This window comes from Aotus nancymaae, unplaced genomic scaffold (genome assembly GCF_030222135.1).
Source record: "Aotus nancymaae isolate 86718 unplaced genomic scaffold, 86718_ANA_hifiasm-v0.15.2.pri h1tg000038l, whole genome shotgun sequence".
Lineage (NCBI taxonomy): Eukaryota > Metazoa > Chordata > Mammalia > Primates > Aotidae > Aotus > Aotus nancymaae.
The window spans coordinates 6,654,212-6,942,569 of record NW_026988452.1 but is presented as its reverse complement, the minus strand read 5'-3'; the positions used below and the strand labels follow the sequence as shown (position 1 = coordinate 6,942,569).

Here is a 288,358-nt window from a genome sequence, read left to right as displayed (position 1 = left end):
AAAACACCAGGAAAATGTCTGATGTAGGCAATGGGGGGCATGGAGACAGCAAACCACCATGGCATGTATGTACCTATGCAACAATCCTGCAGGATGCGGGATGTGCCCATGTACCCCAGATCCCAAAATACAATTTAAAAAAACTCCTTCATAACTATGGCTATGTCCCTTTTGCTTTTTTAACACTGAACATATTGCTATTTCTTGTTTCCAATTTAGTTCTATATTTACTTCCAATTTTTGGCAGTGGTGGTTTCTTGTATAATTGATATCAATTTTTTTTTAATTTCTTAATTAGACTACTGAGGTTTTATTTTTAAGTCTTTCCAAAAGAACATATTTTGGCTCTATTAATCCATTTTATGGAGTTTTTTCTGTGTGTGTGTGTCAGTGTGTGTGTGTGTGTGTGTGTGTGCATGCGCACGTGCGTGCAGGTGCTTCATTAATTTGGTGCTTGTATATTTGTTAACTTCCTTCTATTCTTTTTAGATTTGCTTTTTGTTCTTTATCAGGTTCTTTGGATAATTTTTCACTTTGGTAACTTTCTTTTTTTTTTTTTTAGAGTGCAGTGGTGCAATCTCAGCTCACTGCAACCTCTGCCTCCCTTATGCAAGCAATTCTGCCTTAGCCTCCCAAGTAGCTGGGATTACAGGCACAAGTCACCACAGCTGGCTTATTTGTGTATTTTTAGTAGAGGCAGGGTTTCACCATGTTGACCAGGCTGGTCTCAAACTTTGACCTTGTGATCCACCTGCCTCAGCCTCCCAAAGTGTTGTGATTACAGGCATGAGCCACCGCGCCCTGCCTCACTTTGGTAACTTTCTAAAGCATGCTTGGTATTCTGAACACGGCTTCTGCACATTTGCTATTAGGCACTTGGTAGCCCCTTTTAATCTGAAAAACTGAATCTTCCTTGAGTTTAGCAACACCTTCTCCTCTTATTGCTGGCTCCAGTCTTTCCTCTTCTTCCTTTTCCCGTCCTTTTTCTCTGTCTCCTCCCCTTTCTTCCTTATGCTTTTTTTTTTCCATCCCTCAGTTACTGCTTTCTTCTTCCATGTATCTTTTCTTTCATGGACACTAGAGCTTCTGGATTTGTCTCCAAGTGTTTTAATATTTATCTCCTACATTTTGTGCTTTTGTTGTTTGGCTCTATATTCTCAGATAGTATTTCTTAAACTTGAGTAATAAGCATTCACCTTTTAAGTTTAAAAAGAAACTTGAGTATTAAGTATTCCCTCTTCAGGTAATAATACTCATGGAACGCCATAAGCGTATCCCAATCCTGTTTAAAAGCAGTCTGGTTTTAGGTCAATAAATCAGTTTTCCATCTTATCCATTTAGGCTTTTGAGTGAATTGGGTTTGTTTGTTCAACTTTAATGCCTGTGGTCATTAATCATTTTCATAGTAGCCTACTTTGACTTGACAGGTGGAGGTTGTATCTTCTTAATGTCCTCTGAAGATTTCATTTGGAATGTTTTTTAGGTTAGTTAATGAATGGCCTCACAAGGTTTTCATGTTGAGGAATTTTTTTAACTTTAAAAATAAAGGTTGAATACAAAACAAGGTGATACAGGAGTAGCTTCAAGAAAAATAGTACCCAGTGCCCTCCAAGTGATTTTTATCTTACTCTTTAGTACTATATCTGAAGCCTTGTATTTTCTGTCATTCAGTATAAAAATGAGTCCTAAATAATATAAAATACAGGTAAAAATGAAAGGGATAACAAGTATCACAAAATAATAACAAGAAGATAGGAAGTTGAGAAGAAACAATACTATAAGCTTAAAATAAAATAGAAATTAAAATAAATTAGAAGACAATTTAAAAACAAAAATATGTAAACCTGATATTTAAAAATATATAAAAATTTAGAAAAAAGATTAAAAGTTAATCAGGTAAAAATAAACAATATGAATGTAAAATCAATAAGAGATCAAAAGTGGAATATTAAGAAATATAGAATTAAAGATTTTGAAATAAGGGGAAATTTTAAATTTTAAAAATTAACATTAAAATGTAGGTATGTCAGGCATCCCCAAGACCACCCTAGGCTAGATAATTCACTACAAGGACTCACAGGACTCAGAGAAGCTATTGTACTCAGAGGTGTGATTTTTTTACAGTGAAAGGAAATGGATCAAAATCAGCAAAAGGAAAAAGTACATGAGGTGAAGTCCAGGAGAGACTACACACCAGCTGTCAGTTGTCCTAGCCCAGTGGAGTCAATGAATGTGCTTAATTCTCCCAGAAAGGATGTATGACAATACATGCAAAGGTTTGCCAAGCAGGGAAACTCACCCAAGCCTTCAGTCTAGGGTTTTTATTGGAGCTTATCACGCAGCATCTGCCTGACTGACTTCAGCTACTCAGTGATAGCAAGACCTCAGGCATACAAAAACAGGCATGCACTATAAATCATATTGTTGACACTGGATCACATGGCACAAGGTCTCAGACATACAACACTATTTTTTATCAAGCAGATTAATCCAAGGGTTCAGAATTCATTCCTCTAATAACCAGCCAGGTGCTAATTGCAAAAACAGGCCTTCCTGGGGAATGTCCAGGGTTTGAGGGACCCAGAACTGCTGAGTCAACTCTTTCTTGCTTGATAGAATAGAAAAGAAAAAACACAGAAAAATGGAAATGAAGCAGAAAGACTAAAAATCTAAGAGCAGAAAGAAGAATTAAATGATAAATGCAAAAAAATCAACAGATATTGCAGTAATTAAAACTATTATATCAATGCCAAGATTCTGAATTAGAATTAGAAGGAAACAGAAGGGAAAGAAATGAGAAATGTTAGCTGTAGGAGACAGAAACAGAGGCCTATGTTAGAGAAGAAGGATTCGGTGACATTCTGAATCCTTGTCTTTGCCCCTCTCTAGCTTCACATGTCCAGCAATGCCTTTAGTCCTTCTAGAACCTATCAAGAAGGATCCTACCTGGTCCAAAAAGCCAGTATCTTCTGGAAGCCTCAGCTAGCAATCAGCGCAGTGCTTTAATATGCTCAGGCGCCAACTTTCAAGTAGGAAGGTGCTGGCTTCTGTCATGCTTGTAAATTATGTAGCACATCCATTCAGGCATCTTGGATTGAAAGCATACAGTTGCTTTCATTAATTACCTTGGTTGCCTTAGACATTTTCACATTGTGCATCATCTATTCTGTGAGTCCAGTCTCTGTCCATGCCCCCTGTATCTACATATTGCAGGAACACAGAGATTGTCCACTCAGGACAACAAAAGGCCTAATGAACAGCTTGTCACTGCAGATAGGAAATGTCTAAAAGGTTCCATGCTAACCTTCCAGAACTGGGCAAATGAGAAAGCGAGAAAGAGTGGCACAGGCTTTTGAGAGCATGTTATGCTCCACTGCAAAGTGAAAAATACATTTGCCGAAAGCGAACTGCCACCACTTAGTAAAAGCTATCAGGACTCTGAGTCCAATTAGAGGGAAAAAAAATCAATAGTGATTCACTTTCTTGTTAGACAAATTGATTTTCCTGATAAAGTTCACAATATTCTTAGAGTTTGTCTTAATCATTTTTTTGTAAAATGGCATAGTTCCAACACTCCCAAATTGTATAGTTAAATTGAGATGAGTGGTTTAGCAATATAGGGACTTGCAAATCAATTTCATCAAAGAGAACAATGCATCCCTCAGACAGGTGAGTAAAAATACCAGCCAGTAATCCAGCTATTGCCAAATAGTCAGATGTTTATTTTATCTCTTTATAAGATCTAGATAAGGATCAAGATCTTCCAGTTTTCATTCAGACCTTAATTTCAAAATGGATATTTAGTTACATTTTTCTTTTTTCAATAAATAGAACTGTGTCCTTGGGTTTAGAAAACCTAAGTCTGCATTCCAGCTCTCTCTCTCTCTCTTGCTGACTGCATGACCTTGAGAAAATCCTTTCACTTCTCTGAATTATTCCTTCATCTTTGAAAAGAGCTGGATTTTCCAGTGTATATGCTTGATAAATACATGGCTATAAAGCAATAATATGTAATTCAGCAATACATGTAGCAAACACTAGTTCAAATGCATCAACTCATTTAACTCTCACATTCAGGCAGTGAAACAGCTATCTTTATTATTCTAGTTTATAGATGAGGACACAGGGGCGTAGAGAGTTTGGGGTACTTTGCCTAATCTTAATTCTTACCCAGGGCTATGTGAAACACAAGTTCTTGACCACAAGAATTGTCTCTTATGCTGTCTTCTAGTCCTAAACAATGTTGAAGTGACTCATCCTTTGAGTCAATGTTGAAGTGACTTCAATGTTGAAGTGACTCATCCTTTGACTCTAATTAGCTGTTATTTCCTTGAGGAACACCTCATCCAATAAACTACTAACCTTCCCTGTCCTTCCTGCCAAAATGTTTTATCTAGCTAGAAAATGAAGACTATCAATATGTTAAGTCAATTACAAGGTTTTTAGAGTTTTCTTTCCCTGAGTAAAGAACTGGAAGGTCTTTCCTCTGTCAAAAGATAGTAGTCATAATTAGTATTAACAGGAAGTTGATTAACATGATTAACAGAGGTTTTGTGTGATGGTTGATTTTGTATGTCAACTTAAGTAGGCTAAGGGATGCCCACATAGGTGGTAAAACATTATTTCTGTGTGTTTCTGTGAGAGTGTTTCCAGAAGAAATGAGCATCGGTAGATTGAGTAAAGAAGTTCTTCCCTTACCAATGTGGTCAGACATCAATAGTGTGTCCATCCACTGAAGCCCTGAATAGAACAGAAAGATGGAGGGGGATAATTCACTCTCTCTCTTCTTAAGCTGGAACATCTATCTTTTTAACCTTGAATATCAGTGCCCTGGTTTTTAGACCGTCAGCCTTCAGGACTTACACCATTACCCCCAATCTATCTTATTGTTGCTCTGTCTTTTTAGAACCCAGTTGTCTTTTCCAACAGGATTGGATAAATGACATGGCTACTGCCAGTCCTCTGCATCATAACCCATAGCCAATCATATCACTTTCTGCTGCTGAGACATGATATAGCCTGGAAGACCTTTATTAGCTCAGGCTCTAATAAGCTGCTATCAGTTTCCTAGAATAGGCAAAAGAGAATAGGCTCATTTACCATTCTGGTGAGCTCAGTGGTACAACAGGCAGCAAGGCAGAACAAAGAGAGGGCCAAAGAAGGACCTACGAAGTCAAACGGGGAGTAAAGCAGCTGCATTCCTGCAAAGGAGGGGGGATAATATCAAGATTATGTCTGAAGTGGCAAAGGCATAGAATGCAGCAGAGACTTGGTCTTGTCCATTACTATATAATCAGTACCCAGGACAGGCCTGGCATATGGTAATGCCTCAATGAACATTCATAACATGAACATCTATTTGTTCCAATGAATGGCAGAAGGACACAATTATAGGCAGAGAAAGGAAACTGCCACATCCAAATGAGATTGTTTAAAGGGCTCTGTAATAGTCAGAATTATCTAGAGAAACAGAACGAATAGAATATACATATATTTACATATATACATATATGGGAGTTTATTAAGGAGTATTAACTCACATGATAACAAGGTCCCACAATAGTCTGTCTGCAAGCTGAGGAGCAATGAAGCCAGTCTGAGTCCCAAAGCCAAAGTCCAATGTTCTAGAGCAGGAAGCATCTAGCATGGGAGAAAGATGTAGGCTGGGAGGCTAAGCCTATCTAGTCTTTTCATGCCTGTTTTTGTATTCTGGCCACACTGGTAGCTGATTTGATGGCGTTTACCCAGATTAAGGATGGATCTGCCTTTCCCAGCCCACTGACTCAAATGTTAATCTCCTTTGGCAACACCCTCACAGACACACCCAGGATCAATACTTTGTATTCTTCAGTCTAATCTGAACCATCACAAACTCCTATAAATTCTGACTTCAAGAACTTAGATTCTGCTAAAACTTCAAGTCCAGCCAAAACTTTTGAGTCAGCATTGACGAGCATTTTGTGCAGACTAGCATTATGGTGGGTGCATATTCACGGAGGGCTGGGAAGGAATGAAGGCAGAGGAAATGGCAGTCACTGGAAATCAAGTACTGGTCAACTCCTAATCATACACAGTTAAAAACACTGCCCTAGATGGAATTAAACTATTATTTGTTGGGATAGAATTTTGCCTTAAATCACTCTGTTCTCAGATGAGGTTTTAAGTGTCTTTCTTGAAAACAGATGTTATTATTGTGGAAAGCCTTAACAGGAGAATTCCCTTCATGGATCACAAATTTATTACAAGTTCCTGTGTAGGCCAACACTTCCTAAAGCCCATTTTATGGAACAGTGGCCTAGAAAATACTCTCTGTGGAAAAAGAAAGGATTCTAAGGCCAAATAAATTGGGAAACACTGCAGTCAATATTATTTTATCAATCTATATATTACGTTAGTTCATGAAAGGTTTTGAGAAGTCTTAGGATAAAGATAGTGGTTTACCCCAGCATTGTTCAAATAGTTTGGTCATGGAAATTTCTTTTTCATATAATACCTAGAAACACCTGAAAGTGTAAAGGCAAGAATACTAGACTAAGAATCAGATAATATTTCAGTTTCAGTCCTAAATATAAGTTACCAAATGGGTCACTGGCAAAACATTGAAATTTTATAAGTCTCAATTTTCGCTGTTAAATTCGTGAAATGCCTACCTTAGCAAAGCTTTGTATGAATTAAATAAGACACTTTGTGGGGAAGATTGTGTAAATAATGAAATATTATAGAAATGCTAGATGTTAATATCATTAATTCGGTTCTTTGAACATGAAATGTGAGAAATGGTTTCCCAACTACAGGCCACGCTTGGCACTTTTTCCCCTGCAATTTAGCTCACTCCAAAACACTAACCAAACAGCAAAATAATGGAGGCCCATTAAAGGCTTTCCCATTATGTTTATATGACATCAACCTCTATTCAGTCTTGCTATTTTAAGGAATTGCCTAAAAACCTAATTCTATAAACCCCACACGTGCTATTTGAAACTAAAATTTGAGTTAAACATGTGCATAAGCCTGCTATTGCTTCAACAGATAGATTTACACAGGCACCTGCACGTGGCCAATGGTGCTCTAACAGTTCAGTGTGCCTCACCTTTTACTCTTAATTTGTCTGAGGAGATAAATTACTTGTTTGTTCCCCACTGTTGCTATGTTTTATAGCTCATATATGTGAACTATATGTATATATACATGTATATGTACACACATATGTATATGTACACATATATATACACATGCACATATGTATGAACTATAAAACATAGCAACAGTAGGGAAAAAATAATTTGTCTCATCAGACAAATTAAGAGTAAAAAATGAGATAAATATATAAATCAACATGAAAAAATTCTCTCTAGCTTCAAGGAGTTTAATATTCAAAGTAACATCAAGAATTCTCGTGTGTGTGTGTGTGTGTGTGTGTGTGTGTGTATCAGGAAACCACAGCAAGTGGGTCAACTTTTGTTCTGTTTTTGTACAGTTTGCAAGATAAGAATAGTTTTTACATTTTTTAATGATTGCGGGGGTAGGAGTGGGAAATAATTTATGACAAGTGAAAATTAGATGAAATTCAAATGTTAGTGTCCTTAAGTTTCATTGGAATATTGCCACACCTGTTTGTTTATATATTGTTTATGGCTGCTTTCACACCGTACAGTAGAGTTGGGTGGCTGTGACAGAGACTATATGGCTTTCAAAGTCCAAAATACTCACTACGTGGTCCTTTACCAAAAAAAGTTTGTCAACCTGTGCCTTATGCTCATGTTTTTCAGGCAACGTATATTGTATGAGAAAATATAGTTACTCCACTCCATAGCAGACATCTGGGGACAGATCTTGGGGAGTAAGCTTCATTCTCCTTTTAATTTTTCTTATACTAGCAAGCAATGCATTAGTAGAAATATCAGGACTTTGGGCCTGGAGGTGAACCTTACCTCTAGTTTTATTAGCTGTCTTTGGAAGAACTATTTGAACATTCTCATTATCAGCTTCTTTATCTGACTCATATGATGTTAGTCTCATAGAATAATCAGATTTTTATGATTTTAGCCCAGCGCCTACCTAAAAGCAGTCTTCTGATAAAAATCAGTTTCCTTCTTCAGCACCCCAGCAAGGAGCATGGGGAATGCATTACAAATGGACTTCAGCAATTCATTTTGCAGTCTGCAACCACCAAACAATTGAAAAGCAAAGTGCAGACAAGCCCCCAGCCTGCTTCCTGCAGCTGACTGACAGCACTTCTCAGGTCTGGCTGACGGGAAAATAATACATTTCAGACAGATTGTCTGGTTTAGCCTTTGTTCTTGTAAATAATTATCTACCAGTGTGTGCTTCTCACTGAAAATGTGCTTAAATGCTAGATCTCCAGCCAGCAACCTCCAACAGCCCTGCTTTAAGAACCCTGGAGAACATTGGCATAGCATCTCCATCCACAGGGAAGAAGGGACAGGTGCACACACCTGGAGAGTCTGCCTTCTATCTAACTGCTTAAACAACTACGATGATGAGATTAGCACACTGCTGCTCCCCGCACCTTGCCAAGTGCTGTAAATGCAATGAAGCCACAAGGCTTTGTCTGATCACTCAGCTCCACTATTCTTATGCCCTCACTAGCTGCATGATTCATGGTTGTATTCCTGCATGATCAGAAACCTATGAGAGGCAGATGCTGTGGTGCTCACCCAGATCCTCTTTATCAGGCTGGTGCACACATACTCCACCTTCTGCAAGGGATGGTGGCTGCTATGAGGCACAGGTGTTTCTGTTTAGAAGAACAACCTTTGGCCAAAACCTTGTGTGTCCTACTCTCCTCATCCAGGAGCAGCCAGTTCCCATGAATGCATGTGTGACAGGTGTATACGTGCTTGCAGCCACCTTGCATCAAGACAAGACAACTCCATATTGCGCTTTGGGTTCGGGATCCTTCTTCTGTTGCTCCCATGAGGTAAGACCAAGGTTAGATTTATCCTGACACCACATCCTTGCTCATCTCCTTTCCTTTCCCTATCTCTTGGCTTTGGTCTGTTCCTCATAGTTCCTTGAACTGAAAAACACTCCCTCATTAAATCATAAAACCTTGTCTAGAACTTTGCTTCTAATAATTTCAACCTATGACACTCTGAGTCACGCAAGGAGTACAGGCCTGTATGAAGTCAGAAAGGGGTATGTTGCTCCTCTGTGTTAAACATGGCTTCTGGTTATCCTAATGGAGGTAATAGCTTAACCAACCCAAATGAGGGAGAAGCCCAAGGGAGAGCCTTGTGAGCAGGGAGAGAACCCACACCCACAGGGACATTGGCTATAAAACTTGACTAATGCAAGCCACAGGGAATGTGGCTGCCCAGGACCAGTACCCAGCACTGAAACCACCAGAAGAGCCTCCACTTACACCCAAGATGAAGTTCCTCAGAGGGATGCTTCTCTCAACAGTCAGCATGCATTTGACCGACTCCAGGGCCAGTTGTGCATGTACGGGTGGAGAGAAAACAAGGGAGCCCGGAGAGAGGCAATTCAGAAGTTATTCTTTGAAATTATACTCTTGGGGTTAATTTTTAAGTGGAATGATAATAGCTTTGAAGCTGGCATTAAGGGAAACATGGCTCTTTTGTAGGGTTAGGCCAAAATAAGGGTGAGGATGGCAGATAATTTAAAGCAGTCTTGAGCAGAGATCAATGCTTACAGAGAATTAGCAGCAGACTGCCTCACTGCCCATGACACTATTCAACCTGAAAAAGTGAAAGAGCTGCACTAGCCTGATTAATGGGAAGTTATACCAAACCCACAAGGAGCTTGAGAGGGCAGAAGAGAGGGCATTCTCCTCCCACCCCCATTCGTCATGGAGACCACCATGACTGGGAGGTAGGTGCCATGTCATGCACAAGTCAGTGCCATGTGTGCTCAGTCACCAGCCCCCTCATGAGTCAGGAAAGGTGGCGGCCACTTAGGCCAGCAAGGTAATTAATAAGCCTGAAGGTGAGACTCTGCTGGATTAAGTGGGTTTTGCTTCAGTGGCTTAAGACTGAGCAAGCAGTCAGAGAATAGGGAGTGTTTAAAAAAGATGAAAGGGAAGAGAAGGAAATAGTCTGTCATAATAAAAGGAATTACAGCTTCAAACGCAAGTAGGAGATATTTCTATAAAAATACAGGTATTACATGGTCATGGCAACTGAATGAATGACTCAGTATCTAGATGAGACAAGGAGAACAAGTAATTTTAAGGGCTCCTCTGACTTCACTGATAGAGGAGGAACTGAGGAAGATGCTCCTTATGAGAAAAATTGTGGAACTTGGTATGGAATTGGGTACTATGTTGGTTACTTTTTAAATTGGTAAAATAATTCTATTAACACATTTATACAATGGACTGCAAAGGGGCATGAAAGAACTTTCTAGGAAGGTAAAAATATTTTACATCTTAATTGTGACATTTGTTTTTTAAGGCTTGTTTGTAAACATCATCAATCTGTGCACTTAAAATATGTGAATTGTATTGTAGCTACATTAAACATCCACAATTTTTTGTAAAACATACAGAATAAAGATATATAATAAAAGTTTATTTTACCTTAAATTTTAATAAACTAATAAGTTACTCACAATATAGGTTAAATCCCTCTCTCTGACCTCAAATCTACAAATTTGAACAAATTGCATTCATAGCTAATAGAGGTTTAAAAGATAATTTTTGGCTAGGTGCAGTGTCACACACCTGTAATCCCAGCTAGGTAGAAGTTGCCCAGTCGAGAAATTCAAGACCAGCCGGGGCAAATAGTGAGGTCTCATCTCAAAAAAAAAAAAAAAGATAATTTTCAAAGATATCAGAGTTTACTTGGGTGAAAATGGCACATTTCTATTTTTTAGCAGTAAGCTAACTTTTTGCTGAAACTTCTTTGTATATGTATATGTGACCTGACTGAAGAAACTGGTTGCAATGTTTAAGGTAGATATGTAAGAATTTCAAAATGCTAAATTCGTACTACTTCCAGTATGGCTTACAGTCCTCATGAGTAAGATGGAATTAATTAAAGAATCATTCTTATTTTCATTGTATTTTTAAATTATGAGTTTTGTGTGTTTCAATAATTATTTTTTATATTTCGGGCATTTTTTTTTTTGAAAAGGGATGTGTTGCGCCAAAGCTTACAGAATGAGAAAAGGATATAGATCAGGCATTAACTAATGTCAGTATGTTCAAAACAATGGCTGCCAACACTATTTTGCCCTAGCTGAATTTTGGAAGAAAATTTTCCCATCTTCTGGCCTGCTTTAGAAGCTCATATTGAAGTCACAGATTCTATGGCTTATCTAGTGAATGGTGATTTTTTTTAATATCAAAAGGTTTACAAATGCAAATCAAAATGTTTTCTCTTTGGAGGCTTAATGTTAAAATATCTTCATGAAACCCAACAAAATAAAAGATGTTGAAAATATGTGTACAACAAAACTTGGAGATTTCATATTAAGAAAGTATCTTATGCTCCAAATGAGAATGGAGAAAATATTTGGCATCTTTTCCATTTCTGTGGGCATTAAACTATTAAAAGTAACTACAGAATATAACATTGGAGTGTCTGAAATTTTATTCCATTTTTAATTGAAAGTGTTTTTGTTCTAAGATGGTGCATTAGTCTGGGTCCTCCAGAGAAACAGAACCAACAGGATGTATAGCTAGAGAGAGAGAGAGATTTATTTTAAAGAATTGACTCACACAGTTACGGAAGCTTGGAAAGTTCAAAATCTGTAATGTAGGCCTGCAGGCTGGAGACCCAGAAAAGAGTCGCAGTTCAAGTTCAGAAAGGGTGTGCTGTCAGAATGCCCTCTTGCTCAGGAGAGCTCATCTTTTTCTATTTAGGCCTTCAACTGATTGGATGAGGCCCACCCACATTATGGGGATAATCTGCTTCACTCAAAGTCCTCTAAGTTAAATGTTAATCTCATCTTAAAAATACTTTCACAGCATTAAGAATAATATTTTACCAAATGTCTCAATATCATGATCCAGTCATGTTGACACATAACATATCTCATCACCAGTCGGGGGAAGGGAAAAACTTCAGAGATATACCCAAGATGGCTGAGAATTACAAGTAATGGTACTTGGGAATATCCAGTCGTTAGGTAAATAAAAAACAGAACTAACAATGTGCTGTAAGCTACGTGCCCTTACAACTTTGGCGAGATGTTTTTAGTGGAACACTGTACAGTCAACATTATCAAGGTCACAAAGAGCTCTATTATAAAATTATTATCAGTGAAAGTCCAACAATTTAAATGTCATCTGTCTTTCCCTGACAGTGCATAATAATAAGAGAGGAGGAGAGTTTATCTTCCGATTCCCATCTGCCTTTGATCAAAGGTATAACCCACAGATCATTAGCTTCTCTACATTTCCTGGTTATGTATGTGCATGCCAGTGAGAGCTCGTTGAATCTCTGAAGTCGCAGCAGGCAGCAGGTGAGGGACCTGCAGCACTGGCATAAGAAGATATGTACTCAGGTGTGCCTGGAGAAAGCTCCTCACAGCCCGCAGTGTAGCTCTCACGGGTGGGGGTCCTGGGAAAAAATTCTGAGATGGAGATTTGGATATAGTGGCTTCTTGGAGAATGCTCTTGGGAAAAACACTAGAAAAGGAGTGAAGGAAGCAGAATGAGGCAGGGGGGATCTGGGAAGCACAGCACAGCCTCCATGTCAGTAGGCACCACAGCAGTGCTTCAAGGGCTTGGAATGAGGTAAGGCCAAGAGAATCTCTAGAGACATATTAAGCAATGTCTAGTCTTTACACCATTCAGATCTGCTTGTGCTCCACCAGTATATTCGGCTCCTTTGCTACAATATTTATGGCCTCTGTTGTTGAGAGATCATAATACTATCACCTATTCCCTGAAAAATTACACTTATGCAGACCTGAGGTTTGCTTCAAGCTTGTAGACTGCTTCAATCACCTAAGACAATAGGCTTAGAGGGTAAGAAAGCTACAATCTCTGTTGCTACAGCAGGTCCCAAGGCCCAATCTGATATTTATCACTTCATTTCTTCACCACCCATTTTAGATATATTTAATCTCAACTCAGCACTTTAGCTAGCCTAAGTTGCTTGCCTAGCAGAGTGAACCACAACTTACTCCTCATGTAGTTTGTGTATTTAGCTGCCTTACTCTTGTCATTCAGTGGTTACCCAATTTCCCGCCTGCCATTAAAGTGCAAGTATCAGGAGACACACCAGTGAATGCGCTGGGTCCCAGACATAGTCCACCCAACCCAACTATGAATATGTAGCAGTAACCCTAGCACCTCATGAAAAATAGGGTGGAGTATACATACTAATTTGCCTCTTTGCACAAGAAGAAACAAATGAAAACAACATAAAGGAGCCTGGTCCGTGTTCCATCAGCAAAAACACATGCATTCTGGCTGAACAAAGTGCACAAAATCAGAACAAACTCTCGAAATTCTGTAAATCTCTCCAGCAATCAGTCAAATGATCTATCAATTGTGACTTACAATATGGGGTTCGACTCTCCTTCAGACAGTATCTAAACAAGTGTTGATGAGGAAATAAATTAGCAAAAAACTGAACACATGGATTCTCTTAATTACAGACCACACCCATTAACCCCTGTCTCTGACCTCCCCACCTCCAGGAAAAAGAAGAAGAAGATCAGGTTAGTTTTGAGTAAACTCAAAAGTAATAACATTAGTTTAATCATTTTGGCATTAATTCACAAGTCTTTGGGACAACTGGCTAGGAAAAAAAAGTTCAAATTACGTAAAGAAAGTCATTCTTTAAACAAGTAAATTTAAAATAAAAACAGAAACCTGTGGTGGGAAAAATTATCATGGACATGTTACAAGAAAGCAAGGAACTCTTCAGAGATACATGGGCCCAACTAGAAGAGAGGATCCATAGAAGTCACATGGTCACAATTTGATCAATAAAATAAGTAATCAATATAGTCAGATGGAATAAATTGAATTTTATGGAGGTGTGTGTCCATAACAATACCAAAAAAAGGGAGGAAGGTAGCTCAAAATGAGTAAAACAATAATCGTAAGTCATAAATTTCTATATTGTCTATTAAATATGCTATGAACTAGTAAAACCAAATTTATTCCTATAATAGAGTTTTCTCCCAAAAAAGATGTACTATAAAAAATTTCAAACACACCAAAAATTTATGAAATTTTACAGTGAACATCTGAACACCCACCACCTCGATTCTATCATTAACATCTTACTATACTTACTTTATCATACATCTATCCTTCAATCCTCTATACATCTGCATTCGTTTGTCAGAACTGTCATAACAAAGTACCACAGACCAGGTGGCTAAAACAATATAAATTTATTTTTTCTCTATTCTGGAGAATAGAAGTGAAGACCACGATCAAGGTGTCAGCACGGTTAGTTCTTCTTAGGCTTCTCTTCTCAGCTTTGAGGTAGCTGTCTTTGTTGTACATCTTCACATGATCTTCTTCTGTGCTCTGTCTCTGAACAATCTTCTAATCACTTCTCGTAAGGGCACCAGTCCTAATGGATTAGGGCCCACCCCTATGATCACATTTTAACTTAATTACTTCTTCAGAGGCCCTGTCTCCAAATACAGTCACATTCAAGGTAGTAGGGGCTAGAACTTCAACATGTGAATTTTGGGGAGACAAATTCAGCCTATAACAATGCCCATGAATTTTTTTATGCTTTTAAAAATAAACTGAAAGCATTAATACACTTTCTTATATGATGGAGTATTTATCTAAAACCAGTTTATCAATTGAAATTGTGAATCAGTGTGGGGTAGGTGAATAGAGTGGCTACTAGTAAAAAAAATATTGGGCATGATAAATGAGAAACAACAAGGTATGCAGTGCCTATCACAAGTGTCCACAAGACAAATATTACTTCGCTCATCATGATGTTAAACCCTGGTCAGAACTTTATTATTGACATTCTAGAATGGACTAAAATGAAATTTAATCACAGAAATTTACTTATCCACAGATAATAGTGGCAATAAAGATTAAATTAGAATACATAACCATAAAGAATGTAATGAGAAATGGCATAGTATTTATTCCCATAAAGCGCTATTCTTTTTCCCTTTTTTGTACTACTATTGTTATACAAATTACACCTGCAAATATTACTAACTCACTAACACATTGTTAAAATTACTATATAATTTTATGATTTTTAAAGAAGCTGAGAGAAGAGAAAGTATATGCATATAGCTATTGTCATGTTAATATTCTTATTTATCCTTTCTGATTCTCTTCATTTGTGTCTATTGATTTGCGTTGTTATCTGAGGTCCTCTTGCCAAATACAGCTTGTTCTCACCCATTTCATGTATTTGTAAATACATTATAACACATTATATACATATTTTTATATAATAACTTTTCAAATCTGTTAAGAGAAAACAGAAAAAAAATATGCATTTATACTGCCTTTATAATTACGTAGTTACCTTCACCAGTGCTTTTTGTTTATTCATGTGTATTCAGATTATCATCTGGGGTCATTTGCTTTCAGCCAGAATTTTCATCAGTATTTCTTGTAAGGTTTCTACTAGAAACAAATTGCCTCAGTTTGTGTTTATTTGAATACGTCCTTATTTCACCTTCATTTTTGAAGGATAACTTCAAAGGTTCTTGGTTGACTCTTTTTACTCCAGCACTTTGGATATCTTATTCCATTGCGTCTGGCGTCCATTTTTCTCTGCTAAGAAGTCATATGCTAATCTTTGGGGGATACTCGTGTAAATTATGAGTTATTTTTCTCTTTCTGCTTTCTAGATTTTCTCCTTGTCTTTGGCTTTTAGTACTTTTGCTATGATGTATCTGTTTGTGAATCTTTTTGCATATTTAACCCACTTCAGGTTTGTTGAGCTTCCTGAATACATTGGTTAGTGTGATTCAACAAATTTGAGAACTGTTCATCCATTATTACTTTTTTTTTTATGCTTCTTTGTACTTCTTCTCTCTTCCTGGTACTATTACACGTATTTTGGTGCACTTGTGTCCCACATTTCTCTGAAGCTCTCTTCACTTTCCTTCATTTTTCTTCTTCCTCTTCTGATTGCATAATTTCTATTGATCTATCTTCAAGTTTATTAATTTTTTCTTCTGCCAGTTTAAATCTACTTAAGTCACTCTAGTAAATATTTTATTTTACTTATTCTACCCTTGAAATCAAAAATTTACATCTTAACTTCTAATAGGATTTCTGTCTCTTTATTGGTATTTTCCATTTGACGTGACATTGTCATCACATCTTACTTTAATTCTTTAATCATAGAATTAAATTCTTTTTCATCTGTTAACATATATGTAACAGCTACTTTGAAGTATTTTCTGGTATATCTGACATCTTGTCTTTCTCACAGTCTGCTTCCGTCTCCTGCTTTTCTTTATGATATATAGGTCATACTTTCCTATTTATTTTCATTGCTCATAATTTTTTATTGGTAACTGGACACTTTAGATAATACATTATCACAACTCTGGGTACTAATATGCCCCTTACAGGGATTGTTATTGTTCTTTATTTCTTTAGTGACTGGTTGGATTATTTTAGTGATGTCTATCTCCCATCCTTCTTAAGCTTCTGATTTTTCTTCTCAATTGGCACGAAATTGGGTATGCCCACAGTCATAGAATTTCATATCCAGCCAAACTAAGCTTCATATGCAAAGGAGAAATAAAATCCTTTACAAACAAGCAATTGCTGAGAGATTTTGTCACCACCAGGCCTGCCTTACAAGAGCTCCTGAAAGAAGCACTAAACATAGAAAGGAACAACCAGTACCAGCCACTCCAGAAATGTACCAAATGGTAAAAAGCATCGACACAATGAAGAAACTGTGTCAACTAATGGGCAAAACAACCAGCTAGCATCAAAATGGCAGGCTCAAATACACACATAACAATATTAACCTGGGGGAACTAGGGGAGGGACAGCGGGGGGCGGGGAGTTGGGGAGAGATAGCATGGGGAGAAATACCAGAGATAGATGAAGGAGAGGAAGGCAGCAAATCACACTGCCACATATGCACCTATGCAACAATCTTGCATATTCTTCACATGTACCCCAAAACCTAAAATGCAATTAAAAAGTTTAAAAAAAAAATTAACCTTAAATGTAAATGGGCTAAATGCCCCAATAAAAAGACATAGACTGGCAAATTGGATAAAAAGTCAAAAAACATCGGTGTGCTGTATTCAGGAAACCCATCTCATGTGCAAGGATACACAAAGCCTCAAAATAAAGGGATGGAGGAAGATTTACCAAGCAAATGGAGAGCAAAAAAAAAAAAAAAGAAGCAGGAATTGCAATCCTAGTCTCTGATAAAATAGACTTTAAACCAACAAAGATCAAAAGAGACAAAGAAGGACGTCACATAATGGTAAAAGGATCAATGCAACAAGAAGAGTTAACGATCCTAAATATATACACACCCAATACAGGAGCACCCAGATACATAAAGCAAGTTCTTAATGACCTACAAAGAGACTTAGACTCCTACACGATAATAATGAGAGACTTTAACACTCCACTGTCAATATTAGACAGATCAATGAGACAGAAAACTAACAAGGATATCGAGGAGTTGAACTCAGACGTGGACCAAGAAAACCTAATAGACATTTACAGAACGCTCCACCCCAAATCCATAGAGTATACATTCTTCTCAGCACCACATGACACCTACTCTAAAATTGACCACATAATTGGAAGTAAATCACTCCTCAGCAAATGCAAAATAATGGAAATCAAAACAAACAGTCTCTCAGCCCACAGTACAATCAAATTAGAACTCAGGATTAAGAAACTCACTCAGAACCACACAACTTCATGGAAACTGAACAACTGGCTCTTGAATGTTGACTGGATAAACAATGAAATGAAGGCAGAAATAAAGATGTTCTTCAAAACCAACAAGAATGAAGACATAATGTACCAGAATGTGGTACATTATAAATGTGTCTGGGACACATTTAAAACAGTATCTAGAGGAAAATTTATAGAAATAAATGCCCACATAAGAAGCAAGGAAAGATCTAAAATCAACACCCTATCATCAAAATTGAAAGAGCTAGAGGAGCACGATCAAAAAAACTCAAAACCTAGCAGAAGACAAGAAATAACTAAGATCAGAGCAGAACTGAAGGAGACAGAGACACAAAAAACCCTTCAAAAAAATCAGTAAATTCAGGAGCTGGTTTTTTGAAAAGATCTACAAAATAGACAGACTGCTAGCCAGATTAATAAAAAAGAAAAGAGAGAAGAATCAAATAGATGCAATAAAAAATGATAAATAGGATATCATCACAGATTCCACAGAAATACAAACTACCATCAGAGATTACTACAAACAACTCTATGCACACAAACCAGTAAGCCTGGAAGAAATGGACAAATTCCTGGACATTTGCATCCTCCCAAGCCTAAACCAGGAAGAAGTTGAAACCCTGAATAGACCAATAACAAGGGCTGAAGTTGAGGCAGCAATTAATAGCCTACCAACCAAAGAAAGCCCAGGTCCAGATGGGTTCACAGCCAAATTCTACCAGACATACAAAGAGAAGTTGGTACCACTCCTTCTGAAACTATTCCAAACAATCCAAAAAGAGGGAGACCAACATCATCCTGATATCAAAACCTGGCAGAGACTCAACAAAGAAAACTTTAGGTCAATATCCATGATGAACATAGATGCAAAAAACTTCAATGAAATACTGGCAAACCAATTGCAATAGCACATTGAAAAGCTTGTCCATCACGATCAAGTAGGCTTCATCCTGGGGATGCAAGGCTGGTTCAACATACCCAAGTCTATAAACGTAATCCACCACATAAACAGAACCAAAGATAAAAACCACATGATTATCTCAATAGATGCAGAGAATTCCTTCCACAAACTTCAACAGCCCTTTATGCTAAAAACTCTCAATAAACTAGGTATTGAAGGAACGTATCTCAAAATAATAAAATCTATTTACGACAAACTTACAGCCAATATCATACTGAATGGGTAAAAACTGGAAGCATTCCCTTTGAAATCTGGCACTAGACAAGGATGCCCTCTCTCACCACTCCTATTCAATATAGTATTGGAAGTTCTAGCCAGAGCAATCAGGCAAGAAAAAGAAATAAAGGGTATTCAATTAGGAAAGAAGGAAGTCAAATTGTCTCTATTTGCAGATGACATGACTGTGTATTTAGAAGACGCCATCGTCTCAGCCCAAAATCTCCTGAAACCGATAAGCAACTTCAGCAAAGTCTCATGATACAAAATAAATGTCCAAAAATCACAAGCATTCCTATACAACAATAACAGACTTAAAGAGAGCCAAATCAAGAATGAACTGCCATTTACAATTGCTACAAAGAGAATAAAATACCTAGGAATACAACTAACGAAGGATGTAAAGAACAGAAAAACAAGCACCACATGTTCTCACTCATAGGTGGGTGTTGAACAATGAGAATACATGGACACAGGCAGGGGAGCATCACACACTGGGGTCTGCTGTGGGGGAATAGGAGAGGGACAGCAGGGAGTAGGGAGGTTGGAGAGGGATAACAAGGAGAAATGCTAGATATAGGTGATGGGGGGGATGGAGGCAGCAAACCACATTGCCATGTGTGTACATATGCAACAATCCTGCATGTTTTGCACATGTATCCCAGAACCTAAAGTACAATAAAATAATAAAGACTATACTGCAAAATAGCATTTCATGATACAGAAAATGTCCATCACATAAAATTATCAAGTGAGAGAAAAGCAGATTACAAAGCAGTATGTGTAACAGGATCCCACTCTTACATTCTATTTAAATAAATATGCGTATTATACTTTAAAAAAAAAAAAAGGCAGCTGCCATGCAGATATATATCAAGTGGATGAGTGTGCTGTGCTTAGAAGTCATTCACCTAAGAAGTTCCCCACTCCTTTCTATTCCCTTTAAATAGAGAAATATGCCACTAAAATTAAGAAAAATTAGGATCTCAAGCATGTCCGAGATTGAGGCTCTGTAGTCTTTTTCTGGAATCCACCTTGACCCTTAAGACTCTACCTTAATCCTATGAGTGTAATGTCAGAGACTGGAAAAGGAAAGCCCCTTCTAGGGGGTGTGCATTTCATCATTTGTCAAGCACAAGCTGTCTTTTTGCTGGGTTTTTGTTGCTCTTAGGCTCTGAGCTAAAAATAGACTTTCCAAAGAAGGCTCCCTTTAGGTGGTCTTACCAAGGCAATTTACATTATCAGCTCCAAGCTGCAAGACTAATTTGGAACACTCCTGCATGTGATGTGCTCCCTATTTCCCCCCCGCCCCGCCCCCACCAGGTATCACTGCTTTTCTTCACAACAGACCCTAAGGAATTGCTCACTACAGAGATCTCAGATCTTGAACCAGGAATTACCATGTGACCAAGGGGGCGGGGCTAGCATAGTTTTAGTACCTGTAATTTCCCATCAGATTCTCCACACAGAACTACCCAATTCTTCTACCCATTTTTCTCCTATGTTAAGGTTAAAAATAGCTACCTACAAACTTACTCTCCTGTAAGCATTCTACTAAACCCAGCCAACTCTGTGGGGTCACAATTCACTTTTATAGTACTTGGAGGGACAAGTCAGCTGAAGAATGCTTTGCAATTGTCACTGTTGAGACTGAAAAAGCACCCACATCAGAGCACCAGGATCCCTGAAGTAGTGCTCAAATTGAATAGCATGTCACAGTCAGAGTGTTCTGGGCAGCGTCAGATATCTTGTGCCTGAAATCTAGCTTCAGCACTGCCTGCCCAGTTGCGGAACCTGGAAGCTCGGTATATGATGTTCCTAAGCCTCATTGGTAAACAATACACTGTCAGAGTTGGCCCTGACCAAATGCCCCCTTCAGAGCATGACTGTACTGACAAGTCCAGCTTCTATTGCCCAACCTGTCACATTATAAAAAGAGCTTTCAAAGACAATTTTGTTATTTAGTCATTTTGACAATCTCGTGGAATGACACATTTTACAGATGAGGAAATGAAAACTCAGGAAAGTACATTGACTTGTTTGAGTCCAAATTTGCCCAAATTTCAAGCATCACAGTCCTGGAAATAAAACTGATCATTAATTTAGTGAAACTCAACATTTATTTGGTACTATGTCTTCCCATCCATAAACAAGATACCTCTGACCGTTAAAATCTCCAGTGTTGTTCACCACTTACTGATGCAAGAGTTACAGACCAAATGCCTAGTGTATGCATCAGGTAGCTCATAGCTTTTGCTGTTTTTTTAATTTTATTTTTTTGCTTTATTTATTATATATAAATTCATCTTATAAAGCCTATTTCTTAATTTACAAAAATCATACTTACTGTGAATGGGGCCTTTTTGCATGATATTTCTCATTTATTACAGGTAGAGAGAAAAGCTATTGCCATTTCTACTCTAATTTTCTAACCAACCACTCAACTGAACTCTCAAATGAGTTTGAATTGTCTTTTAAGTTATCAGGTTGGTGCAAAGGTAATTGCTGTTTTTGCCATTGAAAGTAAATTTCCCTGTATGTCTCCCCGCTACATCCTTCTCTTTTTGTCTCTCCTATCTGCCTTCCTTAAATGAACTGTCCTATATTGCTAGCAATGGGAGTAGTTGGGATTCAGAGGAAAATTCAAAGTTTTTCATTGCCCAATTCTATGGAGCAAGGGAGTTCTAAGAGGTACCGCAGTGAATTATTTGGGTTGCAAACATAGAGTTCACTGATTTAAGTATCTTCACTTCCGTCTCATTTGCTCCCGCACCTAGTATGAGTGGCAGCAACTTCCCAGTCTTTCATGCTTGCCTGTGTGCTCACTCTGGTTGGCTGTGAATTCAACAACAGAACTTGAACTTAAAAGAGTACTCAAAGACAATTCAACCCTCAGCCTACAGATGCAGAGTAAGGCCCAGAGAGATATGAGGAGTTCATCAAGTTTGGGTGGAGAAAAGAACTGAAATGGCCGTGGAGGCACCTGTCATCATTAGTTACTGAAAAAAGGAAAATGCAAGTAAAGTAATGGCCCTAAATGTAGCCTTGGGCCCCTCAGGCATTATTTCACAAAGACAGCTAACTTTCTAGGAAAGAAGGAAGGTGCAGAAAGTACCCTTCTCCTTTGTAGGAACTTGGATGAATCTGGAAACCATCATTCTCAGCAAACTGACACAAGAACAGAAAGCCAAACACTGCATGTTCTCATTCGTAGGTGGGTGAGAATGAGAGCACGTGGACTCAGGGAGAGGAGCATCACACACTGGGGGCAGTTGGGGGGTGGGGGTAGGGGAGAGACAGCAGGGGGTGGGGAGAGAAGGGAGGATGGGGAGAAATGCTAGATATAGTATGCACCTAAAGTTAAATAAATAAATTTTAAAAAACACACACACACAGGCAGACTGGGGAGCCTCAACCATCCCATTCTCAATGTTACTAAACCTAGAGTAAAGTCAGATCTAAGGTCCTTTCTTATTCTGTGCATCTAATTTTCTTTTTATTCTTTCTTGTTTTTGAAACTGGTGTTGCTGATATTGTTAGACATATCTAAAACAACAAAGAAATGGAAAACTCTTCTACAATTTGGAGGTCAAAAATAAAATGCCTTTTATTGCTTTGTTCAAAGGATTTGAGAATGTTTTACTAAAGTTGATAGCAATAAGCATTGCTAACTATGCAAAAACCAGCTGATTTTCACTTCGAAAATTATCATGACCTTCTTCAACAAACAATTTTTGACACAAACCCTATACCCCAAGACTGGACCAAGCATCAGGACTATAGAGAGTAGTTAGACATAATCTCTGACCTATCCTAGAGAGTAAACACTCAGTGATGATAGATCCTTCATTATAATGTGATAAATGCTCTAGTGGATGAATGTACAGAACGTGGGTGCACAGAGACAACTAATGTTTGTTGGGAGTTTAAAAAGAGTAGAGGTTTGTAACATGAAAGCAAACGCTCCTCCAAAAAGTGGGATAGAATTCTTAAAAACTATGAAGGGATCAGTTTTTGAGAGACACTGTAGGATCAGTCTAGGGACATGGGCTTTGGAATCAGTGTTCAAGCCTGGCTCTGTCTCTTGCTGACTGTGGTGGATGTGAAAACACAGCCAAAATCCTTCTATTCTTCTCTCCAAAATCCTTCTGCTCTTCTCTACAAGAAGACTAGAGGAAAAGAAGTAAAGAAACAGACTCAAGCTTTTGGCTAGAAGACTTTTCAGCCCCTCTAATCAAAAGGTTGAGTCTGTTTCTTTCTCTCTTGCATCTAGTCTTTGCCATGTCTCTTGCTTTGTGACAGAAGCAGAGGTTTGGCAAGCACTTGAGCACTAGGGCTTGCCCTCTCCTTGGGTTCTTGGATCCTTGAAACCATCATGTGAACAAGCCCAAGCTAGCCTGCTGAAGGGTAAGAGACCGTCAGGCCTGGTAGACAACTTCCAACATGTGAGCCCACCGAGACTAGAAATAGAATAGTCAGCTAAGCCTGTCCTAATGGCTTACTCACAGACTGCTGAGTTGAGTAAATGATTGCTGTTCTATCATAAATTTGGGGGTGTTTTGTTATAGAACAAAAGCTAATTGGTATCCTCAGTAATTTTGGATAATTTTCTTCACCTCTTTAAACTTAAGTGTCCTCAACTATAACATGAAAATAATAGTAGTAGTCTCCTAGGTTGCTGAGAGTATTTATTAACTAAAATGATGCATATGAATTATTTAGTATAGTGCTTAGCACACAGAAAACACCAGATAAATAGTGGCTAATAGTATGATTATGTTCTTATACCCAGAATTTAATTCAGCCAGAGGTCAGTGATGACTCTAAAGGATGCTGTATGCTGAGTAACTACTAGAGCCACGCAATTGCCTGGGACAGATTTTAAAAGTAAATATTGGGGATTTTTGTTGTTTGTTTGACGTTTAAGCTTATCTCAGTGTTTCGTACATTAGTTAATAGGTTTTAAAAATTGAAAAATGTTATTTGGTGATGTGCTCTGTTTTTGCAGGGTGATTTTTTCCCAAAATTCAGCTTTTTTTCTTTAACTATTGCTTTCACACAGCAAAGTGTTAGCAGCTGAATTTTCTACTTTCTGTGACTTCAGTGGCATGTACACATTCCCAATTCATCTCCCATGGGGGAAGCATAAGGAAAATATTTAATTAGATCACAGGAAGAACATGTGGTTTTGCTAATGGCCTCTGAAAAAAAAATTAAGTGCTAAGTGGTTCGATTCTTTCCACTTCTCTATCTTGAACATCAAGTCTAACATAATTAATTTTCTAAAAATTAAAATTCTGTCCTAATGGAATATAATTAGAAGAAACATTTGAATTTTCTCTTCAATGGTGTAGCTTTAATTTATTTTAAGTAACTTCAACTAATATCTAACAGCTATGAGTGTTTATATCCAGCTAAAGTCAGAAATGGACATAAATTTAAGCTAGCAGCAAATACAGTGTAATAAAGACATTTTACCTTTTAAAATTAGTTATATGCTAATATTTTACAACTATTTTTGAACTGAGCTCCATCTGACCCTCAATGGTAGAAATCTTGAGATGCAAAACCTTGCTCCAGGTAACATGTTTATCCTTCATGAAAGAACTACCTAAAGAACATCCAGGAATGCATTTACAAATTGCTGTTTCCCAGTAGGCAAGAACATTATTACAGCTTCAGTCTGAGCTTCCTCTGAACCTGAAATATAAATGCAAGAACATGTGCAAGGGCTACAAAAAACAAACAGCCACCCATAAAACCACTTCATGAGGGAGATTTTAATGAGAACCTTGTTTACGTTTGTAGCATCAGTTCCTCCAATTTGTTTGAACAATGAACAGATCCTATAAAAATTCTTCCTGAAGTGAAAGTATCCCATACCTCTGAAGGAACTTTTTGTAGAATAGAAGGTTTTATTACCTTTGGGCTTTTGGTGTCAGGGGCTAGTAAGGTTAATGATGGGCAGGCAAGCTCAGACAATTGAAGGTTGGATTGGTTCTTTGTTATTATGTCTCTCCCAAGTAGCAAGATTGGGCAATTGGCAAAGCAAGGAGAGAATGAGTGAAAATATTTTTCACATTATCATACTAAAGGAGAAATAAATTTTCTCTGAGTTAGCTGGGCATCTCTGCTGGTGAGGAGGATCGAGGACTGAAAAGTAGGTCCAGGAAAATGAATTAGGGCAGAGTAAGCTGCTTCTGTATCAATCAATAACTCAATTCTTCTTCCTGCCACATCTAGTGTTACCAAAGGCTCAGCCACAGTGATGGAAAACACAGGAGCCTGGATGGCCTCTGGGATCAATATGGGAAAAAGAGGTAATAACCCTCCCTGGGACTCATCTCTTCTTCCCTTTTGTTCCTATTGGTTTCCTCACAGTTGAAGAACAGAGTAAAGGTCATTTACCTTTTCCGTTCTCTCAAGTTGGCCTGCAATTGTGGTTGCTGGTAAAGGGGTGACCCTCCTGCATGAGAGAGAGAAGGGGAGTCCCATTTCCAGCACCCCACTTGTTTGCTATGTGGGTAGGGGCCAGGTGGCAGTTGCTGGGGACCAGATGATGGCTGGGGAGACTTTTGGCACTGTTAGCTAATGTGCCCTGACTGGTTACAATGAGAGCAAATGGGGCTCCCTTACTGGCTGCTGGGCTGTATTCTGATGGTTGGCCTGGGGCCTTTGAGGTAGGCAGGGAATTAGCAACAGTGGCACCCATATATTGGGCCTGCCACTTATCTCTTTCTCATTCCTTTGTATCCTGTTTAGTTCCTGAGACCTCCTCTCAATTATTGAAGACCTTGAAGGCCATGTCCAGCAATGTGGGGAAAGGAGCTTCTGGTTCCTGGTTGAGCTTTTGGAGTTCATGTCTAATGTCTGGGGATGCCTGGCTGATGAAATGAACAGCCAAAGTGGCGAACCTTTTGGGCCCTCAAGGTCCATATAGTATATTTTCTCATAGCCTCAGCCAGCCTGAAATGGAACAGGGCTGGGTTTTTATTTGACACCTGTGTTATTTCCCTTTGTGTGACATAATTTACAGGTTTTATGGTGGCCTTCTATATGCCCTCAATCAGGCAAGTGATCATGTGATTATGATGTTCCCTGCTGTGATCTCCCTTTTGATATCACCACCTACATCAGTGTCGTGCACTGTGGTTCTGCCAGGGCCAGACTCCTGGGGGTTTGGGGAATGCACCTCTTCTGCCCATCTTTGGGCCAGAGACTCAGGATTTTTCCTTGTGGGTACAACAAGTGGTGAAAATAACATAGATGTCCTGCCAAGTGAGGTTGAAGGAATCAGTAAATCCTTCAAATTCCTTCATGAAGTGAGAAGGGTCTTGACTGAAAGAGCAGAGCTTAGTTTCCATTTGGAAAAGAGCAGATATTGGGAAAGGAACATGGATTCTGATGGTTCCTCGATCCCCATTTGCCACCTCCTGGAGTGGCAGAACTTTTTCTGGGGCAGAAATGGGATCCTAGGTGGCCCCTGACTGGTATGTGAAGGGGAGAAGAGTCCCTGGTAAGCAGGAGGCAACGGAAAATAACATCAAAGGTTGAGGTGTCAGGAGGAAGGTGAGGGAGAAGGAGCAGATGGAGACAGTGTAATTGGATGTGAAGGTGGCTTGTTAGGGGAAGAAGGTGTGACCTTAACTGGTCCAGCCAGGTGTGGAGAATGGTAGAGTAAAAGAGAAATCATCAAAATGTGAGAAGAGTCAGTGGGACCAGAGAATCTATCCACGCACATTCTTCAGGTTTGGCGGAGACTAGGATCCTGAGAGTCATGACAATCTGGACGTTAAGAACTTCAGGCCATTTAGAAGAGTTGTGACAGAAAAGGTCAAGCTGTAAAATGGTATTGGGGCAAGAGTCCTGCCTGGGGACCAGGAGGCTTCCTGATCTGGAAGTTTATAGTGGCCATGCTGTATTACACAAGAAAATTAGACACTTCTTTCTAAGAGTCTGAGTGTGAAATTTATCCCAATGCTTTAAAATGCAGCCCAGGGTTAAGTCTGAGGGAATGGATGGGGCTTTGTCCAATGATGGGACTGGGGGAAAGAAAACATCCTCTGGGAACATGAACTGCAATATCCTTTGAAGCATCCTGCCAAGGAAAAGGACTCCACTCATGTCCACTGAGAGACTTCAAAATGCACTTTACAAAGAGACATTCCACCTATCAGAAAGGATCTCTCAGTGCTAGGGACTTACACTGGATGAACACTGAGTAAGAGACCCAAGATCAGTCCAGGTACAAATTACACTGGGTGCTCAATCTAGGTATGCCAGAAAAATGTTGAGGGAAGACTCACCATGCTGGTGCTGCTTGGGATCACCTGGTTTAAGCCAACTGGAGCAGGATGGCTGGTTGTCTTCACATGAGAGTTCAGAGTGGGCAAGAGGGGGTCTGAGTTCCCCAAAATGGTTGTAGATTCTCCCTGGTTGAACTTTTGCTGCCAATTGCACTACACATAGGGATTGGAGTCTCTTGACCAGAAAAGATAGCAGAGAGCCTTTCTGCCTTCCCTGAAGGGCAGCCAAACCTCTTCACCCCTGGCCTTCAGGCTATATCAGGGAGTGGCCATCAATTGCCAGAGGGATACTAGAGTCTGTCCACTAGACGACTGAAAAAGAAAGAACACTGAACTCTCACCTGATCGGGCGATGGCGGTCAGACATCTTTCCACCAGGACCTCTGGTCTGCCTGGGAGTGGCCCTGGCCAGGGACCGTCAGTTGTCTCTGGGCTTGAACACTGAGCACTGAGACTCTGGAATTGGAGGAGAGGAAAGGGATAGAGTAGTGGAGAGGCCCCCAAAAAGTCCCCATACAGGGCACCAAAATGTTACAGGAATGACCAGTTGGGGCTGGTGTCACAGGTGGTAAAGGAATTTACCAAGACAGTTGTAGGTAAAGAAAGGCAGACTTATTAGAGAAAGTATGAAAATACATTGTTAGGTTACAGCAGGCAGCATAGCAGAGAAGGGGCTGTCTGCCAAAAGGCAGCGGGGAGGGAGGCTGGAGGGAAGTTTAATAGGGGTGTGCAAAGGTTGGGGGGTGATGAAGGGAAGTTTAATAGGGTTGCGCTGGAGGGGGCCATGTGCTAAACAAGATTCCCCAGTAGCAAGAAGGCCTTCACTAAATGCAGCCCCTCAGCCCCTCTCCTTGGCCTTCTCAGCCTCCATAACTGTAAAAAATAATTTCCTTTTCTTCATAAACTGCCTAGGACCAGTTACTCAGTTATAACAAAAGAAAACAGACCAAAACAACTATTATATGACAGTATATATAGTCTTGGGCTGTGTGATGTGGAATCAGAGATATGTAAGTCCCAAGAAGAAGGAATTGCTGAGGTAAAACGCAGCCTGGATTTGAGTGCAACTCCCAGGGACATGTGACTAATTCAGATGCCTGAATATGCCTGCAAAATGCAACATGCAAGTCTTCTATCTAGGGTACAGGACACTACGTACAGGAGTGGTTCATGTGCACAGGGTCAGCCCTGCATCTGATTACTAACAAAATGGAAGTAAGGGTGACTGATGGCAAAAAGAACATTGAAGACATGGGAATTTGTGTGTGATGGTGCCTATTGCAGAAACAGTATCAGGTTATTATTAGAGAAGCCAGTGAAATACAGACCGTTCGAATTATTGACTGTTTCTGTTTCTGCCCAATAGTCCAAACTGCTTTGAGGGAGGAAAATATTGACTGGAAAATATTGATCACAAAGATGATTTATTATAAAAGAGGAATGGCATTTAGAAATTACATTAGAGTATTCTGGAAAAACTCTATAATGTGTTGCTGTGGTTGTTCATTGTTACATGGATTTTTAAACAATGGAGTTATGTCTTAGTTAATGCATGGTCATTTCACAGTACTGTCATATTATAATTTCTAATGAGTGAAGTTTATAAATTATCCTACTTTTCTGAAATGCTTGTTTTTTTCTTTTATTAAATACATGTGTGGCATTAGTCAAACATTCCCTATATATGAAATAAACATTCTCTCCTTTCCTATTGTGTGTCATTTTCACAATTAAGACTTTTTGTGTGAGATAATGCTGTTCTCTCATTGATATTCTTATTGATCCTACTTTCAAGGGTTCACTTTCCAGGAGAGTTGCCACATGACCATGTCACATCAGCTCCAGACAGCTTTACTGCCAGTTTGCCTGCTAAGGAAGTGCAGGCAGTTTTAATTTCCTTCTCTCAGATACTGTGATGAAAATAACTTTGAATTTCAATGTTTGTTATTGTTCATTGTCAGTAATCCTTCTATAATTGGTCTGATTTCCCCAGTTTGTGAATTGTGATTGGTCCAGAGTGAAGAGATGCTCAATAAAAATAACTTTAATTTTAAAACAACACAAATTTTCTTTAAAAGATTTTGGTTTTATACTATTAAAGTACTTGAGCCTTAAAATTCCCCAGTATATATTCCTCATTATACAATAATTCCTCTTTTAGGCTCACAAGTCTTTCATTATTCCTTATTGTGTCATAACAATAAGGAATAATCCAGCCAGTCATTTACATCTCCCCATAGATATACTGTGACTAGCTGAGACTCCCAATAGCATGTTCCATGTGCATGCACAACACATAACAAAATAGCAATGTTGTCTCTGAGTTTATATTTTATGAAGCAAGGTGCTTATCAGTTTAAAAAAAAAAGATAAAAGGTTTTCTCCAAACATTTACACAAAGTAGTCTTTCTTAATTTTTCCCCTCTCAACAGGTGTTAAGTTTCATTCTTTTAATTTTTATTTCTTTTCTTTTTTACAATAGAGGTTAGGAAGGCTGAAAACTTAATGGCTGAGTGTTGAGAAGAAAATTAAAACAAAACAAAAAGAAAGACAGGAGATGCCACTTGGCGGAATGACTGGGGTAACAAAGTTGGATGACGTGGAGTAGCTTAATCACCTGCTCAGGGAGGATGCACTGCTTTAACTTCCCAAGATCTCTTCTTATCCCAATAGTCTGGGACTATGTAATATGCAATCGGGGGAGGAAGCCCCAAGGAAAAAAAAGGAAATAAAAGAAGAAAACAAAGAAAGATTACAGAAGTAGAGGAATGGCTTCTTCAGCCTCCTAAGAATTCTTGGAATAGATACAGAGTTGAGAGTTTATTTTTAATATTACAAGAAAGTAAATGTAGTAAAAATTGTGCACTTACTCAGGGATAAGCTACCAGTAAGATTATCTAAAAATCTAGGCTTCTTCTTTTAGTAGCTGTGAAATCACCTGAAGTAGGAAGACAAGTTGACCTACAAGCTCTAACTGAAAGATAGCTAGGTAGATGCAGATGTAGAAGAAGAAAAAAAGATGCATAAAATAGAGACAGATAGATGATGGACGGACGGGTAGATATATAGATGACAGATAGATAGATAGATAGATAGATAGATAGATAGATAGACAGTCAACAGTTTCTCAAGCAAAGGAATATGATTTTATAAATGTCTTTATAATGATGCAGGAAAACAAACCTTAAGGTGTCTGCTCACTTATTCATCTTATGAACATTTAGTAAAAGCGGGAATAAGAAAACTTTCTTGAGATTCATGATCTGTATTGATTTATCTTTAAGTTTGCTGATTCTTTTTCCATGTGAGAGCTACTGTTAAGCCATTTTGGTAACTTTTCATTTTGTCTATTGTACTTTTCAGTTATAGATTTCCATGTGTTTCTTTCTTATAATTTCCTTATATTGATATTCTCTATTTGATGTGACATTGTCATCATACCTTATTTTAATTCTTTAAACATGGCCTCCTTTAGTCCTTTGAGCACTTTTATAATGGCTGCTTTGAAGTCTAATACCAACATCTGGGACCCCACAAAGAATATTTCTATTGTTTGCTTTATTTTTCCTGTGTATGGGTCACATTTTCATGTCTCTTTGCATGCATCATAACTTTTTGCTGAACAGCAAAATTTGTCTGTAGTCCTACCATCCCAGGCATTCCCAATCTAATCTGAAAGCCAAAAAATTTAGTTAACATACTGTAGCAACTCCTGATACTGATCCTCTTCTTCAGTGCAGTGGTTATTGTTTGTTTATTTGCTTATTTATTCATTACTGACTTGTCTATACTCTCTCAGAGAAGTCTATTTGCCACTTACTTGAGCCTCTGACAGCACTGTTCCATTTTCCCCCCTTTAAGCCTGGTTTCTTAGGGGTCAATTATTTAGTGGTTAACCACTGATTGTTTAGTGATTGTGCCTAACTCTTCTGAACCAGGAATATTTGCACCTTTTACCTTGGGACGAATGTGTGGCTTAAGGATTGCTTTCACCATTCAGAGAGTTTGAGTTTGCACAGCATTCAGTCAGGGACTTGAAACTCAGATGCTCCCTCAGCGGTCACTCTTATGGCATGGGCACAGGTGGGTGTGAGTCACCCTAGATTCTCTTTGACTGTCTCTTTCTCTGATCTCTGTAGAAGCCTTTGGGCTTCTGACTCTATTGGTATTACACACATCTGATAATCTCTACTAATTTTCACTTGACTGCTCTATTATAGTCTAGAACACCCTGGGATATATATTGCCCAATAGTCTAATACAAATAAAGTCAGGCTCTGTGGCAAGAGACAGTATTTTGTCAGTTTTGAGATTTGCTCTAACCGTCCCCTGGACAGATACTCTGTGATATGGAACAGAAGCTTGACGGGGAGGAAGAGGGATGGCTACCCTACCTATGTTTTCCCAACTGAGCAGAAACTGTGAGAAAGGTACAAGGAGAGCCACAAATTGCTGTCACTGCCCAGGTGCCACTGCCCACCCACCACCACTGTCTTCTGCAATCCAGGCCAGGGAGGATGGGATCTGCCAATGCTCACCTGTTTACCAGCTGCTAAATATACCCAGAATAGCTCTACCACTCCAGGAATTTAAGATAGATGGAATCTACCCCTCAGATGCAAGGATTCAAAAGATATCAGGAAAACAATTGAATAAATTTTGCTATATCAAATATTAGGATGAAGAATATCATCCATAAAGAATATCATCATATTATTTTCTATCTATCAGATTAGCATAAATTAGAAAATCAGAAAGTAACAAATGTTCATAAAGAGTAGGGTAACAGGAGAGGATCCACAGCCCCTTTGAAGGAAACAGCTTGCCAATGTAGGCTTCGGAAGACAGCCAAAAAACTCCAAAGATAAAGGACATAATCTCTTGGGAGCTCCATGGCCCAGCCCACACCTGAGAAACTCGAATCCTTATCCAGGCGACCTAAGCAAGCTTGTATCCTCCCTACACTACTGCAGCTGAAATTCTCTTGAACGTGCTACCTCCTGGCTGGAGGACAACCAACAAAAAAAACAGCACAATAAACAAAACTACAAGAGTCCACTTTACTCTCCTGCTAAAGCCACTGGAGCAAGGTGCTGGTAGCCATGGCTGAGAGACCTGAAGGCGAATCACATCACAGGACTCTTTTCAGATATTCTCCAGTACGAGCCCAGAGCCCAGAAGCTCTGCTGGGTAGCTAGACCCAGAAGATAATTAACAATCACTGTGGTTTGGCTCTCAGGAAGCTCCATTCCTAGGAGAAGGTGGAGAGCACTACATCAAGGGAGCACCATGTGGGACAAAATAATCTAAACAGCAGCCCTTAAGCCCCAGATATTCCCTCTGGCATAGTCTACACAAATTAGAAGGAACCAGAAAAACAATCCTGGCCATATGACAAAACAAGTTTCTTTAACGCCCCCCTGCCAAAAGATACACTAGCTCACCAGCAATGGATCCAAACCAAGAAGTAATCTTTGAATTGCCAGAAAAATAATTCAGAAGACTGATTATTAAGCTACTCAAAGAGGCACCAGAGAATGGTGAATACCAACTTAAAGAATACACAAAAATGATACAGGATATGAATGGAAAAATCTCCAGAGAAACAGATAGCATAAATAAAAAACAATCACAACTTCTGGAAATAAAGAACATACTTAAAGAAATGCAAACTGCACTGAAAAGTCTCAACAATAGAATCAAACAAGCAGAAGAAAGAAATTCAAAGTTCCTTTGAGAACTTCAAGCCTTCCTTGCAAGGCTTTTGAATTAACCCAATCTGGAAAGGACAAAAAAAAAGAATCCCAAAAATGAACAAAGCCTCCAAGAAGTTTGGACTTATGTTAAACAACCAAGCCTAAAAATAATTGGTGTTCCCAAGGATGAAGAGAAATATAAAAGTTTGGAGAGCGTATTTGAGGGAATAATCAAGGAAAACTTCCCTGGCCTTGCTAGATCTAGACATCCAAATACAAGAAGTTCAAAGAACACTCAGGAAATTCATCACAAAAAGATCATCACCAAGGTACATAGTCATCAGGTCATCTAACGTCAAGAAGAAGGAATCTTAAGAACTGTAAGGCAAAAGCATCAGGCAACCTATAAAGAAAACCTATCATATTAACAGCAGATTTCTCAGCAGTAATCCTACAAGTTAGAAGGTATTGGGGTCCTATTTTTAGCCTCATTAAAGAAAACAATTATCATCCAAGAATTCTGTAACCAATAAAACTAAGCTTCATAAATGAGGAAACAATACACTCTTCTTCAGACAAACAAACACTGAAACAATTTGCCACTACCCAGCCAGCACTACAAGAATTGCTAAAAGGAGCTCTAAATCTTAAAACAAATCCTTAAGATACACCAAAATAGAACATCCTTAAAGCATAAATCTCACAGGACCTATAAAACAGTTAAACAATGAAAAAAAAAAAAAACAAGGTATTCAGGCAACAACAGCTATGATGAATAGAACACTACTGCACATCTCAATACTAACATTGAATGCAAATAGCCTAAATATTTCACTGAAAAGATACAGAATGACAGAAGGGATAAGAATCTACCAACCAAATGGGTGTGGTGGTTCATACCTGTAATCCAAGTACTTTGGGAGGCTGAGGCAGGCAGATCAGTTGAGGTCAGGAGCTCAAGACCAGCCTGGCCAACATGGTGAACACCCCCTCCACTAAAAATACAAAAATTAACTGGATGTGGTGGCACATGCCTGTAATCCTAGCTACTCAGGAGGCTGAGGCATGAGAATTGTTTGAATGCAGAGGTGAAGGTCGCAGTGAGCTGAGATCATGCCACTGCACTCCAGCATCCTGGGTGATGGAGTGAGACTCTGCCTCAAAAAAAAAAAGTATTCACCAACCAAGAATCTACTGTCTTCAAGAGATTCACCTAATACATAAGAACTCACATAAAGTAAAGGGGTGGACAAAGATATCCCATGCAAATGGGCATCATAAGCAAGCAGAGTAGCTATTCTTACAGCAGACAAAACAAACTTTTAAGCAACAGCATTTTAAAAAGACAAAGACAAAGAGGGACATTATGTAATGACAAAATGACTAGTCCAACAGGAAAATATCACAGTCATAAATACATAGGCACCTAACACTAGAACTCCCAAATTTATAAAACAATTACTTTTAGACCAAAGAAATAAGATAGACGGCAGCACAATAATAGTGGGGGATTTCGATACTCCACTGACAGCACTAGACAGGTCATCAAGACACAAAGTCAACAAAGAAACAATGGACTTAAACTACACCCTAGAACAAATGGACTTATCAGACAGTTACAGAACATTCTACCCAACAATTGCAGAATATTATTTCTATCACATATAGAACATTCTTCAAGATAGACCAAGATAGGCTGCAAAACAAGTCTCAATAAATTTAAGAAAATTGAAATTATATCAAGTACTCCTTCAGATCACAGTGGAATAAAATTTAAAATCAACTTCAAACCACACCAACACATACAAATTAACCTCTTCCTGAATGATCACTGGGTCAATAATGAAATTAAGATGGAAATGTAAAAATTCTTTGTAATAATAACACAACCTATCAAAACCTCTGAGATACAGCAAAAGTGGTGCAAAGAGGAAAGTTTATAGCATTAAGTACCTACATGAAAAAGTCTGAAAGAACAAAAATAAACAATCTAAGGTCATGGCTCAAGGAACTAGAGAAACAAGAGCAAACCAAACCCAAACCCAGCAGAAGAAAAGCAATAATAAAGATGAGAGCAGAACTAAATAAAATTGTAACAAAAAGATACAAAAGATAAATGAAACAAAAAGTGCTTCTTTGAAAGGATAAATAAAATTGATAGACCTTAGTGACTAACCAAGAAAAGAAGACAGAAGATGTGAATAAGCTCAATTACAAACAAAACTGGAGATATTACAACTGATACCACAGAAATACAAAAGATTATTCAAGGCTATTCTGAACACTTTTTTACACACAAACTAGAAAATCTAGAAGAGACGGATAAATTCCTGGAAATATACAAGCCTCCCAGATTAAACCGGAAAGAAACTGAAACTCTGAACAGACCAATAAAGAGCAGCAAGACTGAAATGGCAATTTTAAAAATTGCCAACCAAAAAAAAAAAAAAATCCAGATGAATTCACAGTTGAATTCTATCAGATATTCAAAAAAAAATGGGTACCAATCCTAATGACATTATTCCATAAGGTAGAGAAAGAGGGTACCCTCCCTAAATCATTCCATGAAGCCAGTATTACTCTAGGGAAGGGCATAACAAAAAAAGAAAATGACAGACCAATATCCCTGATGAGCATAGATGCAAAAATCCTCACCAAAATACTAGCTAACTGAATCTGACAGCATATCAAAAATATAATCCACCACGATCAAGTGGATTTCATACCAGGGATGCAGAGATGGTTTAATTTACACAGTTAATAAATGCAATACACCACACGTATGTGTTTTGTTTTAAACAGGATTAAAAACAAAAAATCAAATGATTATCTCAATAGATGCAGAAAATGGATTTGACAAAATTCAGCATTCTTTATTATTAAAACCTTCAACAAAATTGACATAGAAGGGGCATACCTTAAGGTCATAAAAGCCATCTGTGACATCTATGCCATCTATGAAAAACCCACAGCCAACATTATACTGAACAGGAAAAAGTTGAAAGCATTCCCCTTAAGCACTGGACCAAGACAAGGATGCCAACTTTCACCACTTCTATTCAATGTAGTACTGAAGTCCTAGACAGAGCAAGTAGACAAGAGAAACAAGTCAAGGGCATCCAAATTTGGTAAAGAGGAAGTCAAACAGTCACTGTTTACTGATAATATGGTCGTTTACCTAGAAAACCCTAAAGAGTCATCCAAAAAGCTCCGAGAACTGGTAAATGAATTCAGAAAAGTCTCAGGATACAAAATCGATGTAGACAAGTCAGTAGCACTGCTATACACCAACAGCAACCAAGATGAAAATCACATCAAGAACTCAACCCCTTTTACAATGGCTGCAAAATAAAATAAAATAAAATACTTAAGTATATACCTAACTGAGGAGTCAAAAGACCTCTACAAGGAAAACAACAAATGTTGCTGAAAGAAATCATAGATGACACAAACAAATGGAAACACATCCCATGCTCATGGATGGGTAGAATCAATATTGTGAAAATGACCATTCTAGGCTATTAAAAGGAATGAAATAATGGCATTTGCAGCCACCTGGATGGAAATGGAAAACTAAACATCACACGTTCATAATCATTAGAGGGAGCTAAGCTATGAGGATGGAAAAGCATAAGAATGATACAATATACTTTGGGGACTAGTTGTGGGGAGGAGTGGGAGGGGGCGAGGAATAAAAGACTATACATTGTGTAGAATGTAAGTACACTGCTTGGGTGGCAGGTGCACCAAAGTTTCAGAAATCACCACTAAAGAATTTGTCCATGTAACCAAACACCACCTGCTCCCCAAAAACCTATTGAAGAACAAATAAACAGAGATGGAGACCCCCAAGAAAGTACTTACTCAATAGGAAAATAAGACAGTATTTATAAACAATTTGTAAACAGTCATATTTATGTATAAAATATGGCAAGATTTACGTATAAAAGCAGTTGAATGTAATAAATTATTTTAAAATGTGACAAAATGCTCTTGCATATAAGATGCTTACAATAGTACTTTTCCAAATAGAAATCTGAAACATAAAATAAACAGATATCAGTGTTTTAATGACAAAATGTAAATTATTATCATTGTAATAAGGTTAGAATTCCAGTATGGACAATAAATTCTTCATTAAAATTTTTGATAAATTAAAAAAAAAGTAGGCTAACAGAAAATCTCTTGAACTACTAATGGGAAAACAAATGGTATAATCATTTTGGAGAGGAATCTGATTGTACTTAATCAAATTAAATATTCATATAACAGTGATTTGATAAACAATTCCTGCTAAATACAAGAGAATATTTAAGGATATTTACTAACCTCTTATTCTTAATATTTCATATATATCTACATATTAAATTATATATATGTACATCTATATATAAAATCTTTCCCAATCTTTCTCATGCATATCTACATATATATATATATATCATATCACACACAAATACATAATATCCTATTGGTTCTGTTTTTCTGAAGAACCCCGACTAATGCACGTCCTTTTCTGTCCTAGCCTCTCATCTAGGATACTACATTACATTTACTTGTCACATCTCCTTAGGCTCCTCTTGGCTGTGACCGTTTCTCAGTCTTTCTTTGTTTTTGATGTCCTTGAGAGTTTTGAGGAATACTGATCAGGTGTATTTTGATGCTCCTCAATTTTAATCTGTCTGATATTCTTCTTGTTAGACTTTGTTTATAGGTTTTAGGGAAGAGGATGACAGAGGTCAAGTGCCATCTTCAGAGCATTATATCGAGGACACAGACCTTCAATATGATTTATGAATATTGATGTTGACCTTGATCATCTGGCTTAGTATTTGTCAGCTTTCTTCACTGTGAATTTATACTTTCTTCCCCCTTTCCATACAGAACTATTTTAAAGGAAGTCACCCTGTGTAATTCACAGTGTGAGTAGAGACTTACGTTCCACTTTCTTAAGGGCAGCCTATCTACAGAAATTATTTGAAGTTCTGCAAGGAAAATTCGTCTCTTCTCCCATTTATTTATTTGTTTAATTATTTATTTATATTATGAGTTTGAATTCATTAATATTTGTTTTATACATTGGGTTATAATTCAGTACTACTTTATTTACTTTGTTGCTCAAATTATTTCAGGTTTGTTCAGTGAAAACTCATTCAGTTGGCGCCTATGTCCCTTTGACACACACCTATTAATATGTTTTTGTGTTCTCACTCATAGGCGGGTGTTGAACAATGAGAACACATGGACACAGGGAGGGGAGCATCACACACTGGGGTCTGTTGGGGGGAACTAGGGGAGGGAGAGCAGGGGATGGGGAGTTGGGGAGGGATAACATGGGGAGAAATGCCAGATATAGGCGATGGGGAGGAAGGCAGCAAACCACACTGCCATATGTATACCTATGCAACAATCTTACATGTTCTTCACATGTACCCCAAAACCTAAAATGCAATAAAAAAAATGTTTTTGTGTTTGTTTTTGTTGGCTGATTTGTTTGGGCACTTTTTTAGCTTCTGACATTACACAATACTCCAGGCCCATCTTATGCATTTCCTGTCCCAGTCCTAGAAACAGCCACTTTTCCAAGAAACACTGGTTCCTTTTAATGAGAATGGTATTAAAAACCAAGATCTGGGTATTTGTATGTCTTATCACACTGGCATCCTTTCCTGTGGTCTCCAAACTCCTAAATAATTTTAAAAATTTTGCATACTTTAAGGTTCACTTTCTGTGCTATAAAGTTCAATGGGTTTTAACAAATACATAACCTCATATGCCTATTATTACAGAATCATACAGAATAGTTTCATCATCCTAAAATTCCCCTGTGTTTCACTTATTCATTCTTCTCCCCAACCCCAAAGCTCTTGGCAAACACTGATCCTTTTATTATTCAATATTGTTTTGCATTTTCCAGAATGTTACATAATTGGAGTCATACAGTATGTGGGCTTTGAGTGTGTATTCTTTCACTTAATAATATGCATTTAATGTTCCTCTACATCTTTTCCTGGCCAGATAGCTCATTTTATTTTATAAATGAATAATAATTGCACGAATGTACCACAGTTTGTTTATCTATTCACACATTGAAGAGTATCCTAATTACAGATTTTGGTGATTATGAATAAAGTTGTTTTAAATATTCACATGCAGGGCTTTTCTTTGTGTCACCATATATTTTCAAATCAGTTGAGTGTGATTTCTGGATCATATGGTAAAACTGTGGTTAGTTTCGTAAGAAACTGCCATGCTGTCTTCCAAAGTGGCTGCACCCTTTTGCATTCACAAAGCAATGAGCAAGAGTTCATGGTGCTCCACATCCTCATCAACATTTGTAATTGTCAATTTTTTTAGATTTCAGCCATTCTAATGGAAGTATAGTTGTGTTTCATTTTTGTTTTAATTTGCAGTGTGATAATGAGAAAGGATATTGAGCATCTTTTCATATGCTTACTTTTAATGTGTCTATAATTTTGGTGAGATGTCTTTTCAGATTTTTCTTTTGATTTTTAATTGGTCTGTTTGTTTTCTTATTATTGAGTTTTAAGAGTTTCTCAAATATTTTACATATATCTTTTACCAAGTGTCTGCAAATATCTTCTAGTCTATGACTTGTCTTTTCATCCTTTTAGCAGTGTCTTCTGCAGAGCAGAAGTTTTCAATTTTAATAAAGATCAAGTTTTCAACGTTTTCTTCTATGAATCATGCTTTTTGGTGCTATATCTTAAAAACTCAATACCAAATTCAAGGTCACCTAGGTTTTCTCCTTCATTTTCTTCTGGAAGTCTTCAATTTTTGTGTTTTACATTTAGGTCTATGACCCATTTTGAGTTGATTTTTATGAAAAGCATAAGGACTTGACTAGATTTATGTTTTGCATATGAATGTCCAACTGTTTCAGTACTATTTGTTGAGAAGACATATCTTTTTTCCATTGAACTTCTTTTGCTCCATTGTCAAAGCTAGGTTGAATATATTTGTGTGGGTCTATTCCTGGGCTCTTTATTCTTTTCCATTTTCTGTGCATCATTCATTTTGCCAGTACCATGCTATTTTGATCACTGTAGCTTTATTGTATGTTGTAAAGTCAGGTAGTGTCAGTCCTCCAAGTGTTCTCCTTCAGTATTGAGCTGTCTATTCAGGGTCTTTTGCTTTTTCCATATAAATTTTAAAATCAATTTGTCAATATCCGCAAAATAATTTGCAGAGATTTTGATAGAAATTGTATTGAATCTATAGATCAACTTGGGAAGAACTGATATCATTACAATATTAAGTATGCCTATCCAGACAGGAGTGATAACTTCATAGCTTTTTACATGTCAGAGCTGAAACCAGAAATCAGTTTTTTAAACCTCTGCCATGATATTTATTTTTTATACTTCACCATCAAAACAAGTCAATTATAGGTGGTATAACTATAAAGATGATAAAGAAAAAAATTTCTCTCTTATCATTGCCCTTCTCACTTACACTAGAGCTTTGATTTTTATGTAATCTCTAGGAATAAGACTGCAGATACAATTGAATTATTCATTTAAGTAGCACTTGAGTATCTATTGCAATATGTAATTTTCCAAGAGGCTGTGGTGATTAGCAAGATGGTGTGGATTTCCTCACATTCTCCCTCTGGAGAGATGCTATTATTCTTTTATTTATATATTTTTTGATACAGCATCTTGCTCTGTTACACAGGCTGGAGTGAGGTGGCAGAATCACAGTTCACTGCAGTCTTGAACTTTTGAGTTCAAGCAATCCTCCTGTCTCAGCCTTCCTAGTAGCTAGGACCACAGGAACACACAACCACACCTGGATAATTTTTTTCTTTTTTATAGAGATGGGATCTTGCTATTTTGCCCAGGCTGATCTGGAACTCCTGGCCTCAGAAGATCCTCCTCCCTCAGCCTCCCAAAGTGTTGGGATTATGGGCAATGGCCACTGTACTTGGCCTATGATTTTTTTTTTTTTTTTACTTTTATGGAGCTAATGGGTGATAGGTCAGGAGTTCTAAGACCAGACTGGCCAACATGGTGAAACCCTATTTCTACTAAAATACACAAAATTTAGCTGGCCATGGTGGCTCATGCCTGTAATCCCAGCTACTTGGGAGGCTGAGGTACGAGAATTGCAGAATTGCTTGAACTGGAACCCTGGAGGCAGAGGTTGCAGTGAGCCGAGATCTCACCACTGCACTCCAGCCTGGGCTGCAGAGCAAGACTATCTCAAAACAAACAAAAAACAAAACAAAAAACAAACAAAAAAAACATAATTTGCTTGACTTTTCATTTTTATTACCTAAAGTGAACATTGAGCATAATTTAATATTTTCTTTAACTTTTTAGTTATCCTGATCTATAAATTGGCTATTCTTATTCATGTATTTTACTCACAATTTTTGTTTTTTACTATAATTCTGATTTTGAGATATTTGCAGATTCACATACAGCTGTCAGAAATAATATAGAAATGCCATGTATTTTTCCAAAGGTAGCATCTTGCAGAACCACAGTACAATATGGTAAATGGGATATTGACCTTGATACAGTCAAGATACAGAATATTTTCAACACTGCAAGGATCCTACATGTTGTCCATTTATAGCCACACCCACTAATTCCCTGCCCCTACCCCCTTCTTATCCCCGGAAGCCACTAAATCAATTTTTCATTTCTATAATTTTATGAAAACTATAAAAATCTTGGAAATTTATAGTCCAGAACATAGACACAGGCAAAGATTTAATGACAAAGATGCCAAAAGTAGTTGCCATAAAAGCAAAAATTGACAAATGGGATATAATTAAACTAAAGAGCTTCTGCACAGCAAAGGAAACTATCAAAAGAGTAAACAGAATGGAAGAAAATTTTTGCAAATCATGCTTCTGACAAAGGTCTAATATCCAGAATCTACAAGGAACTTAAATAAATTTATAAGCAAAAACAAAATAACCCCATTAAAAAGTGGGCAAAGAATATGAACAGACACTTTTAAAAAGAAGACGTATATTAGCCAACAAGCATTTTAGAAACTGCTCAGCACCACTAATCATTAGGCAAACCCACAAGAGATACCATCTTACACCAATAAGAATGGCTATTTAAAAAAAAATCAAAAAGTAACAGATGCTGGAGATTGTAGAGAAAAGGGAATGTTTATACACTGCTGGTGGAAGTGTAACTTAGTTCAGCCATTGTGGAAAGCAGTGTGGCAATTCTGCAAAAACATAAAACAGAATCCCAGCAATCTCATTACTAAGTATATACCCAAAAAAATATAAAGCATTCTACCATAAAGAAAAATACATGTGTATGTTCATTGAAGCACTCTTCACAGCAGCAAAGACATGGAATCAATGTAAATGTCCATCAGTGGTAGACTGGATAAAGAAAATGTGGTACACATACACCATGGAATACTCTAAAGCTGTAGAAAGGAATGAGATCGGGACCGGGCGCAGTGGCTCACATCTGTAATCCAAGCACTTTGGGAGGCTGAGGAAGGTGGATCACCTGAGGTCAGGAGTTGAAGACCAGCCTGGCAAACATGGTGAAACCTCGTCTCTACTAAAAATACAAAAATTAGCTGGGCAAGGTGGCAGATACCTATAATCCCAGCTACTTGGGAGGCCAAGGCAGGAGAATCACTTGAACCCGGGAGACGGAGGTTGTAGTGAACTGAGATTGTGCCACTGCACTCCAGTCCAGGCAACAGAGTAAGACTCCATCTCAGAAAAAAAAAAAAAAATGAGATCATTGTCCTTGGCAGCAACATGATTGGAGCTGGAGACCATTATCTTTAGCAAACTAACTCAGACACAGAAAACCAAATACCACACGTTCTCACTTGTAAGTGGTAGCTAAATAACAAGAACACATGGATACAAAGAAGGGAACAACAGACAGTGAGGCCTATTTGAGGGTAGAGGGTGGGAGGAGAAAGAGGATCAGGAAAAGTACCTGTCTGGCACTATGCTTAGTACCTAGGTGACGAAATAATCTGTACCCCAAACCCCTGTGACACGAGTTTACCTATATAACAAACCTGCATATGCATCCCTAAACCTAAAACAAAAGTTAAAATAAAAATGAATAAATAAATGATAAAAAGGAAAAATATGCCACTTTCTTCTGGCCTCCGTGGTTTCTGATGAGAAATCCTCTGTCATGTGAATTGTTTCTCCTTTTGTTCTTCCTATAGGTAAATGTGTCATTTGTCTCTGGCTTCTTTCAAGGCTTTGTCTTTAGTTTCCATAAGTTCAATTATAATATATCTTGAAATGGATTTTGTGGAATTTCTTCTTGGGGTTCTCTCAGCTTCTCAAATCTGAAGGTTTATGTCTCTTGATAAATGTGGTAAGCTGTCAGACATAGTTTTCTTGAGTACTTTGTTAGCCCCATCCTATTTATCTACTCCTTTCAGGATTCTGATGAGGTGAATGTTAATCTTTCGTTATAATGCCACAGGCTCCTGAGGCTCTGTCCATTTTATTTCATCTATTTTCTCTCTACTGTTCAGATTGGGTAATTTTTATTGTTATAACTTCCAGTTCACTGATTCTTCCCTCTGTCATTTTCTTTCTGCTATTTAAATCATCCATGGAGCTTTTTATTTCAGTTTTTGTATTTTTTCAGATTGTGGAAGATAAAGCAACTCTATATTAAATGCTACTCTGCCATGTTGACTTCCAATCAATCCCTATTCCAGAAGTGCCCCTAAGATTCCTACTTTATTTCGCTATCATAAATCCTGCCCTCAGGTCAAAACAATCTTGGCAATAAATCCTGCCCTTAGGCAGATCCACATAGCACTGTTGCCTTTCCCTGGAGGTCACCTTTAACTGTCCTACACAGTCCTTCCCTACAAAATATACCCTCTGATTTTGAGGGATAATGGCATGGGGACGCACCATCTTGTCTCACCATTGCCGAAGACTGTGACTTCTGTTTGTAAGTCCCTATCAAATGTTTCTTTCAGAGAAACTGAATTTCTCAGCCTCTTTCATGGGCCCCTCAGCTTCCTTGGCATTTAGGGGTAGGTTTACATAGATCTGCCCCCTGCATAACATGTGGCGAGCTCTCTAGGAGCTGAGAGACCAAGAAATGGAGAGAGGGAATGAAGTATCTGTGTGGGAAATCCCAGGGTGGCCAGACACTTCTATGTGGAGTGGTGTGACTCACCTTTTAGACACTTGTGCATGAGTACAGGGATGCCCAGGAAATGCTAGCAGATTTAGAGTGATTATTAACTGAGAGCCATCTATCAAACATGTTATCATACTGTGGTGAGGAAGGGCAGACAGCGGCTGCTGCAGTGAGTTGGCTGCTTCTGAAGACTGCCCATTAGGTGACAAAAACCCAGCTAGCAGCATAAGCAAAAGTAAAACAGCTTAAGTAGGAATTACAATTAGGAAAAATATTTTTTAAGAGCTCTATAATCCAAAGTTGGCTTAATTAAAACTAATATTTAGGCTGTATATGTATATGTTTGTGTGTGTATATATACAGACAGAGAACAGAGGCCTTAAAACCAAACATACATGTCAAATAAAACAATTCACTTGACTGATTCTGTTTCTCTATTTGCTTCTGTCTTTTCCTCCTTCCTCTCAACACCCTCGATCCACATAAAAGAATCTACAAAGGCGAGGCACGGTGGCTCACACCTGTAATCCCAGCACTTTGGGAAGCTGAGGCGGGTGGATCACAAGGTCAAGAGATCGAGACCATCCTGGTCAACATGGTGAAACCCCATCTCTACTAAAAAAAAATACAAAAAAATTAGCTGGGCATGGTGGCACGTGCCTGTAATCCCAGCTACTCAGGAGGCTGAGGTAGGAGAATTGCCTGAACCCAGGAGGCGGAGGTTGCGGTGAGCCGAGATCGCGCCATTGCACTCCAGCCTGGGTAACAAGAGTGAAACTCTGTCTCAAAAAAAAAGAATCTACAGAAACTTCTAATAGCCTGAGATCCTTTAAGGAAAACAGAGAGGATGCCATAGAATCCTCTTTTGGAAGGATTTTCTGCTTTCCCTCATGGAATCCCAAGAGTTATAAGCAAAGAGATTCCTCTCAGGTCTAAAACTCTGCTCTCTTTTGTATTGCATTACTAATCCCTTTGGCTTTTGGAGGTATTAGAGATTACTTTGTACTGTGAGAGGACTTGACCTTGGTGTGTGTGTAACAACTAATGAATTATCAGAAAGAACTGCAGTGTTAGAGGTGCTGATGGCAGTTGTTTATAGTAAATAGTTATTACTACAGGGGGGCTACTCATTTATTTGCACATTTAGATAAGAAAAATATGATTTGGGCATCTAGAGGCTATGGAAATATGTCCTACTGAGAGATAGGAGTCCCATGGGGGAAGGGCTGATCACAGAGTGAGCTGATTGGTGCCAGGCTGCCCACCAGCCTCAGGGGAATGCCACTGCAGTGAGATGCACTGCCATGGAAGCTCTGCACTGTCAGGGAAGCAAGGATCAATGTAAAAATGGGTTCCTTGATTTAGGGGCATCTAAGTGTTCTGACATGTTTATATATGCCATATGTATGTGATATATCATTATCAAAATATATGAAAGCGTTCTAATTAATTAGTTTAAAGAAAAGTAAATGCTTAAATCAAATATTTTAACAGAAAAATAGAACCTCACTCAAAAGCCTTTTAGTGCACATGCCTTTAGTAGTCTTTGTTACAGTTTTTAAATTATTGGTAAAATAAAATTGCAATTAATATATGTAATTAAAACTACTAGATCTAAGAGACACCATTCTACATACAGTATAACGAAGTAAGTTTAAGAAGATTATGAAAAAAGTAAGGATGTGGTTTCTGCTAAAGGAAAAGTAATTTTGTCCAGTTTATAAAAGGATGGGGAATGAGGACCTTTGATTCCTGGGTGGCCACATAGTCACCCAAGATCTGGAGCTGCAACTGTTCTGTGCTCAGTTACTAAATGTTAGAAATTGGTTTTCAGTGTCACAAAAAGAATCAACATGAGACAAAGGATCTCTCAGCAAGGCCAGTTTTACTTTCTACAGAAAGGGTGCCACTCGATAGCAGTCTTGCCACAAAAGCACACTTGGACAAAGGAGACAGGATTATTTATCACCTGACACATCCACCCTGCTGCTGTGTCCAGTTTCCATTGGCTAGAACAGCACCTTACATTCTATACTTGACCCAGTTGGCTAACAGCTTAAGACTTTCCTAAATAGGCTAGGGAAAGAGAGAACAAAGAAAGAGGAAGTGGCTCACGAGATGATCAGGGAAATGCTTCCAAACAAGGAATGGCATGAACTATGGGCTGGGACTTGCCCAGTCCTGTCCAAGCAGGCCTGGGTAGGCTAAAGCAGCTAACCAAGCTATAGTGTAGGGGCTAATAGTGGATAGAGAATTTTGGAGTGAGAAATTATTATCCTTTCAGACCTTAGGATGGAAACTTTGAAGAAGAACAACTCTACTTCTCACTCAAAGGTAAAAGTTACCAGTGAAATTTAGAAATGGATCCAACTCTTGGGGAGTTGTTTCCCTGGAAGCATAAGAAATGCAAACTAATAGGAAAAACTGAAATATTCAATATATTTTTTATTGGTATCTATAATAGCTAAAATGAAATTAAATGAGAATGCTGGGTACGATATTGACACTAAACCAAGCTCAGATTTCAGTGAGTTGGAGCTTCCTTTCCTAGCCTCAAAGCTGATCCCCCAGAGCAAAATTATGCAGGAACAACAGAAAGTACCTTTGAGAACTGTGGTTACCAAGAAGGCAGCCAATATCGGGAAAGAACAAATCCAAGTCACTATTGAAACCAGAGGGTATAGTGCTAGAGCAAACAAATTGTTCCATTTTTAGATTGGTATCACCAGTTTCCTGAAGAATCTTTACTAAAATCAGTTATGAGAGTAATTTGCTTTTAAATCCTTCAGAGTGGAAGAGCATGTTTGGGCTGATACAGGACCAGCAGCTCACTGCTGAACAATCATCAAAGGTGACTTGATGTGGTCCAGACACAGGAGGCTATTCCCAAGGGAACAGCCAGCCTGGAGGACTGGATAAAAGCCATTGTAAGGTTTACATGAGAAGGGGCTCTGCCCAACTCCACCTATAAATGCCAAGCGGAAAACCCCAGATGAACTAGCTGAAATGCTTCCTATGCAATTCACATGGGACTGGCTTCATGATGACTGGGATATTCGCCTACTAAATATGCCCATTTCCCAGGTCATGGAAAATGCTGTGGTTAAAGGGGCCCCATTTTCTTTTCTTTTCTTTCTTTCTTTCTCTCTCTTTCTTTCTTTCTCTTTCTTTCTTTCAGATGGAGTCTCAAACTGTCACCCAGGCTGGAGTGGAGCAGTGTGATCTCAGCTCACTGCAACCTCCACCTCCCGGGTTCAAGCAATTCTCCTGCATCAGCCTCCCAAGTAGCTGGGATTATAAGCATCTGCCACCACACCCAGCTAATTTTTTGTATTTTCGGTAGAGACAGGGTTTCACTATGCTGGCCAGATTGGTCTTGAACTCCTGACCTCATGATCCACCCTCCTCGGCCTCCCAAAGTGCCGGGATTACAGGAGTGAGCTACCATGCCTGGCAGTGAGAGGCCTACTTTCATGGGCACTTCATATAATCTTGTTGCTCAAAACCAAAAGACTGTTAGAAAAGCCCTATCAAATTTTTTGTCTCAGCTTCCCCTTGTGAATGTTATAGATCCTAATAAATACATACATAGGTTAATTAACAACAGAATAAGGAAAGGCAAAAGGGAAGGTCAAATAACTCATCACAGCAAGGTGGAAATCTTTAGATGATTATTACAAAATGGAACAAATAAAATAGAAGTCGATGGGGTTAAAACAAAGGTCTTAGTACAACACTGTGGAAGGTTGGGTGGACAACAGGAAGCCCCTGCTCATCCCCTAACGTTATAGGGCCCCAAACTAGTTTTCCGTATTTACCCCAAACTGGAGAATTAAAAAAAAAAAAAAAAATCAGAAGGCAAAGAATCCAATGAGAAAGCTGACCAACAATTGCTCAGGGGCAATGTCGAGGTGGATTCATCAAGACAAAAATTGACAAAAGGGCCTGGGTTCCCTGGCTGAACCGCCTCTGGGAACCCAAAGACTTTTTCACAAGAGCAGATAAATGGTCTGGTAATGAAGAAGTGAAGTTTCTAAGACTAGAACATAAAAATGTAAGAGCCAATAGGCGCATGGAAGTTGGAATATTTAAGCAGGCTTCATGTGAAGTAGTTTGGTCTCTTTTATCTAAATATTTTATGAGAATGAACATTGCGTCTGACTGGGAAGTATTTCTCCTACCTAGTACTGCAAAACAGAGAGCATGTAAACCGTTCCTTTGGGCAATATTAATTGGAGATGCTAAATGGGAACCAGTTAAGTTTTCCCAAGCTCAACCCACAAAGCAGAGAGTAGAAGCTGCAGTGCTGGTAGGAACAAATTCTCCACCTGAGAACCCTTTGTGCAGTGTTTATTGGAGCTTATGAGAAAAACTTGTAAGCCCTTTTCAACAATGACTCCTGACACTTTGGACTAGAGAATTTCCCTTTGAGGGAAATTTATTGCCTTGTTATGGGATGTTAATTAAAGCTACCCCCGTGACTGAAGATATAAAAGATCCTGACACCTGAAATAGCCATGCTGTCTCAGGTGATGTCATAGAAACCTCTAATGGGGATAACAGTATCCACGAGGGTTCCATAATAAAATAGAAATGGTTTATATAGGATCATGCTGAAGTGCCTATGTTGTCTGGAGTATAAACCTGGGGTTCACTGTCGTGCACCAGGAAAATTTAGGACACAGTCACACATGAGGACTTTAGGAGTGGAGGTTTAATAGGCAGAAGAGAAAGAGAAACAGTTCTCTCCAGAGAGGGAGGGGTCTTCAAGTGGAAAAACCCAGCTGGTAGTGAATGCCTGGAATTTCATAGCCCAGTTTGAGGAGGCGGTACCTAATTTACATAGGGCTTATAGATTGGTTCAATCAGGTATGAGGTTTACATAGTGCAGTGAAGGCTGGTGGCCCTACCCTAATCGTATTTCAAGTGGGCTTTCCAGTTGATTGGCGCCATGTTGTCTGTTCCTTACAGTACACATGACTGGCAAAGAGAAGGGAAGATGAAGCCACCACCTTGAACATGTCTAATCCCTAGTTCCTTCTGGCATTCACCTGTACAAGCTCTCGGCTGGCTCGTCTATGTCCGCAGCTTGACGTTACAGGCTGCTCTTTGTTGGAAAATGATCTGGGGCTGCTTTTCACTGAAAAGAAAAGCCTTTCCAAGAGCTCCCATACCCTTACTCTTTGCCTAAGTGATTTCTTCTCAACTTCTATATCAATGCTACCTGGCAAGTGCAAAGAAGAGATACTCACAAGCAGGGAGCCTCTTGTTCTCCCTGCCTGTGTCTAGTACTTGGCAGTACCAAGATGAACAGACAACATCCTGTTTGGAAGGCTACTGCTCTAGTTAAAGAAGAGTCAAGAAAACCTTGTTTTCTTTTGAGCTATTTAGAGCTTACAATGATTTGAGTAAATTATACCCTTATGAGCAAAATTTACCTTTCTCTCAACCTGAGTTGTCCAAAAATTGGAAACTATTCATGAGTATTCTTCTGTAGTGGCAATATAATTTACTTGCATAATTTCAGTAAGAAACTGTTTTCTTTTGTAAAAGGACACAATTAGAGACACTGGTTATCTTACCAAGGCCTTGACTGGAGTGGCATGCTTTCAGATATGACTAGACTGCTTTGAGGAACTGAGATTGACTTTATAGAGCCTCTAAAAAGCCCCTTGGAAAGACTGGTCTGGCACCTTGTGACCTGTGGTAAAAAAAAGAATGTTACTTTCTGTTAGTCTCAGGAATCTCAAGTTATTTTGAGACCTTGAGAAGAGAGGAATACAACCATTCCTACAGGAATTACAGGCACAGTCTGATGGAGAATAATTGGCTTGGTTAGAATCAAGGCTTCTAAAACTCTAATCTGAGATTCTTTATTAAAAAAAAAAAAATTCTAGCAAAGCCATCTTTAAAAATGCCAATATGGCCAATCACTATTTTTGCTGTACTTTATGCAAATAATCAAGCCAAATATAGTGAGACCGAAATTTAATAAATTGGTCCTACTATGTAAGAAATAAAATCATTAAAGTCCCCCAACCAAATGAACAACCCCCCTCATGGCCAAAGGAACAACAAAGAAATCTCAAAAAAACTAAGTTCTTGGCTGGGTGCCAGTCGTGGTGGCGTGTGCCTGTAATCCCAGCTATTCGGGAGACTGAGGCAGGCCTCACTTGAACCTGGGAGGTGCAGGTTGCAGTGAGCCAAGAATGCACCACTGCACTCCAGCTGGGGCAACAAAGCGAGACTTCGTCTCAAAAAAAAACCGAAAAACAAAACTAAGTTCCTGGCCATGATGAGAAGGGAGGTCAGACATACCTTATCATATCCCTTCCCTCACTAACCTCCCTTAATATATTTTCCCCCTAAGTGATAAACAGAAACCAGCCCTTTCAAAAGGTTGGCTCCACTGCCGATATCAACTAATTGCCTGATGCTGCCCCTTCCTTTTTTGTGGTTTCAGTGCAACAAATGACCAACCCAATAAGAAAGCAAGGACCACCAAGTGGCTCTGGCTAGTCTGCAGAGGTTGCCATAAAGGGCCTTCATGTTCTCTGCCTCATATTTTGATGTAAAGGGCCTAATTGTAATACACTTAAATGTTGAGTCTCCACCCCAAGGCGAACATGGGATGCAGGTTGCATACATGTTAGCCTATTATGCATGCCCATGCCACTCCTTCATGAATATTCATAGCTCCTGTAACCTGTTGAATATGTATACTTGGCCACCCTGCTCAACATAAATTCTTATTCCCTGTGCCCCCACCTGAAGCACTTGCTTTTCAGTTTCAGCTGCAGGCTTCACTTCCCACTTGCATGTTGTGGTGGCCTCATTAAAAAATAAAGCCTTCCTTTCCAAATTAATAAGTTTGTGATTTTTTTGGTCAACATATGATTTGTCCTTGGTAGAAATGGAGTAACTGGAGAAAGAAATTATTCAGGAGAAAACTATAGTAAATCCTTCATTTGTTTCTAGCCCTAATCACTGTTTTTGACTTTTCATTATTTGCCTATAATTTGAATTGAATGCTGAATTATATCCTGGCTGCAACAATTCTCTAAAGAAGAACCAAGTTTTATTTTTCTTCACCTTCTCTTTTTTTTCCTGGTAATCCTTGTGTGCATATTAGTGTTATTTATGTTGTTTTTCTTCTTCTGAGAAAACCAAAGTCATGGTATTCCAAAGACTAAAGACGATTCAACAAAGTCTGTGAATCTTCCTCATTTGCAATCCCGCAGGGCCCAATCTGTCTTTCATTGCTAATGCACCACATTAAATGCTGTACAACATCAAGCATTCTCCCTAAAGGCTCAGGGACCATTTTGGAAAAGGAGAGTGCATGAGACTCTAAGAGCTGGTTTAGGGAAATGAAGTATGGAACACAAACGCCATTTTGGATGCTAAACTGCCACGTTGACTTCTGATTAACCCCTGTTCCAGGAGTGCCTCTAAGATTTCTACTTTATCTGTTGTTACTGTAATTGTTACCCTTAGGCAGGTTCATATAGCACTCTTGCCTTTCCCCGGGGGTGTCAACTTTAATTGTCCTACATATGCCTTCCCTATGGTATATAAGCCCTTGGTCTGGGGGTTAGTGACACAGGGGTCCACCATGTCATCTGGTCGCAGCCTGAGATAATGGCTTCTGTTCAGAAGTCCCTATTAAAAGTTTCATTCTGAGAAACTGGCTTTGTCAGCCTCTTCTTGGACCTCTCAGCTTCCTTGGACTTTGAAGGTAAGTTTGCCCACTACAGAATGCAGATCCAAAATTTCTATTTGGTTCTTCTTTATGTCTTCTATGCTGAGACTTACTATCTCTATGCTGAGGTTTTCTGTTTATTCATTGAAGAATGTTTGTAATTAGTAACTGAAGCATCTTGGCTCACTACAACCTCTGCCTCCCAATTACAAGCAATTCTCCTGTCTCAGCCTCCCAAGTAGCTCGGATTATAGGCATGCATCACCACGCCAGGCCAAAAAGCTTTGTCAGATGATTCTAACATCTCTATCATTTCTTTGGTATCTATTGATTGTTTTCTTTTTATTATTCTGTTTTCTGTCTTCCAGTTTCTTGATCTAATGAATACTTTTATTGAAACATGGACAATTTTGTATTACGTCACAAAACTCTGAATCTTATCTTCACTTTTACCTGGCTTTCTCTGACACTGCTCTTGCAGAGGAAGTTGGGCAGGCACCACTTTGTTACAGCCAGGTGGAGACTGAAGTCCAGAACTTCTAGGGGAGGAGGATGGTCTTTATTACTGTTGGATGAAGATGAAAGTCTCACTCTTCACTGGTCCCCACTGATACTATCTGACACTATGGATGGGCCTTATTACCAGCAGGTGGGACTTAAAGTCCTGATTCCCTACATTTTTTTGAGGCACCTCTTTATACCCTAATGAGTGTGAAAATTTGGGTTCCCCCTTCAGCCTATACTGGCATAGGTCGGGGTAGAACTATGGTGTTTTCTGCATGTTTGGCTAGAATAGAGCAATTGTTGTCTATAAGTTTCTGTCTTGCTTGTCTGCTCCCTTTTTCGGTCCATTGGCTAAAGAGAGCAGGCTTTTGTTAGTGCTTTTTTTGTCTGTTCCCACCAGCATTTCGGGGTTGCAAGCTTCTTCATCTCCAAGTCTGGGATATATAAGGCAAAAAGAAAATCCAGGGATCTCACCAATGTGTCATCCCTCAGATCCTGAAAGCACATATGAGTGCATTCTTTGCTTTCTTTAGTCTGTCATTTAGAGTCTTGCTATGTCAATTTTATACATAACATCCAGGGATTTTTAATTGTGCTTAGACAATTAAAGAACTAGGGAAAAATATGTCTACCCCTTCTACTAACAGAGGTCTACTCCTTTTATTTGGATTGTTTATCAACAGCTTATCAAATTTTTAGGTAAATTTTTAGGTTTTATTGAAATATATCCACAGAAAAGCTCATAAATGAGTTACCACCCCCAAAAGTGAGGTGATAGAAGTTTACGAGCACCCTAGAAAGCTATAGTGTTTCTTCCCAGTTATAAACTATCCCTCTTTCCCAAAGATAATCATTGTCATCACATCTAATGCTAGGGATTAGTGGGGGCATTTTTGAACTTTCTATATATTACATAATACAGTATGCACTCTTCTGTGTTAACTTTTTTAACTCTATGTTTGTGAGAGTAACTGAATGACTGATAGCCACATGACAAAGTGCTAAACTTCATTAATCATCAGCAAAATGCAAATAAAATCACAGTGATAAAAATTAAAAATAATGACTGTATAAGTGTGGAAGAAAACAACTGGAATCCTTAATTCACACTTACATGTTAGCATCAAAAGTTATGCACAAGAATGTTAATAGTAGCACTGTTCATGAGAGGAAGAAAATAGAAACAATTCAGCTGTCCGTCAACACATAATGGATGAAAGAAATCAAGGCAGATCCAAACAATAGAATTCTATACAACAATGAAAGAGAAAACATTCAACAATATGAGTATTCAATGATTTTTAAGACTACATTTTACTTTCAATATAGTTTTAAAAATCAAACTATGTTTCTTGAAATACATTAGAAAGAAGAAATATGCCATAGTGCAATATGTTGAATGCAACTTAAAACACTTTATACACAAAAATTAACTCCACATATTTTTTAAATATGCATGCATGTCTATGATATACATTTTTTAACCATTATGGTGGGTATCATTAGAAGGGAGGGGATTTTGAGTGAGGATTAGAGTAAATTTGGAACAGCTAATTAAATAAGTTAAAAGGAGAAATGAGATTTCAAGGACTGATTTTGACAGTGCAATGAATAAAACAATTCTGGATCCTTTCAATATCTCCAAAGTAATAATAATAAATATAAATAAATAGCTAACACAGCATACATACCACAGGAAAACATAAGCAGGATATATACCAATCTTAAGATGCCAGGAATGACCTTCCTCTTCTCCTTCTGGAAAACTGTCATTACCTTTCACTATTAATTTTTTTCTTTGGTAAATCCTCCCTGGACCCCTCAGTTCAATTAGCCCTTTCTTTTCCAGATTCCCACAGCTGTCTTCATACCTGTGGTTATTATTATTATTTTATTTCATTTCATTTTATTTTTTGAGATGGAATCTTGCTCTGTTACCCAGGCTGGAGTACAGTGGCATGGTCTCAGCTCACTGCAGCCTCCACCTGCCGAGTTCCAGCGATTTGCCTGCCTCAGCCTCATGAGTAGCTGGGATTACAGGCATACACCATCATGCCCAGCTAATTTTTGTATTTTTAGTAGAGATGGAGTTCCACCATCTTTGCCAGGCTGGTCTGGAATTCCTGACCTCAGGTGATCCACCCGCCTCAGCCTCCCAAAGTGCTGTGATTAAAGGTATGAGCCACCGCGCCGGGCCCACCTCTGGTTATTATTTGTCCCAAATTCTGCCTTTCTAATAAAGCTGAATTTTCCTCTAGGTCAGGTAATCTGCATATACCTGTCTATATTCCTAGAACTAATAAAGCACCTAGTATGCAGCAGCCCTTGGCAACCTTTGATAAATAAATAGGTGAATAAAATAAAGACTTCATTCATTTAGACGTCTACACCTTATTTCATAAAAATCTCAGATATCTTAAGCTGAATACTAACTCCTTGACCCCATGGCCATACAAGAGGTAGAAACAACAGGACACGGTGACTCACGACATAAGTGGGTTGAGGAAAAGCAAATGGAAACATAGGATATTTTTTAATTTAAAATATGAATATTTATTTCATTTCATCTGCTAACACTGTAATTGCATTCTAAGGAACTCAGTAATTCCTGTGCAATTCAGAGTTGGTACCCAGGCTGGTCTTCCTCAGAGTACTGGGTCATTTGCTTGGTAGACTTTGGCATTTTGGCAGCTTACATTTTAGGGACAAAACAGAACAAAGAGGCAGTCAGAAACCTCCTCAGAAGGTCCGCCTGAATAACAACTGCATTGACACTATCTCCCACTGTGCCCTCTATCTGATAAGCTATCATTATGAACTATTATTATTAATGTTGGAGGAGACAAAAATCTCCATTTTTTGGCCAGTTCTGCAAGAACAAAGGTAGATTAAACATAGGTATATTTCTCAAGTCCAGGCTTTATGGGTAAGTTTGCCTCAGCTATAGAGGGAAGAAACTTGGCATCTAAAGCTTAAGGCTTGAGTCATCTTTTCCAGGCCAATTGTCAAATGCCTGATGGATGGTTCATGGCTGCCAAGGGAGCAATTGGAGAAACACAGAGGGTTATAGGAGGCAGAAAGACAACGCAGTCATATAACCTCCATCCTGAAAAATATAGTCGAAAGAATTTTTGAGATTCATTTGCTGCCAGCATGGCTCTACAAACTTTTGGAACGTATTTCAAAGTAAGTGCAAAGCATTACGAATAAAGTGGATCAACTATTATCTATTTTTGCTGGAATTCTTGTTCTTTGTCTTGAAAGTCAGTCCTACTGCCCACTTTTTAAGAGCTTCATTTAAGACACATATGATAAAGTGGGATATTCATAATCCTTTAAAGGTTATAAATGTGCAAGGTATATGTGTATTTAAATTTTAGGGCCCTATATACAGAATGGGTTTCTATGTCAAAAAGAACCAGAGTTCTCTGTGTCTGGCTGCCCAGAATGGAGATTCTATGTGTGTCTCTCAGAGCTCTGAATTTTAGCTGTTTTTCACTCTGTGACCCATTTAACCCTCCAGCAATCCCTATGATGCTTTTTTTCCCCTCTATTACTAGTTAAAACAGTAGCATTCCTCACAGGCTGACTGAGATCCAAGTTTCCTCAAGGGCCATTTGTAAAAGTACTTAAAACTATTATTCAAAGAATTTTTCTGACTCTAATCTTTCCCTTTTTTTCAAGCATTGCCCATATGATCAGTAAATGTTACTCCCAAAGGTTGAGGGAAACTGTGGAACCAAAACTGAACAATGCCTGCACATGCCCATCTCCATGTTTGTACTGACATGGTACACTTTGCTCAAGATTCTCTGCTTCCTCTTATCCTTCCAGAAAAATCACAGTCACCCTTCAAGTTCCACTGGAATCTTCTCCATCATCCTTTCCATTTGGTGGAACTTATCCTTCCCCTACACATGCCCTCAAATCAGGTTGTGCAGGTCTCTTACACAACAGTGATCACACTGAGTTTTACTGTTTGCTTAGGTACTATGAGAAGCCTTAGGTTTAGAGTTTGAAGATGTGGGCTGACTCCCTACTCTGCACTTACCATATCCCATTAGGGAAGTCATAAACCCTCTCAGGCTTCTGATTACCTCATCTACAAAATGGGTCTAATAGTACTTTCCTTACCAGGTTGTTATTTAGAAAGAGATAATGAGTTTCTAATTGCTCTCTAACAGTTCCTAGAAAAAAGCATAAATGATCCCTCATATATAAATTACTGTGCATCTATACAGAGGGAAACACACAGTCATTAGAAAAGGATGATGTATATTTATATTTATTGACATGGAACTATCTCTATGATGTATTACTGAAGGGAAAGGATGTTACAAAAATGCTTAATGCCCTGAGATCACTTTTATGTAAATATGAATAAATATAAATGTAAAATATACCCATATACGCATGCACTTCTAGAGGGAGGTTTACCAAAATGCTAATAGTTATTGCCAATGGGTGGTGGAAATTTAGAAGATTTTGAATTTCTTCAGTATTCTTGAATACTACTTGACTTAATGATAAAGCTATTTGCAAAAGAATATTTCGAGATATTATACATATTGAAATTAATTTGAAAACTTGGAAAAGAAAGTATGCAGCTAGTAGTTTGGACAAATATTTCAAAGCTGAAAAAAACAATGACCAATGGGATTGGTGAGCAAGTAAACTGACACTCGTTCACGTGTCACATATTAGTTGACTTTGGGCAAGTACTTAATCTATTTAGGTATAGATTTTCCCCTCTACAGAATAGTTTTTTTTTTTAATTAGATCTACAAGTTCTTCTACAACACTGACATTTTGTCATTTATCAGTTCATTAATTTAACAAATATTCACTTATGATATGAGTACCTAAGCATCAAGGATATATGGTAAAGAGGAAAGATGAGACCTTTGACCTCATGAAGCTTACATTCTAGATGACATCAAATAAGAAAAGAAAGAAACAATGCTTTCAGATGGTGGGCACTGAAGTCTAAAACATGAGAGAGCTGGCCCTAGGGAATGGTGGGGAGCCCTAAGACACTACTTGGTGAGAGACCAGGCATTTTGGGGGAGCAATAAGACCAAGGTAGGCTGGATCATACACCTCTTAAACTATTACTCTAAACTCATAGAAGAAAAAAAATATAAAGCTAAATGTTAATTACTGGTCAAAGGACCAAAATATACAGGATGAATTTACTTAACATGCATTTCCAAGAAATTTTAGTTATTTGCTGCTTCTAAATTATAAACAAAAGCTATTCCCAGTTTTAGCAATGTAGAATACATCTAATTTTGATATTGCATATGTATTTGACTATAATAAATGTAAATCCAACTCAAATCAAATACATTTGCCCATAATCATATGGACGATGTTGATGATGATGATGATATAATAGCAGTCCCTATTTTGATTAGGCACTCATTCTTACAGAAACTCTATGAAGTAGGGATTATTATCCCATTTTAGACTTGAGGAAATTGAAGTTGAAAGAGATTAAATCAGTTATCTAAGATCTCACTGCTTTTAGGTGGAAGAGCTGGGATGTTTGGATTTTAGGTTCCTGGCCTTTCCACTAAATATAAAACAAAGATTCAAGTCATCCTCCATCTCAAAGAGGTTATAACCAGTTAGAAGCAGCCATACACATTAGAGAAGAGAGATAGTCTTAAACCAGAAGGTAAACAGCTATATGAGAACTGGGCCTTGTTATCTTATCTTTTTCCAAGCATCTCCAGTAGACATAACTCTAATGCAGACACACAGTGCTTTACAATGTGATCAACTATTACTGTTGTTATTATTACCAATTGGCACTTAGAAAAACAAGTTAAGGATGCTCACAAAAATGAGTCTCCAAATTAAATTATCAGCTTTGATTCTGAGGAGAGACCAATCATGAGTTGCTATGAGACCACAATGAAGCCTAGCATTAACAGCTCTTCAAAGTAAGAGGCAGTGCTGGTAGTGATTGCGTCAGTGGTAAGACTTTGGGCAAAGCATTTGGTTTCTCTAAGCCTGAAAGCAGATCCACTAGGCTGGATCTGGAGGGTAACAAGTGATGCTAACAGTGGATGCCTCCTGCTTACATTTGTCTAGGCTTCTTGGCTATGACCGCTAAAGTGTAAATCTGCTCATTATTTACTATTAAGACAAAAGAATGGAGTGGTCAACTCTTTATTATTTGGAAACTCACCCTGTGTCTTCTATTATGCCTCTGGCTCTCAATTTGCATAGCTCCTTCCCTTTAAGGTCTGCTGCCTTTCCAGGACATCCTGGGTTCTGCTGTTGTCTAAGTGGCAGCAAAGCAGAGTGGCCAAAACTTGGCCCAGGAGCAGGATATATCTGAGTCCTTCTTCCTAAACTGTAGAACCTAGGATAATTTTCTTTATCTTGCTAAGATTTCATAGTGATTAAATGAAAGAACAAATATACAATGTCCACGATATATTACAAACTCAATACATGTTAGCAATTATTGTTATCAGCAACCTATGCCTTTCTCATATACTGCGTTACATATATTGCATATCCATCTTGACTCTGGTGGCTCAGACGTGGACAGCCATCCCTTCCTTGAGATCCTCTCCTTTTTCCTCATCAGCTCTCCATATTATCTTCCCTCTTCTTTTTTCTTGTTGTTCTTTTCAGTACCCTTTGTAAGTATGGCTGTTCTATTTAAGAAGTCTTTCTTCATCTCATAAGACGTATGCCCAAAAGAAGTCTTACTAGTATCTTTTAACCAAATGGTTCTAGAAGAAGCCAAAGTCCATAGGACGAAATTTAGTCTCTTTATACAAACTCAGAACGAATAAATGAGAGAAGGCTGGCAGCATTACATAGTCGTCTGCTTAACGGTGTTTACTGTGAAGGGCCCTTGGATGCAATCACGAGGAGCGCTCTGCCTTCTTTACAAATTAATGAATAAGTAAATGAACCAGGAGTGGGAGCTTCCAGTTCAAGTTTGTGCAGATAAATTTCTGTATACCTCACACTTCTGCTGGCTTGATGTTTACTCAGAAACCAGAGTGAAATAGACCATGAAGGGAATCTACAAAAATCACAAAGTCCTGCTACAGACTTGAGATTTAGAATAATTATTCACAACCTTTTTTCTTCAGGCTTTACCAGACTCCAGTAGAAATGAGAAATCTTGACAGCCATAGCTGAAATGTCATAAAGCTTCTAATGTAGAATTTCAAGTCTTCTGTGAAGTCTCACCTAAGCATTCCTGGGTGTCTGATGGGGTATCTCACACAGAGCCATGAAAATGTACACTTCTGCTCAGGGATATCAATGCTTCATGAGGATCACTTTGCTGGTCTCCCATCTACTGACTCAAATCACTTACAAATTCCATTATTTTACAGAAGCATTCAGAGTCTTTCTCCGTTCAGTGTTTGCAGGATATGTGCAGTAACTAATGCCTAGACCATTTCTAGAGCTCAGAGAGTACAACGGTAGCCTCTTTTCACCATCTCGTTAACAAGCATTTTAATCCAGGAACTAGAGAAACAAGATGAACATGACATTGACCCTGCCCTAGTGGAGTTCATAGCCCAACAAAAGAGCAGGCAATCTTGTCATCGATTACTTAGGAAAGGAAGTCATGGGAACATGGCATTGATTTAAGAAACTAAATCAGATAAATGGGTCAAGGAAGGAGATTTCTAGAGTAATAAATACTTGCATATGTAATCTGAAGAATAAGGTAAGTTAGCTAGATGCCAAAAGACGGGATGGAAAATAATTTGAAACAAACACATAAACAAAGACTTGATTTAGTTTGGGACATTATGGCTAATTCCCATGGTAGGTATTATTTAGAAGACTGAGGATTTCTGTCGAAGGATCAGGCAAGGGGGAGGTATTAGCTTCTCTAAATTTCCTTCAGGGGACAACATTTAAATGTATACTATTGGCTAATACTGTTGCTAACTTGAGCTAAGCACTTACTAAAAGGAAGGGTGACATCTTCAATTCTTAAAAAAATAAAATCCATAGATGAAAAATGTATTGTTGTAAGCCATGGTATGCTTGATCACCAAGACTGGAATTGCCAGTAGACCCTAAGAAAAGCCTGGTCTGGCCCCATGCTAGCTCAGGCTTCACATTTGTACACAGTCATCAAAGTCTTGTACTTTCTCTTATCATAGTTTTTCTTTTAATGTGTGTGTGATTTAATTAATCACTGTTTCTCCCACTAGACTTAAATTCCAGGAAAACAGACTTAATCTATGTTCTCTCTCTGCTCTATCATTAGTTTCTGGCACAATTCTGATACAGAATAGATGCTTGATAAAGATGTGTTGATATGGCTGCTCCTGTCATTATGTCTGTGACTTTGGCTACTAGAATTTTGTCTCTATTGAACAATCAGGAACTGTGCTGTGAGAAGGAAAAAGCTGAGGCTATTCGGGCCAGCCAACTTGTACCGGTTAAAGAAGAGACTGAGGGTGACCAGAGAATTTAGAGCATTTTGAAAGCTAAATGCTGAGGAAGAGACTGACACTTAGAACAGTAGCTTTCAATTGATGTCTGGGATGGCAAGAGTCAGAGTGGTTCATTCTAAAGGACATGAGCTAGGGCATGCATGCAGGACCAGACACATAATTTGCAGGGTCAACTATAAAATGAAAATGTGGTCTCCTGTTAAATATTTTTACAGAATTTCAAGATGGCAGCATTAGTGCAGGACCCTGTGTGACTGCACAGGTTACACATCCATGAAGCTGTTCTTGCAAACATCTACAGCTAATTTTAAAAATCTGAACAGAGCTTGCAATCTTCTTTTAAAAAATTGAGAGTGTTTTGTATTAAGGGGGAAAAAGAGGCTTTTAAATATCTAGGTGTATTTCCTTTTCCTGCACACTGAGGTTGTCTTTAAAATAAACTGGACCCTTCTTGTATCTTTATTCAATGGGGCTATCCCTATGTTTCCAAAAGATTTAGTAAGACAGGCTGATTTGCCTCTCTGTGAACGGTCCTCAACTCTTGCTATACTGCAACACCCAATTGCTCTTCAGCCAAGACCTGGCCTAGATTTGAAGCTCCACAGTCGCAAATGCATGGATTTTGAAGCCAAAATGAGTTCAAATTCCAGTTTCACCAGTTATAGTTTAGTGACTTAAAGCAAATTACTCAGCCTTCCTACAACCTCAGTTTCCTCATCTATAAAATAGAAGTGATAATCCCTAGACCCAGAGTAGCTGGAAGGATTAAGTAAGGTAAAAAGAAAGAATTTAGCACAATAAGTGCACAACCAACGAGGAACAGGTGTCCATATACGCACCGCCTTATCTCTCTGCTTTAGATCAAAGCTGAATGGAGGAAGCGCAGTGCCCGTGCCTCGAGGGACCCCCCACTCGGATCGCTGCTTTCAGTCACTGAACCCTATAAATAGCTTAGCTAAGTCACTGTCTCTCTCAGTCACCATTCCTTGGGGTGAGGAATGAGGGAGTCGTTGCAAGTGGTCCTTTCTGGCCGTATCATTCACAGATTTTCTATTCTTTGGGGTTTGGGTCTGAATTTTCGGCATCTTCTCTAGGGCCCTCACCCCGTGCCGGCGCGCGCCCCTCTTTCCACCCTCACCCCCTCTCCTGGGCGCTGCCCCCTGCCTGCCCTCACTACTCCAGCCGCGCGGCCCCGCCTCGAGCTGCTCCCGCCTCCTCCCTCCTCCCGCGGGCGAGCTGAAGCCCCGCTCGCCCCTCTCTCCCGCGACCGAGTGGCAGCCACGACTGCGAGGTCGCCGGCGAGGTGGCCGCGGGCGCGGCGGGGCGGGGCAGGGCACGCTGTCCTCCACGCCCGCGGAAGTGCCGGGGAGGTGGGCAGGGCCGGGCGGGAGAGGGGCGAGGCTGGAGGAGGGCACGGCGGCGCCTGGGCGAGGATGGGAATCCCCGGGACCCGGAGCTGAGCAGCCGGGCGCGCGCGGCGGGCAGGGCGCGCAGGGGGACGGCAGCCTCGCTGTTCCCCGGGGAGCCCAACACCGTTCCCGCGCGGCCACGATGATCCCTCCGAGCGGCCCCCGCCAGGACGGCGTGGACGGGCTGCCCCAGGAGGCGGCGGACGCCGAGCAGCCGCCCTCTCCTGCATCCACCGGCAGCCAGGAATCCAAGGTACCGAGCGCACTTGCCCCAGGAGAACACAAACTCACTCCCCTCTCCTCTCGGTCCAGCTCTGTCTCTCCTCGCATCCAGCCCGGGCGCGGGGGGCTGACACTTCTCGTTGGGCCAGGGCTGGACGGTGCCTCCCCTGAGACTGGAACGTCCGGTGGGACCCGCTGCCCGCGATGCTGGACCGCGTCCCCGTGGACCCAGCCTTCTCTCCCACACATTCACACACGCAATTCGTGGTGGCTCCGGGTCCAGAGATCGATTTCCTGTGGGGTGGCGGCTTGGTTGTTTTATGCTTTGAACCAGCTTGTGTCCAAAGCACGTGTAGGTAATTGGTGGGTTCTGAAGGCTGGGGGATGGAGACAGCCGAGGGATACTCTTGCAGAAAAGCTTGAGTCCTGGGCCAGAAAAGCAAGTATGTATCTCAAGGGTCTCAGAGACCTTTTGCTTAACAGGGATCATCCCTACCTTCAGATGCCACTCGCTAAAAAAGAAAAAAGAAAAAGGAAAAGAAAAGGGAAATACTGCGTTTGTCTGAAAGTTGATGTTCCTCTTGTGGAAGTTAATACTCTAAGAACTTACACTTGCTTTTATGAAAGTTACACTAACATATACACACAAAACCAAGCCCACAGCACTTCTCCTGTCACTGTTACACTTCCTCTGAAACTCGTGGGTGTCAGGCACATGTTTGAAAATCTTGGAAGAGGATCCAGTAAAATGTGGCTGCTCGCAGTGCAATGCCAAATGGCAACTCAGCTGGCGGTGCAAAGCCTAAGATGGAGTTTGTAGTTATGTGGATTCTTTTAAGCGTAGAGCTCCTGGCTCGTTATTCTGATTTCATTGTGAGATCCCCAAGCATTTGGGGGAATGTGAGGCAGTCCCTGTATACCAGCAAAGGAAAGGGGATGCCAGTTGGTAGGATAGGAACAGGTCAGATGGCAAGGAAGAGTGCCATCCTGTCTCCCTTCACATGCATCCCTGGAAACCATTGATATAATCAGGAGGATGAAAATCGCAGCCTGAGGGGCTCTGGGGATTTGGGGTGATACTGGGCACTGTACATTTCTCAGCCCCCTGAAATTAACCGTCAATGATGGTAATCTAAGCCTAAACGCTTCGCATCTTATTTACTTTTTTTTTTTTTCCTGTTAATTACTGGCTGCCAGACCTGGGGTATGTGTGTCAACTTTTCTGAAACTTAGTTGGAAATGAGGGAAAAAGCCCCCACCTTCCAGAATCATTGTGAGGGGTACATGAGATGCTCTAATGTTCCCCTGGTATAGTTTAAGGACTCAGTCATGTTTATCCTTTTCCTTCCTGAGATAAAGATATGGAATCCATCTCATCTCAAATGACCCATTCCAAAACAATCTCATAACCCATATACATGACTCCTCAGTCAAAAAGGTTCTGGGTGTCATTGCCTGCCACTGAACATCAGTCCCCAAAGTGATATAGGTTAGTGGCCATTTTAGTGGAAAGCTAGAATTCTGTAAAAGAATGTAGCTAAACTCAAGAGTGAAACTGGTATTAAACTTTTTGAATTGGCCTGTTACTCTGCAGTAGGTGTGTTCTGGAAAGAGCTTAACATTTGGGCAAACAGCGGCATGATTCAAATGTATTGTATGGATTTGCTATTTATAGATGTCCTAATGGAAATTATTTGGCAGAGCAAAAACCACATATGTAATGCCCGTAATTATCCGCCAATTTATCTGGCTTATGGCTTTGTACAAATTAGTTTTTCTCAAAGTGGTCGATATACCGGATGTGTATTTCTACATTCCTAAATTTGATGTCATGGCTTCAGTGTGCTTAATTAGTAGAGGTGAACTATGGGGGCCCCTGAACACTAGGAAATTGAATGCAATATTGTAGGCCTAAATGTGACGTTTTTCTTGGCATGGCATTCGTGATATTCCCAAAGAGATCCATGCCCCTTAAAAAAGGCTAAACTGCTAGTATGGAAGAACATGTGGTAAGGTAAGATGAGGATGACATGAAACTAGAGGAGAGGAAGGCTCGATTCATTCTACACTAGGAAGGCCACATGTTAAAGCTCACTGGCGTTTACAAGGATCTTCCACCCTGAGCACGAGCGCTTGGCGAGGAAAATGTGAACAGAACAATAATAAGCATTCCATCTTACCCTTCCATGAAGTGGTCTTGTTTGTAAAATATCTTGTGAGACAAACATGGCTCAGGCTTCTTCGGGCATTAAACTCTCTCAAGGAAGACTTAAAATTACTTTTTTTAAAGACTTAGGTTTTTTTGTCTTATTATAAGAGTAACAAATATTCTTTGTAGATATTTGAACAGTCCAGACATAAATTATAAAAAGAAAAAAAATCAGCTGTTGGTTTATCATCCAGAAGCATCTATTAATAGCATTTTGATCTATAACTTACATCTTTTTAAATCTGTTTTTATATTTACATAGTTGAGAGAACAATAGTGAGCATCTACTGAATGTTTACTGTAAGTCAGGTATAACCTTAACCTTCACAATAGAAGATTCTGTTAATATTTCTGTTTTATGGACAGGGAAGTGGAAGTTGAGAAAGGTGAGATCATATTCATTATGAAAATTTATCTTATTATGGAAAATTTCAATATGCACAAAAGTAGAGAAAACAGTATAAAGAGCTGTCATGGACCTAATCATGTGGCTTCACAATCAATTCATGGACAGTAGTGTTTTATGTATTACCACCCCCCCACCACCACCACCCTACATGTACTAGGTCATTTTACAGCAAATTCCAGACAAGAACTCATTTCACCCATAAATATGCTATCAGGTTGCATCTCTCAAAGATAAGGGTTATTTTCATAAGCATGACTATAATCCCACTAGCATACATTATAGGTGTTTTAAACTAAGGGCCAATATACTCTTTGAAAGCCCATGAATAGTCTTTGTAAAATCTGTGAACAATCTGAACCAGCATTCAAAGTTGTACAGGTACATACATATGGGCATCATCTAGGGAAAGGATTCATAGCTTGCAGCAGATTCACGAAGGGTCCACAGCTTCAAAGGGTATTTTATTTTAATGTCCTTTTTCTCTTTCTTGAGGAAATTGAGGCCCAAAGAGGGGCAGTGACTTGCTTGAAATCACACAGATAGTTTCTGGCAAAACCCATGTCTACGAACCCCACCTTGGACTTTGGTATCCCAGTACAGTTTCCTTGGAACAAACTCTTGTATGTAAGCACAAGTCATAATATAGTTTAACGTAATTGTGTTTTTTCTTTTTTATGAAATTAGTTGAGTTGAACAAGTTTGAAAGCCACTGATGTATCATACCCCCTTTCTTCCCACTATTTCAGAAAGATCACAGCCTAATTTATTTTCTAAGGGCTTGACAGAGACCATTGAATATAAACAAAAATTTCACGTCCCATTATCCCTTATTTCAATGAATGTCTTTTCTCCCACTGACTTATTGACAATATAGAAAACTTGCTAGTGTCTAATATGAAGGTTTGGTATAAATCTCTTTGTCATCACTTACATGACACAAGTTCACATTTTGATGCTATTGAGGGAATATAGGCTTTGAGGTTGACACCTCTGTGAACATGGGCAAGTTGTCTAACATCTCAAAGCCTCAGCTTCCTCATGGGTATGCTGATGGGGCTGCTAATACCCAATTGGTGTGGTTCTTATAAGGCCTAAGAATATGTAATACACCTAATATGTTGTAAGCATACACAAGCATAAAGCATTATTAATTTTCTCTCCTTATTTCAAATCAGATGACTGCTACCACTAGCCAACCCCAAATGTCATCATTGGAATAATTTCAATAATCACAACTAACATTCCAGTAATGTAACTGAGTTTTCCTCTTTGGCCTTTTAGTTATACTAATTGACTACAGTAAGACTTCACTTCAGCTATTTTGCATCCCCAAGAAGATGAGCCATAGACTCATCGGCCTGTGACTTAGATTTTGAAATGGTGATATAAGCCACCCAGTGCCCCAGTGGGGCCATAGACCAAAGTGAGCCTCATTCCTGGATGGTTCTTTCTGAACCTGGACCACGATCCAACCTATGAAAAAGAAATCTCTAGCCATGAAGACATGCCCTGAATCTTCCAGAAAGGTTTCTGTGTCCATCCATCAGCAATTACTTATGTATGGAGTGCCTACTTTGTGCCCAGCACATCTCATACGTATTTGTGAAGCTATTATTAATAAGGAATTTAACTTCTACTCAGGGAAAAAGATGAAAGAAAACAAAACCTTGGCTTTGCATTGAAATCACCAAGGGAACCCAGGCCATAGGCTAGAACTACTAAGTTGAAATGTCTGAGAGAGATCTCAAGCATCAGTATTTTCTATGCAGATGTCCACTAAAAACAGAATTAGAATAGTGTATACACAAACACAAATTTTGCTTTTTCTTCCACCTGTTATAGTCTTCCTATACTCTTAAATAATCGACAACACAAATATTAAAGATGGCATGACATTCCATTTCATCGTTCTACCACATCTATTTCATCAGTCCCTTCTGATTTCATAATTAGGTTCTTTCCCAGCTTTCATACATTTAAAAATATTAAAATATATATTCCAATGCATAAATATTTGTATATGTTTCTGATAAGTTTCATGACAAATAGAATTACTAGGTCTGAGTATAAATACTTCTAAGGTATTTTATTCTCATTACCACAGTGACCTCAAAAAAAGTTACAGTCTTTTTTAGTAAACTTTTCATTAAAGTACATCATCCCCAAAACTGCACACATTAAAAGATTATAGCTTAATGAATTTTCAAAAAGAAGATGAACTCTTGACCTTTGTGTGACCACCTCATAAATCACAAAAAGAATATTACTAACACCCCAGAATCTTTCCTATATCCCTTCAAATCACTAGCCTCCTAAAGGTAAATAATATCCTCACTCTGAAAACATAAATTATTTGCTCATTTTTGAACTTTTGATAGAATTATACAGTATTTTATGCTTGACTTCTTTTCCTCAACATTATGTTGAAATTATCTGTGCCATTGTAGGTAGCAATAGTTTTCATTTTTATTACCATGTAGCATTCCATTGTATGAATTAAACACAATTTATTTACCTACTCTACTGATGATGGACATTTGGATTGTTTCTTGTTTTGGACTGCTATAAGTTATACTGCTATGAACATTCCTTGTATATATTCTCTGTAGCACATATGAAGATCTCCTACTGGGTATATACCTAGAAGTGGCATTTTGGGGTTATAGGGTATACATATGTTCAGCTTTAACATACTTTTCAAAGTGGCTGTACCAATTCATATTCCTGCCAGCAATGTGTAAGAGTTCAATCCACTCTTTGTGCTACCATCATTTCATATTGTCTTTCTCATTTTGGCCATCTCATAGCGATTAGTGATATTGCAATGTGGTTTTAACTTGTATTTCCCCAACAACTAATGGGCCTAGCAGTTTTTATATATTTGTTGGCATTTGATATCTTCTTGTGCAGTTGTTCAAGTCTTTTGCCCATTTTTCTATTGGATTATTTGTTTTTTTCTTATTAATTTGTAGGGGTTATTTACATATTCTGGATATGAGAACATTGAGAGAAAAATGTATTGCAGATATTCTCTTCTACACACAAAAAAAAGAGGCTTACCTTTTTTCTTCTGCACAGAAATTCTTAATTTAATGTAGTCTAATTTTTAAATTTTCTCTCCTATGGTTGTGCTTTTTGTGTACTGCTTATGAAATCTTTGCCTATTCCAAAGTCATATAGATATTTCCCTATTATTATTTCCTAGAATTGTTATTATTTACCTTTCACAGGTGGATCTATAATTGATTTGGAATTGCTTTTTTGGTATGGTGTGAGGTAGGGGTCAAGATTCATTTTGAGTACACCACTTTTGACTGTATATGTGGAAGTTTCTATTCTGCCCATTGGCCTCTTTGTCTATCTTTCCACCAGTACAGGACTGTCTTAAATGTAATGACTTTATTTAAAAGGTCTTGATATCTGGTAGAGTAAGCCCTACAGCTTTGCTCTTCAAAACCGATTTGGGTTATTTTTGACTCCTTGCATTTCCACATGCACTTTGGAGTCACCTGATCAATTTACACAAAAACACCTGCTGGGATTCTGAATGGAACTGCATTGAATCTATGAATCCATGTGGAGATAATGGGCATGTTCCCACTCTAGAGTGTTTGTTTTTGTCAAGTCCCCTAGGACATCATTCGCAGGAACCAAATTTTGTTATTTTTTCAGTTTGGGGTTTACCAAACCAACTTTTGTTGTCTAAATTCGATCCTCAAAACCATATGAAGGCAGATCCATGAGTAGGAACTCCAAGATGAATATTTGATTTTCTTATTTATTTTTGACCACCTTAAGTCTAAACTAAGCTTTCTTTATCATCAACCCGACTTGGTAATTTGTTTCTAGTTCATTTCTTTTCTTCTTTTTTAGATTCCATTCCCTGCAGACATCAAGACCAACCTAGGTTTTTCTTGACTGTGGTAAAATATACATAACATAAAATTTACCATTTTAACCATTTTTAAGTGCACAGTTCTACAGCATTAAGTACATTCACAGTGTTGTGCAACCTTAACCACCATTCATCTCCAGAACATTTTTATCATCTCCAACTGTAACTCTGTACCATTCAACACTATTTACTAATTCCCCATCCCCCTCTTCCCCCAGTCTCTGGCAATTACCATTTGATTTTTTTGTCTATATGAATTCAACTACTCTGGATTTATCATATAAGAGAAATCATATAATATTTCTCCTTTTGTGATTGAATTATTTCACTTAGCATAATGTCTTCAAAGTTCATCTATGTTGTGGCATGTATCTGAATTCCCTTTTTTTAAGGCTGAATAATATTCCATTGTATGTATATACTACATTTTGTTTATTCATTCATGCATCAGTGAATACTTGGGTTGCTTCTACCTTTTGGCTACTGTGAATAATGCTGATATGAAGTGGGTGTACAAATACTTGTTGAAGTCCCCTCTTTCATTTCTTATGGGCATATAACCAGAACTGCAGTTGCTGGATCATATGGTAATTCTATGTTTATTTTTTAAGAAATTGCTATCCTATTTTCCACAGTGGCTGCACAGTTTTGGAATCTAACCAGTAATGCACAAGGATTCCAGTTTCTCTGTATCCTCACCAATACTTGTTATTTTCTGGGTCTTTTTGATCCTGATGGGTACAAGATGGTATCTCATGTTTAGTGATGCAGAGCATGTTTTTATGTGCTTATTTGTATATCTTATTTGGAGAAATATCTAGTCAAGGCCTTCGTCCATTTCAAAATTGGATTGTTTGGTTTTTGTTGTTGAGTTGTAGTATTAGAGCCTTTTAACCAGCAAATTTGAATGATGCAGAAGTATTGAATTTTATTATTGTTTTACTTACATTTATTTATCGAAAGGGTTATTTTTCATGCCTTTTTTAATTGCTTGTCTTTTTTGGTATGTGAATTATCTGTTCATGTCCTTGTCCATTTTGATACTGTTTATTCATTTCCTGTTGACTGTTTAAAAATTATTTATAAATATTAAAATCAACCATTCATATACAATGCTAACATTTTCCCAGATTGAAATTTGTTTTTCAATTTTATTACATTTTCAATATAAAAGATTCCTTTTTTATAGTTTTAAATGTCTCAAATTTATTTAGCTATGTTTTCTTCTTTTCAATTATATTTAGAAAGGACTTCCCAATGCTGAGAACAGAAAAATAAAATAACCTGTATCTTTCTCTAGATCCTCAATATGTACTTTTAACTTTTATCATTTTCATCCATCTGGAATTTGTCATTATGTAGTATGAAGAAATCTATTTGTTCCCAAATGATTAATCATTATTTCTAAAACCATTTGTTGAATAATTTATTCTTTTTTCACTGATTTGAAATTTTACATTTATTATGTAATAAATGGTAATATGTATTAGATTCTCTTTTAGAGTTATCTGTTATATTCTAATGTTTTGTAACTTTATTTTTGCACTTATTATTGTACTGTACTTTTATATTACTATTATCATGTTTTAATTATTGTAGCTTAGTAATAGTTTGATAATTAATAATACAAGTACCCATGTGGAAGTTTTTTATTTATCTGCACTCAAATTTTCATTTTCTACCAAATTATAAAAATAATATTTTGAAAGTAATTCCATGAAACTCCTAATATTATTTCAGTAAAATCTTTAGAGTAATGAGATTTCTCATCCAAAAACGTATATTTCCAGTTATTGAAACACCTATCTTTTATGCCTCTCATAAATACTTGGAATTGCCTTCAAATATTTCCTGCCCAAATTCTTTGTTATTTTCCAACTGTCTTGGTCCATTCAGGCTGCTAAAACAACATGTCATAAACTGAGTTTATAAACAACAGAAATGTATTTGTCACAGTTCCAGAAGCTGGAAAATCCAAGATCAAGGCACTGGCAGAGGGTCTGTTTCCTGGTTTATAGATGGAGCCTTGTACCTATGTTCTCATGGTGGCAGGGGCAAGGTAGTTCTCTGAGACCTCTTTATAAGGGCACTAATCCGAATCTTGAAGGCTCCGCCCTCATGACCTAATCACCTCCCAAAGGCCCCACCTCTAAAATCGTCACACTGGTGGATTAAGTTTTGACAAATGAATTTCAGGGGGACACAAACATTAAGAACACAGCACACAGTATTTTATATTCTGAGTTACTAGTATAAATTACCATTTTTATATTTTTTAACTGGTAATAGCTGGCACATAAGAAATTCATTCTTCTATTAAGTTTATAATCTAAAATCCTTTAGCTTCCATTTCTTACTCATTAACAAAGAAATACAATGTTGCTTACTGGTTCAGAGCATGGGCACAGACACAGTTGTGTTCAAATCCCATTGTGCCGCTTTGGGACGCCACTTAACAAGCTTTCCTGTCCCTCGCTTTCCAGAGTTTGACTGTGCTTTCCATAAAGCCAGCATAATAATGTCCTCTGCAGCATTGCCATTCAAGTTAATTAGTGTATGTAAAGTGCTTAACACAGAACCTGGCATATAGCAAGTAAAAGATAGCTGTTATTTTCAGATTATCATAATATGTGAAATAATAATTTTGCCTCTGTAACTGTAATTCTTTCTCATTTGGTGGGGGAAAGGGAGTGAAGTGGGTAAGGACAGGGATTTATTAAGGGAGAACTTCCAAAAGTATGGTAAATATTAGAGAGATACAAGGCTGGCACCTGACTTAACTTTAAATGCCACTAGTATTTTACTATCATGTAATATTGTACAGGACTGGTGCTGACAGGTGGCTTGAGCTCTCATGTTAAACACTAGCCGCTCTAGAAGCCACTACAAGTACGTATATAGCCTGAGAAACGCATGTGCACTGCAAATTCAACTTAAAGATAAATCCATTTCCAACTAAGTCATTTCTTAAGATTCCCTTCTACGCAAATTCCAGACATCCCACTCAGGTTCACAATTAAACTAAGGCAGCCTTACTCGTTTTAAAGATACGTAATGTTCCTAGCTTACGAAGAATTTCCATCAGGAATACATGTGGAATTATTTCAAATGACTTTTTGGCAAGTAGGGAGGTAATCATGTGATTTTTTTTGTCCTTTGGCCTCTTTATCTGATGGATTATATTAATAGATATCCTAATATTAAACTCTTCTTACAATCCTGGAACAAGTCCTACTTGGCCATGGGGATTTTCTTTTAATAAACTTCTGGGTTTTGATTGCCAATGCTTTATTATTTTTATATCCACATACATAAGGGAGATTGTTCTATAACTGTCACTTTTGCGTTCTTGGTCAGACTTTATTTTTAAGGCTATGCCAAGTTTCAGAAAATGATTTGGGAACATGTCCATGAATGTTTTTGTTTTGTTTTTGTCTTTTTATGTGTGGGACATTTCATGGAACCCGGAAATAATATTCCTTTTGAATGACAAACAAAAATGCCAGTAAAATCTAAACCTACCACCTCTTTTAAAATAAAATTTGAAAATATTTTTCCATTTTTAAATTCTGTTCCTTTTTTCCTAAATTGGCTTGAGTCAGATTTGTTAACTTGTGTTTTACCAGAAAATTATCCATTTTACTTCAATCTTCAAAACATCTCCAAATGTGTTATATATTGTAAGACAGCCCCGGAGCTGTCCTTCAGTCTCGTCCCATCTTCCCTCTCTCTAGCAGGACTCCCATGGCTTCCATCTTGTTCATACCCTCTTTTGTACTTCTCTATTTCTGTGTAACACTGGTTCCTTAGATATGGATTTGAAATCAGAAGCGTTAAGCACCAGTGCTCGCATATCCACCTTACCAAGAGAAAGGATCCTTTGCTCCCTCTTTCAATCTCTCACCCTTTTTTGGTTCCCCCATGACAGTTCCTCTCTGATCCCATTGGCAATCTGTCCTCTGACCATCCTTCAGATGTTGTTCTTCCCCAGCATTCTGTTTTCTAACCCCAGCCCTTCTCAGTCTTCATAATCTCTCTGTGCTAAATCTTACCTCTTATTATTTCATCCACCAGCTGAAAACTCCCAAATCTGTATCCAACCCAGACATCACTCTTCTGAGCACCAGACCAATATATCCTGCCACCCTTTGGACAGTCTCTCTTGATGCCCACGTTTTAAATTCAGCCTACCCTCAACTGAATGTATCACTCTTGACTCAGCTGTCACCCATTTCTTCTTATGTGCTCTTTTTTTGTTGTTGATTTGTTTTTCCTTATGTGCTCTTCTTCTGATGAGCTCCTCCATAGAGAAGCATCATCCATGGAGTCAACCAAGCCAGAAAACCAGAAGCCTGTGATGGTCCTGAGTGGGGCAGGCTGAGCAGGGAGGAAGCTCTCTGGCAGCAGGTAGAGAGAAGACGAGATGGCTTGCAGCTCCCAGAGGATGCTTCATTTGTCTGAAAATGAAGCATGTACCTGTTGTCCGTTTCTAATGACCCCCATAGCTGAAGTTTCAGCCAGCATGTTTTCGTCAGGTCTGGAAGCAGCTGTTGCCACAGAATGAAGGATTGAGGTCAGACACGAAAACAGGAATGAAGAAGGAAGACCCAGAACACCCTGGGGCTCCCAGGAATTCCACTGCTCCCTTGCCTTCTGAACTAACATTAGGGGAGTGAAAAGCGGCACCAGAGTTCTATGTGATAAGATCCCACCTTCCCTTCCCTACCCTCCAACACTCTCAATTTTATCAGAACAAGGTGACTTGGAGACCTTGGAAAAGATTCCCATCATACCCCTTTCCCAGTGATGTCAATCACTAGAAGCACAAGGCTGCAAGTCCCCTTCCTCTCTCATACTTTCCTCTCTCTACAGATCTGCACATCTGCTAATCCAGCCCATTGCCCAACCTCCTAGAGGTCAGTATCCTCCACTCTGCCCTCTAGAATTCACTTTTTAGCAAAATCCTCTCTATCCTCAACATCCTCTCTAATGTGTCCTTTACTTCTTATGCTAATACCTAGGCCTTTCTTTTCTTTTTTTGAGACAAGTTCTTATTCTCTCGCCTAGGCTGGAGTGCAGTGGTACAGTCATGGCTCACTACAGCCTCGACCTCCCAGGCTCAAGCAATCCTCCCACTTCAGCCTTCCAAGTAGCTGCGATACAGGCACACACTATCATGCCCAGCTATTATTTATTTATTTATTATTGATTGATTGACTGTAAAGATGAGTTTTCACTATGTTGCCCAGCCTGGTCTCAAACTCCTAGGCTCAAGCAATCCCCTACCTAGGCCTCCCAAAGTGCTGGAATTACAGGCATGAGCCCCATGCCCAGCGCCTGCAGATCTTTCAAGTGGTGGTTGTCTTCTCTTTCATCATGCCTCGCGGTCGCAGAGGCAGCTTACTGCTGCCTCCAGTTTATTGTCTCTTTTCCCCTAAAACTTACAGCTTTAAAATCCATGCTGTCAGATTCTTCCACTTCCTGCTGTCATCATCAGTCACCTCCCAACCCCAGGGAAATCTCTTCTTCTAGAGCCAGGCCTACTCTACTTCACTCCAGCACTATTCCTGTTGTACATAATCCTTTATGATTTCACACACTGAAGATGACTCCTCCAAATATCCTGACCTCCTGAGTCCTCAAATTTTTCTACTCCTATGATCTTGCCTTCTACCCTCTTCCATATCAGCCACCACTTCCATAAGCATTCCCAAGATGTCATTCAAACAAGCATTACACCCTCTCCAGAATCTCCTTTTCCAGCTTCCAACTCTGTGGCTACCATCTAATTCCCTTTAGCCTTTCTATTCCAATACTATTTCAGCCACACCAGAGCATAAAACCCATTAAACTAGTGAACTTACTTTCCTTTCATTATTCCTCACCCATTTTAAGTTCTTAGATTCCAATTTTCCATCATTGTAATTACTTCTTTGCAAACACCCTCAACTCTCTTGCTCCTGTGTCCCTTTGTTCAGAGTCACCTAGAAAATTGAGTCTACCTAAAGCTCATTTTCCACCTACTCTGTAACTGTACTTCTGGAGAAAGTAGAGAAGACAGATGATAAACAAGGTAAAAAAAATGCATAACATTATTTTAGGCAGTGATAAAGTTAAATAGAAGAGTACTTGTGGAATGGAGTGGCATGGGGAGCTATTTTGCATAGACTGACTGCTGTGGACTGAATATGCGTGCCCTCCAAATCTATATGTTGAATCCCTAATCTCCAATGTAAGGGTATTTGGACATTGGCCTTTGGGAGATAATTAAGTTATAAGGGTGGAAGCTTTATGATGCAATTAGTGTCCTTATAAAAACAGACAAGAGAGAGCTTCCTTCTTCTCTCTGCTTTCCCTCATGTATACAGCAAGAAAGCAGTCATCCATGAACCAGGAGGTAGGCCCTCAGCAGGAAATTGATCATATTGGCACCCTGATCGCAGACTTCCAGCTTCCAGAACTGTGAGAAATAAATGTTTATTGCTTAAGCCACCCAGTCTCTGGCATTCTTATTACAGTAGCTCAGACTGGCTAAGACAGTGACCAGAAAAGGATTCTGTGAAAAAGTAACTTTTGTTTCGGAAACCAGATGGAGTAAGGGCATGAGCTGTGTGAAGATCTAGGGGAAGAGAAGAACCCAGTGGGGAGATCTGGGCAAAGCCCCAGAGGTGGGAACAAGCTTGCATTTTTTAAGAGCAGCTAGAAATCTTGGGTGCTTATTGTTGAGTAAACAACAGGAAAAATAACAGGAGGTGAGTCCAGTGGCTCGATCTTCATTGTCCGATATAGTAGCCATTAACCACATGTGGCTAGTTAAGTTTATATGTAAATTAATTGAAATTTTAAAATCAGTTTCTCAGTAACACTAGCCATATTTCAAGTACTTGGTAAGCACATGTGGCTAATGGCTACTGTATTAAACGCCACAGATTAGGGAACATTTTCATCACTGCACGAAGCTCTAGTGGACAGTGCTGGCTTGGTCCTGTGGACTTCATTGTCCATGCTAAAAAATCTAGATTTTGATCCAAGTTTGAAAGAAAACCACTGGAGAAAGCCAGAGAAGAGGAGAGTCTGGACCATACGTTACTCACATTTTACAAAGATTACCATGGCTGCTGTATGCAGTGAGACTGCAGCATAGCAAGAGTGAATGTAAGGAGGCCAGTCAGAAAGCTATGGTAGTCCAGATTAGGGAGAATGGCATCTTAGACCAGGTACCAGCTACTGGACAATTTAAGAAGTGATATAGGCCAGGCACAGTGACTCACACCTGTAATTCGAGCACTTTGGGAGGCTGAGGTGGGTGGATCACCTTAGGTCAGGAGTTCGAGACCAGCCTGGCCAACATGGCAAAACTGTCTAAAAAATGCAAAAATCAGCCATGTGTGGTGGTGTATGCCTGTAGTCCCGGCTACTCAGGAGGTTGAGGCAGGAGAATCGCTTGAACCTGGAAGATGAAGGTTGCAGTGAGCTGAGATCATGCTACTATGCTCTGGCCTGGGCGATAGAGTGAAATTCTGTCCAAAAAAAAAAAATATATATATATATATATATTTGCATTATAGTTTGGAAATAAAATCAATAAGAGTTTCTATGAATGTATACTGTGAAGTGTGGAGAGACATAAATCAGGATGACTTTTAAAAGGTTAATAGGAGAATCAAAAGATATATATATATATATAATGTCTCAAAATCTTTTATGATCCAAGAAGCCCTGTGTAAATGTAAGTTGGTAGCAGTCACAGTAGCCTTCAAAAAAATGGGATGTGGACTTAATCTTCTGGGCAACCTTGCAAAGATGGAAACAGCATAGTTGGCTTGACTGAAATTGCATACTGGGAAGAGACAGACAAGAAAGTTGAAGAGGTCAGAGGAAGGTCTTGGAAGCTGGGCAGAGGGATTTAGATTGAAAGGCGAGGATAAGAGAAGTCACTAACAATGCAATAGTGAAATGAAAGATGGATTGGCATGGGGAGCACCTAAGGCCAGGGAGGTGAGTGGTCCAGTCTTTAAAAGATGACAGAGAGCAAATGAGAAGAAAGAGAAAAGAGCAGACATGAGAGGAATTGCGATGACAAGTCAAAGCGTCTGTTTCCTCCTCAGGGAGCCATCTTCACAGAGCCTGCACAAGAAGTGGAAGTCGGGATCAACCAGAAGGGCCCTTATCTGGCTAGAGACTACTCAGTCAGAGTGAATGACCAGAATAAATGAATAGAGATTCTAAGATCAGAGCCAGAAAGTTGGAGATGAAAAATTCCAACGGTGGGTTGAGAACCAAGAGAGCAAAAGGGGCTAATGTTAGCAGTGAGAAGATAAGCAGGATGGAATGAGGTGCAAACAAAGTCATCAAGAATTAAAAGTGTTAGTCTCACTCCTTATGGAAGCTCTTCTCTTTGTTGCTTGGTCCATGTAGATTATCAGTCAACCTTCAGTCATAAGGATTGGCTGTTGGTCCCAGTAATCTACATTCAAATCTCCTCATGTGGCAAGAAGATAGCAGCAAGGGCCAAAATCATCCAACAAGAATACACGTTGATTTTTGGTGTTCTATAAGCATTTCTCCACAAAATTAAAAAACAGGTGAGAGTCAAGTAGAAAGACACTGGACTAGAATAATTTACTTCAGTCTGAGAGTCTTTGTGGTAAATAATATTTACCTCTGTGATAAAGAAAACCCTCTGATCATAGTTTTCATCATAAAAATTTATTTCCTCCTCTCCCAGTTTATCTTATTCTAAAAACACAATGGGAGCCCCACCCTGGAGTTCAACAAGCTTGGAGATTTTGAGATTGATTTCTTTTTTTCTATTTTGTTTTAGCCGATACTGAACCACAGTTTTATCAAGCAGAGTATACATGACTTAGATATTTATAAATTGGATCTCTGTTTATTGAACAATATTTTTCTACTAGTTTCAGTAAGAAATTTGAAATGAAATTCCTTGGAAAAATAACATTATAAAAATAATAAAAATCACAGGATACAAATGCAATAAATATTTTACATCAGATTTATGGTTGAAAAATGCTAGGGATAATTTTCTGATAACATATTATTACTACTACACAAAGTTAGTCACTACTTTTTTCCGGAGTTCCATATTTTAGCTGAAATTAGCACTTCCCATCTCACAGGAGTACAGGGATATTTTATCAGAATGCTCAGGAAAGGAGTCATCCAGGAGAACCAAGCTATACTGATAATGGAGGGCATGAAAATGTCTCAAGCATTTTTCCTGTTCAGAATTTTGCTTTTAAATTTTTCTGGCTCACATTTCCCTGCTTTCAAAAGCAGAATATACCAAATGTAATTTAATGCCCATATAACAGCATTGCAAATGCTTTGTAAATTTCAAAGCAATTTTATTGTTTTTATAATTTCCTTTTCCTAAGTACTCAGAACCACTATTCTGAATGCCAGTTATTGAACTTATTATACGTAGGGTAGTTTTTTCCTCACACTAATGACTCTATATTGCCATTCTCTCTTAGTTCTTGTGTCTGATTCTTACATTTTACTATCTCCTCCCACACAGAGATCATCTCTCTGTCTAGTTTACTCTACGGCTTCTAATTTGCTTTCGCTAATTTGCATTTGTAGTAGAAAATAAACCATCAAACCAGTTGGGGTTTTTTGTTCCTCAAAACAAAATGGACACTGAATCTAACAGACTATCAGAAAAGTAAACATGGTTTTATCTTTTAGTGTTTTTGTGTTTTGTTTTGTTTTTTATTTAGTGATTAATCTAGTAGTTCAGACTTTTTGTTTATATTTTCTGATTCTTGGCTATGTTTCCTATTAGTCATTTTGTCAGATGCTGAGTTCCTGACAGGTTTGGAATTTCTTAATTCTTGTTTAAAAGGCAGATCAATTAAGCTAAAGTTGCTGGTACCCACTTCTATAATTAATACATTTTTCCTGGATGCTTTTGATCAGTTTACTGGTATTTATTTCCAATGGACATGACCTTCTAATTAACATTGAAGAGATAAATTTTCACATACAGGATTTCATTACTGTCAATATCTGAGTGGATATCTTTTTTAACTGCTATATTGGGTGCTATCTCTTCTATCCAGGTATATGTCCTGTAAGTGAAAATGAACAAAACAAATGTTCCATGAATATGTTGCATGAAGCAAAAAAAAAATGGCAAAAGAAAAAAATCCAATTTACAAAAATAAATCATACAGTTTATGCTTCTTCCATGAATACAAGAACGTACATGATGTAAAACCAGGAGGCCTCACGTCAGACCACCACTCAGCCCACTGAAGCCTCCGAAATGGCAGATATTTAATCACTATGAAATAACTTCAGAAGGAATAACTTCAGTCCACTTCAGATCACCCAAGTGCTCTAGAATTTCATGGATTTTATGAGCTTGTCTGAAAAAGCAATATATGTTGTTTCATATGTTATTTCTTTGTTCGTTCTTGTGGTTAGGATTATTTTGGCAAAGTTTCTTTCATAGAATACTGATAAGATGACTTTTGCATGCAGCAGGCAGCAAAAAAATAATAATAATAAATAAATAAATAAAACAACCTAAGCTCAATTTGTAATAAAATATAGTGCTGATGATGGGAGATATTTTAAACTCATGTATCAGGAGCCAAGAGCAAACTGCCAAGCCATCTAGCTCCATGGCAGGATCTTTTCTGGCTCTCAGTTGGACCTTCACTTGTAAGTTTGTCCATAGCCTGGTTGGACAGCTGCACAAAGAGCCTGATTCTAGCTCTCTGAGCCCATGCACCTGGTTCCCAGACTCTAGACAGCAGCTGTGAGACAGAAGGAAGCTTATGAGGAGAGCAGCAACTTTGACCTCATCCCCCAATAGTCGGACTAAAATGCTACCTGCCAGTTTATGAGCTTTCTAGTAAGATTATTTTACTGCCATCTATGAAGGTATAGAAGGAAGGAAGGGAGGGAGGGAGGGAAAGAAAGAGAGGAAGAGAGGAAGGGAGAAAGGGAGGAAGGGAGGAAGAGAAGGAAGGGAGAGAAGAAAACAGTCACTCATCAGATCATCTGACTTTGAAGAGCCTCTTTCTGACATACAGGTTGCTGTTGCTGTGGAAGGTATTGAGTTCAGGTTTTCTATCATCCCTTATTCCTCACCTCTAGTTGGGGTCTCTAAAACACCGAGCCTGACGTTCAGAAGCATATAATTCATGGGGGGTGCGCTGTCAGGAGAATATCCTAGACAGAACAGAGCAGGAGAGAGAGCTGAACAAGAATGTGGTCTCATGTAAAGTCTTACCTCGGCCTAACACACTGGGGTACAAAGCACACCAGAGTTGCCCCTCCCTTAAGGAAATACGGCAGGACTTTTTTTTAACTTTGTATCAGCCAGTCTTTGGCCCCAGAAATGGAAGAGGGAGGGAAGCACAATCTCCCAGAGGGGACAGTTGCCATTAGTTGCGTGTGATTCTCTAAAAGAAGAGTGATCTGCCTGCCAAAGTCACTGAGAGACGGGGCAAGGGCCCCAACAGGGAAGGTCTGGGTGAGGAACCCACAGCACCCTCTGCAGTGGGTTCCTGCCTCTGCCCCTTTAGCCAGAGCAGTCATTTCCTTTTTCGATGCTGCAATATTTGGAACTTTTGCTTCAAAAGAAGAATGCTACATTTTGCAATGGGTTGATAGACACCTGACATAAGTCAATGAGGGCTGCTGGCCCTGGGAACTGGCTGATTACCCCTAGCATGACACTGAGTAACACAGCAGCAAGAGTGAACCCGAGATCTTCAGGGAGGGTGTTTCCTCTCAGAAAACACCATTTGGAGAGAAGGGATAGCACTCGGCAAGATGTCATTTGGCCAATTTAAAGTGCTGAGTGGTGGCGGACAGGTGGCCCAGCTGCTTGGTCTCCTAAGATAGCCTTAGTGATGTTGTCCCTCATGTGGCCATCCTTCAATCTAAAATAACTCAATTCATGAGAAACCCATGGCTCTAGGGTAACTCACTCAGGAATCTTGGAAAGATTTCAATTCAATTGACTCATATACATTCATGGTTTTTTTAAAGGGTTTCCCAACTGACACCAAAGTCATAGATAAATGAAAGCCCAGACCTGGAGTTGACCTGGATTGTGCCTCAAGGTTAAGCCAGCTTTGACCAGCCACTGCTAATTCTACGACTTAGGCAGCCCAATGCTAAATGGAGGCACTCATGCACAAGTGCTTTGGAAAGCATTGGGGGAAATTAATAAAGGGAAGGAAAGAATTAAAGTGCTTAAAATGGGGGTGGGGTTATGCCCCGGTCTAAGGAGGTACAAGCAATAAACTAATAGTGAGTGACCTTTGGAAGCTTTCCTGTTCAAGACACAGCACTAAGCCCTTTGCTTTCAATGTCTCATCCCCTGTGAGGTGGGTGCTTTCTCAGTTTCACACAGGATAAGTAATCGTTGTCAAATTCAGGTCACCTGACTCCCAAACCTGGGCTACTGTGTTCCAGATTCAGATAGATAATAGAGACCAATGGATAGATACAGAGATAGAGATGTATAAATAAAAACATAGAACGTACCGCTCGACTACCGTCAAATGCTCATTTGTCCACAGGTTATATAACTATCTGAGAGCCTTAATGGAACATTCTGAATCTCAGTTCACTGAAAATATAATGTGAAGGAACATTTGAGATCATCACAGACAACCTCATGATTTTAGGGTTGAGGGAACTGAGACTCACAGAGCTTGAATTATTCTCCCAATCACACACACATACTACACGCAAAATCCACAAGACAGACCATTTAGACCATTTAGACATATATTCTGGGTTGGGACATCTTGTAATGGCCTTCAGGAATGTTATAGAGCAGTTGGCTGCAAACCTAAGTGCATCAGAATCACCTAGAGAGCTTATTAAAACACAGATTATTGGACCTCATCCCCAGAGTTTCTGATCTGCTAGGTACCGGGAGAGGGCTGAGATTTTTCAGTTCTGACAAGTTTCTGCTGATCCTCATGCTAGAAATACAGAGACCAGACTTTGAGGACCACTGCCGTAGAGGTAAATACCTACCATGAATGCCTGTGATACCCATCCTATTTATTTACTGCTTTGACCATAATTACATCCAGGTGTTCTGTTGACCCAGGCTGGTCTGTAGATATTCCCTTCATTTGAAAGGGCTCTGATTATAGCCTCTGACATTCCATAGGATGGCCAGAATTAATTCAAGCACCAAGGAGGAAGGTGCCAGGACCACACTGGGTCAGCGTAACCTTTCGTGCCTCATCCCTTCTTCCCCAGCTGTGGACTTGGTTAAAGGAGGAAAAGGAGGTCGGCTTCATATGGCTGAGACTAGCTTACTGAAGTCTCCCTATAATGTTTTGTGTTTATTTTGAAACTACTCAGGAGTCAAGCCTCTAAAAATGTACCTATCTCTACATTTTGGAGTCACTTTTGTGGCAAAAAAAAAAAAAAATCTCTATTCCTTCTGGAAATAAAGGAACAGATGATCAACCGGGTCATGAAAGAGGCAGAGGGAACCTCCCAGCTCTGCATTTCCTTGGCAGGGATTTCACACTGAAGGACACACTCTAGTTCATCCACAGCATGAGCCTGCCTTTTTCTGTATATTCTTAGAGGATTTCTTACACTCAGTAAAATGCTCATTCTTTTAAAAGTCATTAACAAAAAGGCAACAAGTTGCTTTATTTCCAAAACCTTGTAGAAAGCTACCTTAAGGACCTGGATAGAAAATAGCCAGTGTGTCAAACTGGAGCTATAGTTGGAAATGCTGCAGGAACCCAAGGAAGCCCTCACTGGCTGCTTTAGGAACTTGGGTAGAAATGACGCTGGGAGAGCTGTAGCCATACACAGGATTCCCCAGATGCCGCCATTGGACACCTGGGAACCTGCTTCGTCCCTGTCTACTAGCAAGACAGAAATATGGATTGTTCAATGTATTGAATCACAGAAGGCAGAACCGGATATATAATTTGTGGGGCCCAATGTAAAAGGGAAGTAGGAGCTCCTTGTTCAAACACTTTGTAGAATTTCAAGACAGCAATGGCAAAAAGCACTAAACAAAACTCAGGGTCCTTCTAAGTGCAGGGCCCCATGCACCCACACACAGGTCTCACCCGTGAAGCAGGTCCGCAGCATGACGGTCATGGCACAGATTCGCAGAACGAGAGAAAGGGAAAGAGAGGGGACAGACATTTCACTTGGACGTGCTGCGCAAGGTGATTTAGCTACGTCATTTTAGTTAGTCTCATTTCACAGGTGAGGGAACTACAGAGGTGGAGGCTTAGAAAAGTAAAGCCGCTTGCCCACGGTCACATGCCTGATATGAGTCTACACTGAGATTCCTTTCTGACTCTAAGTCCCTGTTTGTTTGTTTTAAACTTTTCCACATCCGTATTCCTGAAGCAGAATTGGCCTTTAGGAAAAGTTCTGACCTATGTCTTTAACTTCTACTCCCTACAAAGCCAAAGAGTGATAATGTAATGAATAAGTGAATTAGCAAATGGTCCAAATCCTGGTATAATGATAATAATAAAGGTAGGAACATAGGACATGGAAGGGAAGAAGAATGAAGGAAGGGAAAAGGGAAGAGAAAAGTGAAGAAGAAGGTGGGGAGAAAGATGGCAGTGAGGAAGAAGGAAGGTGAGCGTGTGCTGGACAGTTACTACATACAATCTTATATGCCTTATTCTGTTTAATCATCACAACAACACTCCCAAAGAAGCCTTGTGCCCGCTCTACAGATGCAAAGCTAGAAGCCTACAGCACTTAGTTAACTTGCTCAATGCTAAAGGCTCAAGGCTTCTGTCTAAACAACATCTAACATTAGCCTAGAAGGTCACCCAAAATGGATTTGGAGGCTAGGCAAGGGAGCGGAGTCCAAGATAATTCTAGACTTCAAAAATTGTAAACTGCAAGAAAATAATAAACAGAAGGCAGCTCTATGTAACAATAATAAGGAGGAGTATAAATAAAAACATTCAAATCCCAGAGTAAAAGCCTCCACACTTTGGCATTTGTGGGGGGTCTCCATCCTGCCTGCTTGATCCCACCCACATATCCTAAAGCTAAGTCTGCCTGTCAGTCTTCCCACCTCACATGGATTCAGGGGAATGATCTACTCAGAGCCTTATCTGCAGAGAAGTTTCATTTCAGCTACCCATACGATCAAGCTAGTTCTTCACCCTTAAATATAAACAAACAACTAAAGCATAAACCAAAAGGACCACTGTGCACAAACCAAACAGCTACACCAGAGAAATAAGATATAACACAAGGATTATGGCTAACCTTGAAAACTTTCTAACTGATATCTTCAGAGGGATTCAAGAAGTATTGTGACCGTGTCAAAGGAACTGGTTTTTATTTCTTTTGAAAGGGTATAATCAATGCCTAGGAATGAATCTTTTGGAAAAATAAGATTTCTGTATAATTTTTGTCAATTATAATATTTTTTTAAAAATCAGTGCAAGGCCTGAAAAACAGAATGAACAATTCTGAAGACTGAATCAGATAAATGAAAGATAAAGCTGGGAAATCTCCCAATGCATAGAACAAATGACAGATAATTAATTAAAAAAAAGGTCTTGAAATATTGGAAGTTGACACAGGTCAACCAGTCAGCACCTCCACTGGGGGAAAAAAAAAAAACAGAATTTTTGTTTTAATTCTCAACTTTCTTCTATTTTTATCTTTAATTGTCTCTTCACCTCCATTTTAGGTGATAAATTTTTAATAGGAAAAAGAAAATAAAAGAAAATTCAGTAGAAAAAAATAGAGTTATGTGTCCAAATTGAAAGGACTCAATAACCAATGAGCAATGAAAGTAAAATAGAAGTGCCAAGCAGTAAAAGCAAAAAATGTAACAATTATACGTGAAAAAATGAAAAATCAAATGGAAAGAACTTTGCATACACAATTAGCAAAATCATGTGACATTTATAAACTATAAGAATAGAGGAAAATCCTTGATATTTCCAGAAATTAAGAAACAGGTGACTTCTCATGATGAAACTCAAAGGGCATCAAACTGAGAGTAAAACTCAAGGGTGCCATGGTTTCAGATTCTGAGCAGAAAGTCAATTCAATCTGGAATCAAATAGTGAGTCATGTGAATGACTCTGAAAAAGAAAGTCATCAACATGTCTCCCGAAAGAGCGTAGATGCACATTAAATCCTGGATAGAGCATTAACAGCCATCAGTATATTTAAAAATGTCTCCTTGGTCACAGAACCAAGGAGAATGGATCCCAAAAAGGCAAGGGCAGTGCAACATTCTTTTTTTAAATATGTAATCGGCCAGGCACAGTGGCTCACACCTATAATCCCAGCACTTTGGGAGGCCAAGGCGGGCAGATCACGAGGTCAGGAGATCAAGACCATCGTAGCTAACATGGTGAAACCCCGTCTCTACTAAAAATACAAAAAATTAGCCAGGTGTGGTGGCGTGCGCCTGTAGTCCCAGCTACTCAGGAGGCCGAGGTAGGAGAATCGTTTGAACCCAGGAGGCAGAGGTTGCAGTGAGCTGAGATCATGCCACTGCACTCCAACCTGAGTGACAGAGAGAGACTCTGTCTAGAAATTTTATATGTGCATATATACATATATATATCTATGATCATCTACTTTTATTGAAAAAAGGAGAAAATTGCTATGACTACAGTGATACAGAATCAATTGGAATTTCTGATTATCAAAAAGATTCCTAGTAAACTAGTATTTGTTTACTTATTAAAAGGTATTCACCAAAAAACCAGCAGCCACCTCATAACATAAGATTTATGGCTAGCCTTGAAAACTTTCTAACTGATACCTTCAGACGGATTCAAGAAGTATTGTGACCATTTTCAAGATACTGGTTTTTATTTATTTTAAAAAGGCACAATTAATGCCTAGGAATGAAATTTTTGGAAAAATCAGATTTCTGTGTAATTTTTTGTCAATTATAAGAAGTATTTTTTTTAATTATTACAAGGCCTGAAAAATAGAATGAACGACTCTGAAAACTGAATCAGATAAATGAAATATAAAGTTGGGAAATCTCCCAAAACATAGAACAAATGACAGATAATTGATAAAAGGAAGGTAGCATTAAATCATGAGTTCCCATAAAGTAAAGAATGATACAAAATACACATTTGCTTGTGTTCCTCAACATTGTTCTGGATGTCCCAGGATGGGAAAAATAAGCAAAAAGTATAAATATTGGAAATGAAGAGACAAAATTGCCATTATTAGCAGTTGAAATGAGAGTTGATTTAATCAACTGAAACATGTGTGACCAATAACACAATTCTGTATGCTATAAGCTCAAAGTACAAAACACAAATTCCACTAAATTTATTTACACCAACAATACCTATGACACACCTATGACTCTCTCTAACAAGAAATATGTAGGTCCTATGTGAAAAAACATGCAAGTGTTATCCACAGTATGGAAAAATATTGGTAACATTTGTTATGACTGTGTCTACAATCTGACATGAACAAAGCAAGTCACAAAACAATGTGTGTACGCGTTCATGTAAAAAGTATATAAAAATTGGTAGATAGATGATAGATGTTTTTAAATAAAAGTAAATATATATTGGTAAATTCTCAGAAATGCTTCTGGAATTATACACACCAAACCGTCACCAATTGTTTGTGTACAGAATACAAAGATTGATGAACAAAGTGCATTTCCTTTCTTTATTATAAATACATCTGTTAGGTTGGTGCAAAAGGAATTGCAGTTTTTGTCATCGCTTTAAATGGCAAAACCACAATTACTTTTGCACCAACCTAATATATTACCCGAAAAATTTAAAATATCATACAATTCTTGTTTACTTTAAAAACTATGAAATAGGAAATTCTTGTTTTCAGATTGCAGTTGAGCTTCAGGAGATCCTTGTGCCAGCAGAGTTGCCCTCAATGCAGAAGCAGCCTCACACTAAGCTGCTGGCCTCACCTCGGGGCCACACATGCTTAAACCTGAGTGCGAACCCCTCAACCACCAATTTTCTCTTCGGCTTCATCTCCATTCCTGTCTGACTTGCTCTGCCAAACTCCCTAAGCGTTCCAACCCTCCACCATGTCCTCTGAAACCTTGAGGTGTGATAACCATGCTCTCTTGTATTCTGAGAGTCTTCCCAGTTTCTCTGTCTCATGACTCACTGAGGCCAGGTATTCCCCAAGACACACAGCTTCCTGCAGCCCTCTCCAGTGGAGGCTTCTCCCGGCACCGTACCTCCAATTTTATGGTAGGAACGTGGAGAAGGGTCTCCTTCACCATCCAGGGCTGTCTCTAGGCAGTTACTCCACCCCCAGATATACGACTGACACTGTTTAAAGACCCTGCACGATCTAGCCTTTGCCTCCCCTTCAGCTTTGTATATAATATAGCTAAATCCCAGCCATACACGACAGTTCAGCAACTGTGAACTACATATGGTTCCCTGAACCCATCATGTGTTTCTTGCTTCAGTATATTTACCCTTCTAACCAGACCTCTTCTTTCTTCTTTTAGAGATAAGAGTTTCGCTCTGTCATCCAGGTTGGAGTATAGTCGCATGATTATAGCTCACTGCAGCCTCCAAACAACCAGGGCTCAAGCCATTCTCACTTCAGCCTCCCAAGTAACTGGGACTACAGGTGCATGCCACCATGACTGACTTTTTTTTTTTTTTTAATTTTTATTTTGTAGAGATGGGGTCTCACTTTGTTGCCCAGGATGGTCTTGAACCCCTGGATTCAAGCAATTCTCATGCCTCAGCCTCCCAAAGTTCTGGGATTACAAGCATGAGCCACCACAACTGGCAGATCCTTCCTTCTTACCAGAAGACTATTTCCTATTTCCCCTACTTCTTGCCCCCTCTATTAGCATGGTTCCAGTAGTGCTTTAAGACACAACTTTGATCAGGAAGTCTTTCTCTTCAACCCTCAACCCCCTCCCCACCCAACAGCCTGGGTTAAACGGCCTACTTAGGTCTGCTTCACTGCACACAGACTCTGAGGTGGAGAATTACTCGCAGGTAGTTTCTGAGAGGCACTTTTGGGAACAGGCCCTGGAAGACACTAGAGAAAGGGAGAATGGGCTAAGGGAGATGTTGAACTGCAATGCAGTCCCAGCAAAGGCCTTGGTTGGTTGCATAAGGTGCTCTGAAGCTGCAGTGGTCCATCAGAGTCCTTATAAATTGGCAAAAGAGCATGGAGCCTATACTCTAACATCTACCAGCCATGCCTCCAAGGAAAGGGTTTGGTCTTGATTGAGGCTGCTCCCTTCACTGTGAACCTGCAGCAAACAGTGCTCCAGCAGCGGGTGAAGGAGGCTGGCGATCTGGGCTGGCACCACAGCTCCTGCTGCATGACCCTTCTCTGCACTTACCAGCATGTGTTATAATGCGTCAGTCTTCCCTCTAGACCAGGGCTGAGCAAGCTACAGCCTGCAGGAGAAATCCAGCCCACTGCCTGTTTTGTAAATAAACTTTCATTGAAACACAGCCATGTTCATTCATTCACGCATTGTTTATGGTTATTTTCATATTATAATGCAGAATTGAGTAGTAGTGACAGACGGTGTTGACCTCAAAGCCTGAAAGAGCTACTGGCTAGCACTTTACAGGAAAAGTTTACCAACTCCTGCTCTATTATCTTACACATCGTTCACTAACTAGTGCCTGGAAATTAAGTCTTAGAGGAATAACCAATGAATTAACGTATGGATGAATGAGTCACATGGACTTGGGTTTGATTCTTGGCTCTGCCACTCAAAAGCTATGATCTTGGGCACATTGATTAACCTCTCTAAATTCAGGTTCCTCATCAACAAAATGAGACTTATTACTTCCTTTCTAGGTTGTAGTAAACGTTAAATGGAAAAATATATGTAGAGTAATAGCACAGTACCTGGCACATACTATATGTTCATTTAAGTGAGAGCCATTAAGTCTATTCGAAAAGTTGTACCACACTTTAAGTCTGAGGAAAGGCTGAATTATGTCCTTCTTCCCTATATGAGTAGACCAGATAGATGTTAGTAGTGTTTATCTTATCAAAACAAAACAAGAAACAAACAAACAAAAAATAAATAGATAAACCTTTAGCACCTGCTAGAAACGCAAGGGCTTTCCTGCTGCGTAAATGTGACAGACAATCCCGGTGGTCCTCAGAGGTATCATGCTTTGTGTATCTGGCCCAGATCCTAATTAATTGGTGAAAGCCAGATCCCATAAATGAGAAGTGCCAAAACTTGAGGATGATCACTAATCTGTCACAGCCATTCAGAATTCATTTCATTAGCAGGTACAGCCATGCTCTGGGCAAGGCCCAGAAGATTGTTTCCAAAGCAAGATTTCCAGAGGGACCAGTCACGGCACATTTGATGGGGCTGTTAATGCTTTTATATGAGCCACTTTGTTAATGATGTTGTATTTAGTTAGGGTAACACTAGATGCTATTAACCTCCAGAGTTCAGTGGTTTAGCACAAAGCAGTTTATTACTCATTTATCCAACAGTCCAAAGGGGGTGTGTTAATTTTCTATTGCTATGTAACAGAAAACACCACAAATTTAGCAGCTTAAAGCAACACGAAGTCGTTATCTCACAGTTTTTCTTGTACAGGAGTCCGGGTATAGGTTAGCTGGATTCTTCCTTAGCATCTTCTCTTACAAGGAGGGAATTGAGGTGTCAGGATTTCAATCACATCTGGGGCTTGGGGTCCAATTCCAAGTTCACTGCTTGTTGGAAGAATTCACTTCCTTGCAGCTGTAAGGCTGAGGTCCCAGTTTTCATGCTAGCTGCAGTTCAGGGATGTGCTCAGTAACCAGAGGCCACTGTAGGCCCTTGCCACATGGCCCCCCTCCTCTCACAACCTAGAAGCTTACTTCTTCAAGGACAACAGGATAGTCTCACTCCAGTCTGCTAGGATGGACTCCTGCATACAATAACAGCATAGCAATCAGCACAGTGACTAGCCCATCACCTTTCCCATACGATGTAAGCTAACGAAGGGAGTTACTATCCCATCCTACTCATGGGTCCTGCCCACACTTTAGGGGAAGAGACTACGTACTCCTGCTTCCTTAAGTGCTCATTATCTTTTTTCTCCTCTTCTCCTTATCCCCTTCTTTCTGCTCATCTCCTCCTACTCCTACCACTAGCCCAGTTATTGTCATTCTCCACCAGGGGTCTCTGCATGTTTAGGAGACCCTATTATTTGCCCCATAGCCACTTACTCCTCTTTTTCCTTTCTAATAAAAAGCTCATATTGCTCTGGTATCCACCCTACTCCGTATAACCATATTCTCACTCCAAACACCAAAGACGCAAATCCTGATTGGTTTAAGCAATCATGGTTGTTAAAACTCTGGCCAGTGAGTCCTGAAGGAAATCTAATGGTGAGCTCCTAGAAAAGGTTTTCCAGACTGATTAGAACACATACAAGAGAAAATGTCATCATTCTTCTGCTGCTGAATATTTGCAAATGGGCAGCCATTTGAGAAGCCAGCTTTAAGACTGGAATGAGGAAGGCAAAGTTAAAGGATGGAGAGAACCTGAGTCCTTAGAGATGTCATTCTGCTGCTGAACTAACTATCCCTAGAGTCTCCCTGCATTAAGACCTGTTGTTGTATGAAACAATATTCTTATTTAGATCAGGTTGAGACTGGATTTCATACACCTGCAACTGTAGACACCTAAATGATTGGGTGGGTGTGTATCAATTTTTAATTGTGACACCATCCACAGAGCACAGCGAAATTATGCAAAATACTGTGGTGCCCTTACTTCACATACTATAGTGGGAAACATTAATGATGATGACGATAATGATAACCTTAGCAACAAAGTAGACAGAAGCTGCCTCTGGCCAAGGATTGATGTCAAGGTCACCAACATGAAATTTGCAAAACCAATTGCTGCTGATTTTACTGAACAGCATCTAGAAGTAGATAAACATGGGTTTGACATATTTTCTATAGTCTTCCAGATTTAGCATTATCCAGTTTGAGAATTCAGAGTAAAGTGTCCCAGTGACAGACTTTAGAGAAGCTGTTAATGAGTTGATATTAAAAGCTTGATTGAATGCCCCTTTCCAATCCAAATCAGTGGAGCAGAGTAGTCCAAATCAGAATTTCGTTGATTTATGTTTAATGAGGTTGCAAGGAGGTAAATAGAATTCATGCTCAGGCTCCATTAGCGTTGTCAACAGTTGATATTCCCAATACAAAAATGCATTCTCAGTGAGGTTTGTTTGCTTTTGTTGTTGTTTATTTTTGCCATAAACATGCATCCCACCCATATGGATGATATGAATGGAGTGGTTCTTGACCCAGAAAGCCAAGTGAACTCCTGAGGAATTGTGTCCATTTAAAGTTTAGTTGGCCTGTAGTGCTGACGGCAATGCATCTGATTCTGCACAGTGACTCAGACTTGAAAGGTATTTTGTATCACTCTATCCATCCACGTGCATCTTGGGGAAAAATAGAAAAGGCAAGCCATGCACTGAATTATCAAGGTAAAATATTTCAGGTAAGTGGCTCCATAAAGCCAAACAGAATGAACATTCTACTGGCAGTGTCTGGAGAAATCTGTCAGCCTTATATTTCTGTTTTATGTGAATCCAATAAACAGATGAGGCCAAACTAGGGCATTTTGCAAACCTTGAGAGGAGATTTGTTCATGTTCATCGAGTCACATTGCTTGTGATAGGTTAGCAGTAAGTCTCTAAAAGAATGGAATTTTTCTTTTCTTTTAAAGGTGTATTGAAATGAGAATCAAAGCCAAAGATCATCTGGAGTGGTCTATTTTTAGAAGCGATTTGCTGAATTTGTCATTCATTCAGGAGGACAGCCCGCTGTGAGCCATGGCAGGCATCAGTAGTAACAGCCAGCTCTTAGAAGAAAACTCTTTCCATCCTTGAAAAAAATCTTTCCATTCTTGAAAAATCTTTCCATTCTTAAAAAGCATGAAAAAGGAATATTATCAAGTGCAAAGGCAGGTGAGACAGGAAGCAAGGGAATAAGAAAATATAAGGCATTTTCTGTATATTTGTGTACATGCTACTATACAAATAGTTTTACTAGTGTGTGTTCATCTGCTCATAAGCTTTATCAGTGCACGGGTATGTGTGTCTATATCACATGCTCTGTGAATGTAAGTAATAATAGCTAACTAATGTTTATTGGGTTCATACTGTGTCCCAGAGTCTGTGCTAAGAGCTTTATGGGGATTCTCTCTTTAAATTATCTCAACGGCCTACATTTTCCACTCAGCAAAGAGGCTAATAGAACTATTAGGATTCAGAACCAAAATTTGGATCCTGACAGCTTGATTATTTTGGGTAAACAGCTCCCCAGGGCCCACTGCCATTGGTTAGGTTGCTATGCTGCATGGTGATTGTGTTTATATATGTGTTTGGATATTTTCTGTTTGTTTTGGAGAAAAGCTTAAAGGATATCAGTAATTTTATTGTCTGTATTAAATCAGTACATTTACTCAGACTGAGACAATTAACCTAACAAACACACCCATATTCTTGGTAACACACTGATGTATTCAGCAGCAAATTGAAACTGAAAACCTAACATCTGAGGGCATTTGTAATTCCTGATGGATCTTTTTTTTTTTTTTTTTTTTGAGACAGTCTTGCTCTGTCACCCAGGCTGGAGTGCAGTGGCTCAATCTCAGCTGACTGCAACCTCCGCCTCCCGGGTTCAAGCAATTCTCCTGCCTCAACCTCCCAAGTAGCTGGGACTACAGGCACGCACCACCAGCTAATTTTTGTATTTTTTAGTAGAGACAGGGTTTCACCATGTTGGCCAGGATGGTCTCAATCTCTTGACCTCGTGATCCGCCCACCTTGGCCTCCTAAAGTGCTGGGATTACAGGCGTGAGCCACCGTGCCCGGCTTCCTGAATGATCTTTACCTTCAAATATTATATGTCTCATAATCCACTTAGTTCACTCTGATCTTTATCTTCAAATATTATATGTCTCATAACACACTTCGTTCACTCTGGTGCCTTGCCATCTGGCCTCTGGCTCATACAATCAGTTTGTATGAGGTTTCGGACTATACATTTAGGGGATTTGAACTCTGTTTTCACCACATCTTCACATGGATATCTAATAGTCATCACAAAATTAACCCATAAAAAGCAACTACCCAATATCCATCCCCTTCATGAAACAGACATGCTTCTTCATACTGTCTATCATCTAAATAAATGGCCACTCGCTCCAATGGCAACTACAGAAACCAAAAACCCTAGAGTCCTCCTTGGCTACTCCCTTTTTTTCAAACCCCACATTCAACCCACTAAGAAATCCTGTAGACTATAACTTCAAAATATGTTCAGAGCATACCACTTCTTATCATGTCCACTGCCATATCCCTGGCTTAAGCCATCTTCTGTCTATAGAAATGCTGGTCCTTTCTGTAAGTCATAAGTCAGGACAATCTTTTTAATAGTCAGGTCTCTTTGAGTCAAGTAATGAAATTCTATAACACTGAGAATAAATCCAAAGTCCTTATTGAGAATCTGCTTGCATAACTTTATCCTTGTCTTTTGCCTCCTCCTCTCCCCCTCCTAGTCTACTCCAGTCATTGAAGCTCAAGCTCCTTGATGTTCCTCAAACACACAGAACAGCTTTCCATCCTCGCTTGGGAAAATGACCAGGATCAAAGAGTGCTAGTGGGAGATGTTCCAAAGTGGCTCATAAAAGAAGTGCCCAGGAAAGGCAGGGAGTACTTTGCTAACCAATTGCACCATAGGAAGTAAGACCACAGCAGCTAGGCCCAGGAGAGACTGTCCCTCCATGATTAGGTCTTCAAGGGACAGTGATGACTGGTCCCCAGGTCTCCATTAGGCCAAGGGTTGTAGGCTGTGAAGGCAGCACATATGCTCAGTCATGAGGCAATATGGGTGGGTCATGAGCATGGCTTTTGAGGTCTTAGGAGACATACATTTGATTCCTGACTCTACTGCTTACTATCAGCATGTAACTGTGGGCAGTCACTTGGTCTTTCTGAGTCTCAGACTCCTCATATTTCAAAATTTTGCAGATTTAATCTCACAATAATATTTTGAATTTATCAAAAATCTACATATGCCCATGAGAGTATAGCATATACCTGTTAAATATACTAACTAGACAAATTAAAGATAATTGTGACTAAAATAACACACACAAAAACCCAACTTAGAATAATTTAAGCAAATATGGGTTTGTTTTTTTCTTACAAAGCAAGAAGTCTGAAGGTAAGAAGTGGCTGACTTAGTTCAGCTACTCAGCAAAGCCATGAAGATCTTCCTTTGCTCGGCCACCTTGTCCAGTTCATTTATGTACTCTTATTTTTTGCACTGAAATGGCAGGAGGGCTGCTGTAGCTCTTGGCATTATTGCCTATGTTCTGGACAAGAAGGGAAGAGAGAAAGGGAGAGACAACTGTGTCTTCTCTCTTTTATTAGGAAACCAAAACTCTGGAGAAATCTACATTGGATGTACATTTCATTGGCCAAAACTGTCACATGGCCATTTCTAGCTGTAAGGAAAGCTGGACACATTGCTGTTCCAAGAAAAATGGAGGGTTATTTTGTTTTTTTTTTAAGAGAAAGAGAAGTGGGAATTGGAAATTGAGTATACAACTAAAAGAGTCTGCAGTGGGAGGAAAAAACAACTGAGAACGGCTTTGAGAAAAATACAAAGTGCCAAAGATATTCTTCTACATTGTCATTTGTTAGTTTTCTTCATTCACATTTAGATTTTTAATTCAACTGTAAATTTCGGTGTGGTATGAGAAGACAAAGGAATCCAATTTGTCCTAAATCATTCTTACACTAGCAAAATTCTACCCGCACTCACCCACCTGTTTCAGGGCTCTATGTTTGGTTCAATTCCATTGATATATGTTGTTTTGCATAAATATCATGTATTTTTTTAATTCCTATGGTTTTGTAGTATGTCCTAAAAGCTGATTGGAATATCCCTATCTTTGCTCCTCTTTCTAAATAGGCCTAATCCAATCCACAAGGAATTTACAAATTCAGGGTGGTGAGACACACAAAAAGAGTGAATTATTATATGATACAAATTGAAATAAGAACTATATATTTGGAGAGCAAATTATGGGAGACCCAAAGAGCAATTTGTTGATTGGAATAATGGAGGCATCTTCATTGATCCAGGCAGCAGTTATCTGTTAGGCACTGCCTGTGTACCAAGTATTTCAACACTGAGTGTTAAGCTCTCTACAGTGAACAAGATAGAAAACCTCCATACCCTCATGAAGGTCACATTTTAAGAGAGACATAGACAAGAAACGGGTAAAATAAGTTCTAATTATGACAAAATCTAACACAACAGGTGGCTTTTTGAAAAAGTGAGAGCATGTTCCCAGATAGAAGAACAAACAGCATGAACAAAGGCTCAGAGGCAGGAAAGTGCCCACTACTAGTTAATTGCAGCTGAAATACTGAATGTGAGGATAAGAAACATGACCAGAGTAGGCTGGCAGTAAATGTCTGGCTTGGTCAGAGTGAGCAGGACTGATTCCTGGCTTCACCATTTACTTGCACTGTGACCTGTGTCACTCTGACCCTCAGTGTCGTCGTCTATTAATTGGAATATAATTCTTTGTAAAATTGTACGGTGGGTTTAATGGGAGAGTGCACATTAAGTGTCTGCCATACAGTTACTAGTCCATAATTGAAATCCATTTTCAAATAATAGTGCTCTGTTCACTGTTCCACTTCCTTTGGAAACTGCTAAATTAGATTCCTGGCTGAAGCTATCCCTTTCTCAGTTGATAAAATATTTTCAGTTATATTTAAGGACGTAAGACTGAACAATAAATGTAAAAAATGAACCACCTGCTAATTAAAAGTTTCATTTGAACTAATTCACTCATTCATTCTTTCCTTCAATATCTTTTAGGCCAACAATGTGCCACTCATTGCTCTAGACAACCACTTGGTGTCCAATCAAAATATAATAACAGCTACATGTGTAATTTTAAAAATTCTAGTTGCCATATTAATAAAAGCAAAAAGAAACTAATGAAAATAATTTTAATAAAATCTATATAGAAACATGACTCAGATATTTTAATTTTTTTATCTTGTCTCCCAAATCAAGTATGTATTTTACCTGACAGCATATTTCAGTTCAGACCAGCCATGTTGTTGGTGCTCGCTCAGCAGCACATGTGGCTGACGTCTGCATTATTCTTGTACAGCACGGTGTGCATGTAATATCTACATATTCACACACCTGGGAAACTGTGTGAACTATGAACAGAACCGACAAGACTCTCGTCTCAAGGGCTGTACACTTCAGTGAAAATAACTGAACATGCCTCTGGATTTCTAATTAATTGGAGTACAAGGTTTATATCTGGCTTTTGGTATGGTGACATTAAAGCCATGGGACAAAGAGCATTTTCTTTATCTCTTATTATTTCTAGGAGAGTAATCCACTCAATTTTCATTCAAATCCTAAATATCGATCTACCATTTCACTATTAGACACTTACAGTTCTCTTATACAAACAGAAATCCCCAACCTCCTGCCAGACCCCCTTCAATTAATACCAGACATAAGCCATACTGGCCCTCTCCCTCTTGATACACTAGTTGTATTGATCAGTTCTTTAACTGCTGAAACACACAACCCCCAAATCTCAGTGGCTTATCACCACAAATATTTATTTCTTACTCTTGTCACAGATCAATGTCAGGAACTTGCCAGAAATTCTTATTTTAATGCTGTTCAATCCACCAGTGTTTTACCTTATGACTTGTGATGACTGAGTCTATTTAAGAAATTCCTCCCTACCCAAGGTGCCAAAGATATTCTCCTATGTTTTTATTTGTTAGTTTTATTCTTTCACACTTAGATACTTAATTCAACTGTAAATTTGTGTGTGGCACAGGGAGAAGAAGGAATCCAATTTGTCATAAACCATTCTGATACTCACAAAATTCTACATGCACTCACCCACATTTTTCGGAGTTCTATGTTTGATTCAATTCGATTGATATAAATGGTTTTATATGGTATTTTGTAAGTATATATTTATTTTAAAAGTAAGTATCATGTATTTTTAACATTCTTATGGCTTTTTAGTATGTCTTAAAATCTGGTTGGGATACAACTCTCTTTGCTCCTCTTTCTAAATAGGACCTTGGCCCTTTATTCTGGTTGCTTTGTTCTGTAAATATTTTTATTTGCAGATGTTAATTTGTTCAGTATCCTTTGGGAATTACTTTTAATTTTTATAGTAACTGGGGAAAAAATTGACTTACTAAAACTGTTAGGCCAAGCATGGTGGCTCATGCCTATAACCTTAGCTACTCTGGAAGCTGGAGTGGGAGGATCACTTGAGCCCAGGAGTTCAAGACCAGCCTGGGAAACATAGTGAGACCAGGTATCTACAATTTTTTTTTTTTATGTTAGCCAGGTATGGTGGCACATGCCTGTAGTCCCAACGACTTAGGAGGCTGAGGCGGGAGGATGGCTTCAGCCCAGGAGTTTGAGGCTTCAGCGAGCCGTGAGGGTTCCACTGCACTCCAGCATAAACATGGTATACCTTCCTATTTTTCAGGTCTTTTTATATATACTTTAATTAAACATTTTAATTATCTGCAGAAAATTATCCTTGCTGCTCTGCAACCCTTCTCTTGGTCTCTTTATATCAAGCCTTGTATTTTTTGTGCTCATCATCTCCAGCTGGTTCCCTGTGAAAGATTGCTTATTCTTGCATCATGCCTCCGACATTGCCCCTATATGCATTATGCCTATATTAAGTTTATATTCTGTTCTGGTCCATTCATTGTCTTCTCTATGCCATGTTATTTTTTCCTGAGGGTTATATTCCCCTGGGAGTATTTGCTGCCTTAGCTGGTGATTTGCATGTGGTGGGGGAAGCAAAAGCGCAAGCCATCGAGCATGTTCCTTGCTGTCATTTGAGGAGTGAGTAACGTACCAAAGAGCAGACTTCCTCTGGTCCTGTTATCTGGATTCAACCACTCCCTGCTTACAACCCCCACCACCCAACCAATTAATGCTTCTTTTCAGGAAACTTCCCTGCACCTTCACATTGGGCACTTTTTTTTTTTTTTTTTTTTGGCCAAAAGCTGTCCTATAGCCCACATATAGAGAGGAGGCCAGGGACAACTTTGGGGCAGGTCTTCGACCTACCCCTGATATATCTGCCCCCCATGGCAGCAGGCATCCAAAGATTCTCTGCAACCCCACAGCCTCCAGTGTGCCCCAAACTGGCATTGCTGCATAAATGCTTTGCATGGACAAGAGTGTGGGAGGCAATGAACTTCTTAAAGCCATGTAGGAGAGGGAAGGGACCTGACAACAGCAAAAACATGACACCCTGAATATACCACGGTACTCAGCTGTCTTCTAAGCTTAAGACCTTTTTTCCCATATAAATGGAACCCAAAGGTCTGCTTGTTTCTCTCTCTTCCTGTGTCCTTGGAGCCTTTAACCTTCTTCCTGTCCTATGTGGAATATCCAGGAATGGATTCAGGGGAATCAGCATAGTTTATCTTCATTCTCTTTCAGTCAGGTGTATTATACACACACAAACACACACAGACACACACACACATGTAAATTTTTCTATTGTTTGCTTTACTAGCCAGAGTTTTCAAAACAATGTAAATAATAGTTTTTGTTCCTAGAATAAATTCTATTTGACCACAGAGTATAATTCTTTCAATAGCTTTATTTGGTTTCCTAGTATTTCACTTATAATGTTTTTCTTTGTATTTAGAAAGGAAATTGGTTTGTAGAATGTGGATGTTTGTATATTTGTGTTCATGTGTTCTTCACTGGGTTCCAGCAAGGGAATCGTTTAGGTTTGAAAAGAAAGTATATTTGGATCTATGCTATGGGACAGATTATGTAGTATAGAATTTGTGTTTCTTAAAGTTTTGAAGAAACTTGCCCATAAAAAACTAGTCCAGGCCTGGTGCAGTGGCTCACACCTGTAATCCCAGCACTTTGGGAGGCTGGGGGCGGGTGGATCACCTGAGGTCAGGAGTTCAAAACCAGCCTGGCTGACATGGTAAAACCCCATCTCTGCTAAAAATACAAAAAATTAGCCTGGTGTGGTGGCAGGCACCTGTAATCCCAGCTACTCAAGAGGCTGAGGCAGGAGAATAACTCAAACCCAGGAGGCAGAGTTTGCAGTGAGCTGAGATCGCGCCATTGCACTCTATCTGGACAAGAGCAAAACTCTGCCTCAAAAAAAAAAAAAAAAAGGAAAAGAAAAACAGTCCAGCCACTCTTTTGCAGATAATTATTTAGAACTCATTTTGTATATTTTCTCTAATAATTGAGCTAATCAGCTAGTCTATCATTTTAAAATTAATTTTAGCAATTTACATTTTCCCAGAGGTTATTTTTTAAGGCCAAATATTCAAATATATTAGTGAAGGTTCTCAAATCATTTGCATTTGTGGTTATATCACATTTCTTATTCTAAATTGTGTTTTAGTGGAGATATTTTCTTTTCCTATTGATTAGACTAAGTAAATTTTTCTATTTTGACATTTTTCAATAAACTAGTTCTTAGATTTATCTATTTTATGATTTTTTTGATATCTCCCCTGATTTATTTGGCCTCACTTTGTTTTTCTTTTTATAATTTCTTAGTTGCTTCTTAGTTCACCAATATTTATTATTTCATTTGTAACAATGAACTCTTTAGTGGCTTTGAAGTTACCCTTAAAGACAACTGTGATTATATCTCTTACATTTTTTACACATTATTTTCACCACTATTTTTTAATATCCTGAAACAGAAGAGGATGTGTGTATGCGTGCATACATGCTAATGAGAGGTGAGGGTTAGGTTCCAGTTGGTTGGGTGTGTTAATGTTTGCCTTTGGGTTATTAAATGATTGTTCCACAGCTCTGTGCTAATAGAATGTGGCCTGTTTAATCATCTAGTCTGAGGAACTCATGGAGAAATCCTTGGTGGTTTCTTATAAAGTAATTTTTGGTGAGTGTTTCATAAGCACTTGAAAATAAAATGTATTTACTGAAGTGTAAAGAACTCAATACTCAATTAAATCAACATTATAAGTTCAATTGTTCATATATTTTATACTTTCTTTTACAATGTGAGATTTAGCATGGATTGAAGGATATCAAAGTATTTTACTACTGGTTCATTTCTATTTATTTTATAGTTTAAAAATTTTTATCTTCAATAGTCTAATGTCATGTTATTTGACATACAATAACACATAACTGTTTAAACTTCATTTTGGATTGTACCATTCACCACTAAATTCGACTCTGTCTTACTAATTTCTTTTAACTTAAATTCAATTCTATCCAGTATTAATACTGCAAAGCCCTCCTTTTTATCAGCATTTGTCATTCTCTTTGCTAATTCTCTTTTGATCTTTATGAGTTATTTTGGTTTTAGTGTGGCTCTTTTAAACAACATTGTAAATTTATTTAATGTGAAACATAACCCATTAACATTTACTTTGCAGGGGCAAAGGAAAAGCCTCTCCTTCACCTCCTAAAGGTTCATTGAAAAATCAACACACAAAAGGCAAATTAGTAGAAGAAATGGCATACACATGTGTTAGCGTGTGTGGGGGGGAGAATCACAGAGTGATTGCACCACCCACAATGGGGTAAATATGATTATATACACTTCTTCTTAGAGGAAAGGGAGATGAGGAAGCGTGGATGATTTTAGAGGGGTAGCATATGATTTTTAAGGGAATTCAATGGGCTTGAAGAGAATACAGTGGCCTCAAAGAAAGTTTTTTGGACCCTCAGAGCAGACAGAGGTTTGTGACAAAAGTCTGTTCAGGTCAGGGAAGGGACCAGAGGTAACTGTTTTCTTCTTTGGCAGGTCCAGACTTCAGGCAGATAAGAGGACTTCAGAAAACAACTTCATCCTGTACTTTGGAAATCACAGAGGACTAAGAGACAGGGCAGGGGAAGGTCTGAGACACTGTGAGGATGCTTCTTTAGTTCAGTCTGTCAAAGCACCATATTTGGGATGTCCCAACCACTGCCATATGTTTGATTTTGCTTCTGTCATTTTATTTTCTATTTCTAGAGATTATCATATTTCTTGCTAATTTTTTTGTTTTCTTTTCAAATTATTCTTTGCCAGATGAACTTTTTTCCTGATAAACTGAAGACAATCTACTTTGTAAAATATACTAATGGCTACTTTTTAAATTCTACTTAACACTATTGTAACTATGTAACTCTAAAGTATTAACACTGAGAATAGAATAACACATCCTTCTCCTCTTCTATCCTAAGAGAGAATAATAATAGGAACTACCAGATAGTGTTGATCAGAAGATTAAAAGAACTATAAAGTTCTATGAACTGTATCTGGCACATAGAAAGACTCAAATGTTACTGTCACTGATACCACTGCCGTAGACATTGTTACTTTTTCTCCATATAAAATGAGGAAATTCACATAACCTGACTTCCTTTTTCAGTCCCTTCCTTTTCCAGTAGTAAGCATTTTCACCAGGGGTCCCCAACCCCTGGGCCATGGACCATACCAGTCCATGGCCTTTTAGGAACCTGGCTACACAGCAGGAGGTGAGTGGGGGGCTAGTGAGCATTACCGCCTGAGCTCTGCCTCCTGTTAGATCAGTGGTGGCATTAGATTCTCACAGGAGCAGAAACCTTATTGTGAACTGTGCATGTGAGGGCTCTAGGTTGTACACTCCTTATGAGAATCTAATGCCTGATTGATCTGAGGTGGAGCACTTTCATCCCCAAACCATCCCCACCTCCACCTCATCCATGGAAAGATTGTCTTCCATGAAACTGGTCTCTGGGGCCAAAAAGGTTGGGGACTGCTGCCCTACACCACTTGTGTTTTGTTACTACAATTTATGGTATTTTTTATTATTGTTAAAACATTTCTAAGCAATGTGTCATCTGTTTCTTTAAGTATTCGTGATGAGTTAATTTTCTTTGTAAGCTATATCTATACCAGTCCTTTTAACTTAGCCATGTTTAAATTATTCCAAGCACAAGTATTTTTGTGCCTCACATTTCCCATATTTCCCAATGCTTTTGTTTTCTCTGATCATAACTGGTAATTTGTCTGCTTTAAGAATATTTAGGTTATAACTTTGTCTCACATTGCTTCATATTGTGGAAGGGAAATTTGAAGTGAACTAAGATTTCTTTCTTTCTGGTTTACCCATTTTTCTGTCTATATGCTTTGATATCCTTCCTTCCTTTTTTTTCTCTCTGATTCTGCAAATAATATTTTAATTCGGTTCCACTAGTAAAAGGAAAAAAAAAACAGTGTCCTTATTACCTCCATAATGAGCACATTAACTAAATTTTCACATGCTGAAAACTTAGATACATTCAACTGTTTACAAGTCATGCCTCCATACGCTTACATTCATTCATGTGAAGTATGAACTTATTTACTTGGATATATTAGTAACTCTTACATATTGTACCTTTTAAAATAACTAAAACTTAATATGCTTATTTCCTGAAAGTTCATTCATCTGTGATTATTTATGGTGAGGAGAGTCTCTTTTGAAGAATTACAATAGTTATAGTCATACTATGAGAATTCAATTAATTTTTGGTACCGTAACCTTTATCTTGCTGGCAGGAAAAGAGATGTCTCTTTTCACTACACTGACCTGACACGTGGTGATCCCCCCACTGACAGATTTGGGTCTTCTTTCTTCATTTAACCCAGAAGCTCTCTCTTATCTTGTTTTTGAACAGTGCTTATGCCATAGTCATCCTGAAGTCTACTTCAGGATCCAATTATTTCTTTATATCTTCCTGAACGTCTTTAGTGATTTTCATCATATTGTACTTTTACTTTGCCTTCCATAAGAACGTCCCAAACATACCCACACATAACCAGGTTACCTTTCTGCAGACAGTCTTTCTCTCGTTCACCTTTCCTACCGTTTTACATTTTCCTATGGCATATATTCCTGGTTGCTACAAATTCTTCCTGAACTCTTCAAGACCCTACTTTTCCATCAGTTTGGCCATCTCAGCTTTCATATCTTATTTTGAACATTATGTTTCCTCATATGTATTGAGAGAACAAAGTAGAGAGCATATAAAATTTACTTTTTATTCCAACAGTAAGCATTTTCCTAGTTATGTTCACCTTTTACTACCTGAGTGTTACCATCCTTACTTCGTTTTATGTTTTAGAAGTTTTCATTGGCACCAGAGCATTGATTGCTTTTTATGTTATTTTATTTCTAAATGAAAAAAGAGTTTCCCAAGATCTACAATATGTGCCTAAATATAGTGAGAAAAGTATCCTATTACGGCTTTAGTATTCATACGGGTGGTTTAAGAGTCATGTAATTCTTGAGCTTGCTTTCCAGGTCTAGGAAAAAAATTTTTTTAACCAATTGAAAAATAAAAATAAATTTCAAAGGAGTCATGTTATTTTTTAAGCTAGAAGAGATGTCAGGGTGTATGTACTTGGGTGAGAAAACAACCTCAGAGATCAAAAGAATAAGCAGATTATAAGCCTTCCACAACTTTTGGCCATTGTCAGCATTAGCATCACCACTGATAAATATAACTTCATAAAAATATTGTTATAAACTCATCCACTAAACATATTCAATGAATAAAGTTAAAGATGAATGACAAACTAGTCTCTGTCCATAGAGGCCACATAAACTGATTTATAAACATATAAAAAGATATTTAGCCCCACTGATAAGAAATTTAAAGTTTTTTTTAACGTTTTGGTGTCATTTTTACCTATGAAATCAGCAAATATTTTAAAAATTAATTGTAACAAGTACTAGTTAAGGTATACAGCAAAAGACACTCTCTTATACCAGCCAATGGTCATTGTGTATGCAAACATGTAGGTAAAAAATGTTCATTCCAGTATTGTTTGTAATAGGAAATATACTAGTGATAAGGATAGGCTGCTATAACAAAGAAACCCAATAAATATTCAGCGACTCAAAAAATATAGTTGTTTATTCCTCTCTCACATAGGTTTCCAGGAAAGCTGTTAGGCTAGCAGGGCAGTTGTACTCCTTTCATTATATATGAAAGACCTTGGAAGACCCAGTTCCTTCGAAGATCCTGTTTAGCTGTTCCCTGGGACATCTTCACAACCTCCATGTTTGAATGGGGCCCCCACCACATCCATATTACAGCTAGTGTGAAAAGGGAAGAGAGAATGAAGTAGGCATGCACACAGCCTTAAGACTCAATCTCAGAAGTGATACACAACATTTCATTGTATTCCATTAGCAAAAACACAGTCTTGTTTCTGCCTTTATCAGCCAGAAGCTTTGAAACACATAACCTAGCCATATACCAAGGAAGATAATTAAAATGGATTTTGGTGAAGAACTACAGGTCTCTGCCTCAAGAAAATGGAATTACTAATTAATCTGGTACCTCCATTCAATGAAATATTAGACTTCAAAAAGAAATAAGTTAAATCTCCCATGCTACTAGATACATACAATAAAAAGATCCTCAGTATATATTATGAAACGTAAAAATCATAATACAGAAAAAGATACATTGTATATTAGATGAGTGGCTTTTAAAAGAGGCAATCTATACACTTAGGCACAGGCCTACAGACAGAACAGTCCTGGAAGAAGAAACTTCATAGAGGTTTTATCCTCAGTTGAACTAGAGATCTGATGTGAGAAGACTTACTTTTCAACAGGTTTCTTTTTTGTACTGTATTTTGTTTACCGTGTATGTATCATTATTAATATTGTAGAATGTACATATAAATATGAACAAGTTCTTCCCTTGCTTACACATTCAGTAATTATCTGTTGCTACTAGATGTTGTCAGGCTTATTAACACATTATCAAGCTCTTTTCCTGTCTTAGGCTTTGAACTTGAAGCTCCTTTCCTCCTCGTTTTCCCTCGTTTGCTCATAAATATTGTCCTAAAATATGCCTCCAAAAATAATCCTGCCTATATTTTTATTTTTTTCTCACAAGACTGAGTTTAATGCCATATAATGAATGGAATGGATCTGTTTATGTATCTCTCTCCCCAAGTGAGTGAAAACTTGAAGATGAGGAGCATGTTGTTGCTTCTCCTTGTCCCCAACAGAATGGATGACAAAGAGCATGTAGCCGGTAAGTATTTGTGGAAAAGATCCCCCCACTCACTTAATTTAACAAACATTTATCAAGTGACTATATGTCTCCTCTTTTAAGTAGATTATCTGCTCTTCATATGTTTTCCTATTTCTCTTTTTTGCCCTTTGTATTTTCTCCCAAAAAATAACTGTTCCCTCTCCCTCAAGTATAGTTTAAAGGACACTAGTTTTAGAATCTAGTCATGTAAATATCAATCAGGGAGCAATGAAATTTATTTTAATAAAGAAGAACATGCATTGATATGAACCACTTGTTTTTAATATTCCTACAGATTAATATAAAAATATAGATACATATATGTAGGTGTATGCATACTCATTTATATATTTCTTAGCTCTGTCCACTAAGAAATCTGGAATTTTAGAGCCTAAAATTAATGCCACCCCATAGAAATAAGCACATCTCGTCCCCGGACATCCCAGTTTCTAGATGCCATTCTCCAATAAAACTAACCAGGTTCCTTGAAGAAATGGATGGTCGCTTGGGACAGGAAAAATACAAGATAAGCCTAGAAAACTCCTGTAGAAAGTAGGGAAGCATTCAAAACTGACTGGGGCAGGGGACGTGCCTAAAAGGAAGTAGGTACCAACTAAAAGGAGCTCTGAATGAGCAAACCTGGGACCATCTGAGCAACAAAATCAATCATGATAATGAGGAATTGTAACCCACAGAATAAAGCAAATATCTATCATTCCATACTGATAGAAATGAATAATTTATTAAATGAATAAATAAAGGAAGCATAATTCTGCAGTAGGATTCTAATTAATAAATGTAGAATGACTAATAGAAATAGAATACCACTATTAGGCAGACAGCAGGTAAAATTCGTTAATGGACGTTGCAATTAGAGGGCAAATGCAGGATGAGAACAGGATATTTGCCATCTCAAAGTCTCACAGTCACATTTTGAAATGAAATATAGGATAATTGTTTTAAAGTCTCATAGTTACATGATATTTATTGCAAAGGGGAAAGGGTAATGTTACAGTGGAGCAACCCGGCAAACACTCCTTTAACCCAGTGACCTAAGTTAAATCACCAGTAATGGAAGACACTGACATCAGGTGTTTCCTTATATGATGGACTAAGAAAAACATATCGCTTTTGTCCTAGACTTTTGAAAAATACATAACCTTGATACAATAATCAGAAAACATCAGACAAACCCAACTTGAAGGATAATCTACAAAATAACTGGCCAGTAGTCTTCAAAATGCTCAAGGTTATGAAAGACAGACAGACTGAGGAGCTGATACAGACGGGAGGAAATTAAAGAGAGAAAACACTTCAGTGCAATATGGAATCCTGGATTGGATCCTGGTCCAGAAAAAGGATAATAGTGAGACAACTAATTCTGACAAGGCAAAGTTCTACTAAGATCTGTTAATGTTTTAAACAAGTGTTAATTTCTTGGTTGTTTACTATGGTTATATAAGGTGTTAAGTAGAGGAAGCTGGATGAAAGGTGTGTATGAACTCTATCCTGCAAGTTTTCTAGATGACTAATGACATTTTAAAATAAATGTTAGAAAAAAAAGTATTTCAGGCTGGGAGTGGTGGCTCATGCCTGTAATCCCAGCACTTTGGGAGGTGAAGGCAGGGGGATGGCTTGAGCTCAGGAGTTAGAGACTAGACTGGGCAACATGGTGAGACCCTGTCTCTCCAAAAATACAAAAAAGAAATAGCAAGGCATGGTGATCTGCGCCTGTGGTCCCAGTTACTCAGGAAGCTGAGGTGGGAGCATCACTTGAGCTGGGATTGCGGGGGGAGTTGCAGTGAGCTGAGATTGCACCACTGCACTCCAGCCTGAGTGACACTGAGACCCTCTCTCAAAAAAAAAAAAAGTATTTCGGAAAATGTATTACTGGTTTGCTCTTTCATAGATAAAAGGAATCCAAAGCCCTCCTCAGTTGAAAAATTAAGAATAATTCTACAACACCTAATAGCTAATGTTTAAAATCAGTAGTTTTCTTTTTCTCATTTGACGTAATCTAACTCTAGGGTTCTTCTTAATTATCAGGAGGAAGCAAAGTCTCCTTGTTCATTTGGCAAAGGAAACTGCCCTTATCTTATCTCTTGCTAGAGAGATTATAAAAATCAAGGAAAGCATCAGATGAGGCTCTAAACATAGTTGGGATTGTACTTGCTGCTCTGATTCTCCAAGCAACCTTTAAAGCTGCAAGCTGTTTAACCAAAAACCATTTACTAAGTTCCTATAAATCTAACGTGTGGCTTTAGCAGTATACTGCAGTGGTTTGAAAATAAAAAGTCAAGGATTATACACATTGTTTGAGACACACAAAGTATTCTGCATATAAATTGTTGACTTAAGCTGTTAGCTCCTTTTTTCAAGCCATAAATTTTTCTTCAGTCAATACAATACAGAAAAGCAGAACCAGACTAGAGGAATGATCTCCAGATGTGACTTAGAAGCTTGGATTCAAGTTCTAACCCCACTACTAATTTTAAGATCAAATGATATAACGTATAGGAAAACAAGTTTTTAAATACAGATAGGGTCACCAGTTTAAGTAAGCTGAACTCAGAATGTTACCCTAGCTATTAGTTTTATTTTCCTCCCATCACAGTCCTCTAACATGGTTGGGTGGAATTCTGTTCATCACCTCTTGACAACATTTTGGGAAGATCTCATGGCTTTCATTTTTGGTCATAAGAGTCTCATTTTTAGGTATTACAAATCCAACCCATCTAAGGCAAAATGTGTGACAGCTAATCAACTGCCCTTCTGCTCATCCCCATCAACAGCCTCCTCTTTGCCCCATCCACAATCACCCCAACTAAGGCCTTACCCTTTGGTTGAGGACCTGCGTCGGGAAAATAAGCCGTGGTCTGTTCTTTCAGTTAGCCTCCACCTTACTTTTCCTCTCCACCTTTCTCACTTCCAAGTCCACAGGGGATTTTGCAAACAAGAGCCCTGGGAGGTCTTAATCATGTCCCACTCTGGGTAAATGATGAGCAGAGCAGAACCTTGTTCACGTTCTTGAGGCCAATGTGACTCCATGAAGAACACTGTGAGCCTGTGAAACACCTCGACCTTGTTTCACATCCTAATACGTGTCATATATGAATTCTTGTATGTGAAATCTTTGCAAGTTCTCCGCCAACCAGGATTGCCACAGGCCCCTAATGCAGTGTTCCCTCTGGGTGAGCCTCGGAAATAAGTGCCAGAGAGCTCTGAGCCATTTATGTGCTTTGTTCTGTCTGCCCAAGGTGTCTACAGGCTGCCTGACATGCAGTAACTGCTGAAGTATATGTAGGATAGGGACATTTTTCTGGAATTCTTTGGAGGATGCTGTAGTAAGCAGTTCATCTAGCAGTGAAGTGTACCTGGGCTTTGGAGTCAATCACTTCTAGATTCAGTCTTTCAACTAATATTTATTGAGCATCTAACATGTCCCAGGCTCAGTTTGCAATTCTGAGAGGCAGAAGATAATAAAGCAGTGAAAATTCTCTACCCTTGTGGAAACTACATTCTAGCTTGTAAAGTAGATGTTCAACAAAGAAACAAATAAATGAGTATATAATATAAAGAAATTACATATCTCCTGATAATGACGTACCCAGAGGGACACAGCATCACTTCTGTGATAATTCTACCAAAAAATATGTGTAACCTGACGGGATTGTGAAGAAACATCAGACAAGCCCACACTGCGGAACGTTCTACAAGGCAATTGTTCTGTACTCTTTAAAAATGTCATAAAAAAACAGTGAAAAGCTGACATTATTTCCAATTAAATGAGAATAAAAATACCTGAAAACCAAAAGCAATGCATAATCCCAGATTAGATGCTGAAGCAGATTTTTTAATGCTATGAAGGGTGTTATTAGTTCTGCTCAAGCTCCGCTCTGCTCATCACTTGTCCAGAGGGGGATGGGATTGAGGCCTCCTAAAATCTGAGTGTGAGTTGCCTATTAGATCATAGTATTACATTAATGTTAATTTACTATGTTGTACTTACATGAAAATATGGTAATTCTTGAGCGAAATAGACTGAATAAAGTATTTAGGAATAAAGGATCCTGATGCAGTTGAGTCCCAGAGAGATCAGTGATGATGGCAATAGGAATGACAATAGCAAACCACAATAATATCCGGATGTCAGAGAGGACAATAAAAAATAGTGCAAAATGTTAATAGTTGTTGAATCTGGGTGAAGGGTGCACCAGCACTCATGGAGCTATTGCCAATTTTCTGTGTGCTTACAAGTCTTCAAAATAAAAAATTAAACAATTAAATCAAATAGTCGTAAGTGCTCTGAAGAGGAAATGGGGATAGAACACAGGGATCAGGGGAAGTCTCTAGTGAATGACCTTTGAGTAGAGACCTGAAGCAGGTGAGGAGTGAGAAGACCATGGGAAGGGAAGAGCATTGCAGGAGGACAGAACAGGAGCAAAGTCCCTGACATAGCAGTTTTCTGGTGTGTTTGTGATCAGCAAGGAGGCCAGAAGGACTGGTGCAGAGTGAATAATGAAGGAGAATGGTAAGAATGATCAGAGGTCAGATCACAGAAAGGACATAACATTTTATTGTAACTATAGAGAAACTATGCTAAGGTTTTGAGCAGAGCAGTAAAATGGTCTGACTTCTACCTTAAGTAATCACTCTTGGCCACTTTGAAGGAAGTATGGAGCATGGAGCAAGAAATAGAATATAGTTAATTTATTCAGTCAGGGAGACTTTGAGGAAGACAGTCGTACAGGTGAGACAGGATGTCAGATTGGGATGATAATAGTAGAGGTGGTGTGAAGCGGGTGGATTCTGCATATATTTTGAAAGTCTCATTGACTAACGTATTGGCTAATGGACTGGATATGAAGAGGAAGGGAGAAATTGGAGTCCAGGATGACTCCAAGGTTTGAGGTCTATTAACTAGATAAAATGCTATGCCCTTTACTAACTTAGAGACTGTGAAATGAGGAAGTAAGCTGGAGTGCTGCTTCCTAGAGGCCCTCAAGGGCACACTGGTCAGCAATTCAGGAGCCTTTCTTTATAACAATCCAACTGTTGCATTTAACCTTCCCAGGTCCCACTATGAACCTCTGGTCCTTATGCTGCCCCAGAAAACACTTGAGGGGCACCAGAGCAGAGAGAGAGACGTTCCTTGTGACTGCCAAGGTGTACCTGCACCCATCTAGGCCTCGTCCACTGTGGGAGGAGGACTGGGAGTGGTAGGGAACATTGAAACCTGCTCAGACTCTTCATAGTTCTCACTGTCCCTGTCCATAAGGGGTGACATATGTAACCTGAAAGATGCTTCCTCTCCTTGTATGTCCTTGGGCCATCTCAAGGCTACACACTTGCTTTCTGGGTTGAAAACACTCGTCAGTATTACCTGACCACCATGGTGGCTCTTCAGTCTTAAGCATGTGCCCCCACTTCTCCCTGCCTCCTTGGAATTGAGTTGTAGAAGTCTGCCTTTGTTTTCAGGCCTCAGGGTCCACAGGAACACTGTCATCTGTGTCACTCTGCTCCAATTCCTTACACTATAGACTGGCCTGATACCCTCATGTACACACCTGGTTCCTTGAACCTGGCCCCTGCCTGACCCAGGCTCCTGGAAGATAAGGCTGCAAGAATATACTATAAAGTGAAACTGGAGATCATAATACAGGTGAAAAGGGTCAAAGTTGGTATGTCTTGGAGAGGGGAGATGAATGTAGGAGATATTTTTAAGGAAAGGGAGATTAGCCTTGGTTACTGTTAGAAAATGGGCTTCAAGGCCGGGCGCAGTGGCTCACGCATGTAATCCCAGCACTTTGGGAGGCCGAGGTGGGCAGATCATGAGGTAAAGAGATCGAGACCATCCTGGCCAACATGGTGAAACCCCGTCTCTACTAAAAGTACAAAAATTTAGCCAGGCGTGTGGCGCATGCCTGTAGTCCCAGCTACTCGGGAGGCTGAGGCAGCAGAATTGCTTGAAACCGGAAAACGGAAGTTGCAGTGAGCCAGGATCGCGCCACTGCACTCCAGCCTGGTGATAGAGCGACACCCTGTCTCAAAAAAAAAAAAAAAGAAAAGAAAAGAAAATGGGAGGTTCAAGATGAGGGAGGACTCAAAGAATCTTCTAGGCCAGAACATTGTTCTAGGCCAGAAGATTGAAGGGATGACTCATGCGTCATTTTCTTCCCACTAAATGTGGGGAATTCAAACATGTCAGGCGGGCAATCTATTCATTCAGTTACTCATTCAACACAGAATGCCTATCCTTTGCCAAAACCTGTCGCTGCATGTTGGAGATCCAAAAATGAAAAGAATAGTCCTTGACCTCAGAATAAGAGCATGCAGAATGTCAATTGCGGTGACGTACTGCTGCAGGTGTGGTAGAATGATAAGGCACCTGCATGCATAGAATATTGAGCTCTATGTGGAGGAGTCAGGGAGAGCCCGAGGCAGGGCCTTAGAAGCAATACTGGAGCTGAGACTTAGATAATGAGCAGCAGGTCTCCAGGAACATATGTGAGAGAAATGTTCCAGACAATACAGCAGGGACAGGACAATCTACCCACATTTCCATCTTTATTAACCAGTGGAGCACATGCTAGATATATTTGTCCTGTGCAACAGTACAAATACTACAGAAATATCCTCAGTGCAGCTCTTTCTGATTGCAATTGATGTTTTAGAAGCACAATATTTACCTCAGCGAGCTTTTACGGAGTACTGTATTAATTTGCTAGAGCTGCCATAACAGAATACTACAGACTGGGTGGCACAAGCAACAGAAATTTATTTTCTTGCAGCTCTGGAGGCTAGAAGTCCAAGATCAAGGTATTGGTTTCTCTGGGAACTTTCTCCTTGCCTTGTAGATGATCACCTTCTCACTGTGTTCTCACATGATTTTTCCTCTATGTTTCTAAATTTCCTCTTCTTACAAGGACACCAGTCAGATTGGACTAGGGTACAACCTAATGACTTCATTTTAAACTACCTCTGTAAAAGCCCTATCTCCAAATAAAGTCATATTCTGAGGTACTGGGGGTTCAGGCATCAACATAAGAATTTGAGATGGAATACAATTCAGCCAGTAGCAAATACCCACTATTTGCAAGGCATTATGAGAAGCAGTACTTGATAAATGAAACCTAGCATCGTACTGGGTATAAATCCTTTTGCTCTGCTGCCCATCACTTAATCTCTAAAACCACTTGAGGTATAAATCAGAATCTAGAAAGGTCCGTACTGTAAAATCCTCACTGCCCTCTACACAGTTTTTCTACCTTTTAGACAGCCAGACAGCCATCATATTTCCATCTTCTCTGTTTTTCACTGGCCTTGTTAGGGCCCAGCACTCTCTTTGTTCTTGGGGAAAAACGCCGGTGTGGTCCCTGGGACTGTACACCTTCTCCCCACTGTCACACAGCAACAGGAGCAGCAACTCGGAATGCAGAGTTGGGAGTGGCCTCTGTCACCCGTGGTGGGCTTGGTGGCCATGGCATCAGACAGTTTGGCAGGATTTCTTCCTGGGGGCTGGATGGCTCAGAGCCCATACTCTCAGCTGCAACCTCTATGCCACCTGGTCAGGCAGGGCCTCTCTGAGGAGTGTGCTCTGAAACTTGCCACACAATCCATTATAATGCAGGCACTGAGTCTCTGAACCCACCTCTTCATCCTCCCTGAAAAAGAAGCCTCTTACCCAAAACATCAATGAGCAATGTGCTGAATTTACTGAAGAATTTGAGGAGGGAAACAAAGGGAGAGAGGTTTGTAAAGCACATTCCTGTCAGTACTTCTCTTACTCAAAAATCTCTGCCTTCATACCACCCCGGAATTGGTTTCCTCTCTGCTCTTTGCCCCACATCTCCCTCATGGCAGCCGACCCCATTTCTGTTACTCCTTGCCATCTTGTAGCTCAGGCCTTAAATGTGCAAACTTCACTCTTGTCAGTATTCTGTAAAACAAAGGACTGTTATTTTTAATTTGAGATTGGTCCTTGAGGAGCCATCTTCCCTAACCAGTGGCTTCTCAAAGTATTTCTTCTGAATACATCCGGTTCTGTTTCCCAAGAGGAATCTTTGAATCAGCTCTGACAGTGATACAATCACCCTGTATTGTTACACCGGCATCCACCTTCAGGAGAGAGGACCAAAAAGCAGTGTTCCTCCACCTCACACTCACCAGATATGGCAGAGGTGCGGTGGGGATTTTAGGAAGTCAGAGTTATGAAGTAGCCCTTGAGGGCCAGACACTTTGCCAGGGACTTTAGATGTTTTATCTTATTTAATCCTCACAACAAATCTGCAGGGAACCTGCTATTACTCCTATTTTATAGATGGGGAATTTGGGGCTCAGAGAAGTTAAATAATTTTCCTACGTTCACACTACTGGAGACCAGCAGAGCTGGGAAGGGCAACAAAGTCATTCTGACCCTAAAACCTTCACTGTGTCTCATCCTCAGGTATGAAAGGCTCCTCTATCCCTACACACAAGGGGAAACTTAAAATTCTACCTTTATTAAGCATCTCATCTTCTAAGGACCTCAGGCATGTCACTCAACATCTTTCTGTCCCATTTTCTTCATCTGTAAGATTTGAGCACATTATTTAACTTCTTTCTACCACCCTCTCCTTGTCCATAAAATAGGGATAGCAATAGTACCTGCCTCATAAGGTTAGCATGACAATCAAAAGATAACCATGTAAAATCCTTAGGATGGAGTCTGGCATATAATAAGAGTGCAGTAAGTACTTGCTAGTAAATTAATATCATTACTATGTACCATTGTGCTTCCTGTTGGAAGTAGCTTCATGGTCTGCAGGAGAGCCCCAGAGCGGGAGGCAGGAAGGGTGGTGACACATTACACATGCTGCACACTGGGGGCCATGTGGAAGGGAGTCTCCAGAGCCACCTGTAAGGAGGGCCACGCTAGACTCCACAGAGAAGTTAAACAGTTAAGGTGAACCAGGCATGTTCCAGATACACTGGATGAGGCACAGATCTCCCAGGAAGAACAAACCAAGGCACTGAAGGCTCGTGTATCATTGGAAAACAGAGTCCTGCTCTTAGTGTATCTAAGGTGAATAGGGTGCAGGAGGGGATGACTAGAAGTAATACTGGACAGACCAAAAGAGAGCCTGCATAGCCAAGTCAATTCTAAGCAAAAAGAAAAAAGCTGGAGGCATCACACTACCTGATTTCAAACTATACTACAAGGCTACAGTAATCAAAACAGAGATATAGACCAATGGAACAGAACAGAGGCCTTGGAAGCAGCGCCACATATCTACAACCATCTGATCTTTGACAAACCTGACAAAAACAAGCAATGGGGAAAGGATTCCCTGTTTAATAAATGGTGCTGGGAAAACTGACTAGTAGTGTGCAGAAAGCAGAAACTGGACCCCTTCCTGACACCTTACACTAAAATTAACTCCAGATGGATTAAAGACTTAAACATGAGACCTAACACCATAAAAACCTTAGAAGAATACCTAGGCAAAACCATTCAGGACATAGGCATAGGCAAGGTCTTCATGACTAAAACACCAAAAGCATTGGCAACAAAAGCCAAAATTGACAGATGGGATCTAATTAAACTCCAGAGCTTCTGTACAGCAAAAGAAACAATGATTAGAGTGAACTGGCAACCAACATAATGGGAAAAAAATTTTTGCAATCTACCCATCTGACAAAGAGCTAATATCCAGAATCTACAAAGAACTAAAACAGATTTACAAGAAAACAACAAACAAACCCATTCAAAAGTGGGCGAAGGACATGAACAGACGTTTTTCAAAAGAAGACATGTATGAGGTCAACAAACATATGAGAAAATGCCCATCATCACTGGTCATTAGAGAAATGCAAATCAAAACTACAAGATACCCTCACGCCAGTTAGAATGGCGATCATTAAAAAATCTGGAGACAGCAGATGCTGGAGAGAATGTGGAGAAATAGGAGCACTTTTACACTGTTGGTGGGAGTGTAAATTAGTTCAGCCATTGTGAAAGACAGTGTGGCGATTCCTCAAGGACCTAGAAATAGAAATTCCATTTGACCCAGCAATCCCATCACTGGGTATATATCCAAAGGATTATAAATCATTCTATTATAAAGACACATGCACACATATGTTCACTGCAGCACTGTTTACAATAGCAAAGACTTGGAACCAACCCAAATGCCCATTGATGATAGACTGGACAGGGAAAATATGGCACATATACACCATGGAATACTATGCAGCCATAAAAAAAGATGAGTTTGTGTCCTTTGTAGGGACATGGATGAACCTGGAAACCATCATTCTCAGCAAACTGACATAAGAACAGAAAATCAAACACTGAATGTTCTCACTCATAGGCAGGTGTTGAACATTAAGAACACATGGACACAGGGAGGAGAGCATCGCATACTGAGGTCTGTTGTGGGGAGACTAGGGGAGGGACAGTGCGGGGTAGGGAGTTGGGGAGGGATAACATGGGAGAAATGCCAGATACAGGTGATGTGGATGGAGGCAGCAAACCACATTGCCATGTATGTACCTATGCAACAATCCTGCATGTTCTTCATATGTACCCCAGAACCTAAAGTGCAATAAAACATATATATATGTATATATGTGTGTGTGTATATATATGTGTATACATATATATACACACATATATATACACACACACATATAAAGAAATAATACTGGACAGGTGGATGAACATAATCCAGCAGAAATGTACCATATCCCACATTCAGCAACCTGGTATAACCTAGAACTAAGGGAGGCCATCAGAGCACTTAAACAGTTGAATTATATGTTTTAACATCGATTCATACTTCAGAGTTTGAAAGAATGTCTCTGACTGTTTCAGCCTCCATTGATAGCTCCTGTTTCTGACATATTAGAATAGGCAGTGATCAAAACACTGAACTTACCACTTGTTAATATAAATACAGGGGCTTCTGTCACCCTCAGAGAGTTTTCTGCATCGCCATTTGTCTCCAGGATTAGATCTTAGACTTCCTAAAAGTTGAGACTATTTAAAGTCTTTTGTATTTTCTCACCATGCTGAATTCTCAGAGCTGGAAGGGAACTTTGCAGCCACTGAGCTCATTCTCTATATTTACTGGTATAATCTAAGCCAAGGAGCTTGAGAGATTTGCCCAAGACTACACATTTTATCAGTGGCAGAACATGCAATCAATCATATTTAATAACTGTTGCTTTACCAATATATTCATTAACAACTGGTTTTTGCAGCTGGGTATGACAGAGCCAGGTCGATGTAAGAAGAGTATTTCAACTTTGAAATCACCATCCAAACTACAGAAAATCAATACCTGGAATATCTTGTACTTGCAGTAAAAGAAATCAAGCTGTGAGTGGGTAAAACTGTTGTTGATAAATTTAATCCTCATACTGAGCACTCCATTTCTGAAGAGCCCCAGTGCTCACTGTCTGCCTGTTAACTCACGTGTAAAATGTTAGAGGTGAGTGTGGAACGCGCTTTGACAAACTACAGCATCAACCAATCTTGGAATAGATGAGGTGAATCTGCGTGGCGACTGGAGTGTGAAGGGAGCTGACTTCCAGAGTGAATGCACAAGGACTACTGGGCCACAGTATCAGTTATTTCCTCAGTTTTTAGATGTCATCATGTAATGGTTTATTATCTTCTCACAGAAAAAACGAGAATAATGAGCATTTCAGTGCTCTTAATTCAATGAACAAGACATAACTATTTTAGAAAAGTTAAGAGATAAAAAAGAAAAAATGTTCATTTAAAAATCAAAGATGTAGCCACATGTGAGTATCAAGGAGGAAACATTGGCTTGTCAAAGGTTTCCCCACGATGTCATTTCCACTCAGAAGTAAAAGCCAGCGCATTTGTGGTAGTGTTAGTTAGCCAAGGAAATGTCTGTAGCATGGCGGCCAACTTTATGGTTAAATGTGAATGGGCAGGAAACCAAGTTGATATGGTGACTGTGCCTCCTGATTTACCGCCTGTGTGTGCAGACTCTTTGCACCAGAACGGCCCCTTTCCCATATAGTGTGGACTTCAGATCCTGGCAGAAATGAGCAAGTGCACACTGGTAAATCAATACACCTGCTATTACATTCACCTTCAGGCTGCAGTTCTCTGTGTTCCAACGCTCTCATGACTCCCAATTTCTGCATTGCCTGACTAATTGCCATAGAAGTGTTGCTCAACCTGGCAACCACATGGATTATTGCTGAAATTCCAGCTGGCACCAGAAAATAAAACACACTAAGCAGAGAAATTTTACTAAGCGCATGTCAAGGGTGGGATACCTTCTCATGAAAGTCCATTCGGCTTTAGGAGCTTTGGAGACAGAGAGGTCTGTATGTGGATCTTCATTCTGCAACTTACTAGCCATTTAACTTCGGGCAAGTTGCCATTTTTCTGTTTTCTCATCTGTAAAATGAGGCAATAACCTGAAATGGACCCTCTGAGCTACCTTCCCATCCTACCACTGTGTGTTACTCTAGTTCATTCACCCTCCCCTGTCTCTGAAATGCTTATTCCACATCTCCCTCTTTCAACTTCTGACATCTCCCTCCACCTCCCATTGTCTCTGACTCGGGGGATAGACTTGTTTCTGTATTCACTGAGAACACAGAAGCAATCAAAAGTGAAAAGCCACATCCAGTCCGTACCAACTACTCCAACCTTTCTCTGTCTCTCTCCTTATGGAGGCCTGCCTCACTCCAATCTAAAGACAACCCTTCTTCTTGGTTACTGATCCCTCCTCCTCTCAACTACCCAGGAACGTGGTGCCAGCATCCCTCTTTCTCTCTTACGCATCATCAGATTTAACACATGCTGGAATAAGCTCCTGTATTTAAACAAAACATGACCAAAAAAACTACATTTCCCTTCAGATATTGGGATACTACATTTCCCTTCAGATATTGCCTCTTTTCACTAACCCTGTTTATAGCAAAGCTTCTCAAACCAACTGTCCATGCTCACTGCCTCGGCTCACTTTTTTCCAGCCATCCTCTCCTGAAACCTCCTCAGTTAGGTTTTCACACTCACCACTTCACTGAATCTGCTACTATTAAGGTCCCCCAAAGACATTCCCTTCACCAAATACAGTAACCAATTCCCAAACCTCGCCTTACTTGACATTATTATTTAATATTCATTTGATGCTTTTGGCTATTCTCTCTTCTTCGAATCGTTTTCCTCCCTCAGCTTCTAACACACTCCTTTCTTTGAGACTTCTCCTTCCCCACTAGCCTCTCCTTCTCACGTTCCTTTTCTTGTCCTTACCAATCATTTTGTCCTCTAAATGCTGGGATGCCCCAGGGCTCTGTCCTCAGATCACTTCTCTCCACTGTCTGCACTCACTGCCTGTGTAGTGATCTCATCATATATTCAGCTGCCTAACTCATGGTTTTAAACACCATCAATATGCTAATGACTCCCAAGGTATTACTCCAGCTTGGACCTTTCCCCTGAATCCCAGAATCATATATTCAGCTGCCTAACTGGCCGGGCCGCTTGATTCCAAATAAGCATTTCAAATGTATCCAAAACTCAACTCCAAATTCAGACGTATCTTACCATAACTATACAAAACCAAGCTAAAATTACTTCTCATCAGGATTATCGCAAGAGACTCTTCCCCCAACTTGTCTCCCTGTTTCCAGCTTGCCCTCCTACAGCCGGTATTCCACACAGCTGCTAGAGTGACCCTTTTAAATAAAAGTCAGAGCCTTTCACCTCCCTGTTCAAAACCACCACCCTTAGGATAAATTCCAGAGCCCTTGCCGTGACCTACAAGGTCCAGCAGGAAGCTAGCCTTGACATCTCTGCTCCTTCTCTCCCCTATCATTCTCTTCCAGATGCACCGACCTCCCGGTGCTTCTCAAATACCCTACCCTTGATCTCTTGTTGAGGCCTCTGCTCTAGGTTTCCCCACTGCGCACAATGCTCTTCTCCAGCGTAGCTCCAACACTCACTACTTCCCCCAAGTCTCTGTCCCACTGTCACCTGTCAGAGAAGCCTTCCTTGTTACCTTCTAATGGCCCATCTCTGGCCTTATTTTCGTTTTCACCCCCTGTCCAAATTTATATTGTTTACCACTCTGATTATCTATCTATAGTCTATCTTCACCCACTAGACCTTAAAACCTTAAAAGGAAGGATTTAATCCTTTTTTTACTGTCATAGCCCCCAAATCAAGGTCTATCCCTAGTTCAGAGCAATACCCATGACAGATATTCACTGAATGAATTATTTAATGAATGAATGATCCCCTGCCCATAACGTTACTAGGATGATTACATGAAGTAAACTATATAGAGTAGTTTCAAGCACATGGTAAGGTTTTCAAGAATATCTGTTTCTTTTATCATTATAAATAAAATGGAGCTGGGCCATGGCAGTGGTATATGGAAGCTAATCATTTTGTGACATCTGCGATTATCAGGTTTTGCTTCTATTACTGCATTTCATATGTTCTCTCTCACCTGGCCTCTGCTCTTTTAGAGATAATTAGAGAAAGCATGTTCCATTGAGCTCATGTCTAGGGCTTAATTTAACTTGTAGGTATTTCTTTTACATTCTCCACTGGAATAAGTCACATTGACTTCCAAAAAAACATTCTCCAGTTCTAGAGGCAGGTAGGTTCCAATGGCTTGATACAATTTCCAAGCCACATCCCCTAGAGCAAGAAAAAAGCCACGGGTTTCCTGGCATTATAGTTGAACGTCATACACAAGTTTCCAGGGAGCACAGAACACCACACCACGTATGAAGAAGGGTTTGAAAGGAGAAGTAAAGCACATGAGCACAGGAGGACTGGATATGCATAAGCAGCCCCTGCATCACTTTCCCTGTCCTGGCAGCAGAGGCCGTGCAGTGACATTTGATGCTTTCCTTTGAGAAACAGGGCATGCTCTTTTATCATTTTTTAGAAATTTGAAATAAATAAAAAAGAAATAGCTCCCCAAAAAGCAGATTTGCATCCTGCTCCACATCCTCACTGACGGCCAGAAGTAGTGTCATCTCCCTGGAGGTGGGGGGTAACGCTCCTCCATCCATGCCCTAAAGACTCACCAGCAGTAGAAAGAGCATGGGGATCGGAGTAAGGCAGATTCAGTTTGAGCCCTGGTCTTGATTCACAGAAGCTGTGTGACCTTAGGCAAGTTGCTTAACCACCCTCAGCTTCTATTTCTCCAGAAGTAAAATGGCATCTTCACCAAACGGTTGGGAGGATCAAGAGGGGTCACCTGGTGAAGCACTTAGCTCAGCTCCATATTCCCAGCTTCTTGCTTCCCCTCTTTTGCACACCCCCCATCATCCTCCATCCACTTACATCCTGTGGAGTTCTCAGAGGGCTCTACACACATTACCCTCTGCAACCCTCACAACAGGGTGGATGCTGTTCTGATTTTGAGATATGAGTAGTCAATTTATTGAGTCATCTGAATTCAGTAGAGAACAAACAGAAAATGATTTTTATTTTTCTGTGTGATGGTGTTTACTTTGATAAACCTCTCCCTGGGCTGCACATCCCATGACCAAACCTTGGCAGGTTCCTTACCTTCCTGTTCACTTTAGGGTATTAAATGTCCTTCTAAAATAAAACTTCAGCTTCACCTCCTGTGTAAGCCTCCCTTCCTCCAGCACCAGTCCAGTTTATAGCCTGGAGGACTTGAAGTGAAGAGGGTCTGTTCGGCTCCTTTGCTGCATACAGGTCCTCACCTCAAAGGGGCTCAATCCCAATGAATGTCTCCTGGCCCCTCTCACTTAACTTTTTCAGAGATAGAGTGTCCTCTTCAAAATCAATGCTATGCTCCCAAGGACGCAAAACCCACTGCCCTGTATCCATGAGGATACACTAGCTCATGCCTCAGCAACAAGCAACGCCACAGTAACTCAGGGACAGCTCCCTCTTCCTCCTCCTTTGGCAGCTCTGACTCCTCTGTTAGTTTGAGCTGTAGGGCAGAGGGAAGGGGACAAGAGTCTTAGCTGGCCCACTGTTTCTGATGTTTCTGCAGGTTGTTGCGGTTTCTCTGGCTAGCCTTTTCTAGCTGATGATGCCCTATTGGCAGCCCTAGTGGGGCTTTTCAGACGGCTTTGCGGGGCCTCTATTTTGTATGGCTCCCTGAAGTGGAGAGCTGGCTTTACACAACCACACCTGACTTCAGGTGGGCAAAGAAGTACAATCCCACCACATGCAGGAGCATTGTACTGGTCATCTATTGCTGTGTACACACAATAGCTACCCAATTTAATGACTTAGAACATCAGTCATCTTTTTAGTTGAAGAGTGTGTGGGTTGACAGTTCGAAAAGGACTCAGCTGGACACTGCTTCCAGTCTCATCTAGATGCCCTTATGCCTGCAGGGCAGCACAGTGGCTCTGCTTCCGGGCTCTATCCTAGAGTGGCAAGGAATTGACTGGACCATGTGTCTTTCATAATCCTTCAGGCTACACTGGGCAGTTTGGCAGGTTTCCTGGGGGAGGACAGAAGCATACAAGGCATCTTAAGGCCTGGGCTTGGAACTCCCTTAACATTGCTTCTGCTACCTTCTATTGGTCAAATTTCAGAAACCAACAAGATTCAAGGAGTAGGAAACTAGGCTCCACTTTTGATAGACTGAGATGCAAATTCACATTACAAAGTGCACAGATAAGGGAAAGGGGAGATAACCGCAGACTTTTAGTAGGCTACCCCAAACACTAATGACCGCCATATCTTCCTGGACTTCTGAGGTGGAACTTAGGGGGTTCAGGCACAGGGGGTTGGGCTTGGCAAGGCCTGGTAAACTTGTCTGATATATTGTGTAAAAGGAGTCTAACCGGACTTATGGAGACCCTTATTAGACAAAGAGTACTGAGCATCTTTTGTTTCTATTTTTTAATTACTTTTATAATTTTATTTTTAATTGACATATAATTATTTTTATTTTAATTGACATATAATATTTATGGGGTACATAGTGATTTTGCAATACATATAACGTATAGTAATCGTATCAGGGTAATTAGCATATCCATCACATCAAAGATTTATCAGTTTTTTGAGTTGAGAACATTCAAAAGTATCCTCCTTCTAGCTATTTGAAGCTATATAATATATTGTTGATAACTACAGTCATCCTACAGTGCTATAGAGCACTAGAACTTATTCCTCCTATCTAGCTTCATTTTGTTTGTAAAAAATCTCTCCCTATCCTCCCTTCCCCCTGCCCTTCCCAGTCTCTACTATCTTCTGTTCTACTTTTAACTTCTAAGAGATCAACTTTCTTTAGCCTACACCTATGGGTGAGAACATGCAGCATTTAACTTTCTTTTCCTGGCTTATTTTATTTAACATAATATTCTCCAGCTCCATCCATGTTGCCACAAATGACAGAGTTTCATTCTTTTTTATGGCTGAATAGTATTTCATCACGTATACATACCATATTTCCTTTATCCATTTATCGTGTTGTTGGACACTTAGGTTGACTCCATATCTTTGTTATTGTGAATAGTGCTACAATTAACATGGGGGTGCAGATGTCTGATTCCCTTTCCTTTAGATAAATTCCCAGCTGTGGGATTGCCGAATCATAGGGTAATTCTATTTGTAGTTTTTTGAGGAACCCCCATACTGTCCTTCATAGTGGTTGTACTAGTTTACATTCCCACAAACAGTTCTCTGAGTTGCTTTTCCTCTGTATTTGTTATTTTTGTTTTTTTCATAGTAGCCATTATAACTGGGGTGAGATGATGCTTCACTGTGGTTTTAATTTGCATTTCCCTGATGATTAGTGGTTTTGAACTTTTTAAATGTATTTGTCAGCCATTTGTATGTCTTCTTTTGAGAACTGTGTGTTCAGATCATTTTCTCATTTTTAAATTGGATTGTTTGGAAGTTTTTGTTTGTCACTGATATGCTTGAGTTTCTTGTATATTCTAGATATTAATTCCCTTTCTGATGAATATTGTGCAAATACTTTTTCCCAATCTATAGGTTGTCTCTTCACCCTGTGTCAGTGGGGAATGTGCCGTGTACACAGCAGACCTCACCCCCACAGCCTGGGTCTGCATGATCTATTGATCACAAGAGAGACTGGTCTGTCATTGCATTGCAGCTCCAGAAACTAAAATGATCACTCTCTTTCAAGACAAGAGTTTATGGAGCAAAAGTGCTGACAGCTTCTTCCAGCTTCCTTTGCTGTGCAGAAGCTTTTCAGTTTGATATCTGAGCATCTTTTTTCTGCAGCTTTGGGCCATACGTGTTTATTCCTGGCAACAGAAAGAACTCCCATGGATATTCAATTACAAAAAGAAACCACCATAAAAGTGAAGTGACCTGTTGCTGAGTGAAAAAAAAAAATCTATGTACTAAGGGCTAGTGATGGGAAAGCAGAGTAAACAGGAGAGATTTGTAAAAGGCCACTGTGGGGATGGGCAGAGCAAGGTGCACCATGTCCAAGCTGGTACCGGGTCCCGATTCTTCCAGTTCCTGGAGCCCATGACAGGGAACTTTTCTTTAAATCTAAGAACAGAGGAAACTTCTTGAGGGATTTTAACCATGAGACTCATATGTTCGTATCTGTGTTTCCAAAAGATTCCTCTAGCTTTCATAGGAACACTAGATTAGAGAGGCTGATCAAACTCAAACCCAGACCTGTCAGAAGCTTGTGCTTTTCCAAACCTGTTTTGATGCCTTTTCACAAGTCCCAGAGGCAAAGGAGAAATGGTCTTGTTTATCGTGGCCAAAAGCAAGAGGGAGGGCAGCGGGAGGAGCAGAGAAAGTCAAAGGGATAATTCAATATGTCGTATGTCCTAAACACACACACACACACACACAAAAACAATCTCTCTCTCTCTCTCACACACACACACACACACACACACACACACACAGAGGTTACTTATCCAAATGCTTCAGACCCAAGCAGACTTGAGAGTTCCTGGTTTGTGTTCTGCGGATAGTTTAGCGAGATTAATTTTGAGTCAGACAATGGCCTCTTCTGCTTTGCTGTGTGCAGACAAGTGGCTGCTAAGTGATCATAAGAGAGAAAGGCCAGCTTTACACATCTAGCCTTTGAGCCCATGAGTTTGGATACTTAATATTTTCAATGATTCAAATTCAAAAGGCAAATTATGTCAAAACCCAATGTGGTGGGACATTTCAACAATGCACGGGTAGGACTTTAAGGAGGCAGGGGAGGAGGAGGAGGGGACAGAAGCAAAGGCAAAATGGGACTTCTTTCTGCTCATCTGGCTTGGTGGCAGGGGCGGGGGAAACTCCCTCTTTACTAGGCACTGCCATCACCCCACCCACACAGGGACATTTATGAGCCTCCTCAGAGGCTGAGGGTGTCAGTGGGGACTGTGCAAGTGCACACAGCAGACCTCACCCCCACAGCCTGGGTCTGCTTGATCCATTGATCGTAAAAGAGACTGTTCTGTCATTGCATTGCAGCTCCAGAAACTAAAACGATCACTTTCTTTCAAGACCAAGAGTTTACGGAGCAAAAGTGCTGACAACTTCTTCCAGCGAACCAACAGCGAAGACACGAAACTGCAGGCCCACATGGTGGCTGAGGTCAGCCCCGGCTCCAGCCCACTCCCTGCTCCAGGAAGCCTGACATCCACACCCGCCAGGGCTGGCCTGCATCCAGGTGGCAAGGCTCATGCCTTCCAGGAACACATCTTCAAGAAGCCCACTTTCTGTGACGTCTGCAACCACATGATAGTGGGTAAGGCCTTCTGCCACCCCCTTCTCCAGATCCTAGCAATCCCAGAAAGCTGAGTGAGAGTGGTATGCCATGGGTCCGGGTCCCTAAGCACAGAGGCTAGGGCTCAGAGGTTTACATACAGGAAGATCGTTCAGGAGTGCTTTGGGGAACAATATTTGTGAGAAGGTAAGGGAAGCAGCACTGGGTAAGAAGTTGGGCTGTGATATAGTTGTAATCAAGACTTTAGCTGATCCCCTGCAGATCCCTAGAGCCCTTTAGCGTGCTCCTGCATTGAGACATGAGGTCTGTGTGTTTGAACACCTGCATCAGCCTGTCACTACATGTGGGCAGCGAGTGAGACTTGGAATGCTTGTTGCTTCCCACAAAAAGCCAGTGTCTGTCATATGTGCGTGGACATATCAGTGACATCCAATATGGCCTGAAAGTCAATGTTCTGCAGTTCTCCTCACCCTTTGCCAAGGCTCAGTTAGGGAGTAGGATATTCAAAATGGGGGGCAATATTCACCCTTCTTACAATCATACGCACAAGGCCTGTTCTCATTTTCAGAAAACCTTTATCTAACTCACGTTCTCATTTTCTAGTCACTATGATTCATGTTCTTTCGAATGAGCCACATTTAGGAACGGTGCTTGTATCAATCAAAGATTTCCACCAGAAAGTTGCCTAAAAGCCACTCTAAAAAGTAGTTTTAAAGTGCTGAAAAGTTTAAAAGTTCTTTAAAAATGGCCATGTTTTACTCTCACTCAGGCATCTTCAGGTCAGCTGGGGCTTGGCTGATCCAGACTCAGCTTCGTATCTTCAGGTCAGTTAGGGCTTGGCTGATCCAGACTCAGCTTCATATCTTCAGGTCAGCTGGGGCTTGGCTGATCCAGACTCAGCTTCATTATTCCATCCTCTCTCTGCTCATCTCCCGCCCTCTCCTTGAACCAGCGCGCTGGCCACATCACGCTCTTCTCATGGCAAGGACAGCTGGGGGCATGCAAAGCCTCTTAAGGCCTGAGGCTGGAGGTGGCATACTGTGACTTCTACTGGCATTTCCTTAGCCGAATTCAATTATGTGGTCAAACCCGTGGTCAAGGCAGGGGCAACCCCAAAGCCCCCACCTGCCATCTCTAGTAGCAAGGACTGCCAGCCACCTGGCAACAGGCTTGGATAAACGGATGGGTGGAGAATGGGCCTAGTATCTCATCTACCATTTATTATTTTATTTTTCTTTAGTCTAGATTAATTTATTGCCATTCACATACTTCATAGAAAAAAATGTAACAAACAAGTCAGGGTTGTACCAAAAAAAAAAAAAAATCCAGGTTTATACAGGTTGCTCTATTTACATCTGGGAGCAAGCCTGTCCCGGCATCAGGCACAGCAGCTGCCCTTGTCTGACGTCCCTTTGCCATTCAGAATGCTCTCTGGATTACTGATCTTTTTTTGTCCGGTAGAGTCTGCTAAGTCTTGGAGCTCCCACCCTTCCATTTCACGTCTCCATATGGAAGCAATGCCTAGCATCTGACTGTCAGCTTGGGGTGGCTGGAGCGGGGGCAGTGAGAGGGTCTCCTCATGTCTCATGCTCAGAATACTTAGACACTTCGGCCTCTAACTTAGTTTCTGTGCCTGCATGGCTTCTGAATCTGATGTGTCACTTTCAATTTCCAGAGAAATTTCCACTAGGCCTTTTCAAGGCAGCATTATTCATAAATAACCCTTAAATAGGTGATGATGAGCCTCTATTTTAGATCTCATTGTGATGAGTGTGAAAAGACAGAGGATGTGTTTTTAAAAATGAATAACGGAAATGAATTCACCTCTGAGGAATGTCATAGTCATTACCCTAAAGAGGAATCCAGGTACACCTCAAGTACAACAACAATTTTAAAAGACTCTATTTTGAATATCACCAGAAAAAAAAAATGTCCTGTGCTAAAGAGAATTGCACCACGCCTTTCTCTTGTCCGAAATAAATTTACATTGCAGCTGCCATTTTATCTTTATAAAGAAAAAAAGAATCAACAAATCTCACTGCTGTTTTCAAGGATAGAAACAAACTAAACCAAATATTAGGCTCCTTCTAGGAAAGAACGAAGGGGTTTAGAAAAGGAATATGGAGCAGAAGGGGAAGGGGGAGAGAGAAAAGACAGGAAGAAGGAGGTGAGAAGGGGAAGAGAAACGGAGACGAAGTAGGGGCTGGTACATGCTCTAACTGCCTAAAACAATACACAGGGTGTTTTAAGTATCTGATAATGGAGCACAATTGATCTGCCTCTTTATCTTTCTCGACCCTTCCGACATAGCTTTCTGTCTCCACATAGATTACCTAAAGATTTGTTTCCCCCAAGCCAGGTTATCCTCGTATTCTAGATTTTAGGGAAAGATTACCTGCTATTATTGCCTTAGAATAACATCTCAGAAAAGATATTAAGGCTGGGGTTTTTTTTTTTTCCTTTCACTGGGAACCAAAGGTTGTATAATGATAGCCAAGAAGAATCAACCTCATTTGTGCACTTTCCTGCTGATGGATACTTCTTTAAAAATAAAATGAAGCTGGGCACGGTGGTTCATGCCTGTAATCCCAGCATTTTGGGAGGCTGAAGTGGGTGGATCATGAGGTCAGGGGTTCGAGACCAGCCTGACCAACATGGTGAAACCCTGTCTCTACTTAAAAATACAAAAATTAGCCGGGCATGGTGGCGCCCACCTGTAATCCCAGCTACTTGAGAGGATGAGGCAGGAGAATTGCTTGAACCTGGGAGGCAGAGGTTGCAGTAAGCCAAGAGTGAGCCATTGCACTCCAGCCTGGGTGACAGAGTGAGACTCTGTCCCAAAATAAATAAATAAATAATAAAATGAACCTGACATCCTCAATGGACACTCACAGTTCAGTTTACAAGGACTCACATTTGTACATTCCTGACACCTGTGCCTTGAAGGTGGAAAGGTCATACCTTTGCCATAAGATCCCTGATCAATAAAGTAGACCAGGACCCCAGCCTCAATCACTGGCCATCCATTTCTCATTTCCTTAGCTTCTTATTGGCAGCTAGGCCCTTGCCCTTGGACTTGACACCTGAAACTGCTACTTACCAGACTCCCAGACCCGTTGTGTTAAGCAGGCACCGTGGCATGCCCTCCAGTTAACCTAACCTTGCCTTCAACACACTGCTACCCTTTATGACCACCTCTTAGGCTATCCCTTCCCAGAAACTTTGGTCACCTATGTAAGCCAAAGATGAACAACGCAGCTTTTCATGGAGACATGAGAGAAACAGGCAGTTAGGTGTGCCTGTCAGCTCCAATGCTGAGTGTCCCTGCCTTTGAGTCACTGGAACTCAATACTGAGTCTTAGTCTAAAAGAATTCTGAGCTGTCTCTTGTACTTGGCCAGAGGAACATAATTCCTCCACCAAGCAGATTCACTCTTAAGTCTTGACAATGAGAGTCAGGGGTGGGAGAACTCAGCTTCACTGTGTATCACTTAAACGTATTCCGTCTGCGGCATTCTATCTTACATTGAATTAACTGCCTACAATGACTCATTTCAGGAGAGCATTGAATCTGTATAATAATCTGCATCTCATTGAAATTTCAAAGACTTCAACAAGTCAATATGTACTATTAATATAGCTAACTCAATACATGGGTCTACTTCATCAAATAAGGAGATATTTCTTTTTTTTTTTTTTTTTGAGACGGAGTTTCGCTCTTGTTACCCAGGCTGGAGTGCAATGGCGCGATCTCGGCTCACCGCAACCTCTGCCTCCTGGGTTCAAGCAATTCTCCTGCCTCAGCCTCCTGAGTAGCTGAGATTACAGGCACGCGCCACCATGCCCAGCTAATTTTTTGTATTTTTAGTAGAGACGGAGTTTCACCATGTTGACCAGGATGGTCTCGATCTCTTGACCTCGTGATCCACCCGCCTTGGCCTCCCAAAGTGCTGGGATTACAGGCATGAGCCACCGCGCCCGGCCCAAATAAGGAGATATTTCTAAGGAACTCCATTCTGTTTATTGCCAGATACCTTGCTTCCAAACTATTTTTAAATTAACTAAATGTTTTTAATGAAGTTCACTTAGAAGACACAGCATATTAAATGGAGTCATTATTTTCTAAACAGATATTAGAAAAGTGGATTGCATTGCCTAAAATTTCAAATTTCTTTATACAGTTGCTGAACAATGAATCATTCACTTTCATAACTGGCATCTACTGGGGAAAATAATAATGGCAATGTCTTAGGAAAGCATCCCTAGAAGCAGGGCCTGAGACGGGCTGTCTTATGAAAGGGATTTGTTGTGGGGAGTGCCCTCAGGAGGAGGAGAGGCGAAGAAGCAGGAGAGGCAGGGGAAGTAGCTAAGCAAGGGTGTGTTCTCAACTGGAGTCCACTTCAGACTGATTCCACTGAGTGGTCCCACCTTCAGACAAAGGACTAGGCTTTGTACATTTCTGTCCCTCAGTCATTGGCCATGCCTGCCCCCAGGAAGTAGTGAGAGTGTGGCATTTCAGACAAGGAGCATCCCGTTTGGCCAAGGATAGCTCCCTAGAAAAAAAAAGCGGGGGGGTCGTTGGCATCTATGAGTCATTGGCTGCCAACACTCACAGCATTACAATGGTAAATAAGGTATAGACAAGGGTCTACTATATCTGCAAACATACTTTAATGATACAAGATGAAGTACAAAACACTCTCCACTAGGAATACATTTAAAATGCAGAAGAGTCTTGCAATTGCTGTACCTAAAACATTATATTGCCATTATAATGAACGATATAACATGAGAAAATACTACATTACACTGAGTCCAAGACCTTCCTGCTGTGCTGCTGTCTGACCATTAGGTTGTTTTCTGACCTATTCTGACCTCATCCCATTGCCCAATAAAGCCATTAGCCATTAACCAAACCTTGAATGGAAAAAAATATATATATGTATACACACCACACACACACATATATACATAAAGACATTGAACTAAAAAGACAAAGCAGTATTTGCTCATCAATGAAGTTGTCTCTTGGTGAGAAAGGCCAAACAAAGATCAAGGAGAATATTAAAAAGTAAAGGCCAACTCTGTGTGTTCTTAGAATGGAATTGGATCTCTGAGGTTCTGTCCATCATTTAATTGAAGTTGTTCTAGGAGCTGTGCAGCTTGTAAATAATAAAATACAAATGCTCTCTAAAACTCTTATATTTTAATGTTTCACATAGATATTCTCCTTTGCTCCATGGTAGCTTTCCATATTAAAATGCGGTACCCAGAACTCAGTGCTTTGTCCAATGCAATTATTAATCTCTGGTGTCCAGAACTTAGCTGCCACTTTAGTACTAGAGGACAAAAATGTGGTTTAATGTCTGATCCAACAGAGGCAAATCGTTCCTTTCTCTCCTTTGCACATTTGGCCCGCCTAAGAGAATCCTGTTGATTATGGTCACAGAATTTTATTTTACTTTATTTTATTGATTTATTATTTATTTATTTTGGAGGTGGAGTCTCGCTCTGTCACCCAGGCTAGAGAGCAGTGGCGTGATCTTGGCCCACCACAACCTCTGCCTCCCAGGTTCAAGCGATTCTCCTGCCTCAGCCTCCCGAGTAGCTGGGATTACAGGCAGGTGTCACTACGCCCAGCTAATTTTTGTATTGTCAGTAGAGATGAGGTTTCGCCATGTTGGCCAGGCTGGTCTTGAACTTCTGACCTCAAATGATCTGCCCACCTTGGCCTCCCAAAGTGCTGGGATTACAGGCATGAGCCACCGCACCCAGCCTGATCGCAGAATTTTAAGTGAAAATAAGTAAAGCTGGAACATAGTCATGGTAAGGAGATGGTGACCTAGCAGATAAGGAATGCTTGCAGGAGGTAGCAATGTTTGGCTTGGAAACGACTTCGAAAACTATTATCTTAAAATAGTTGAAAAGATCTCATCTGGAAGGGCATTTAAACTCACTCAGAGTCCCAAGTACAAAATGACAGATGATACTGTGAGGCAGAGTTCAAGACACTAAAAAAAGGAGTTTCTTAAAGCAGCTTCAGAAGTAGGCTCCACTGGGCACAGTGGCTTGCACCTGTAATCTCAGCTACTGGGAAGGGTGAGGTGGGAGGAGAGCTTGAGGCTAGGAGCTTAAGACCAGCCTAGGCAAAACAGTGAACCACCCCCACTCCCGACCTAGTCTCTTAAAAAAATAAATAAACAAAATTAAATAGAATACAGTTAGCCGGGCATGGTAGCACACACCTGTAGTGTCAGCTAATCAGGAGGCTGAGGCAGAAGGATCACTTGAGCCCAGGAGTTCAAGGCTACGATGAGCTATGATCACACCACTGAACTCCAGCCTGGGCGGCGGAGTGAGACGTCATCTCTTAAAAAAAAAATAAAGAAAGACAATGTAAGCTCTGTGGATCTGAGGCGGGGATAAAATATGTGCTTGGAAAACGCTGTCTAGCATACTCCCTTTGAATATCCATAGCGCACATTAGCATTTTGAAGTCCTGCCACCCTGAAAACAACCCAAGGGTTCTCGGTGGAGAACGGAGGCAATGGGGCAAATGGATTGTAACTAAGGCGTTCTCTATCAACAGCTACTTTTCCATAATTCCATTTGGCTGCTATTGAACACAATCTGGCATGTATCTCTTTAATATACATAATTCAGAGAGAATTTCCAATGCACGCAAGGGCAAATTCATTAAAGACTTGTTAAGACTTCAATATAAAGTCCATCCAATGTTCTCACAGAGACTATTAAGTATAAATGACACACATGAACGTATGGCTTGTACACAGCACCTTTAAACTAAAAAAGCACAACATACTTTTAAGCTAGTATCTGCTATTAATCTCCTGAAATTTTATGCCTGCTGCCAAGTACTGTGTATTTTAAGAAATCGCTCATTGAAAATTACTTAAATGAAAAAGTAAACCACAATCCTTTCAGCAAAGATTGAGCAAAAATTGGTGCTGGTAGACTCCAAGGAAGGACGTATCCCAGAGTCTCACACAGAAATGGAAGTGACACCTGTTAGGGGATACTGCTGTGCTCTGGAGCATTGCGCGTCATCTTAAAAAATCTTGAGCTGCCGTCAAAAGGGAAGACAGGACAAGAGGAAGTGAGGGGGGCTGCTCTTGTTATCAGTTTCCCACTGCTATCCCACAGATACTCACTTCTCCATGGAAGGTCCTAATACCATTTTCTGGACCCATTTTCAGTGCCCCAGCATTTGGCTCTTCCTTCTGGAGCATCTGAATGCTGTTCCTTCCTACTCTCTCTCCCCATCAATCCAGTTCTACATCTATCAAGACTCAATTAAAATGCTTTTCCTAGTTCTATGGTGATCATTTATTTTCTCTGAATTTCCATGTTGTTGACAGTGTAGACTTTGTTAAGCTTCTTGAAGGCACAGCCAATTCTAATTTATGTACCTATTCCCACCGCAGCTACACAGCATACACCTGGCACACAGTCAGTATTTTTAAAACAGTCATTAGTGAATGGGGAAAAAAATAGTCTGCCTTGAAATAAAAGCAACAGAAATAGAAGCAAATTTAAACAAAAATAGAAGAACAACATGGAAAAATTTTCTAATTTTTCTAAAAGTTACTCCCAAGTATATCAAGGCTCCATCCAGTCCAGAAGGAAACCTGGCACAGAGACTATCTTCCCTCATCTGTCATCTTTCTTTTCATTTCTCCTTTGTGTTACATATTTTAATGCAAAGATAGTCGGTGCACAAACATCATAACAGGGATATTTTCATTGTGAATTATATCCATACCCAAATAAAATGGCATCGTATTCAGAATGTCACTCTGTTGCCCAAGCTGGAGTGCAGTGGCACAATCTCGGCTCACTACAAGCTCTACCTCCCAGGTTCAAGCGATTCTCCTGCCTCAGCCTCACGAGCAGCTGGGATTACAAATGCCTGCCCCCACACCTGGCTAATTTTTGTATTTTTAATACAGATAGGGTTTCACCATGTTGGCCAGGCTGGTCTCGAACTGCTGAACACAGGTGATCCGCATGCCAACGGCCTTACAAAGTTCTGAGATTACAGGTGTGAGCCGCTGTACCCAGCCAGTGGCATCCTATCCTGTTTAAAGCTTCTGTCACTTATTCAGCTTTAATCATAATATTTCCACCTTAGTTTTTTTATGTTTGCTTGATAGGCCTTTATCTACATTTACACCCAAACTTTTTTGTCATATTCTCTAAGTGCTTCTTTGAAAAATAAACATAATTGGTTTTTAGATTTCTTTTTTGCACAACCTGAATTCTTAATTCTCAAACAGAAGAGGGTTTACATCTCTTGTCATGAGTGAAATATTTGGCTTTTCTTCTGTCATATGACTTACCTGCTTTCTAATTCATGTCACCCGTTTCCTTCCATCGTGTGTGTGTGTTGTGTCACGTGTGCTCTATGTGTTCTTTCTTTTTAATAGCCTCTCATCTTTTGGGAGATACATGCTTTTCTACTCATAATTACTTCTGAGATTTTCAAAAAAATTCTTTATTCTACATTTCTACATATATATAATATGTTCTATTCTTTAAACTTTCTTTATATTTCTACATATATAATATGATCATCTACTAATAATTACCTCTGAGATTTTCAAAAAAACATTCTTTATTCTATATTTCTTCAACTATTAAAAAGTAAAAATAAATATGGTATTTTGTTCCTCTATTATTCCAGATAAATTTACCAAACTTTTCATCTCAACTCCCACCTCCCTAGCAACAGTATTTCTACTTAATTTGCAACTTAATCCAGATTTTTATTGTTATTTCTGTGTTTTATAATTCACACTTTTGATTGAGAATAAATCTTAAGATATATACAAATTTTATAACAAGATTTTTACATCTTTTTAGATATTTCTAGCTTCAACTGGTTTTAATATTCACTACCATTCTCTTCTATTACTATGTAACTCCCCAATTCTTTTTCTTCTTTTCTTTCCTTTTCATTGATACATAATAATTGTACCTATTTATGGGTTGCATGCAATATTTTGATACAGGTACACAGTGTTTAATGATCAAATCAGGATATTTAAGCTATCCATCACTTCAAACACTCATCATTTCTTTGTGTTGGGAACATTTCAAATCTTCTGTTCTAGCTCTACTTAACTTCCCTGTTCTTAAGCTCTTATTTTTGTTCTGTTTGTCAGTTATTCAAAGTATATTTTCAGTAATATTTTTTCAAGAAGGAAACATGAGTAGCAAATACAAAAGGGAGTCAATTGCCATGGATCCCACTTGTTTAGCTAATGAGTCTGTTGTAGGTGGGGGCAGATGGGAGAGCAGAGTTCAACTCAGGGCTTTCGGCTGGCTTTCCTCAGCTCCACTCTTCAGCATTGTTTCCCTGTCTGCTTTGCTCTCACTGAAGCTACGAGCACATTCTTGCCTTTTATACTAGTCTATAAAATCTAAAGACTTGGGCACTGCTGCTTTATGTTAGCAATTAAATCAGCTGCAGGATCAGGTCTGTCCTTCACTGCCTCTAAGAAGGATTTGGATTGTGAAACTTTTTGATTCCCTAGACCCCACACATTATTTCAGCATATTTTTAAAATTTTTTTCTTTTGATTCCTTTATCATACTGTCTGACTCTCTTGTATTTTATTGCCAACCAAAAGCAGATGCTGTTTATAATTGTCTTTTGTTTAATACAGTATAACCTTCTAAGGCATGTCTTTCCTTATAGCATTGTCTAAAGGGGTAAAGGAGACAGGTCGTGTAATGCAGTCACATAGACTGGCACATGGCAAATGTGACAATATAAATTCCAGAGGGCAGAGGCCATGGCGTGCTGTGTTCTCTGGAGTGTCCTTAGCACTACGCCCAGCACCCATCTAATAGCTGGCCAATATGAATTTGTTAAATGAGTAAATGAGTGTTCAACCAGTGAGAAATATTATCATCAGAAATACGGTTATGATGATTTTTATGATACATGAAGCAAAATACCGAGAATTAAGAAGGCAGAATTGCAGACAACTTCAGTCATCTGTGTGAGTGTCCCTGTACTGATATCTGGGAACACCAAGTCTGACATCGTCATAAATTCAAGTGAGAGACTGAGAGGTAGCAAAGGGAAGGGAAATAGACATTACCTAGGTAGAAAGGAGGAGCCCCTGCCACTATAAGCCGAAGGCCTGTGGGCCTCCTTCCATGACTGACTCTTCAATTGTAGGTGGACAAGTTGGGCTCAACAAGCCTCCTGGTGCACTCACTGGCCTTCCAATGCCATCCCACCCAGACCCCTATCCAGGCAGTTAGGCTAGAATGTCCTAAAGCCAAATTGCTGCTGAAAGGATATCTGAACCCCATTGGGTACCAGTTTGTGGAAGTCAGGAAGTCAAAGGAACAACAGTTCCTTAGAACTAGAGCCTAGTTCATCTCAATGACTTTGATCATCATACTACTGCATATTTCTCTAAATCTGTTTTTCTTAATATGCATATATGCTAATCTTAGAAAGACATGGACACTATCTTCTTCCTCCACCCATCCTTAAACATCTCATGACTATTAAGAGTGAGAAAGGGACCAGCGGCAAGAGAAAGTCTTTATAGGCATACAACATTCCAGAAAATAAAAATTTGCCAAGTTGTCAGATGCTGCCTCTATCTTAGCAATGTAAGGAAAAAAAATACAGACCTTCCTCCCTGTAAACTGTTTATTTTACTATTAATAGTAATTGACTGAAGTCTTAAATGATCAAATTCGGGGAAGGAGGAATTTTTTTAAGTCAACCAAAGGAAAGAGACTGTCTCTCTCCAATGACAACTCATGATGCTTGCAAGCGCTTTGGTGATTTCTTGAACCACTGTGTAGAGATGATCTTTCAGGAAATTAATCGTTTTCCTGCCCCTAAAAAGAGACCTGTATTTTAAGAGCATTTTCAGATCATACCTTAGCAGAAAGAAGTGACACACAGGAACATATTTTCAGTGCCTAAATAATAGACCAGAAAGGGGGAGAATGTCTGATCATTTAAGGTGGCCTTGGTTATATTTTTAAGCATTCCCTAGAGGTCACCAAATCCATACTATTTAGTAATATCACAGCACATATATTCTGACTACATATTTCTATGTTCTTCTGAGACCAGTTGTGCTTCATATATTTTATCCCTGTTCCATCCAGGAAGAAATAAAAATATTGCCCATGACAGAAAGAAAGGAGGAGAAATTATCTAAGGTGGAGTTTGGGTGAACCTTGGGGGTGGACAGAAAGCAGACACAGCAATGAATCCTAGATGCACTTAAGAGTTTTCTATACTTGAAACTGGAAAGCCTTTTCCTGCCTGTGATATTGCTGATTCCTGCCTTCCTGCCTGAGGTTCAGACCAAACCATGACAAAGTTGAGAGGCTGAGAGGCCGCCTGCCTTTTGACTTATTGTTACTTCTTTGTGTAAAGGCTAGGAATCCACAGGAATAGGATATCTGCAGCTATAAACACAAAGAAGATAGAGACCAGTTGGAAAATGTGCATCCTGCACTATCATTCAGCTGCCATAACAGGGAATGCTCCACTGACCTAATTTAGAATGGTCCCCTTGGTTATGCAGCCACAGTGGATACCATATCATAAAATGACAGAACTGGGCCAGTTTTATAAAATAGGACAGTCCTTTGTATATGTCTGGGACTCAGTGAAACAGGCAGGGGTGTGTGTGTGTGTGTGTGTGTGTGTGTGTGTGTGTGTGTGTGTCTCTACATTATGACCCAACTATTAAGGATAGAGAGAAGAGAAATATATGGCTAAATCCTATTCAAGTGTTTTCTCCATAGCTTGTCAAACAGTCTCTGATTATTCAACCACAGAAACAAAGCAGGTATCATTCTATCACATGCTAGCCGTACCTTGGTAAGAAAATGCAGAAGCTGTCCCTGCCTCAACAACATAACGATAAACATAGGAAGGCCCATACATACACATGTACATGTGTTACATGCGACACACACACACACACACACGCCCTCCTGCCTCTAGTCAGGGAAGTATGTTTCTGTTGTCATAGCAAGACTGTGGCTTAAAGGCTTCATATCCACTTCAGCTTATACCAGATCCCTTGCAATCTAAGATCCAGACACCATCCCCCCATTTATAATGCCATAAAGAGACGTGCCAAGAATCACATATAATTAAAACTGATGAAAGATGATAAACCAGCCTGACTCTGTTGCCCGGAAAGAACTATATCACTTTGCCTGAGATTATCCTAATATTTGTTTGTAAGGAGATTTCAGGGAATACCTTCTAAGTATCTATTTTCTCATTTTAAAATATAGAAAAAAGACACCTACCTAATAGGTGTGTTGTAAAGTTTAAATGAGTCAGTACCCAAATGTAGTTGTGCTCAGGTTCTAGCAACTTTCAAGGCACCTTGCTTCTTCCCCGCCTTACTGCCTTGCTTCCTGCTGTACAGGGGCCCTGCACTGCTGCTGCAGGCCTCCTGCTCTCCGGAGGTCTAGTCTCTTGCACCGACTGCCAGAAGTTTGCTGCCCTGATGCCTTCTTGATGCCAAGATGCTTAAATACACCCACAGTGAGACAAAGCATCTCCTCCCTCAATAAAACCTGCCACTTCACTGATCTTCTCTCTCCTCTGAGGGCAGATGGTACCTCATCCTCTCAGCCTCTCGGCCTTTTTATTCAGAAATCCCTTCCACAACCACAGTGTCAGGGCTACTTCTGTGGCTTCTCTCCCATCAGCACCCACTTCTCTTCCCCACAGCTCCCAGCCTCATCCAGGCTTCAGTATATCTCATACAAACTCTTTTGAGAACTTCCTAAATTACGTTGTTTCCTTCTATCCCTATCTCCCCATCCACTGAACACATTGCTGCCAAATGTCTTCTGGAAGCAAACTGGCATCACATTACTGCTTTCCTCAAGAATGCTTGCACTACCTCATTGTCTGAAGAATTACAATCATGCTGCCCAGTTTTACTTGCTCAAACCTCCAGTGACTGACAAAGATGAAGTAAAAACTTTGTCTCATTGGCTTCGTAGAAAGTAAAACTTTGTTCACTGTCCCTAACAGGCATCAACAGTACCACAGGTGAACATCAGTAAGCAGATCATCACAAACAGACTCACAATACAGACCTCCAAGATGCAGGAGAGAGGCAGGGTGGTACTAAGAAGTCAGAGGGTCAGTAGATCAAGTGATCTCGGACAACTGATTTACCTTCTCTCAATCCCAGTGTCTTCAAAATGAGATTAGAAATAACAATACCTACATCACAGAATTTACTGACAATAAAGTGATACATGTGAAAGCACTTTGTGGGACTATAAGACTTAAAACCTGTTGACTATTATTAAAGCTATCTCTATGTGTGAAAAACAGGTTGATATTAATCATACATCAAAATCCTAGGAAAGCAGTCTAGAAATAGGGGAAAGGGGTTGAGCATGAATTGGCCAATTCGTTCTTTGGAGACTTGGGTATCAGTACAAATTCTTTAGCCTTGAGCTAGAAGAGCAATTCTGAAGAAAGGACATGAAATTGTGAACACTGCAGACTTCAGAAAAGAGGAGAAGAAGACAGCATAGCAGATATTATTAATACCTGGGTCAGGGATGTCAAGTCCAGATGTTTCCCAGATGGTCATGAGAAAATGATCATCCAGGAGGATACCTCCTCCCAAAACCTTAAGCAAAACACACAAAACAGAAGAAGAGCCTACCAACCATGGTATTAGGATGTGAACCAATGACCCAGAGGGCAAAGGCTGTGGACTTCAACCACAAGGCCCTCAGCCAACCAAACTCTAATTGCTATTTTTAAAGCCAAGTGCGGTGAGGGGTGGGGGAAGTAGAGAGAGTTTTTCCACTAGTAGTCAGGAACCGAAATAGGAAAGATCAACAGAGGCATTTATAAACAATGAATGCCATTAATTTTTTTAAAGCTAAGACAGGGTTGGAAACGATGTAGTATAGCAAGGAGTGGTGAACACAGGCAGGAAAAGATGGTCTTGGGGTCTTCACATTTTTAAAGGGTCCTTTCTGCTTGCTTGATGGCATTTCAAAAGTCACTGGTGAATTACTGTATTATTGAATTTCCTGGAAAACTTGGAGACCATCTTATTCAACTGAACTTGGACTAGGGGAGAGATGGAACGGGTTATTTTACATGGAGGCCCCATACTAGAGTTTAACTGTGCTAGAAAATATGCTCCCTTTCTCCCCTTTAATAGAAAATTTTGCAACGATTGAGGGATATCTAAAGTTTAAGGGCAGTTTAAGTTGTAATACTCTAACTCCAAGTATCAAGGTCTTTCTAAAACATCACACTGAGAAGACAGTGACAAGTAATCTAGGTCTCCCGTAGGAATGATGAGAAAGAGGTCATTTGTAAGCCCTGGTTCCAGCTGTGTCTGCTTACCTTCCCAGCGTGGTGTGACAAGACCATAAGATCATGAGGCTGGAGATTAGTATTTTAATTCCAGCTCTGCTGTGAAGGAACAGTGTGATATCTACCGAATCACTTTGCTTCTCTGAGCCTTAGTTTCTTTATTGGTAAAATGAGAGGGTTGGCTAGATCTGGGAGGGCAAATCAACTTCCATACTAATTGATTGAAAGTGTCTCCCCAGAGAAGCTTCTAAAGCTGCGCCTCAATTTAGAGATAAAATTATTGTAATGGATTAGTGATGTTTGTCATATACCCCAAATGAAGGACTTCAACACATATGCTATGTATTTTCTTTTCCTAGGCTCCTGATCTATACTGCAGGACATCTAAAAAATTTAGTGAGTATTTAAATCACTCAGAAGTCTTATTAGAATACACATCCTGATTTAGTAGGTCTGGTTAGGCCCTGAGATTCTGCATTCCTAACAGGGTCTCGGATGATGCTAGTGATGCTGGACCATGAACTACAGTTTCAGTTTCAAGGCTTTAATATAGCTTCCTGATAAAATTCTCTGAAACCAAAACTCAGCAAGTAACTTCAGAGTTACGTGAAAGGCCTTAGGTACTGGAGAAAGAGAAAAGGAAATATAAAAATAGTTGAGAAAAGAGCTAATTTTATTTTTTAATAACACCTTTACTTTGTTTCTTGCACAGATATTCATCTTATTCTTTCTTTTTTTTCCCCCACAGATGCTTAATAAATACAGATTATCCTAGTAAATAATTGGGGATATGCATAAAAACACCTGAACCAAGGCATATATAAAGTACTAGCGAAAGCCAAGTGTAGAAACTATAGTTCTACCTCAGGAACAAGAGGCCAATGAAAGTTTCACAAAGAATGTGGTATTTGAGTTGGGTATTGAAGGATGAATAGGAGTTAATGACTCTCTACCAAACTATCTACCGTTCTTAGCCGAAATTTCCTGTTGTGTACAAAGAACCAAAACATCCCATATTTTCTTTAAAAGAAAAGCATAACAGAATCAATTTTTAATTTTCCAGATGCTTCCTACATAGTCTACAGATTTCTCTAGCTTAACCATTGTCTCTCTTTTGATGGACTCCTCATTTAGGAGGCACCATATCCAAAAGGAAAATAAAATAGTTTCATGATTTGGTTGTGTCAGAGACCGTATTTTTTTTTTAATTCTGGATCAGTTTATTCTTTTATTTTTGATTTTTAAATTATGATAGATCAAAGAACTGGTATCTTGATACAACCAGAGAATCTAGCTAGGAGGTTTCAGGTAAACCTAGTTAATGGAAGAGGGGGAGAATAAATAAGTAAAGAACACCAGCCAGAAATGCAATGTCACGTTTGCATTGTCAGACCTACCATTCTAGCTCTACCATTTACTAACTAGTTAATCTAGTAACTAACTAGGATTCCAGCTCTACCATATACTAACTAGTTAATGTAGTAACATTGTTTAAACTCCCTGATCCTCAATTTTCCATCTGTTAAGTGAGAAACAATAGCTAACTTCAAAGAATTGTGTTAGAGAAAGTATATGCAGTCTCTACTTCTTGGCAACCCTGGGTACAGTCCTGTGTCAAATGACCTTGATCTTGATTATCTCTCAGTTTCAAGCCTTCAGGAATAAAGATAAATAGTTCTTCTATGCAAAGGAAGGAAGAGAAAATTTATAATCAGGATACCTGGGTTCAGATCTCATCTCTGCACCATTCTTGCCCTGTAGCCTTAGACCAAGAACTTCCCTCACCAAGCCAGTTTCAGCTATTAAAAAAAAAATGGCTGAAACCAACTGTAGCTCTACATTGGTGGTTTTCACCTGAAGCAATTTGCCTCATGTGTTAGCAAATAAAGAGATACAACACCCAGTTAAATTTTAATTTCAGATAAACAACAAATTTTTGTAATAGGTCACTGGCAATATTTTGGACACACTCGTTTCATGCAATATTTGGGAAATACTAACACAAAAAATAATGTATTACCTGAAATTAAAATCTAACTGAGCCCTCTGTATTTTATCTGGCAACCCTATCCCCAGGGGACATTTGGCAATGTCTGGAGATATTTATGGTTGTTACTGCTGTGGGAGAAGGGGTGCTGCTGGTATTAGTGGGTAGAGGCCAGGGATGCTGCTAAATATGCACAGGACAGCCCTGCACACATACACGGAACAGAGAATGATCAGACCTCAATGTCAGTAGTGCAGAGGCTGAAAAACCTTGATCAGAAAATGTGAATTAAAAAAACAAAAAGTCCATACCACCCAAAGCGATTTACAGATTCAATGTAATCCCTATCAAAATTTTCAAATGTCCTCTCTCATAGATGTATAAAACACAACTCTAAAATTCATATGAAACCACAGAAAAATCCTGAATAGCCAAGGCAATCACAAGCAAAAAGAAAAAAGCTACAGACATCTTCACACTACCATATTTCAAACTATATTACAAAGTGATAGTAATCCAGACAGCATGGTATTGGCATAAAAATAGTCATAGACAAATGGAACAAAATAGAAAGCCCAGAAAAGAACTCACACATCTGTAGTCACTTGATCTTCAACAAAAAGTGCCAGGAATATACAATGGGAGAAGGACAGTTTCTTCAATAAATAGTGTTTGCAGCCCTAACTTCTAATGTGTTAGTGACAGGGTACGTAATCACCAGCTTAGAGGGCTTGGCAATAGTGTGTGCAGTGGGAGGAACTCTACTTCCACACTTTGATGCAACATATTTCAAAGGCCTGTACTAGGCTGTAGACCAGTAGAGTAATCCCTTATAGGAATCTATTATGGGTACCCACATCTCTCTAGCAGCTGGCCACCCTGAAAAGTCCTGTTCACATTTGTCAACTATGAGAGCCCATTTGTAACTCACCACAAATGTGATGAGAATCACATTTCTCTTCCAAAGAGACAAATGTCTCTTCCAAAGTAGGTGGTGGACCAGAATAGATGCAGCCCCAGAATCTTCTTAGGAAAACTTTTGGCTCCTGCAAACTCTTGCTGTTTCTCTTTCAACCTCATCCACGTTGACCATGGTTACATATACATATTTTAATTTTATCATTATAATAGACCGTGTTGAGAGCCACAAATGCCCTTTCACTTTCAGTGGAAGAAATCTAGACCAGATAAGGGTAGATCAGAGATATGTCAGCGTGCAGATGGCGGGGAGAGGCAGTGAGGAGAAGGGAAGTGAGCTGCGCTTCAGAGTTGTGTAGACCTAGATCCTAGACCTGTTCCTGTCCTCACTAGCTGCCTATCCTTGGGCCTTCATACACAACTGGTAAAAATGAGGCAATGAAAATGCCACACAGACTGCTGAGATCATAAGAGGAAAGAAAAGTTTCAGTATTGAGCTCCACAGCCAGTGAATTACATAACCATCTCAACTCAACATCTGTTCATTCTTTCCAATGAAGTTAACTGTTATCCCTACTTCCCCAGTTGTAATAATATTTTTATATAAAAGGTAATGTTCTCTTATTAATAAAGTGAGGAAGCATCCAGGAAATTGCCTAATGGTGCATAGAAGTTCAGTAATTGTTAATTCCTTCCTACTTTTTTTCCTTCTTATTCAAATGTAAGAATACAGGAGTAAAAAAGTAGAATCAAGATAAATATTCAAGCTTCGACTCGTCATACAATGTCTTTTCTTGTGTGTGTGTATGTGTGTGTGTGTGTGTGTGTATTCACTGACAAATTCATTCAATCTTAGTTTTATTTTCTCCTCAATTCATTTGTTTTTCTTTCAAATTACCCTCTGTCTATATGAGAAGGAAAAAAATCATGCTCAGTGGCTCCATTTGGTTTAGCTAGCTTTATGTGACTTCAGAATGTTAGAAATTGTCTCCACATCATTACTTCACATCAAAGAGAAGTGGCATGTGAAAGTAATGAAAATACATCACATATTACGTTTTTATTTTTAATTCTGCTATGGAGCATTGACTTCTTCAAATCATTATGATTTCTTAGATTTTGAAGCCACAGGTGTCAATAGTGGCACTAAGGGTGTAAAATTTATGCATTCCTTTGATTGTGGGACTCAATATTCCACATATGATCATTCAGGCCATTATTTATGTGTTTAGTCAGTTGCCTTTGCATTGAATCAGTACATGAAACTATGGCTAAATTGTTATGCTTCCACACTCCTGTTATTACGTGTGTTTCGGTATATGATGGTGGACACTTCTGGGTTACATATGTGAGGTAAAAGAGACAACAGAAATCTGAGGCATCTGTCAGGATAACTAAGCATTCACAGAGGCTGTCATGGGTCACCTGGGGAGGCATGGTGAGAACTTATTCTATAAGGAGTAGGCAGAGGCCAACGTCAGCTATTATCAGGGAGAAGTCCGGAAGCAACATTATAAAGGTCAAGAGGCACAGCTAACTTAGTTCTTGTCCAGATAGTTTCCAACATCTGCTTTGAGGAGACTATGCGGATATGAACAGCCAGTAGCAGGGACAGAGAGAGTGATTCCCAGAATCAGCTTTCCGCCAGCCACCTAGGTCAGGCAGGTGTCTGATGGAACAGTATCTGACCTGCATTGCAGGGTGACCTGGGAATTTGGAGAGTTCTGGATGTGGTCACATTAGACCATTGGTATAAAAAGCAAGGTCAGCCATGTGGGAGCCCATATATAAAGATCTGTATGCACACTCAAACCTGGTGGCCATGCAGGCTTTCATTCTATGGAAGGAAGTCCAGTCCTTTCCATAAAATGAAAGGGGTGAAGCCCTAGTATTCTCTCAGCCTGGACACTTCTCCTGCCCAGGCCTGGGCAGGCTGATCTTTCCTGATGGACAGTGATGTACTTTGTATCAAGCACTTCACTGACCACAGGGGAACCAGAGGTTAAGGATCCACCATTTCATGTCAGTTACCACAGAATAGAAGAGGAGCTGTCCTGTTGTAATAGATGCTCTGAGAACAAGAAGGGGACAGAGGAGAGTGGAGGGTTCTGCAGTTGTGGAGCATGGGAGGGTATATGCACAGGAGGCTTTGGAAAGTACTTAGAGATGGTTCATAGAAAGTAAGACTGTTTACCAGTTGAACAAGAAAGGCAGGGAAGGCAGCATGAGCAGCTCTCAAGAGGCACCATCCAGCCACCCTTACCAGGAATCATAAATGATCTGATAAAGGAAAGGAGGAACCCAAGGTTTCATGTTTCAAATAAATCAAGGAAAGTAGGCAAGGGTTGCATCTTGGAGAGCTGCTTCAGTGGCCTTCATATGATTGTTTATTCCTGCGTTAGTGTATATTTGAGAGCAAGCTGCTGCATTATTAGGCCTGTTTTCATTGTCTACCCTTTAGTTTAAAAGCACTGACTGTGTCACTGTTCCTACTGTTTGCACCATCCTTAGCCCTTAAATTCCTCTGGTCTGCCTTGGCACTGAAAACCGTCCATTGCTTTTGCTCTCCTCTCTCCAGCTTTGAGACCCTTCTGTGACATGCTTATTTGACCTACTCTGGGCTCTGCACAACTCTTGATGCAGGCATCCCTCACAGGCTCCTCTCCCAGCCATGCCCCTTTACTGGTGGAGGTTGAGAGGGGCCCAATAGCTAAACCTGGAAAAGCAGAGACCTAGGAAGTGTTTGGACTATCATGCCTGTATTTACCTTTGAATTACTTACAGATATTTCATATAATCCAAGCAATATTTATGGGTATTTCTAGATATTTCTATTTTTATATATGTAGTTACAGATTTTAAAAAAAATTTTTCTCAAATCATAGTAAAGAGTCTTTTTTGTCTAATCTATATTAATTTAATCAAATACATTATAGGAGTAATCCTTTACTTATATAATCTGGAAGCAGACTAATTCTTAACAAGAATTATGACTGTTGTTCACTGCTGATTTAAGTACTGTACTGATTACATTTCTTTTCTTATACTAGTTTATATTTACTCATTCTCCAAATTATTTTTGTAGTTAAGTGGTCTCAGTTGTAAATCACCATTTTATCCTGTTTTATCTTTAACTCTGACATTACATGAAATTGGATTGAGGATTCAGCAATGCCTCAGTGGCAAAATCTTATCAAAATGAGTCCAGCCAATTATTTTACAGATATATGTAATTAATTTCATTTCTTTAAAAAAGCAGAAGCATGCCATTTAGTGTAGCAGATTCAGCCACTAGCACTGAGAGAAGTTTTTCAATGTTTTCTTCCAACATTTATGTACAGATGTCTTTATGCTCCCATATTTGGCTCTCTGCACAAGCTCACTTATCCATAGTGGTAAATGACACCATGGTCATAAAACAGCCCACTGCCTACCACCCAATCAGTGTTGTATTGGCTTGCCTTGATCCATTCCAAATTCCATTTGAACATCATCACTAATGTTTTTAATAATTTTCAGCTGTAACTCATCAAACTGTCCTAGATTTAGCCCAGAACTTCAAATGCCCAGGGAAGAACTGATGACTTACGTGATGAGCTAGCCCCATGTTTTCCCAACATCTCCGTATCCCAAGAGCCACATCATTCCAAGGGGATGACTTGACCTGTTTCCAGAGACTTCATTTTTTTTATCTGCTTTTTGTTACAGTAGTTCATGAGAATAGTTTAAAGACAGATGGTACTGAAAGTTCTGCAACAGAAACTGTCTCATCCCAGACTCGCGTCTGAAAGGCAACACTTTTGTCCTCTTTGTTTCTTCTGTCATTTATTTCAGCATTTCTAAATGCTGTGCTCCTGCTGCTGTTCATTGACTTTGTTGGCCTCCCGCTACAGAAGATGAGGGTTCAGCTCTCACGTCTCCAGCAACACTCCTTGTTCCTTTCCTCCTTGCTATCGCCTTCCACAAAGAGTCATATCACAATCTCTGCTCCCTTGCTTCCTCCTCCCAAGCGGTTTTATCACAATTTTGTAATACATGGCCAATTTATGCACTATTGTGACTGTTAACTTCTGATTCAAGTATTGTACTTTTCTTAACAATCTTACACAGATTTTATTTTTCCTCAAATTAAAAATTGCCTTTTTCACTTCCTAAACTTTTCATTTATCTATAATTATTTTCTTCAAATGCCTTCACAGATTTGTGAAATGCCATATCTGTTATAATATCAAAACCTCAAAGGTATCAATAAACATTTTTTTTTTGAGACGGAGTCTCACTCTGTCTCCCAGGCTGGAGTGCAGTGATGTAATCTCAACTCACTACAGCCTCTGTCTTCTGGGTTCAAGTGATTCTCATGCCTCAGTCTCCTGAGTAACTGGTACTACAGGCATGCGTCACCATGACCAGCTAATTTTTGAATTTTTAGTAGAGCTGGGGTTTCATCATGTTGACCAGGCTGGTTTCAAACTACTGACCTCAAGTGATCCGCCCACCTTCACTTCCCAAAGCACTGGGATTACAGGCATGAACCACTGCACCCGACTAGTTTTTGAATTTGTAGTAGAGACGGAGTTTCACCATGTTCCCCAGGATGGTCTCCAACTCCTGGCCTCAAGTGATCCACCCACCTTGGCTTCCCAAAGTTCTGGGATTACACGCATGAACCACCATGTGAGGCTATCAATAAACTGTTAAGTGCTACTTTTCTGCAGCTCTACTGCCTTACTTCTTCTTGACGCTCCAGTGTAGGGGCACTGCAGAGTTATCACAGTGGGATGCCGCTCACCTCTCCTCTGTGTCAGTTGTCAGTTCTTCTGCTATGTACTCGATCTGATATTTTCCTTTCTTGATTTAGTCCCTCATTTTTCTGAGTCATATTCTCTAGCAGTTTTCTAAGAAAAGGTATGTGTAAAGTAAATATTCTGAACCCCTGAAGATTGGAAAGTATCTTTAATTCTACCTTCATACATGTTAATAATTTGCTGGGGCATAAAATTCTGGCTTGGAAATCATTTTTCTTCTCAGAAAATTTTAACAGCTTTTGAAATTTCATCTTCGTCTAGTTTCCAAGTTGCTATTGAGAAATTCAGCCTTCCTATCATCTACTGAATTGCTTACCATATTTCCACTAGCCTTTTATCTTCCAAATATATGTTAAACTCTCGTCTACTCTTGCTATTTCTCCCATAGCCTTGTTCTTTGGAGTATATGTTTAAAAAAAAAAAAATCCTGGACTGTAATTTTAGTAGGGTGTTAGTAGGACTAGGTGGGAAATTCTATGATCAGTCTGCCATCGTTCATTCAAAGTCCAGTGGCATCTTTGTTTCTAGATATTTAAACCCATGCACTCCCTTTGCATACACGATGATACTATTCTATTAGCAACTCTGAGAGTACATAGTACTAGTTCCATTTAATGATTTAGCTGAGGTTCCAGGAATACGAGTAGTTTTCTTAAGTTTAAAGAGCTAGCCTGAGACAGATTCAAATTTAAAACTATGTTTTTCCTACTCTACTCAGGAATAAGGGTCACATGAAGCAATGACTTTGTGCTGGGGGTCACTAGTAATAAAACAAGTCAGACCATGGCTTCTCCATATCTTGCTACAATAAACTAATGCCACTGCTGTGATGTGAATTATTCCTTTGAACTATTCTCTGAGCTGCAAAATGCAAGCTTTCCTCTTCAATCATTCTCGTTATTCCAGAGTGGAAATTGGAACATCTGAAATCAAATAATTGCTGGTGGTCTGGTTCATACAAAATGGTGTACTACATAAGAACAGACAAGGGAAACTGAAATCATGGTGTTTGGGTCTGAATAAAATACACACACACACACACACACACACACACACACATAATGATGCTATTTCAGAGTCCAGCACACAATGAAATAACTTCTTTGAAGTTTTTACATAAATTCCCACATAGGACACAATTAGCATTCTCTAATTTGAAAATGAAAAATAAGTAATTGCTTTCAAAGTTCAGTCTTTTGAAAGCATAGCAGTCTTTCAGCTAAGTAGTTATTCTCAAAAAGGAAAAGTGACTTTTAAGTGAGTATTTCTAAACAAGCATACATACCCAATAATTTATAGTGTGTTTACGTGTCACTTCGACTTTCCGGCTGTGATTATAACAGCAGACACACATTCTGTTAAATGACGCCTTCCTGAAGGAAGTTTTCAGGTAATACCTCCTGAAGGGTTTCTAACTCTTTGCTCATTCAAGGCTTTGTCTGTTCCTTTTCCAAGTTGCACGCCAGGTTCTTACCCTTCCTTACTTTATCATCCAATTAGCCCCATCCTCGTGTAGGTTAAACAACCCAAATAAAGGGAGGAAATATTTAGGACAAGCAGTGAAAGAGTGAAATCTGGCAGGACCTTCTCCAACCTAGGGCAAATGTTTTGCCACTTGGACCTCAGGCGTCTCATGTTTGAAACGAAATACAAATAGATGTTCCAATTCCCCCTTTCAGCGCTTGCACACTATTTATGCATCATTGATGAACCAACTTCCATGAATTATCTCAAACCAGTCACCATTGCTTCAATTCATGAGTGACCACAAAAAAATGTGCTCATTAATTTATTTAATGTACGTTTATCAGGCATCAGGCTCAGAGCTGGGAATACCGAGGCAAATTAACAGACATAGTCCTTAACCTCATCGAGTTCATGGTCCAGAGAGAAAGGCAGAATAAAGCAAACTTTCAAATAAATAAAAACTGTGATAAATGATGTGAAAGATAACCACAGAGTGTTGGGAGAAAAAAATAATAGGAAAAGGATAATTTAGACAGGAGTGGGAAATGTTTTCAAGAACGCGTCATTGAAATGACAAGAGATCCAGACTGAGGGGTTGCTAGCCAACTGAAGAGTGATGGAAACAGCATTCCAAGCATATGAAGCAGCATGTGTAGGGAGCTGAGGAATTAAAGAGCTCATGCATCCAAGGAACTATAAGAAGACCACATGGCTAAAGCATGGTGAACAAGAGGGATTGGCCTGAGATCAAGTGAAAGGTGGGCTCCCAAAGCATGCAGAGCCTCGCCAGTATGATCCGCATCTTATAATACATCGGAAAAGCAAAAAGATGTTCAAGCAAGAAGTGGGGGTGATTTAATTACAGTTTTAAAACATTATCCCGGCCACTGCACACACAGTGAGTTGAAGGAGGGCAAAAACAGGTGGAGCGGTGAGAGTGGCTAGATGGTGAGGCAGTCGTGGAGAAGAGGGTGTCTTTTGTGGTCTTAGGACGTCCTCACTTTGGGTCTGTGGCCAGCTGTGATATACAGTGGGGTATCTTGACTTCATAGACATATTCATGCCTATGTCTCCCCTCTGAAAAGACTGACTTTGTTGAAATCCTGTTGTCTCTCCAGGTCGTCGTCTTAGACGGCATCCTACATAATCCGTATCTGATCCATGAGAATCACACACTTGTTGGACTCACCAACTCTTTTCCTAACAAGCTTTTGAAGTGCAGGCCTTATTCACACAGCGGTCTCCTCAGTAGGCCGACAAGACCCCTGGCCATCCACGTCTTTTATTTTTAGGTTTTTCCAAGCATGGGTGTGGCCACAGCCACATGTCTCACAGACTCCAAGGGATATAGGCCAAACTGTTAAAATAGTCTTTCTGAGAACCTCTCAGGACTGAGGACACAACAGAGCACCCCCATCCTTCTCATCATGGTAAAGGAGAAGGGATAAAACTGATAGTGCCTCAACAATTCTGCAAAGAAATCCTCTCTTCACCACCTCCCCTTTTTTCCTCTTTTCTAATACATGAAGTGCTCGGTCAACTAAGAGTGGCAAAAATCCATTTTGGCACCTTTTTTGAGACCTGCCTGGGAACCTACCATCTTACTTTGAGATATCAGAGCAGATGGCACCTCTTGTCCTGCATTCTCTTGTCTTGGACTCGATGAAGGCAGAACATACCCATCTTAACACCCTCTCTTAACCTTTATCCACCCACCTTCTGAAATAATGAACAGCGGTGTCCAGCACCTGCCACCTTGCTGAAGCTCCCACACCCTGCCTTCTTGTTGGGCCTCCCAGTTCCTCTCCAGTGCTCCTGCCTTGGGCCTTTGTGTGTGCAAATACCAGGATGGCTCTCTGCCTTTTCTTCTCTGCCTTCTTTCTTCTCACTCCATGATAGCACCCTCTCCCAAGAAGCTAAGTGACACTGCAGCCGCAATTTCAGTATCATTCACATCCTCTTCCTCTTTCCCCAGACTGGGTTTGGCATCTGATCGAGTCCTCTCTCCCCTACTTTAGAAGACTGTCAGCCCCACTCTCACACAGACCTGGTGTTCCCCCTTAAACATTTTCCTGAGAGTTTATCCAACAGCTCAGATCCTGTGATAGAAAGACAGAAGAAAATTGGTGAAATTTCAGGACTTGTACTACTCAGTAAGACACAGAAACGTAGAACTGGGTAACCTACATGAAAAGCAAATAAAATGGAATTTACTAGCTTGAATTGAGAGAACAGAGGGCATGGAGGAGGCTTAGAGTTGCTGGATTAGTGAATAGGAAAGATGGGGCGAAACCAGAACACATACCTTAGGTAGAATATATAGGAGAATGCAAAAGAATCTACCATATATATAGTTTTTTCTATTTTGAAAGCCTCATGAAAAAGTCATAGGAAAGAATTACCTGGTTATAGAGGGAATCTCATTTTCTGTGATTTTAGACTAATTGGCAGGAAAGGGCAGGTTGTATCCTAACCAAAGTTTGCCATGTGCCTGACAGGAACAAACGCTAAGCATGGACTGCGCTGCAAAGCCTGTAAGATGAGCATCCACCACAAGTGCACAGATGGCCTGTCACCCCAGCGGTGCATGGGCAAGCTGGTAAGGGCTTGTGCCAGGGGCGAGGCCCACACCTCCCTGCGAGGGCACTCGCCTGCCGCAGTGAGATCACTCCCTCCAAAGTCCTTCCCTGAAACCCTGAGCAAAGCACCCCAGAACTGGCCACCAGCTTGGCTTCCTAATTGGCATAATCAGAAAACAGATAAGGAGCTTTATCAACCTAATCAGTGATGCTCCACTTTGAAAGGGAGTCGGGGTCATTAATGGAGCTACCGGCTTCTCCCAGGTTGGCACTTTCTCAGTTTTAATACTGAAAGTCCCACATCCTGGGACTGTTCAGGTTTTAAAAGTGAAAGTCATGCACCTCAGGAACCCCCTAAGCCCCAGGCAAACTAATTACTAAATAGTAATGGTTGGTCACCCCAGTGCTTTATTGGTTGTCAGTTCAGTGGGTAGCAAGAGAAGACAAGAGCTAAGCCCCCAAAAAAGAGGAAAGAGCAATAAATATCTGCACCACTTTAACAGAATCATGTTGGCCAAACCAAGGGAGATTGAATGGCCCTTGAGATGGCTGTTCACACCATCTCAGGAGGATGGGCTTCAGTCCTGATGCCACACACTGATTAAGAAGCAATTCAGACCAGGCACAATGACTTATGCTGGTAATCCCAGCACTTTGGACATCAGGGTGGGTGGATCACTTAAGCCCAGGAGCTTGAGACCAGCCTGGGCAACATGTCGAGGCCATGTCTCTACAAAAAATTTAAAAATTAGCTGGCTGTGGTGGTGCGTGCCTCAGCTACTCAGGAGACTGAGATGAGAGGATCGCTTGAGCCTGGAAGGCAGAGGTTTTAGTAAGCCATGATTGTGCAAGTGCACTCTAGCCTGGGTGACAGAGCAAGAACATTGTCTCAAAATTTTTTTTAAAGAAAAAGCAATCCAGAGCACATTTGAGAGTATTTGAAACTAGGATGGCCAAAGAATTCTAGAAAGGACCAAGAATGTCTACCCTAGAGAATAATCAGACAGACATCAACAGCTGTCTTCAAAAAATTTTAGACCTATCACATAAAACAGTAATCCTATTATCCTTTGAGGCTCCTGGGGAAAGACCTAGGATCAGCGGAAACTAAGTCTTAACAAGAAGAGATGATGTCTTGCCTCTATGGTTAGTGCATGCTCCTTCACCCCCTCCCATCACTGACACTGTACCGACAAAGGACACCACTTGCCAGGAATATTAGAAAGGATTCTGGAAGACTAGTAGGGACTGGGCCACCAAGTTCCCATCCAGTGATGGAGTATAGTAAGTCCAGGTTCTTAGTTTATCTACTTACTCTGATTTTCAATGTCTCTTTTCTCAAACCTCTGCCCCACCTGCTTCCCCTTCTCCTTCCTCAGTGGTGATTCCCATAAGCCAAGACAGACCACGAAGGAGAGGTCAGAAAAACAGAAAACAGAGTCCAGAACACAGAGCAAATGATTCTGGGTAAAGATCTTCACATATACAAGAGCCTTTAGGCCTCCCTCTGAGGCCGACTTTCCCATGCCCAGGCCTTTTATTTATATTATTTTAAAAACCACAACAACAAACTGTGGTGAAATAATATTTGGCAGTCCGCTTGCAATCCAGGAGGCAAAGAGGATCTGGGGTGCAAAGGAGGATGCCATGCGCTGCAGGAGGAGGACAGGCAGGACCGGAGACGCCAGGGTCAGGACCTTGATTTCTGGATAGAGTGTAACTTGCTTGTTGCCACCTATACCTCCCTGCCTCTATGTCTCTGCTGGGGTTACATTATAAAATTATAGGATAAGTCAGCATCTTCATGGGAAACAGGAGCATGCTCCTGGAGAAACCAATTGGTTTTATTTTGGGGGCTCTTGTATGGTTTTCTCCATCTCATCAGTGACATTAACCCCTTGCCTTCCTCATTCTCTCTCCAGCCAAAGGGGTTTCGGCGTTACTACAGCTCCCCCTTGCTCATTCACGAACAGTTTGGCTGCATTAAAGAAGTTATGCCCATTGGTGAGTTGGGACATTGATGGGTTGAGTTGCGTTTGGAGCAGCAAAGTTAGCATTAATGGCTGCTGTCCTCCCAGGGCTATAAAACCTGTGGGGCATCTCTGTGTGTTTGTTTGGTGGCTGTTTGGGGTATGACTGTGTTTTGCTGGAAGGGAAACATAAAATGGACCACATATTCCAGGAATTTTCATCCTATCTCTGATGAAGCTCAAAAAACACCTAAGTCCCAAAAGCTACTGATTAGTAATCCCACCATCAGCAGCATGCTGTAGTGAAAGAACATGAAGCATGGCACCCCCAGACCAGGCTCAAAGCCCAGCTCCCTGTTGACAATGGTGTGTCTTTGAACAAGCTACTTGACCTGTCAAGCCCCACAAAATGAGAACAGCAATTGTTCCTTTTCATAATTGCTATAAAAATAAATATAGGTTATATACCAATGCTTAGTGGAACTCAGTGAATATATTATTTTCTAATGAAGATGAAAAATGCCCTATTTTTATTGATAGTTCTGGCTTAGATTTCTTCTTCAACAATACCTTTCAGTTTACTTTTATTATTTTTTTCTCTCTCTGAAAATCTCTACATTTTTGCTTTTTTTAGGGGGGCAAGTTTTAAACTAGAAATTTTAAATTAGAAAGCTTTCAATTAGAAATTAATGAGGCCTAGTAGTGACAAGCTGTTTCTAAAACATCTGCCTTCTACTGCAAACTTTGTGTCTCAAGGCTTTGTACCTTGGTGAGCACAGCCTCCCAATAGAGGAAATAAACCTGGTCCCCGCAAGAACCTTGCAATTAGAGACAAATAACAAAAGAGGAAACCCAATCAGGAAGAACTGGGAGGCAGAGTACTAGTTAGTACATGGCAGGACCTGCAAATGGGAGCATGCTGGGTGGGGGCGCATCGTGAGGAAGGCATGGCCACGAAAGCCCTGTCTACCCAACGGCTAAGCTCCTCTGCACAGCACCTGCGTCTTAGGTGCTGTTCACCCAGGAGACGTGGTAGGCAATTGGCTGGGTCCTCTCAGATGAGCTTCCTCAGATGAACTTTTTCTTCTGTTGCAGCCTGTGGCAATAAGGTGGACCCTGTCTACGAGACCCTCCGCTTTGGCACCTCCCTGGCCCAGAGGACAAAGAAGGGCAGCTCCGGCAGTGGCTCTGACTCGCCTCACAGAACCTCTGTAATTGTCCTCTTCCTTCCTTGGTTTGTCTGTGGTGATCTTGGGCAGAGCAGGCCTCAGGCACTGCAGTATGGGGATTCCGCCTAACTGCCTCATGAGGGTGGGTCTGTAGGGAGTCAGGCACCCTCCAAAGAGAAACCCACAGTGCTTTGAACCACTAAAGTTTCACTTCCTGTTGCCAGCACCCAGGGATTATTTTACTGTCCCACCCAGAGACCATCTCCTTGGACTCATGCCCCTTGACCCTTCCCAGGGACCCCCTCTCCTTTACCCTCCAATATTAGATATTAGATAACATATGAGTCAACACACAGAAATGTTTGGCTCAAACAATGGTCAGGAACTCGGAAGTCCTGGCTATTTCCAGTTTTCCTTTTAGCTACATTCCAGTTCAAAGACACAGCTATTTCTCACATCTTTTGTCTTTTCTCTCTAAGAGAGGGCACGCCTTTTGATTTCACACAAAAACTGCCCTCTCAAAGGTACTTGAACTATGACTCTGTGGGCACTTAGCCTTCTAAGCACCTCTCCTAAGTCTTATCTGACTTAAACTGACTGTTCATGCATCTCTGTGACCTGTTATCATCATCTTGTCTCTGGTTGTTTCAACCAGAATTTCTATAAATGCGCCAAGATGCCATACAACTCTGCAGCCCAGGCTGAAAGCCACCATTCCTCCAGCAAGGAGGCAAGGACCTTCCACTTCACGTGGCCACTTAGGATAGCCGGCACCTAGTTATCAGTTCCATTGTCACAGCCCCCACTGGACTGCAAGCTTCCAGGCAAGACACAGATGAGCCTTCAAATGGTCTGCCCCACTGAGTGCTCTCAACATCAAGTGATTAGGTGGATTGTGGAAAGAGGGGCAGGGCACGTGCCTGGGAGGGGTTCTCAGAGACTAAGTGGAAGCAGCTTCCTCATTGGGTGCAGGTTAAGCCACAAAATGATCTGAGATTGTAGGCAGGTGAGTAGGAACGTAGGTCGGGTAGGTGAGTAGGTAGGTTTATAGGTCCTCTGACTGATGCCACGTGACTATCCGTGAAGACATCTTTAAACTCACTGAAAACCCTGTTCTTCTTGCATCCACTGATTTCTAAGAGGAAAGAACTGAAAAAACATGTTTACTCTTTTTCCCTTACAGTACATAAAATTAACGTCAGATAGTTCTTTCTTCTCCGCGGTTAGCAGACATGAATGAAGAGCCCACAGTTAACTAGCATTGTAGGGATGCAAAAGAACAGGAGGACATAGCTTTGTGTCCTTAGAATTCACAACTTACTTCTGAAGACCAAATCAATAGTGAAGAAATCTGACAATGGTGGCATTGTTGACCGTTTTTTTAAATAACACTTTTATACGTCTCATCCTATTTTATTAAGATTGAGAATGTAGCATACATGTGTTAAGGATATTATAATGACTGTGTCATATGAGTACTGAAGCATTTCATAGTAAAGATGAAAAATGTTTCACTTCAGTAGACATTGCCTCAAAGCAGTGAGGGGATAATGTGTGACATTTTAAGATACCTGATGACCTCCTTAGGGAGGAGATCGTCGTCATTTGGCATCCAAAAGACAATGCTAATTCTTTTACTGAAAGAAGGATTAAAATGGTGCTAAATGTGATGAAAATATACAAAGCATACATGGGTATGATTTTCATATAAATAAAGGCTGCTTACGTTAGGTGACGATAATATACATAACATGTTTAGTGCAGAGCCTGACATAATTGACACTCAATAAATAGAAATTGTTGCCGTTTTATATTTTAAGTCATTTTTTAAATTTTTTTTAGAGATGGGGTCTTGCTATGTTGCCCAGGCTGGCCTCAAACTCCTGGAGTCAAATGATCCTCCTGCCTGAGTGTCCCGAGTAGCTGGGATTACAGGTGCATACCACTGCACCCAGCTGTTTCATTTTCATTACGCATCTAGGCCTTAGCTGTGTTTTCTTTGAAGCTGAGTTATTATGAAGTTAAACAAGGGTGTAATCCATTAACAAGGCAAATATGTCACCTGAGAAGGGCAGTTCCCAGAGACACTCATGCTTGGGCAGTGTTAGAAACCCCTGACTTACTCAAGGGTACCTCCCTGTTCTGCTCAGCCCCTCTCCTTCTCCAATGTGTCCTCCTCTGGCTCCTTAAGTCGAGTGTTCCCGGGGGTCTGCTTTTGCTTGGTCTTCTTATTCTACTCTCTTTTTGGTTGATCTCTTTCACATTCCTTCAGTCCAAGCACCGTGTCAAAACTGATGACTCCCTTAGATACTTCCTGTTTCCCAAGCACCAGACCAGTCCTACAGATACTGCAAAATCAGCAGGTTCAAACTAAACTTACATTCCATTAGTTTGAAACAGAGATCCAAAAATGCTAATTGACTCCCTAACCCCAGGTACCATGTGGCAACTCCTTTCTCAGGGGGCGACAAGGGCCATTGCTGTCAATAAGTTGCTTGCCCAAAGCCACACAGAGCTAACTCTCAGCCTGCAACCATCTCCCCTTGCAAGTCAAGACTGTAGATGCCACCCAGCAATCAAAGGAATAGCACAAACAGAACTGGTCGGAGTAGAGAGATCTCTGTCCACTTTGACCAGCATTCTGAACAGGCCTTTCTCCTATCTTTGGTGAGAACCAATATGTCAACCCACTCCAGTGCACGCCTCTCCCATGCTTGTGTGAGGCTGGCATTGGTGGAAGGGCAACTGAAAAGCCAGCATGTAGAGGCAATTGCAGAGAGACGGCTCCCCAGAGATGGCTCTGATCTATCCGCACGAGCAGTAGATGGCTGCTCCTGTGCTTCTGAGCTTTGCTCAACTACAGCAAACAGACCTCCATGGAAACATTCCATAGTAGGCAATGAACATGTCAGCCTCCTCATTTGGGGCTGCCGCTAAGAAGCAGCAAGACCACTAGAGGGACAACTGGGAGTGTCCAGTTTGCTCTCATCTCTAAAACAGCTTTGTCTCTAGCAACATCTGTACCCTACAGGCTGGTTTTAGAGGCAAAAAGCATAGTTTTCTGAATGTCAAAGGGATGTCCATTTATCACTGTCTATTACACTGGCACTGGTTCCACCAGTAGATATTTGTTGGAGTTTTGCCCTGTGAAGCCATTGTTCTGAGAGCTGCGGTAGACAAAGACAAACCAAATTGTACCTAAATATCTGTCACTTCATTCTTTCCCCAAAGTCCAACTATCCTCAAGGGAAGAAAACAGAAACAATTGATTGGTACTTTAAAGCGATTTTGCTTCCTGCCTGCAGGTCAGTAATAATGAACTTCAGCATCTTGCATTTTTTATTTATTTTTTCATTTTTAGTATTTTTATGTCCTAAAGCTAACATATTCCCATGTAGCAAAGCTTTGTTCCACAAGTTTATTTTCTTCCAGGGCTGCAGAGGCATTTGTTTTACATTGTTGAGAAGTCACTGCTTGGCTGCTTCCAAATTGTTATGTTTTCCTTAATGTACATTCAAATGTTCTAAAATATAAAAGGCTTGACGGCTTTGGGAAGGCTAGAAGAAACCAGATTCAAACAATATTCTGGGAGTTAGTTGGCTACTTTATGAATAATCTTCAGTTTCATAAGATTAAATTAACATAAATGAAATTCTCTGCAAACCGACTTCTGTACAGAAATTGTGAGCTTCAAAGGGAGCAGGGTGTGGGTGACTACAATTCCTATGACTTTTGTTTTCTTCTTTCTGCTGCATCATGATATTAACAGCATTTGAAAAAATTTTAAAGCTAAATTGTAACAAAAATCCATCTCTGGAGGGTGGTACTAAAGGGCTCTAGAGCCGGCTAGGAGAGCTTAGAAGATAACTTGTCCCTTTCTGATAAGATATAAATAAATAACTTTTTAAAATATGACTGTCAGACCAGGTGTGGTGACTCATGCCTGTAATCCCAGCACTTTGGGAGGCCAAGGCAGGCAGATCACCAGAGGTCAGGAGTTCGAGATGAGCCTGGTTAACACAGGGAAACGCTGTCTCTACTAAAAATACAAAAATTAGCCAGGCATGGTGGTGCATGCCTCTAATCCCAGCTACTTGGGAGGCTGAGGCACGAGAATCTCTTGAACCTGGGAAATGGAGCTGAGATCACGCCACTGCACTCCAGCCTGGGTGACAGAGCAAGACTCCATCTCAATATATATGTGTGTGTGTGTGTGTGTGTGTGTGTGTGTGTGTGTATACACATATACATGTATCACGCTGGTGGCATGAAATCGATCACTGTAGGAGTTTTACTCCATGGAACTGGCGAACGCTACAAATCAGGGTCCAGCTCTGAGCTGGTGGTTAAACAATTATCAGCACAGCACTGAGTGCCTCTTTCAAAGGGCCAGGTGACCCAACTCTGTCTACCTGGCTCTGTCCTCTTCGAAAGAGGAATTTAGGGGGCCTCTGAGGACACTCATAAATATATACACACACACACACACACACACACACGCATATACATATAACATATATAATATATATAAATATATATGCACATGTATATATTTATATATCTTATGTATATGTGTATATATATGTATATATGTGTATATATATATTTATGACTGTCCTCAGAGGCCCCCTAAATTCCTCTTTTGAAGAGCATAGAGCCAGGTAGACAGAGCTGGGTCACCTGGCCCTTTGAAAGAGGCACTCAGTGCTGTGCTGGTAAATGTTTAACCACCAGCTCAGAGCTGGACCCTGATCTGTAGCATTCGCCAGTTCCATGGAGTACAACTCCTACAGTGATCCATTTCATGCCACCAGTGTGATAACCGTGAGACTCTCACCAGCCCATGGAGATGCTCAGCACACCAAGGAATAAAGCACAGTACTTAAGAGCACGAGCTCTGGAGGCAACACCTGGGATTCACAGCCCCAGCTCCACCACGTATCACTATGAGGCCTCAAACAGAGCTACTGATTCTCTCTGGGCTTCAGATTTCTCTCTGAAAAATTGGTCTATCATAGGATTAATTTGGGGAGTAAATGAGATGGTATCTATGAAGTCCTTAAAAACACTACATGGTAAATGATCAGGCACCATTAGCTATTTAGAGTGATGTTATTGTTCTTATTGTTGTTTTTGTTCTTGTTATTTCTGTAACCTAAGTGGAAGAATGATTGTGATTTACTTTAAAAAGTCAGGATACATTTTATCAAAACAATTAATTTTGCCGCAACGGGAATGGTACTTAACTTGTACCTCAGTAGTGCATCCCTCCATAGGGCATCCCACTCTCTAAAACTCGTATTTAGTACACCTATAGAAGGAAATAGAGTTTCACTGAAGATCTTAAGTGATAGGATGTGGGCAGGAGTTCTGATTTCTCTCTGTTGCCTATTCCTGGGAAGAAGCCTGGCTGTGGCCTGTGCTTCTAGCCATTCACTCAGCACTCACTGAGTACCTACCACTGCCAAGCCTGAGCCTGCCACAGACACCTGAAGGGAGGCACAGTGCCCACGAGTGGACATAGCTTCCTCTAAAGTTAGCCAAACAGCCAGGACGGCAATCACTGGGTCCTTATGTGTCATGCAAATTCTACCTAAGCTCTCTTACTGACACCAAAATCCCCGTTCAGTTGACTCGCTGATATAACATTGCTCATCCCATGCTCTTTCCTCTTTCCTCCAAGACTTCAGATCTCGTGGAGGTTCCTGAGGAAGCCGATGGGCCAGGAGGCGGGTATGACCTAAGGAAACGCAGTAACAGTGGTGAGTGAGGGAGTTGGCACAGCACCAATGTGGTCACGTGAGTCAGGGTCAGCGGGCAGGTCAAGCTGATTTCCAGTCCCCGTTCCTTCTCTGCTAGCTCTGGAATTTAATCAGGGCAAGTGTTCAATGTTCTGGAGGGAGAGTGAGCATTGTTTCTGGAGCAATGTATGGAGTATATATACATTACATATGTATATACACTCTCATAAAGAGTATATATTATATATGTAAGTATATATATACTCTATGAGAGTGTATATACATATATGAGTTGTATATTAATATATATTATATATAATATGATATATATCATATATACTCATGTACATTATATATGAGTATATATACTCATATAACATATATGAGTAAATATAATATACATATTGAATATATATATACACATATTCACTCAGCTCTATTGGGGTTTAAGAGTCACTTCCAGAGCTTTTTGTGAATACGTCATTTTCTCCACTGAGCTAGATTAAATTAGCAAACCATACCATAGAGAAGCTAATTTGTGCCTGAAACCAAGTGGTGGTGGGGCCAGGGAGAGGAGTGTGACCCTCACACTTGGCTCCTTCCCCAGCAGAGACAACTAAGAAGCTAAAAGAACTAATACGTACAATCCAGCCAAACATTCTGTATTATAACTATTTAATCTTCTACTAGTTTACACCTTAGTTATAATAATTTGTAAAATGTTTGTTAAACTCTAACTTCATATGTTCACTTGCTTACATTAAGAAAGAGCCACCTCGTAATCCAGAGCTTAAAGACATGTGACCAGACCCTTACGGATGAATTCCTGCTGGGCCTTTTTGACATCAATAACTGCTTAACCTTCACTTGTTTATCAAAAAATATTTATGAAGCATTTACTATCATCAGCAAAAGTGTATCAGTCACAGTCCTGCAGGACCTGCATTGCATTGTTAACTTGAGCTGAAATTCTCATGGCATTCAGCTCCAAGCTCCAATCCCAGCCCCTGCCTTGTCCAGCCTGGATGCAGAAATTCTTCATTCAATGCCACATAGCTGTTTTGTCAACAGCTGTCTGATGAGATATCGCTTTCACTTCCTTCACTCTGGGAATTCATTTATGTCTCTTCTCTAGTTAGGACTGTGCCTGTGTGATTCCCACAAGGCACCACATCCTCAGCTGCCCCATGACTTTCCTTCCTAAATAAGCGCCAGCGTTCACCCTGCCCCGCCTTGCCAGGCCCACACACATCTGCTAAAGCTCACCACAGGGGTAAGGATTCTTTGGCATCACATGGGGAAAGCTGTACTTTTAGATAACACAAACAATCACTGAGCACTTAGCAGTGCCCTTTAGAAAGACAAAGTAGAGTGTGCCGGCTTCAGGGCGAACCTCATAGTGGTCAGCAGCACAGCAGGGCCACCGCAGCCCAACTGTCTGGAATTGCAGGACCAGCAACTGAATTTAAACAGCAACCTAGAGTTTCTAGAGTTTCAGTATCTGGAGCTCTGACTCACCAGAGACTTGCATGTTAATGCTTCAAGTGTGGTCAGCTGCTCAGTCCTGAGTCTGACCTCTGCCTTGCTCCTTCCCCTGACACTCCTCACCCACATCACTGCTGGCCTCCTCCTCACTAACTGCACTGGAAACATTTGGTCCTTGGCCCATCTTTGCTCCAGAGGCAGACTGCTAGACTTCACTTAAGGATCGTGTGATCCTGGTCAGTGACCTAGCTTCTCTCTGCTTCAATCGCCTCATCTCTAAAATGAAGATAGTAACACCAAATCCACGGGGGTCTTATGATCTTTGGATGAGATAATGAATGTAAATACTATCCATACATCGATGACTCAAACTTCATCTCCAGTATCAGGCTTCCTTGCTCCTTCCAGATGCCTATCGCCTATTGGACATTGCCATCTGAATGCAGAATAGTCATCTTAAAGTTACCGTACCCAAACGTTACTCTCGATCCCCTCACCCAGCCACACATCCAGACCGGCTCTTCCCACAACTGTCTCTGCTCAGTAAATGGGAACTCCATTCAACCAGTTGATTAGGCCAAAGTCTTTGACATAAGCCCTGACTCCTTCTTCCTCTCACACCTCATATCTAATCCATCAGCAAATTCTATCTGCTGCTTCTCAAAAGTATGCCCAGCATGTGCTCACTGCTTAACTCTCTGCCTCAGTCATCCTGGTCTGGCTCTGTCTATGCTGTTGCTCACCAATTCTTTGAGGAGTTAGGACTCAATTTACACTGAGGATTTCTTCTCTCAAAAGGTGGTCCTTAATAGGATTTTATAATGGGAAGAGCTATATTTAGCAATCATTGATATGTAGCATCACTGCTATTAACAAAGCCGTCATACAGTCATAAACCGTCAGAGATGCAGGTAGAGCCTCACTACTCTAAATGCTCACGTGAGCATCATTTGAAAGCCTGTTAGAAATACCAAGTATCAGGCCATTCCAGACCTGCTGAATCAGAATCTGCATATGAATCTGTGCTTCAAAGCGTCACTAAAGTTTAAGAAGTAGGATTAGAGGTCACTTAGTCCAATTCTCTCCCCTCCAATACTCACACATGCACACCACAATACACCCCATATAGATAAGGAATCTAAGTCACAGAGTCGTGCACACAAAGACACCAAGTTGATCATTTTCCATGTCTTCCATGTTAAGGGGCATTTTCACAGCCTTATTCAAAGAGATCTGTTGAAAGAACTTAGCAAGCAATAAACTTCCAAAAAGTGTCGGAGATGTATTAACAATTCTTTTGATCAGCGATAGTTTTCTCTACAATGCGCACTGAGAAGCTAGGCTGATTAATTATGCAGCCGTTGGCTTCAAAACACTTTCTTTGACTGACTTTAATGTCTTGTCCATGCAGTTTGAGAAGCAACTTGGAGAAAACACTCTATGTATGTGGTCCAAGTTCCCACAGATCTTCTCAGTCATGCAAGGAGGGAATTCAGAAGCAGTGTCTGGATTCCAGTCACAACCAGTTCTGCATTACATGTTTCATTTATGTCTTTAAAAATATGCAGTGCATACAGGTGTTATTTCTTCCAGCCAGGTATGATGTCAAATTCCTTGAGGAATATCTCCAAAGCCACCTTGGAGGGAAGTACAATTCATACTAATTTCCTTACTGCTAAGAGTACAGTCTCTGCTTTCTCTCTTATAAATGATCCTTGGCAGGTCTGAGTGTTTCTGATTGTTGTTGTGAACACTATTCCTGGATGCATCATAAATATACATGGGGGAAATTGTTGGTCCTCACCTTTGGCTTAACTTCTAGAAACTTTACTCATAACAAAGTAATGAGCAAAGAGAGAAGTAAAATCTCCCCTAAAGTAAAATCTGGCCTGCCTATTTCAGCTCCTAATGGCAAGTAATAATGTTATTGGCTGCCTTCAATAATTGCATTTCAGAATGACTGTATGTGATCACAATTTTCCTGGAAGAGAAACAGACAGAAGAGGACATAAGCAATACAAATTCCTAGAATTTTCTTCAAACAGGGCTGGATTAATCCAGCCCTTAAGGATATTACAAAACATCCTCAGCCACTTAAGGATATTACAAAATTGAATATTACCTCACTTTGCACTAAAGCAAAGAAATTTTGTTCTAAAATAAAAAAGGCAAGATTATATCTGGAAAATGTACACTAGTCTTTAGCATGTATTAATTCAATATCTCAAATTTTAATGCATCACAAAAAAAAAAGAGCAGATATTTTAAAGGTTAAGTAGGCAGGTGCCCCTGGTTTCAGTACCACTCCAGTGGATAATTTCTAAATTACAGATGCAATTATTTGTGGTATGTTTGTGCAACACATGCTTTGTATCAAGTTCAGGTAAAGATCTTTTTAAACTTAAACAGAAGATTCCCTTTCTACAATGTGGAGAACTGGACATTCAGAAGAATTTTTCCTAGTTTAGCATTCCTAAAACAACGCTAAGATAACTAGTTTTTTAAAAATTCTAGTTAATGCATGCCTGAGCTGGCAGCAAATAAGGCAATTCCTTAGAGTCTAGGAATGACAATAAAACATGAATTCAGAGATATAAGCATGTAAAGGCCAATGTTTACTGCGCACATCCCTAGGACCTTAGCGTGGGAAATAAGAGGCCTCATTAATGAACAATAGAGGATAAAATGGGGAATGGCCTGGGTATTCGGTTGCATGAAAGGCCCTTCTGAAAAATATTAATACCCCAAAAGATACCCTAGGATCACTGGACAAAAAGAATTCCCTGCAGAGGAATATGCTATGTTAGCCTTAACTCAGATGGAGAAGAAAGGAAACAAAAAAGTAGGGAGGAGAGAGAAAGAAAGACAGGTGAAGGAAAGAGAGGGAGGGAGGGAAGAAAGGATAGAGAAGAGGAAAGAAAGAAACAAAGTCTTCTTCTTCTTTCTTCCTGGGTTTTAGGGCCTGAATTCATACTAGCTTTATGAGCAAATATGAAATTTTAGTTTCATTTAGCTTAAAGTGGCCCAGGTGCAGTAACATCACCAGGCATTTGGCAGAAACAAATGTAAACCCTCTCTAGAGGAAGAAAATTTTAAACCAGAGCTCAAAACTTCCCACAAATGAACTTTCAAAGAACATAAGCTAACAATCAACACTCACAAAGCACATGAGAAAATGAACCATCATGAGTAAATATTAGCAGAAGCAACCAATTTTATGGTCAGATTTTCAAGACTCTACATGTTAGAATTACCAAATGAAGAAATAGATGACTATATAGTTGCGTACATTTAATATGTTAAAACTGAACTAGAAAACATAACAAAGGAATAAGAGACTATCAAAAGTAAACAGGTAAACCTGAGGAAAATCAAATAGAACTTCTAGAATTTTTTTGAAGTAGAAATTTGATTGATGGGTTTAACAGCATATTAGGCATAAAGAAAGAATTCGTTCCCTAAAATATAGATACAAAGAAATAGTAGGATATAGTCAGGAAGACAAAGCAGTGGAATTTGTGAGAGTTAAAGTGACATGGAAGATGAATAAGTCCAACATGCCATCTAACTGACAATTTAGAAGTACATAAAGAGAGAATGGGGCCCCAGGCACAGTTGCTCACGCCTGTAATCTCACCACTTTGGGAAGCCGAGGTGGGAGAATTGCTTGAGCCCAGGAGTTTGAGACCAGCTTGGGAAATATGGTAAAAACTCCATCTTTACAAAAAATACAAAAATTAGCCAGGCGTGATGGTACCCGTGTGTAACCCCAGCTAGCTGGGAGGCTGAGGTAGAAGAATTGTTTGAGCCTGGGAGGTTGAGGCTACAGTGAGCCATGATTATGCCACTTTACTCCAGACCGGGAGAGCACAAGACCTTGTCTCAAAAAGAGAGAGAGACAAAGAGAGAATGCTAGAGAGACAATATTTAAGAACATACTTGTGGAGAATTTTCCAGAATTGATTAAAGACACTATTCCTCAAATTTAGAAATCTATACCTAGACATATGTTAGTGAAACTGCAGAATTTCAGAGATGAAAGAAAACTTTATAAAATCCAGTTCAAAAGACAGGTTACATATAAAGAAATGAAAATTAGACTTACTTCTTACAAATTACAATAGAAGTGAAATAACAGTAGAGTGATATCTTCAGTTTGTGGAAAGAAAAGTACCTAGAATTGCAAATGAAGCAAAACTATCTTTCGATAATACATTTTTCAGACAAAAACTGCATTTACAGTTCAATTAAGAAACACCAATATTCAAAACATTTTAAAAAGATGTACTTCAAAGAGAAACATACGACCTCAATGGCAAGACTGAAAAGTAAGAAGAAATAAAGAGCAAAGAAAGTGGTAAACGTGTGGTTAAATCTAAGCAAACACTGGATACATTGTTTAAATTACGTTTTTTAAAAGTTGTTAATAAAATATTAGCTAAAATGCTGACTTTATGTGGGAAGTGGGCATTCAAAGATTCATGTGTTGCTTGAGAGGAGATTAAATATATTATTTCACTTTTGATTTTGTTAAAACATAACTCCTAAAATTTCTAAGATGACTGCTAAAGGAATAAAAAAATAGATTCAACCTTCCAAACCAGAAAGGGAATCAAATGGAATGATGAGGAGGAGAAAAAAAATCAATTCAAAACAAAAAAAATGAAGGGATGGAAAGTGGCAAAATAGAAGAAAAAGCATAGAAAATTTGGGACAAATACAAAAGAAAATGTTAGGCAGGAATCCCAATTTATCAGTAATCAAAATAAATGTAAACCGATTTAAGCACTCTAGATAAAAGATAACGTTTTTCAGACTAGATTTTTTAAATGACCTATATACTTCTTACGAATATCTAAAACATAAGGATATTGAAGTTAAAAAACAAAGGGTTTTTTTTTTTTAACTTTCTGCAGGGGGGGAAAGAAAAACATAGGCAGATTTCAGATCTAGAAACAAAGGGGCAACCACAGGCAAATATTAAGCAAAAAAATTATATAGCTGTATTAATGTGTGAAAATTGACTTTAAGACCAAGAAAGCATTACAGAGTTTAAAAGTGTTATTTACATGGTCATGTTCACTTCATCAGAAGATATGAATTCTACACTTGTGTATACCTAATACGTAGCCTGAAAAATGATAGAAACTCAAGGAGAAATTGACAAAAATTATTCCGAATTAGTGAGTGATTTTAAGATGCCTCTCAGTTATTGGCAAATCAGATAGACAAAAAGATTCTGTACAGATGTAGAGGAGTTGATGACACATTTGACAATCTTAATCTAATTGACCTAAAAAGGACATTCCATGTAACAAGTAGAAGAGTCACATTCCTTTTAAGAACACATGTGGTCCATACACACCATAGAATACTATGCAGCCATAAAAAGGAATGAGATCATGTCCTTTGCAGGAACATGGTTGGAGCTGGAAGCCATTACCCTCAACAAACCAACACAGGAACAGAAAACCAAACACCACATGTTCTCACTTATAAGTAGGAGCTGAACAATGAGAACACATGGACCCAGGGAGGGGAAGAACACACACTGGGGCCTGTTAGGGGAGTGGTGTAGGGGAGGGAGAGTATTAGGAAAAATAGCTAATGAATGCTGGGCTTAATGCCTAGGTGATGGGTTAATAGGTACAGCAAACCACCATGGCACATGCTTACATGTGTGACAAATCTGCACATGTACCCCTGAACTTAAATTAATTTTAAAAAAGAACACATGGAATGATTTAAAATACTGATCACTCACTTGGTCATAAAGCAAATTTCATTAATTTCACAGAATTATTATGTAGAATACAACTTTGTGACCACAGTGCAAGTAAGGTAGAAATCAATAGTCAAAAGATAACTAGGAAAAACAATAGCTCGTGAAACAAAAACACTTCTAAAATGTTTATAGCTTGGCTGGGCATGGTGGCTCACACCTGTAATCCCAATACTTTGGGAGGCCAACGTGGGAGGATCATTTGAGGCTAGGATTTCAAGGCCAGCTTAGGCAATTTAGGGAGACTCTGTCTCTACACAAAACTTAAAATAATTAGCCAGGCAGGGTGGCACATATCTATGGTCCAGCAACTCTGAAAGCCTAGGGGGAAGAATCACTTGAACCTGGAAGATTGAGGCTGCAGTGAGCTGTAATTGTGCCACTCCACTCCAGCCCGGGCGACAGAGCAAGACCCTGTCTCAGAAACAAAGCAAAAAAACAAAACCAAAAAAAAAATCGTATGTTAAAGGAATTCATAATAAAGATTGGAATATATTTCAAGTTAAATAAGAATGAAAACATATCAAAACAACACATATCAAAAATGCTAAAGTTGGGATTTGAGTAGTTAGCTTTAAAATGATGGTTAAAAAATAAGAAAGTCTGAAAAGTAATAATCTAAGCGCTATACTTAAGAAGTCAGAAAATAAAACAGAATTAACAAAAAATCAGAAGGCAATAATAAAGACGAGAAGAAATTATTAAATTACAAAGATAGATCAATAAATCTTGAGTGTTTTTTAAACAAAACTACAAACTCTAATGATTTTTTAAGATAAAAGAGATTTTTGTTTTATTGAACCAAAAATCAATACAAAAAAGGGAAACATAACAGAGATTGAAAAGAAAACCAGAGAATTTTATAACCAACTGAATGCCAATGTATTTTAAAACATTTTTTAAATGGGCAGACATAAAGAAAGATATCAATGATTAAAGCGTGACTCAAGAAGAAATAGTAATAGGAAACATAAATTTGTTTACACGTATATAAGCTGAATCAATATTTTAAATTTACACTATGACAATGCCAGGCCTTAACAACTTTCCAAGTAAATTCTACCAAACATTTAAGGAAGAGGAAATTTTCAGATTACACAAGCTCTTTCAGAGAAACAAGAAGTAGCAAGGAAGGACAGCAGCATTCTCCAACTCAGTTTATCAGGCTAGGATTACACTGACTTTAAACCCAAACAAGGATGACATGGAAAAGAAAAATCACTGGCTGGTCTTTCTCTTGAATACTGATGCAGAGATCTCAAGCAAAATCTTAGTAAACTGAACCTATAAAGTAGTTCTAAAAGACATTATATAATTACCAAGTTGAACTTATTCCAGGGATGCAAATTTGGGTTCACATCAGGTAATCCAGTAATGTAACTTGCTGCATTACTAGGTTAAAAAAATAGTATCTAACTAAAAAACACAGTGGTCTTGGGTCTTACAGGTCTGCAAGGTAAAAAACAAAAGACAGCATGTAGGATAGGAAAAGAAGAAAGCTCTTTGGGAATGTGGTAAGAACTAAAGGTTCATTTTGCTTCTGTAGCATTAGAAACTATAACTACATAATAGACATATTCTTTGAATACTTGTTATGGGTGAAATAAACAACCAAATTATTTTTCATGAAATAATTTAAAGCACCAAAAGTAAAAGGTATATGATATGTTTTTGATAGTTACCTTTCTCTTCTCTCCTTCTTTTAAATCAAAGTTTTAGAAGTGGTTGGAACAGGTTTTAAAAATTATTTTTGCACCCTTCCATTTCTGCTAGCAACCATATATCTGAAAACATATTTTAGGTTACTTCAAATATTTTTCAGCAAAGTTTACAAAGATGGTACACATTTTGAGCCAGTTGGCCAGAGAGAGATTCAGTACAAAAACTAAAACAATGTGAAGTTACAAAATTGTAAAGTCAATCCACACCGAACATTGTGTGTGCACTTTATGTAGATGCCGTTTTAGTCCATATCAGGAATTTTCTAGGAAGATTCTCTTTACATTCCCATTCAAATATTTAATATTCTTTTCCAGGTGTCCAGTTTTATACTTAGGCAATCAGGTGTTTACAGTAGGATTTCGGACAGTCACACAGTACCAGAAAAAGGTTTTGTTAATCTGTACTCTTTTTAGACTGGTAAACATCAAGCTGAGTGGCCAAATATTGAAGCAAATGAGATTCATAGAACAGGGCTTCGTTTTCTGGTTACTTACAAACCAGAGCTCCACCAGTGACTGCATATTGGCTTCCTAGGGATAATGGAATTGCATCCATAAACTCTGGAACTACAAGCCATGGAGAATAGATACTTGATAAGCATTACTACATTTGCAGAGGCTCTTGTTCTGAAACACGTTTTCTATATCATTGTTGTTGAGGCTATTTTAAGAACAGTAAAGGCCATCAGTGCACTAATGAAATAGGTTTCAGAGCTTTTTGTGGTGTTCCCCTCCCTCTGCTGACATTTCCTTGATAATCTGAAGGCAAATCAAAGAGAAGAATAAAGCAGCAATGTATAATCTTAAAATTTCAAGTCATCTAACCAGTAGAGTAATTTAGACAACAAAGCTTTATTATATAAACTTGGAAATATTTACCACATTTTTGTTTAAGGAAAATACACATAGCTAGAATGATAAAGCTATGCCATTAGTCATGGAGGTAGGTTACGCTGACCAAACTAGATAAGGCAGAAGTCCCATTATCCATCAGAGACCTCCCACAGCTGGGTATGTGGACAATGAAAACTGCTGCTCATTTTGTTTTTTTGTTTTTGTTTTTTGTTTTTTGTTTTAGATGGAGTCTCGCTGTGTTGCCCAGGCTGGAATGCAGTGGTGCGATCACAGCTCACTGCAACCTCCGCCTTCCACCAGCCTCAAGCGGTTCTCCTGCCTCACCCTCCCAAGTAGCTGGGATTACAGACATGTGCCACCACACTCAGCTAATTTTTGTATTTTAGTAGAAATGGGGTTTCACCAAGTTGGCCACGCTGGTCTTAAACTCTCAAGTGATCTGCCCGCCTTGGCCTCCCAAAGTCTCAGATTACAAGCACAAGCCACCATGCCCGGCCTTCCTGCCCATTTTGTGAAGGCTTGACCACTATCAAAGGCTGCAGAGTGGATACTTAAATACAAGAGGAAGAAAATTATACTTCCCAAGAATAAACTAAAAGAAAAACCAAATAATAGCCCCAGTGCATTGACAATAAGAAATCAAGGAAATATTTTGAAGTTTAAAGCTTAAATAGAATGTAGATATTTTCAATAAAGTAGAATCAAGATATTGAATATAGATTAAGGAATCATATTTAGATGAGGCAGCTCAAATAAAACTAAATTGGACTACGCCTCACCCACCAACCCATCAACAAGCAGTTTGATGCATTCGACAAAGACGGATGCTCCTGAGAAGGACACTACCAAATGAGATCAAATATGAGCACACTATTGCCAATAATTATAAGGGGCAAGTGCCAACCAGGCATGTGCAAAAGTTGTGGGAACACAGAGAAGGTGGTGCAGAACGCTGCATGGGGAGGTGGGAGAAGTGTCACATGGAAGATGACCTGAAAGCTGGGTCACAGAGGGTGAGGAACAGGCAATAAGCAGTAAAGTGAAGCGAAGCTGTGGTACTTAGAGTAAATAAAGCCATCTTTCAGACATACATTTTTTTAAATGGTGACTAGATTCATAAAGCACCTGCTCTCTCTTTTCTCCTTCAGTGTTTACATATCCGGAAAATGGCACTGATGATTTCAGAGATCCAGCAAAGAACATAAACCACCAGGTATTTACAGATGTCACAGAAGACAAGTCAGACAGGTGTCCTTAGATAGAACCCAAGTGGGTCATGAAATCAATTTAGTGGGTCCAGACCAGCATCTTTAGAGAAAAGAATAACCTAGCACAATGTACCATGGCATGGAATAAACATAAAAGGTAAAAGAGCAAGCATTGCACTGTACACCTTTTGTTTCTGTTATATAAAAGATTATAGAATTATATATTATCACTGTATTTTATAGCATATAAGTATATATATTTTATATGTTCATTTATATATGTAAAATTAAGACAGACTAGAATAACATTATATAATGTACCTGAACTTTGAAGAGGAGAGTTAAAGATAGCTAAAAATGACATAGTTAAATACAGCTTTTGTGTATGTTTTCTATAAATTAATAGCATGCATTTATTATATTACTATATAGTTATATTATGCAACTATATATGACATAATATATAATTTTAACTTCTTTATTATAAAGTGTAAATGTTTTATAGCATTAACATTTATTTGGTTAGTAATAATAGCTAATATTTATATGACACTTACAAGAGTTTTTTATCATCTCTAAATTAGGGACAACAATACAGAGTTGTTGTTAAGTTCAAGTATGTTAATGCGTGTAACCTAATGCCTGGCACACAACAAACTATCTAAACGGCAGCTTTTATTGTCATTATTACAAGGTTTCATAGCTGATAGATGGTGGTACCATAATGTAAACTATATCAGTCTAATGCCAAAACCTGTGCTTTTTTCTCAACATATATGAACTAATTGCCAGATGACTATACCTGGTTCCCTTTTGATATCCTAGATACCAACTTTTTGGCTAACTGATAAACAATTAATTTTAGGAAGCAAGAGTTATGCACTACTATTCATGTGTCCCTCATTCTTTAGAGAGAATATTCCAATTTCTGAAGTCTAACTTGTATCATTTTTCATGAACAAGTATATTATCAAAGAAAATTTATTTGAGGAAAATGGCAATATTTCTGGCAAACAGTTCCAAGTAATTGTTTTCAAGTTGTTTATAGTGAAACCAACCGCAGTTAAGAAATTAATAATAAATGCAGGGTTGAAAGAAAATCTTTAGTAATGGTTAGACATTTTAACACTTAAGGTCTATACACTGAAATTACACTGAAATAACTACTCCATTTCCTGTTTCTTTCTTTCCTCTCTCAATTTCTTTCATCTTCCTTTTCTCATTTTTCTTTTATTTTCTCTTTCAGGGATCTCTTTCCAAAGACCCATTACAGATGAACACCTACGTTGCCTTGTACAAATTTGTACCACAGGAGAATGAAGATTTGGAAATGAGGTAAAAACCTTTTGTAAAGAAAAAAAAACAATAAAATTTTAAAGTCAGTCTTTCTTCATGTGAAAAAGTAATTCCATTTGTGCCCCCGCTAATGCTTTAGAGCAGTGATTCTCAAACTTTAGCATACATCTAATGACCTGCAGGGCTGGTTAACACAGGCCGTCCCCAGAGTTTCTGATTCATCAGGTCTGAGGCAGGACCGAAGAAGCTGCATTCCAAGGAGTTCCCAGGTGGCACTGATGATGCTGGCCTAGGACTACACTTTGGGAAGCATCACTTTAGTACATGCTTAACAGAACTGCTAATGGGAGTTTTCATGAAGGTTGAACATTAAATGCACTTGGTATCCTGTGGGGTCCAATAGGGAATCAAAAAATATATTTAATCAAAGATCAGATGGTTGTAGATCTGCGGCATTATTTCTGAGGTTTCTGTTCTGTTTCATTGGTTTATATCTCTGTTTTGGTACCAGTACTGTGCTGTTTTGGTTACTGTAGCCTTGTAGTATAGTTTGAAGTCAGGTAGTGCGATGCCTCCAGCTTTGTTATTTTTGCTGAGGATTGTCTTGGCTATACAGACTATGAAATTTAAAGTCTGTGAAGAAGGTAAATGGTAGCTTGATGGGGATACCACTGAATCTATAAATTACTTTGGGCAGTATGGCCATTTTCACAATATCAATTCTTGCTATCCATGAGCATGGAGTGTTTTTACATTTGTTTGTGTCCTCTCTTATTTCCTTGAGTAGTGGTTTGTAGTTCCCCTTGAAGAGGTCTTTCATATCCCTTGTAAGTTGTATTCCTAGGTATTTAATTCTCTTTGTAGTAATTGTGAATGAGAGTTTACCCATGATTTGGCTCTCTGTTTGTCTGTTATTGGTGTATAGGAATGCCTGTGAATTTTGCACATTGATTTTACATCCTGAGAATTTGCTGAAGTTGCTTCTCAATTTAAGGAGATTTGGGGCTGAGTTGATGGGGTTTTCTAAATATACAATCATATCCTGTGCAAAAAGAGACAATTTGACTTCCTCTCTTCTTATTTGAATACCCTTTATCTTTTTCTTGCCTGATTTCCCTGGGCAGAAATTCCAATACTATGTTGAATAGGAGTGGTGAGAGAGGGCATCCTTGTCTTATGTCAGTTTTCAAAGGGAATGCTTCCAGCTTTTGCACATCCGGTATGATATTGGCTGTGGGTTTGTCATAAACAGCTATTGTTATTATGAGATACATCTCATTGATACCTAGTTTATTGAGAGTTTTTAGCATGAAGTGGTGTTGAATTTTATCAAAGGCCTTTCTGCATCTATTGAGATAATCCTGTGGTTTTTGTCTTTGATTCTGTTTATGCGATGGATTATGTTTATAGATTTGTGTATGTTGAACCAGCCTTGCATCCCTGGGATGAAGCCGACTTGACCATTGTGGATAAGCTTTTTGATGTACTGCTGGATTTGGTTTGCCCGTATTTTATTGAGGATTTTTGCATTGATGTTCATCAAAAATACTGGCCTGAAATTTTCTTTTTTTGGTTGTGTCTCTGCCAGGTTTTGGTGTCAGGATGATGCTGGCCTCATAAAATGAGTTAGGGAGGAGTCCCTCTTTTTCTATGGTTTGGCATAATTTCAGAAGGAATGCTACCAGCTCCTCTTTGTACCTCTGGTAGAATTCAGCTGTGACTGTCTGGTCCTGGACTTTTTTTTGTTGGTAGGCTATTAATTATTGCCTCAATTTCAGAACTTGTTATTGGTCTATTCAGGGATTCAACCTCTTCCTGGTTTAGTCCTGGGAGGGTGCATGTGTCCAGGAATTTATCCATTTCTTCTAGATTTTCTAATTTTTGGAAAGAGGTATTCTTTGATGGTAGTTTGTATTTCTATGGGATCAGTGGTGATATCCCCTTTATCATTTTTATTGTGTCTATTTGATTCTTCTCTCTTTTCTTCTTTATTAGTCTGACTAGCAGTCTATATATTTTGTTAATCTTTCCAAATAACCAGCTCCTGGATTCATTGATTTTTTGAAGGGATGTTCATGTCTCTATCTCCTTCATTTCTGCTCTGATCTTAGCTATTTCTTGTCTTCTGCTAGCTTTTGAACTTACTTGCTCTTGTTTCTCTAGTTCTTTTAATTGTGATGTTACTGTGTCAATTTTAGATCTTTCCCGCTTTCTTCTGTAGGCATTTAGTGCTATAAATTTCTCTCTAAACAACTCCTTTAGTTGTGTCCCAGAGATTCTAGTATACTGTGCCTTTGTTCTCATTGATTTCAAAGAACTTACTTATTTCTGCTTTAATTTCATTACTTACCCAGCAGTCATTCAGAAGCAGGTTGTTCAGTTTCCACATAGTTGTGTGATTTTGAGTGAGTTTCTTAATGCTGAGTTCTAATTTTATTGCACTGTGGTCTGAGAGACTGTTTGTTATTATTTCCATTCTTTTGCATTTGCTGTGGAGTGATTTACTTCCAATTATGTGGTCAATTTTAGAGTATGTGTGATGTGGTGCTGGGAAGAATGTATATTCTGTGGATTTGCGGTGGAGATTTCTGTAAATGTCTATTAGGTCCACGTGGTCCAGAGCTGAGTTCAAGTCCTGACTATCCTTGTTGATTTTCTGTATCGTTGATCGGTCTAATATTGACAGTGGGATGTTAAAGTCTCCCATTATTATTGTGTGGGAGTCTAAGTCTCTTTGTAGGTCTTTAAGAACTTGCATTACGAATCTGGGTGCTCCTGTGTTGGGTGCATATATATTTGGGATAGTTAGCTCTTCTTGTTGCATTGACCCCTGTACCATTATATAATGCCCTTCTTTGTCTCTTTTGATCTTTGTTGGTTTAAAGTCTGTTTTATCAGAGACTAGGATTGCAACCCCTGCTTTTTTTTTTTTTTTTTTTTTTTTTGCTTTCCATTCACTTGGTAAATATTCCTCCATCCCTTTATTTTGAGCCTATGTGTGTCTTTGCATGTGAGATGGGTCTTCTGAATATACCACACTGATGGGTCTTGACTCTACCCAATTTGCCAGTCTGTGTCTTTTAACTGGGGCATTTAGCCCATTTATATTTAAGGTTAATATTGTTATGTGTGAATTTGATCCTATCATTACGATGCTAGCTGGTTGTTTTGCCTGTTAATTGATGCAGTTTCTTCACAGTGTCGATGGTCTTTACGATTTGGTATGTTTTTGCAGTGGCTGGTACTGGTTGTGTCTTTCCATATTTAGTGCTTCCTTCAGGAGCTCTTTTAAGGCAGGCCTGGTGGTGATGAAATCTCTCCACATTTGCTTGTCGGTAAAGGATTTTATTTCTCCTTCACTTATGAAGCTTAGTTCACTGGATATGAAATTCTGGGTTGAAGATTCTTTAATAATGTTGAATATTGGCCCCCACTCTCTTCTGGCTTGTAGGGTTTCTTCACAGAGATCCGCTGTTAGTCTGATGCGTTTCCCTTTGTGGGTAACCTATCCTTTCTCTCTGGCTGCCCTTAACATTTTTTTCCTTCATTTCAACCTTGGTGAATCTGATGATTATGTGTTTTAGAGTTGCTCTTCTCGAGTAGTATCTTTGTGGTGTTTTCTGTGTTTTCTGAATTTGAATGCTGGCTTGTCTTGCTGCTTTGGGGAACTTCTCCTGGATAATATCCTGAAGAGTGTTTTCATCTTAGTTCCATTCACCCCATCACTTTCAGGTACACGAATCAAACATAGGTTTGGTCTTTTCACATAGTCCCATATTTCTTAAATGACTTTGTTCATCCCTTTCATTCTTTTTTTTTTCTAATATTGTCTTCATGCTTTATTTCATTATGTTGATCTTCAATCTCTGACATCCTTTCTTCTGCTTGATTGACAAAAACAAGCAATGGGTAAAGGATTCCCTACCTAATATATGGTGTTGGGAAAACTGGCTAGCCATATGCAGAAAGCTTAAACTGGATCCCTTTCTTGAACCTGATATAAAAATTAATGCAATATGTATTAAAGACTTAAACATAAGACCTGAAATCTAAAAACTGTAGAAGAAAACCTAGGCAGTACAGTACCATTCAGGACACAGGCATGGGCAATGACTTCATGACTAAAACACCAAAAGCAATGGCAACAAAAGCCAAATTTGACAAATGGGATCTAATTAAACTAAAGCACTTCTGCACAGCAAAAGAAACTATCATCAGAGTGAACAGGCAATCTACAGAATGGGAGAAAACTTTTGCAATCTATCCATCTGACAAAGGGCTAATATCCAGAATCTACAAGGAATTTAAACAAACTTACAAAACAAATAAGCCCATTAAGAAATGGGTGAAGGATATGAACAGACACTTCTCAAAAGAAGACATTTATATGGCCAACAAACGTGAAAAAAAGCTCATCATCACTGGTCATTAGAGAAATGCAAATCAAACCATAATGAGATACCATCTCATGATTAGAATGGCAATCATTAAAAAGTCAAGAAACAAGAGATGCTGAAGAGGATGTGGAGAAATAGAAATGCTTTTACACTGTTGATAGGTGTGTAAATTAGTTTAACTATTGTGGAAGACAGTGTGGCAATTCTTCAAGGATCTAAACCCAGAAATACCATTTGACCCAGCAATCCCATTACTGGGTATACACCCAAAGGAATATAAATCATTCTACTATAAAGACACATGCATATATATGTTTATTGCAGCACTATCCACAATAGCAAAGACTTGGAACCAAACCAAATGCCCATCAATGACAGACTGGATAAAGAAAATGTGGCACATATACACCATGGAATACTATGCAGCCATAAAAAAGGATGAGTTTGTGTCCCTTGCAGGGACATAGATGAAGCTAGAAAGCATTATTCTCAGCAAACTAACACAAAAACAGAAAATCGAACACAGCACGTTCTCATTCATAAGTGGGAGTTGAACAATGAGAACACATGGACACAGGAAAGGGAACATTACAAACCAGGGCCTGTCGGAGGTGAGGGGGTAGGAGAGGGACAGCATTAGGAGAAATACCTAATGTAGATGACAGGTTGATGAGTGCGGCAAATCATCATGGCACATGTATACCTATGTAACAAACCTGCACATTCTGCACATGTATCCCAGAACTTAAATTATTATATATATATATATATATATATATATATATATATATAGCCAATTAATGTTGAGGGAAAAATCAAACTAAAACTATCAGAGTCAACTAGGAACTATCCACTTAGTGGTAACTGAAATACTAGAGAGAATAGATGAGTCTTGTGACCTTCTCAAAATCTAAACCATTCTCTTACCATAGCTTGAGGTTCCTCATGTTTCAGCGATTGTTGAGCTAGAGTCAATTCTGGGTTCACATCCTCCTTGTTGTGTGACCTTAAGCAATTTATAAACGTCTCATTACTCTGATTTTCTTATTTCTAAAAGAATAATAATGACCTCTTTCCCTTAAGGTGTTTGGTGAGACTAAAATGATAGAAAGGAAATTAAACACATAGTGTCTATAATCATAAACACTCACTAACGAGTATTTATCAAAGTTTTTATAATGTGGTGTTCACTGGCCTATCCCAAGAAAAAGACTTCTGCTTCCATGCATTCATGACCCCAAAACATGAGCAATCTCATGATTGGGCTCTCTGTGTTTTCCCATCCTACAGCGGAATAGAAAAGGCTACTTTCCCAGTCAAATGGGCCCTTGGAGATTGGCTCTTTCCTCTTCTAAAGAAAAAAAGTGGGGAGATAAGTTAGCACTCAAATCAAAACTATTTAATTGCCAGTGCACTGGGATAATGGCCTCCATTTGGAGGTAGATGCCACTTGTCTGAATGCTGTGCCGGCCAAATTATCAATTACCAGTTACTCTCTTCACATGGCCTCTGGGAAAGCCTTGCCTCTCCATGCTGGAGCTACCTGGGCTCCCCCAAATCTTCAGGTTTGTGTTATTTTTCAGGCATGGTTCACCACCTCGGTGAAATCTCCCTTCTCCTCTTCATTTTCTCCAAACTCCTTAAATTGGTGAGAGCCACTGAAGGGCATCAGTTAGACCCTGTTTCCCAGGTTCCATATGCCATCAGGATCAGTTCCAGCAGCTCTGCCACACCTCATGGTGGATTTAATATCCAGCAAGACATCATAGCGGATTTATTTATCCTGCTGGAGTCTCACAACTCCTCCTGGCTCACACCCTGGAGTCAACTCTGTTTCAGAATTAGTGTGAGATCTGCTGTTAGGTGATTCTTAGGTCTTTCCAGAGCAAAGTTTGGGGCCTGAGTCCTGGCTCCTTCGATTTGTACAGACAATTAAACTATTGTACATCTGAGTTTTCTCCATTGCTGAGTAAAATCGTCATGATGAACTCCCTGGCTGAAGTTGTAAACATTACCTGAACAGTTCTGGCATCACCAGTGGGAGAGGAGGAGGCAGCCTTTTTCAAGAGAAGCCCTGTTCTGTTAGAGATATGACAAGCCCTGTGAGCCAGAGCAGAGCCTGTCTAGGATTCATTGCTGGGATGAAGCCATGCCTTCACCGGACGACCCGCAATTAACTATCTGCTGATGAAGACAAGGATGACATATATTTACTTTGCAATAAGTACACCATATTGGGTCCTTTTTGAGATTGTCAGTTGGGTGTGTAACATTTAAGATTTAACAGCTTTCTATTATAGAAGTCCTACAGCTTTGTATTAGATTATTCTGAAATCATAACTTTCTTCAAAAAAAAAAAAAAAAGCAATTTCAGAAAAATACAGAATGTTACTGGGATACTGAGGAATGATGTCTAGCTGCCTGTGGTGGTCGTCACTCTGCGTGCTTGTTTTAGTTGGTTGCAGGCCATTAGAAGTCAAGTTGTCTGGTCACGAATGAAACGTTTACAGTCTGCCTGAAGGCAGTCAGGACTATCCATTCCCAGGAATGAAATGTCTGCATTACATGGACTTCAAGATTGGAGTGATAAATCACACTTACTTTTTTTTTTTTTTTTTTGCCAAGAGATTGTAGGTTCCCATTTTAAAAGCCAGGCACCGGATTTAGAATGTATAAGGCAATGCTTTGGGGATTCAGCATAACTCCTTGAATGAACTGGAGCTTTGTGAATTATTTTTTTCTCCTCAGATCATAAGGTAGAAAAAAATTCCTTTTAAGACAATAGCATTCTTATCCACCTGCATTCTGATCCAGGGGAGCACACTGGGTATTGTCCTCAGGATAGAGAACAAGGGAGTGAGGGTACAGGAAATGTGGGGAGTGTGAGCCTGAGGACAAAGACACCCAGCTGGCAAGTCAGCAGTTGTCAGTCAGAGCAAATGAATCACCACATCACAAGCATTCATTACATATCTGCTCAATAAGGAAAGCTTCTGCCAAAGGCCAATGCTCCAGACCTCTCCCCAGACCTCCAGATTCACTTACCCAGCTGCCTACCCCAGCAACCTACGGAGCATGGCAGCTCTGCCCTCCCTTCCACAAACCTGCTCCTTAGGGTGAAAGATGTCACCCTCTGCCCAGGCCTCAAGCCAGCCAGGGAGAGGCCTCCCTCTACTTTTCCCCAAAGTGTATTTGATGCTCAATTCCTACTCCTTCTCTTTGCCTAAGATCAACTGTATCTATCCCCACCTTCATCTCTCACCTGGACTGTTGTAGAAGCGCTTTCCTGGTCTCTGTGTTTTGTCTTCCTCTCCCTTCCTATCTGCTACGGGTGAGAGTGCACTAAGGTAACAGAACAGTGTTCCCAGCTTTGTCTAATCTTTGGAGTCACACAATCCCTTCTTTATTTTCCAACAATAGGGCTTACTAGCTAATTTTCTGAACCTGTTTTCTCATCTCGAAAACAGGGATAATAAGCCCTGCTCTGACTCCCCTTCCTTAGATCTAGGATCAAGGTGATTAAATAAGACAGCAATATCTGGTACACAGTAGGACCTTAATAATATTAATTCCAGTCAGTTATTTCTTGTATTTCAAAAGTAGATGCTTCCTTTCTAGAATTAAGGAGGGAAGGAGTGGGGAGGGGAGAAGAGAGAGAGAGACTATATTAGCATTCACTGAATGTTTAAGAATAACAGTTGTGAGCATCAGTTGACCTCAGTTTAAGACCTAGCCAAGCCACTGTCTAGCTGTATGACCCCCCACCCCCACAATGAATCCTGCAAAAGTTACGCTAACCATCTGAGCCTCTGCTTCCTGACTTGTAAAAGGAAATAATCATTTGCCTGCCTTAAGATTGCTCGAAAAACATGTATTTGCTCAAAACTGTCCAATGTCCTCCCACTGCCCTGGGGTAAAATCTAGAATATTTGTGGGGTCTCCAGGACCCACAGTCTCATCCATACTGACCTCTCTGATGCACCCACACAAGGCTTCTTTTTGTCACAAAAGGACCACACCACCTACTTGCCAAAGAATTTTTCTTCCTGCAGTCTGCTTCTCCCTCCATCCTCCTATCCACTCACCACCACCACCACCATCAAACACACACATTCACACACACACAGGCATGCTCTTCCAGTTCACTATTATTCACCCACTAGAGCTCAGGTCAAATTTCATTTCCATGTTGCAGCCTTTCCTGTTACCCCACTTTGGATTACATTCTTCTGTTATATTCTTTCATGATGCCATAGTTCTCTCAAACATTTACCTCTGCTTGTATTTATTTATATCTGGAGTTATTTGGTTGATCTCTATCTCTCCTATAAACTCCATGAGAACAAGTCTGTAATTGCAAACCCTCATATCCCTAGACATGAGTTCATTCTTGAAACATAGTAGATGCATAGTAGATAATAATTATTTGATGAATGAATGAGTATTGTGGAGATTAAATGAACTAATGCTATGCCTGGCATATACACTTAGTGGGCAAATCAAGTCTGTGATAATATAATGGAAACTATAAATGAGGAAGCAAAGCAAACTGAGAGGTGTTAGTCAGAGGCCTGTTTCCAGGAACAGATGGGCCTTGATCCCAGGATAAATGTTATTCGTCAAAAAGAAATCGTAAAGAGGGAGACAAAAAGTAACCTGTGGTTCCATTCACAAATAACAAAGGGTTTAAGACAATTTGGAAGAAACCCTCCTAAGCCTTTACTGAAGCACTCACAGCTGAGAGGAGGTAGGGGACCTCGGAGAGTATAAACCAAAAACTGTCTGAGACAGGTCTCCATCATTTTAGAGGTTTATTTTGCCAAGGTTAAGAATGTGCCTAGGAAAAAGAAACACAAGCTACAGTAAGATCAGTGGTCTGTGTTTTTTTTCCAAAGAGCGTTTTGAGGACTTCAATATTCAAAGGGGAAAGGGCATCAGTAAGGTAAGGAGGCGAGAAAAAAAGCAGGGAGAGTGTGTAGAGAGATGTGTAGTCACATTCTTGTGAGGCTTTGACTAATGCTCACTGAATCTACCTGTTACAAGTGAAAGGGGGATAGAGGAACAGTCAATCACACATTTGTCTAGTGCTCAGTAAATCTGCATTTTACATAACGTATGAATAAACATACAGTAGCAGAAGCAGTCAGATAGCATTTGTCTTGGGTGGGTGGAGGGATGATTTCTAGCCTTGTCTTTGTTCTGTACCTGTGAAGAAAAGCTGTTAATTCCTATCGTCAGGATGAGAGTCAACAGAACTCTGTTTTAAACAGAGTAGATAGTTTGGGGCCCACAAGGAATCTCCTTGTGAGCAATTTGTGAGGGAGCCCACCTGGGGAGCTGTGTGGCCTTCCATCTTTGCAACTATCTGTTTAGGAAGGTAGTTGTTGCATGACTCAGATCCCAAAGTTAACATTTGTTCCCTTTGACACAGTGAGTTTAGAGTCCTGAGATTTTATTTTCCTTGCACAAGAGAAAGAGCTATTTGCTGCTCTCTTGTTCTTAGGTGAGTGAATACTCTTCTTAGACGTGCTGTGTTCCGATCCTTAGTCTCCATTCCCATGTAAAGGCAGAGGCATCACAAGTCTATGTTGCTACAGTTTCAGTGCAAAATAAACTTCCTTTATTTATTTAATTTATTACACTGCTGTGAAAAAGTAGAAATATACTTCCTTCATAAATTAATTTGCTATTGCCCACCTAAACCTCTAGAGCTAACGCAGACCATGACAATTCTCTATCTGTCCGCCATCAAGGGCAGACGGCAGGAGAGCAAGGTGGCAAGGCAGGAAAAAGTGACTTCTGGCCGTCAGATAGGCCCGGGTCTAGTTTCCAACTATGACACTATCTGCATCAATTTGAGAAAACTGTTCAATCTCTTAGAGCCTCAGTTTTTCTCCTTCCTAGGGAGACTGAGTATTAAACGAGATAATATAAATAAAAGGTGGGATTTCATGCCCAGTACAAAGTGAGGTCACGGTAGACTTTAGATATCTTCTCTTCATAATTACATCTTTTCACAATATATTTTCTCTCCTAGTCTTCTGAACAACCTCATTAACACCACCCTAAGGATATAGTATAAAGAAAACACAGTAGTTAAAGGCTCTCTCTTTGAGCACACACAGTGAGACCTTGTCAAGCGGGTCCAGCAAAAAGGAGCTGTGATATCCAATACTTATCTTGGGAGCAGGTTTTGTAGTTCTGACATGATGAGCTATAAGTATGAAAATTTATCACTGACACCCAAGATATGCTGCCATCATGCATGGAATCTGTAGACCATTGCTGACGATTTGAGGTCTGCCAACATTTGAGATCCACCCAGGTTCTTCTATCAGGGTATAGCAGGCTGGTATAGTAAATAACCTCCTGAAATTAAGGGTCTTAGGCAGTTTCCACCAATAACTTTTATTATCAAGTTTTTTGAAGAGCCCTGGTAATTACACTCTATGGACTGCCAGTTTAATTCATGAACAAAGCTCTTAAACAATGCTAAAAATACACGGCCAAGTGTAGTGGCTTATGTCTGCAATCCTAGCACTTTGGGAGGCCAAGACAGAAATATTACTTGAGCCCAGGAGTTCAAAACCAGCCTGGACAACATAGCAAGATGCCAACTCTATGAAAATGAAAATAAAACATTAGCTAGGCATGGTGGTGCATACCTGTAGCCCTAGCTCTTCAGGAAGCTGAGGCAGAAAGATAATTGAGCCCAGGAGGTTGAGGCTGTAGTGAGCTATGAACACAGTACTGCACTCCAGCCTGAGTGACAGAGCTAGACCATATATATATATAAATTAATTAATGAGCATAAAAAACAAACTAAAGAACCATATTATAATCAGCACTGTTGACATTATTATCATATAATGCTCCATGAATTAACATAGATCATGTGTCACATCATCCTTCTGGCCAAGTGGGTATGTACACGTGTGTGATACACTTACATATGCAAATAACCTCACACACAGACTCACAGTCACACACACACATACATACACATACACACTCACACACATACACACTCAGGTACATATTGACACACATGCATGCACACATACATTGTTGGCCAAAGCTTGACAACCCACACTTAGTATTGATGAAATTAAATCCTGCCTTCAACACTTACAGTGTAGCCAGTCCTATTATCCTCACTGTTTTTGGGCTCAGTAGTCTGCAAAACAGGGTCTTGGAGTCATCACTTATTATTCACACCAAGGCACCTTTTTTAAGCCAATAAAAACTTTCCAATCAACAATAACTTTCGTGACTTTGCTGAATTGATATTTTATGTAAATAATCATTAGAGATAAATAACTTCAAGTAAACATTAACCTCTAAAACATCTTAGGGACACTGAAACAGAGGATTGAGAGTAAATAAAAGATTTAACGGTTCAAATGCATATTTTAGCAATCATACAATGCCTGTTCCAAAGAATTCACTTTGACTTCCCATATCTAAGTCATTTTCATTTTTATTAGTTCTCCTCAAACAGATTTATATGATAATGGCCATTTTTCATAAGGGTGGGAAAAAGAAGGGGGAAAAAAGACTACAAGCCAAGACAGGAAAAGAGGGAACTGTTCTTTCAGTATTATTAAATCCTAAAACAAATACAAATTAATTACTACTTCAATGTATGTCAGAACACCTACATTTGGGGGCATTCAAAGAAAAATCTATCTTCTTTTGTAACTCCAAGTGTAAATTTTAGATTCATGAATGGCCACTCCTAGAAGCAGCAAGTCTCAGATTCTCCATGGGCAAGTCTGAATGAAAGCAAGAAACCATTTTTCTCATGAGCTAGTATTTTCAAGAATCTCTGGTGATGGGATGGCCTGAATTCATCTCTTTGGAGTATTTTCAAAGCACTACTTTAAATCAAGTTAAAAGTGATTTTGACCCTTGTATGGCTATTTCCAGGATTTACTTCATGTATTCACCCCTCATCACCTGGTAACCAAGCATTTGCTCTTTGCTGGGAGAACTATTCACAGGCTTTGTTCTCAAAGAGCTCAAGGAGTCATGGGCCAGGGGGCTAGCAGAAGAGTAGACCAGAAGTTACAACCCAGTGTGCAAGGCCATGGGTAGGAGGTAGTGCAGGTGACTTTACAGCAGCCTCAAAGGGATGTGGAGGAAGCTGGGCTTCCAGAGAAAGAAGGGTCATGGGTAGCTGGGAAGCCTGGTTAGTGAGCATTTCTCTCTCTCCAGTGAGGAAAGGATAAGGGAATGATAGGGTTAAACTTCAGAACCAGAGAATTATTTTAAGAGGTGCCAAATCAGGGGCAAAGCCAGGCCCCATTACAAAGAGAGGTGGTGAAAATGCATGGCAGAGGCAGAAGCATATTTAGATAACTACATTAATTCCAGTCTTGATTCTGGAAAGACTGCCTTAAAACTTGGTAATGCTTAGTGAATGGACACTTGGCTGTTTAGTTAATATTCCAGTGAGACAATGTATGGTTCTTTTTTGTCTTTCTGGAGGTGAGGTAGGAGAACCAAGCTCAATAACTCACAGGCAGAAAATAGAAGCTTAGGACTAGAATCCCTGGAAATGATTCCCAGTCCACTGATCTTGCTCTTCTACCACACTTTCCATCCTAGGTTCATTGTGCTAGGTTTTCTCTCTGATAAAGTTGACAATTCTATTTTAATCAGCAAGGTTAGGCAACATTTTACTTTATCCCTTCTTGGCCACTCACATCATTTCTTTCAAGTGTATTAGGTTTGTTAAGCCTGATTGGTAAGACAAGAGAGTTTGTGATGTATAGAGTGTGTTACTGAGAAGTCACCTGTTAAAGGATAGCATTTTCTAATTAAGATAAAAACATGACTCTCATGCACTATAAATTGAACACATGTCAGAATTTTATATGGCTTATTAACTAATGAAAGAGCCAGTAAGATGTTCCACCTGATTCAAAGGAGAACTCAATAAATCATGTATACATAGGCAATGAGGAATGCTGACAGGAATTTATAAATAGATGCAAAACCAGTCAGTATTCACAGGCTAAAGGGTAATAACTGATTATATTCCACCAGGCAAAATTCACTTGCATTTCTATGGACAAAAATCATTTGCACTAATATCAGTTTTCTGCAAATTGCTTGAGATGCAAAATAGCTCAAAGGCATTGACAAGGGGGAGGTCATCTGAAAGGACGTACCAGACGGGACATCCAGATCAATCATGTTTTTTGCCCATTTCAAAGTCTGTCATAATTTTTCCTAGCATCCTTGTGAGTTCTTTTAACAAATCTCAGAGGTTACCCAAGCAAGTAGTATTTCACAGAGGAGAAAACTCAAGTCAGAACGGTGAAGCCACTTGTTACAAGCCATTAGAATCTCCTAAAGAATATTATTAGAATAGAGATTCCTGGGCTCCACCTAGACCTAAAGATCAAATCCTACTTGGAAATCTGCATGGTTAAATGTCCTCCTAGATTCTGATTATCTGCACTATCTGAGAACAACTGTGACTTATCCAAAGATATGCAGTGGGCCAGTGGCAGACGCAAAGCCAGAACAGAGGTTTCCCGATTCTGTCAATGCTCCATGCACAGGTGTGCATTGGCTTTCTGACCTGTGCACTCGAATGTCCTTCACCCTGCAAGGTTTCGAGACAGAGTAAGACTCCCTTGGTGTCTTGTTTCCGTTTTCTAAGTACATTACTGCTTGGCAAATGCATCAACTTAATTAAAACTAAATGTAATTCTAATGCACCAATTTGATTTAAAAATAATCTTCACAGTCACCAGGACATCAAAATGCAATTAAGGCTATTTGAGGAAAGTCTCTGATGCGTATTATGTTCTGATGCTGCACTATGTCAAGAAACCCAGATCTTCCCGAATGTCACTAATGTGTTTAGCAGCCTCCCTCTCACTCAAATGCCTCTCTCAATTAGGTTCTGGAGAGCGTGATCCATGACAGTTCAAGAACATTTACCAAATTCCTTCCAAATTGCCCTTTAGGTGAATGCTTTTTCTCTGATCTGATCTATGGACTTGGGAAAGTGCAGGCAGTCTTACAGCTATCAGGCTTAGGACAAAATCAAAATGTAAAATTCAAGAGTTCCTTATTACATACCCACGTACCAAGACTGTAAAAGGTTCTGGACAGAGATAATGCAAATTGGGAAATACGTCTGGTGAAAAATTAGGTAATAGGTCAAAGATTAATGGAGTCATTTGGCTGGCTCCTTCTTCCGCTCCCCTCAGCTTGGTTTTTCAAGGATATCTGTTTTTGCTGAGTGACTGGTTGCTATAAACTTGATTTAAGTTTCTTTATGTCTAATGAATGAGAAAGGGTAAGAAATATTAAAGAGGCTCAAAACAACTATATATAGTAAAATGGGCAGTTCTGATGAGTTTCGACATGGCATGGGTGGTACAAGAAGCAGCTTGATTTAGTGGAGTTAGTCATAGATTCAAACCTTGCCTGTAAGTGATAAACTCTCTCTCAGCCTGCTTACTTGTATGAAAATGCAACTGATCATGACAACTTCATTTAGTGAACATTGCCATTAACCTCTAGGGTCAACCCTGCCAACATCTCCATTACAATCAGCCACCTGGACAGTAGAATACTAGGTCCGGCCCCTGGGCCCTGAGACACCTTTGTGGTCACTACATGGAGTGGAGGAGGAAGGGAGAATGGAGATAGTATGAAGAGAGGAAGAAGCTTTTCCATAGCTCTGAATCACACCAAATGTCAGTGTCGGAAGCCATTGACGTCAAAGGCTATTTCATTAACCAACCATCCCTCTCAAAACCCTAATGAGACATAAACTTAAAAGGCAATGATTAAAACAAATCTTCTAATTTATAAGTGAAAAATTACAAGTTTATATGGAAATCAGCAATTTTAAACCCTATTATATATCAATCACAGTGATAAAGACTTAAATTTGGGGCCAGACACGGTGGTTCATGCCTGTAAGCCCAACACTTTAAGAGGCTGAAGCAGGAGGATCATTTGAGGCCAAGAGTTAGAGACAAGCCTGGGCAACATCACGAGACCCTGTAAAACATTTTAAAAGTTAGCTGGAAGTGGTGTCATGTGCCTGTAATTCCAGCAACTTGGGAGGCTGAGGCAGGAGGATTGCTTGAGTCCAGAATGTCAAGGCTGCAGTGACCCATGATTACACCATTGCACTCCAGTCTGGACAACAGAGTTAGACTTTAAAAAAAAAAAAGTTTAAACTTTGCAAAGTAAATATAGCTCACAATAATTTATCATTCACAATATATAAGTATATAGATACAATTGAGATAGCCAATCCTCAAAGAGACATATGGATTTGACATTTTTGTTTGGGATCAATTCTATCCTTGTCCGTCATCTCCCCACCACCCTAGCATTTGCTTCTCCCTCGGGGGATGACACTTATTTTAAACAGTTTACTGTCTTTATCCTTTGAGATTTCTGACATCTCGAGGGCATTAACTATGTTTTTACAGTAATAGCCACCTCTACTGTGGGCTTATCTAAACATGCATTACAAGTATTACGTCATTCAGTCCTCAGAAAATATTGATGGGGTAAGTGCTATTATCCTAACCTTACAGATAAGAAAATAAAGGCTTAGAGAATGTTGTTCGTTTTTGTATCCCCCGATGCACACTTCCAACACCTGAAATTTTATAAACATTTAGAAAATACTTGAATGTCATATAGTTTTCCTAGGATAAATGGGCAGAAATGGAGGAGTGAGACAGCCTCATTTTCTTTTAATTTTAAAACAGTCCGAAAGCAAGTGTCCTAGGGCATTCTGCTTCGAACATTCGCTTCCCAAAGTAGGGTCAGTCTGAGGTCTCAGCCTGTCTCAGACAGTGGAGAAGGTGTTTCTCTCAGAAGCAGTGTCCTCGTCTGGAGGGTGCCATGTCTCCTCTCCTGGGAATTTGTGTTCTGCTTGGGGATTGGAGGGAGAGGCCCTCAGGACAACTCACACTCCTCCCTCCAAGAGCCCACCCTGGAAGACCAAACCATCTTTCTTATATCTTGCAGAAGAATTTCATACAGCTGGCCAAACTCAGCTCGTATCATTTAGAGTCCCTGCAGACAGTTTACCTCGTAGTGGAAGAGATGGGTTCCAATGCCCATATGAAAAATTGAGAAATGATAGCCACAAAAGGACTGCTGAGAATGAACCAGGAAAGCAACCATTGGTTCTTACACACATGTATGCAGGCACGCACACTCACAATTAAACCCTGTCCTCCTCACTGGCAAGCCATAATTCTGTAGTTACTTTTGCTAGCCCACAGCTCTTTCACCATTTCAAGAGTTCCAATAAATCATTATATAACCAACTTGAAAGTCTTCCTCTGGGCCTATGGTAAATTTTATTGAGCAAACAAAAGCAAAGTCCAGCTGTGGTGCTCTAACCTCTCTTCACCAAAAGAAACTGATGCTTCAATTGTTTATAAATTTCATTATACTTTACATCATGGCATACAATTATGGATTACAATGTAAGCGAAACCCTTCTTTGAATGTACAATGCTCTGATTGAATTAGGCAAAGGAGACTTTTTTAAGTATTTGAGGACCCATCAAGTTGGTCTCAAGAATTTGGAAATAAAGAGTTAAACCATAAAATCTACACATAATGGATCAGGAACATACAGTCTCCTGAAAGCAAGAGAATAACTACTGGCCAGAGAAGGAGTTTTCTCAAATGTGCCCCGTAGTGTGATAACCTGAATGAAGAATGATTCCATGGAAAGGGCCTGACAGCCACAGAGGCACGAAACAACTGAGGGCAGAGTCACGGATTAGCCAATGTCCAGCCTGGGGAGAGGAGGATTTTAAGCATTAGGGCTCCATTCCTGTGGGACCAATGGCAAGGCTCTTTCTAAATTGAGCCAGTTGGTAGAATGTTTTAGTTTGTTTCTTTGGTGACATCGCACAACACACCAACACCATGGCAGGAGCAGAGGACTAAACTGAGAAAGGGTTCAGAAGAAAACTCACAGTTGAGAGTGAAGAGCTGCCACTAAGGGCAACACAGAAGGTTGCCCGGGAGTCAGGGTAACAGCAAGCTGCAGCTACATAGGCAGATTATGTGTGGCAGGCAGCGGGGTAGGCTAGGTTTCCAGGGGCTCCCTGTAGATTGATTAATTTGAATAATTTTCACAGGTTCCAGGGCACAGGGGATGTCCCTCATTGCCTAGTACCTGGCTCTAGAGTGGAACATTAGGACTGGTACAGAAGGGCCCAGAGTACAAGAGCCCAGATCAGGGAGTTGTTGGGGTGGGAATTTAATCATCTGCTTAAAAAGGGGAACTGACTAGCCTCCAGCTAGAGCCTCAAAACTGGTTCAAGACTCATTTTTTAAAAAATAATAATAAGCAGGCTGGGCGCGGTGGCTCATGCCTGTAATCCCAGCACTTTGGGAGGCCGAGGCAGGTGGATCACGAGGTCAGGAGTTCAAGACCAACCTGGTCAACATGGTGAAACCCCATCTCTACTAAAAATACAAAAATTAGCCAGGCATGGTGGTGGGCTCCTGTAATCCCAGCTACTCAGGAGGCTGAGGCAGGAGAATTGCTTGAAACCAGAATGTGGAGGTTGGAGTGAGCCGAGATCACGCCACTGCACTCCAGCCTGGGTGAAAGAATGAAACTCCATCTCAAAATGATAATAATAATAATAATATATAGGCTATGTTACGCAGAGTGGTTTTATCTTGCATGCCTACTCAGACCCACCATCTACAGACCAACGCTGAAAAGAATTCTAAATCAGAGCACAGGCTCTAGGGGAAAGAGTGCTGAGATTGTTGTGTGGTGCCTGGAAGGGTATAGGGTTAGTAAAAATTCCCACAAGACAGAGATTTGCTGACCCAGATGCTAGAGAGTTGCTCAAGGGCTACCCTAGAGCAAGACGTTCTCTATAATGAAAAAGAGTCATTAGCTGTCTTGCCGGGTGCTTGGAGTATTTGACTAATCTCAAGAGGAATCTACTGGTCCTTTTTGGCTACATCTTCTAATTTCCCTCATAATCCTTAAGCCAATTTACAATTCTATACTTACTAATTATACCTACATATGATATCTTTATTATTATTTATATATTTATTAAATGTTTTATTACCTATTTACCTGTTTATTACCCATCTTTCTCACTAGACTATTAGCTCTAGTGAGGATTTTATTCACCAAAGTAAACCCAGAGCCTAGTAAGATGGCACTCTTTCAGAGTCCACATTCTATAAATATTTGTTGAATGAGTGGGTAAACAAAAACAAAGGAAATAATACATGGATAAATAAATCGCCCACCAAGCAATTCTCTGGTCCTGGTTGAGCTCTTTTTTAGGAAAAGACAGAACGCTCATCACACTTCCAGGAGTATGTCTGGTATTTTTCATAAGATTATAGCATGTTATCCCAATGAATCCCTTATTCTAATGTATAATTTAATTAACAAGGGGCAAGTGGTAGGAAATGCTGACCTCTAGGCACAGTCAGGAGTGAGTCTCTCAGTAGACTATAAAATAGAGGTTGGATTCAGGCAGCACCCTCTTTCACCCTTAGGGAAAGGTACCTCCCGCAGTCTCTCTCTTTCGCTCTTAGGGAAAGGTATCTCCTCTAGCTTTATTCCCTACTTACACTTTCTACAAGAGCAGCAGCAAAGTCGTTGTATTTGATACTAACTCATGGTTTCTTAGGTTGCTGGTTTAAATAAAATCTGCTGGGGCTTAGAAGATTTTTCTACACTGACTTTCATCCTTGCTGCTTAATTAAATCCCTGACCTGGGAAAGTGATTTTCAGCCGCCTCACTTTCTGTGGCATCAGCATGAAACTGTGACTGCTGAAATACCAAAATGCCAGTTGTGCTTAATGCTCCAGGTATAACAAGCCTGTTATATTTGGAATCCCTGATGCAGATAGATATTAACTGAGAATTGAAAATGACAGCAAAGGAGATTGAATCAGAATAGCAAAATGAACACGCAAATCTACTTTTGCTCCAATTCCCAGACGTGTCAGAAAATACCTTTTTCTTTTAACACATCTATAACAGTACTAGAAAACAAGAACACATGCTATGAAAGAACCAGAAATACTGGGAATGTCCTGGCAGACTACGGCAAATGCAATTGAGTTGTGAACAATGAAGATGACCAGAGACCAAAGAATACTCAGGACAAAACAGCTACAGAAGGGCGAGCACACTTAAAGAGACATGGAATGCACAGCAGTTCAATGAAGAGCATGAAGAGTCTGCAGTGGATTGATTGCATTAATAGCCCTAATTATTCACCCCTCGCTATATGCATACCTGTGTCATGAGACTTTGCAGTTTGTCTCACAACAGAGGTGGAGCCCGTGACCCATCCCCTGAGTCTGAACTGGCCTTGAGACTTGCTTTGCCAATGAAATGAAGCAGAAGTGACAATGTGTCAGTTCTGGATCTAAGCCATAGAGGCTTTATGTGTTTTGCATGTTCCCATGCTCTGCTCCTGAACCTTGACCATTGCTATGAAACTGACCTTCTGGGGAATGAGAAATGTGGAATAGGACAAAGTCACCCCAGTCACCTCAGCAAAAGCCAGCCAACACCCAGGCCTGTGAGTGAGTCATTGGGGTTTTGTGGCTGTTTATCACACAGCATTACTGTGACAATACACAACTGATAAAGCCTCAACTGTATTCAAAACACCACATTACTATTTATAATGAACAATTGGCAGCAATTATGTTGGACTCCAGAATTAAGCCAACACCTATACTCTAAAGAAAGGGAATCCATACCTAAGGAGGACTCTTATGTGAGCACAGAAGCCTGGGGAAGAACTGTGTGAGATAACTCTGGACCTTCAGACTTTCTACAGGGCATGGAAAAAAGGAAAAGGCAGCTCTACTTAGGAGAAAAATAAACTGATCTTTTCTCTCACCAGGGGTAAGAAAAATCCTCCTTGCTGGGCCAGGCACGGTGGCTCACATCTGTAATCCCAGCACTTTGGGAGGCCAAGGCAGGCAGATCATGAAGTCAAGAGTTCAAGGCCAGCCTGGCCAACATGGTGAAACCCTGTCTCTACTAAAAATACAAAAAATTAGCTGGGCATGGTGGCACGTGCCTGTAGCCCCAGATACTCGGGAAGCTGAAGCAAGAGAATCACTTGAATCTGGGAGGTGGAGGTTGCGGTGAGCTGAGATTGTGCCACTGCACTCCAGCTTGGGCAACAGAGTGAGACTTCATCCCAACAGCGCCCCCCCGCCGCCCCCACCAAAAAAAAAAAAAGAAAATCCTCCTTGCTACAGCCATTAGACTGGGAGAAGGAGGTGGCACCATTACTGTTTGTCTGCTATACATTCAAGTATCCAAAAAGGAGATGGACCAATTGACACACGCTGCTCCGTTAAACGAGCCTTTAAATAGCCCTTGCACTTGAAAGAGAGACTCCTGGCAGACCAGAGGTATAGAACAGCAGAGGAGCCTGTCCACATCCACCTGCCTCCATTTTCAGTCTTTCAAAAAGGGGACAACCAAGAAACACTAGATTTTAGTAAAAATACTTGACATGGAAAAGAAGTAATAAGATAAAGTATGGGCCAACTAATTTTAGAGGAAACAAATATTCAGTACACAAAAGAAATACTATTTTGAAAATATAATAATCTCTTAAAAGAATAAGTTATAAGAATACTATATATATTTTATTATCTCATATACATTATAATATCTCATAAGAATAATATCTTATAAATATATTTTGAAAATAGAATAATCTCATATTAATATCTCTTATATTCAAATCATATAATACAATCCAACATAATATTGCATCCATGATGGAAAGCCACTTTCAGAACTCTTTCAGAAAAGAATAAGGAAACAATAAGAAAGAAAGAAAACTTTCAGAAATAGTAAAGAACCCTTGGAAATTATTTTTTTCTAAAAATGTTTTCTGAAATTATTTTCCAAAATAATTCTCAGTATTATGATAAATAATAGAAGAAACAAGCCCAAATACAAAATAAATGATCAGGAAAACAAAATTGAGGAAAAAATTTAAGAACATAGAGGAAAATAAAACTAGAGGTGTGTAAGAAAGACAGAAAGTGTGAGGATGGATTCAGAAGGTCCAGCATGTGTTGACTAGAAGTTCCAAAAGGCAAGAGGAGAGAATATCATAGATGGGAAAAAACATGAAAGAAATAGTAGAGGAAATTTTCCCAGTGTGAAAAATAACCGTCTTCTGATTGTGACAGCTGTGTTGAATAGAAAGAATTAAACAACAAAAACACATTAGTCTTCAGACAAACCCAAGTAATTATTGATGAATGATGCAAACACACACACACACACACACACACACACCCCTAGTACGAAATTCCAATCATACCAGCATAAAAGGTAGGCAGGGAAAGTTGAACTAAGCAAAAGTATGCTAGGTTTTGAGAAGGTATTGCGAAGGTGTAGATAATGATAAAGGTAATGACCAATTCTGGATGTCAATACTAAATTTAAAAATACATGTATTTATTATCTACAAATGTAAGAGTGTGGGAAGGAGTCTAGAAGGACACACAGGGCATGGGAGGTAAATGGTGGGCTGAGATGAAGGGAGCCTTGTACAGTGAAATGTATCAACTTCTAACATTTGGAGCTTTTCCATCATTTATATATCAAAACACAGGTAACAGTTATTTTTTAAATACAGCATAAAATCATGTTTGCTTTCAATGTGTAATAAAGCTATTTTCTTGAATTGGAAGAACTGGTAAAAGTTATATTTACTTTATTTCTGTTTCTTTTAGGACTACATGTATAAACGAGACATGATTACTCATGTCTTTAAAGTATCTTAGTTTTCTTTTTTTTTTCCTTTACCTAACTCATTCATTCTTCGTTTTAGGCCAGGAGACATAATTACTCTTTTAGAGGATTCCAATGAAGACTGGTGGAAAGTAAGTGTTTCTCTTTCTCAAAAAAAAAAAAAAAGAAAGAAAGAAGGAAAAAATCATTTGATAACTGCAATTGTGGATGCATACCTCCTTTTTCCTTTCAGGGAAAAATTCAAGACAGAATTGGCTTCTTTCCAGCCAACTTTGTTCAGAGAGTACAACAAAATGAGAAGATTTTTAGATGTGTTAGAACCTTCATTGGGTGTAAGGAACAGGGGCAGATAACACTGAAAGAGAATCAGGTGAGTAAATCATACAAACACATTCCAGATATGAGCCAAATAGAATGTCATTTTAATAAACATAATAACATGTATAAATCTGAATGAGTGGGGTCACATTCAAAGTATTCACTTTGAGAAAAGATATACTTACTCCAATGATGTCAGTGTTGTAGAAGCTAAACATGCAAACCAAAATTTTAGGAATCTCACTCGGTGGTTCCTGTTCACGAAAGGAAATGTCAAAGTGGCAGGGTGAGGACATCTAGTCCCCTGTGGTCTTCTCTGAGGACCACTGGTCTCTCTAATGTGGGCAGCTTCTCTTATTCGGGCTCTGAGTTAATGTCCACCAATGGTGTGGTTAATTCTTCAATGCTCTCTAGTGAATACTTAGTTATTAGTTGTTGCTGTTAGGAACCTCTTGGGTTTTCTTATCTGGGTCCAAGCCTCTACCTGCTCAATGAAGCTCATAACACTTTCATATCACTGCAAAAGACATAGACTAAACTTAGATAACCAGATATTATCTCAAGCTCATACACGAACGTCTCTGTACATCTAATCTAGAGGTGCCTGTCACTGTCTTGCTCCAGGAATGTAGAGTTCTCTTTGATACTGTCAATTTTCCTGAGAAGTAAAATATGAACTCCCACATTTGTATGTCTTTCAACTCCACCATCTCATGGCTGAAACGCTGATAGAGACAAAGAGGCAGGATACTCACAGCTGAACTCTCTGGCCTGCTCTTCCTCTCTTTGTCTTCCAGAGAGAGGCCTTCCTACCCTCCCTTCTTCTCTGATTGCAGCTCCCCTCAGGTCATATCCTGTGTCCTCACTACAGAGTAAAATAATATACTCCGACATCCAAGTTTGCTCTTTATATACTAGTGGAGAATTAAAAATTTATTTTCTCTCCCAATAAAGTCTCACAGAGGACCTTAAATTTCAGCTTTGGAAGTCAAAACCTTTCCTCTCTTTCTTTCTGCATTCTTGGTATAATAATTTTATTATTTCCCAAGGCAATGAATGCCTGGAGTTGACATTGATAAAGCTCGCCCTACAAGGAAGTTCAAAATGTAAAAGGCATTAATAATTTTAATATATTTCTGTTCAGTAGAGTTGCCCAAAGCACATCTTGAATGCCTTTTTTAGGATTGCTTCAAAGATAGTTTCTAAGTCATACCAAAAAAATCAGTCATTACCTTATAATTATAGCTGATTTGTAGCTTTAAAAATTGTTTGCCCAGCTAATAAAACATTGTATATTCCATATGTAGCCTCAACTGACTTTATCATTTTCAAACTAACAAACATAGCCTCAAAAAACAATAATTTACCTTTTCTTTATGGCTACTCAAAATAATCTTTGAAAGAAAAATGACAATATGGAGGACAGCTTTAAAAAAAAATGTAACTCACCCTCCCTTTATAGTCAAGTAAATGAAAATCATTGAAAATAAGAGACCAATAATTCTGAGTATTACTTTCCCTATATATTTTAACAAAGGTGGGGATGGAGTCATTGAAACTGGCACTTTTATAAATGCTAGGAGACATTAGTCCACTCATCTGGATACTGATTTGGTGCCATAAATTTAGAGCCATGAAATTGCTCAATTTCACAAATACATTAATTCCATTTTCTATAATGTATCCAAAAAAATAACCTAAAGTAAACAGGGGGAGACTTTATGTTAAAAAAAAAAAAAAAAAGGTAGTCATCAGAGTGATATTTACGATGGTGAGAATTAGGAACAATCGCACAACAATGGAAGTGATTAGCTCAATGATAATATTTTCTTTAATGGACAAAATAAGCAATTTTGATGGTGTTGTGATAATATTATGGAATTGGAATACTGGAATCTGGACCCAGATTTCAGTCAATGTTCCCCCAAGGTAAACACAAAGGGATGGGGCCTGAAGCCCTGTTTTCATTCATGGAACCATAGCGAACTGGACAGAGTACCAGATATGATCTAGAGCCCTAAGAGGCCTCACCGCAGCCCACCCACCTTACCACCACCACCACAGGCTGGTCTGAATCTAAGGATCCAATGGTACCAGATGCCCCATGGGAGAAAAGGAGCAGAAAGGCCTATACAGCAAAACTGGCATAAGATGCCCTGATGCCCTCCCAGGAAGAACAAGAGAAGAGGAAGTTTTAAGAGACAGTAAGAAAACCCTGGCATATGTGGTGCAATCAGATCTGCCTTTGGAGAAGTGAGGAGAGACCCAGGAGAGAGGGCAGGTATCTTCAAATAGAGTGTTGCCATCTTAAATGATGGTTTCATAAACCATGAACAAATAAATATTAATGATACAATGGCAGTAAAATATGTGAAGGCTTTTTTCTCTTCCATTTAAATTTCTTTTATTGTATTAATTTACAAAAAAACTAAATTTAAAAAGAAGCACAATTTACTCAATCTTGTCTTTCTAATCTAGTAACATAAAGGTACACAGTGTTGCTGTGGTTTCCCTGGGCCTCAACTTTGCACGTGTGTACCAAATGCACACATACACACACGTATCGCCATATCCCAGCACTGCTATATAGAATTGCATTCTCTGCTTCTTATATAGATGCAATAACCCCAAGAGCTGTATGCCATCTAATGATTTTTGGTTGTTAAAGTCTCTAATATCCTTAGGAAATTGGGTCACTGGGCTCTATGGTTTCACCCTGGTTTTACAGTTTTACTTGAAATTGACATTATTCCCTTTCATAAAAATTGCTTATATGATGTGCCCACTTTAGGACACACCGCATTTTGTAAATTGCACAAGCTCTCTTTTACCAGGTTACTTGTGGACAGAATATCTGTTTAAAGAGATCAAAAGCCATCAATGTGCTGACATGAAATACATCTCACTTAAGAGCACCTGATCCTTCATTTTCTGCCTGAAGTTGCTTGTTCTCCGTGGGGCTGTTATTTGCCTATCATTTCGCTGAACACTCCTCAAAGAGGAAACAGCAGAAGCTAGCATCTGCCTATACAGAGCAGTGGCATCTGAGGGTTCCCCTTAATGACAATGTCCCTGGAAACCCACTACCCCTACCCCTGGAAGATTTCAGTGACCACTCTACTTCCCATAAAAGTATGTGCAAACCCCACATGGCTATTCCTTTTTGGATGTGATTACCCTGTTTTGGGGTCTGCTTTTTGAAAGAGAACCTTTTATCTCTAGTCCCTGGCTCAAAGGAAAGGAAAGAACAAATTAATACTGTCTTAAACATTGTCACAATAACAATTGTTGTTAAGTATCATTATTATTAGTCATTATTTAACATCACACAGACACATTGTTTATATAAAGTTTATATACCTACGACATTTCTTTGGGGGGTCATACACATGCCCTATGAATTTTATGGATTCATTGTTTCTATTTTATAGACGAGGAAACAAACACTTATACAGGTTATGTGTCTTGCTCAAAGGGAAAAAGCCTAGTAAGTGTCCAGGCTGGAATGTAAACACAGGTCTGCAAACTCCAAATCAGGGCTTTCCACTAGCCATGTGCCCTGAACAATGAGGAATGAACTCTGAACAGTAAAGAGCAGCTTAGCTCCCAAGGATGGCGAGTGTCATAAAGGCAGGTGTCTCGGAACCAGAGGACTCCTTGAAAACAAGTGCTTGCTCATGTGGGCTCCCTATTGAGTCATTCCTGATTCCAGGCAAAGGCATCATTATCACAATAACACCCTGTCTCTGATGCCATACACAACCCACAAAGCAAATGGGCACTTTTCCCAGCTCGATTCTATGCCCACACTTCAACCTTCTCTAAGTTTACCCAACTTCCTGTTCCAAAAATTTGGGAAGTCTTTTGAATGAAATAAATTTGGGAAGAATGTTCATCTTTATTGGCAAAGTGTTATTCAATAATCTTGCTAGCATGTTTTTTTTCTCAGAATAATCTTATGCTTTTTCGAGAGCAAACATTGTTTCTATGTTACTAAAATACAATTGGCAAAGCCTGAAGACAAATTAAAATTTGCTCAAGTTGATCAATTTCCAGAAGCAGAACATCTGTTCAGTGACTCCCACCAATTCCTTGGCATATTCCCCCTATTTTTTTTTTTCTGGGAATAGGCCTCATACCTGAATTCTACGCCTACATGCTTAAACTGAATCTGCTAGGGGTTAGGGTGTGGAGGAGGTACAAACAACTTCAGTCTCTTCAGCTAGACACATTCAGGATATAATAGAACATTTCATCCTGAACCTGGAACCAAATGGGTCTGCTCGTAATTATTTTCTTCTAACTTTTACTTTAGGTTAGCGGGTACATGTGAAGGTTTCTTGTATAGGTAAATTGCATGTCACGGGGGTTTAGTGTACAGATTATTTCACCACTCAGGTAATCAACATAGTATCAATTTTTTAAATACATCAGCCATTTCAAATAAAAATTACCTTTTAAAAATCTATGTTAGAAACAAATTTCAAAATTTGTCTCCACTTTAGTGTCCTAAGTTATTTTAGGTAGAAAATTTCAAAATATGCTTGTTAATTGCAGGGAACATGTAATAGAAAGAACACTAGTGTCATACAGAAATGGATCTATATTCTGTGTGATTTTGACAAAGTAGCCTCTGAATGTCAACCTTCTCATCAGCCTAGTAGCATGTCCCTCTTGAACTTTATGTGAGGGTTAAACGTGCTCACCTATGTAAAGCCTTAGCACAGAGCCCTGCCACCACAGATGCATAGCAGAAGTCATTTTTCTGGCTACCATCGTCACTCAAGAGTAGAGCCTAAATGAGGAATTCATCTGCAGTGATTAATGCCACCTAAAATTACCCAGTAAGCACCAGCAAGTTGCCAATATATTTATAACCCTGTAAATATAAAGAGACAAATGCTCATTAACAAGAAAATAAAAGAAATTTGATTCTGAAGATAAATGGGACGCATATCTCTGATTAATTCATATTTTCAACCTCAAGGGTTAATCTGTCTTATTATTATTATTATTATTACTATTATTTTGCAGAGCTCTAGTTTCCAAATACAATTAAGCTATCCACTTGTTATGAACACAGTGAGAATTTGCGTTGACAGATTATGTTTTCTGTTTTCTTCATCTTCTTCTTCTTTTGTGTGTGTGTGGTGGGGCAGGGTTTCACTCCCTGGGCTCAGGTAATCCTCCCACCTCAGCCTCCCAGGCAATTGAGACCACAGGTGTGCACCATCATCCTCAGATAATTTTTGTATTTAATGTAGAGATGGGCTTTCAACATGTTGCCCAGGCTGCTCTTGTCCTGGGCTCAAGCGATCTGCCCACCCCAGCCTACCAAAGTACTGGGATTACAAACATAAGCCACTGCACCTGCCCTTTTTATTTTTAAAATTTAAAATATATCCTTATTAAATCAACTTTAAAATGCCATTAAAACATTTCTTTTTTTTTTTTTTTTTTTTAAGATGGAGTTTCACTCTTTCACTCTTGTCACCCAGGCTGGAGTGCAGTGGCGTAATCTTAGTTCACTGCAACCTTCACCTCCTAGGTTCCAGTGATTCTCCTGCCTCAGCCTCACAAGTAGCTGGAATTACAGGTGCCCACCACCATGCCCAGCTAATTTTTATATTTTCAGTACAGACAGGGTTTCACCATGTTGGCCAGGCTGGTCTCAAACTCCCAACCTCAAGTGATCCACCCACCTCAGCCTCCCAAAGTGCTGTGATTACAGGCATGAACCACCACACCTGGCCAAAAACATTTCTTTAATGAGAATAACACTGAATCTATAAATTACATTTCCACAAGACTGATTTTTTCTATCCATGTGCATGGGATATTTTTCCCTTGGTTTGTGTCCTCTCTTATTTCTTGGAGCAGTGGTTTGTAGTTCTCCTTGAAGAGGTCCTTCACTCCCCTTGTTAGTTGTATTCTACGTATTTTATTCTCTTTGTAGCAATTATGAATGGGAGTTCATTCATGATTTGTCTCTCTGCTTGTCCATTGTTGGTGTATAGCAATGCTTGTGACTGCACATTGGTTTTGCAAATCAGCTCAAGAAGCCTTTGGGCTGAGATGATGGAGTTTTCTCAATATAGGATCATGACATCTGCAAACAGAGACAGTTTGACTTCCTCTCTTCCTACATGAATACTATCATTTCTTTCCCTTGCCTGTTTGCCCTGGCCAGAACTTCCAATACTATGTTGAATAGGAGTGGTGAGAGAGGGCATCCTTGTTGTGCCAATTTTCAAGGGGAATGCTTCTAGCTTTTTCCCATTCTGTATAATATTGGCTACGGGTTTGCCATAAATGGCTCTTATTATTTTGATGTATGTTCCTTTAATACCTAGTTTATTAAGAGTTTTTAAAATGAACAGACATTGAATTTTACTGAAGGCCTTTTCTGCATCTATTTAGATAATCATGTGGTTTTTGTCTTTAGTTCTGTTTATGTGATGAATTACATGTATTTATTTGCATATGTTGAACCAGCCTTGCATTCTGAGAATGAAGCCAACTTGATCATGGTGAATAAGCTTTTTGATGTGCTGCTGGATCCAGTTTGCCAGTATTTTATCGAGGATTTTTACATCAATGTTCATCAGGGACGCTGACCTGAAGGTTTCTCTTTTTGTTGTATCTCTGCCAGGTTTTAGTATCAAGATGATGCCAGGCTCATAAAATGAATTAGAGATGAGTCCTTCCTTTTCAACAGTTTGGAATAGTTTCTGAAGAAATGGTACCAGCTCCTCTTTGTATCTCTGGTAGAATTCAGCTATAAATTTGGTCCTGGGTTTTTTTTTAATTGATAGGCTATTTGCTACTGCCTCAATTTCAGAACTTATTAGTGGTCTATTCAGGGATTCAACTGGTTCCTGGTTCAGTCTTGAGAGGGTGTATATCCATTGACATTCTTCACAGAATTAGAAAAAAACTCATATGGAACCAAATTCGTATGGAACCAAAAAAGATCCTGTATACACAAGGCAATCCTAAGCAAAAAGAACAAAGCTGGAGGCATTGTGCTCCCTGACTTCAAACTATACTACATGGCTACAATAACCAAAACAAAATGGTACTGGTACAAAAACAGACACATAGACCAATGGAACAGAATAGAGATCTCAGAAATAAGACCACACATCTACAATCATCTGATCTTGACAAACCTGGCAAAAACAACCAATGGAGAAAGAAGTCCCTATTTAATAAATGGTGCTGGGAGAATGTGCTAGCCATATGCAGAAGAGTGAAGCTGGACCCCTTTCTTACACCTTATGTAAAAATTAACTCAAGATAGATTAAAGACTTAAATGTAAAACCCAAAACTATAAAAACCCTAGAAGAAAATCTAGGCAATACCATTCAGGACATAGGCACAGGCAAAGATTTCCTGATGAAAACATTGAAGCAATTGCAACAAAAGCAAAAATTGACAAATGGGATATAGTTAAACTAAAGAGCTTCCACACAGCAAAAGAAACTATCAAGGCGATCAGACGACCTACAGAAGGAGAAAATTACTGCAATCTACCCATCTGACAAAGATCTAATATCCAGAATCAACAAGGAACTTAAATAAATTTACAATTTTTAAGAAAAACAACCCCAGTAAAAAGTGGGCAAAAAGTGGGCAAATGACATGAACAGATACTTCTCAAAAGAATATATTTATGTGGCCAACAAACAGATGAAAAAAAGCTCAACATCACTGATCATTAGAAAAATGCAAATCAAAACCACAAGGAGATACCATCTCACTCCAGCCAGAATGGTGATTATTATAAAGTCCAGAAACAACAGATGCTGGTAAGGCTGTGGAGAAATAGGAATGCTTTTACACTGTTGGTAGCAATGTAAATTAGTTCAACCATTATGGAAGACAGTGTGGCAATTTCTCAAAAACCTAGAACCAGAAATATCATTTGACCCAGCAATTCCATTACTGGTTGTATACCCAAAGGAATATAAATCATTCTATTATGAAGATAAATTCATGCTTATGTTCACTGCAGCACTATTCCAAATAGCAAAGACATGGAATCAACCCAAATGCCCATCAGTGAAAGAAAATATGGTATATATATACCATAGAACACCATGCAGCCATAAAAAGGAACAAGATCATGTTCTTTCCAGGGACATGGATGGAGCTGGAAGCCATTACCCTCAACAAACTAATGCAGGAACAGAAAACCAAACACTGCATATTCTTAGTCATAAATGGGAGCTGAACAATGAGAACACATGGACACAGGGAGGGGAGCAACATACACTACACTGGGGCCTGTCGAGGTGGGGCCGTGATGGGGTGGTGACAGGGAGAGCATCAGGATAAAAAGATAATGCATGTGGACCTTAATACCTAGGTAATGGGTTGACGGGTGCAGCAAACCATTATGGCACACATTTACCCATCTAACAAACCTGCACATCCTGCACTTGTATCCTGGAACTTAAAATTTTTAAAAAAGAAAACCAAAAATACTGATCTAAAAAGTGGACTTTAAAATACTTAGGAAAATTAATTAAGTTCATAAATTAAACATTCATGTGGAATTTAGTCTACTCTACTCTAGTCAACCAAACATTAATTAAAGATCCTCCCGAAAAAAGTTTCTTTAAATTTATGCATAATTTTATTGCACCTATAGAACCATTTCATTGTTTTTGTTCTATCAAAGCTGTAGAAAAGAAACAAAAATACTTTATATTACAAAACCAAAATGCATTTATTTTGGAGAAAATCTGAGGAAAAATATTTTTAAGGGTATAAAAGATAAAATAGAAACCATAAGCAATTCAACCATTAAATTATTACCAACATAAACACGTGGGCATATTTCATGCCAAACTTTTTCATTCATATGTTGATATCATACTCTTTAGTTTCCTAACATTTAAAAAATGCCATTAAATGTTTATCAAAACACAGCTTTTAAGAAAGTTTTATAGAACATAGCTGAATTTATTCATATATATATGGTCTGTGGATGTTTTCACGCTACAACTAAATAACTGAGTTGAGTCACTTCAACAGAGATCAGATGGCCTGCAAAGCCTGCAACATTTAGTATTTGCCCCTTTATAGAAAAAGTTTGCCAATCCTTAGTCTAGATGTACAGGAATGTGTTTAAGTATCTCCTATTATTGGATATTCAGAACTTTCATTTTCTAAACTATTGAAACTACAATTAACATCTTTGAACCTATTTGTCTCTAACTCTGATTATTTTGTTAGGATGCACTTTAGAATTTAGAGGAAAACAGGTCAAGACTTTACAATTCTTGATGCATACTGCCAAATTGCATTCAGAAAAGTTGTACCAACCTACACTCACACCAGCTGTTCATGAGCATATTCAGACCATCACATGCTTGCAAAAATTGAATGTTACTATTTCTTGTTATGTTGTTTTGATAGATTAATAATATTTCATGCTAATCTGCATTTTCTGGATGGTTAGAGAGGCTTACATTTTATCTCATATGTATATACAGGGAATTTATATTTTTAATAATCTATTTATGTGCTTTGCCCTTTTTCTTACATTATTTAAAAAGTTTTCTACCTCTGAAGAATATTTATGCCTGGCGTACCACATGTGACCAATATTTTCCCTAGTTTATCATTCGTCCTTTGCTCTCAATGTCTCTTTCTCCAGGAGCTTAATCATTCTTTGGTTGGATCATTTCTAGTTTACCATACTTCCCTTATAGTTTTAATGTCTTTATCATTTTCCACTTCTTTATCTCTCTCTAACTCCTCCCAAGAGACTCCTTCAAGATAGTCCTCACTTCACTCTGATTTTCTGAAGTTTCAATTCAGTCTTTTAATATTTCTAAGATGTTAGTTTGGTATTTATTTCCTTGTAGACTTTTCTCAATCAGCCCCTTTCTTCTACGGCATCTTTTCTTTCCCTTTTAAACTTTTATTCTAAGTTGAGGGGTACAGTGCAAGTTTGCTATATAGGTAAACTTGTGTCCTGGGGGTTTGTTGTACAGATTATTTTCTCACCAGGTATTAAGCCTAGCACCATTAGTGATTTTTTCTGATCCCCTCCATTCTCCTACCCTCCATACACCCTTCACCCTACCCAAAAGGTCCCAGTGTGTGTGATTTCCCTGTGTGTGTGCACGTGTTCTCATCATTTAGCTCCAACTTACAAGTGAGAACATATGGTATTTGGTTTTCTGTTCCTGTATTAGTTTGCTAAGGATAATGGCCTCCAGCTCCATCCATGTCCCTGCAAAGGACATGATCCTGTTTTTTCATGGCTGCTTAGTATTCCCATGGTGTATATGTACATTTTCTTTATCCAGACCATTGATGAGCATTTAGGTTGATTCCATGCCTTTGCTATACGGCATGTTTTCTTTGAGTCTCACTGCATCATCTCTTTAATCTCTAGATATTCTCTCCTTATAACACTGAGGCCAAGTCTTCCTTCGACCTTCTGCATTCACTATGTCTGAAAGGAGAACTTTGAGACATATGTACACATTTTCTGAAATTTTTTAAATGTTTTATAGTAACAGTCTTGGTCCTTTTATCTTGTGGTAGACAGAATAACAGCTCCTCAAAGATGCCCAGGTCCTAATCTCCACAACTTTGAATATGTTACTTTATATGACAAAAGGCACTGTGTAAATGTGATTAAGTTAAAGTTTTGTGACCATTAGATTATCTGGATTATCAGGGTGATCCCAATGTAATCATAGAGATCCTTAGAAGAGGGAGACAGGAGGACCAGAGTCAGAGGAGATGTGATGATGGAAGCCGAGGTCAGAGAGAGAGAGATTTGAAGATGCTATGTTCCTGGCCTTGAAGGTGGAGGAAGGAGCCATGAGCCAAGGAATACAGGTGATAACCTCTACAGCTGAAAAAGACAAGGAAACAGATTCTCTCTTAGAGCCTCTAGAAAGAATGCAGCCCTGCCAGCACCTTGTTCTTAGGACTTCTGAACTCCAGAACTGTAAGACAATAAATTTGTGTTGTTATGAGCCACCAAATTTGGGGTAATTTATTATAGCAACAACAGGAAAGTAATCCAGATTTCACATAAAAAGAACTTTGTATATGTGATGAAGGTTATGGACCCTGAGATGGGGAGATATCCTAGATTGTCTAGATGGGCCAAATCTAATCACTTGAACCCTTAAGAACAGAAAAATGTATCTGGCTAGAGTCAGGGAGATGCAACAGAAGAGGCCAGATGAGAAATGAGGGAAAGGGGTAAGTCAGAGAGCGGTAAAGTGTGAGAAAGACTCAGCCTACCATTACTGGGTGTGAAGATGGAGAAAGGGGACCACAAGCCAGAGGATGAGGATGGCCTCTAGAGGCTGGAAACAGACATCTCAGTTCTCCAGGCACAGGGAGCTGAACTCAGCAACAACCTAAGTGAGCCTCAAATTAAATACTCCCCTAGAGAAACAGCAAAGAAGGAAAGGAATAGAGTTCTGTTGACTCCCTGATTTTGGCCTTGTAAAACCCAGAGCAGAGAAAACCAGCCAAATCCTCTAGACCTACAGAACTGCAATAAAATAAATGGTGTTGTTTAAAGCTTCTAAGTTTGTGGTGATTTGTTACAACAGTAATAGCAAACGAATAAACATCTCAAGTTACAAAACTGAAACCCAACCTCACAGGGTCTATTTTACTCCTATAATAAAGGCTCTGATACAGGTCAGTTTCTGGGTTGATAATTCAGTGGCTTGATCCCCTGTTCAGAGAACCAAATTCTTCCACATTTCTGCTAAGCCATCCTTGAAATGGTAGCCATGTCCCCTAGTGCTCACAGGTGGCTACAGCCACTCCAGAAATACTTCCAGACAAAGAAAGATTTTTTTTCCTAAGGCATCTCTTTTAATAGGGAAAAAAAACACTTTCCCAGAAGTTCCCCAGCAGATATTTCATCTTGCTTCATTGGCTGGAACTAAGTTATATGTAAACCACTAAAAATCACTAACAAGGAGGATAGAAACAGACGTGGATCAATTAAATTTACCCAAGTCACACAGGATAGGGATAGGCAACAGAACGAAAGGCAGGACTCTGCTTCGTGGGAAAAGGACAAAAACGACCATGGGTACCCATCATCAGCATTTGCCTCAAGGTTTTAGTTATCCTAGAACAGTGAGTTATTGATGCAGAACTAAGGTTGCCCAGCTGAAACAATGAGTGACTTAGTCGGAGTCCAGCTCAGTTCCCACCAAATTCAAAAACCAGAGTAGACGGCATGGATGCATGATCAGAAGTCCAAAATATCAGACTGAACACTGAGTGTTAACATCTAACTCCAAAGCAGGGACCTACAAGCCATTAAAGAGTCTAGAGAGAATGAGATTGAGAAGAAACTGAGTAAGACATTCAAATCCAGAAGACCATAAACTATGTGTGTCCCATACTAGGAAAGCAAAGTCTCTGAGAGATGCTGAGGAGCTGGCCATAGCTGAGCTACATGGTTAGGTAAGAGCTGGGCTGGCTGGAGATGGGGTGCTGTGCATATGGGGTGCCTCTGCTCTGCATATGCTGCGCCTAGCTTGGTGTTGGGGCATCCAGCTTATCACTGCTGCATACATGATGTCCTCATGACAGCAAGCTAGCTGGTCAGGTCAGGATTTATCAGTATGGGAAGAAAATTTGTCCAACTTTCAGGAAGTCTCTTTAGGTTAAAGAGCGGGAGGGAGGATGGAGAGAGAATGGGTGGCAAGAGAAAAAAAAGAGGACGGGTGAAGATGGGAAGGGAAAGGAGGAAAGTCAAAAGGAGGGGAGTGGAGAAGAGGGAAGGGGAAGTGAACGCAGGGGAGGGGAAAGGAGAATAGAAAGAATTGTTATAAATAAATCTGAGCACCTCATCTCTCCAACTAAAACCTTTTAACACCCTTGTGGTTAATACCAACAGTCATGTTTGCCCTTTTCCCATGCTGTAGAGCCCTGAGTTTTGTTCTGTTGTTCACCTATCTCTTAAATGACTCAGGCCATGCTAACTGAATTGATCTCATTCTCTTTGTCGATGATGATTTTAATGGTTTGCTTATGGCCCAGTTCCAGTCCATGAGACAGGTCAGAAGGTCAGCCAAAGGTCTTAGCAGAGTTTTAGCATGGCTTGTGTTTCTTGCACACTCTAGGCTCTGACAGATTTTGTGGCTTCATCTTACACCCCTTACTCCCTCCATCCCTCTATTCTGGCTACACTGAATTTTTTCCATGACTTCAAAGTGTCACAATCTCTTGATGCCAGAATTTGTTCATATTCTACTCTTGTCTTCCTCCTTCCCACACCGTTTTCTCCTTCTTTAAATGTCGCTTCTTCAAGAAGGTGTTTCTTACCCCATTGGCTAGATCAGGTTTCTATTTTCACATTAGTACTCTTTTCTTCATTCAGTAAATCATGCAAAAAAATATTATGTTTTATGTTGCCAGTCAGATTACTAAATGTTGTCCACAGGACAATCAGCCACCAAAACAGCCACAGCCCTTGCACTCACCACACTGTTGATTATTCAGTGAATGTCTGTCTTCCCAGCTGTACCTAGAAAGCTCTGTGAGGGATCTGTCTGTCTTGTATTGCACTAGTTCCCCATCTTTTGGAACAGTATCTAACACGTAGTAGGTACTCAATAAAGAGTTGTTGAGTGAGTGAATAAATAAGGAAAGTGGGGAATTGAGAATCCTTAAGCAATGGAAATATCTCTAACTGGCCCTGATAAGCAAAACATTTTTGCTAGGGAGAGCGACTGTTCAATTCCAGTTTGGAAATGAAGGGTTTGGGAGGACTTGGGACTTTCAGTGCTAAAATTGAGAAACTCCTGAGCAAACCGAGACCAGTTGGTCACCCTCTATTTATGGCCCTCCAAACCCAAGGAGTTCCTATGTTTGTCCTCACTTTCCACTCTTTTCTACCCATAACTGATCTTTTGGGAAGATATTTCCATTCTGCCTCTAAATGGATGGAAATGTTTCAGGCTCTGCCATTGTTTCCTGAAATGGTGGATTCTCAAGGCTGGCAGGTTATGTATTTTACCATCAGAATTTTAAACTCTGGACCCCTTATCTCTGGGTAGAGTGAAAGCTGCTGATGCGTGTGTTCAGACATTTGTACTCATCATCTTCAAAGCTTCTCATCCTTAAAAAGGTCTCCCAAAATCAAAGCACTTTAGAGACGCCAAACTAGAAAGCTGAAAAGCCAGTGCATTCAACAAAGCGTGAACCATTGTTCATCCATTTCAGAGACACTTCCGAACAGTTCTTCCACAGGCTCTGTCAAGCAATGTTTCTCTTCTACTGAAAACTTTGAAAGAGAAGAGAGAAAAGGTCTATCTTATATACAGGCACGCATTTGAACATCAGTGGTTTTTTTGCTCCAAGAACTGAAATTTGCTCTTCACAGAGATGATAGAATGCTCTGAAAATGACCCAAAAGACCAATGAAAATCCAAACTGCAGTCTGGTTTTTGTTTGTTCCAAGGCACAGAGTATTGGCATTTGGCTCTTAGCTCTGGCCAGAATTTCCATGTTTTGACTCCTTGCTTGGTATTCTCACTCTTCAACATCACCACAATATAGCATCCCTGTGTGTATGTGTCGATAAATTGCTTTCAAGTTTGATTTTTTTATTTAAATTGAACATGTTTTCATGGTTCATGTTTCACCTAGAACCAGCCTACTCAAAAGGGCAAGTATTCATATTTTTATTTATTAAGGGTTGTTGAATTTTGACACATATACATAAGGAAGAAAACACACACTTTGGCAAATTGTAAAGCTAAATCCTCCTCTCAAGGCATTTTTGTATGTTCTTTTAAGACATACTCCCTGCTCATCACTGGAGCCTCTCCCCTTCAGTATTACTGGCATGGGCAATGGCAGGTCTCAGCCTTTTGTGTCTGTTTGTTTTTTGAGAGGGAGTCTCACTCTGTCACCCAGGCTGGAGTGCAGTGGCGCAATCTCGGTTCACTGCAACCTCTGCCTCTAGGGTTCAAGCAATTCTCCTGCCTCGGCCTCCCAAGTAGCTGGGATTACAGGCACGTGCCACCACACCGGGCTACTTTTTGTATTTTTAGTAGAGGCAGGGTTTCACCACAGTGGCCAGGCTGGTCACAAACTCCTGACCTCAAGTGATCCACCAGTCTCAGCCTCCCAAAGTGCTGGGATTACAGGCGCGAGCCACCGTGCCTGGCCAGGTCTCAGTTTTTTTAAATCAAGTAGTCTATCCCTTTTGAAGTCATGTCAAGGGATCTAGCATGACCTATCAGTGACTTCTCTCATAAGTGACCCAAATCTGGTCTTCATGAAACAGTCAACGCATCCTCTACTGTTACAAACTAGCTCCTCTTCACTTCACTGTCTGTGCCTCTTTCTGGTCAAGTTTCTCGCACAGTAGATTTCTGAAGCACGAGCCAGATACTAGTCCATTATATGTTCCAAGCTCCAGGAGTCACAAGTCAAGCTCTCTGAGTGTCCTAATCAAGCCTCTTCTTCTTCATGACGGAGGAGCCCACTGTGGTGGCTTCTGTTGGAGCCTTGCCCACATCCCTTCCACCAGGTGGGTGCACTCATCTCCCAGTTGCTGTGTTAGCCACAAACAACTCACAGCTGCCCTTCTCAGGGAAGGCCTCTTGAGAGAGGAGGACCATCAGACCATCTCACCTGGGAGGTTATGCCTCTCACGCCACAGGCCAGTCAATGGCCAATGACTCACTGATATGGGGTCCAAAAGTCTGAAACCCTAGCTTCAAAGTGAGACAATTCTGTGATGCGATTCATGCTCCAGAGATCCCAGGGAAACCAAGCTAGACTGCTTTCCAACTGGAAACCTCTCATTGCTTGGCTCCTTCCCTTACCCCATCCTGTAACCTTTACTTCCCACCTCCTGAGAGCACCCACTCAGTAAGTCACTTGCACAAGGATCCCTGTGTCCGGCTCTGTTTCTAGGGAATCCAATCTAAGACATGGCCTGTCACCCATGGAAGCAGGTAAGGCAGAAGAAACTCACAACACAACAGTAGTTCTGTTCACAAACCTCTTCTAACTTTCACCTGGCCACATCCACCCTTCTTTGTGCTTCAGTGGCCAATAAGTGGTGAGCAGCAACAGTATCCAAATGAATGTTTATCAACCCCTTTTTAAAGTCTAGCATAGGTGGCCTTACTTTGAAATATGGGAAATGTTAGCATCTATTTGCTTGAGCCCAGGAGTGAAACAGTTCCCTTTGACTTCCTGATGTTATATGAGGCGCATATAAAATTCCGAGCAGATGACAGGAGTCTGCTGAATGCTAGCTATTATGTTAAAATCTTTTAAAATCATGTCTTGAGAACTCATTGCATACCACATGCTAGGCTCCGTGACGAACATTATTATCTCATTCTGTCCTCACAGTGACTCTTCAGAGGGTCACAGTACTATTAATCCTCATTTTACTTATCCTCATTCATAAAGCCAAATTTCAGAAAACATTCAATGCCTGGGCCTTGTTCCAAACCTAGGTTTCTGCCTAATTTTTTATCAAACCTTTTTCCACTGTGCTTCTTTCCCCACCCTGAAATTGCTCTCCCTTTGCAGTTTGTCGCTCCTGCAATCTGTCAGCAGGGGTTCCAGCTGCAGGTTCTAACTTCCTTCTTGCTGACAGTAATTATTTTGTTTTCTTTCTTCCTTGGCATTCAGATCTGCATGAGTTCTGAAGAAGAACAAGATGGTTTTATCAGAGTCCTCAGTGGAAAAAAGAAAGGCCTCGTCCCCCTTGATGTCCTAGAAAACATCTGATTCCTGACTCCTCCTCCGTTTGCAGTAGGCAAGCTCTGCTGTGATGCCTCTGCCTCATCTCACACTGTGTCAACCCAGAGGAGCTGCCGCACTGACCCAGCCCCCAAGGAAACAGTGAGACAAGACTCAAGGATCGGAGACTGAAGTAAGAGCCACGAAACAGAGGACCCACTGCACAGCACACCCAGGCCGCCCCAAGTGGGGACGAGGCTGAGAGAGTCAGCAAGCAGAGCCAGATGCCATGCCTGGCAGCAGCAGCAGGACTGTAAACTACAGCTGTCCCCGGGACCCCACTCCTTTCCTGTCTGTGTGGTGTAAGTTAACACCCTGGAGTGTGCTCCAGTTTGCGGGGTAGCCCAGTGCAAGGTGCAGATCCATGCAGCCACGTATTATTCTGGTTCCAGACCTGTCACCAGTACTGGTCAGTAAGTGTCATCACATTTCAGGCCCCAGCAATCTCTGTGCAGAGCATCAGAAAGGCCTGCTTCCCAGCCCTCAGCATTCCAGTGCTCCCCAGGCTCCTTCTCTTTGTGATTATGCTGTCCAGAGTGTCTGATGTGTTTTCTTTCTCTTCAGTCCTCTGAGTATATCTGCCGGTGTGCATTAGATGTGAGGGCTATGTTGACATGGCATTACCTGCAAAGACCTGACCTGCCTAAAGATTGCCGACGGGCCATCCCTCCTGCTGTCCTAGTTACTGACCTGGGTGACAGAGCAGGACACGAGACATAGACACAGTGAGGAAGAGAAGTGGGGGAAGGTGGGGCAGAGAGCTCTTACTTATTGAAGATTATACAGCCCTTTCAGTTATGAAGCCCCTATTTGAAGGAGATGGACCTGGGAAAGAGACTCTAACAAAAAGTCTCCATTTTCACTTTGCATCCTCTCTGTCGGAGGCAGCATTTTTCCTTCACGCCGTCCTATAGGACTCCACTTTGGAGGCTGAGCCTACCTTGTGGAGAACCAGGAACATGGAGGGGAAACAACAGCGTCTTAGAAGAAATGTAGCCAAATTGGAATCCATTCTTCTTTAGGGCAGTAAATTATATCCTAGCAGATGTAAAATGGAAAAGAATCCTCAAGCTTCATCCTTCTGAAAGTAGAGGAACTAGGGGCCCAAATAGCATCATCTAGGGGAATCTCTATCACTCTGTATTTGTACTAATGTTTACAAGAATGCAATACACTGTGATGCCTTCCTACTCAATCCTCCTAGCATTCAAACTTGCATCCTATTAGTCATTAATATGGTTAAACTTCAATTCACAATGACCTTGGAATCAATGTCAGTTTGATTTATTTTGTTACAGTGCAATAAAATCATTAGAACAGTGGTTTTTAAAAGACTTAAATGGGTGCATCCTATGCATGTAAACATTATTTCCCAAACCAAAGCATCATTAGTGTCCATTTATTTCTTTTGTTCTTACTCATTGTGAAGTTGGGAACTGAGAGGGGATGGCTGCTGGTTTCACAGAAGTTTGGATGCCTTACTCTTATCTTAAAGCCAGCATCCATAATTTCCTCCCTCTCTAATGCCACATGCAAAACCAGGTACAATGTCAAGATGGATTCTTTGAGAGCCAGGGTAGATCATATGACTGTCTTTCTGCAAAATTGGATGCCTAGTACAAATGCTCTTTGCCTCTAATTCAGTATTCCATTTAATAAAAACAACACAGTGGCTGGAAAGGAGCATCAGAAACGTGTCCTGATCTCTTCTTTCTGTTGTGATATCCGTTGAATTTTTGGTACAGTGATGTCACATCATACACATGTTTAATTAAGAAGAATCTTAAAGATCAGTTTGCCTTTTACAGCTGAATAGAAGGAAGATGTGGTATCCAGCCTCCAAGGTACTCTCCCAGGGATCCCTACCTCCTCATATTCTTTCCTTTGTGTAGTCCCTTCCCACACTGAATCAGGGCTGGTCTTAGTGGCCAATAGAATACAGCAGAAGTGGTACTACAAGGCTGTCTTAGTCTATTTTCTGTTTCTATAACAATATATGTGAGACTGGTTAACTTATAAAGAAAAGAGATGTATTTAGCTGACAATTGCAGAGGCTAGGAAGTCCAAGAAGCATAGCGCTGGCACTTACCTGGCTTCTGTTGATGGCCACGTACTGTATCATAGCATGCAGAGAAGCAGAAGAGAAAGCAGGCGTGTGCAAAGAAAGCGAGGCACCAAACATGAGGAGCCGCCTTGATTTTTAACAACGCATTCTTGAAGTAACAAATCCAGTCCCAGGAGAGCAAGAACTCACTCACACCCATGGGATAGTATTATCTCTTCATGAGGGATTCTCCCCATGACCCAAACACCTCCATTCAGCCCCACCTCCCAATATAGCCACAATGGCAACATGAGTTTCAGAGGGGACAAACCATATTCAAAACGTAGTAATGACCCCATCCCAGACTGCATCTGAGGTTAAGTTTTAAACGCAGCTTTAGCCTTGATCTCTGGGAACACTCACTGTTAGAACCTTGAGATACCATAGAATTTCAACCACCCTGAGGCCATCATGCAGGAAAGACCCAGTGGAAAGACTGCATGTTTTATCATCTGAGGTGGCAGACATCACAGAGAATAGATGAGTCATCCCTGCTGAGCTCTGCCCAAGTTACAGATTTATGAACAAGATAACTACGTGGGGATTTTTTAAGTCACTAAGTTTTGGAGTGATTTGTTATACAGAAACAGATAACAGAAGCAGGGGTTTTGTAATTTGAGTCCATGTTAGAAGAGAAAGATGCTCTTTCTGCACAACAAAGCCCAAAAGTTTTGCCAACATCAAGTGTTAGCAGGCAATTACCCCTCCAAATAAAAGATATCTAGGATTCCCTAAAGATCTAGAGTCATCCAGACATAAGGGAAAAAGCTAGACGCTCCTCAGAGTATAGATTTTTATGAATGCTTACACAAACACATAGATTTTAGGAGTCACAGCTTTTCTTCTCCTGCCTGTCTGCACAAATTAAAAGCACAAGGATAGCTATGGCCTACCAAAGTCTTAAAGACTTGCAAGACTCAGAAAATGGCTAAAAGAAGAACCACATTTTTGAATGGAGAAGAGATGAAGACCTCAGGAGATAGACTCTGTTGAGGAGACAGGGAAGGAGGGATATGTCCATATGAAGAATAAAAAGGGAAGTTGAGGGACGTGTTTCATAGTATAAGAAAACAGCCTGAGACCCCTCACCTTCTGCCCCTGCCTACAGCCAGGGGATGGTACATACCTAGCTACACAAAGGAAAATACGCCCTATGCTTCATTACTAGTGCTGTAAGACTTGACTTCTATTATAGTAAATTTGATATGAATAACTGAGTGAACCTTCCTCAGGGCTCCAGATAGTGGAAAAGAGAACTCCCTTTATCTCCTATCACTAGCAGATATCTACAGCACCTTTCATGTGGGCAGCAGGGCTGCAAAGAGAGCCCACGTGTAGCTGTCCAGATGGCTAGATTTCACAGATGGTTAGATGTCCAGATGGCTAGATTTCACAGATGGTTAATTTCACAGACCACTTTTCCTCCCTAACTACACACCACACACCACCACCACCACCACACACACACACACTTACTCCCATTAAGAGGAAAAGTGCAGGGCCGGGCGCGGTGGCTCACGCCTGTAATCCCAGCACTTTGGGAGGCCGAGGCGGGTGTGAATCACAAGGTCAAGAGATCAGGACCATCCTGGTCAACATGGTGAAACTCCATCTCTTCTAAAAATACAAAAAATTAGCTGGGCATGGTGGTGCGTGCCTGTAATCCCAGCTACTCAGGAGGCTGAGGCAGGAGAATTGCCTGAACCCAGGAGGCGGAGGTTGCGGTGAGCCGAGATCGCGCCATTGCACTCCAGCCTGGGTAACAAGAGTGAAACTCCGTCTCAAAAAAAAAAAAAAAAAAAAAAAAAGAGGAAGAGTGCAGCATTTGGGTTGCATGGAGCAGGTAGCAGAGTCGAACATGGCAGGACCTATTAGAATTAGTCTTCTCTGCTATTAAAGAGAGAAAAATAAAACTAGTGGGAAGATCACAATACCTTCATTCCAAATACTTTTAAAAGGTAAAAGATCCAGTTGTCCAAGAAACTGGTACTCTACTCCAAGGAGGAGAGAGCCAAGAAGGAAATCTACGGACCAGCCTCAGCCTAGAGCCAGGTCCAGGCAGAGATGCAGCTGTGAAAAAGTGGTGTGTGGGAGAAAAAAAAACTGAGATTTAACTGAAGCAAACCTGATTACTCAGGACTTCTCAGAGCCTTTAATTTGCTAATTCTCATGGTAAGTCTCTAAAAAGGAGATTTAAAACTGTGAATCACCTATTAGCCTCTCTTAAAACAACATTCCAAGGAATATAACTTGGGAAATTCTGCAGTCAAGAATTCTCATACAAGATCACTCAATAGCCCCTATGCTTCTACTATCCCCTCTCTTCCTACATCTCACTGAAATACTTTTAAAGGGCAAAAGCACACAATCATAATGATAAGGATGAAGACAATCTACTCTGGGATCCGAGCTGGTATGAGAATAAGCTAAAGTGGGAACGTGTATACTCCACGAGTGAAAAACTTCAAAGGAAGAGTAGCTTCATCATGCTGATAGCTGGAGCAAACAACATCAGGGAGTAGGCTGCAAAATCTGGGAATAAAAGAAAATTCATCATTTCCCAAAATAGCATCCCCAGGAAACTGAGTGACCAGGTGTGCTCCACAGAGTTACCACAAAACAGACATTCTTAAAAATAACTCGGACAAAAAATTAAAATGAGTTTAATGACATCCTGTAACTATCTCCCAGATTTTGCCTAGTTGCCACTCTGCTGTGTTTCATACAACGCCTGGTGTTTTGACCCTTAGAACATGTTTTTTCTTAGATTCCAATGAGAAGTTTTAAATAGTCTTTAATCTTCCTATGGATTATAAAAATTTATTCGTACCTTGAAATTTTAACAAGAAAATGGTCATTTATTTTAACAGTCCCCTTTTGCAAATGAAAACATGGCAGAGTTTTTTATCAGCTCATTGTCAACTTTATGCGATTATTGAACATCCTGCATGTCTTCATGGAAATTAGGACATACCAAAGTCCTGGAAACACACCCAGGAAAAGTACAAGACCTATTTCCAAGATCACAGATCATCTTTAGAATTCCTCCACTGGCATTATTCACTCAGGTTTTCAGGTTATTGCCTGAAACCATCTTTTCCTATACATGGCAGAATTTTTCTTTTTCTATCTTTGTTTTTATCAGCTTTTTGAAAATTTTGTGCTTAGTTTATTTACTTTTATTCTTGATTTAGATAATAAAAACTATACAAGGTTATAAATTTTCCTCTGAGTTCAGCTTTGACCATATTAGAGAGCTATTTCCATTTTCATTCACTTATAAATTCTCTTTAATTATAGTTTTAATTTTTCTCTGATTTTTAGTGTGTGTTAATTACACCATTGTGCACCATAATCAGAAAATTTGGTACATATGATTTCTGCTTTGAGGAATTAATTGCCATGTTGTTTTGTGCTCTAACAAATGTATTATTCATCTTTATAAATGTCCAATAGATGCTGGGGGAAAAGTCATGTCTTCAGTATACAGAGTTCAACATGTATCTATTAAACAAATCCTTTAAGTATCTATATTCTTATTTATTTTTGCTCATGTGTTCCGTCAAAGACAAGTACAAGCAACAGTGGGGTTGTAATAAAAGATATTCTACAAGGACCTCCAATCACTTCCTTGGAGCCAGCCTTGGAGGGAGGAAATAGCAGCCAGTTCTCTCTGCCACAGCCTCCCTTTCTATAATACACTAGGATGAATCACTCAGGTCATTTCCTAAGTAAACATTCTCTTTAGCTCCCTGAAGCAAACTGTAAAGAAACCACTTTTAAATGAAGAGGTTCCAAAGATATTCTTAGAAAACTTCAATTTCAAATGCAGAGAATTTGGGTCAGGAATTTTGACAGCAAGATAAATTACAATGAAACCCACAATCACTGTTGGAAAGCTGTTAAGGGTTTTTCTGATAAACTCAAAGACACTTTCAAGTTCCTACTTTTAAGTTATTTGAGTCCTTTCTTTCCTTTATGTTAGGCATATAAGAAATGAAATACTGAAATATGTCTTCTACTGGAGTGGTATTCCTAGAAGCACATAGCTAAAGAGTGCATAAAGTAGGCTTGGGATAATCAGTCTTATCCTGATATAAATACTTGCCGCATGGTAAGAATTCATTTACTCCTGACAATAATCCTGATAGCTGAGTCTTACTGTCTCCCTTTTTCAGTTGGAGAAACTGAGACTCCAAAATGTTAGATCACTTACCCAAAGGTGGAATGAGGTTTTGTACCTGTATCAGTATCCCTAGTGCTCCTACGTGGCTGGCTACTGAGAGCATTTGGTTGCAAAGTTAAATGCTAGAGTTGCAGAATAACAAGCAGGCAATAATTATTATTAGTGCCATGCCTTACTATATAGTTTACTGTAATTATTTCCTTGATGATAATAATAGTTTCAAGTCAATGGATTTACAGATGATTGTAGTAAAAAGCACACGATGATGTAGAGGTATTGCCAGGAGAAGAGTTTGCATTACACTTAAGAATTTCCAAGGATCCATGGGACACACCCTCAGCCTTGCAGAACCAGGAATCTGACGTGTTGGTGCATGGAGGAGAAATCCAGTTCTCAGAGTAGAACTTACATTTGCCAACCTCAAAAAGTTACATAGGCCCAAAATAGTAATTTATGAGCTGACATTGAAAGTAATATAGTCACTACGTTGAGGAACAAACTTTACTGGCATATCTAACCTACTTGGTCTCCCTAAGGGCAATTGCATGAAATCCCTCCTGTACTTGGAAGGGCACTCAATGACTATGGGGGTTAGAGATATGTTTGGTAGCATCCAGCTGACATAACCTGAAAGAGTCACATGCACAGTAAGAATGATCTTGACAATGATACCCACCATACTGGATACTTGTTGGAGAAGATTTCCTCTCTTCATCCAGTGCTTAAAATGACCAATGCTCACTTTTGCATTAGTGATCTCACTCCATGCTTTCATAGGATTGAAATGTGTCCTTACTTCCAGGTAAGTCTTGCCCTAACCAGGGAGTGCCTCTTTTCAGGGTGAGTTTTAATCTCTCCAATTTTATCTAGTCTGTACTCAACTTTTTGAAATTTTAACTTTCAAAAGTAAGTGTGCCCTTATTTCCAAGTTCTCAAAGATTGGGTCTTTGGATGGGGGCCATTTCTCATAGCTCCAAGGCATGCTACCTACAAGACTGGTAAGGGTGAAAATCACATAATGAATGAATGAAATATATTCATACCTGAGAGTATCTAAATCTAGACATGGTGAATCACAAGCTTCTGGTTTCAAGACACAGAGTTTTCTTTGGTCATGACAATGTATTATGGTTTGAATGTGTCTTCCAAAGTTCAAATGTTAGAAACTTGATCTCCAATGCAGTAGTGTTGGGAGGTGAGACCTAATAGGAAGTGTTTGGGTAATGGAGTCTCTGCCTTTATGAATGAATTAATGTCTTTATCTTGGGAGTGGATTCATTATCTTTTTTGCCCTCTCTTTGTCCTCTACCTTTCATCATGGGATGATGCAGCAAGGAGGTCTTCACAAGACACTAACACCTTAATATCGGACTTCCCAGCCTCCAGGATTGTGAGCCAATAAATTTCTGTTTATTATAAAGTATCCAGCCTGTGATATTTTGTTAGAGCAGCACAACATGAACTAAGATACAACGTTGTTATTTTAGCAGTAAAATCAACAGGTATTTGTTATACTCTACTGGGAAAAATGGTAATCATACAAGTAATACTAAAAATGTGTGATTAGTGCTACAATAGAGAAAGTACAGTGAACCATAAGAGTACACTGGGTCTTTACTAGTTTCATTAGAAATAGGACCTACAGAGCTCAAAGCTCTCGTGCTAAAAATGTTCTCACTTTCCAAAAAGGCAATTTTATATTGGAAGTGTGGTAAGGCACCCTTTCAGCTCTTTCTCATATAATTTCCCAACACTTGAAGCACTTTACTTTCACTAGAACTTAGGATGATAACGGAGGGTATTTAGTGGAGACTGAGCAGAGTTACATTTTGTGGGCTAAGGGTTTGTTTTTCTTTTTTCTTTTTTTTTTTTTTTTTCGCTTTTTAACACAAAAGTTTCCAATTGTATGGGCCCTTCATGTTGGAGTGTTGTGTATTTGAGCAATATCAGCAGTATTAGTAGAAGATTGGGGGAGGGATAGAGGAGCTGGCTGGTGAGGAAGAGGGGATGGTGTTAGGTGGAGGCATGATGGGGGCCATAGGAGAAAGAGGCTGCTTACTTATGCAACATATCATTCCAAAGAGGGTTTAGATTCGTCTCTCATCTTTAGAGAAATGTCCTATGAAGAATAATCCATCCAGGTAAGGCCCCATCCTTCCCTCATCTGTCCTGATGTTTAGGACCCCAGAAGAAAATTATTTATAGAATAATAAGTGTTAAAACATCATCAAAATGGAAACAAATATATAGGCTTCTTCACAACCAAGGGAACCAGGTTTCTTTTTTTAATCACAGGCATGTTGTGATTTGGGCCAAATTCCTGTCATTCATGATGGATCTCACAAGAGCCTTCCTGATACAGAGAGACACCAAACATGAAACTGCTCACCCCTAGTGCTGTCTAAGTTGCTTTTGTCCCTTTCAATTACAGCCTCTGGGTCAGGGCAGGTGAGGGGAGAGTTAAAACCTTAAATACTAAGAAATTAGTTTACAACTTTTGCAGATGTGATATAAAAAACATAAAATTCAATACAATGAAGCAGTACAGGGCAAATCTTGATCCACTGCTGGGAATAAATCTATGAGCTTTCAGGACCAAGAAACATCTATTGTACTCACTGGAGAATCAGCCAGGTGAGTACACAATATGCTGAGGAGTATTGTATACTTTGCAGAAAAAGAGTAGAACAAGGAGGTTAGGCTGGGCATGGTGGCTTGCACCTGTTTTCCTAGCCACTTGGGAGGCTGAGACAGGAGAGTCACTTGAGTCCAAGAGTTTGCGGCTGCAATGAGTTATGATCATTCCACTATGTTCCAGATTAGATGACATAGTGAGACCTTGCCTCTAAAGTAAAATAAAAACAATAGTTCAGTGAGGGTCTGAGGACTCAGCCAAGAGGGCAGTAGCAGGACTCAGATGAGGTTCCAGATACAGCAAGCTGATGGGTGGGAGTGGGGAAGCGCCAGGCAATGAATAGTCACCAAGAAGTAGCAAGACTGAGCAGGTTATACTCAGCTCTGTGTCTACCGAAGGCAGAAATACTCAAAGAGCCCTTGGTTTGAAGTGTGAGACCCTCAACACACCAGCTGAAGTAACAGAAGATTGATGCTAACCTGACTTCTAGGAAGGTTAGTTCCTGTTACCTGCAGGGCTTTGGTGAGGAGCCTGCAAGCTGGACCATAGCTGAACTTTCTCGAACCTTTGAAGAAAGCCCCCTGCACCCCTAGCCCAATGAGACCATTTAGGACCTCTGATCTCCATAGTTCTAAGATAACATGCTTGGAATGTTTAAGGCACTAAGTTTGTAGTGATTTGTTACAGCACCAAGAGGAAACATACAGCCTTGCACTGCCACCTGGAAAGGTGGAGAGATGACAGGAGAAATTTAACTGAAACCCATTGTTATGCCTAAAGAACACTGAACTCCCAAAACTCAGGAAAAGCCAACTAAAGAGAATATGAAAAATACAATATCATGGTGGTAATGTGTAACCGGTGTAGGAAAGTTTTTTTTGTTTTGTTTTTTGTTTTTTGTTTTCATTGTTTATTTTATTATTTATTTTTTTTATTTTTTATTATTTATTTATTTTATTTTTTTTTTTGAGACAGAATTTCGCCCTTGTTACCCAGGCTGGAGTGCAATGGCGCGATCTCGGCTCACCGCAACCTCCGCCTCCTGGGTTCAGGCAATTCTCCTGCCTCAGCCTCCCGAGTAGCTGGGATTACAGGCACGCGCCACCATGCCCAGCTACATTTTTGTATTTTTAGTAGAGACGGGGTTTCACCATGTTGATGAGGATGGTCTCGATCTCTTGACCTCATGATCCACCCGCCTCAGCCTCCCAAAGTGCTGGGATTACAGGCTTGAGCCACCGCGCCCGGCCAATATTTTAGGTTTTGGGGTACATGTGAAGAACATGCAAGATTGTTGCATAGGTACACACATGGCAGTGTGATTTGCTGCCTTCCTCCCCTTCACCTATACATGGCATTTCTCCCCATGATATCTCTCCTCAACTCCCCACCCCCGTCCCCTCCCCTATTTCCCCCCAACAGACCCCAGTGTGTGATGCTCCCCTCCCTGTGTCCATGTGTTCTCATTGTTCAACACCCGCCTATGAGTGAGAACATGTGGTGTTTGATTTTCTGTTCTTGTGTCAGTTTGCTGAGAATGATGGTTTCCAGGTTCATCCATGTCCCTACAAAGGACACGAACTCATCGTTTTTGATGGCTGCATAATATTCCATGGTGTACATGTGCCACATTTTCCCTGTCCAGTCTATCATCGATGGGCATTTAGGTTGGTTCCAGGTCTTTGCTATTGTAAACTGTGCTGCAATGAACATTCGTGTGCATGTGTCCTTATAGTAAAGTTTTTATCTCCTTCACCACGCTAGCCTCTGAGGATGAGAAAAATGGGGAAAGATTCCTCAGTTTGGCCACTAGGACCATATCCAAGGTCACACCGTCCCTGCCACCTTGGAGCCTACACTGAGGATGCTACTGCAATGTATGTTCTAATCAGAAGGCAAGGAATTCCAGAATGTGTGCATACACACATACATGAACACATGCATATACATGCATGCGTGCACGCACGCACACACACACACACGCACATTCAGACGGCATTTATACTGCACTCTAGTGAAGATTTAAGCAGTTATTTGTTCTTTGAGTCAGTTAATTGATTTCAAAGCCAGAGCCTGCCTGTTTTTCACACAAGAAGCAGTCTCAGTGCCTAGGCCTCTGGAGGGTGTCTCCCATGCCCCTCTCTCTCCTTGCATCTCTCTTTAACCCTTTGCTTCTCCACTGTCCCCATCACCACCACCACCCAGAGACTACCTACCACACTCCAAAACAGTCCACCTTTTTTAGGAAATAATACCTTTCTTCTATCTTATAAACTTCATAACCTCCAGAGATGAATACTAAAAATCTGTTTTTCTCCTTCTAGTTTTTATTTTTCTCAGCAGGGAAGGGTAAATTTTGGTCACAGTGACCCCTGGCTTTGTGTGATCTGGGATAGCAAAAGCAGAGCTGAAGATAAGCTCCGGTCTGATGATAAGGAGACTATGAGATATGAGCATTTCCACCTTAGCCTGCAATTTGTTTCTCAAATACATTCTGTATTTATGTCTTGAGACAGATCGATCATTACCAGCAATGAGTAACTGATAAAGCATGAGAGAAAGAGGTGTCTAAGCAAGAGGAGATTGTGGGAAACAAGAATATAACATGCTTGGGGTGACACAGGTAGGTGAAGGAACCCAAGAAGAGGTTTATGGGGCATCATGAAGTATAGGTGAAAATGACGTTGAGTAAAGGTTCTAACATGCTGGGGTGAAAACAGAGTTGGTATCGGGAATGCTGAAACAGAAGGGAAGACGCTTTCAGGCACAAGAGAGAAGCAGGCTAGCAATGATGGAGGCTGTGACTGAGTGGTAGTCTGTAGCCATATAGGGCAACAGCAGGAGATGGATGGCAGCACAGCACGGTCAGGCAGCCTGTCTGGCAGCACCCTGCTGGCACCGCGTGCTCACAGCTCCTCACCATGGCAATGCCTTTTTTGGTGGTGGTTCTTCCCCAGAGCCAACCTCAAAGCCAGAATCATCCTCCTAAAGTATCACTTTGATCCTGTTGCCACCCTGTTAAAAACCCTCCGAGGGCTTCCCCAGGGAAACAGAAGCAAGTCCAGCCTCTGCAGTGGAGGTTTCTCCGAGGCCTCAAACAAAACTAAGCTATTCTGAAACTGCCTAGCCCTGCCCTGAACTGCTCAAGTAGTGTCTATCATTTCATGTTTGACTAGTGATGATTTTAAAAATTGATTTCAGTGAATAGACTTTTCGAGGGCAGAATGCTAGGCTTGATTGCCTTGCAGACGGGAGTCAAGGAAAACCATCTCTGTGATCATTTCAGACTGCCATGGAGTATTGACATCATCAGAAAAATCACTGCTACCAGCACACTCTCACCTCTTACACATCCAGGTCATGGTACTAGATGACCACGACCTTTGTCTGTAGGAGGTTAAATCAGTTAACAAAGCCCACCGAGATAGAGATCAAATCCAAGACCTGGACTAGAGATTTGATTATATTCTATTCCTTGGCAAGAAACTGCAGCTCCAGCCCCAGTTACAACATGTGGGTGTGATGTTGCAAATCCATCGCCACCTCCACAAAAGCCACTTAAAAGAGCACCCACTGACAGGGCAGCTCCACAGGGTCCCCGTGCATCCACCCCCTCCAGTCTCTAGTGCTCTTAGAGACACCTCAGCTCAGGTAGGGATCGGGGAAAAGGGATAGGAATTATTTGCATGTTATGATTTTTCAGTCCCAAATTACAAGTAATCTTAAAAGTAAAGAGCATTGAGTAAATCTGTGTCTTAGATTAACTATAGGACTTGTGCAAGCACCCAGAAGGAGCAACTGCAAGCTGTTTCTGAGCTGCACTAGCTCAAGCTGGAAGCGAAACTCAGTCTTCTCACCGCTGTTTACGAGAAATCCACTCCCATAAATCATGTGTTGAGTTTCGTAGACTTGACCTGATGGCATCAACAAAGAGTCTCAGGAGGAATCCTGGCACTTGGCTTTTCACCATCTCCCTGCCCTTCTTTCCTGATCCCTTCTGATTCCTCCCACCTGGCTCCCAGGATCTCCAGGAACTGCTTCTTTACACAAGAAGCAGTCTCAGTGCCCAGGCCTCTGGAGGGTGTCTCCCATGCCTCCTACGTCTCCCAGTCCTTGCTCCCAGGACTGCTTCTTTAAACAAGATTGCCTGTCACTGTATTCATGTCATGTTTCTGACACCTACTTCTGAAAGTTTCACTCTTTCAACTCAGCTGACTGACTGTTCATGGGAATACAATGAGTGCTTATTTATTTATGCCTTCCCTTCACGCTGAACACAAAATGATTTTTGTAGGTCTTATGGTTTGAGATGTGGATAATTCCTCTCACTCTTTTAAACAATGTGTTTCTCTCCAGCTCCATCCTTCCCTTTGCACAACCTAACACACCAAAGTGCTCAACAGGACTAGAAGTCTCCCTTTTGACAACACTTACTCTCTGTAGAAGAACTTAGGTGACAGTTAAAATTATACAAATGCCAGGTTTAGTTGCCAAGGAAAGCCTCCATTTAAAACAATGACTTAGAAGAGCTCCAAGCGTTTCTCCCCCCAGGCCCCTTCCCTGGTTCCTGCCCTAGAGGACACATCTCCATGTCCAGCATCTCAGTGTACTTCTTCATACACTATCCATCTGTGTGACATGGTAAACCAACTGGGATTGCCTTTCAGGGTATTCATGTCATGTTTCTGACACCTACTTCTGAAAGTTTCACTATTTCAACTCAGCTGACTGACGGTTCATGGGAATACAATGTGTGCTTATTTATTTATGCCTTCCCTTCAGGCTGAACACAAAATGATTTTTATTGGGCTTATGGTTTGAGATTTGGATAATTAAAGCAAATAGATTTCTTTTGGAAAGTCACTTTTCCAACATACCACACACTAGAAACAATGAGGGATTCTTAGTGATTGTTCACTCTTGGAAAAATAGAAATCATACCCTTGACCAAACAGCAGAGACAGAATTACCCAAAATGGCATGATTTCACTGCACTGGTCAGTAGTTTTTTTAATAATATTTCTGCTTTCTCTTGAATATTCGTCTTCTTTGGTTCCCTAGAGCTTCCCAGCACTGAATGCACGTGGCCTTCCCTTCACACGAATTCAGCTGTTATTCGTTTCCCACTTACACAACCATCCTTTGAAGGAGTCTAATCCGTTTCATACATGCATAAGAACAGCAACAACATTGTTTCTGCTTATATAAGTTTAGATATACTATAAATGTAATTGTGTGCCCTAAAATATAATAGCTTTAGTCTTTAAAAGCTTATTTTATCTTTATTTCACTTATATTACCACTGCATCACAAAAAAAAACAACATAAATAGTAAATCTTAAATAATACAGCTCTTAACCTAGAAGGCAACTATTAGTGTTTGATAAGATAGTAAGAAGAGCATAGATTTTTTAACACAAGCAACCTAATTTAGTTCCTTACTAGCTGGTGGCCTTGGACAAATTATTTAAGCTTTCTAATCCTCAGAGATAATAACTGTAAGGCTGGTTGCGTCGGAGCTCGGACACACCCCCTTCCCTCGTGGGGAGCTCGGACACACCCCCCCCTCGTGGGGAGCTCAGACACACCCCCTTCCCTCACGGGGAGCTCGGACACACCCCCCTCCCCTCACTGGAAGCCCGGACACACCTCCTTCTCGTGCCAGGAGCCCGGGAAAAAAAAGCCCCGCCAGGACCTATCTGATACCATTTTGTCCTATCAGGGCCCCACTCCCTGCCATTTTGTTCCATCCAGGCCCCACTCCCTGCCATTTTGTCCCACTCACCTTGGGCACAACCAATCAAGCACCTCCACTCCTTATAAAACCCCACATCTGAGAGGAGTCCGTGTGACTTCGGCCCCTCCTGTAGGACCGCAGAACCTCATCCGGGAGCCTGAATAAATTCCTTCACATTGAATCCTTTCATGCTGGCCTCAGTTTCTTTACTTTATCCTCGGTGAGAACAGACCTTACAAATGGTGCCGAAACCCGGGAGGAGTTGTAAGACCCCTCCTAGGGGAAACTAACTCCTCCACACAGTGCCAGACCGGGAAGCTGCCATTTCACCACAAGGTAAGACTTCTGTTACCCACTACCCCACCTGCTGCTTTCAGGGAGTCCCTGTCCAAAAACCACTGCGCAGCGTCAGGGATTCCTACTGCCGCAGGGTCCGTGACCCCTGGCTTCCCTGCTGTGGGGTCCATAACCCCTGGCTTCCTTCCCCACGGGTCTGTGACCCTGGCAGGCCTCCCGCCACGAGTCCGTGACTCCGGCTTCCCTCCCTTCCTTCCTCATGGGTCCATAACCCTGGGAGGCCTCCCGCCGTGAGTCCGTAACCCTGGGAGGCCTCCCGCCACGAGTCCGTGACTCTGGCTTCCTTCCCCACAAGTCCGTGACTCCAGTTTAGAACCTGAGTGTAAGAGGAGACGTCCCTACACTCTTGTTCTCTCCTCATGAGGGGTTTTTTAGCGTCAGGAATTTGAGGGAGATGTCCCCACTTTCCTGAACCCTCACCAGCAACTGAGGTATGGGTATTCATAAGCCCCTTTTAAGCAGCCCTGCCTCACGGCAGAGTCAAACCCTCCGGCTTACACCAAATTCTTTAATTCGAACTGGCCCATTTGGCATAAAGGCTCCCATTAGAAAGAAACCGAAAATACAGTTTCCTTCTCATCTGTTTTTCTTTTTCAGTTTCTCTTTCTTTCTCAGTTTCTCTTTCTTTCTCTTTCTGTTTTTCTTTCTCTCTTGTCTACCTGTCTTCTAAAATGGCAGCCGTACCACAGCCTTAAGATGGCGGCTGGACCGCACCCTTAAGATGGCAGCCACTTTCTACCTTTAACTCTATCCTTCTCTCCTTTCCTAACTCCGATGCAAGTGAGTGAGTGAGTTTATGTGTAGTCCCACGGCCTAACAGCTACAGGACTTGTGTGGGCCTCCACCCGTGGTTCCACAGGGACGTCATAAGGCATAACGGTGATTCACCTCAGAGTTGTCCTACTCAGACTTCCATCCTGGGGTGACCAGGCCCGGGGATTATATGAGTACACCTTAGCCAAGATGCCCCTAAAATATCCCTTTGGGGATGTGGCCGGGAAGGCATCAGACTGGTCTCCCATCTGGGGGGCACCCACCCTTTGTCCATCAGTCTTGTCTGTCTTTATTGTAACCTCTAATTTTGCCATGTGGCAGACAGCCCTAGTCCTGTCTCCACTGCCCAGGTGCTCCTAGCCACCCACTTTATCTCTCAGTCAGTGGCTGATATAAGGAGGAAACTTAAAAAAGCTGAGGAGGGCCCCCAGACTCCCATGCGAGACCTGGTAAACATGGCATTTAAAGTTTTTAACGGCCAAGAGGATAAGGCTGAGGCCACTCAACAGGCCAACTTAAGGCAAAAGGTAGGCCTCCAAACCCGAGCTCTTGTAGCAGCCCTGAGGCCAGCAATCTACTGAATATCTGGTAAGGGAGGTCCATCAAAACCTGTCCAAAATGTCTTAAGGGCCCCACCCAGGTCCTGTTATAGATGTAGTCAAGAAGGACATTGGGCCCAGGAGTGCCCCTGTCCTTGTCCACCTCCTGGACCTTGCCCAGATTGCAAATGGACTGGACACTGGAAGGTTAATTGCCCATACTTGACCAAAGGCCCACTCCCCACACCTCTATGTGAGGAGCAGGCCGATCCGCAGGAAGCAATCCCTTCACCTGAATTTCTTCCTTCTGGATGACTGATGCAGCCCTAACTTGAGGACTCCCATCACCCTTGACGAGTCCAGGGTAAAGCTGCAGGTAGTGGGTAAGTCCATTTATACCTTCCTACTCAGGGCCTAGCATACCTTCCTAGCTCTTGGTCATGGGAGTTGATGGAAGGCTTTCCTATCCCAACCAAACCCCTCCCCTAACCTGTCTCCTCAAGGGACACCCCTTCTCTCACTCCTTTTAAATCATACCCTCATGCCTAGTTCCCTTGCTAGGAAGAGATATTCTCCAGATTGTAGGGGCCACTCTCCAACTCACTAATCTCACATACTCAAATTCAAACCCCTCATATACACACCTCCTACTGTCTCTCCTAACGGAGGCTACACCCTGTCCTAACCCTTCGTCCCAACTCCCTATCCCTCTGGATGTAGTTAATCCCATGGTGTGGGATACATCTAAGCCTATACTGGCAAGACATCACACACCAGTTAAAATACTTCTCAAAAATTCTACTCACTTTCCCTCACATCCTCAGTTTCCTATTTCAAAGACCCACCGTCAGGGCCTGAAGCCTATCATCGCTCAACTCCTAGCCCAGGGACTCCTTATACCCACCAGTTGCCCTTGTAACACTCGTATATTGCCAGTCCAAAAGCCGTCCGGCAACTATCGCTTGGTTCAGGACCTACGCCTTATCAACAAGGCGGTAGTATCCCTGCATCTGGTAGTCCCCAACCCATATACCTTGTTATCTAGCATTCCCTCTAATACCTCCCACTTCACAGTTCTGGACCTCAAGGATGCCTTCTTTACCATCCCTCTACACCCTGAGTCGTACTTTCTCTTTGCCTTCACCTGGACTGATCCGGACACCAATTTGGTAGAACAGCTTACCTGGACAGTTTTGCCCCAGGGATTTAGAGACAGTCCTCATATTTTTGGGCAGGCCTTAGCAGCTGATCTCAGCTCCTGCCCTCTCCAACCCAGTCTCCTCCTTCAATATGTGGATGACCTTTTACTCTGTAGTCCCTCCCTATCCCTGTCTGAACAGCATACTGCCACTCTTCTTAACTTTTTAGGATCCAAAGGATACCAAGTATCCCCATCCAAGGCACAGTTGTCAGTCACCTCAATAGTTTACTTAGGCATTCGCCTCACCCCTACAACTAAGAGCCTAACAACAGACCGTAAAAATGCACTCCTTTCACTATAGCCTCCAGAGACAGCAGACCAAACTCTCTCCTTTTTAGGGTTTGTAAGATTTTTCCACCATTAAATACCTAATTTTGCCTCCCTGGCTAAACCTCTGTATGTGGCGGCTAAAGACACACCCACGGGATCCCTCTCCCACCCTGGGGTAGTAAAACAGGCTTTTAAACCCCTACAAACTGCCTTGTCCATGGCACCTCCACTCCAATTACCCGATCTCAACCACCCCTTCTATTTGTTCACTGACGAAAAACAGGGAATTGCAGTTGGAGTCTTAACCCAGCCCCTAGGCCCTGTGTATCATCCGGTAGCCTATTTATCAAAGCAACTTGACCCCACGGTCAGGGGATGGCAGCCTTGCCTGCAGGCCTTGGGGGCAGCAACAGAACTCACTAAGGAATCCCTAAAACTTACCTTAGGCCAGCCCATCTTAGTATTTTCTCCCCATCAGCTCACTGATCTTCTCTCTCGTAAGTCTCTCATACACCTAGGACCTTCCTGGTTACAAGAGTTTCATCTACTTTTCATTGAAAATCCTTTAGTCAGTCTTCATCCCTCTTCTCCACTCAACCCAGCTACTTTACTTCCCCTTCCATCCCACTCCCCTTCCCCAATTCATTCCTGTCCTGAACTAATAGAGGCATTTGCTAAACCATGAGAGGGTCTGTCTAGCCTTCCACTCTCCAGCCCAGACCTTACCTTGTATGTAGATGGGAGTTCAGTAATAATGGCTGAGGGACGGCAAAAAGCAGCCTATGCTGTAGTCACAGATTCAGTCACCCTCAAGGCACGCCAACTCCCTGATAGGACGACATCCCAAAAGGCAGAGCTCATCACCTTAACCCGAGCTCTCACACTAGCAAAAGAGAAACAGGCGAATATCTATACAGACTCCAAGTATGCTTTCCTTATTACTCATTGTCACTCTGCCCTCTGAAAAGAGCAAGGATTCCTTACCATAAAGGGGACCCCCATAGTCAATGCCATCCAAATCTCTAACGTCTTGCAAGTTCTGTTACTGCCCAAAGAGGTTGCTGGCATCCACTGTCGGGGGCACCGGGCCCAGCAGAATGTTGTTTCTCAGGACAAAGCAAGGGCAGATGCGGTAGCAAAGGCTCTAACCAGTACTAGGCTGGCTCCGGCTCCGGTCCTGTTCCTTACCACAGCCACGTCGCCAGTGTACTCACCATCAGAAAGACAGGACCTTATGTTAAGGGGAGGAACCGAGTCTAACCAAGGCTGGATCTTCCTAAACAATAAGATCGCCCTCCCATGGGAACAGGCTCCTAAAATTATTGCCGAAATCCACCAATCCTTACATATAGGGCCCAAAGCGTTACACCACTTTGTGCAACCCCTCTTTTATTCACCAGGTTTGCAACAGACAATTGAACAGGTACACAAAACACGTGCTACTTGCTCTAAGGTCTCGTCTCAGGGAAGCTTGAGGCTACAGTTTCCCACCCACCAAATGCGTGGCAACCTCCCAGCTCAGGATTGGCAAATTAATTTCACCAATATGCCCACTCACAAAAAACTTCGCTACCTCCTAACCTTTGTAAATACCTTTTCAGGTTAAATTGAAGCCTTCCCCACTTCTCGGGAAACAGCAGACACGATAGCCTCCGTTCTTACTCAAGAAATCATCCCTCACTTCGGCCTACCTGCAACCATCCAGTCAGACAATGGTCCAGCATTTATAGCTCAGGTAGTCCAGCTGGTCACCAAGTCTCTCAACATCTCCTGGAAACTACACATTCCCTACCACCCTCAGTCATCAGGTAAGGTCAAACGGGCCCACGGCATTCTCAAAGACCATTTGGCCAAACTGACCATTGAGGTAAAACTTTCTTGGCCTACTCTCCTACCTCTTGCTCTAGTCCGGATCCGAGCCACCCCACGGGAACCAACAGGCCTTAGCCCCTTTGAGTTGCTGTACGGTCGGCCCTTCTTGGTTTCCCATAATTTCCCGGTGCAACCACCTCCCCTAGCCTCGTACCTTCCCTATCTATCTCTCCTTCACCACTTACTCAGGGAGCATGCAGATCACACTCTCCCCATCGTTCCAGGGCTTGGAGACTCGCACCCAGCCACACCCCTACAGGCAGGTGACTGTGTTCTCCTCCGGGAGCTCCAGCCAGGATCTCTGCAGCCCAGGTGGTCAGGACCCCACATAGTTATCCTGACCACCCCCATGGCTGCCAAGCTCCTGGGTCACACCCTGTGGTATCATATGTCCCGCCTTAAACCAGCACCGCAAAATAACCAGTGGAAATCCAAATCCCTGGGCCCCACTCGCCTTCGCCTCACCTGCGGCCCCTGCCCGTCAACTCCTGATCCTTCGAATTCTCCTCCTAACATTTCTTCTAATATCTCCCCCTAAAGCCAGCCCCTACTATGCCTGGCAATTCTACTTGCAGGAATCCTGGAAACAAGGCCCCACCACTAGAACCCAATACAGTGCTACAAGCTCATATGCGAGAAGTTGGACGAGTGCCTGTCAACCAAATGCTGTTTCATCCCTTTGTCCGACTCTCAGTCGAGGCGCCAGCCAACTGACCTGTCCCCCTTACTTCACCCCTATTCAGCAAGAAGTAGTCAGAAAGAGCGGCGCCCTCTATCTATCATCAAAAGGTCAGAATGTAAGGCTGGTTGCATTGCAGCTCAGACACACCCCCTTCCCTCACGGGGAGCTCAGACACACCCCCCTCCCTCGCGGGGAGCTCGGACACACCCCCCTCCCCTCGCTGGAAGCTCGGACATACCTCCTTCCCTTGCTGGAAGCTCGGACACCACCCGCCCCCGTCGGGAGCCCGGGAAAAAAAGCCCCACCAGGACCTACCTGATACCATTTTGTCCAATCCAGGCCCCACTCCCTGCCTGCCATTTTGTCTTCCTGCCTACCATTTTGTCCTATCTGGGCCCCACTCCCTGCCATTTTGTTCCATCCGGGCCCCACTCCCCGCCATTTTGTCCCACTCACCTTGGGCACAACCAATCAAGCACCTCCACTCCCTATAAAACCCCACATCTGAGAGGAGTCCGCGCGACTTCTCCGGCCCCTCCTGTCAGACCACAGAACCTCGTCTGGGAGCCTGAATAAATTCCTTCACATTGAATCCTTTCGTGCTGGCCTCAGTTTCTTTACTTTATCCTCAGTGAGAACAGACCTTACAAAAATATCCACCTGGGAGGATGTTTAGCAAGTTAAAGGAGATATTTATGTGAAAGGGTATATTGCAGTGTGTGGCACATAGAAGGGTCACTTTTTTTTTTTTTTTAACTATTTTTGTCCCCCAAGAGTGGTATTATCTTACTAAGAGGCAGTTACACTGTAGCAACTTTTTGAATATAAAAATTCTAACTGCACAAGTAAGTAGTTTTTTAATGATGACTTAGTCTCATATTGACTTAGTCTCATATGGTAAATACTTTCAGAGTATCTTTTGTTCAGTATGTGAATAGTTAATAGTTTTAAAACCAGCATAGTACATGCTGATCACCTCCAATCCCCCATTTAACTTGCCTGAGCACAGTGCAAAGCAGGATGAACCAAGGATTGACCCAGGCCTCTGTTGACTGACTGCCATCTCTTTAAAGAGCTATGGACAAAATTCTTTATGCTTATATGGTCCCTGTGTTTGAAACACTCAAAGCATTTCTCCAGAGATTAAATCGGGGCTTTCACATGACCCTGGTTAATAAATGTCAACCCTTCAATGTGAAGCCTCAGAATACCCTTTTGAGGAAGGTGGCTGACAACCTTATCTTCCATACAAATAAACTGAGGCAGAAAGCAGATAAATCAGAGGACTTGTTATGGATTCTTCATTCCTTATGTGTACATTTTTAGTTTATATCTGAAGACCAGTGTTTAACAGGGGTGCACAGAATATCAGCAAAAATCCCCAGAGAGCATGGCTGTGGTTTCTTGGAGAAGGCACCCCACCATTCTAATGTGGCAAAGCAGATTAAGGACTGGGGTCAAGGGGTGCTGAGGCAGGGTCTGCTTGAACTGGGTAAACAGTCTGAGTCCGTGAGGTTAGGGCAAGCAGATAAGCTGGAACTCCAAAGGTGTGCAGTGTGGTACCTCTCATGGGAAACACAACGTTCCTGTTTTGGACCAAGTTTCCATGGCTACAGTAAACGTCTTCTCAGGAGGAAAGAATAGCTCCAGCATGGCCTAAGAAGAAGGGCCTTTGTGCATGGAAAGGACTAGAATGCTCTGATCCGCAGCTGTGAGAGGACAGAGCTCCAAGTTGCCAGCTCGAAATAGTGTCAGCAACTATGACAGAAAGAAACAGAAAGATTTCCAACTCACAAGAACTACCTCCACCATAAACACGTGCTCCAGTGGGCCCTGGAGACCAACACCCTCCTTCACACCATGACAACATAGCTAAGCTCAAAATACTCTTCCCAGAATTCCCATCCCCGAATGATGCCATGTCAGTAAAGGTAACAAGATAAATATTGCATGAGATTTAAAAGCAGAAATAAAGCTGCCGCCATGTTTTTGATGCTCCGGGAGGCACAAGGCACTTTGGCAGCTCACTCACATTGTCGCTGGCTGTTCTTGCGATTCCTGCTTTATCCCCTCCTTCAGCTTCTTCACACGTGTGCACAGCATCTTGGTGAAGGGTGCAGCTGCTCCTGCATGTCAGTCATGGCATCGAGTTTGCTGATAGGAAGAGACAGACTTGAGTTCCAGTTCATCCTCATAGAGTCCAGCTTGTCTTTGCTTTGGCTCACACCCACCTTTCTTATCTAACTGCCAGCCTGGGTACCCTCACGCTATGTTAGGCGCAACACTAGGTGAAGAGATACACAGTCTGGCATAGGGGCTCCTCCCCCAGTCTCTACAAAATCACATGCGTATAATAAATTTTGTTTATTACTTAGAGTAGCCCTGCTTTTCTGATGGAACCCTAAGTGATATACAGGTACCATCTTATTTAATTCCATTTGACCCAGCAATCCCATTACTGGGTATATATCCAAAGGAGTATAAATCATTCTACTATAAGGACACATGCACACAAATGTTCATTGCAGCACTGTTTACAATAGCAAAGACCTGGAACCAACCCAAATGCCCATCAATGATAGACTGGACAGGGAAAATGTGGCACATATACACTATGGAATACTATGCAGCCATAAAAAATGATGAGTTCGTGTCCTTTGTAGGGACATGGATGAACCTGGAAACCATCATTCTCAGCAAACTGACACAAGAACACAAAATCAAACACCGCATGTTCTCACTCATAGGTGGGTGTTGAACAATGAGAACGCATGGACACAGGGAGAGGAGCATCACACACTGGGGTCTGTAGGGGGGAAATAGGGGAGGGACAGCGAGGGGTGGGGAGTTGGGGAGAGATAGCATGGGGAGAAATGCCAGATGTAGGTGATGGGGAGGAAGGCAGCAAATCACACTGCCATGTGTGTACCTATGCAACAATCCTGCATGTTCTTCACATGTACTCCAAAACCTAAAATGCAATTTAAAAAATGGCCAAAAAAAATCCTCCCAACAGTCCTAGAAGGCAGGCACTATTATTATTCTCATTTCACAGGTGAAGAATTTGAAAACAAGATTATCCTATGTCAATTAGCTGGTATGTGGTGGTGCTGGGATTTAAACTCAGGCAGCCGGAGTCCAAAGCCTGAGTTTCAGCTCTTTACTGATTTCTTCCTTAATTCCATGAAGTCTAGGTTCTGTTCTCACCAGTTTTTTTTTTCTTAAGAAAAGAATGTCCTTAACACTTTAAAAAATGATCCTCAGAAAACTTTCTTCCATCCTTCTTCTAGACCTCCATAATGCCTCTGATATGTTCCCTTATTCCTTTCCTTTGACTATACTGAAGTTTCTTTTCTGTTTTCTTTCCCAGCTTTTCTGCTTTCCATTGTCTGCCATACACATATGCACACATACATGCATACATGCACACACATACATACACACATGCACACACATACATACACATACGCATGCATACATGCACACACATACATAAACATATGCACACATGCATGCATGCATGCGCATGCACACACATACATACACACATACATGCATACATGCACACACATACATACACACATGCACACACATACATACACACATGCACACACAGGTTGGACCATGCCATTCTAGCTCCAGATTGCATGCTCATTCTTTAGACCACACTGCCTGTCTGACAGTGATCCAGCATCAGTCTTCTTTGCCAACCCAGATCTCTGCCATCTCCCACTGGCAAGCCTCTACCCCTGCTACCCTTTAATGGTAAAACAGAAGTGATCGAACTGATCAAGTGTAAAGCACACAGAAGGACACAGGCCAAATGGAAAAGAAAGAGGATGAGGGAAGCAGAGGAAACAAGCCAAAGCAAGGTTCACTGAGGAGCAGGGCAGAACCCAGTGAAACCTTCTAAGGCAGAAATATACTCCACTAGGGAAAAATGCTTTTGTGACTTTTACACAGAGAGAAGAGAAAGGGCCACGTCATAAAACAGAGATAAGAGAGGAAAAAATATGGATTTCCTAGAGAGGAGGAACCAGAAGGACCAGAGCAAAATTATTCATGGATTCAACTGAGCAGTAAAAACCGTTCCAATGCAAAGTTAATCTGAGGCTGAGGACAGCCAGAAGCCCAAGGGATAGACCTAGTGTCAGTACCTGCAAACTCAAGAGAAGTGGCCAGCCAGGAAGGAATTGTTAAGTTTACTGAAACTTTTCCAAATTAAGAAGCATGAATTGTATGTACGAATGACCTTAACACTCCTGACTTCTCCCCTTGCAGAGCACAGTCCAGGATGACTGACCCCAGGGATCTGCCTTTCATTACAGAATCTCCTGAGAATGAGAAACTACAGTTTTCCAAGAATGAGACAGTGTCTTGTTCCTATTTTTCCACATACATACTAACATGAGAATCATGAACACCAAGAAGTAAAATAGAATTCAAACCAGGTCCAGAAATAAAATTGGCTTTTTGAACTCAGTAAATATGGTAAAACTTTGCAGAAGAAAACTTAGCTGACAAACGCATGTATCCAAAAAAAGAGACAAGAGTTTAAAATATGAAACTTGCAGGCCTTATACCCAGTGGTCTTGATCCCAGGAATTAATCCTATTTCTGAATTTCATAATTGGAAAAATACAATACAGAGAAACAGGTTTTTACCCAAAGTTGTTAATAACAACTTTGTTATTATTTATGGTAGCTATTTATGGTAGCATAAAAGTAGAAACAGTCTATACATGGGGCGAAAGGAAATGGCTCTATAGTAATATAAATAAGTTGTGTAATACATCTCTACCATGGAAATAATAGAAGCATTGCTTTAAAATGAAGTGTGTGTGTATGTGTGTGTGTCTGTGTGTGTAGAGACAGAGAGGCAGTGACAAAGAACAATAGAAATACTGGTAAGTTAAAAGAGAAAGTTGTTCAATGTTATGTGGAACATGTAATCATTTTGGTGAGTCTCCCTCTGGGGGCTCTTTATCTATGATTACATGTTTAGATGCCTAGGAAAAGTCTGAAAAGAAATACTGCAAACGTTAACAGTGGTGACCTCTGGGAGTAGGGAAAATGGAACTGGAAAGCCAGGCGTTTGTTTTCCTCCTTTTTATTCTTTCAAATTGCTTGCATTTTTTTAGATTTCAAACAGAAACCTGTCCATTAAAATCTCTTCTCCCTGTTCATGGTTGTATCTCAGAAGCTGCTTTTTTGACAGGGACTACGTTCCCCAGTTCTCCTTGCAGCTATATGTGGCCACATTTGCAACAGAACATGAGCAGAAATATGAACCACTTTCAGGTCAAGGTTTTGCAGACACAGAAGGCCAACCCAGTCTTGTACTCTCTTTATCCTTCTACCAGTGGGACTATGGATACGACGATGGAGCCTCAATCATATATAGCAAGACTCTAAAGGATGTTGGAACCATACCCTTGTCTCTGAATTATCACGAGGAAGAACCCACCTCTCTCCTTGAACACTTACGTGGGATAGTTACATGAACAAGAAATTAAGCTCTATGTCTTTAAGACATTACATTGAGATCTGTATCCTTTCACTTTAGGTTAACCCAGTGAAATTTACATTATTGCTTTTTTTAAGTGATTTTTAAAAGTATACTTATTTTGAGAAAATTATAGATTTACATGTGGTTGTAGGAAATAGTCGAAAGAAATCCCATATACTCTCTACCCAGTTTCCCCGGTGGTGACATCTTGCAAAATCACACACAATATCACAACAGAATGTTGATATGCAGTCAAAATAAAAAACATTTCCATCCCAAGAAGGCTCTCTTATGTTGCTCTTTATAGCCACCCCCAATTCCCTTCAGCCCAAATCCCCACCTTAACTCCTAGCAACCACGAATCCATCTCTGGAATTTGTCATGTAGGAAATGTTGTGTAAATGAAATAATAGCGTATGTAACCTTTCAGGGTTGGTGTTCTTTCACTCAGCATAATCCTTTGGAGATCCGTCCAGGTTGCTGCATCAATCAACAGCTGATGCGTTTTTATTACTGGGTGATATTTTATGGTCTGGATGTACCACAGTTTGTTTCACCATTCATCCATTAAAAGTGTTTGGTTTCCGGTTTTTTATTATCGTGAATAACACTTCTATAAACATTCATGTAAAGGCTTTCGTGCAATCATAAGGTTTTATTTCTCTCAGATAGACGCCTAAGAGCACGATTACTGAATCATAGAGTAGTTCGATTTTTAGTTTTTTAAGAAACTGATAAATTGTTTTTCACAGTGATGGTACCATTTTACATTCCCACTAGTAATTAGTAAGTGATGGGATTTCTCTGCATTCTCGTCAGCATTTGGTATGATCGCTGCTTTCTATTTCAGTCATTTTTATAGGCTTCTAGTGATTTTCTTTTAGATTTACCTTTTTTGATACATTATATTTGTACATATTTATGGAGTACATGTGAAATTTCATTACATGCAGAGAATGTATAATGTGATATTCACAATGTGATACTTCATTGTGACTTTTGTTGGCGTTTCCCCAATAGCTACGTTTGCATGTGTTTGCCATCTGTGCATACTCCTTTTTTTTTTTTTTTTTTTGTGAGATGGATCCTTGTTCTGTCTCCCAGGTTGGAGTGCAATGGCACGATCTTGGCTCGCTGCAACTCCACCTTGCAGGTTCAAGTGATTCTCCTGCCTCAGCTTCCTGAGTAGCTGGGATTACAGGCACCCACCACCACTTTCAGTAATCCCACTTACGAGGACTCCACCCTCATGACCTAATTTCCTTCTTCTAACAGTTCTACCTCTTAATACTATTGAATTGTGGATCAGGTATCAAAGTAGAAATTTGTTTGGGGGACACAAACATTCAGACCATAAATTTATGTATTTCTCACACACAAAATACATCCATTCCATCCTAATAGTTCCAAAAGTCTTAACTCATTCCAGCACCAACTCAAAAGTCTAAAGCCCAGAGTCTCATTTAAATGTTATCTAAATCTGATATGAGTGAGACTCAAGGGTGTGATTCATCCTGAGGCAAATTCTACTCCAGCCATGACCCTGTGAAATCAAACAAGTTATGTGCTTCCAAAATACAACGGTGGGACAGGCATAGCTTATACATTCTCATTCCAAAATGGAGAAACAGGAAAGAAGAATGGGATACCAACTATGGAGGCAGGACTTGCGTTCCCTCCAACCTGTAATGAGGCCTACCGCTCCAGCCACTGTGTCCGTTAAAACTAAATGGGGAGCTCGGACTTCCACCCACTACCTGACCAAATCTAAAACTCAATAAGGAAAACATTTAATCTTAACACTTAAGAATGGTCTTCTTTAATTCCATATTCTTCCTTCTGGACACAGTGAAGAAAGGAGTAGGCTCCTGTGACTATAGATGATCCCACTACCATGGTTTTGCTGGGTAACATCCGTACTGCACGTATCACAGGTTGAAGTCAAGTACTGTATTAGTCTGTTCTCATGCTGCTAATAAAGACATACCTAATACTGGGTAATTTATAAAGGAAAGAGGTTTAATTGACTCACAGTTTCACATGGCCAGGGAGGCCTCACAATCATGGCAGAAGGTGAATGAGAAGCAAAGTCACATTTTACATGGCAGCAGGCAAGACAGCTTGGGTGGGGGAACTCCCATTTATAAAACTATCACATCTCATGAGACTTATCCACTACCATGAGAACAGTATGGAATAAACCGCCCCTATTATTCAATTATCTCCACCTGGTCATGCCCTTGACACATGGTGATTATTATAATCCAAGGTGAGATGTGGAACACTATGGAATAAACCGCCCCCATTATTCAATTATCTCCACCTGGTCACGCCCTTGACACATGGTGATTATTATAATTTAAGGTGAGATGTGGGTTGGGACACAGCCAAAGCATATGAAGTACCCATGGTTCTCCCAGGCTGGAATCATACTTCAATGGTTCTAACAGTCCGAGACATTGGAGACTGCCCCACCCCACCAGCTCCACAAGGCATTGCCCTAGTGGAAGCTTTCTTCAGTTGCCCCAACCCCATGCTCCACTAGGCATTGCTCCAGTGGGGGCTCTCTGTGGTAGCCCCATCCCAGAAGCAGTTCTCTGCCTGGGACCCGAGGCTCTCCTGAGCACTGTGAAATCTAGGTGGAGGAAGCCATACCCTTACGGCTCGTGCACTCTGCACACTTATGAAGATGGCACTGCTTGGACACCTATGGTAAACACAGATTTATCACCTATGGCCTCCAGAGGTGAAATCTGAGCCATATCTGGACCTGCTTGAGCCACACCTGGGGTGGTCAGTGTGCTGTGCCAAAGTGTGGAGAGCAGAGACTTGAGGCTGCACAGGGCAGCAAGCCATGAAGTGCATTGGCCACCTGAGATACCTCTTTTAACATCTTCTGTCCCTCAGAAAATCTGGGCCTGTGATGGGAGTAACAGGACTGATGATCTTTGAAATGCCTTCATGGCCACTGAATTGATGAATAATATCTGACTTCCTTCTATTCACACTAATTTTAGCAAAGGGTAGCTTGGCCACATCCTTAGTGTTCTCTCCCAAGCATGCTTTTTTATTCTTTAAAACATGGCCAGGTGAAGAAATTTCCAAATCTTTAAGTTCTGCTCCCCTTAATTTTAAATTCTGTCTTTAATTTGTTTCTCTCTTCTTGATCTTACTCTAAGCAGCCAAGAAAAGCCATGCCACACCCTCCATACTTAGTTTAGATATTTCTTCCACCAGATATCTTATTTTATTGCTCAGAAGTTCTACCTTCCACAAAACACTATGACATGAATACAGCTAAGTTTTTTGCCACTTTATAACAAAGATCACCTTTCCTTCACTTTCCAGTAACACATTGCTCATTTCTATCTGTGACTTCATTGGAATAGACTCTTTGTCCATATTTCCATAAACACTCAGTTCAGAATATCTTAGATAATCTCTAAGAAGATTAAGGCTTTCTCTGCAGCTCTCCTCTCTTCTGAGTCCTCACCAGAATTGTTCTTTGTTATCCACTCTCAGGAATATGGGCTTTTTCTAGCATGCATCTCAGAACTCTTCCAGCACCTATCCGTTACCCATTTCCTAAGCTGCTTCCACATTTTTAGGCACTTGTTACAGGAGCACACTTCTCAGCATCAATTTCTGTATTAGTGTGTTTAGACTGCTATAACAAAATGCCTTAGACTGGGTAATTTATAAGCAACAGAATTTATTGCTCATAGTTCTGGAGGCTGTGCAGCCTGAGACCAAAGCACCGTTAGATCCAGTGTCTGGTGATGGGTCCATTCCTCACAGATGGTACCTTCTTGCTGTGTCCTCATGTGGTGGAAATTGTAAACAGTCTCCCTCAAGCCTCTTTTATAAGGACATTAATTCCATTCATGAGGGAAGATCCCTCATGACTTAATTGCCTCCTAAAGGCCCCAACTTTTTTTTTTTTTTTTGAGACGGAGTTTTGCTCTTGTTGCCCAGGCTGGAGTGCATTGGTATAATCTTGGCTCACTGCAACCTCCACCTCCCAGGTTCAAGCAGTTCTCCTGACTCAGCCTTCTGAGTAGCTGGGATTACAGGCATACACCACCACTCCTGGATAATTTTTTTGTATTTTTAGTAGAGACGGGGTTTCTCCATGTTGGTCAGGCTGGTCTCAAACTCCTAACCTCAGGTGATCCACCCACCTTGGCCTCCCAAAGTGCTGGGATTATAGGCATGAGCCACCATGCCCGGTCGAGGCCCCACCTCTTAATACTATTACATTGTGGATTAGGTATCAACATATGAATTTGGAGGAGACACAAACATTCAGACCACAACACTGAGTTTCCAATCCATTCATAGGCACAGATAGCTCAGTAATTACAAGGCTGAAGGTTGGGATGAGGAACTCATCTGTTTTATGCCATGTTAGACATCTTCTGAAGAATGGGGTCAGCATGAAGGAGTGACTGTGATGGGCCTATGGCTGATGAGAGAAAAAGCCCCAGGGCAGACCCACTGGATGTTGCTCAGTGGGACTAGTCAATGCTTACAAGTGTTGGCAGGAGGCCTTACCCACCACCCAACCCCATTAGCCTCATACAGCTTCTTCCAGAAGGGAGGACTGCCAGGAGGCTAGAGTTCTGCCAACACCATTTCTGATCCTGGCAATGAAAACTCCAGAAATAAGCTTTTAGGAAGCTGGGTTCTTAAATATAAAAAATCAGATCAGAACCAAGGAGGGAATGTTGATGCAAGGGGAAGAAACTCTTTGTTCTCGTTCACGCATTTAATGACTGCAAGGTGAAATGGGGACAACAAAAATACCTTCCTTATAAGGTCAATATGGGATAAACTAGGGCTATGATATGAATGTATCCCCCAAGATGTATATGTTGAAACTTGTCATTGTGATAATATTAAGGAATAGGCCTTTAAGAGCTGATTAAGCTGTAAGGATAGAGCCCTCATTAATAAAATCAATTACCTTATAAAAGAGCTGAAGGGAATTAGTGTTGGTCCTTTTTCCCTCTGCCTTCTGCCATGTGAGGACACAACATTTGTTCCCTCCAACAACAAGGTACCATCTTGGAGGCAAAGAGGCCCTCACCAGAAACTGAATCTTCTGATGCCATAATCTTGAACTTCCCAGCTCCTAAACTTCAGGAAAATAAATTTCTGTTCTTTATAAATTACCCAGTCTCCAGTCTAGGGTATTTTCTTATAGCAGCACAAATGGACTAGAACAATTAGGATAACATATATTAAGTGCTTAATATAATACTAGTACAATGGCAGGTTTCTATAAACGGTGACTGCTAAAATTAATACTATTTATATTCACAGGTCGATACATCTTACCACACAAGCAAACTGGCACGGCAATATAAATTATAGCCATAAGGTTTTACAATACATAAAAAAGCAGGGAAAATAGAAATCTGGAGCTGATCCCAATGCCTGATGCTCACATCTCCAAGAACAGCAGGGCAGCCAAGCAGACCAGAATACTTGTGCACAAAGCTTCCTCTCAGAACCCCCTTTCCATACCTCACAGATGCTTTCTAGCTCTCTGGTTGCCTCTTTCGAGAGTGTTAATACTAGAAGATAGGCCAATATTTAAGCTGCTTTTTGTAGACAGCTCATTACATCCATGCCCTTTGGATTTACTGTAATCCATCAGAGTATCCTAGTATTCAAGGTTGTGAAGATTCCTCCCTGATCCTGCATTATTGAGTCACCATAGCTTAGGGGTTATTTTTGTCCATAGGCATGTCCTCACTTCTCTATCTGATCAACCCACAATTTCATTAAGAATTAATCATCTTCCTCAAAAATAATGTATAATAAAAACAAGTGTTTCATAACTCATCCTCTGTCCTAAAGAGACACATCAGTTTAAATTTGTACCATGAATGATTTTATAGCATAATAGAAGTATGAAAATTTGCTTGCTCAATAATGAAGATGAAAAGTCAATAGGCTGAAAATTTTACTTTTCTTTTCTCTCTACATATCTGAAACATTCTCGACTATTCTTGGAAAAAACTCATTACCTGCTCCTTTGATGAGTAATAATATAAGCCAGATGCTTAGAAAAGCAGGACGATTTCTTTTATTTCATAACTAATGTAGCTAGTGAAAGAAAAGTGAATTTGTAAAATGAGAAAGAACATTTACAATAAAACCTAAGTATTTGGAATCTCCCACAAAAACCTCTAAAACATGAAAGATATAAACTATTACAATTGTTACTCTTTAAAAATGAGTCCTCCATAAGCATTTTGACAGGAATTAATACATAAAATTACATATATTCAGAAAAAGTAAACTTCTAAATCTTTATCTTTACAGAAAATTTTTCAAATAAAGCTTTATGATATGACAATTTTCAGCAATTCATATAGCGCTCACCCACACTTGCAGTATAATCTGTTTGTTTCAAAATGTAAAATCATGTGATAACCTGAGCAGCAAATGCAGAGAAAGGCCTGCCTTCTCGATACATTTTTGATTTACAACATTTTCAACTTATATTGGCTTTTAGAAGTTTATTTTTTCAGAACAGTTTAAAGCTATATGGAAATTGAGACCCAGTAAACAGATCACGTTTCTGTTTTCTTTCCTAAAAGTTGTAAAACACAATTTAAGAACATTTCATATGCCATAACTGATGATTTCTGTCTTCTTGCCTTTCAAAAAGGCTGTATCTATAGATGTGAAATCACTCTTATATTCCCATTTATATGTATTTCCTTCAAATTGACTTCTTGAAATAGAAGTTACTTCTACTTCTATATTTCTATAAACAGAAATAGAGCATCATGTTGAATTTGCTTCAAATTTGAACTAAAGTGATAAAACATCCAAGCTAGAAGAGAAAACACTCTGGGCTGTGAAGAAGGAAGTGACTAGGGAGAAATGGCAAAAAGATGGAGTTCGCTTTTCAGTTCTACCATAAACAAATGAATTCTCATTTACCCATACAGATAGTCCCCAACTTATGATGACTCTACTATGCAACTTTACAATGACGTGAAAGTGATAAGCATTCAGTAAAACCTGAACATTGGATCTGGAATTCTGATATTTTCCCAGGCTACAGTCTAATATACTCTGGTAATGTGGGGCAGCACCACTGAGCCCAGTTAACTATGCTAATGATGTAATGTTCTGAGCACATTTAACGTAGGCTGGGCTGAGCTATGGTATTCAGTAGGTTAGGTATACTAATTTTTGACATGATATTTTCAACTTATAAACTTATTGGGTTTATAAAGATATAATCCCATCATAAGTCAAGGAGCAGCTTACATAAATAAGGCTTACTAGGGTTGCTTTTAACTCATTCTAACGCTCTATGATTCTAAGTTATTTCTTAAAGGAGGTTCATACAAAACTGAGACCCTTGCCACAGCGTGCTTTAGAGCAATCAAGACCACAAAGGAAAATAAAAAGTTGTGGTTTTCCTGCATTTTTAGTATAAGTCAGTTTTCTAGAAATTTCTACTTTTCGTTTGAGAGTTTACAATACTGGGAACCCTGGTGTGAAAGGCATAATGCCTGTCATCTAGTCCTCCTACACCAAGAGCCTTTCATTATAGGTAAATTCTATTTCATTGCTATTCATGATGTACCATAACACCAAGATCATTGTCCTGAATGTTTACTTTACATTTCACGTGTGAGCTCATCTCATGTTATAATGCAATCAAGTCATTATTGGGCAAACTCTCTGAAGTTGAGTAGCTTTCTAGATTTAAAGGAATGGTAGGGTTTCCTGTGGTACCGTATTGAAAATCTGTATCACATTTCTGTTCACTTTAGCTCCCAAGTTGTCCCTCATTGAAGGGAGTGAGATTGAATGGGGATACCAGGAACCTGGTTTTGTTCTGGATGATTTTGTTATTTCTGTTGAAGAAACTCCTTCAATAAGAAAATACAAACTACATACATGCCCATGATTTTCTAATTAAGCAAGTTCTGCTGTTACTGTGGGGCCACTGATGACTAACAATTTCATTCAGTCTCTGGGACCCACACCTATTCTGCTGTTTCAACAACTGAAAGGAAAACCCACAGCCTATGGACATGTGAGTGCCAATTCTTGTCTTCAACATGACCCAGCAAAACCTGCAGCACACTTGCCAATCCTCACAAGCAGGTGCTAGCCTTATGTCTGTGTCCCTGTAGGACACTGAGTCTTTTTCTTACCATTTACAACAGGGATTCTCAAACTTTCGACATTTCTGTGTGATCTAATTGAAGTGCTGAAAAAAAGGGATATGTAGACCAAAACTTGATGTTTTAAAAAGACTGGCTTCCCCCAAACAGAATAGAGATTAAAATGCTTTAGTTCTAATACTTTTTCAGAAAATAAAATTGATACTCATTTGCTGTGAAAGTTACATTCTTATAAAAATAAAAACCTCCAAATAAATGAATATATATATGCAAGAGTCTTCAATATGATAGAGGAGTAATTCTCTTTTGAACATTCATTCAAGACAACCCTAATTTAGGCTTTTTACCACAGATAAAAAGAGCTCCTGGAAATTCATACATTAGAAAGTTGGTGCCTTAGACCTGATGTTTGTATCTTTATCAACATTTTCTGATAACTGGAAATTGTAGCTGTTCTGTATTAAAATGGATTTAATATTCCATTTCAAATTGTGTGCCAAGTCCTAAAGTAGGAGAAACTTTTAATATTATGGGAAAGTTATGGACCGAAGTTTCTTTCAGCTTCTTGTAGATGGCTGTTTTTATTCCATAGCTTAAGTGACTCCGTATGAGCAGAATGAGGTTGATACATCTCCTTCCAAATCCTCATTGCTATTTCCAGAACTTTTTCTCTCTTCACTTCCAAAAACCTCAGCTCCTTTGAGATGCATGCTCAAAGCCTATGTCATTTGTGTTCCTACATCCTACAGTCACCTCCTAACTTCTCAGACATCGTTCCTATTTCATTTTTTTCCTCTCAATTATTGTCATTGTTCTTGGTTATTTCAACATAACTGAAAATCCAGTCAATGTCACAGCCACATTGTTCCTTGCCTTACTTTCAATTATATTTTCCTCTTCCACTTTATCTCAGCCATTTACTTTTGCTCATCTCCAAAACATTAGTGTCAACCTTCTTATTCTTTATGCACCATCTCAGTAATTCTTATTGAAAATGACCACCTAAGATTGCTGGCCTAAGCAGATTATAATACAGGAATGTCCTCAATAAGAAGGCATATATTAGAAGCTTGGAAGTGAAGAAAAATGAAAGATAGTAGTGACGATCAGAAGTTATTTCAAGATAAACAGAGAAAACACTAAGATGAAAAAATAAAGATGGCAAATGCTACTATGAAAAAAAAAAACAAAACAGATTCCCCTCTACTGACATGTCCTATTTATCAATAGCATTCATATATGTGAACCTTGGTCGAGAGTTTATCAAGAAGAGGAAGGAGCAAGATGACCAAATATAAGCCTTCACCAATCATCCTCCCCCAATAGAAACACCAAATTTGTCGACTATCTACACAAAAAAAGTACCTTCATAAGAACCAAAAATCACATGAACAAGTACAGTACCTGGTTTTAACTTTATATTGCTGAAAGAAAAGAGGGCAGGAAAGACAGTCTTGAATTGCTGGTGCCAAACTTCCCCATCCCTCCAGCAGCAGCCATGTGATGTGGAGAATCTATGCGCTCGGGGAAGGGAGAGGTCAGCAATTGTGGGACGCTGCATTAAACTCACTGCTGCCCTGTCACAACTATTAATAAAAGCAAGACCAGGCTAAAGTCAGCTGACACCCAACTATGGTGGAAGTATTTAGACCAGCCCTAGCCAGAGGGGAATCGCCTGTCCCAGTGGTCAGAACTCAGAGTACCAGCAAGCCTTACCACTGTGGGCCAAAGGACTGTAGGGTCCTAAATAAACTTGAACGGCAATCTAAGCCACAAGGGCTAAAATTCCTAAGCAAGTCTTAGTACTGTGCTGGGCTCAGACCCAGGAGACTTGGAGGACCCATGACCTTCTGAAATACCAGCCAGGTGGCTAACGGAGGGCTTGTGCCACGCCTCTCCCAATACCAGGTAGTGCAATTGGCAGCAATAAAAAAGCAACTCCTTACTTCCACTTGAAGAGAGGAGAGAAAAGAGTAAAGAGGACTTCATCTTGCATCTTGGATACCAGCTCAGTAGGACAGGGCACTGGGCAGAGTTGTGAGGCCCTCACTCCAGGCCCAAGCTCCTGGATGACACATGTAAACACACCCTGGGCCTAAAGGGCCAGAAGGAAACATTTTCCTTGGAAACATTACAGGCTGAGATAGTGGCATGACATATTTAAAGTGCTGACGGAAAAAAACTTTTACACTAGAATTCTATATCCAGCAAAAATATCCTTCAAGCATGAAGAAGAAATAAAAACTTTCCTAGACAAACAAAAGCTGAGGGATTTCATTAACACCAGACTTATCCTACCAGAAGTGTTGAAGGGAGTTCTTCAATCAGAAAAAAAAGGACATCGATGAGCAGTAAGAAATAATCTGAAGTCACAAAACTCACTGGTAATAGGAAGTACACAGAAAACACAGAATATTGTAACCCTGTAACTGTGGGGTATAAACCACTCTTATTTTAAGTAGAAAGTCTAAATGATGAACCAATGAAAAATAATGACTACAACAGCTTTTTAAGACAAAGAGAGCACAATGAGTGGCTTGGCATGGTGGCTCACACCTGTAATCCTAGCACTTTGGGAGGCTGAGTCAGGTGCATCATGTGAGCCTAGGAGTTCAAGACTAGCCTGGGCAACATGGTGAAACCCTGTCTCTACCAAAAATACAAAAATTAGCCAGTCTCATAAAATAATCTCCAAATAAATAAATAAAGAGATAGACAGATAGATAACGATTTTAAAGTAAAATTTTAAAAATTAGAAAACAAAGAGTACAGTGAGATATAAATTAATAGATAAAAATTTAAAAATTGGGATACAGTATAGAATTTTTATTAGTTATTTTTTGCTTGTTTATTTATACAATGAGTATTAACTTGTCATCAATTTAAAATAACGGGTTATATGATAGTATTTGTAAGCCTCAGGGTAACCTTAAATTTAAAAACATACAATGGATACACAAAAATAATAACAAAAAAATCATAATACCAGAGAAGCTCACCTTCACTAAAAAGAAGACAGGAGACGGGCATGGTGGCTCATGCCTGTAATCCCAGCACTTTGGGAGACCAAGGTGGGCAGGACACCTGAGGTCAGGAGTTCAAGACCAGCCTGGCCAACCTGGTGAAACCCTATCTCTACTAAAAATACAAAAATTAGCTGGGCATGGTGGTGGGCACCTGTAATCTCAACTATTCAGGAGGCAGAGGCAGGAGAATCGCTTGAACCGGGGAGGCAGAGGTTGCAGTAAGCCAAGATTGCACCACCGTACTCTAGCCTGGGTGACAAGACTAAAACTCCATCTCAAAAAAAAAAAATTAAAAAGAAGACAGGAAGGGATGAAATAAGGAAGAGAAGACCACAAAACAACCAGAAAACAAATAACACAATGGTAGGAGTAAGTCTTTACTTGTCAATAATAACATTGAATGTCAATAGACTAAACTCTCCAATCAATCAAAAAACATGAAGTGGCTGAATGGATTAAAATAATAAACAAAACTCAATGATTAATAAAAACACACTTCCCTTTGAAGATACACATAGACTGAAAATAAAGGGGTGGAAAAAGATATCCCATCACAACCAAAACAAAAACAGAGCAGGAATAGCTATACTTATATCAGACAAAATATATTTCAAGATGAGAACTATAAGAAGAGACAAAGAAGGTCGCTATCTAATGATAAAGGAGTCAATCCAGCAAGAGGATATAACAATTTTAAATATATATGCCCTCAATACTGTGGCACTCAGATACATAAAGCAATATTATCAGAGCTAATGAGAGATATGTACCCCAATATAGTAATACCTGGAGACTTCAACACCCCACTTTCAGCATTAAACAAATCTCCCAGACAGTAAATCAAAAAGGAAACCTCAAACTTAATCTGCACTGTAGACCAAATGGATCTAATAGCTATCTACAGAACATTTTATTCAGCAGCTTCAGAATACACATTCATTTTCTTAGCACATAGATCATTCTCAAGGACAGATTATATGTTAGGTCACAAAACAAGTTTTAAAGTATTAAAAAAAAAATGCCATGCATCTTCTCCAACCACAAAGAAACAAACCTAGAAACCAATAACAATGTAGATTTTGGAAACTATACAAGTAATGGAAATTAAACAATATGCTCCTAAATGACCAGTGGGTCAATAAATTAAGGAGAAAATGGGGAAATGTCTTAAAACAAATAATGGAAGCACAACATACCAACACCTATGGTATGTTGTGTTTGTGTATGTTGATCCATCCTTGCATCCCAGGGGTAAATTTATCCCAAGGAGTGTCTATCCTTGGGCCTTGGGATAAATTTATCCCTCCAGTACTAAGAGGCAAATTTATAGCTATAAACATGTACATCAGAAGAGAATGAAAACTTCAAATAAATGACCTCACGATGCATCTTAAAGAACTAGAAAAGCAAGAGCAAACCAAACAAAAAATTGAAGAAAATAAATAATAAAGATCAGAGAAGAAATAAATGAAATTGAATTGAAGAAAATAATACAAAAGATCAATGAAACAAATAGTTGGCTATTTGAAAAGTTAAACAAAATTGACAAACTATTAGCCAGACTAAGAAAAAAAGAGAGAAGATACAAATAAACTCTGAGATGACAAAGGAGACATTATAACTGATATTGTAAAAATCCAAAGGATCATTACTGGCTACAATATGCCAATAAATTTTAAAATCTAGAGGAAATGAACAAACTCCTAGAAACATACAACCTAACCAGAGTGAACCAGGAAGAAATAGAAAATCTGAACAGACAAATAACAAATAACAAAGAATGAGATTAAAGCTGTAATAAAAAGTCCTCCAGTAAACAAAAGCCCAGGACCTGATGGCTTCACTGCTGAATTCCACTAAACATTTTAAAAAGTACTAAACCCAATCCTACTCAAACTATTCAGAAAAATAGTGTGAGGAAGGAATACTTCCAAACTCATCCTACAAGGCCAGTATTACCCTGCTACCAAAACCAGACAAACACCCATCAGAAAAAGAAAACTACAGGCCAATATCCCTGATGAATGTTGATGTAAAAATCCTCAACAAAATACTCACAAACCAGTTTTAAAAATTCAACAATACATTTAAAAAAATCATTCATCCATGACCAAGTGAAATTTATCCCTAGGATGCAAGGAGGGTTCAACATACACAAATCAATCAATGTGATACATTATATCAACAGAATGAAAGACAAAGAAAGATTATCTCAATTCATGCTGAGAAAACATTTTATAATATTCAATATCCGTTCATGAATAAAACCCTCAAAACCTGAGTATAGAAGGAATATACCTCAACACAATGAAAGCTGTACATGATATGCCCACAGCTAGTATCATACTAAATAGGGAAAAAGCTGAAAGCCTTTCCTCTAAGATCTGGAACATCACAAGGCTGCTCATTTTCACCATCGTTATTCGATACAGTACTTGAAGTCCTGGGCTAGAGCAATCAGAAAAGACAAAGATACAAAGAGCATCCAAACTGGAAAAGAAGAAGTCAAATTATCCCTGTTTACAGATGATGTAATCTTATATTTGGGAAAACCTAAAGACTCCACAAAAAAACTGTTAGAACTGATAAACAAATTCAGTCAAGTTGCAGGATATAACATATAAAATCAACATACAAAAATCAGCAGCATTTCTATATGCCAATAGTGAACAATCTGAAAAACAAATCAAAAAAGTAATACCATTCATAATAGTCACAAAAAATTAAATAGCTAGGAATTAGCCAAAAGAATGAAAGATCTCTATAATGAAAACTATAAAACACTGACAAAAGAAAAGAACACCAAAAATGGAAAAATATCCCATGATTATGGATTAGAAAAATCTATATTGTTAAATCCCAATAGTATGTTAATCCCATACTACCCAAAGTGATCTACAAATTCAATGCAATTCCTATAAAAATACTAATGAGCTTATTCACAAAAATAGAAAAAAAAATCTGAAATTTGTATAGAACCACAAAAGTCTCAGAATAGCCAAAGCTAACCTAAGCATAAAGAACAAAACTGGATGAATCACTTTACCTGACTTCAAAGTATACTACAAAAATATAGTAGCCAAAACAGCAGGGTACTGGCATAAAAACAGACACATAGACCAATGCAACAGCAAAGAGAATCCAGAAGCAAATCCACACACCTAGAGTAAACTCATTTTTGACAAAGATCCAAAGAACATACACTGGGAAAAAGACAGTCTCTTCAATAAATGGTGCTTGGAAAACTGGATATCCATATACAGAAGAATGAAACTAGACCCCTATGTCTCACCATATACAAAAAAATCAAAAAAAATCAAATCAATATGGATTAAGAATTTAACTATAAAACCTCAAACTGTGAAGCTACTTCAGGAAAACATTGGGGAAAATCTCCAGGACATTGGTCTGGGCAAAGATTTCTTGAGTAATACCCCATAAGCACAAGCAATCTAAGTAAAAATTGACACATATGATCATACCAAGTTAAAAAGTTTCTACACAGCAAAGAAAACAATCAACAAAATAAAGAGACAAACCATTTCTCCCATTCTGGGAGAAAATATTTACAAACTACACATCTGACAAGGGAATAATAACCAGACTATTATAAGGAGCTCAAACAACTCTACAGGAAAATATCTGATAATCCAATTTAAACAATGGACAAAAGATTTGAACAGACATTTCTCAAAAGAATATATACCAATGGCAAAGAGGCATAGAGGTGGCTCAACATCATTGATCATCACGAAAACGCAAATCAAAACTACAATGAGACATCATTTCACCCTAGTTAAAATGGCTTATATCCAAAAGACAAGTGATAATAAATGCTGACGAGGACATAAAGACAAGGGAACCCTAGTACACTGTTGGGAATGTAAATTATTACAACCACTATGGAGAACAGCTTGGAGGTTTCTCAAAAAACTAAAACTAGAGCTACCATTCGACCCAGTAATTCCCCTGCTAGGTATATACCCAAAAGAAAGGAAATCAGTATATCAAAGAGATATCCGCACTCCCATGTTTGTTGCAGCTCTGTCCACAGAGCCAAGTCTTGGAAGCAACTTGAGTGTCCATCAACAGATGAATGGATAAAGAAAATGTGGCACATATACACAATGGACTACTATTCAGCCACAGAAAAGAATGAGATTCAGTCATTTACAACAACATAGAAGGAATTGGGGGCTATTATGTTAAGTGAAATAGGCCAGACACAGAAAGACAAACATCACATGGTCTCACTTATTTGTGGGATCTAAAAATCAAAACAATTGAACTCATGGACATAAAGAATAGAGGGGAGTTACCAGATACTGGGAAGGATACTGGGCGGTGGGGGTTGGTGGACAGATGGGGATGGTTAAAGGGTGCAAGAAAAAGAGTTAGAATGGATGAGTAAAGCCCAGTATTCAATAGCACAGCAGCATGACTATAGTTATTATAATTTAATTGTATATTTAAAAATAACTAAGAATATAATTGGATTGTTTGTGACATAAGGATAAATGCTTGAGGGGATGAATATTTCATTTTCCATGATGTGATTATTATACATTGCATGCCTGTATCAAAACATCTCATGCACCCCACAAATACATACACTTACTGTGTAACCATAAAATTAAAAAATCAAAATATATTTTTAAAAGTTAGACATAAACACATACATTAGCCTAGGCCTATACAGCGTCAGGATCATCAGTATCATTGTCCTCTACCCCCATTCTTATTTCACCCTGAAAAAGGTCTTCTGGGACAATAACATGCGTGCAGCCATCATGACCTCTGATAACAATGCCTTCTTCTGGAATACTTCCGAAGGACCTGCCTGAGACTGTTTTACAGTTTTTTTGTAAGTAGAAAAAGCACACTCAATAATAATGATAAAATGCATAGTATAGTAAATATAGAAACCAGTAACATGGTCATTTATTATAATTATCAGGTATTATGTATTGTACATAACTGTATGTGCTATACTTTTATATGACTGATAGCACAGTAGGTTTGTTTATACCAGCATCACCACAAGCACGAGAGAGACAGACAGAGAGAGAGAGAGAGAGAGAGAGAGAGAGAGAGAGAGAGAGATCGATCCTATTGGTTTGGTTTCTCTGGAGAACCTCTGACTAATATATTCTCCCTTTTCAAGAAAGGCTTCTATGCCATCATGTAGTCTTTTCTCGCCCAACAATGGGCAGCTTCTCACCTAAGTCTTATACGAGCAGCTTCTGTTTCTGTCCCAACTGTCTTCAGATCTATTTCATCTCACCTATTTCACATAACAGCATTTGAAGTCAACATCATTAGATTATAGATAATGAAGCTGAGGCTCAGAAAAGGTCAGTAACCTCCCCAGGCTTCTACAATTAGTTATACTGCCAGATGTGGATCCGTAATTATGAAGTGTCAGACCCATACTCTTTCTAATTGCTTTGGAACTATCCATCTTTGTAAGTATGCAATCTGTGGCACGATGCCTGACACCTATTAGACACTTAATATGTGTAACTTTTGGCTTTTGATTACAATCAAAATTGTACTGGTAATTCCTTCACCACAAAGTGCCATTCTAAAAACTTGTCTTTATGGTTTCTTGGGTTTTTCAAGCTGCTAAATGAGCCTGAAAATTATCCTCAGGTAATTTCTATACTTTCCACTAGTGATCACATGTTTATTGCTGACACACAATTTTCTGATATTTTGTTGACTATAAATAAACCAAGTGTTGAGGTCCAAGTCTTGGTAATAACAATTCCAAGGTGAATAACTTATTCACCTCCAAATAAATAGACATCCATATGGTACATCAGAAACTTCAGAAATGTTTTGAAAGGTAAACAAATAGATTGCTCATTCACATATTGACCCTTGTTCTAAGTTATTTAATGAGTTTGGACTTTGAATAGATGCTCTTTTTCTTTCCTTCATGATGCCAACTTTTATAAGATTTAGATTTAGTGGGGAAATACGTTCTCAATCTGGAAAGTTTTGCATGTTTGTGGACATGTATTTAATAAAGATATAATTCATAATTAGTTTTCCGTGAAACAATCCAACTTGAGTTTGAAGCCCACTTTAATTAGCGGTTTTCTTTTGAAAATCATTCTTTGTAATGGAAAATTTTAAAAAACAAAAATTCCCACAGGCAAATGAATGTGTGTTTTTTGTGTTTCTAAGTCAAATGGAGCTTCACCTTCTTTCTTTCTATTTTAATTGTGAAACCATGTTTCATGCCTGTGATTCCTTGAACCGTGCCTTCCTGCCTGGTTGTAGGTTAAGCACTCAAGAGAAGCTCCAAGAGCAGTTCTCTGTCTAAAGAACAATGAAGCTGTGGGAGCCTGTAGGTATTATTTGTGCAGTACAAGTCATTAACGGTTCATTATAATAAATACCTTCTGTGTCACAAGCTAAGCTCTGTGGCTACAGAGAAGTAGATGGTCCGCTTGCTCAGTGAATATGCATTCTAGCTAGAGAGATAGATTATGTTTCTAAACAATAACTTTAAAAAGACAGAAAGTATAAAATTGCTATATGAATGGTATGACACAAGTATGTCAAACATAGGGGCTACTCCTACCATTGATATCTATGGGAGACATTCCCAATTAATCATACTTTCTGTCTTAGCTCAGACTGCTGTATCAGAAATACCACAGACTGGGCAGCTTAAACAACAGACATTTATTTCTCATAGTTCTGGAGTCTGGGAAGTCCAAGATCAAAGTGTCAGCAGATCCAGTGTCTTGGAAGGGTCACTTCCTGGCTTGTAAACATCCACCTTCTCACTGTATCCTCACAAGGCCAAGAAAGAGAGAGAGAGAGATCATCTCTCCCCGTCTCTTTTTATAAGGGCTCTAATCCCATGTATGAGGGCTCCACCCTTATGACCTAACTACCTCCCCAAAAGCCCACTTCCTAACATCATCACATTGGGGATTAGGCTTCACATACTAATTTGAGGGGGTCACAAACATTTAGTTTATAGCACTTCCTTTTCCCCATGAGCCCGGATAGACCCTGAGTTTAAATCATGTCAACACAACATAGTGGTAGCCACCAGGAGTCAGAGTATGTGTATGCAATGACATCTATTTGCCGTTTGCGTACAGATAATGTTCTAGGAGTTCAAAAGAGAGTAAAGTCATGTAAAGAATTGGACAGTACAGTTAAAAAAGACTTTTTAAGGACAGTGGGACATGATCTTGAAACATGAATGAAATGCAGCTTAGTAGAAAGGAGAGGGAATGGTGTCAAGCAGAGGGAACAGTGTGAGTAAAGGCATGACAGTGAGTATTGGTTCAGTGGGTTTGGGATGCTGAAGAGACCTTGCAAATAAGAAGTGTCCCATCCTATTGCCTAACTCAACAATTGCTTTCCTATATTGAAAAACAAAATAGATACAATAAACAGTAATTTCTGATTCTCCTCTTTTTCCTCTCCTTGAAGGATTTTAAGGCCCACTTTGTAAAACTCAAAAAGACATTCAGAAAGAAAACTGACTTTAAAACCTTTATAGGCAACGTTCTCAGAAACCGACAAACTTCAAAGAATATATATCAGACTAAAACATTTACTCAAAGTATATCGGACATGAAGTAACAACAGAGCCTCTAATCTGCAACAAGAGTAGACGTTTGGTGAGGTTACACAGGAACTGTCGTGGTGCCCTGATTCATCCCAAAAAGGGATCTGTTTTCAGCTCAGACACTGATCAGAATCATTTCAGGAAAAAGGCAGAGTATAATGCAGAGCGGAATAACAGACTTCCAGCACATGGATGCAGGCCCTAGGCAGACAGCAAAAGACCTCAAAACAAAGAGAGAAGCATTTCCCCAACAAGAAAGATTTAGCACTTAGCATTTTTTCCAATCATTTAACAATATTTAAACTAAACTTCAAACAAGTATGAAAGGAGAGACTGAGACTCAGCATTGTGAAATGAAAACCCCACTTTCCTTGCATGCCAGCAAAAAATAAGAACAGTGTGAGACAAGAGTAGCAATTTACTCACAACAGAACACAGACAAATGGAAGAAAAGAAAGCATGGACTGGATGACAAGAGAGAGTAAACCCTTGGGGAAAATCTATCTGGTCAAGGGGAAAAACATCAGAAATTAGTACATGGACCCCATTACATAGTATCCATAGTTGTTGGATTACTTAAGTTTGAGTCAACTTTCTTGAAAAGTCTATATAGTTGTTATTTTTAAAGTGGGTTCAGTTGTTCTAAAATAGACTTTTTAATGTCTCCAGAATCCACTAAATAACCCTTTCAGATACAGTTAGGGAAAGCTGTTGGAAATAAAATAGATCTTGTTCAGCTATTAAATTCAAGATTCTGTGCTGAGAGTGGACCAGACCGATATCAGCAGCCTACTTTAGGTCAGCATCTCTAGAAGCAAAGCCTGAGACAAGAATCAAGCACATGTGGTTTTCTGGGAAAGCACTCTCATGAGAAACTTGTGAAGGAAGGATGGTAGGAAAAGCAAGAGAAAGATGCTGAGCAAGAATCTGGTCTCAGGCAGAGTACGGTCTAGCCCTGATATATAGAAGGGTCTGGAGAGAAATCCACACCCCAGAGGCATCCCTTTTGAGAGAAGAGAAGCTCGTACCCATAACTTTGCAGGCCAGACAGTTTCCCTCATTCCAGGATAATTTTCCAGAAAAGATGGATATCTGTGAAACATGAGCAGCTGACATTCACAGCAGCTGAGATGATGGGTGCACAACACAGGGGAGCTGGGGGAGGCACTAGTGTTTACTACACAGTCTCTTTGCAAAATATTGTCTTACTTAGCCTCATTTTTGTCTGGCAAAACTGTATAAGAACCAATGCTAGAATTCCAGCACCTCCAGACCCTTTTGGCAAGGCCCTTTGGGAATTGCTCCTCTACCTGGAACTAACCTCCAAAACCCTATTTCAGAAATGCAGTCTAAAAAGGAAACAACAGCATCAATGGAACATTATAAACAAATGCTGTCCTATCAGGCTTTGACATGCTAGAGGATCACACAGGACCTATCACTGAACACTGGGGACCAGGGAAAAGGAACTCAAAGGAAAATGGGACGTGAAAAAAAAGACCTTGGAAATTTCAAAATGAGGCAGGCTAGACTTCTGATGTTATCAGAAAGATCACATGTTCTGGAGTCAGACATATTCAATTACATTCCCAGGTCTGGAAATTTACTGGTACACTCAGATTCACAATCTCCTCATTGGTTAAAATGGAGTAATAATATTCATCTGCATATTTGTTAGAGGAGAAAATGTTTGAAGACTCCCTTAATGCAGTGTTTGGCTCATTGTGTGCACAGCCTAATAAGTAGTATTTTATTGCCGTGGTATACATTCCTAAGAATTAATCTATGCTCTTTACTTGCAGCCACTGAACTTCATTTCTCAAGTCCAAACAACTAGATTGGGCCTACGCACTATAGAACTCCCCCCCACAATAAAAAATCATAAATACCCATATGTTAGCCAAAAAAAATGCATGCACCAGAGCACAGGTGAGAACACCGGGGTTGCATTCTTACAGAGAGCAACATTATTTGCCTAAAAGACAATTTTAAAAGACACACAGCATTGAGGAAAGGAGGAGAAAGCAAACTTTTGGAATAGAGAGGATAAAACGGAGAATTTGCAAACCACAGCAAGCTATTGCTTGCATCACCAGCCAAGAAGAGCTTTGAGTAAATCAAGATGGTGCTAAGTTGCCATCCTTCCCATTGCCTTCTGATAAGGACCATGAATTACCAACAGCCAATCCGTTACTCCTTGTCATCTGTGTGGAGTAATACTTGTCAAATCTTGGACATTCTCTCCAGTCCCCATCCAAACAACTCTATGTGGACTACCATCTGATAGCCTAGGTTACTTATAGGTCTTTTTCACCCCTGTCCCCAGCCTGCATGGTAAGGATGAATAATGCGGACCATGGTGACGAGTGGAGAGTATGCAATACACTCCTTGCCGTCATGTTCTTCTGTCTTGCCTATGGTCAGTCCATTTGAATTCTGCATTTACACAACAAGACTCCAAGAAATGCCAGAAACTGTTTAGGACCGCACAAATCCACCACCCAGAGGCAACTTGGCCAACGTGCCCACTCCACTCTGCCCACAGAGTTGTTTGGGAGACGAGCAGTGGGATATAACCATTTATACTTGAAGTTTTCTTTTATTTGTTTAGAATGTGGTATCCCTTTCCCTTTCTCCTTCTCCTTTCACCCCAGCTCCAATTAGAAAATTTTATTATACAAAATTCCACTCCACAGGAATCTATTTCAAATTTAGGAAGCCATTGGTGTGTAAAGAATGCTTATTTTAAGAGGGCAGGACAGAGTGTGCCATGTAATCAAAGGCAATTAAAGACATTCATGCAATTGTGAATATACATCCTCTGCATATACCATTATGGAGAATTGTTCAGAAAGCTTATACACTGTGGCACTGGATGGTTTCCAAGTGGCATTTAAGGCACAAGAAGCATTTATCTGAGGCTTGCAAACATGAGTTTTGTTTGTGTTCTTAAGCATGTTTGGCAAACACAATGCAAGCTCTGCTTTCAGAACATTTAGCCCTAAATAAACAGAAATGTGTCAGCAAATCCACCAAGGAGTACAGTAAACCCAAAACTTCTTCTGTTGGATCCAGAGAGAGACTGAGGTAAATTTTGTTGTTTTCTAGCTGAAAGCAACATCTGGATGCAATCCCCAGGAGTTCTGGCTGCTTTAGCCACCTTGAGCCAAGAAGCAGAAAATCTTACCAAAGGTCCAGTGTATTTATTGCAAAGTTGCCCAACACTTATAGCACACCTGAAGCACTGGTTGGAGGCAAATATGTATGTGAACTGACTGATCTCATCTTGTGCCTCTCAATGACCTCAAACGTTTACCATCTGCTCCAGGATAGGCAAGGTACCACCTACATGCCTACTGGATTTATTGGAGGTACAGGGTAGTGGGGGTGGGGGAAAAGGAGGTATTTCTAACATCTTTATCTAGTAAATAAGAAACAAACCAAGACTTTGCAGTCCACCACCTAGGCTTAAATACCAACTTTGTCACTCACTCACTCTATGACTAAGCAAGTTATATATTATCAGCCTCATTATCCTCATTGCTAAAATAAAAATAATGACAGTACCTGCTTCATGAAGCTCGTGAGGACTGTTGACAAATGTAAAGTGGCCACTCAGAGTAATCTCTTAATGCATGTTGGCTAAAAGCGTTAAGTTATTATATTCTCTCTTGTGGCTTCTCTTGCACTTCTGTGCAGAAAATTCTCCACTGGGGGAAAAATATGCCACTTTGATCTACCACCCTCACAATTTACCACACCTCCAGTCCCTTAAGTGCTAAGCTCTTTTAAACTCTACATGTGTTTAAAAGAGCTCTCCTTACTCCCATTAACTCACACCTCCTGCTCCCTCTCCTATAATGAATAATGAGGATCACTCATCAACAACCTTTGCCACGTGACTTTGGGTTCTCCCCAGTTGCCAGGATATACTTCTTTACCCTACTTGCAGTCCTCCTGGGCCCCTCCCCTCATGTTGGCCACATGACTGCAACGGGACAGTGGAACGTGGACAAACATGAGATTTGCCACATGTGAGCAGAAACTTTAAATGTGCTTATTCAGTCAGATTACCCTCTTGCATTTTTGCCTTTTTCTACCAGAGCAGTATGAAAAATAGAGGTTACTCCTTTAGCCTGAGTCCTGGGATGACAAGATGCCTGGAGGCCAGGAAAGCTCTCCACAATCACAGCCAACTTGTGTATTTCATGTAATGTCAGAAAGAAATAAGTGGTTTCATTCTGTTGAAAACTGAGTTGTTACTGCAGCAAAAGATGACTAATGCCTAGCACCTGTTCTCCTACCAATCTAAAAGTTTATCACTATAATGATCAATAAGGGATGGTCTGCCAAGGACCATCCCCCTTCTTCACAGAACTTCCCCTTCCACTCCCTCCCCCACATACATGATTCCCATGAGTATTGCCATGTTTGAAACTGTCAGCTTCCCTGACCACCAACTACTGGCTCATGGGTGGATATCTAACCCAGTCTGCCATGGGAGAAAAGCAGGAAGTGATCGTACACACAGTAGCAGACATTAGAGGGAGGATCCAAGGGAACTGGAGGCCACTGGTTAAGGTTGTTCTATTTCTATGGCTAAACATTTATGCACAGGACAGAGTTCCCAGCTAAGAGGGGAAGGGCCAGGATGACCACAAGTGGACAGGAAGGCAAGAGGTCCTCTGTTCAGACAGGAGGGGCTTCCCAGAAGTCACATGGTGGCTGGGGGGCAGCAGTTTGAAGGGACAAATCCAGGCTGAACAGGTCAGTGTTAAAGTGGTTTAAAGCAAGTTCAGATCAAACACTTGAGGCGCTATCCAAATTCCTCCATGTTGTGAAGTTAGGTCTAAAGGAAGAATAAATACAAGGGCTGTAGCAAAGCTGTTGGAACGACAGCCGTGGGAACAGGATCACCAGGCAGACCTGAGCCACTAGAGGAGAGATTGCGTCGTCAGTGTTCAGAAAAGTCATCCCAGGAGAGTGAATAAGAGACTTTTTCAACCCAAACGGCACCTTGTTAGAGCCAGCCTGGGGCCAGCCCTCCTTTTGTTTCCAGTGTAGCAAGCCTGATCACAGAATTGCTGGGGACCCGCCCAGACCCCCTTATTCTGATATTTCACAAGAAGAGAGTTCAGAACAAACACAGGAGTGTTCTAGGCCTTAAAGGTAAAATGACCTTTCACTCCACACCCCAATTATGGTTTTTCAGTTGTGGTGATAAAGAGAACTCTGCACCAATGAAAAAAATATTCACAAACACACCATATTTCTCCTTTTACAAAGAGAGAGAGGCTAACGCAAGCAAGGCGCCCACCTAATACTTACCCTTCCAGGGTTTAAGTTCAGAAACCTGTGGGTTGTTGGGTTGGGGGCTGGGAAAATCATGACAGGGAACTGACTGGGGAGTTCTCCTGTTGGCTCAGTCCCTGTTGACTCTTGTGAGGCTGAGGTACGTCTGTAACAGTCACAACTTCCCCAGATCTCCCTCTTCAGGCCCCTGCAGCCTTGGACTTACTTGGACCGAGGATAAATTTAGCACAGAAGATGGCCTTGTGGGAGCGAGGGCCGCTGCAGCTGACCTGCAGCTGAAGAACTAGGTAAATCAAGGGAATAATGAGCACAGCCAGGTAGGATTACAAACTACCAGGTGTGGCGATAAAATAAGAATCAGCAACACCTCCTGAGTGATAAGTGCTAGGCTGTGACCTACACATGCACAGGGAATACTTATTTTAACCCTCATATCAGCTTTCTGACACTGATGCTATTAAAGTTCCCATTTTATAGTTGAGAAAACTGAAGAATGAGAAAGTGTATGTCCCCAAGATTTATCCTAAAGATGTTGTTAAGGGTGTATGTGAAGATTTAGCAGCAGGAACATTTATTACAGCACCATTTTTAATAATGGTAATATTTTAATAGTCACAATGTAGACAAATGTTCAACAATAAGGAATGAATTAAATAAACCACATCTAAACAACAATTTAAAATAATCTACTGGGTGTATGATTTCAAAATTAAAATCTGTCAATTATATATTATTCAGTGAAAAATCAGGGCACAAAATAAAGTATAATCTCATACTTTGGTAATTATAAATATATATGGTTTTTAAATTTCTGGAAGAATAAGTATCGCAGTGTTAACTGTGATCTACAAATGTAAAGCTGTAGGTTCTTTTTGACTACCCTTTCATTTATGCAAATTAGAAAATAAAAGAAAAGCTATATTATTTTTTAAATAATAAAGTAGGTGGAGGATTATCTACACACTGATATCATGTTTCTGGAAGGCTCTTAATTCCATGTACATAAAAGCAAGTGGAATTAGTGTAACCCAGCATTTCCCATAAGTGTATTGCTAGGAAAAAGGGTGTTTCATGGTCAAATAAATTGGGACATTCTTCATGCTCCTCTTGAAGATTCACAATGCATAAATTCTGTTAAAAAAGAAAAAACCATTTAATGGGTTCAACCTAGCATTTTCCAATCTTATTTAAATGAAGCTCCTTTATTTATACTTACTTACAAAGTATAAATAAATATGTTCAAGAAACGCTCACATATTTTGGAAATGGTAGTTTTATTCATCACTCATTCTTCTATCAAGCATACAACCCTTATATAACCCTTATAGAACATTACATATATAATGCTGTCTATATATAATTACAGGTATATAATTATAGATATGTATAAATTATATATATTATGTATTATATAATATATATAATTATAGTTCATTTTTATATAAATATCTATAACTCTTAGAGCATATATATGTATATACATATATAAAATGGGATTTGGAAATAACACAGATTTTGAATCTTTCTTGCTCCCGTATTCAGTGACTGTGGGACCCCTAAGCAACTTCCTTTTTAAAATGGAGCTCCCACTAATTGCATTTTAAGCTCTGTAATAGAGTCTGACTCCATTTTTTATGTTTGACTACTGACTTCTTGTTAAGCTTCACCCACTTCTTCTTTGGCCCCACATATGGTCAGGCTGGTAAGAGAGCACCTGCATGCAACTCCTCCTATAGCACTGGCAGGAAATTGTCCCCAGTCCCACCTGCTAGCCACTGTAATGGCCCAATCCACTCCTGGTTTTTCTAAGCCAGCCTAGACCTGCTTGTGCCTTTCAATTTCCTCTAGGAGTCCCCTGTTTGAATATTAAACTTTCTTTCAAATTTTCTTGGTATGCAGATTCACTAGCCTCAATATTCAAACCAAATTCTACATGAAAATTTATTCTGATTCTGCAAGGTGAACACAAAACAGCCTCCTTATAAGACTCAAGTTAATTGTGTTGACCACATAATAGGTGCTCAATAAATGTTGGTTATTTTCCTTCTCTAAAAGTGTACTGTCCTAGAAGATTAGCTGCTAATTGGACACAGGAAATGAAATAAATAATTCTGACTGCTGCTGTTAGAAGAATGCTAATTTCAGAGTTTGTTTCCTAGTTGAGCTGCTAAAATGAAATATTTTTAAAATATATTAAGCATAAAAATAAATTTTTGAAATTACCCTTTTGCTGCAACTAACAATAGGGACTTCAGAAAACACAAACCATCCTGGTCCAAGTAAATGCTAACTTCTTGGCCTAATGTTTAAAATTTCAAAATTTTCCAAACATTATGACAACAATCAGGAATGCTTTTGAGCTAATGATGGTGTTATTAATGGAGCAGGAAAGTGACATGTGAGTGGAGATCACATGACCTCAATTCTGTAATAAGAAAAAGGAGTCCCAAAAAGTTTTTCTAAGCATCATGCCAGCCACTGGTCAGCCTAGACTATGAATTGAACACCTGAGGACAGAGCAGTAAGACATTAAATTGTTGGGTGGTGCTAAAATATAGTTACCACATTGACCTACTCAATTCTCATTGGTGTGACAGCAAGCAAGAAAAGAAGAGAAATTTGCTGATGATACCACTGCAGAGAAGTCCTCCATCGTTTTAGTTCTAATTATACAAGAACTTTGACATTCCTTCCTAATCTTGAAGGACTACTTGCAACTATGCACTCACCATAAATTGCTTATATAATCTGTATAAGCAGATTTATTTTGATAGACTGTAGGGGATTCTGTGGTACACTGTCCAGATCTCCCCTGTAGAACCAAGGTACATTCCCCACTCCCAAACCAACTGTCAGGAGTATTGGCTGTTAACAGCTCGTTTATGGCCCTTGAGAAGAACTGCCCTCAGCCACAGGGAATGACCACTCCTAAAGTTGTGCCAAAGTTCTTCTTTCCAAGAGAACCACCAGAAAACCTCCAGCATTCAAATTACCATCTCGGAGTCCATTCCAGACAGTGACATTTGAAAAAACTAAATAAAAAGAAGAAAATACACATAAGGCAAGTCAGAAAAAACAAGATTCATGCTTATTTATTATTCTCATGTCTTTGAAAAATCAAACTTTAGAAATTAATGTTTTTCTTTTTTTTTAGCAAAATAAAAGCTAGTTTCAAAATCTCATGAAGGGAAACCACAGAACGATTACAGAACTGCATCCGGACCTATTCTCTTAAGCAGTCTTTAGTTTTCCCACAACTGAAGCTTTAGGTGACTTTATTAGGGTTCACTCTACTTTCTATATTTGTCATATTTGCGGATTTCCAGAATGTTTTGAATACCCTTCCTGTACTGTGGTAATTCTCCAGACTGCGAGACCCACCTGTGTAAGACAGAAACCGGAGAACTTGCTTCCCCCACTTCCCCTACACTCAGGGCAGGAGGAGGCAAAACAGACACAGATTTCAACGAGGAAAACAAGACAAGGAAAGATGCAGCACTGAATCCATCTTATTGGAAAGGGAGAAGGAGCTTGGAAGAGAAAAAGTAGCTTTCAGAATCTGGAATATCGGAGGATTTAGAAGCCATGTGTCAGGTCACTGCCCTCCGTGAAAACTGGGGGACATGTGCCCACCATCACGGAAACGTGCCTGAAGGGGTCCTAGAAAATACCATTTTGGTTTTCTTCCTGTTTAGACCCCAAGCCTGATACTCTGAGTATTCAGTAACTTTCTTTTTTCTAAACTAGCTTAAAAGGATGAGCCATACGTTGTTCAAGAAATAGAAGATGTTTAGACACAATATAACGTTTTTTAAATCCTTATCTCAACTGCTCTACTCTTTAATCCAAAAACATGATGCTACCTATTCTCACAGGATTAATAAGGGATGCTGGAGATAAGGCAGGTTAATTTTTCCCTGATATTCCAATGTTAAATAGATGGCTATTCACTTTATTCCAGCAAGTTCATGTTCAATTTTATATGTGGCTCAGTGAATTTGACTTACTCTAGCAAATCCATGTTGTCTAAATGGCTAATTTAATGGTACACCTAAACAAATAAGAGTAGCCTTTAACAGAACCCTATTGCATAATACTTGCTCAGATCCCTTGTATCCTTTGCAGAATCCTTTCTTGGATTCTGTAATACATCATCCCCTCATTTTCTTCCTACATTATTAACTCCTTCTCTGCTTCTTTGCACACCCTTTCTCTCCTACCCCACATCTAAATGTTGGCATTACTCAGGACCAGATCTTTACTTTTCTCTTTATATCCTCCCCTGATAAACTCACGTCTTGTTGTTTCTAGTAGAAACCTACATATAGGTGACAACTACATTTACATCTCCAGCTTTGAACTCTCTTGTGAGCTCTAAACTTTAGATGGCACCAGAGGATTATTTTAGGAGATATCAGGAATTTAACATGCCCAAAATAATGGAATGTTCTAATGACAACAGAGTCACCAGATTCTCCCCCACCAAACACCTAGGAGCCTTTTTGTTTGTTTGTTTGTTTGTTTTTTGGAGATGGATTCTCACTCTGTTGCCAGGCTGGAGTGCAGTGGCGCAATCTTGGCTCACTGCAACCTCCGCCTCTGGGTTCAAGCAATCCTCCTGCCTCAGTCTCCTGAGTAGCTGGGACTACAGGCACACTCCACCGTGCCCAGCTAATTTTTGTATTTTTAGTAGAGACAGGGTTTCACCATGTTGGCCAGGATAGTCTCGATCTCTTGACCTCATGATCTGCCCACCTCGGTCTCCCAACCATTTTTCATTCATCTTTTCCTCTATTACCTACAAGATTCAGAGACATAGCAAACATTTGGAAGAAGCTGATAAGAAATATTAAAAAAAGCTCTTTGTATAAGCCTGATTTGTGCTTTCTTTAAAATATAAGAATGTATCAACTCTGTTTTAAAAATGCAAAATCAACTTGAAAATTAATAGGCTAAAATATGGGCTGAAATTAAAAGCTACCTGGAAAAATGAAGAAGCCATTGTTTTATGTGAGAAAATAGGCCAAGGAACCACAAACACAAAATCAGAGTTAATTTCTGTTTTGATGTTCATAAAGAAGAGGATCAAAACTATACACAGTGTAATTTTTTTTTTTTTTTTTTGAGACGGAGTTCTCGCTCTTGTTACCCAGGCTGGAGTGCAATGGCGCGATCTCGGCTCACCGCAACCTCCGCCTCCTGGGTTCAGGCAATTCTCCTGCCTCAGCCTCCTGAGTAGCTGGGATTACAGGCACGCACCACCATGCCCAGCTAATTTTTTGTATTTTTAGTAGAGACGGGGTTTCACCATGTTGACCAGGATGGTCTCGATCTCTTGACCTCGTGATCCACCTGCCTCGGCCTCCCAAAGTGCTGGGATTACAGGCGTGAGCCACCGCGCCCGGCCCACAGTGTAATATTTTAAAAGCGATTAAATAGTAATAATAATCTGATTTATAATCCTAGAGTGTCAAAAATTAGGAAATGGTATGATAAATGAGATAAATGTAAGCAATTTCAATTCCAAGAATAACTTAGGAAAGACATAATCATTGAATTGATCTTAAATTTTTAAATTGAAAAAATAGAGATTAATGTGTCTTAGAAAAGTTGAACTGCAAAAGGAAAACTGAAAGCATGACGTATTATTAACAAGTGATCGGGAAAATTAAAAGTAAAGAAAGTATGCAGACGAACAAGCAGCTAAGAACGCTGTTAAAACACTAACTACTTCAATTAGAACAAAAATGGCCTTCAACAAAGGTGCCAAGAACATGCACTGGGGCAAGGACAGTCTCTTCAATCAGTGGTGCTGGGAAAGCTGGATATCCATAAGCAGAAGAGTGAAACTAGACATCCTATCTCTTGCCATATCCAAAAGTGAAATAAAAATGGATTAAAGATTTAAATCTAAGACCTCAAACTATGAATCTACAAAAAGAAAACATTAGGGAAACTTTCCAGGACATTGGTCTAAGCGAAGATTTAATATCTAACAAGCACAGGCAACCAAAGCAAAAATGGACATGTGGGAGCATATCAAGTTAAAAAGCATCTGCTCAGCAAAATTAAAGTGAAGAGACAACCCACAGAATGGGAGAAAATGTTTGCAAATCCTGACAAGGGATTAATGATCAGAATACATACGGGACTCAAACAACTCAATGGGAAAAAAAATAGAATCATCTGATTTTAAAATGAGTACAAAATTTAAATAGACGTTTCTATTTATTTGTCACTCTGTTGACAAATAGGGATGCAAACCCATCCTTACAGGCTCCACAGCCTGTGTCTCCACCACAACACATTTTTCTTTTCTGAAGTTTATGCTGGATGTGATTTTCTAGTAATGTGCAATATTATGGTTACGTTGTAGTAAAGCACTCTTCCCATGGGCCATATACATTTCATTTTTTTTCTCTGAATCTTAGTTGAGTTTTCTTCATTCTAGAGGCAGACTGCAAATATATGGAAGATAGAAAGAGGCTACTTTTAGTGGCATCTATGTAAACATACAGAAAAAATATATAACTAACATTCATATCCTTCAAAAAGAATATCTGGATAATTCAAGTGACTGTATTAAAACTTTCACATTTACCACCACTTGGTACATAAAAAGAGCTGCAAAAATCCTGACCACAAGGTCTTTGTCAAATATCCGTACTATGTCTTTGTATAACTCACCAGGATTCTTCCAAAAAAACAAAAAGACATTTGAAAAGTCTCTGGGTAAGCCACAATGAACGAGCCCCACTCCCGCTTCATAAATCACTCTATTGTGTAGTGATGCACCATCAAGAGAGGCCACATTTATCTCCCCAAAGCAAGCCCGGCAAGAATGTGTTCAGAAAATATTGGTCATGTTATCTTTCCAAAGGTTAAGAGAAGGATTTGCTTATCTGTAATGATTTATGGAACTGACAAGTGGGTGTACAAATGTGGCCAGGAAATGCACAAGAGTAGACAGAATGGCTTAGAACAAAATTATAGTGTCAGGGCACAAAGCAGATAGCTCCATTCTCTAATAGGACAAGAGATCTGGGATTCATAAATCACATTTGTCAAGAATAAATAAAAAGAGAACCAGATGAGGCCAGTGTCCCTTGTTGTTTTCTATCTCTCTCATAATTTGTTGACCTGCCCTGCCCGGCTTCTGTCAGAGATAAGAGCCTCTATTACTTCCTTGCTATCTCCAGATTAGGTCTAAACACCAATAAATAAGACACACTGGCTTCTGTTACTGTCCTCTCCAGATTGGACTTTCCTTGTGACTGTTAAATGCTTTGCTGTGACTTGATAACTTAAGCAGTGAACAGGTGTATCTGAGCAAGACCCCATGTCAAACTCATCCAATGAATAAATCCTCAGTGGCTACAAGGACACCTGAATGCTAGTTCTAGTTCTGCTAATATCTATGTCCGTGACTTTGGACAAGTTTCTTGTTTTTCCTTTTTTCATTTTGCAACACCATTTAAAAAAGAAACATCATCCATCAGGTAGAGAAGCTGAGATAATAATACAGTCAGGCCAAGAAAAACCAAATGAAGTCATTCCTATGCCCTAGTCCCATGGCTATTTCATTTCCAGGCATATTGGAGGGTTTGGGGGATGGGGGGAACAAACAGGCAAATATCTATAAAGTTGACTTAGAGACATGTCTCATATATTTAGATGAAGCAATGGAATAGATGTATGCTCGATTTGTCAGCCTTTTAATTCTGAAATTACATAATTGACCTTAGAAAGAAGGATAGCTAACCATCTGCTGATTTAATTGACATTTTAACACCAACTGAACTGTTTTGGAATAAAAATGCTTTCTGACTTCCTGGTTTTTGCAAAACATTTTCTCTTGCATTTTACTTTGACCCTAAATAAGTTCAAAGACAAACAAAGTTTAATACAACTCCCACTCCTGCCCCTTGTGCTATTTTAAGCTCTAACTGCACCATGGGTAGCAATTGAAATAAGCACCTTGCCAGAAATCCTTTTTTAATTCCCTAGAGCAGACAGCTAACCTCCAGGTGTTCCATTCAATGGCTACTGCTCATGCTGTCACGAGCATACACTTGTTTTTATAAATTTTGAAGTCTGAGCTTAGAACAAATATTGTTTCAAGACCATTTGCAGGATTAAAATATGGAAAGTGTCACTGGTCAGGTGCTTAGCCCCTGCATCCTCTCCAGCCTGCTCCATGAATGGTCTGTGCACCGAAAAGGAGGCAGCGGTGACTGCCTCAATCAATCCTCACCTCGTGCTTTACCTCTGTACTCAACCCCAGCTCCATCTGTTCTGGCTCCTGACTTGCTGGCTTCATTTCCCATGTTCAATTAGTACTCACTCTTTATACCTGACTCAGCCACTCCAATTTGGACTTTGTTGCTTACTGTTTCTGCACAAAAACTTGTACCAGCTCTGCAGATCTGCCTAATTTTCAACAAGGTCATCCAGTCAACGTCTGGCCCTCTTATTCTAAATTACATGGTCCTCCCAGAACTACCAGGAGGGAAAATGTGGCAGGTCACCTGTATGGGGCTACAGCATTCATACCCAGCCATCTCAGAGTGTGGACACAGAGCCCTCCACTTCCTCAGTTCCTTAAGCAAGAAAACACAAGAGAGTAAGAGTCAGAAGAGTTGCCAAAGAAGGATGATCATCCCAGGGCAGGGCAAATCCAATAAATATGGAAACCCAGGATTTTGCCAAATGATCTTTTTATTGAACTATAGCATTAAGTATAGAAGAGTTCAAAATTACACACGTATAGGTTGATGACTCATCACAGAAAAACACTCATCTATCAACTACCCAGATTCAGAAATACAACATTACCAACATACCAGAAGTCCCCTGCACATGCCCCCAGTTAGCAGCCTCTCCTTCCTCCTCAAAAGAAACCTGACTTCTGTCCCCAGACGTTAGTTTGCCTATGTTTGAGTTTTATATAAATGAAATTACACAGAACATATTATTTTGGGTCATATTTCTCTAGTTCAATTTTGTGAGACTTTTCCACATTGTCACATGTATCTCATTCATTTTTATTTCTGTATAGTATTCTATTTAATGAATGAATTAATTAATGAATATTCCACAATTTATTTATTCATTCTAACGCTGATGGACTTTTGGTGTATTTGCAATTTGGAACTATTATGAACAATAATGCTACAAATATTATTGTACTGACTTTTAGCATATATATGTATAGAATTCTGTTGGGTAGATACCTAGAGTAGAATTTCTGTCACAGACTTTATTTGATGCTGCCAAAGAGTTTTCCAAAGTATTTACATCCATTTACACACCAATTTACTACTAGCAATGTTTGGAATTCCAGAAGCCCTGCCTGATCACCCATACTTGATATTGTCAGTCTTTAATTTTAACTCTTCTGATGTGTGGATGACAGTACTATCCTAGACCCAGGCAAAACGATGACCTACTCTAGGCCATAGGCTTTAGAAGGCCCTGGTCTGGCCCTCCTACTGTACCACCCCACAAAATTATTCTGGGCCAAAGGCAAAAGGGGCCAAAGAGGACTGCCTGACAGAGTTAGCAAGAGAGGCCTGACTGAGATACATTTAACTCTTTACTCTGAAGACAGAGAATGAATTTTATAAAAATTATAAAAACTTGGAAAAATTTTTATTACAAAAATAATTTTACCAAAAAACATGAAATAGAAAAGGATAAATAAAGTGAAAAAATTTTAAAGGACATTAGACTTCATTGCTTAACTCTATGAAGAGATGAATGAAATATGTATTGTCCTAAGAATAAAAAGTTATGTCAGGAAATGAAGAAATTCTAAATAGATTGATTTTCAAAGAAAATTTAGAAAAAAACAATTAACTTACCAACTCTGAAAAGAGTCCTAAGTTTAGGCCATTTGCCAATAAATTGTTTCAAAATATGAAAAAGATTTTTTTAAAAAGAGAAAGAAAAATTTACATTTTTTAAAAGTTATGTGATTATAATATTAATAGCAAAATTTGATAAAGATCGTAAAGATGGCCCAAAACAGAAAAACTTAGGTGGCTTTTACTTATGTGTATCAGTGTAAAAATACACATTAAAATATTAGGAAAGACATTCTAGCAGCACAAAAACAATACACGCTGACCAGGTGGGTTTGTTCAAGGATGGTTCAGTATTAGGATCTGTTAGTACACTCTACCATATTTGTATAAGTAAAGAGAAAAACATGAGATTCTGTCTGTAGACAATGACATGGTATTTGACAAAATGTGTTAACCATTCCTAATGTGTATAAATAAATACTAAAAATATTCCAGACAAATGTCTAAAAGTATACTACTCTAACATGGTTAAAGATGCTCTTTTCAACCCAAATGCCAGCCTCATGCTTATAGAGAAACACCAAGTCAGAATGAGATGAGGACATCCACTATCACCACTAGCACATAACATCATACTCCAGGTCCTGCCCAGTGTGATCAAACAACAAAAGATGCTGCAGGATTAAAATTGGAAAGAATGATGTAACACTTTCACTGTGTACAAATGATTTTATTGTATACCTGGAGTATCTTCTCCCTTAAATTGGCTGAGAAACTATGACAATGAATTTTTCTATGTTAGCAAGGAACAAACTTAAAATATAGAAATCAATGGCTTTCAGGTATATAAATACTCAACACTTAGAAGATATAATGAAAGAAATTACCCCACTTACATGAGAAATAATATGAAATAACTACTCATAGTCTTAGCAAGCAATATTCAATAACTACAATAAGAAAACCTTTAAATTCTAGTAACTAACCCAAAAGAAGATTTGAAACAATGGAAAGGCATATCAGTTTACTGTATAGGAAGATTCAACATCAAAATGATGTCAAATCTCTCTAAATTAATTTCTAAATTTAACAGTATTCTTATAAAAATGTCAATAGGTACTTTTAGAAGCAGATATGCTTATTTTAATTTTTATGTAGAAAAAAGACATACAAGCAAACAAAATCACTGCACATCAAAAAGTTGATTCACTCTGATCAAGTAAAGTAGGCTTTATTCCTGGGATGCAAGCTTGGTTCAACATGTGTAAATGAATAATTCACCACATAAACAGAACTAAAAACAAACAACACATGATCATCTTAATAGACACAGAAAAAACATTTGATAAAATCCAACATCCCTTCATGATCATAACCCACAACAAACTAGGCATCAAAGGAACATACCTCAAAATAATAAGAGCCATCTATGACAAACTCATAGCCAACATCATACTGAATGGGTAAAAGTTGCAAGCATTTCCCCCTAAGAACGGAACAAGACAAAGATGCACACTTTTAACATTCCTGTTCAACATAGTATTGGAAGTCCTAGCCAGAGTAATCAGGCAAGAGAAATAAATAAAAGGCATTCAAATGGGAAAATAAGAAGTCAAATTATCTCTCTTCACTGATAATATGACTCTACACCTAGAAAACCCTTAAGACACTGCCAAAAGGCTCATAGATCTGATAAACAGCAAAGCAGTGGCATCTTTATATACCAATAACATTCAAGCTTTGACCCACATCAAGAACACAATTATATTTACAATAGCCACAAAAAATAAAATACTTGAGAATACACCAAACCAAAAAGGTAACAGAGCTCTACAAGAATAACTACAAAACACTGCTGAAAGAAATTAGAGACAACACAAACAAATGGAAAAACATTCCATTCTCAGGGATTGGAAAAATCAATATTGTTAAAATGTCCATATTTCCCAAAGTGATTTAGATCGAACACTATCCCTGTCAAACTACCAACATCATTTTTCACATAATTAGAAAATACTATTCAAAAATTTATATAAAACCCCCCAAAAACATAAAGCAGTCCTAAGCAAAAAGAACAAATCTAGAGGCATCATATTACCCAACTTCAAACTATACTACAAGCCTACAGCAACCAAAACAGCATGGTACTGATACAAAAATATACACATAGACCAAAGGAACAGAATAGAGAACCCAGAAATAAAGCTACATACCTACAACCAACTGATTTTTGGCAAAGTTGACAAATATCAGCAATGGGGAAAGGACTTCCTATTCAATAAATGGTGCTGGTATAACTGGCTAACCAAATACAGAAGAATGACACTGGACCCCCATGCTTTATTATATACAAAAATTATCTAGAGATGGATTAACGCTTAAATATAAGAGGTCAAGCTATAACAATCCTGAAAGAAAATCCTCTTCTGAGCATCAGCTTAGGTAGAGTTTATGACCAAGTCTCCAAAAGCAATGCAATGAAAACAAACATCAACAATTGGGACCTAATTAAACCAAAGAGTTTCTGCACAGCAAAAGAAACAATCAACAGAGAAAACAGACAACCTACAGAATAAGAGAAAATATGTGCAAACTATGCATACAAAAAAAAAGTCTAATATCCAGAATCTATAAGGAACTTAAGCAAACCAACAAGAAAAACATAAATAACCCCATTAGAAAGTGGGCAAAGGACATGAACTGACACCTCTCAAAAAAAGAAAACATGAGTGGCCAATAAACATGAAAAGATGCTCCACATCATTAATCATCAGAAAAATGCAAATAAAAACCATAATGAGATACCATCTCATATCAGTCAGAATAATTATTGTTAGAAATTCAAAAAATAAGAGATGGTGGTAAGATTGCAGAGAAAAGGGAATACTTACACACTGTTGGTAGGAATGTAAATTAGTTTAGCCCCTGTGGATAGCAGTTTGGAGATTTCTCACAGAACTAAAAATAGAACACTATTCCACCCAGCAATTCCATTACTGAGTACATAACCAAAGAAAGGAAAATAAAACATTCTACCAAAAAGACACCTATATTTGCATGTTTATCACAGCACTATTCACAATAGCAAACACATAGAATCAACCTAGGTGCCCATCAACAGTGGATTGGATAAAGAAATTGTGGTACTTATATATCATGGCATGCTATGCAGCCATAAAAAAGAAGGAAATCATGTCTTTTTCAGCAACATGGATGTAGCTAGAGGCTATTATCCTAAACGAATCAACATAAAAAACAGAAAACCCAATATCATATGTTCTTACTTGTAAGCGGGAGCTATTGGGAATATATGGACATAAAAATAATAACAATAGACACTGGGGTTTTCAAGAGTAGAGAGGCAGAGAGATGGGGCATGGGCTAAAAAACTTCCTGTTGGGTACTGCATTCACAGTACACTATACAGGTGATGAGATCAATGAAACCAAAACCTTAGCATTATGCAATATACCTTTGTAAAAAAAAAAAAAAAACTGCACATGTACACCCTGACTCTGAAATAAATTTTAATTTTAAATTTTTTTATTTTTAATTATTGTGGGTACATAGTAATTTTATATATTTATGAAGTACATGAGATATTTTGATACAGGCACACAATGTGAAAGAAGCACATCGTGAAGAATGAGACATTTATTTTCACACCCTCAAGCATTTATCCTTTGTGTTAGAAAACATAGGGATAGAAAGTTTATTCAGAGGTATGATAGCATAGAAGTTTTCAAACCTAGAGAAACAGATCAATATCCAAGTATAAGAAGGTTATACAATAACAAGCAGATTTAACCAAAGAAGACTATCTCAAGGCACTTAATAATCAAACTCCCAAAGTTCAAGGATAGAAAAAGGATCCTAAAAGCAGTAGGAGAAAAGAAACAAATAGCATACAATGGAGCTGCGATACATCTGGCAGCAGACTTTTCAGTGGAAACGCTACGGCACCTGAGAGAGTGGCATGACATATTTAAAGTGCTGAAGAAAAAAACTTTTATCCTAGAATAGTATATTCATGGAAGATATCCTTCCATACTAAGGAGAAATAAAGACTTTCCCAAACAAAAGCTAAGAGATTTCATCCGCATCAGATCTGTCCTATATGAAATGCTAAAGGGAGTACTTCAATCAGAAAGAAAAAAAAAAGACATTAATGAGCCACAAGAAGTAATGTGAAGGTACAAAACTCACTGGTAACAGTAACTACACAGAAAAACACAGACTATTATAACACTGTGACTGTAGTGTGTAAACTACTCTTATACTAAGTAGAAAGAGCAAATAATGAACCAATCAAAAATAAAAACCACAGTAATTTTTCAAGAGACAGTGTAATAAGACAGAAATAGAAACAACAAAAAGTTACAAAGTCAGATAATGAAGCTAAGGCATAGAGTTTTTATTAGCTTGTTTTTGGTTTTGGTTTTGCTTCTTTGTTCATTTATGGAAACAGTATTAAGGTGTTATCAGATTAAAATAATGAGTTATAAGATAGCCTATGCACACTGCGTGGTAACCTCAAACCAAAAAACACACAGTGGATACACAAAAAATAAAAACCAAGAAACTAACTCATATCACCAGAGAAAATTACCTTCATTAAAGGAAGACAAGAAGAAAAGAAAGAGGGAAGAGAAGACCACAAAACAACCAGGAAAAAAATATATATCAAAATGGTAGGACTAAGTCCTTACCAATCAATAACAACATTGGATGTCAATGAACTAAACTCTCCAACCAAAAGATACAAACTGGCTGAATGAATGTAAAAATAAGACCTATTGATCTGCTGTCTACAATAAACACACTTCACCTACAAAGACACACAAAAACTGAAAATAAAGGAATGGAAAAAGATATTCCATGCCAATTAGAACTAAAAAGGAGCAAGATTAGCTGTACTTCTATCAGACAAACTAAATTTCAAGACAAATCCTATAAAAAGAAACAAAGAAGGTCATTATATAATAAAAATAGGGTCAATTTAGCAAGAGAATATAAAAATTTTAAATACATACACATCCAACATTGAAGCACCCAAATATAAAGATATATAAATGATATATAAATATTATTAGAGCTAAAGAAAGAGCTAGGTCACAACACAAAAATAGCCAGAGACTTCAATGTCCCACTTTCAGCATTGGACAGATCTTCCAGACAGTAAATCAAGAAAGAAACATCAGACTTAATCTCCACTATAGACCAGACGAATCTAATAGATATTTACAGAACATTTCATCCAAAAGCTGTGGAATACACATTTTTTTCTCAGCACATGACTCATTCTCAAGGCTAGACCATATGTTAGGTCACAAAACAAATCCTAAGACATTCAAAAAATTTTGAATTAATACAAGGCATCTTCTCTGACCACGGTGGAATAAAACTAGAAATCATGACATGAGGAATTTTGGAAAATAAACAAATACATGGAAATCAAGCAATATGCTCCTGAATGACCAGTGGATCAATGAAGAAATTGAGAAAAAATTTCAAAAACTTTTTGAAACAAATCACAATGAAAATACAACTTACCAAAACCTATGGAGTACAGCAAAAGCAGTATAAGGAGAAAAGTTTACAGCTATAAATGCCTATGTTAAAGAAAAGAGAAAAAACTTCAAATAAACAATCTAATGATGCATCTTAAAAAACTAGAAAAATGAGCAAATCAAACACAAAATTGGTAGAAGAACAAAGATCAGAGCAGAAATAAATGAAATTGAAATAAAGAAAACAATATAAAAGATCAATGAAACAAAAAGTTGGTTTTATTGAAAAGTCAAACAGAATTGACAAATCTTTAGCCAGACTAATTAAAAAAAAAGAGAGAAGATACAAGTAAATACGATCAGGGATGAAAGAGTAAACATTACAACTGATACTGCAGAAATTCAAAGGATAGTGGAAATGATGAGCAACTATCTGCCAATCAATTAGAAAATCTAGAAGAAATGGACAAATTCCTAGACACATTACAACCTGACATTACTGAGCCAGGAAGAAACCCAGAACAGACTGATAACAAGATCAAAGCCTTAACAAATAGTCTCCCAGTAAACAAAAGCCTGGGACCCTAGGCTTTACTGCTGAATTCTACCAAACATTTAAAAAAGAACTAATAACAATTCTACTAACACTACTCTGAAAAATAGAGAAGGAGGGAATATTTCCAAATTCATTCTACAAGGCCAGTACTACTCTGATACCAAAACCAGACAAAGATATATGCAGGCCAATATCTCTCATGAATATTGATGCAAAAATCATTAACAAAATCCTTGCAAACCGAATTCAACAATACATTAGAAAGATCATTATCATGAGCAAGAGGGACTTATCCCTGGGATGCAAGGATGGTTCAACATGCAAATCAATCAATGTGTTACATCATGTCAACAGAAGGAAGGACAGAAGCCATCTGATCATTTCAACTGATGCTTGATATTGTTTGGCTTTATGTTTCCACCAAAATCTCATGTCAAATTATAACTCCCAATGTTGGGGGAGGGGTCTAGTGGGAGGTGATTTTATCATAAAGGTGGACGTTCCCCTTGCTGTTCTTTTGATAATGAGTGTGTTTTCATGAGATCTGATTGTTTAAAAGTGTGTGGCACTCTCCACTTTGTCCTCTCTCCCACTCCACCATGTGAAGAAGGTGCTTGGTTTTCCTTCGCCCTCTTGCCATGATTGTAAGTCTCTGGAGGTCTCCACAACCAAGCTTCCTATACAACCTGCAGAACTGTGAGTAAATTAAACCTCTTTTTTTCATAAGGAGCCCAGTCTCAGGTAGTTCATAGCAATGTGAGGATGGAATAAACTAATACAATGCTGAAAAGGCATTTGATAAAATTTGACATACCTTCATGATAAAAACCCTCAAAAAAAAAAAAACCGTGTGTACACAGAACATACCTCAACATAACAAAACCCATATATAACCGACGAATAGCTAATATCATATTGAATGCAAAAACTGAAAGCCTTTCCTCTAAGATCTGGAACACAACAAGGATGTCCATTTTCACCACTGCTATTCAACATAGCACTCGAAGTCCTAGCTAGAGCAATCAGACAAGAGAAAAAAATAAGGGAATCCCATTTGTAAAGAAAGAAGTCCAATTATCTTTGTTTGCAGATGATACAATCTTATATTTGGGAAAAACCTGTAGTTTCCACAACAAAACTCTTTAGAACTAATATACAAATTCAGTCAAATTGCAAGATACAAAATCAACATACAACAATCAGTAGCATTTCTACATGCCAACAGTGAAAAATCTGAAAAAGAAATTAAAAGGAATCCCATTTACAAAAGTAACAAAAAATTAAAAACCTAGGAATTAACCAAAAACTGAAAGATCCCTATAATGAAAACTATAAAATACTGATGAAAGAAATCAAAAAGGACACCAAAAAATGGGAAATACTCCATGTTTATGGATTGAAAGAGTCAATATTGTTAAAATGTTCATATACCTAAAGCATCTATAGATTTAATGCAACTGTATCAAAATACCAGTGACATTCTCCACAGAAATAGAAATAAAAATCTTAAATTTATATGAAATCACCAAAGACCCAGAATAGCTAAAGGTATCCTAAGCAAAAAGAACAAAACTAGAGAAATCACTTTACCTGATTCAAAGTTTACTACAGAGATAGAGCAACCAAAACAGCATGGCATAGAAACAGACACATAGACCAATGCAACAGAATAGAGAACCCAGAAACAAACCCATACACCTATAGTAAACTCATTTTTCACAAAGGTGCCAAGAAGATACACTTGGGAAAAAAGGCAATCTCTCCAATAAATGGTGCTGGGAAAACTGGATATCCGTACACGGAAGAATAAAACTAGACCCCTGTCTATCACTACATATAAAAATCAAATCAAAATTGATTAAAGACTTAAATCTATAAGAAAACATCGGGGGAAATCTTCATGACATTGATCTGGGTAAAATTTCTTGATAAATACACCACAAATATAGGCATCCAAAGTAAAAAGAGACAAATAGGATCACATCGAGTTAATAAAAGCTTCTGCACAGCCAAGAATACAATCAACAAAGTGAAGGGACAACCCATAGAATGGGAGAAAATATTTGCAAACTACCTAGCTGACAAGTGATTGGTAACCAGAATTATAAGGAGTTCAAACAACTCCATAGGAAAAAAATCTGATAATCTGATCAAAAGATGGGCAAAATATCTGAATAGGCATTTTCAAAAGAAGACATGCAAATCATAAGCAGGCATGTGAAAAGGTCATCAACATCACGGATTATCAGAGAAATGCAAATCAAAACTATAATGAGATATCGTTTCACCCCAGTTAAAATGGCTTTTATCCAAAAGTCAGGCAATAACAAATGCTAGTGAGGATATAGGAAAAGAGAACCCTCATACACTGTTGGCAGGAATGTACATACTACACCTACTATGCAGAACAGTTTGCAGGTTCCTCAAAATACTAAAAATGGAGCTACCATATGATCCAGCAATCCCACTGCTGGGTATATACTCAAAAGAAATAAAATCAGTATATTAAGAAGTAACCTGCACTCCCATTTTTGTTGCAGCACTGTTCACAGTAGCTAAGATTTGGAAGCAACCTAAGTGTCCATCAACAGATGAAAGGGTAAAGAAATGTGGTGCATATACACAAGGACTAATATTCAGCCATAAAAAAGAATGACATTCCGTCATTTGCAACAACATAGATGGAACTGGAGAACATTAAGTGAAACAAGACAGGCACAGAAAGACAAACATCACATTTCATACTTATCTGTGAGATCTAAAAATCAAAACAATTGAATTCATGGACATAGAGAGCAGAAGCATGGTAATCAGAGGCTGGGAAAGATAGTGTGGGTGGTGTAGGGTGGAGGTGAAGATGCTTAATGGGTACAAAAAAACAGAAAGAACGAATAAGACCTACAATCTGAAAGCACAACAGCATGACTATAGTCACCAATAGCTTAATTGTAATTTTTTTTTTTTTTTTTTTTTTTTTGAGATGCAGTTTCACTCTTGTTGCCCAGGCTGGACTGCAATGGTGAGATCTCAGCTTACCCCAACCTCCACCTCCCCGGTTCAAGTGATTCTCCTGCCTCAGAGAAATCCAAATCAAAACTATATTGACAGTCCCTTCCAAGTAGCTGGGACTACAGGCATGCGCCACTACACCTGGCTAATGTTTTGTATTTTTTAGTAGAGACAGGGTTTCTCCATGTTGGTCAGGCTGGTCTTGAACTCCTGACCACAGGTGATTCGCCCTCCTTGGCCTCCCAAAGTGCTGGGATTACAGGTGTGAGCCACTGCACCCGGCCAATTGTACATTTTTAAATAACTAGAAGAGTATAATTGGATTGTTTGTAACATGAATGATAAATGCTTGAGGGGATGGATACCTCATTCCTCATGATGTGATAATTTCACATTGCATGCCTGTATCAAAACATCTCATGTACCCCATAATATATACACCTACTACATACCCACGAAAATGTAAATTTATAAAAGATTACGTATCAGTAAATATGTCAACTAATAAATATAATCAGAGCAAATATGACATAGAAAAAGAATACAATTCATGTATTGTATACCTTGAAAGTGTACATAGTGACAATAAACATAGAAAATCTTGGCCGGGCGCGGTGGCTCAAGCCTGTAATCCCAGCACTTTGGGAGGCCGAGGCGGGTGGATCACGAAGTCAAGAGATCGAGACCATCCTGGTCAACATGGTGAAATCCCGTCTCTACTAAAAATACAAAACATTAGCTGGGCACGGTGGCGCGTGCCTGTAATCCCAGCTACTCGGGAGGCTGAGGCAGGAGAATTGCCTGAACCCAGGAGGCGGAGATTGTGGTGAGCCGAGATTGTGCCATTGCACTACAGCCTGGGTAATAAGAGTGAAACTCCGCCTCAAAAAAAAAAAAAAACAACATAGAAAATCTTCAGTATTGTCATAACTTTTTGTCATTTTACACTCACAACTAAACTAAAAATTGTAAGTTAGCAATTTTCCAAATTAAGCACCTTTGTGCACATATTAAGTAAACACCAGTATGTCAGCATTTAACAGTTTGGGTGTAACACATAATTTGCTAACCTAAATTAGATTGATACTATTCATAGGGAATATTATATATAAATTATTTCTGTATTTTTGTTTTAATCACACTAATAGTAGATAAATCAATCTCACAGAGATATGTTGACAGAAATGGAAGAACAGCATTTAAAGCAATTTCAACAAGCTCAAGATATTCATATTAACTTTTATTAATAACATGGTCCTACTGGCCATGACTGGTTTGCAGCTCGTGCCACATGCGACTCACCATGCAGGTTCACCACCAGAACTGATCCTCTATTCCATTCAAAGACAAAGCCACTGATCATTGCTTAGATGCAGCAGCAATGGCAAATTGCCATCAGTGTCCTCTCCATTTCTGTACTCATATCCTCCTGGGCCACTCACCAACAGCTGGCAGCCTGGCACAGTCCTTAGACCACACTTAAATAGCACTGACCCATAGGACCTGAAAAACTGGTCTGTCAATACTTTCATTCTGCAAATCTCAAGGTCAAGAGGCACAGCCTCTTACCAGAGAGTCATTCAAAGATCTGTGAAAAGTTAGCATATTTGAGGCAGTGCATCAGACTGCTTATGCCTCCGAACCCATGCAGATGGCAAAAGAGCTGACAGACATTTGTGTCTCTAGTTTTAAAATTATGCTGTTTCCACACATTAACATTACATTCATTTATAAAAAAGCATGTTTCTGTTTGAAGTTCTTGTAAATAATGGTTGTCATTTTACATTCATTATGATAGCAGAAAACAGTTTCAATCAGACAAATCCAATTAACATGAACATATTGACTTTCACCAGCAAACAAAAGAGAGAGAACCACAAGAATAAACGCTGCCCCCCACCCCGGAGGAGGAACAGCAGTGAATTCTAAAGACTCATTTCAATTCATACTCTAATTACAGTGAATCCATACTCACTGGTTGAGAAGCTCAGCATTGTTGTGGCCACGCCAGCTAATAAAAGGATGTATACAGTCAGTACATACATGGGGCAGATGCTATTATCTCCATGATGTCAGAGAAGGGAGAGACTGGGTTCTTACCTTGACTTGGGAATCATTCTCAACCACCTACTTCTGTAAAAAAAAAAAAAAAAAATTTGTGGACACACACACAAAAAAACCTCTGTAAAATACTTAAAGAGGTTTAATGTGAGGACAATAACCCATGACACAGCCTCAGAAGGTCCTGAGAACACATGCCCAAGGTGGTTGGGTTACAGCTTGACTTTATACATTTTAGGGAGACTCAGGTTACAGGCAAAAACATAAATCAGTTAAGGTAAGGTATACATTGGTTTGGCCCTGAAAGGCAGGACATCCTAAAGAGCTGAAGTCAGCAGAAAGAAATGCTTGGCGTTAAGATAAGGGGGGTTGTGGAAGCCAAGGTTCCTGTTATATAGATGAAGCTTCCAGGTAGCTAGCTTCAGAAAGAATAGATGATAAATGTTTCTTATCATACCTTAAAATGTATCAGACTCTTAGGTAAATCTCTCTGGGTTTGGAAAAAGGCCTGGAAAAGGAAGGAGATTTCTACAGAATGTAAATTTTTCCCCCAAGAAATGGCTTTACAGAGTTTTATTAGGCCATTCTTGCATTGCTATAAAGAAATATCAGACTGTGTAATTTACAAAGAAAGGAGGTTTAATTGGCTCATGGTTCTGCAGGCTGTACAGGAAGCATGGTGCTGGCATCACCTGGCTTCTGGGGAGGCCTCAGGGAGCTTTTACTCAAAGCAGAAGGAGAAACAGGAGCAGGCACATCACATGGCGAAAGCAGAAGCAAGAGACAGAGAGGGGGGAGGGGGAGGTGCCACACACTTAAACAACCAGATCTGGGAGAACTCACTATCATGAGGACAGCACCGAGCCATGAGACATCGGCCTCCGCGACCCACTCACCTTCCACCAGGCCCCACCTCCAACTCTGGGGATTACATTTCAACATGAAATGTCGAGAGGAACACATACCCAAACTATGTCAAGGGTTATTCCAAAATATGTCAAATAACTATATTTTGGGGTATTCTTTGACTTCCTTTAGGGCCTGTTATCTGTCAGGTGATGTTACGCCAGAGCCAGGTTGGAGTTCGTATCTTATTGCTACAAAGAGCCTGTGCTGTCAGTCTCACAATCTGCATTTTTATCTTAGTGCTGGTCAGTTGTGTCTAACCTCCAAAAGGGAGAGGGAGTAATGAGGCATGTCTGACTCCCCTCTTTCTGTGATGGCCTGAACTAGACTTTCAGGTTTCTTTAGAATCTTCCTCTTGGCCAAGAAGGGAGTCCATGCAGTCAGTTGAGGGGCTTAGAATTTTCTTTTTGGTTTACAATTTCATGGAAATATTTTTGCTCTTTCACTACTATTAAATGATGCCCCATCTGTCTCTGTGCGGTTCAACTCCCACTTTGGTGCTCTGCAATCCCTCTCTCCCCCATCTGTCTATGCCAATGGCTCTAAGCCTCATGCTCCAGAAATCTGCCACACAAGTGTGCCCCCAACTGTTGACCACTGTAATTAACTGTAGAACATCTGCACTTGCTACAACAGGGGATGCACACTGTTAAGATCCAGTCCATTAGTCCAGTCCACACTTTGAGCTGCATAGGACACGTGGCTCCATGTAGAGGGAAGCACATGTTCTGGGAATAAGAAGTAGGCAGCACAGCAGAAAGTCAAACAGGACTCAAAGGAAAAATGCAAGAAGTTTACTCCCTAGGTATATTCAAGAGTGTGGTCAGAGCGGTAACAGTTTAGCTCAGATAGAAGCATGATTCTGAGAGGCAAACCAGAGACGAGTGGAGCGATGGGAGGCCTTTAAAAGCAGCATGAGACATTGTTGCATGGTGGTGGGGATTATACTGGAGTGATTGCTTGTTTGCAGGGGCAGGTTAATTCCTGTGATCCTTTACAGTGTGTTTCCAAACATTCAAAAGGGTACTAAAAACACTAAAAGGGGGGAATACCGCTCTTCTCATGTGTCTTCCTGTATTAACCTTCCATACATTCCCCCATTCTTACTAAGCCGGCCTGAGTCTGATTTTCTGATTAGCTCTCTAGAGTTGAGCTAGAAGAGCTCTACCCTATAATGATGATAACAACCAGCCCTGTATGTTAAGAACCTACTACCCTGTAATGATGATAACAACCAGCCCTGTATGTTAAGAACCTACTGCGTGCCAGATACCATACAGGGTGCTTTAAGTACCTTATAGCATCCTCACAGCATCACTCTAAAGTACGAATTATTATCCCATTTTATAGATGTGGAAAATGAGGGCCTGAGAAGTTAGTACATAATAAATAATAGAGGTGGTTGTCTCATCTCCCATGTACAAAGTCGGGCAATGGCTGAGACCTGAAAACCCCATCTAGTTCTTGTCACCTTCCTCTTCCTGACTTCAATCTCATTTCCTGAAACCTCAACTGTCAAAAGCCCTCCAATCCGGTGGTACCATCTGGAGTCAGGCTGCTGTTGCTGTTATCTACTAGGCCTAATCCCTTGACCAAGGGTGTCAACCTGGGGCTGGATCAAGATCGACTTTGTTTCCTCTTGTAGCCTGTTAAGACTGGTCACCCCAGCAGAGAATCCACCTAGATATCCAAATTACATCCCTGGACCCAGTCCTGGCACTTTCACCCTTGTGCAGCTGATGAGGTCTCTGGAAACCTGGTAGAAAAACTATGTATTTCTGGGATTTGGGAACCTCAGCCAATCCTTTCTGGTTAACAATAGGGGAATGTTTCTCAAAGGGTGGCCCTTGCACTGCCTGCATCAGAGTCACCTGGCCTAATTTAAAACCGAAAATTCCCAGATGCCTCTGAGAACTCCCAAACCAGACTTTCCAGGTGGTTCCTGAATCCACAAGCATCCTCATCTTACAAACATGTCTCCAGTTGTCTCCATCTCTGAATGGCTATTTAATTGATTTTCTGACATACTTTATAACAATACTCATAAAAACTTAGCTCAGCCATGTTAAGAGCGAAGGAAAGAAAAAGAAAGTTAACAAGATGGAACTGCTATAAGGGACCTAGCATCTTGTATACTCAGCTGCAGCTAATCCTCCTAGAAACGCTGTAGTGGTGATTTTATTGCCATCTGCATTGTAAGTTAAAGAGACTGAGGCTCTGAAGGGTTAAATGCTTTATCCGAAGTCATAAGGCTGGACTGAGGTGGGTGTAGACACAAACCCAAGTCTCTCTAAGGCAGTCCCCAGCTCAGTCCCTCTACAGCACTGTAGCCTTCCCCCATCATCATCCTGCTCTGCTCATTCTAACACTTAGTTTCTTGGTTCTCTGTTTTGCCATAATATAGTCGTTACTCATTCGCTGAGCGCACAAGAAGTCCTCAATCGCTATTTGACAACTAAATAAATGAATTACGTGTCCCTTTTGAATCTATAACTAAATCATATACAAATATTCCCTCACTTACAATGGTTTGACTTACAATTTTGTATTTTATGATGGTGGGAAATTGTCACAATTTTGACATAATGGACTGCAGTCAATAAATTACAAGAGATATTCAAAACTATATCATAAAATAGGATCTGTGTTAGGTGATTTTGCTCAACTATAGGCTAATGTAGTGTTCTGAGCATGTTCAAGGTGGCCTGGGCTAAGCTATGATGTTTGGTAGGTTAAATATATTAAATGCACTTTCAACTTACAATATTTTCACTTATGATGGGTTTTTGGAATGTATCACCAACATAAGTAGAAGAGCACCTGCATTTCAAACAACCATGTGATAAGCCTGAAAAAAAATAATTTTTTAACTCTTAAATTTTATTTTTTTTTGTAGTTACCAATCAGGAATTGGCAAATATAGTGTGTGTATGGGTCAAATCCAGCCCACACTCTGTTTTTATACCCAGCAAGCTAGAGATAGATTTGTATTTTGAAATGGTTGCTAAAAAAATGAAAGAATATGTCACAGAGACTGTGTGTGACCTGCAAACCATAAAATACCATCTAGCCCTTTACATAAATGCTTCACCAACCCCTACTACAAATGATAAAATGTTATTGTGCTAGACCATGCATTCTCAACAGAGATGATATTACAAAAAATGGATTTTTAGGGAAGTTAAAAAAAATTAATCATTTTATGTATAAAGCAAAGATATACATATAGTACACAAGCAGATATACAGTATATCTGTGATTGATTTGGGTGGTAGTGAGGAAAATACGTCTAAACAGTCCCTTAATGGGACAAAAATGAATAAGAGATTGAGAGACGCTGAGCTAAACAACGGCTAAAAGTGTGGGGAAATGGCTTCATCGTGGATGTACAGTCTTCTCATGCTTCACCTGTGTAGCTTTCCTCTTCAGGTCAGACACACCCATGACGCATTTATCTATTCATAACGGCCATTATCATCCAAACCCTGCCAGAACAGCCCAAGGCATCTCACACACCAGCCATTTCTGCTATGAAAGATAAAGCCAAGAGGCTGACTTTTGGAACTGAGAAGCTTACATACGTTGTCCCCATTTTTAGCCCTGGAGATATCTCACAGCCAAAGACAAGCATCCTGGGTTCTACTGTGGTAAGTCCAAAGGGCTCTCACACCAAGATGGAGAAGTAACTGGCACACAAAGAGGTAAAACCTCCGTGTGGCAAACATTCACAAGAGTCGTTTTTGCTTTTTCAACTCACTCCAAGCCTCCCATAAAGTTGTCCCTGCGAAGATCATCAGAGAACATTTAATTGTAAACCTAAAACAATTAGAAACAAGATGGGAAAAATCGTATGTCTCTGGTGTATGTTTGGGTTGAAACAACACTATAAGAAGTGGCAGGTGAAGAAAGTAGAAAACAGGAAAATAATGTGCTTGAATGTCTTGGTGGCAAATTTAAAGTTGAGAAATATAATTTAAAATGTAGAAACCAAATATTGAAAGTGTAGCAAGTTAAGGGGGACTAAAGATGTCAAAAAGGGTTTTAGCGTAATGTTAAACTTCACCTGAGCTATAAGACCCTTCCTAAATACTACAAAAGACACACACATACACAAACACACACATGCACACACAAAAAACAAATAATATAGACAGGGAAACACAACAAGTACAATTTATTGCATATGGTAAACATAGCCTAAAACTGTGGCAGAGTTTAGAATATTAAAAAAAAGAATGTTGTATTAATTTATTGTCTATCAAAAAATCATCATCATAAAAAATTACAACATTGAATTTTAAAAATTCACTTGTGCAGAGTGATATACAATATAATTTTATAGATTAAAATAAATTTTGCATTAAAATTAAAGTTTGGGGAAGAAATTTTTGGTAGCAAAATGCCAGCAAAAACAAGTACATACAAAGGATTGAAAATAAAATTATCAACGTACAAATATAAATATAATACTTGTCACCGGCAGGGATGATTAATGGATGATAAAATTTTTAGAGGAAGAGCATTAGAATACAGGATATTTATACATTTTCAAAGTATCACTTCCCAAGTTATTTCATAATTATGAATGAGATATCTTTGGGACAGCTGTCCTAGACTCCTCCTTAACCAAGCAACCAGTCCTAGTATCACGATAATGATGATGGACAAACTAGACATTCCTTGCCTGAACATGGGCTGAGGTAGGAAGCTCACAGAATTAACTATGTAATGTTCTTGGCAAAACTTTCAGGCTGAATTTAAATCATGAGGAAATTATGAGACAACTTCAGAATGTAGACCACTGAGCCAGACACCTGAACTGTCCTCCACAAACAAGTCACCGTCACCAAAATCAATGACAACAACAAAAAGAGGAGATATTTGGGGTTCAAAACGACTAAAGAAGTATAGCTACACGACATTTTTACTCTCTTTGACCCCAAAATGTCTCTTCTCCTTTTCGTTGTCTTATGCCTGGTGACATAGACCATTTAAAGGAGACGGGTCAGCCGTCCTGTTCAATGTTCTCTATTCTTGTGTGACGATTGCCTCCTGATGAAACTCAGCTAAGCCATTGTAGACTCC

The 288,358-nt window shown here is 39.7% G+C and overlaps 1 protein-coding gene across 2 annotated transcripts; it reads left to right on the top strand.

The window, feature by feature from the left end:
- The first annotated feature begins 62,378 nt into the window (after positions 1-62,378).
- Positions 62,379-213,141, top strand: STAC (SH3 and cysteine rich domain). Of its 2 annotated transcripts, none has more exons than XM_064360068.1 (11): positions 62,379-62,489; positions 124,536-124,812; positions 150,852-150,952; positions 152,855-152,936; positions 153,998-154,113; positions 159,755-159,833; positions 170,804-170,868; positions 172,110-172,198; positions 194,437-194,488; positions 194,590-194,727; positions 211,348-213,141. In XM_064360068.1, exons 1-11 carry the CDS (start codon positions 62,379-62,381, stop codon positions 211,444-211,446), a joined length of 1,209 nt encoding a protein of 402 aa, XP_064216138.1. In that variant the 3' UTR covers positions 211,447-213,141. The 2 variants fall into 2 exon arrangements, with proteins under 2 accessions (XP_064216138.1, XP_064216137.1); XM_064360067.1 differs by lacking the exon at positions 62,379-62,489 and adding an exon at positions 77,484-77,556.
- The last annotated feature ends 75,217 nt before the right edge of the window (positions 213,142-288,358 follow it).

Bases quoted from the DNA above. Each gene is read 5' to 3' on its own strand.
- STAC (XM_064360068.1), top strand. From the start codon at position 62,379: ATGATCCCTCCGAGCGGCCCCCGCCAGGACGGCGTGGACGGGCTGCCC. The intron at 152,937-153,997 runs GTGAGTTGGGAC...CTTCTGTTGCAG, and splicing joins TAAAGAAGTTATGCCCATTG to CCTGTGGCAATAAGGTGGAC. The intron at 194,489-194,589 runs GTAAGTGTTTCT...TTTTCCTTTCAG, and splicing joins CCAATGAAGACTGGTGGAAA to GGAAAAATTCAAGACAGAAT.